The 281,185-nt window shown below is 51.3% G+C and overlaps 6 protein-coding genes and 3 non-coding genes across 29 annotated transcripts in view; 5 read left to right on the top strand and 4 right to left on the bottom strand.

Annotated features, from left to right (window-relative positions):
• Window positions 1-225: 225 nt before the first annotated feature.
• On the bottom strand, window positions 226-13,512 carry CRYBA1 (crystallin beta A1). Its single transcript, XM_043479215.1, has 7 exons — window positions 13,470-13,512; window positions 7,095-7,253; window positions 5,426-5,490; window positions 4,305-4,423; window positions 2,824-2,965; window positions 1,112-1,254; window positions 226-515 (listed from the first exon to the last, which is right to left on the bottom strand). Exons 2-7 carry the CDS (start codon window positions 7,123-7,125, stop codon window positions 368-370), a joined length of 648 nt encoding a protein of 215 aa, XP_043335150.1. The 5' UTR covers window positions 7,126-7,253; window positions 13,470-13,512; the 3' UTR covers window positions 226-367.
• A 4,684-nt stretch (window positions 13,513-18,196) lies between these two features.
• On the bottom strand, window positions 18,197-18,269 carry TRNAG-CCC. The gene has a single exon. It is a non-coding gene; the product is annotated as a tRNA-Gly (tRNA).
• Window positions 18,270-44,588: 26,319 nt separating this feature from the next.
• On the top strand, window positions 44,589-44,720 carry LOC122425412. The gene has a single exon (XR_006264840.1). It is a non-coding gene; the product is annotated as a small nucleolar RNA SNORA72 (small nucleolar RNA).
• Window positions 44,721-51,402: 6,682 nt separating this feature from the next.
• On the top strand, window positions 51,403-153,116 carry MYO18A (myosin XVIIIA). Of its 16 annotated transcripts, XM_043479275.1 has the most exons (47): window positions 90,237-90,342; window positions 95,575-95,700; window positions 98,010-98,069; window positions 100,447-101,088; window positions 103,196-103,273; window positions 104,702-104,737; window positions 107,005-107,092; window positions 107,302-107,408; window positions 107,532-107,708; window positions 108,055-108,268; window positions 108,605-108,747; window positions 109,301-109,401; window positions 110,119-110,182; window positions 110,397-110,541; window positions 110,883-110,903; window positions 112,224-112,235; window positions 113,037-113,213; window positions 113,391-113,481; window positions 113,700-113,892; window positions 114,734-114,820; window positions 116,861-117,002; window positions 117,179-117,338; window positions 117,614-117,800; window positions 118,128-118,374; window positions 120,323-120,432; window positions 123,809-123,874; window positions 127,278-127,406; window positions 128,123-128,266; window positions 128,638-128,727; window positions 128,871-128,990; window positions 129,191-129,302; window positions 129,846-129,973; window positions 130,288-130,442; window positions 132,183-132,306; window positions 132,395-132,595; window positions 133,158-133,268; window positions 134,049-134,153; window positions 134,422-134,568; window positions 134,930-135,043; window positions 136,678-136,794; window positions 136,963-137,046; window positions 137,479-137,616; window positions 139,633-139,818; window positions 140,200-140,339; window positions 141,124-141,168; window positions 144,294-144,416; window positions 145,910-147,201. In XM_043479275.1, the coding sequence occupies exons 2-47, from the start codon at window positions 95,662-95,664 to the stop codon at window positions 147,195-147,197; spliced, it is 7,188 nt and encodes a 2,395-aa protein (XP_043335210.1). In that variant the 5' UTR covers window positions 90,237-90,342; window positions 95,575-95,661; the 3' UTR covers window positions 147,198-147,201. The 16 variants fall into 16 exon arrangements, with proteins under 16 accessions (XP_043335160.1, XP_043335193.1, XP_043335170.1 ...); XM_043479284.1 differs by lacking the exon at window positions 103,196-103,273; XM_043479293.1 differs by lacking the exon at window positions 90,237-90,342 and having other exon boundaries at window positions 95,575-96,528.
• Window positions 152,402-153,116, top strand: TIAF1 (TGFB1-induced anti-apoptotic factor 1). The gene is given in 3 exon segments (XM_043479368.1): window positions 152,402-152,504; window positions 152,507-152,649; window positions 152,651-153,116. Coding segments are annotated over 3 exon segments (408 nt in total). The 3' UTR covers window positions 152,813-153,116.
• An 11,656-nt stretch (window positions 153,117-164,772) lies between these two features.
• TRNAG-CCC lies at window positions 164,773-164,845 on the bottom strand. Its single transcript has one exon. It is a non-coding gene; the product is annotated as a tRNA-Gly (tRNA).
• Window positions 164,846-168,313: 3,468 nt separating this feature from the next.
• Window positions 168,314-182,468, bottom strand: PIPOX (pipecolic acid and sarcosine oxidase). 2 transcript variants are annotated; one of them, XM_043479573.1, is made up of 8 exons: window positions 182,279-182,468; window positions 180,390-180,538; window positions 172,596-172,809; window positions 172,130-172,312; window positions 171,404-171,556; window positions 170,863-171,021; window positions 170,201-170,276; window positions 168,314-169,907 (listed from the first exon to the last, which is right to left on the bottom strand). In XM_043479573.1, the coding sequence occupies exons 1-8, from the start codon at window positions 182,390-182,392 to the stop codon at window positions 169,777-169,779; spliced, it is 1,179 nt and encodes a 392-aa protein (XP_043335508.1). In that variant the 5' UTR covers window positions 182,393-182,468; the 3' UTR covers window positions 168,314-169,776. The 2 variants fall into 2 exon arrangements, with proteins under 2 accessions (XP_043335508.1, XP_043335582.1); XM_043479647.1 differs by lacking the exon at window positions 168,314-169,907 and having other exon boundaries at window positions 170,200-170,276; window positions 170,863-171,082.
• A 36,656-nt stretch (window positions 182,469-219,124) lies between these two features.
• On the top strand, window positions 219,125-266,884 carry SEZ6 (seizure related 6 homolog). Of its 3 annotated transcripts, none has more exons than XM_043479378.1 (17): window positions 219,125-219,358; window positions 240,309-240,911; window positions 241,596-241,729; window positions 253,996-254,191; window positions 258,581-258,766; window positions 261,206-261,374; window positions 261,508-261,674; window positions 262,245-262,439; window positions 262,684-262,822; window positions 262,936-263,132; window positions 263,718-263,912; window positions 264,296-264,487; window positions 264,573-264,770; window positions 265,046-265,084; window positions 265,335-265,452; window positions 265,537-265,639; window positions 265,804-266,884. In XM_043479378.1, the coding sequence occupies exons 1-17, from the start codon at window positions 219,304-219,306 to the stop codon at window positions 265,834-265,836; spliced, it is 2,919 nt and encodes a 972-aa protein (XP_043335313.1). In that variant the 5' UTR covers window positions 219,125-219,303; the 3' UTR covers window positions 265,837-266,884. The 3 variants fall into 3 exon arrangements, with proteins under 3 accessions (XP_043335313.1, XP_043335321.1, XP_043335329.1); XM_043479386.1 differs by having other exon boundaries at window positions 265,820-266,884; XM_043479394.1 differs by having other exon boundaries at window positions 264,576-264,770.
• A 3,704-nt stretch (window positions 266,885-270,588) lies between these two features.
• The window catches only part of PHF12 (PHD finger protein 12), a 38,951-nt gene continuing 28,354 nt past the window's right edge, over window positions 270,589-281,185 (top strand). For all 3 annotated transcript variants that reach the window (XR_006271553.1, XM_043479406.1, XM_043479426.1), the window contains exons 1-2: window positions 270,589-270,723; window positions 271,373-271,554. Coding sequence is in view for 2 of the 3 variants with exons in the window: in XM_043479406.1 (XP_043335341.1) it covers window positions 270,658-270,723; window positions 271,373-271,554 (248 nt within the window). In the remaining variant the exon portion in view is untranslated. The remainder of the gene's footprint in view (window positions 270,724-271,372; window positions 271,555-281,185) is intronic.

Here is a 281,185-nt window from a genome sequence, read left to right on the forward strand (position 1 = left end):
TGCAAAAACAGTTACCAAAAGTGTGTCTGTCACTATATAGACTGATAGATTTGGGTTATATACTTTAATGTTCTTTGAAATAGAGGATCATTGTCCTTGGTCTGGTAAGTGACTTACTTGCAAGGACACCAAAGGGAACTTGGGTTTTATGGAAGCTTGTCTTTAAAGACTCTTGGCCATGTAAATGTGATTTCTATAAAGCATTCAGTCTACAAAGTTGTTGGGTTTTTTTTTTTTTTTTAATGACATTTATTGTGGATTTCAGCAGCTAACATTTGGAAGCAATATCAGCAGAACATATATTTTATTCTAGATTGTTTAGGAAGGTCTCATGCTTGAGGAATTCTTACTTGGAGCTTTTAATCCACTACTGTTGGATACGGCGAATGGATTGAATCTGGGAAGTCTGGGCATGAGAACCCCACTCTCTCCAGTGTTTGTAGTCTCCTCCATGATGGTCACATTCCAAGATATACTGATAGCCACGGTACCCAGGATACTGGTAGCAAACCCAGCTGGAAAACCCAGAGGATATCAGATTATTAAAACTAGCTAGAAACCTGGTAAACAACCCCCAAACCTGAGCCTCTGGTTTCCCTAACACAATGGTACAGAATGCTTTTAGGCTTAAAAATTAATAGCAATCCTATGGGGAAGGAGGTGGGAAGGGGATCGGGATGGGGAACACATGTAAATCCATGGCTGATTCATATCAATGTATGGCAAAAACCACTATAATATTGTAAAGTAATCAGCCTCCAACTAATAAAAATAAAGGAAAAATAAGAAAAAAGAGCAATCCTAAATATACCAGGCAGCATGTATGAACAGGTGCCTACAACCAGCTGAAAGTTGTGGAAAAGAGGTAGGAGAGTAGTCAATGTAAGTCCTTCCATAGTGGAATGTTTGTGGGAGAAAAAGCTGAGGTTAAGTGATAGTGGTACCAAAATCTTGAGATTCAGAGTTCTAATAGCTAGAATGTGACAGTCATACCAATGGGACATCAATGTGTGAATTCAGATAAGACACGACCATTGATACATTAATATTCATAAGGTTTACAACTGCGAGAGTTTTTTAAATGTGCTCCAACCCTGTTTTTTGCACTTACGCCCCACATTGTATCTTCATGGAGCCAACTTCGTTGTTCAACCAACCCATGGCTTGCAAGGAGGGGTAATCGTCACTGATTTCCCATTGGCGTCCAATGAAATTTTCTTTCTCAAAAATGGTAATCTTAGACTCCTTATGATTCTGTAATACAGAAGTTTTTTTTCAGTTTAGCACCAGTGTTAAGGCTCGTCATCAATTCTTTACCACATTTGTCACACTCAAAATGCCCCTGGTTTACAGAAGGAAGTACATGTAAAAATATTTCATGCAATACAGAGATTTTAAAAATTACCCGTAATCCTGTTTAATCCAGTTTAATACTATGACATTAAAAATGTACAAATAACTGGTATAGTTTGGAACCACGAGAGACCAGTGAAAGAAAATATGACGGCAGGAAAAAATATTTGAGACAGCCAACCAAGGATTAATACTAATGTGGAAAAGGTTCTACAAGTTGAGAGGAAAAGTAAGTCTGTGTGTGTGTTGGGAGTGGGGTGGGTACATGCACACAGCATTGGAAAAAACGTAAATGTCTGGTAGGGGACATGAGGACTACGCGAGCGTTGAGAAGGCAGAGACTAATCTTTATGAAGTTCAGAAACGGGCAAAATTAGCCCTAGTGATAGTGGAAAGGAGCAATTGGAAAGGGACACCAGGTAATTTTATGAGGCAATGGATTTGGGTGTTCTGTGGGTATGGATGTTTTTCAAAACTCATAAGAAAATATAGTTAGAATTTGTGCATTTTACTATGTGTAAAGTATACATTTGAGCCGGGGGGGCGGGGGGGGCGGGTAGTTAAAATGAAAACACATCCAGATAGGGAAATACTTTTTAGTTCTAGAGCTCTTTAGCATCTCCACTGCTTGAATTTTGGTAGGACTTTAAGATAAGATTGTTAACTAAAATCATGAGAAAAATCACATGATACAGATGAGTATTTGAAAAGGTTTTAGCCCAGCCTTATTCCCAATATAGGGATCATTTTTCAACACACCCCTGAAGATCACCCTGCTTGTGCTTGCGTTCTCAGAGGAGAAGCATCCCATTCTGATGCATAATTGAGTAATGCTTAGTGTTAGAAACAAGAAAGTTATGACTCAAAGATAAGAGGCACTGGAAGTCTTGCCTATTTCTTCAGTCATCCCACGTACTAAAGGGTTACTTCACCTTTTCCTTGTTTCTAGGTAAAATAGTATATGGATTGAAATTTAACTGTTCAAGGATTTACTACATGCCAAGTGCTCTGATTATCCTACTGCACTTTTGAAGATCTGAGTATCCGCTTCCTGCCACCTCTTAAGAAGGCCTTTTGTTTTTTAGTCACTAAGTTGTATCCGGCTCTTTGTGACCCCATGGACTGTAGCCTGCCAGGCTTCTCTGTCCATGGGATTTCCCAGGCAAGAAGCCTGGAATGGGCTGCTATTTCCTTCTGCAGAGGATCTTCCCGACCCAAGGCCTGCATTGATAGGCGAATTCTTTACTGTCTGAGCTCCCAGGGAAGCCCAGGAAGGCCCACCCTTTTGGCTTAATGAAAATATCTAGGACAGAAAAAAATAAAATGGCAGACTTGTGTTTTTCTCTTCATACTTTTATCTTCTTCCTACCACATTTCAGCATAACCAACCGATGGGAAATAAGTCAGTCCATATGCAACCTCTCTTATCCATCCCCCACATGCACAGAAATGAAAATCTCAAGGACTCACAGCTGAACAGATGGGGCGGAAGGACATGAGGCGCTCGATGTGATAGGCATTGCTCCCACTCCAGGCATCCCAGCGAGGGTACTCTCCTCTCTCCAGGACAAACTGTTGCCCACAGAAGCTGGTATGCTCATAACCAACCCAGCTGCCAAAGACAAGTAATGGTGTTTGTTCATGTTGTTCAGAGCTTACATGGCCTCAGGGAGAAAGCATCTTTGTTTTAGATGTTAACAGTGGGTAAAATAGCCAGTTCCAACAGAGCCATACAAAGTCACACATTTATCGCAAGAGGTGGGGGATGAGCTGGCAGCTGCACTGTGCAGGTTTGTAAATATATTTGTTTTGGGATTATCTACTGAAGAGGTCCACTTCACTGGCTTGAGTAATGAGTAATGACTGCCAAAGTCATTCTGAAATTATATTTCCTTTCTCCTCAAGGTACTATATTCTCTACTTAGAGCTCCAGGTTCAGGATCTAGTGACTAGGGCATTCATTTTAGTTCAGTCGTTCAGTCGTGTCCCTTTGCGACCCCAGACTATGACATTGGCTCCAGCCAAACCTATTGGCTTCTTTCTAAGGAAGCAAAGAGATGAATAAACAGCAGATGGATGACTAAGTCTCTTGTTTCCTTATCACTTCGTGGGTTCTTTCTCCTGCAGACCTCTATATGCCTGATTTATTTTTGCCTTATTTATTAAAACAGCTCAGATTGACCTTTATCAACCAGGTCTTAGTTACTGATGACACTTTAAAGTATTTCACTTTGGGGGTTGCAGAGCTCTAAGTTGGGGGTGAGCAACTTGTAGAAGCCTATCTACATACACAGCCAGTTCTGCCTAGACCTAGCCTTTGTGTTTTCAGGCTCAGTGAAATGTTTTCAGATGATCAAGGACTCAACTAACGTGCCAAGAGCAGGAAGACAAAACAAGAGAGGGTCTTCCTTGCCAAGGAAACTAATCACCACCAATAAACTCCTGAAAGACCAACTAGAAACTAATATGACTCTCTGGAGTTGAGTTCCTTTGTATACAGAAAAATTAGCTCATAGTGTCTGCTCTGGGACATGTAGAAGGGGAGTTAGCTGTGAAGAGGCTATAGCTTGATAGTTTCCTCTCTATTTTCTATAGGCAAGAAAAACTCAAGGGGCCTGTGGCTTGTTTTGACAGAACCCCAAGCAGAAGCCTATGGGCTCCAGAAGCACAAAACTGGTTACCTTCACTGCCCCACCCCATGATATGTATTTCTTTAATCTCCCCCAGATCCAATTCCAAGCCATGAAGAATCTCATGTTCTTCTAGCTTTGAGTTACTGAATTGTACGTGTAGTAAAATTTTTTTGAGATTACTTAAGTATGGACGCTTCTCTCCCAGAAATTATTAGAGTATGGGGGAATATCTTTCTTCTCTGATCTCCATCTTTATGGTCGCATGTCTGAAGGGATCATAAATAGAAGGCCTGAGATTCTGCTGAGGTTGATACTCACGCTCCACATTCCACCTTGAGAGACCGGACATTGTCAAAATTGCGCTCAGAGACATTTGGGCAGGAGCTAGTGAATTCCATTCTCTTGCCCTGGAAGTTCTCCTGGTCATAGATGGTTATCTGAAATGGGATTAAATGGGAGAATAGAGTTAGAACGTGGTCCATCAGGAAAAACAGAGGCCCAGGCCAACATCTTAACCTATGTCTGACCCAATGTTTTTCATCACTAGCTGCAGCCCAGGAGGCCTGATGAGGTCTCTTCCAGTGTAGACAGGGTAAGAAGGGGTTTGAAGTAATATCACTGGTTGGCAGTGTTCACATGCCCATAGGGATGAGTTGTGGGGCCAGGTTTCTGATAGGAATCGTCTGCTGGGGATGATAGCTGGCCCTGTGGACATACCAAGGATTTGTGGACTCATTCCAACATGCTTTCTGTCTAAGTGTGGCCCAAAAGCCAGGATTCTGGAAGCTCCAAGGGCTCCCTGTGAATTAACTTTTAGCTTCTTCAGCCATACCTGCTATAGAAACCTAATGTGTAAAGGGAGAGTTGTGGTAAACCCCTTTCATACCCTGAACTAGAAATTGACTTTTGAACCTGGCTAGAGGACAGCTCCCAAAACTGTGAACCAGACCTAGAGCTGATCCACTGAGGAGGTTAAGGGTGCTGAGGGAAACAGTGGCTGAGGATCAGCCACTTCAGGTAGTGGTTACAGTCAGCCTCAGGTTGGGGTCAGGAGACCATGATCCAATCATTGATTTGGGATCTGATGGCAAGTTTCTCATTTCTAGGCCCTCAGTTTCTCCACATCATAACCCACTTGGGCTGCTCTATTTTAAGATAACTTTAGCAGTATGGAGGAGAGTTGACCTAGAAAACTAGATAACATCTCCCACCCAACAAGGGTTTCCAGGATCATCCTTCTGTCCAAATGGGAGCATCCTGAGAGAGCCTTCCTGAGACAGCATCTAGACTTTGGTTGGACCCTTCCTTTACAAACTGATGTTTTACTGGCTGGTCACTGTCCCATGGAAAAGCATAGCTCTGGGTCCTACTCTGAGGTTGTATCACACCCCCTGCCCTGATGGATTCCTCAATTTTCCATGTGATGGAGATGAGCTTACCTTCCATGGCCCCACAGACCCCGGCATGGGGTTAGTTTGAGCCATCTTGGTGGTTGGAAGGGATTCTGGAAGACAGAACACACACCAGTGTCATGGCCTCTGGGGTGAGGGATGAGGGGCACAGGTGAAAGTTAAAGAGGCTTGAAGTCCAATAAACAGACTTTGGGTGGGGTCCAGGCTCTGCCTCTCACTAGCTGAGCCTCAGTCATTTTGCATCAGTAAAACTTCAATGCACAGAGTTATTATAAGGATGAGAAGCAATGATGCAGATAAAGCACTGCACAGATACTAGGACCACTTAACAAACGTGGCTCTCATTCTCTTGCCTGCCTCCAGGCACCTGCGATAGTCTTGCCTCATTTTCACATACCCCAATATAAACCCCTTGGCAACCATCTGGTCCAGACCCCTCATATCACCAATGCATGGTCTCACTTTTATCTGGCTCTGCCTAGCCCTCAAACTGACCAGCTGTCCACAGCCATGCTCCCATTTCCCTCCCTGCCTCTCTGTCTTCTAGACCTATCCAGCCTCGATCTTGCTTCCCGAGACTTTGCTGCTTTCCCCAGCCTATGGCAACTTGCTTTCTTTCCTCCTTCCCAGCACTCATCACAGCACTGATCCATGTTCCTATTGAATACGTCCTGGGTGAATATCTCAGTAGCAGGGACTGGGTCTCCAGAGTGATTGATGGAGGACCACACTGAACGCATGTTGGGATGGTGAGGCTTGGAGGAGTGGGACAGGTGGCACTGAAAGACTTATTGAAGGAAAGTGAGGAAGAAAAGAGGATGATAATAATAGCTAACGCTTAACCATGCCTCAGGGCTTCCCTGGTGGCTCAGATGGTAAAGAATCTGTCTGCCATGCAGGAGACTTGGGTCTGATCCCTGGGTCGGGAAGATGCTCTGGAGAAGGGAATGGCTCCCCACTCCAGTATTCTTGCTTAGAAAGTTCCATGGCCAGAGGAGCCTGGCGGGCTACAGTCCTTGGGGTCCCAAAGAGCTGGACACAACTGAGCGACTAACACACACACACCCATGGCTCGCTCTGTGCCAGATCCTGTTCTTTACGCTCTACCCGCCGGAACACATTTAATCTTCACAATGAACCTATGAGGTAAGCCCTAGCATTATCCCCATTTTACAGATGAGGATACTGAGGCTCGTAGAGGAGAGGTAGACAGAAAAGATGATAGGGAGAGTAAAGGAAGGGAGGACAGTGGGGAGGGGACAAGGAGAGAGGGAAGAAAGACAGACACATGTGCATCGATTTTCTTAATTCAAAACAACCATTCATGGCTTTCCTCTCTGACGGGTATTGGCCCAGGGACGAATGCATGTAAACTCTGTGATGTATCATCTTTCCCTTCTGAACCTCTGAACAAGCATTTCCTACCTCTGCCCCCTCCCCAACTTCCCTCCGTGCCTCAGAAGCCTGTCATTTCTGGGACCCCCAAGTCCCCTCCCAGCCATGGTGGCTAGGGCAGTGGTTATGGTCATGTAAGTGACTCCTTTGGGGTGGCAAGAGAAGTCTGCTTCCCCCCAGAGTTCCCCAGTCTTCTCCAGCCATCCTGGGAGGCTCTGACCACAAGGCAGGAAGATGGGGCCCCAGTCCTGGGCAGGGGGAGGAGAGGAAAGACCAGAGCACCCCTTGGGGCCTTACTCACCCAGCTCCTGCTGCACAGTCTGGGTCTCCATCTGGTGCCGCTTCCTCGGTGGCTCCCGCGCTTTATAGCCCCGCGGCCGGCAGCCTCTGGCCCCGTCAGCACTCTGCTTTCCCTTGGCTTTTGTTCCCCCTGATCCCGGAGCTTTGGTGGCTCAGCCTGCTGGGCGGGCATCCCCCAGGGCTTTGTTTAAACCTGGGATACAGAAATCCAGGGAGGCCCCACTGCTGTGGGCCAGGCTGGCAGTGCGGGCCCTGCTGCTGTGGACTTGCTCTCAGCAGATGGGATGCAAGGACAGGTCTGTGTGAGTTCTTGTCCCCCGCTCTTCTCCAGGTTCCTCTCGCCACCCCAGGACCTTCCTAAGACCTCATGTTGTATCAACACATCAAATGCACCTCCCTTCTCATACGGGGTATACATTTGTTTAAAAAGTGGTTCACCAAAAAAAAAAAAAAAGAAAAGAAAAGAAAGAAAATAGCTCACTGTGTGCTTGGAAATCTTTATTATTTCATATTTATATGTATTGGGTTGGACAAAAATTTTGAGTTTTTCCATAAGATAGTACAGAAAAACCCAAATGAAGCTTTTGCCCAACCCAATATAAATATGTAAGAGTTTAATTCAATTATATTGTCAACTAGTAAACATGAATCTTCCTATAGCTGTGCTATTTAATATTTATTCATTTTAATTTTGCAGTTTTCTTTTTAATATTTGGAGTCAAAAAAGTATTTTTTGGTGTTTGTTTTAATATTGATATACTGCTTTTAGCCCATAGCAGTCTCTCAAACCCAAGATACACTAACAGGTAAAATGATTGCTCCCTGGAAGTTCAGGGCTCCTGGTGAGAGTAGTGTGGGGTAATTGGGGGGCCTGCCCAGGAGGAGAGGAAGGTGTCTTGTAGAAGGGGAGGATGTCTTGTTCAGGCCTCGTAGCTGCTGTGAGGAGCAGGAAGATGCCGTGGGTGAGGAGGGCTCTGAGCCTGGCGGATGTGAGTTCCAATCCTGACCTCCCTGGGTGGGTGACCAGGCAAGTCATTCAGCCTTCTCTCAACACTGCCCCCCTCCCTCCAAAAAAAAAGAGACTATCTGCTTGACACGTTGTAGGTTTATTATTACATATCACCCTACTCTCTTTTTGGTGACGGATACTATAAAAAATCTCATAGCAGCTTGGAAAGAGGAAGGAACTCTTCCTAGTAAAGTTCTCTTAATCCCTCTGAGAATCTCTCCAGCCAGTGACTTGGATTTATCTGAGCCCCTCTTTTCTCAGAACCAAAAATCCATTTGCAGATTTAACAGAACATTCCCAGTGGACAGTTCTTACGCTAACACAATGTGCCACCCTAGGATGTTTCTGCTCCGTGATTAGCTGGTGGCATCAGGATCAATGGCTGGCAAGGGACGGAGTGGCCTTGAGCATCATAGCAGGTGCTACTGGCTGCTGGCTATGCGAGCGCTTAAGGCACCAGCTGTTCGTGGCTGGAGGTTCTTCCTCAACTTCCCTTTGCTTCCTCCTCAGAGTTGAGGATCTTAGGGAAACACTTATTTGTTCATTCATTCATTCATTCTTTCTTTCTTTCCTTAACCCCTGGACTGGCTTAGGTACCCCCATCAAGTGCTCTCATGGCACCCTGTACTTATTGATTATTGCATGGGTTTCAATAATCAATTATTCAAGAACTCAACAGGGGCTTGAATTGTGTGGGATTATTGCACGTTTGGAAACTGCTGTAGAAACCAGAAATACTGGGCTCCAAGGACAGAAACAAGACACAACTTGGGGCTTGGATATAGAATAAAACTTTTCATAGTATACTTCTCTGTATTTTTCAAGTTTTGGACAATATGGACGTATTTTCTATAGAAACAAGGCTATTTTTGAAAACAAAGAAACTGATTGCTTAATTATCGCTTCTTCCTCTAGACACCATCCTTTATGAGGGTAAGAACTCTGTCTTGTTTACTGTTGCATCTTCAGCTTTGGACAAAAGTCTTAACTCAATAAATACGTTCTGAATAAATGAATGAATGAATGGCATCCAGTGGCAGGGTTACGTGACTCTGGGGACAGAGATGAAACCGACATACAGTCCTTACCAGCTCTAGCCACAACTGACATGCTTGTGTCGTCTTTGTGCTTCATATACTCTCAGCATCTCCATTTGGGAGCTTTACACCCTATTGAAGTGTTAGAAGCATGAAGACTGATGGAATCAATTTTTTTTTAGCCAATTTTTAATTTTTGAAGAAAAAATGGATCATTTACGTTTGATTGAAAAGTCCAAATACATGAACAAAGATATTGTGAGGGGGACAATGAGGGTCACTGTGCAAACGATTTACAAATATCCATCCAATTTTCCTAGTTATAAGCATCCCCAGCCTGTCCTCCATCCATTTTCCTCAATTATATTAAGTTCAAGGAAGCCAGAAAAGGATCACCCACCTCCAGTGCTACCACCATGCTCTGCAAATAGCACCTGAATATGGTTTTTAACCAAGATCTATAGGATGCCCCTCTGACATTGTCTGAAGCTGCTGCTTCCCTAGCCCCCTTATGGTTATGGCCTCCAAGCTCAATTACCTCCACCATCTCTTTCCAGGAAAGTCAGGGCAGAGCCACTCCAAGAGTGGGAATGAAGGGAGCAAACCAGCTTGTGCCCCCTCCTCCCAAACTGAGCTTTGGTCTCTCCTCTTCATCTTTAATAACAATAACTACAATGTACGAAGCATCTACTGTGAACCAGACACTGCCTCCTTTATCCTCACAACAATCCCAAGAAGTAGGTCATTATGATACCCATTTTACTGATGAGTTAATTGCGGTCCTGAGGAACCAAGTTCTGGGCCAGGGAACTCAACAGGGGCTTGAATGTGTGTCTATCTGCTCCAAAAGCCGTAATCTTTCCTCTGGGCAACCCTGCCTCTCTGGCATTAAGTCAGATTATAATACCTACCTGACCTGTTGCTGTCAGATGAAGGGAAATGAAGGCATTTAGGGCAGTAATGGGACCCAGTGCTATCAATAAATGGTAACTATATTATTGATTGTTCCAAATCAGAATCTTGTGCCACATTCTCACAGAGATTAGTGGGAGCAAGCAGCAAAGATGTTAGAGATATTTATCAGGTAAAAAATATTTCCTTTGGGGAATTCCTCGACAGTCAATGGGACTGGTTGGGACTCTGCGATTTCACTGCCGGGGCCTGGGTCCCTGGTTGGGGAGCTAAGATCCTGCAAACTGCGAGGCATGGCCAAAAACCAAAAATTTTTTCTTTGAATTTGGAACAGACCACATTTGTTCATTTTTTTCCCCAATATTTTTCTCTATTCCGTCTTAACAGCACCCGGTGGCTCAGACAGTAAAGAATCCCCCTGTAATGCAGGAGACCTGGGTCCGATCCCTGTGTTGGGAAGATCCCCTGGAGAAGGGAATGGCAACCCACTCCAGTATTCTTGCCTGAGAATTCCTTGGACAGAGGAGCCTGTTGGACTATAGTTCATGAGGGCGTAAAGAGACGGACACGACTGAGTGACTGACATTTTCACTTTTCTCTCTTATTTTCTGTACACCATTGATCTATGGCGGACATGAATTGTGAAGTCTGTTCTAAGTCCACACACTCATTGCATGAACAGGTCGGGTAACTGTCTGCCCAGTGGGATGGGCTTTTAGATTTGGAGGTGATAAGAGACGTTAAGGGACTTCCCAGTTGGCACGGTGGTAAAGAGTCTGCCTGCCAATGAAGGAGACGCAAGAGACGTGGGTTCAATCCCTGGGTTGGGAAGATGCCCTGGAGGAGGAAATGGCAACCCTCTCCAGTATTCTTGCCCAGAGATCCCACGGACAGAGGAGCCTGGCAGGCTACAGTGCAAAGGGTCTCAAAGAGTCAGACACGACTTAGCGACTGAACACACACACACACACACCCCCCCCAAATGTAACGTGGTCGATTTGAACCTTGAATTTCTCGACACTAGGGCTACGTGCCAGGCATGAGAGAGGCTCAGTAGAACTTTATGAATGGCTTGGATCCCCTGGCCTTGCCTCTGGACCCAGGGAGCCTCACAGGATGAGGCCCAGGGCGGGAGGGGTGAGGTCATGGGGCCAGGGTGGCCCCTGGACTCAGCACTTTCTGGCAAGAGCATAATGGGGCTGACCAGGCGGCTGAGTAGCACTTCTGTTGTTTGGGAATAAGCAGGCTGAGTACAAAGCAAAGGGCCCAGTCAGCGTTCAGCCAGCACCTACCTCCCCCATGAGGGGCTGCTCCTGGGGGATCTTTTTTGCCCTAGACCTTGCTACACCTTTCAACAAGTAGGAGAGGCAGGATCTGGCTGGGCCTGAGAAGGCTTGAGTACTGGGAGAGAATTTGGGAGGCATCTCAAGCCTCCAGATCTTTCTGAGCTCTCTCTGCATTCATCCATCCCTCTGCTTCCAGGCAAAAATGGATGCCTGCCTGCCTGCAAGGGACGGCTGCTGTCCTAAGGGGTCAGGCTCCCAGCCTGCTTCTTCTGTGTTTAACGAGCTGGAGGACATCTCAATTCCATTCAGTCTTACTGAATTTCTCAGTTGTTGTTGTGCAGTTGCTAAGTCGTTTCCACATCTTTGCAACCTCATGACTGCAGCACACCAGGATTCTCTGTCTTCCACTTTCTCCCTGAGTTTGCTCAAATTCATGTCCATTGAGTTAGTGATGTTACCTAACCATCTAATCCTCTGTCACCCCCTTGTCCTTTTGCCTTCAATCTTTCCCAGCATCAGGGTATTTTCCAATGAGTCGGCTCTTCGCATCAGGTGGCCAAAGTATTGGAGTTTCAGCTTCAGCATCAATCCTTCCAATGAATATTCAGGATTGATTTCCTTTAGGATTGACTGGTTTGATCTCTTTACAGCCCAAGGGACTCTCAAGAGTCTTCTCCAGCACAATTCAAAAGTATCAGTTCTTCAGTGCTCAGCCTTCTTTATGGTCCAGCTCTCCCGTCTATACATGACTATTGGAAAAAACCACAGCTTTCTTAGTACTGCAGCTTAAAGTCATTTCCTGTCAACTGGAACCCTGTGAAGCTATTAGAAAAATAGGTACCAATAACAATAGAAAAACGGTATCTTATTGCATGGCACTCAGCCCACTCTCTCAAATACAACCAAGTAGTTCAATTCTCTCTCTCTCTCTATTTATTTTTCCACGCCCCATGGTATACGGGTTCTTAGTTCCCCAACCAGGGATTGAACCCGTGGCCCCTGCAGTGGAAGCATGGTGTTTCAACCACTAGACCACTAGGGAAGTCTGTCTCATTTAGAGCAGCCAGGTTTAGCAAATAAAGATATAGGACACCCAGGTAAATTTGAATTCCAGATAAATGATTACTATTTTGAAATATAAATAGGTCCCAAACATTTTTTATGTTGTTTTTGTTGTCTATCTTTTGGCCTCACCACACAGCATGTGGAATCTTAGTTCCCTGACCAGGGATCGAACTCACAGCCCCTGTGTTGGCAGTGCAGAGTCTTAACCACTGGGCCACCAGGGAAGCCCCCCCAAGCATCTTTTATGCTAAAAAATTACCTGTTGTTTATCTGAAATGGGCTTCCCTGGTGGCTCAGCTGGTAAAGAATCCACCTGCAATGCAGGAGACCTGGATTCGATCCCTGAGTTGGGAAGATCTCCTGGAGAAGGGAATGGCTACCCACTTCAGTATTCTGGCCTGGAGAATTTCATGGACTATTCCATGGGGTCACAAAGAGTCAGACACAGCTGAGTGACTTCCACTTTCACTACACTTATCTGAAATTCGAACTGAATGGGATGTCCTGCATTTTATCTGCCAACACCAGTCTCCTTCCAACTCTATCTGGAGCACCCTATGATGTCCCTCAGCCAATCTGCTTCTCTTTTTCCCTTTGGAGAAGACAGTGTGAAAAAAGAGTCACCATTCTCATGATCATTTTCCTGGCATACCCTGTCCCACCAACCACCCTACAACATCTTTTGATAAAATGGAGTACGGGAGGGAATCTGGATGTTTTAAAGTGTTTTCTCAAATGTTATCTTATTTAATCCTCCCAAGTAACCCTGCGAGATATGTCTGTGTGTTAGTTGCTCAGTCGTGTCCGACTCTTTGCGACTCCATGGACTGTAGCCCACCAGGCTCCTCTGTCCATGGAATTCTCCTGGCAAGAATACTGGAGTGGGTTGCCATTTCCTCCTCCAGGGGATCTTCCCAACCCAGGGATCAAACCCATGTCTACTGTGTCTCCTGTATTGGCAGGCAAATTCATTACCATCTGAGTCACCAGGGAAGCCTGAAAGATCTGCTTTAATTAATCCCATTTTACAGTAGAAACCTCAGACTCAGAAAGAGTATGTTACTTACCCAAGGTCACAATGCTGGGAAGTGGCAGAACCAGATTTCAAACTCAATTCTCTTTGGTTCCAAAATCTATATTCTTTAGCACGCTGTTTACAGGAATCCCTCGCCCTTCATTTGTTTAAACAGGCATGACTCATGGTGAGTAGACATAAAAGCAAATTTATTTTCATTTCCTCTGCCTCGTTATGTTTTTCCATTGGGGCTAATTTCTTTCCCTTGCCCTGGATGTAAACCTGGGCAGTCCCATGACTTTTTGTGGCCATTTTTAGGTAATTAAAAAGTTGGATGGTACTTTGAAGCATAAAAGACAGCCTCCATTTAAAATGAGAATGTTCAATCTATCATCAAAATGTCAATCTCCATTTGAAGGTAAGTCTCCTCCCTGCTACCTCAGATAGAACCTGGGTTGGGCAGAAAGCCTGCACCCAGGTTAAGGGCACTCTTTTTTCTCTCTCCTGCTTACTCACTGACTTCTGATCCTGCAAAGATTGGAGGGTATAGAGAGAAAGGAGAGCAGGACATTCCTTACTCAATGGTTCTGTGATAAGATGGCTTCACACCCTATGCCCAGCAACACTCTACAGCTGCCTGGCTCGTGGGCACCTCCTGGTTCTTGGGCGAGTTCCACCTACAGTAACCTTGACCCAGGTCTATGCCTCTCCGCTCTGGCTATTGTTCCTTTTACCGCCCCAAGGCCCCTGGTGGTCCACCGCTAGTTCCACTCTGCAGAGGACCCCTCCATCCTTGGAATTCTGCTGGACTAAATCTGCTCCAGCCCTATCCCAGTTCCTTCTGAGGCATGACCCACCTCAGAAACCCATACCCACATGGGAAACACTCGCACGTGCTTTGCCTCAGCAAATTCTGGAATGCAGGCTGATTGTTACTTAGGCTTCTTGCTTTACTTCATTCCTCAGCAATTGCCCAGCCCAACTTCTGACCTTTAGATTTCTCACTACAGGGACACATAACCAGTTTTCTAAGTGGAGCCCTTGGAGCCTTCACCTGAAGTTCTTTCACTCCTGCCCTGAAGGGTGGTGGGGTTCCCAGAACAATGTCCCAGAAAAACTCTCTCCACAGTCGGTCTTGAATTTCTCCAACTGGATAACCTCAGCATCAGAAGGGAAGGTTAAGAGCCATCAAATCAGTTCTCAAACACCTCTGTTGATATTTTATGCAACATAGTGTTCTGCTGCATAGCTCACTTTGGTTTCTAATATCTACCGCTTTAATGCCGATGTTCACATCCGGTGACATGCTGTGTTCCTTCACTGCTCTCCACACTGCTCACCCATCTGGGCTCCCTTTACTCCCAGCAGGAGACCTTACATCCTGTTTCATCAGACATGGATTTCCTCAACTTCCTGCCCCTGGAACCTACCATACCTGCAACACTATTTCCACATCCACTTCTTCACCTCCTGTCCCAGATGTTTACCACTTCTTGTCCTGGGTAACATATCATTCTGTCCTCTTAGGAACTTTGTTTAATTCATTAGCCCTCTCTTGAGGACTTCCTTGGTGATTCAGTAGCTAAGACTCCACGTTCCCAATGCTGGGGGCCTGGGTTCCATCCCTGGTCAGGAAACTAGATCCTGCATGCCACAGCTAAGACCTGGTGCTGCCAAAATACATAAATAAGTAAATATTAAACACATTTTTAATATTAAAATAAATATTTAAAATACTCTCTCATCTAGTATTTAAAAAGATAATTTCTACATTTTATTACAAAAGTATATGTGGCTTAAGTCATATCTTTAAAAAATGTGCACAATAAATAGTTTTTATAAACTCAGCAAGCCCTGCTTCTCATAGGTTACCATTTTCAACTCTTTTAGCTTTTCCTTTGGTATTCATTAATTTTAGACATTACATGCTGATTTCTTATTTGGCAGATGGAATTTTAGCTCTCTTGCCCCTCTGTAGATCTGTTACAAATTTTGCTTAAATCCATAATCATTGTATTAGCTTCTACGACTTTATAAATATTATTTACTACTGGTCCAAGTAATGCGTGATAATGTCTTCTTTCCTGAACCATGTTTTGTTTTCCCTGAGGTTAAACATTTCCTAGTTTTGTCATGTGTTCAATTTTTCTGCATCTTCTTGAAAAGTGAGAGTGAAAATGTGTCACTGACTCTCTGCAACCCCATAGACTGTAGCCCGCCAGGCTCCTCTGTCCACGGAATTCTGCAGGCAGGAATACTGGAGTGGGTTGCCATTCCCTTCTCCAAGGCATCTACCCAACCCAGGGATAGAACCCCAGTCTCCTGCATCACAGGCAGATTCTTTACCATCTGAGCCACCAGGAAAAACCTCTTAATACAATATTCATGAATTTCATTAATATGTTATTATTTATTATAAATATATTTTACTTATAGTATTTATTAATCATTATTTTATATTTTATTAATGTTATTGTTAATATTTTGGATTATTTTATTAACAATTATATTAGTAAAATTATTTAATAATTGTATTGCTATTTTATTTAGAGCCTTTCATGAATATTCATGAAATGCCTCTTAACACAATATTCTACATAGTCAACCCATCAGAGCATCTCTCGGCTCCATTTTCCCCCTTGGAGACTTCCATCTGGATGCCTCTGTTCTCTTGCTCCAGACTGAAGAAGTTTCCGTCTATGCTGCTGCACAGGTATTATCCAGAGACCTCTCTTGGCTGACATCCTAGAAACTCCCTTGGCAGTGCTCCAGGGTTGAATCTGTGTCCTCATTCATAATTTACCTTTTTGTGTTAGTAAAACACATTCTGTAATAGTGTTCTAAAAAATGGCAAATGGACATCATTTTTTTAAGGTCAAAATATCTAAAAATGTATTTTGGTGTGGTCACATTTGATTGATGGTTTGGCTGGGTATAGGGTTGCTAGTACCCTACGAACTGGGAAGGCAGCTCCCCATTGCCTTCTGTGTGCAATGTTGCTGTTGAGACATATAATATCACTTTGATTCTTGATCCTTTGTATAACAGTTTTTTTTTCTAAAAGCTTTTTTTAAAAGAAAAATTCCCAGTGATCTGAATTTCCTGAGGCCGTGCTTTTGTAAAAATCTTACTTTATTTCTCTGGGCATTTAGTAGCCTCTTTCAAAAGTATGTCCTTCAATTCTCTGAAATGTTCTTATATTATTTCTTTGATCATTTTCTCACCTCTGTTTAATATGTTTCTTTCTCTGCAACTTTTATTCTTTGAATGTTGGACCTCCTGAACTGATACTCTAGTTTTTTATATTCCTATCTTACTTTTACATCTGTCTTTCTGTTCCAACATTTGAGAGATTTTCTTGATTTAAAAAAATATATCTATTTTTGACTGTGCCGGGTCTTTGTGGTTGTGTGTAGGCTTTCTAGTTGCAGCAAGCAGGGGGTACGCTCTAGTTGTGGTGCGCTTCTCTCATTGTGGAGCAGGGGCTCTAGGTGCACAGGCTTCAGTAGTTGCGGCATTGTGGGCTCAACAGTTGCAGTGAGTGGGCTCCAGAGTGTGAACTCAAGAGTTGTGGCACGGGCTTTGTTGCCCCTCAGCAGATGGCTCTTCCTAAACCAGGGATCAAATGGTGTCCCCTGCATTTGCAAGGCCAGTTCTAAACCACTGAATCACCAGGGAAGCCTGAGATTTCCTTGATTTTAGCTTTTAATCCTGTGTTAGTGTCCTATTGCTACTATAGCGAATTACTACCACAAACACAGTGACTTCCATTTCTGGACGCAGGACTGCATTCCTTCTGGAGGCTCTTGGGGAGAATCTGTTTCTTTGCCTTTTCCAGCTTCTAGAGTCTGGCTGCCTGCATTTCTTGGCCAATGGTCCCTTCCTTCAACTTCAAAGCCAATAGCATAGCATCTTTGAATCTGTCTCTGACTCTGGTCTTCCTAACTGCCTCCCTCAGAAGGACCTTGTGACTATTAAGCCAGATAACCCACCATAATCTCCCCCATCTCAAATTCCTTAATCATATCTGCAAAGGCTCTTTGCCAGGTACGATCATCTTCACAGGCTGTGAAGATTAGGATGTAGACATCTTTGGAGGGCTGTTATTCTATCTGCCACAAACTTTTTGCCAAATTTGTTATTTTAACTATCACATTTTTAATGTCCAAGAGTCCAGTTTTGTTTTCTCTGATTGTTTCATTTTTAAAGCATCTTGTTCTTATTTCAGAGACACAGCATTTTCTTTTATCTCTCTGAGGATGTGTTTGCTTCTTTGAAGTTTTCTTCCTCTCCCTACATAATCTCCACTCTCTTCAGATTCGTTTAGTTGTGTTTATTATTATTATTTTATGTTGGAGACATTTCCCAAATGTTTCATGATCTGTGGATTCCATCCTTATGAGAGAAAGAGCAGACTGGGTAAAACTGATTGGAAATTCTGGATGGCTGGGTAGAGACTGTCAACTGTAGATTTCATTATATGGCAAAAGGTGGTCAGTCAGCCTTTTTTTGGTTGGCGATTATTAAAAACCAGTGATGTTTTGCTTGGGTTGGTTTCCCCTTCTGGATGTCACACTGCACTCTTTGGGTCATTGTGCATGGCCTGAACACAAGGACTGGTGAGTTATACTGCACCTCCTTAAAGGACCTTTGTTCACTCTTTGTTTTATTTATTTATTTTAAAATATTTGTTTATTTGGCCGAAACAGGTCTTAGCTGTGGCATGTGGGATCCTTAGCTGCAGCATGTGAACTCTAAGTTGCAGTATGTGAGCTCTAGTTCCCTGACCAGGGATTGAACCCAGGCCCCCTGCATTGGGAGCACAGAGTCTTAGCCACTGGACCACCAGGGAAGTTGTTGATTTTTGTTTTAAAGATCTGCTTGGAAGTTACATGTGTCTCTAGTTTCATCAGGGAGGGAGTTTGTGTTTCTGTTTTTTGGTTTCTGTGTCATGTTCCTGTAATTTTTAATCTCTCTCCAACTGACTTTTTCCTCAGCCTGTAAACATGCATAAGCCTCCCTCATCTCAAAAACAAAACCCCAATCTATCCCCTCCCCCAGCCTCTGCTTCCCCTTCTGGATGTCACCCACTCCCTCTGCCTTCATAACCACAGGCCTTAAAAAAATTAGTAACTATTTCAACTTCCTCACCTCCCTCTCACGCTTCAAAAACAGCAGTCTTATTTCTGTCCTTGCCTTTCTTCCAAGACTGCTTTGGCCCAGAAGACCAGTGATTTCCATATTGCCACACCCAACTGACCCTTTTTTTCTATGATTTTTGGCCCATTGAACATGTCCTTCTTCACAAACACTCTCTTCCCTTGACCTCCATCCAAGTGACCTCTCTGCTGCGCCTCCTCAATCTTCCTCATCTATTCCTTTTCCTCTTCCTGCTCCTTCCATGTCGGTTTTCCTGAGTCTGTTCTTGGCCTCCTTTCTCTTCTCATTCTAGACTCTCCTTAGATAACCTCATCTACTCCCAAGACCTCAACAACCACTTACTCTATGCTGATAACTCTCAAAGCTAAATTTCAAATTCAGACATCTCTCTTTGTATTCATTTCCTAGGGCTACTGTACAAATAACCACAAACTTGGCTTAAAGCAACAGAAGTTAATTTTCTGACAGTTCCTTTGGCTACACGTTTAGTCTTGGTGTCAGCATGGTCAGTTCCTTCTGGAGTTTCTGAGGCAGAAACTGTCGCCATGCTGCTCTCGTAGCTCCTGGAGTTGCTGGCAATTCTTAGCCTTCCTCAGCTTGTAGGTTTATCACTCCAGTCTCTGCCATTATCTTCACATGCTGTTCTCTCCAGGTGGCTCTCTGTGTCTTCACATTTCTGATTTCTGATAAGGACACCGATCATTGGATTTAGGGTCCACTGTAATCCAGTAAAGAACCTGCCTGCAATTCAGGACACCCGGGTTCAATCCCTGGGTTGGGAAGATCCCCTGGAGAAGGGAATGGCAGCTCACTCCAGTATTCTTGCCTGGAGAATTCCATGGACAGAGGAGTCTGGCAGGCTACAGTCCATGGGGTCGCAAAGAGTTGTACATGACTGAGTGACTTTTACTTCACTAATCCAGTATGATCTTATCTAAGTTTGCCTAATTTCATCTGCAATGATCCTACTCCCATATAAGGTCATGTTCTGAGGTTCCAGATGGACTTGAAATTTTGGGGAGACACTATTCAAGTCCAGTTTTGCGTATTCAGCTTCCTCCTGGACATGTCTAGTTAGATAGCTTCAAACAGACTCCTCAGACCCAACATAGCCAAGCTGCTCGGATGATTTCCACTGTCACTCCTACTCCTCAACTTGATCTTCCTCTGATTTTCGCTGCCTCAGAGATGATGTCACCATTAAGTTATCCAAGCCAGAAATCAGGATCAATCTTGTCTCCTCTCTGTTTCTAACCATCCCACCTAAACTTTGGCTGAATATTGCTAAATCTACCTCCTTAATAGTTCTAGATGTCTCCACTTCTCCATCCCCATTGTATCAGTTATTATAAGTTTGGCTGTAAGTAATAGAAAACCTAATGTAAACTGGCTTAGATAATAAGAAAATTATTTAGTTCGTTTCACAGACAATAATGCAGTAAGGTAAGCTTCAGGCTTGATTGACCCACTGATGTTGCAATAACTTGGTTTTTTTCCATCTTTGTTTTACTGACTTCAGTGTTGGCTGCGTTGTAAGCCTGGTTGCTTTCATGAATTGGGTGTTTTCCAGTAGCATTTGGGGCTGTGTGTTTCATTGTTCACGTCCATCAGAAGAGAGAGAGTGGCTTCCTGTGACTTTCTAAAGTGAAAAAGAACTTTCCCAGCCGCCTTCAACCTCTGAACCTCATGCCTTACAGCCAGAATAACGAGGTTAACATTTGGACATATTTACTTCAGATCTTTTAAAAAAAATAAACCTTACAGATAGAATCAAAGATTCCTTTGTACTCCCCCCAGTCTTATTCCCTTCAATTCTTTCTGAGACCCAACCACTATTCTGAAGTTAGTATGGATGTTTCTCATCTATGTTTGTACATTTCTAGTACATGCTTATAAGGATATATATGTATAACTTTTATGTTCTGCAAAAATAAGTATATATAAAAATATTTGTGTATCATTTTCTATGTTTTGCAAAGCTAAATACATAATGTACATATAAATTATATACATATAAATGTAAGTAACACATAAATTCTGCAAATCCCTTTCTTTCTTCAACATTATATTTTTTGAATCTGTCCATGCTGATACATTCACTCACTTTATGGACTGTCTAATATTTCATAGTGTGAATTTGTTGTTCAGTGGCTCAGTTGTGTCCCACTCTTTGTGACCCCATGGACTGCAGCATGCCAGGCTTCCGTGTCCTTCGTGGTCTCCTGGAGTTTGCTCAAACTCATGTCCACTGAGTCGATGATGCCATCCAACCGTCTCAAACGCTGTTCTCCCTTTCTCCTCATGCCCTCATTCTTTCCCAGCATCTGGGTCTTTACTGCAATTTACAGTCTTACTTTGTGTCTTTTTTAAAAAATCGTGATTTTCTGTGCTTTTCTCCCTTCACTCCTGCCTTATAACTTTTTCAATGACCTTTTTTTTCCTCCACTGGCTTGAAAAGTGTACAGTCTATTTCTTTTATTTTAGCAATTACACAGTCTTAAATGTGTCCAGTTTCTCTATGCTTCTGAACAAGATAAAGATCTTAATTCTGAACTTTCTATTCCCATATTGTATGTTACTGTTTGGTCCTTTATTTTATTCACTTTTAAAAAACACTTACTTAGATTTACCAATTAATATTTTATCATTCCTTCTTGCATTTCAGTCCTTTCTTCTGGATTTGTCTTCCTTGTTACCATAGTAATTCTTCAATAGTTCTTTCAGCAAATTTATTAAAGTAATAGATTCTCTTAATCTTTGTTAAGTCTGAAAACAAATTATTTCACCCTTACTTTACATGTAAGTATAAATTTTTGATTGACAGTTATTTCCCCTGAGCAGTTTGATAATATTGTGTCATTGTCTTCTGGAAACTTGAGCAATGATGGGAAATCCACTGTCCATCTGATTAGTGTTCCTATGTAAGTAATCTGTTATCTTTAGTAGCCTTTAAGATATTCTGTTTATCTTTAATGTTCTGCAATTCCATTGGAGGTGCTGGATACGAACTTTAAAAAAAATGACATTTTGTGCTTCTTCACTTGGCAACCTCATCTGTCTTCAGCTCAGGGAACTTCCCCACTGTTACCTGTTAGGGTATTTCCTTTCTTTTCCACTACTGTTATCTTCCTCTCTCTGAACTCCTGTCTGGCGCTTCTCATCCTATAGTAGTATAGTGTGTTAGTTGCTAAGTTGAGTCTGACTCTTTTGCAACCCTGTGGACCATAGTCCTCCAGATTCCTCTGTCCATGGGATTCTCCAGGGAAGATACTGGAGAGGGTACCCATTCCCTTCTCCGGGGATCTTCCAGATCCAGGGATTGAACCTGGGTCTCCTGCGTCACAGGCAGACTCTTGACCGTCTGAGCCCTCTCATCCTATACACCATGTATACTTCCTCTTTCTTATTTTCTGTCTCCTCATCTCTCTGTACCACATCCTGAACAACTTCCTCATCATTGTCTTCCATTCATTAATTCACTGTATAGCAACATCTAGTTAATTGTTCAACTCTTTACTAAATTCTGTTTAAAAAACTTAAATGTCTACATGTTTTTTATTTCTAGAGTTTCTATGTGGTTATTTTTGTTTGTTTGTTTTGTTTTCAGACAAGACGTGGTTTTGAAAAATACTGTTTATTTGGCTGTGCCAGGTCTTATTTACATCACATGAGATCTTTGATCATCATTGCAGCATGAGGCGTCATTAGTTGCAGTGTGCGAACTCTTAGTAGTGGCATGTGGGACCTAGTTTCCTGTTTCCCTGACTTGAACCTGGGCCCCCTGCATTGGGAGTGAAGAATCTTAGCCCCTGGATCATCAGAGAAGCCCCTCTATTTGGTCTTTTTCAAACTCACCTTTCCCCCCACAATATCTCACTTATAATATGGATTTTACTTCTCTCTTCGTATATTTGAACATTTTAGACTTCTTTATTTTAAGTCAGCTTTCATGTTTCATGAATGGAAACATTTTTTTCAGATTATGTTTTTACCTGTAAATCCAGGGGTATAAATTTTCTCATTTATTGCATCTGCCATCTCTGCATTATGACATTTTCTTCAGTATTTATTTGTTTCTTCAGGGGTCAGCATTTTGCTCATTCTCAAGGTTTTGGAGGATTCCTGTAGGAGTTATTTTGTCTTTCTCTGTGCTATTACTCTATTGGTTTCATCACTTCTGTTTCCTAATTTCTTGGAATGGAATTCTCAAACAGGCAACCTAGCATGGGTCCAGGTGCTAGCTTTGTGATTGTCTCAGTGTTAGAGTCTGATTTTTTCACCTAGAGACTCCAGCAGATACTGAGCCCTCTTGCTGAGTTCCATGGCACAGTGGTGTAGTTTTTCTAGAAACCGTTTTATCCACAAGAAAGATTTTTTCTTCTTGGCTTTGAGCAGGAAACCTGCCTCCAGCTCAGGGAGCCTAGGCCACATCGCCTGTCCTTAGAGGAGCGCTAAAGTTCCTGATTCTGATACCCTATAGGACTCTGGGCTCTTGTGATGAGTGAGATCTGAGTATATTCTGTGACTGGTCATGAGGGACCTATCAAGAGATTTTTAGGTAAACTTTTTATTGAACTCTAATATACCTATGGGGCCTCCCAGGTGGCTCAGTGGTAAAGAATCTGCCTGCCAATGCAGGAGAGGCAAGAGACGCAGGTTCAGTCCCTGGGTCAGGAAGATCCTCTGGAGTAGGAAATGGTAGCCTGTTCTTGCCTGGGAAATTCCATGGACAGAGGAGCTACTGAGCATGCATGCAACATACTTATAGAAGAGTGCACAAAATCTGATGAGTTTTTATAAACTGCACACAATTGTTTGATTGCCACACACATCAAGATATAGAACTAGCTGCCACTTTGCAGAAGCCTCCTCATACCCTCTCCAAGCACAGCAGTACTCTGCTCTGAAAGGTAACTACCCTTCCAAACCTGTACAGCATTAAATTCATTTTGACCGCTTTGTACTTTTTAAAATTTATTTGTTGTGCCAAATGGCTTGCAGGATCTTGGTTTCCTGACCAGGGATCGAACTTGTGTCCCCTGCCATGGAAGCAGTGGACCGCCAGGGAATTCCTCATTTTGTACATTATATACATGGAGCTGTAAGGCACGTCTTCTTCAGTGTCTGGCTTCTTTGGCTTCTTTCTCTCAACATTAAACAATTTCATATTTGTGAGATTCTCCCATGTCATTATGTTTATTTCTAGTTTGCTCCTTTTCATTGCTGTGTGGTAGTATTCTATGAAAATCCAGTTTTTAAATCCATTCTACTGTTGATAGATATTTGAGGAGCTCCCATTTTGGGACAATAAATAATACTGCTATGAACCAGGTCTCCCTGTTGGCTTAGCAGTAAAGAATCTGCCTGCCAGTGCAGGAGACACGGATTCAATCCCTGGGTTGGGAAGATCCCCTGGAGAAGGAATTGGCAACCCACTCCAGTATTCTTGTCTGGGAAATGCCATGGACAGAGGAGCCTAACAGGCTACAGTCCATGGGGTCGCAAAAGAGTCAGACACAACTTAGCAAATGAACAGCAACAACATAGCTATGAACATACTTATATAGGTTTTTGGTTAATATCTATAAGCATTTGTTTGGAGCATATACCTAGGGGTGAATTGCTGGGTCATACACACACTCAGTTTTAGCAGACATTGTCAAACAAGTTTCCAATGTTGTACTAATTTACACTCCTACTAGAGTGTGGAGTAGTTTGCATGTTTGTGGAACTAGAATAGATTTTTTCCCTCAATTGCTCAGAACTGAGAATTATTAATAGTTCTTTTAGCTCCTTTTCATGGAGAATAAATCAAGATTGATATCAGAACCCCTGGTTTATCTCTTTTATATTCCATGGTATATGTGCATGCTCAGTCACTCAGTGGTGCCCGACTCTTTGTGACTCCATGGATTGTAGCCCACCAGGCTCCTCTGTCCTTGGGATTCTCCAGGCAAGAATACTGGAATGGGTTGCCATGCCCTCCTCCAGGGAATCTTCCTGACCCAGGGATTGAACCCGCGTCCCTTGCATCTCCTGCATTGCAGACGGATTCTTTACTACTGAGCCGCCTGGGAAATCCATAGCCCATGATATGTAACTACAAAGTATATCAAAAGTACTAAGTTTTTCAAGTTCTACCATGTGCCAGGTGCTCTCCTAAGAGGCCATTTCCCCCCCATTACAACCCTATGAGGTGGTAATTATTATTGCTTTATGTTCCAGGCGAGGGAGCTGCAACTCAGGAAGATAAAGAACTGTCCCAGGACTTCAGAGCCTGAAGCAGCAGAGTTGCAGCAGCCTAACTCCAAAGCCTGGCCTCCTTACACTGCATGGCAAATAAATGCCTGCATCCTCTTTCCAGAGTGCGGGCTCAGCTTTTTTCAGAAACCTCTTTTACACCTTCCTAAAGATCTAAAATTGGCTTCCCAGGTGGTGCTAGTGGTAAAGAACCTGCCTGCCAATGCAGGAGACACAGGAGACGTGGGTTAGATCCCTGGGTCGGGAAGATCCTCTGGAGAAGGAATTGGCAACCCACTCCAGTATTCTTGTCTGGGAAATGCCATGGACAGAGGAGCTTGGTGGGCTACAGTCCATGGGATTGCACAGAGTCAGACATGACTGAAGCAACTTAGCCCGCATGGACATGCAAAAATCTAAAATACAGAGCCATGTGTTGTCAGATATGACTACCTGGAATCAGTTCAGTTCAGTTGCTCAGTTGTGTCCGACTCTTTTGTGACCCCATGGACTACATGACTACCTGGAACAGGTAACATTCACCCAACTGCAGCTTGAAATCCATGCCTTTGTATTGGTGGGTGAAAACAAGTAAGCGGCCACCTTGAAGAATTCTGCTCTCAGAAGTCTTGCTTCTGTCGCGCGCACCATGAGTTATGCTGGCTCAGTGCTGGCACACAGTGGCACCTTAGGAACATTCACTGAACAGAATTGTAGAAAAATTCACATTTGTGATATTGACCAGGAGCCCTCTTGGCTGCAGTTTCTGGCTTCTAATATCTGACCACCAGGGGGCACACCTCTGTCCTTGGTGCACCCTCTTTCTCCCGAAGCCATTTCCCTGGGGAAGAAAGGAGTCTGCAGGAAAACCCTGAATTTTGAAAAAAGATACAAGAGAATTGGGTTTTTCCAGGTGTGATCCAAGTACCACCAAATCATAATCACCTACCGTGTGTGGCTAAAATGCAGGCTCCTTCTTGTTCACATGAGACCTATGGAATCAGACTTTCCAGGGGTGGAATCTAAGAATTGTACCTTAAGCAAGATCATCAGGTAATTTTTTTTTTTTATGCCCATGGCTCTGTATTCAGACTGCTGCTGCTGCTGCTGCTAAGTCGCTTCAGTCATGTCCAACTCTGTGCGACCCCATAGACGGCAGCCCACCAGGCTCCTCCATCCCTGGGATTTCTCTGGGCAAGAATACTGCAGTGGGTTGCCTTTTCCTTCTCCAGTATTCAGACTACCCGTGTTCAAATATTGACTTTTTCACATGTTAACTGGTGACTTTGAGCAAGTCAATTAACCTGAGACTTGATATTATCATAAAAGAAGATCTTAAAAACAGACTTAACTCTTTTTTTTTTTTTCCAGACTTAATTCTTAAGAGATGCTGTGAGTAATAAATGAGACAGTCCATGTGGAGAGCTCAGCATGGTGCTGGGCAGTATGTTAGCATTTATAAAGCTCAGGATATCATTATTATTGACTGATCTTAGGAAGGAGTGCGATGAAGGGGCAAGAGCACAGTGGATGTGACCCTAAGAAGTCCAGGACATTCCAGTGTAGGCTCTGCTACTCTCACCAGCTGTGTGTCCTTGGGCAGGTCACTTGACTTCCCTGGGACTCAGTTTCTGCACAAATAAAATGAGAGAGTGGAACTAATTGGTCTGGGAGATCCTTTCCAGTGCTAATGTTTCATGAACTCTTCACACAGTTTGAGGATTATCATAAACACACAACACGTACACACACACGCATACCACCTCTACAGCCCCTGTGTGGTTCCTATGTGGTTCCTATTAACCCTTGTGTGATTGTATCACATCAGATTACATTGCTAATTCTCTTCTCTGCTTTTTGTGAGAAGAGCAGGGCCCATGTCTTCTTCATTCCAGGGACTCAGAGCCTGGCACATTGCCTGCCACATAACTACTGTGCCACAAATATCACGTATACTGAGAAAGTAGAAATACACAGAGTGACACGAATGTGAAGAATTAGGATAACTGTTGTTCTTGTTGGTCTTAAGAAAACACCTGTTGGGGTAGAGAAGAGGGTGAGGCCAAGAACAGCTGAAGGAGTCTGGAGGCTAAGGTGGGACTCAGGTGTGACTATTGGGTAGACAGAGAACTGGGTGCAGGGACTGGAAAAAAGGAAAAACAGGAGGGATGCAGGGAGTTACAGTGGGTTATCTACCAGCCTCCTTCTGAAGGTGACTTTCTTTTTGTTGTTGTTGTCCGTCTGGTTTTTGTGAGGAGCAGGAATAGGGTCAGTGTCTAGCGTGATAACCTTCAAGTCATAGACCTTCAAATATTTCACTAAGAATCATGGCACAGAAGGGCTGGAAGGAAGAGAAAAGTCAGAGGTGATCCTCTCATTTTTACAACAAAGCAGAAAACTATGTGCCAGGAAGAAAGAACCCCTTGCTCAAGACGACACATCACAGGTTGTAGTGGAGACGGGCATACGGGTCTGCCAACTTCCATCCCAGGGCTCTGCCCTGGACCCGGCTTCCTCCGACACTTTTAATGAACAATGAATGGACGCAAGTGGGAACGTTTTGGAATGTGTGCACATATCTTTACCGGTCTTCGAGTCTGTCCAACTGTGTGTCTAGCTGCCTCCTGCATCACTCCACCTGGGTGGCCCCCAGGTATTTAAAATGCAGATAGCCCAAACTGAGCTCATGACCTTCTTCCCAAGTCTTCTACTTCCCTTTTCTGTTTTCTTTCTCAACAAATGATGCCACTGTTTATTATTCTGTTACTCAGATAAGAAACCTGGGTACCACTCTTTTTTTCAGCTGCACTGTGCAACTTGTCGGATCTCATTTCCGCAACCAGGAATTGAACCCAGGCCCTCAGTAGTGAAAGGCTGGAATTCTACCCACTAGGTAGTTAGGATTCCTGTAGGTACACTCTTGACTCTTGCTTCTCCCTCACCCATCATCACCAAGGCCTGGCAGTCCCACCTTCTACTCTCTTCATTTCATCCCCCTGAAGCTGCTGGGGGCTTTTTCAGGGACCCTGCAGAGTCCTAACCAGCGTCACTTCTCTCCACTCAATCTCCAGATCCCAGCAGTCTGAAGCATCTGTTGCTGTCTGGTTGTAAAATATGAACCTGTGAAAATATTTATTGAGGTTCTGTGCTAGGTGATAAGTGAATGATGATGAACAAGACAGGGATGGTCCGTGAGATAAGCAGAACGAGGATGATATGGACAAGTAAATGGGTAATTACAGTGGATCATGGTAAGTGTTTAATGGGGGAAGTATGGAGTATGGAAGTATAAGAGCTTTGTGGAGAGACAGCTACTGAGCTTGGTTTGTTGAATGAGTAAACGAGAGTAAATGAATAGTTCTAATCCTGTGAGATTTCACTATCTGCTCACCCTCCCCAACCCCCATGTCTTGTGGGCTGTATGTGCACTGCATTTTGTGAATATGTCTGGTTTAAACAAGATAGAATTTTCTTTGTTCTCTGACTTCAAGTCCAGACTTAGTGGGCCAGGGCTGGTATGCTTTTAAAATAAGGTTGCAAATTCTTTGACACTGCTCCCATTGAGAAGTATAGGTTTGTGACCCTTCTCCTCAACTCCAGGTGAGCTTGTGACTGCTTTAACCAATAGCATAAGTGGAAATGATGTCAGGTGATTTCCAAGGCTCAGTTGTAAAAGGCCATGGAGTGTCTGTCTGGATCCTTGGAAGCCTTGCTCTTGGAGCCCTGAGCTGCCATGTAAGAAGTCCAGCTCTCCCGAGGTTATCATGCCGGTCACACAGGGGTGCTCTAAAAGACTGTACCACAGGAACCTTCCCCTAAAAGCTGCCCCTGCCAAGATGCTAGACATGTGAGTGATGCTGACTTGGACATTCCAAGCCAACTCGTGCACCAACTGAACACCCCCAGGTGACCTCAGTCAGTAGTACAAAACCACCTAACTGAGCTCTACCTGGAAGTTGCACTTGCACTTAATGTACACCCATTGACCAGAATATAGTCATATGGCCACCCTCTCTGAAAAGAAGACTGGAAAACGAGGTCTTTATTCTGGGTAGATATTGCCTAGCTATTAATAAAAAATTCTATCACTATAGAAGAAAAGGAATCTCATATTAGGAGATTAGCAATCTCTGTCACTCTGTGTGTGTGTGTGTGTGTGTGTGTGTGTGTGTGTGTATGTGTATGCCCAGGAAGCAGCTGGACCTGGAATGTGCAGCTTTGGTTGAGGTTGACCCCTCACTTCCCAGGACCAGACTGCTCACACTTGCTTCATCTGACACCACTTTCTGGTACCCACATTCCAGATGGATGAAGAGATTCTGAATTAGGGCAGTGATTTCCCAGCGTTCTGCAGAAGAGAGAGAAGACAGGCTGGTGTTGGGTCCAGCCTGGAATCCCAGCAATGCTTCTGAGTCAGGCCTGGGGACTCCAATGTCAGGTGGGCCAAGGACCTACAGTCTGGTCTTTCAGTCCTTGGGAGTAACCTCTCTCCTAGCCAACTTCCTGCTTCTGCAGGTGAAACCAGTTCTCATCAACATTCCATTACATCCTCGCCTGGGAAGGTGCCTGACTTGCTCGTATACAATATTTCTTGATGCTGGTGAGTGAGCAGCCTGAATGATACTGGTCAGCTAACTCCCGAGGCTTTATGGTGCCTCTGGACAGTGTGGCCCAGTGGTTGCTGCACAACCTCTGGAGTCAGAAAACTGAGAGCCAGACTCCTCACATACATGTTGTGAGATCTAGGGGCACAGCTCTCAGTCTCCTCTTGTGTAAAATGGAGATAATAACAACTGTCTCATAGGATTTTTATGAGGATTAAATGAAATAATACAAATATGGCACTTATCATAGTGCACCTCAACATATATTAAGCCATTGTTATTATTCCTGCTACTGCTAGTACTAAGCCCTGCAAGGCTATCTCTTCCTCTAAGGAAAAGAGAATTGGAAGAAGAATAGTAAGTTTGTATAAGATTGTTGATGTAATTTTTTTTTAGATCTTACACATTTTTGCCCTTACTGTTGATATTTTTGACAGCTCATCCCCACCACTGCCCCCTTTTCAAGGAGCTGGGTAATTATCTTGTGCTCATTGCCTCAGAGGATGATGCCTCAGATATAAAGTTGCTTTTTGGCCTTGATGGCTCAGACAGTAAAGAATCTGCCTGAAACAGGGGACGCAGGTTAGATCCCTGGGTGGGGAAGATCCCCTGGAGAAGGAAATGGCAACCTACTCTAGGATTGCCTAGAAAATTCCATAGACAGAGGAGCCTTGTGGGTCCCAGTCCGTGGGGTCACACAGAGTCAGACATGACTGAGTGACTAACACTCCAGAAACCTAGTCTTCACCAGAATAGAGAGGCCTCTGAGTAGAGACTGAATATTTGAGGGCAACATCATAAGTGAAAGCCAGATGAGGTGTTTGAGGGCAGTGGGGCTCCCTTCAGAAACTGGAGAGGCTTCCTCCAGGCTGAGAGGCAAAGAGACGGAGGGGAAGGGATGACTCTGTAGGTGGTTATGAGTCCTAGTAAGAGGGATCCTGTGGTGTATTGGGTCTGAGAAAAGAGAATGGCAGAGGTGGGGCAGATGGGAACTTGGCTCCCAAGAACCCTGGACCATCAAGCCTGGCATGGACATTAACAAAGAAAGCCAGCAGACAAGAAATAAAGGACATCTCCACAGTAACCCACTGCTGGACCACGAGTGGCCCAGTTCCACCAATCACCTGGCACAGAGGCGGATGACATGGAGGGCTGGATATCTGCACACTTGCCTTGGGACACTTTGACACAGTCCTGATGCAGAGGGAGAGGGGATCCTCAAATGGCCTGGGGTTAAACTAAAACGTGTAGCCAGTAAAAAATCTGCCTGCAATGCAGGAGGCTTGGGTTCGATCCCTAGGTTGGGAAGATCCCCTGGAAAAGGAAGTGGCAACCCACTCCAGTATTCTTGCCTGGGAAGTCCCATGGACAGAGGAGCCTGGCGGGCTGCCGTCCATGGGGTCGCAAGAGCCAGACGTGACTTAGTGACTAAACCACCCCCACCACAATACAGATATAAATTTCACATCTATTTGCTATATACTCTGTAGTAGAGGACAGAGTTATTCCTGCTATGCTGTGTCAAGTACTATAATTTTTAGAATATATTTAAAAACACTTATTTATTTATTTGGCTGTACCAGGTCTTAGTTGTGGCATGTGAAGTCTTTTAGCTGCAGCATCTGGGATCTAGTTCCTTGGCCAGGGATCAAACCCACACTCCTGCACTGGCAGCATGGAGTCAGCCAGTGGAAAACAAGGAAAGTCCTTCAAGTACTTTATAGTTATAAAGGGAATCTGTGGAGTTGGAGTCGCCTAGACCTGGGTTGAATTTCAGATGAGTGATCCCAGCTAAGTTACTTAACCTCTCTGGTCTTCTGTCCATCTTGCTACAATGTAGGGATACTAATACCAACCCCATGGGGTTGCAGAGAGGATATGAAAGAGTCAAGGAATGTACAGTTCCAGCATCTGGCCCTGGGAAGCCATACAGTATTTGCTTTGCTTCTATTACATAAATGAGTATCAGAGAGGTGGCGTGTGTGTGCCCCACGCCACACTGGAAGTGATAGAGCCTGATTTCAGAATCAGATGCTGGAGACATCAGGACTGCCAGACACACTGGGAAGTCTTTCTGAAGAAGAGGGCTTTCTCCCAGGGAGACACTTCTAAACGTCATCCCCAAACTTCCCCAGGCCCCTCTACCAAGCAGGGAGAAAGGATTTTCACCAGTAAGAACTTCCACTTTGGGGATGGAACAGCCCCAGCTCCTGACTCATTCCTGGTCTTGGCGGCCAAGCTCTTCTGGGGGCCAGGTGGTTTCCAAGCCAGGCCTCACTGATGCCTCGGTGTGGGAAACTTGTCAGGGTGTCTGTACCTGGAAATTGCTCGAAGGGAATTTCCCAAACCTGGAAGGCCCTGGCCACAGCTTGGTCCAGAACATGGAGGGTGGGAGTATACTTGTAGTTTCTGTTGGGATGAGTGTGTAGGGTTCTAAACATGAAGAATGCCCGTTGTGTGTCTCAGCTTTTTTTTTTTTAATCTTCATTTTATTTATTTGTCTGAACTGGGTCTTCGTTGCAGTGCTTGGGCTTCTCTTGTTTCCGTTCATGGGCTCTAGAGTGTGTGGGCTCAGTAGTTGTGCTGCTTGGGCTTAGTTGCCCTGTGGTATGTGGGATCTTTGTTCCCCCACCAGGGATTGAACCCATGTCCTCTGCACTGGAAATCAGACTCTTAACCGCTGGACCACCAGGGAAGTCCTGTCTCAGTTTTGGCTCCACTCTTTTCTGAGTTTCCCTCCTTCAGGGCCCCCCCAACCTTGGGGATAAAGAGTCCCTGTTCTTCATGTTACCAGTTCTGCAGCATCCCAGAGCAGGCAGCAGATTTATTTCAGCCTCCAGTTCTCAGCGACAACTACTCCCTGTTAGGGAGGAAAGTGGTAGGCCTGACTCTGGGGGTCTCCAGAATCCTGAGCCAACATAAAAAGTATTTAGAATAGGCTGAAAGATTACCTTGCTGATGGGAAGGAGGAGAAGGAAGGCTCCAGAGCAGTCCTTGTCTATGGCTCAGGTTCAATGACATTTTTTCAAAACTGGGATCAGAGAGATGTCTAGGTATTTCTCCCGTACCCTATGGGTATCATGTTTGTCTCTTGCTTGGGAGGCTGCGTCATAGAAAGAGCACAAGCTTTGGAGGCAGCAGACCTAGACTTAAATCCTGGCTCTGCTACTCAGTTTTCTCATCTGTGAAGTGGGGATAATCATGTCCATCTCAACTAGCTGTTGGGAAAACTTCAAATAGTGCACATGTGAATAGCCTGGCATGAGGTAGGTGGTTTCTGCAAAGAAAGCGAATTCAGAGACATTTTCTGTTGGCCAAGGGGCTCCAGTGTTGCCCACCTGGGGTCATGTGAAACAAGGAATTGGGAAGAAAATGAAAGAGCAAGAAACCATCTTCTTAACCAAGAAACTTTGGAGTAAGAGTGGCAAAGAGATGCCAACGTGGGTGTGCTGGTAAATGTTTAAAAATTGGCTCCCTGGAAAGATGTGTACAAACACATAGGTTATTAAAATGTTTTATTTGTATAAAGAATGTGTAGCACACAATTTAGAAATAATAACAAATATACCACACTCTTGTCAATTCCATTTAGCCAATTCATTCCCACAAAATGCTTTCATTGATTTTTGACAGCCGCTTGTATCAGTAATCAACCTTAAGTTATACATGATAAATAGGTGTTTTTGTTTTTAATTTTCTTGGTTGCAATGCATGGCATGTGGGATCTTAGTTCCCCAACCAGGAGTCTAACCCACTCCCCTTGCATTGGAAGTGTTGAGTTTCAACCACTGAACCGCCAGGGAAGTCCCAAATAGGTGTAGTTTTGACATGAATGTTGGTTGATATTTTTGTTTAAGACATAAGATGAAAGTGCGACAGTCATGATTTTTTTCTTGTCTGAACTTGACTTGTTGGTTAACAACTGAGTAACTTCCTTGCTGAATTGCATAGTAGTTTTCAAATACTGGAAGGCTAGTTCCTCAAATTTTTGTGCTATTCACAATACAATGGCTATAGATGTGACGCACTAAGTTTACTCTACATTATTAATATTTCTCCACCAATACCTTAAGTCTAGGGAATTTCCTGGTGGTCCAGTGGTTAGAACTCAGTGATTTCACAGTTGGTGATCTGGGGTTTGATCCCTAGTCCAGGACTAAGATCTGCAAGTCACATGGCACAGCCAAAAAAAAAAAAAAAGCCCCAAAAATAGCAACTCAAGCCTAGACAATCAGCTACACAATGAACAAGCCCTGTTTTGTGGTGTTTGCCAATTTCCATGTTGTAACTACTCCTACTGCGGCCAGTTTCATGCCCCCAACGTGACAAAACTGAACACAGTGTTGGGAAGAGATGCAGTAATACACCAATATATGATATTTCCACCATACAGGAGTAATAGGTATAAATAACCTCAAGAGCATAGATAATAGTAAAATGGTAAAATAATATAGTAAAAACTTGGAAGGACTGATGCTGAAGCTGAAGCTCCAATACTCTGACCATTTGAGAAGAGCCAACTCCTTGGAAAAGACCCTGATACTGGGAAACGTTAAAGGCAGGAGGAGAAGGAGGTAACAGAGGATGAGACGGTTAGATGGCATCACCAACTCAATGGACATGAGTTTGAGCAAAATCTGGGAGATAGTGATGGACAGGGAAGCCTGGCGTCCTGAAGTCCATGGGGTCGGAAAGAGTTGGACACGACTGAGCGACTGAACAGCAATAGTAAAATAGTAGAAGTAGTAATTAGGAAGTTGAATTTTGTTTTCAATTTAATGTACTTAATTGTAAGTTTATATAATTTAATTTAAAAACTGATTTTATTGAAGTATAATTGATTTGCAGTGTTGTGCCATGTAGATTTCTTAATATTTATTTATTTTTATTTATTTATTTGGCTGTGCCAGGTCTTAGTTGCTGCACGAGGGATTTTTAGTTGAGGCATGTGAATTTTTAGCTGTGGCACATGGGATCTATTTCCCTGACCAGGGATCAAACCCAGGCCCCTTGCATTGGGAGCAGGAAGTCTTAGCCACGGGCCACCAGGGAGCTCCCCTAATTTAATTTTTTTATGATGAGTGTGCTCAACAACTGACTCTAGAAATTTGACTGTTGACTCTATTAAGCAGTTATAAACCAGCTCTGGCACAGAAAATCAGATGGGTCTTATAAGTGAGATAAGCTGGGGGAGTGTGTCTGAGGGAAGTTGGACAGCGCCTCCTACCTTAAGATTCCCTGGTAGCTTAGCTGGTAAAGAATCCGCCTGCAATACAGGAGACCCCAGTTCAATTCCTGGGTCAGGAAGATCTGTTGGAGAAGAGATAGGTTACCCAACCCACACCAGTATTCTCGGGCTTCCCTGGTGGCTCAGCTGGTAAAGAATCCACCTTCAATGTGGGAGACCTGGGTTTGATCCCTGAGTTGGAAAGAGCCCCTGGAGAAGGGAGAGGCTACCCACTCCAGTATTCTGGCCTGGAGAATTACATGGACTGAATAGTCCATGGAGTTGTGAAGAGTCGGACACGACCTAGTGACTTTCACTTTCACTTTTTTCCTACCCTAAGCCAAAAACCACTAACCAGGTCCTGTCAGCCACTGTCTATGGTATGTAGTGTATCTAGATCACCCAACATTTCAAAAGAAGCCAGAAATGTGGATTTTTATGTGATTTTCTTGACTTTAAAAAGATTGGCAACAAATCAAGACATTTTTGAAAACACAGTGCTAGCCAGTCAAAACACATTTATGTGCAGAATTCAGCCCACGGGTTTCCATTTGTGACCTCAGCGTTCGCTTGTGCCTTTCAGACTGACCTGTTGGGGACCCAGTGAGCCGGGCTGGGGTGAGAGTGAGGTGAGGGAGGCAGTAGCCTCAGGCACAAAATTGAAGGAATGCCAAAAACTCACTAATCAAGATAAAAAATATTTTATTGGAATATTTTCAAAAATTTAAATGAATGCAAAAAAAAAATTCATATTGAACACAATAATGTTCTCTATACAGACAGGATCAGTGACAGTATTGTGCCAGGCCACACTGGGGCCTGAGGCAAAAGGAAAAATTTGTACTACTGATCTGGAACTAGAGGAGCTTGAGAACATTTCCAAGCACTGCCACTCTCTGGCCCTGTGTCCTAGGGTTTGGGGGAAGGGCAGTCATCCTCTAAGACATGGCCTGGAAGTCTTCCCAGGCCTCGGGTCTTCTTATAAGCTTCTATGATCATGGCTCTAAGGAAAGCCCAGAGAAGTCTGTCCAGCAGCCTCCCCCAACCCCGGAAGGTCTGAGTTCAGAGGAGGCATTGGACCCACAGAGGTGAGACTGAGAACCTAGGGACTCACTGCTCCTGACTGCAGGGTTCTTGCTATGTGCCCTTGGCCAGTTGATTGGAGATTCACAGTTTTTCTGTGATGTGGGGTTTTGCTCTGCTCCCTGACTTCTAGCCAGTCACAGCATCTTGATTACCTCCCTTGCAGTTTTTCATTTTGGATCTTAGAATCTGCAGGTCAGCTCTATCATCCCCTGCTCCAAGCAGGAAAACAGTTTGCTTAGCCTAGACCAGTGGTTCTCAGTTTTGTTCCCCAGAGGCTATTTGGCAATGAAGGTTTCAAATATATGTATTTATTTATTTGTCTGTGTCAGGTCTTAGTTGCAGGATTCAAACTCTTAGTTGTGGCGTGCAGGATCTAGTTCCCTGACCAGGGATCGAACCCGGGCCCCACACATTAGGAGTATGGAGTCTTAGCTACTGAACCACCAGGGAAATCCCAGCGGGAACACTTGATTGCCACGACTGGATGGCTGCTGCTGCTGCTGCTGCTGCTAAGTCGCATCAGTCGTGTCCAACTCCGTGCGACCCCATAGAAGGCAGCCCATCAGGCTCCCCCGTCCCCGGGATTCTCAAGGCAAGAACAGTGCAGTGGGTTGCCATTTCCTTTTCCAATGCATGGAAATGAAAAGTGAAAGTGAAGTTGGTCAATTGTGTCCAACTCCTCGCAACCCCTGGACTGCAGCCCGCCAGGCTCCTCGGTCCATGGGATTCTCCAGGCAAGAGTACCAGAGTGGGTTGCCATTGCCTTCTCCGACTGGAGATGGAGTCAGGTGCTATTGGCATCTAGTGAATAGAGGCCAGAGATGCTGCTAAACCTCCTCCAATGCAGAAGCCAGTCCCCTATAAAGGAGAATTATCAGGTCCAAAATGTCAATGTGCTGAGGTTGAAGCTGGGGTTGAGAAACCCGGGCTGGGCACAGATAGATCTCTGCCCCATTTTCAAAGTTCTCCTGAGAGATTGTGTTCTCATCCATTGTCTAAAAGCCCTGGTAACCAGAAACATCAACACTTGTTCACTCATGTTGAAAACTTGACTTCTTGAAAGTTAAGGAGAAGGACTTCCCTGATGGCCCAGAGGCTAAGACTCCACGTTCCCAATGTAGGGGGCTGGAGTTTGAACTAGATCACGCATGCTGCAACTAGGAGTTTACATGTCAAACCTAGAAGATCTAGAGTGCCGCAACTAAGATCTGGCACAATCAAATAAATAAATAAAAATAAATAAATATTTTTTTAAAGAAAGAAAGTTAAGGGGGATAGAAAGGTCCTAGGGACAGCTCCAGGATCCTGTTTAGGAGACAAGGGGAGGGAGGGCAATGAAGTCAGTGGTGAAGGCTGAAGTCCTATCTAGCCCCTGAGTTTGCACAATAAGCCAAGCTGCTGGTCTATTTAGATTGTGCATTTGGGAGCCTGAAAGATGGAGTTGATGGTCATAACGGGTGTCAATGTTGTTATGTTTAGTCACTAAGTCATGTTGACTCTTGCAACTTCGTGGACTGTAACCCACCAGGCTCCTCTGTCCATGGGATTTCCCAGGAATGAATACTGGATTGGGTTGCAGTTTTTTTCTCCAGGGAAATCTTCCTGACCCAGGGACTGCCCCTGCGTCTCCTGCATTGGCAGGCAGTTTCTTTACCACTGAGCCACCAGGGAAGCCAAGGGATGTCATTGCCCACCCCCCAAACTATTCTTGGAAATATTTTCAGTACTTCCCAGGATGAGAAGCTACAGACATGTAAAGTCAGATAAGATTTTTACAATGTGAGGCCTTAAAGAGGGTCCACCTGGCAAGAATGGGGGCTGTCAGACCTGTCTCTTCCAAATCCTGCCATGGGGACTAAAGTTATATATGACCCTGGAACCTGAGGAAAAACCATCTAAGTTGTGAATAGTCTGCTGTGGCCTCTTGGGAAAAACATGCCTGGTGCTATGTAAGTCTGAAAAAAAAGTGCCCAGGACAGCTGGAAGGTTCAAAATCTCATCAGTCAGGAGCATTTCTGCGGAAGCCTAATTGTAGCATTTAAGCATGTAGACTGTCTTGGTTAATTCGGGGTTGTGTTGGGGAGAAACTTGGAGAGTTGCTGCGTCCATCCTTTCCTCCTCAGTGTCCTTTTCTCTGCCAGTTTGTTCTTCTTGTCCTTGTCAGGCAGCAAGTGGCTCGCCTGGGCGTCAGGCACAGATGGAACTGGAGCTCTTGCTGCGGGCCAGAAATAGTTATGCAAATATCTGGCTGCTGGGGCTTTATATTCTCCCCGCTCCCTTCCTTTTCCTTCCCCTTACATCAATTCTTTCCTTAAAGCTTGCGATTTCAGGGACCCAGACTGGAGCTCCTGGGGTCTTCTCACTTCCTAGAGGCACAGCTTCTGGTGGGAGAGAGAATTCTCCCCCAGTGCCTGGAGGCTGCAGCCCAGGACCCCAACCTAAGATCACACAGGCCCTTGGCCATCTACCTCACCCACCTGGTGCTGGGGGCCTTTATGGGGTTGGTCCTCCTGCCGGGGCAATACCCTCTGTCTGGGGTGGATGTTCCATGCTTGTTTCACGGCCGCTCCTACCCCACCCCTTGTACTAAAAAAGATGATCCTCCTGAATTGGGGGTGAGGGTGGGCTGCTTCCTCCTGAACCTGGTGGAGCTGTAGTTCTTCCCCTGCCAGCACCTCCTTGCAGCCTGCATCAGGTGCTCCTACTTCTGGGCCAGCCTGCTCATCCTCCCCTGCTCCCTTCTAACAAGACAGCCCTGGGTTCCAGGAGCCCTCCTGCATGGAGGTGTAGCTGGGGAAGTGCAAACCCCCGCACAGTGTGCCTCAGGCTCACTGCCTGATGGTGAGAAGCAACCAGCTCAACGAAGCAGCGGAGACCTGAGGTCTGACTGGGCAAGAAACCCTGCGCTGGCCACCACTCTCCTGCCTGATCCTTGAGGTTGGGGAATGTGGTGTGGGAGTGGGGAACCCTGCTTCCTCCCAAAAGCATTACCTTAACAGATGTAAGATAGCAAAATGATTAAGAGCAAAGTTTCTGGGTCCAGACAGCCTGAGTTCAAATCCCAGCTCTGCCAGGTACCAGCTGGATAGCTTTGGGCAAGTTGCTTAACCTCTCTGTGCCTCAGTTCTTTCACCTGAAAAAAAAGGAAAATGGGGATAAAAATGAACCCTACCTCCTAAGAACACTGTGAAGATGAGTTTATAAATGTAAAGTACTTGCCAATAGTAGCTGATTGCAATAAACATTAGCCACTGTATTTTTTTTTTCTTTTAATATTTATTTGTTTATTTAGCTGCACTGGGTTTTAGTTGCAGCTTGCAGGATCTTTGATTTTCACTGGGGCATGTGAGATCTCGTTCCCTGACCAGGGATTGAACCTGGGCCCGCTGTTTTGGGAGCTCGGAGTGTTAGCCACTGGACCAGCAGGGAAGTCCCTAGCCATTGTGTTAACCTTAGCTCTCTGGAGAATTGCTTTTGCCTTGCTGTCTGATGCACCCAGAACTGTGAAATCAATTACTAATTCCTCCCTCACTTGCTCCTATGGCTATTGTTAGCCAAGTCCGCACACAGATCCTCCTTTCCAGTCTCTCCTATGCTGTCCCCCTCCTTCCAGTCCCCCATCACCTCCGTGGCTCAGACCTGCCTTCACTGCCATTGCTGAACCTGCCCAGCACCTTCCTGCCTGGACAGTCCCCTCCCTCCCTTCCACCCAGCACTTGCCTCCTGGTCAGCGCTCCAGCTGAATTAACCACTTGAAGCTCCTCAACCTGGCATCCAGCGTCTTCTATGAGTCAGCCCCAACCTCACTCGCTATCCACTCTTTCCCATTCCAGCCACGCTAGGGGCCGTGCCTGGATTTTCTTCCCATCCTTTGCTCCAGTCCCTCCTGGGGGAGCTCTGCCCTGGTCAGCTTCAGGACCGAACTAACTAGGTTCCAGCCCTGCTTTGCCACTCACTGGCTGTGTGATCTAGGACAAGCAGCTAGGGGTTTGGGGACTCAGTTTCCATCTGTATAAAAAGAGACTAACAGGGACTTCCCCAGTGGTCCGGAGGTTAAGGCTTCACCTTCCAATGCAGGGGGTGTGGGTTTGATCCCTGGTCGGGGAGCTAAGATCCTACATGCCTCTTGGCCAAAAAAACAAAGCATAGAACAGAAACAATAGTGTAACAAATTCAATAAAGACTTTAAAAAGAGGTCCACATCACACACACAAAAAAATCTTAAAAGAAAGAGAGACTAATAATACCCACTTCACAGGGTTGTTGTGAGGATTAAACAAGATAATGTAAATAAAGTGCCAGGTGCACAATGTTCCTTAGCAGTACTCTTACCATCTAAATTCTACTATTACAGGCTCAGATCCTAGCCTCTGTCTGTGAGGCCTTCCTTGACTCCTCCTCTGCTCTGTTCCTCCTCTGAGCCTCCATGACGATTCCGCTTGCCAATTAGTTACACACTGCTGTGACTCCCCTTGACCGTGGCCTTCAGTGGTTATTTCCATCCATCCTGCTGTGTGACTTGGCTCGTATCTCTGATGTCTTTGCATCTCAGTCGCAGGAGGGGGAGAGGTGCTGTGCTTTGTGGAAAGAGGACACACAGTCCTGCTCTTAACAGGGCTTTGCATGGAATAGCAGCTTGATGCATCTATCCTGATATCGTTAGGCCAGAATTAGGAGTGGCCAATCAGGGCTTCGTCTGAAGCATGTCAGAAAACCATAGGAGATGGTATTTCTCTGTCTCCTTCCACAACTTGGGGCGATTTTTAACAATCATTTAACAGCTAAGAAAATTCTTCCCAAGGTCTCATTAGAGTCCTGCTTGCTGCAGTGGAAGCTATTCTCCTTGGGCCTAGGCAGTTGGTGTCTAGGTCTGAGTAGCAGTGAGCTAGCGCTTTTTGTTGTTCAGTTGCTCAGTTGTGTCTGACTCTTTGTGACCCCATGGACTGCAGCATGCCAGGCTTCCCTGTCCTTCACTATCTTCTGGAGTTTGCTCAAACTCATGTCCGTTGAGTTGATGATGCCATCCAACCATCTCATCCTCTGTTGCCCCCTTCTCCTCCTGCCTTCAATCTTTCCCAGCATCAGGGTATTTTCCAATGAGTCAGTTCTTTGCATCAGGTAGCAAAATATTGGAGCTTCAGCTTCAGCATCAGTCCTTCCAGTGAATATTCAGGATTGATTTCCTTTTGGATTTACTGATTTGATCTCCTTGCTGACCAAGGGATTCTCAAGAGTATTCTCCAGTACCAAAATTCAAAAGCATCAATTTTTTGGCGCTCAGCCTTCTTCATGGTCCAACTCTCATATCCGCACATGACTGCTGGAAAAACCGTAGCTTTGACTAGATGGATCTTTGTTGGCAAAGTGAGGTCTCTGATTTTTGGACAGCCATGAACAATGTGAAAAGGCAAAAAGTGCCTTTGGGTTATGTTAATAAGCTTGGACACTATTCTTTAGGCCATGGGTTAGCAAACTGTAGTCCTTGGGCCAAATCTGGTGCACATCTGTTTTTTTTGGCTGTGCTGGATCTTCACTGCTGTACTCGGGTTTTCTCTAGTTGTGGCAAGCAGGGGCTGCTCTCTAGTTGTGGTGCACAGGCTTCACATTGCAGTGGCTTCTCTTGTTGCAGAGCATGGGGTCTAGGGCACGCAGACTTCAGTAGCTGCGGCTCACAGGCTCTAAAGTTTGGGCTCAATAGTTGTGGTACAAGGGCTTAGTTGCCCACGGCATGTGGAATTTTCCCAGACCAGGGATCGAACCAATGTCCCCTGCATTAGCAGAAGGATTCGTAACCATTGGACCACCACGGAAGTCCCCACCATCTGTTTTTATAAATAAACTGTTTTTGGGACACAGCCATGATCATTGGTTTCTATATTGTCTACAGCTGCTTCTGTGCTGCAGTCATAGAAATGACTAGTTGAGACATGTGAAAAGCCTAAAATATTTACTATCAGACACTTTACAAAAAAGTTTGCTGATCCCTGTTCTAGGCCATCTGAAGCCTTTGAAGAATTCCAAGCCAGGGAGTGACATGATCGAGTTGGTATTTTAGGAACATCACTGGAAGATGTGTCAGAGGGGATGAGAAGGGAGCAGGTGACTGTGAGGAGATTGTTGCAACTGTTTGGTCAAGAACTGATGAGGCCTGAACTGAGGCAGTGCGGTGGGGAAGGATAAACAATGCAGGCTGGAGAGATATTTAAGGAGAAGAACCAATAGGACATGAGGTCTGAGAAGGAGGGGTTGGAGGGAGAGGGACGAGGCAGGGAGAGTGGATTTCTGGCTTTACTGGCCGAGGGTTAGAGTCATCAGCCGAAAGGAAGAAGTCAGCGAGGAAGGCTTGCACACTTAGCTTTGGAGACAGTTTACCTGGGGTATTTGCAAGAGATGGGGAAAGTACATAGCCCTCTAGTGTGATGTCTGCCATGGAGATTTGCAAGTTATCCATGGCTTGGGAGGTATTTGGGGGTCCTGGGAATGAACAAGATCTCCTAAGGAGGGGGTGCAAGATTGAAAGAACAGAACACAAGGAAGAAATCCTAGGAAGCACCAACACTGAAAGGCAAACAGAAGTGTGTCCAGCAAAGAGATTCAGAAGAAGAGATTCTAGAGGCCAAGTTGAGAAGAAAAGGCAGGTCAAATAGGCAGTAGTGAGTAAGCCTGAGAGGCAGTCCCTAGATTAGCAATTGGTAGGTCATGGTTTGGGTGACTAACTTGTCCCATTTTGCCTGGAAGTTTCTGTTTTGACACTGAAAAATCTCATATCTCCAGGGAACCCTCAGTGTTGGCATTAACAATTTGTTGCTCTACTACTGACATTACCAAGAATGATGTCAAGAAAAGTTTAGCTTGCAAAGTACCCCACCAGGACTTCCTTAGTGGTTCAGTGGTTAAGACTCCACACTCCCAATGTAGGTGGTCTGGGTTCGATCCCTGGTCAGGGAACTAGATCCCACATGTTGAAACTAAAAGGTCCCACATGCTACAGTGAAGATCTAAGATCCAACATGCTGCAGATAACACCTGGTGCAGCCAAATGAATAAATTTTTAAAATATTTTTAAAAAGTAACTAACTTCCGGAGACATTATTTTCCCATTGAGCTGATAAACCTATATCCTAGTTGGATCCTCTTTGAGTCACTGATAGCATAATAACAACATGAAGCCCTCTCTTGGTATAGCACTTGACCATTACACAACTTTATTCCATCCTTACAACAACCCTGTGAGGTAGGAGTTCATAGCCCTAATTTTATTGGAATGGAAGCTGAAAAGTTAAGCTCTCATGCAAAATAGGCTCAATTTCAAGCCTCATAATTCCAGAAGCCCATGTCCTGGCTGCCTCCACGGCTCTGCTTGTAGACGTCTATAATCTAGGATGCTGGGCTGGAGGCTGGTGGGACTGTGGATCCCCTGCTTGTTGCAGAGTTAGGCAAAGGCCACGAAATTCTTGGGAGCAGGGAATGAACCCTATAACTATATGCAGATCAATACAGAAGGAGTAAGGCTACAAGTTCAAACAAAAGTAGGCATATAAACTGAGGCCATCAAAGTTGTATAAGAAGGCCCATATTCTATTCAATAGCTGGGTTACTTTTTCTTTTTTTTTACTGTGATTGAATGGCTTGTAGGGTCTTAGTTCAACCACCAGGGTTTGAACCCAGGCCCCAGCAGTGAAAGCTCCAAGTCCTAACCATTGTACTGCCCAGGGAACTCCCAATAGCTTGGCTCTTTTAAATATTGTTTTATTGCAGTAAAATATGCATAATAGGGCTTTTCTGATAGCTTAGTTGGTAAAGAATCCACCTGCAATGTGGGAGACCTGGGTTCAATCCCTGGGTTGGGACGATCCGCTGGAGAAGGGATAGGCTACCCACTCCAGTATTCTTCAGCTCCCCTTGTGGCTCAGCTGGTAAAGAATCCACCTGCAAGGTGGAAGACCTGGGTTTGAGCCCTGGGTTGGGAAGATCCCCTGGAGAAGGGAAAGGCTACCCACTCCAGTATTCTGGCATGGAGGATTCCATGGACTGTATAGTCCATGGGGTCACAAAGAGTTGGACTTGACTTTCACTCGCTCATGCATAACATAACATTTACCATTTTTACCATGAGTGTATAATTTAGCATCATTATTTTCACAATGTTGTACAACCATCACTGCTATTCATTTCCATTACTTATTCATCAGCCCCAACAGAAACTCTGTACCCATTAAACAATGACTCGCCATTTCCTCCTCCCCTAGACTCTAGTAACCTCTATTCTACTTTCTGCCTCTATGAATTTGCATATGCTAGGCACCTCATGTAAGTGGACTCATATAGCGTTTGTACTTCTGTATACGGCTTCTTTCATTTAGCATAATGTCCTTAAGGCTCAATAATGTTGCAGCCTGTGTCAGAATTTTTCCTTCTTTTTTATGGCTGAGGGATAGTCCATTGTATAAATGCCACATTTTGTTTATACATACATCTGTTGAGGGTTGGGCTCTTTTCATATTCTTATACTTCTAATAAAGTTAATAAAATATTTCTAATGTTTTTAAGTGTCATTTGAGAGACAAGCATACTATATGCCTCCTAAAAAAAGAAGACCATGCCACCTATGAAGTATTTGTCCCCTCAAAATAAAACTCAAATCTGTTCAAGCCTCTAGATTTGCCAATGTACAGGAAATACAGAGGTCTGAGTATCATATTAAACTACCCTATGGGGATGCCATCAACAAAATCCAGACAGGAAAATCTGTAGGATAAATGACCTAGTTTCTTCTACAGATAAGTTGCAAGGGGAAAAAAATATAGAGATAGAAGAGATAAAAAAGATATAAAAGATAGTTAACAGTCTTGTCCTGTGAATATTCTTGCTCTTCTAATTTTGTAATAATTAGGGCAGACTAAACATTTGCTACACTGAGACCACGTCTGTGTCTCCAGACCTAGTTCTTTCCTTAGTTCTGGTTGTATAAATGCTGGTAGTAAATCAAGACTGACTTACATAATGCATCTTATGGGGGAAATGTCTGTGACTCCAGGTATCTGACCAAACGTGAGAAATTACAGCATAACTAGTATAATAATGGGCTTTCCAGGTGGCTTAGTAGTAAAGAACCCGCTGGCCAGTGCAGAAGATGCAGGAGATGTGGGTTCAATCCTTGGGTTGGAAGATCCCCTGGAGGAGGAAAGGGCAATCCATTTCAGTATTCTTGCGGAAATCATCCCATGGACAGAAAAGCCTGGTTGCAAAGAGTCAGACACGACTGAGCGGCTGAGCACACACACAGCATTAACACTTGAAGATAACCATTGCTGATTTGATGACTAACTGTTGTCATTAAATGAATTGGGCTTCCCTGGTGCCTCAGACAGTAAAGAATCTGCCTGCAACGTGGGAGATCTGGGTTCAATCCCTGGATTGGGAAGATCCCCTGGAGGAGGGCATGGCAACCCACTCCAGCATTCTTGCCTGGAGAATCCCATGCTAAGAGTAGCCTGGCAGGCTACAGCCCATGGGGTAGCAAAGAGTCAGACACGACTGAGAGCCACTAACACTTTCTTCACTTTCATTAAGTGAATTATATATTTTTTTTAAAAAGTCAATTAACTGCAACATGTGAATCTTGATTGAATCAAACAAGTAGTTTTTAAAAAAAATGTTATGGAGATAATCAGAAATTTGAACATTGATTATCTGATGATATTAGCGAATTATTGTTAAAAAATTTTAAGTGTGACAATAGTATGTGGTTTTGTTTTTTTAAAAAAAGTCCTTATCTTTTAGACACATACACTAAAATGTTTTCAGATGAAGTGATAATGACACCTGGAATTTGTTTTAAGGTTATGGGAGAGAGTAGAGTTGAAATAAGATTTCCATGAGTTCATAACTATTGAAACTTTGTGATGGATAATCAGGGGTTTGTTGTCTTATCTTGTTTGCTTTTGTCTGTGTTTGAACTTTCTCAAAATAAAACTTTTTTTTTCCTTTTCTCTACACAGGCTCTTCATTGCAGTGCACGGGCTTCCCTAGTTGTGGGGCACAGGCTTAGTTGTCCCTGGGAATGTGGGATCTTAGTTCCCCAACAGGGACTGAACCCCCATCCCCTGCATTGGAAGGTGGATTCTTAACCAGTGGAGCACCAGGGAAGTCCTCCCAAATAAAACTTTTTAGTGTCATTTCAGAGATACACTCCTTTATTTTGGGCTGACCTTCGGCAGGTGCTCTCTTCCAAGAATTTAGCTTCAAGTTCCCTAAAGAGCATTCTCCACCCACATTCCAAGTGTCTATGCAAAATAATAAAGGATCTTATGCTAATAAATACATTTTAAGGAACAGTATTCAATATGCGTTATTGTCATCTGAACGTTACTTGTTATCAGGCAGCTATGCGATTCTGTGGGCTTGAAATAGGAGCTTGCCTAGGGATTTTCCTGGTGGTCCAGGGGTTAAGACTTCCCCTTCCAGTGCTGAGGGTATAGGTTCAATCCCTGGTAGGGGATCTAAGACCCCACATGTCTCACAGCCAAAACATAAAACAGAAGCAATATTATAACAAATTCAGTAAAGACTTTTTAAAAATATGGTCCACATTAAGTATATATATATGTATATATATTTTTAAAAATGACTTCCCTACCCGCAGTCCTCTCTGGAGGGTCATGTTGTGGTAGCTTACTACGTGACAGTATCATCTACATGCTCTACATTTGCTATTTCTCCTAAGCCTCACAGTACCTCTATGACTTACACGTTATTACCAGCCTCCACTTTACAGATGGGGAGAGTCAGAGAGATTAACAAGGGTGGACATCTGTTAACCATTTATGATCTGTCAAGTACTGGGCTAATTGCTTTAAATGAATTTGCTTGTTTTATCCTTACACGCTTATGAGGTAGGCACTATAATTATCCCCATTTTATAGATGAGGCAATTGAGGCTTAGAGAGGCCAAGGAACTTGCCAACAGCTGCTAGACCAAGTGTTCCATTCTGCCCTGGACACAGACAGCCAGTCGCATGATTCAGAGCAAGCATTCTGGGCTCCGCTATTTATTAGCTGGGTGGCCTTGGGTAAATTATTTCATCTTCCTCAGCCTGGTTTCTAATGTGCAAAATGGGGATAAGAACATCACCTCCCTGGTGGGATGGTGGGGTAGGGTGTGTGGGGGGTGATGGGAGGGAGGCTTAAGAGGAAGGGAATATAAGTAGGCATACAGCTGATTCACGTGGTTGTATGGCAGAAACTATCACAACACTGTAAAGCAATTATACTCCAGTGAAAAAAATAATTTAAAAAAATATAAAAAAGAACATCACCTCTGTAATAGGGTGAGATTGAGCACTACATGAGACAACTCCAGCCTGGTTAGCATGATGTTGACCTACAGTGAGGGTTCAATTGTTGTAATCAATTTTTATTATCACCGGGCTTCTTGCTCAGGGCGCTTTTCCACTCAAGTCAGATTGCTTCCGGAGCTTAGGAATTTTCTGGAAAAACCGGCCCTTCTGTGGTCATCTGAGCTATTTTATGTGGACACTGCTGTGCCGTTTTTCTGTGAGGGGTGGACGGGGCTCCACTTTTACTTAGAGCCGGGGCAGGGGTTATTCTGATTTTTGAGAAGTGAAAGGTTAAAAACAAGTGAGCTTGAGGCAAAGTCATTGTGGGTGTTGCCCTGGTGTTTCGTTCTTGCCGGGTCTCTGAAATCAGTTCCTGATTCAAGCTAGAGGAGCTCTTAGGAACATCATGTACTGCTCCAAGTGCCCTGATGTGGACACACATAAATAAAACAGATGTTAATATCTCCGTTTATTCACTGCCATGATATAGGGGAAAAAACATGGGCTTTGAGCCTTGGGAACCTCAATCCGAATCCCGACGCTGCCACTTGTAGGCTATTTCCTTAGCTGAGAGTTGGGAAGTTTATGACAATAAAGCTAAATGTTACAGAATGCTTCCTATATGCTGGGCCCTTTTTACTCATTAACTCACTGAATTATTTAAAAAGTTGGTAAACTTTATTTTTTAAAGCCATTTTACTTTTTATTTTTTTGACTGTGCCACATACCATGTAGGATCTTAGTTCCCCTACCAGGATCGAACCTATGTTCCCTGCAATGGAAGTGTGGTGTCCTAACCACTAGACTGCCAGGGAATTCCCTTTAAAGCAATAGCGAAACTGAGCTCAAAGTACAGTGTTCCCATAATACCCTCTTCACCTCACCACACACAGCCTCCCCACTGTCAACACCCTGCACCAGAGTGGGACAGTTGTTAAATCTGATAAACCTACACAGCACATCATCATCACTTAGTCTATAGTCTACTTTAGGGTCCACTCCCGGTATTGTACATTCTGTGGGTTTGGATAAATGTATCAGGACATGCATCCATCATTGTAGTATCAAATAGAGTAGTTTCACTGCCCTAAAAATCCTCTGTGCCCTGCCTATTCATCCCTCCGTTATCACAACCCTGACAACACCTGATCTTTTATTTATTGTCTCCACAGTTTTACCACAGAGTTGGAATCATATAGCCTTGTCACATTGATTTCTCTTGCTTAATAATATGCATGTTCCACCATGTCTTTTCATGGCTTAATAGTTTATTTCTGAATAAGAATACATTATCTGGATGTATCTCTGTTTAACCATTCAGCTACTGAAGGATATCTCGGCTGCTTGTTCAGTGTTGGCAATTATATATAAAGCTGTTGTAAACATCCGTGTGCAAGTGTCTGTATGGATACGTTCTCAAGTCCATTAGGTAAAGAACAAGGAGGACAATTGCTGGGTCATATGGAAAGAGTGTGTTTAGCTTTATAAGAAACTGCCAAACTGTCTTCCAAAGAGGCTGTACCATTTTGCATTCCCATCAGCAATGAATGAGAGTTCCTGTTGCCCCACATTCCCTCTAGCATTGGGCGTTGTCTGTGTTCCAGTTATTGGCCTTTCTAACAGATGTGTAATGGTATCTTGTTGTTTTAATTTGCAATCCTCTATGACACGAGTACCTTGGACAGCAAGGAGATCAAACCAGACAATCCTAAAGGAAATCAACCCTGAGTATTCATTGAAAGGACTGATGCAGAAGCCGAAGCTCCAACACTTTGGGCACCTGATGCGAAAAGCCAACTCACTGGGAAAGTGCTTGATGCTGCGAAAGATTGAGAGCAGGTGGAGAAGGGGGTGACAGAGGATGAGGTAGTTAGATTCCATCACCGACTCAATGGACATGAGTTTGAGCAAACTCCTAGAGATAGTTAAGGACAGGGAAGCCTAGCGTGCTGCAGTCCATGGGGTTGCAAAGAATCAGACTTAGTGACTGAACAACAACATGACGTGTGATGAAGAACATATTTTCAAATGCTTACTTGCCATCTGTATATCTTCTTTGGTGAAGTGTATATTCAGGTTTTGGGTACATTTTTAAATCGGATCATTTGTTTTCTTATTGAATTTTAAGAGTTCTTTGTATATTTTGGATAACAGTTCTTTATCAGATGTCTTTTGCAAGTATTTTCTCTCAGTCTGTGGTTTATCTTCTCATTCTCTTGACATTGTCTTTTATGAAGCAGAAGTTTTTAATTTTAATTTTAATGAAGTCTAGCTTCTTATTAATTCTTTCTTCTTCTCATCAATTCTTTGTTTCATAAATTGTGCCTTTGGTACTGTATATGAAAAATCATCACCATATTCAAAATCAGCTAGGTTTCCTCCTATGCTACTTTTTACAGTGTTGTGGATATGTTTAGGTCTATGACTCATTTTAATTTTTGTGAAGGGTGTAAGGTATGGGTCTAGACTCTTTTTTTTTTTTTTTTGCTTGTGGAGGATGTCCAGTTGTTTTAGCACCATTTGTTGAGAAGACTAAATTCATTTGATTTTCAAACTAAACTTTGAGGTAGGCATTTTTAGCCCGTTTTTTCAGATAAAAAAATTGAGGCACAGAGAGGTTTTTGTAAGTCAGAGTAATACAGGTAGACATGACAGAGCTGACATTTGATCCCAGGCAACCTGACTCTTGAGTCCATGCATTCAATCCCTATCTATAAAAATAATGTCTTCTTAATATGTTTGTTGTGAGGAACAGAGATAGTGTTTAGCACATAGTACGTGCTCAGAAAACAAGTGTGATAGTCATTGTGCTACCTAGCTTCCCAGGTTTCATTGAAGTGTCATGTCCTCAGAGGGGCTTCCTTTCATTCCTTCAGCCAAACGAGCCATCCATCATAGCATCATCTCATCATCCAAGGGATGACAGTGTGGTGAATCCTGTGTGCATGCTAAGTCGCTTTAGTCATGTCTGACTCTTTGCTACCCATGGACGGAGCCTGCCAGTCTCCTCTGTCTTTGGGATTCTCCAGGCAAGAATACTGAAGTGGGTTGCCACACCCTCCTCCATGGGATCTTCCTGACCAAGGGATCTTTCTGACCCAGGGATCGAACCCATGTTCCCTGCATTGGCAGGCAGGTTCTTTACCACTAGGGCCACCTGGGAAGCCCGTGGTGAATCCAACTGCAGTCAAAGTTCACCCCTCAGCCTCACCATGTGAGTTGCCTAGCGAGAGGGTCCAAATCTGATATCTCTGTGTTCCTCAGAGTGCCTGGTGCTGCCCTCGGCACTTAGCAGGGTCTCAGCAAAAGTGTGTTGAATTAAGTTTGGATTACGTGCTATTCCCTTATTCAAGATGCACATTCTGGGTGTGGTCTCTTCCTCAGGATTTCCCAGCTAATACTCACCTCTTAGCTCCTGAATCCCCTCGCTTGAACCTTCCCTGGTCTGTCAGGTTGGGCCACCTCTGCCTGGAGAATTCCGGGTTGGGCTGTTTACGGAGGCAGCTGCCCTTGTCTGCTGCACCCTTTTTCCTGCACCACCCGGCTGTTTCTTCCACATTCTGGGGTACCTCCCTTCAGCGTGGACACGGCCTGTAGAAGCGCCCACCTCTCTCTCTCAGCTCAAGACATAAGCCCTTTCTTGGAAACCTGGTCTCTAAGTGCTTCTGGCCTCTTCAGGAGAGTCTAACGTTCCTTCTCAAGGGGTAGAGCAGCTCACCTGATATTGACGGGACATGAGGACCCAGGGGCAGACCTCATTCCTAAGAGCTTCTGAAGCTGTTAATCTTGGTATTGTTGGGCTCCTTTAGGGAGTGCGTGCCACTTGTGGTTATCACCGCTGGGTCTTGGTTCACTCCCATAGACAACTCCACCTGAAGCATGCCTCTCTCAAACCAGCCCACCAGGAAGCTGGGGGGTACATCCTGCCAGTGCCCCCTTGGCAGCCCCTGCTTTGGACTGGGCCATACCGCATCCTCCAGCATCATCCTGTGTCTGCCTCTGCAGAGCTGCTCTGGGGAGATGTGACCCGCAAGACTCAACTGGACAGCACTGCCCCGGGAAGGCACCCTCTTGAACACCGTCAGCAGAGTCCACCGGCACCCGCCTGGGACAGGGCCTATTTTATACACTCAGCGTGACCCCATTGCCTGCCCTGGGCGCGCCCAGCAGCCTCGGATGCCCGGTGCAGAGCAACCTCCAGGCAGGGCCTCTGGGACCCTCACAGAGGTCTCCAGGGCAGCGCCCGGTGCCCGCCTGGCCCGCTCTGGAGGCGCGCCCAGGCGCTGCCAGGAAGGTCGGCCGTTTATCCCCGGAGCCGCCAGCAGGGAGCTCCCTTTCGGTTCGGCTCGCGCGGCCGCGGGGGGCGGTGCTGTGCTGCGCCGCGCTGCGCTCCTGCCCGGACCGGGCCGGGGCCGCTGGATGCCGTGTCTCCGCTCCTGCTCTCTGCCGGGCGGGCTCCGGCGGCCGGTGAGTGCTGGGCGGCGGGGGCGACCGCTCGGTGACCGGCCGGGCCCGGGGTGGGGGTGGAGGGGCGGCGGGGCGGGCTCGGGCCGGGAAGGCGGGCGGGCGGCGGGGCCCGCCGGCTCCTCCTCCTCCTCTCCTGTCCCCTGGAAGCGGCGGCCCGGACTCCCGGCTCCGGTCCCTGGCCGCGCCGCGCAGCTCGGCGCCGGGGACGCGGGGCCGACTGGGAAGGGGGGCGGGAGGGCGAGCTCCGGCCCCTTTGCCTGCTTGAGCGGCGCGGGGAGGCCGGGCAGGGTGGCCTTCAGTTTGGGAGGGTTCGGGACTGGGGGGAGCCCAGGTGGCCCCGAGCTGCGGGGTGCAGGCTGCAGCCTAGGGGTGTAAGGGGGATTCTTGAGGCCAGGCCCAGGCCCCCCACCCTCGACAGACCGATGGACCGAGGTTCGGAGGAAGAGCCCTTTATCCCTCCCAGCGGCCTTCAACCCTTTCATTGCCAGGCCGACACCGGGCTCGTCTCAAAGGAGCAGCTGCCAGACAGCTGGCAAAACAATGGAGACCCTGCTTGCCTGGGCCCCCTCTCCTTGGGACAGAACATGGGGGTGGGGGGTGAACCGTAGGCTGCGGGGATTAGGGCGTGCAGGCTGCCCCCTGCAACTGGCTGCTCACCTCGCCTCTCCCTGCCAAGGGGTGGGGTGCGTGTGGGAAGGTCGGCCCGCCTGCCCCAGGCCTCTGGGAGAGACTGACCCGACGCCCCGCCCTGCGAACCTGTCATGCCAGTTGCTTCACCAATGGGAAGGGGAGGTGGTAAGGTTCGCAACCCCCCCCCCTACACACCCCCATCCCCACCCTACCCCGCACCGCCCTGTTGGGGGTGCTACTGGTACCCAGCCTAGTAAAGAGTGGGTGCTGTTCCTGGCTGAGATAAGGCCTGCAGGGACAAGGCCTGCAGGGACACACTGCATATTGGGGCTTTGTTGGGGGTGGGGTGGAGTGGGGGGTGGGGGTGTCACCCTGTTGCAAGGCACGTGTGTCCTGCTGATTAGTCGGAGAGGCTGCCAGTAGGGAGGGGGAGGATGCGGGAGGCTGCCAGCTGGGTTTCGAAGTGGTGCTCCTTTTGCCTGGTCACTTGGCCAATGGGGCAAGTGTTTGGCAGTGTCCTCGCGGTTTGTGTTTGTGCAGGGAGGCCTGGGAGGATGCTTCCTGGGAGAGCTCTCCTGCCTAAGGTCTTCCTGCCCTCAGATGGTCCCCCCCAACTTATGGAATTGCATTTGCTCCCCGCTTCACCATGGCAATGATTGATGTGGGTTCATTTTGTCTTTTGGAGTGCCTGGTGGCTGAGGAGGCCTGGTAAAACCCCCATATAAAGAGTTAAATGAGCTGAGTGCGTGTGCACTGCAGTCAGGCTGGTCAGGATGGAAGGTCGTCCAGGTGATTAAGAGCAAGATCACCTTAGCAAGACATTGAATCTAGATGGTCAAGCTGCCTTTCCAGGTGCTTGCCAGGTCTGGAGCCCTTTTCTTGGGCAGGTTGGTATCCTGTTGTCATGGCAATGGGCTCCACCTTGCCTCCTGTTCTCCACCCTCTTAGCTCAGAAGTTGCTTTCTATTTGGGGATATTGAAAGTTACTCTCCTGAGGTCTCTGGCTTCCGGACAGACCTCACTGGCTCTTTGTCAGTGGCCTGCCACCTCCTCAGCTTCCCCTCTGTCCTTTTGTGATGAAGACTTTCCAGGAAATATCCTCCTGGTTGCTGGACATGACTGGTTATATATAGCCTCGGGTGGAGGTGTGCTTGTGCATTTGGGGTTAGGAACATTGAAGCTGGGGCTCAATTCCAGGAAGATGGTGGGGGAAACTATTGTGTTGGGGGGTTAAGGGAATGAGAAGGGTCACAGGTGAGAGTGCAGGGTGGGTGAGGGAGGGGGGAATGTTGATTGTCACTTCCTGTGGGAGCTTTGAGCTTTGAACAATTGATGACCTGGCTCCTGGCAGCTCTGAATATCTGGTTTGTTTATAGTCTCTTGGCCTGGCTCAGGTGCCAGGGTGTGTGCCCGAGGGTTTCCTCTCATGCTCCAGGCTGTCTTCAGAAGACTTCAGGTGGATATGCACTTCCTGAATCCTGCCTGCTCCCTCAAGCTCCAGCCTGTTGCCTGGAGCCCCCTTCATTGGTTGAGTTTGCAGCGGCTGCTCATTGAGGGGTGCCTGTGTCTTCAGAAAGCTGAATCTGAAAACTCCAGGGTCCCCCAGAGGCAGGCACCTGAAGGTGGACTGGGAGGGTGCGGCTTGTGTGAAAGGGAGAATCCACCCTGCTTGGGTGGAGCAGAGAGCTGCTGGAACTCAGGAAGCCTTGATCCAGGCTTGCTGTGTCACACACAGGTCTCCAGGGCAGCAGGGCTTTGCTGACTCTTTCTCAGTCAGAGGTCAGCCCTCTGCCATACCTCCCTCACCTGGAGTGGACACCACAGACTGGAGCCAGAGCATCGAGTGAGCAGGGTCCCGTGGGTGGCCCTGGGGCCCAGGCCTTGTCCTAGATCTCTCCTGGATGTGGCGGGTAAAGCCAAGGGGCTCTGGCCCCATGTAGTTTAAACATTTGAGGGGATGGGGGAGGGCCCAGCCCACGCTGTGCTATGATTAACAGGCTTCCCCGGACTTGGGTTGGGGGCTTGATGGAGCTTTTAAGTTCTGCTTTGCATCAGGCCCTGGGGTTCTTTAAGGTCTGCTCACTGCACCTCCTCACCCCACCCCACCCCCCTTCACCATTTTTTGAGGCAGCCTAAATTAGAGGGTGAGGTGGTGCAGTGGTGGGAGCTGGATTGGGAAGGGTGGGGAGCAGACCTGAAAACCCCACCCCACCCCCACTTTCCTGTCTTTTCTCTTGAGGTAGGAATTGTGTGGCTTGTAAATTATACACATTCCCTTGACATTTCAAATAGTTTACAGTCAGGCAGCAGTTTAAATTGTGGACTGACGATTTTATAGGGCCCAGGGCCCTTTCTCTCAGCCAAGTACTTTAGAGTCACTCACAAGGAATTGTTTTTGTTATTCTCTAGTATTCAGAGATGTCGGATAACTGGGCTGTCGGTCACACAGCCAGTCAGCGGGAGAGCGGGATTCGAACCTGCTGTGTGGTTCGAATTGAACGAATTGAACGGAATACCTCTTCGGCAAAGGCCACGTCTGAAGTCTCAGGCCCCTGGAGATTTTGGAGTTGGACTAGCTGAGGTCTAGAGAGAGGACGGGACTGGTTCAAGGTCACCCGGAGGTGGGGTGTGGGGATGTCAGCTGAGATTGGTGCCCTGCGGGCTGCGGCAGGCCCCGCATGGGGCCGAGGAGGCGTTCCTGGAAGAGCCGCGGGGGACCTGGCGGGGCTGCTGGCATCGTTTCTCCCGGGACCCGCGGGATGGTTGCGTTCCAGGGGAGACGGTATCGCTGCGGAGGCGTCGCGGGGCCGCGGCTGCCCCGGACCGGGCCGCCTGGAGGTGCCAGGGTCGAGGTTCCCCGCGCGGCGGCGGGCTGGGCGGGCCCGGCTGATGTCATGTGAGAAGCGTGCAGACGGAGTGAGCGAGCACACCTGGAGCCAGATAAGCTCCGTGTGACCCGGCCGTGAGTCACGGGGCGCAGCGGGGCTCAGCAGCACCGCCCGGAAGAAGCTCCGCGGCGGCGACAGGCGTCACCCTGCACTGTCCCGGGGGCCCCGCCAGGTGCCGGGGGAGCCCCCCACCCTGGGCCACTCGTGCGATTGCTCGGTGCGGGCGGGTGAGCCGGTCAGCGCCCCCATCGAGGCCTCGGGGCCGTAGGAAACGGCCGCTCAGGGAGGTCAGAGGCCCAGCGAGAGAGGCCGGCTCTCTTGGGAAAGTATTTCCTTTGTATTTATTTATGAGTGCAGTCGGGGGGTGAAAATGGGGGGACTGACCGTTTTAAGTATCCACCCACAGGAGCCAAGTCTGGGCGCCCTGTCTTGGGATTCTAACGTTATAGTTTCCATTTCCTGGGGTTTCTGCTTTGCCAGCTGCAGGGTGACCCATTTAAATCTGTCCCCGACTTAAAGCCACAAGACACCAATGAGATCTATTTTAACCAAGTCCCTCAAGTCACTTTTTTCAAAGCATGAGAAAGCAAGCTTTGAACTTGCCCTTGCAAACCCGTTTACAGCGGTAACGCTAAATGGATTGCTTACTACTTTGTCAAACCTTCCTTTTTTCTCTTTTGAACTTTAAAATCACAAAAGTAACACGCTAAAAAAAGGTTCGATCTGTAGCAAGTCTACAAGTGTTACCCCTCTTTGCCACTACTCCACAGAGAAAATCACGGATATATTTGTATAATGGATCTTTCCAGGCTATTTTTTTTTAAACCTTGTCATGAATATTTTATATATTATGTATTTATAGTTTAATATTCATATTTTATATAAACGGAATTTTATATAAATTTTCTTTCGGTGGGAAATAAAGGGCATGAAGAAGAAAAATTATACATAATCCCACCATCTAAAGGCCCTAGGCTTAAGTGAACACATGCAGGCACACACACACGTACCCCTACCAGCTAAATATTCTCACTGTCAATAATTAAAACAATATGGACAAAACACAGAAGTCGCCTTTGATTCTTTCAAAATCTTTGTCTCTTTCCTAGAGTATACATTTTTCTATACATGTGGAAATACTATACATAATACACATGTATATACATGTACCCATATACATAGCTTGAAAGTTCTTAGTAAAAATTATATACTATCTGGAAGCTTTCTTTTTTCATTAAACAATAGAGTATAGAATCTTTCCAGGTCAGTATATACAAATCTACCTCATTCTTTTTTTTTTTCATTCTTTTAAATAACTGTCTAGTTCTATAATTATAGCTATTACCCTAGTGATGGATATTTAGAGAGATAGAATTTTGCTATTACAAACAATGCTGCAAAGATTAACCCCATTTATTGTGTGAATATATCTATAGATGTCCTATAAATGGAATTGCCCTGTCAAAGAATATATATCTTCAAATATTTTCATAGATACCACAAACCTGCCCTTCTTATATCAATTTATATTCTCATCAACATGTATGAGACACCCTGCTCATCCTCTGATTGATGTTATTAATCTTGGTACTTTTTACTAAATTGCTAAGTGAACACAGTATATCTCTGTTTTATTTCACACATCTGTGATTATTATTGAGGCTGAATACGTGTTCGTGTTTGTTGGCCATTTATATTTCTGCAACTATGAATTGTTTGTCCTTATCTTGGCAATAGTTTTATGGGGCCTCTGGACTTGAGCCAGTGTGATCCAGCTTGGCCCTGTTCTCACTGGATTTCCCTCACTTCTTTGGGCTTTACTTTCCATACACAAAGGTCCTGTCCAGCATTAAGATTGTTTGTCTAGGGACTTCCCTGGCATTTTTGTGGTTAAGACTCTGAGCTTCCAAAGCAGGGGGCACAGGTTCGATCCCTGGTCAGAGAACTATGATCCTGTGTGCCTCACAGCACAGTCAAATAAAAAAAAGATTCTGTGTCTAGACTTACTTTGTTGTACTTGTGCTGACAGTCTTTTGCATACTTTATCACCCTCTCTACCATCCCATTTAGATGGCAAGGCTCTGCCCTGCTACTGTTGGGTACCATTTTTGAGGGCTTCGTCTGGGCTAGGCGTTTTATGAAAGGTATATATATGTATTTCATTTAATTCCCATGCCTTAAATGGCAGGTACTGTTATCTCCATTAAAAAAAAAAAAATGACTTAAGTCATTGCCTTAAGTGACTTGCCCAAGATTGCATCGATATTAACTCAAATTTGTTCTCAGCTTTGTTACCTGATACCTGAAGCCTAAACTCTATCATGAATTTTATTTATATTCCCTGCATTTGGTAAGGTGCTTGATAAATATATATATTTCCCCAACATTTTATCACAAAGCTCTGCAAGCATTTTAAAAAGTTAGAGTTTTACAGTACCTTCTAGATTCTACAATGAACATTTTGTCTGTGTGTGTGCTCAGTCATGTCTGACTCTTTGCAACCCCATGGACTGTAGCCCGCCAGGCTCCTCTGTTCATGGGATTCTCCAGGCAAGAATAGTGGAGTGGGTTGCCATGCCTCCTCCAGGGGATCTTCCTGACCCAGGGACTGAACCCGAGTCTCCTTTGTCTCCTGCATTGGCAGGTGGATTCTTTACCATGGAGCCACCTGGGAAACCACAATGAACACTTTACTATTCTGTTTACCACATCTTTATCCTTTGATACAACCCTAAGCCATCTTTTTTTTTTCTTTTTCCCCACACTGTATGGCTTGTGGGATCTTAGTTCCCTGACTAGGAATTGAACCTGGGTCATTGCAGTAAAAGTGCTGAGTCCTAGCTACTGGGTCACCAGGGAATTCCTCCATCTTACATTTTTTATGCATCTCAAAGTAAATAACAGACACTAAATATACCTTGCCCCCAAAACATTAGCATACATATCATAGAGTTCAGTATTTGTTTACAATTCTTTTTGCCTTTTGAGTGTTTCTTCCAATGAAGAAATAGCAGCACCAGTCTTCCTTGATAACTGTTACATCTGTTAACCCTAGTCCTTATCAAGATATGTAACATGAACATCACCCCAAAAAGTTCCCTCATGCCCTTTCTCAGGCAATTCCCACTCCCAACCCACCCCTGCTTCCCAGAGGTAACCACTGTTCTGATATTTTTTCACCATAGGTTACTTTGACTATACCAGAAGTTCATATAAATAGTACCAAACCATTAGTTCAAGGCTTCTTTTACAGTCACTTAAGAGATGGAGAATCCCAGGGACAGAGGAGCCTGGTGGGCTGCTGTCCATGGGGTCGCACAGAGTCAGACACGACTGTAGTGACTTAGCAGCAGCAGCAGCAAGAGATGTTTTTGAGATTCATCCTTGTTGTGTATCAGTAGTTGTTTCCTTTTTATTGCTAAGTAGTATTCCATCACATGACCCTGTAAATTGAATTGATGCATATTTGTTTTTTAAGTTTTATTTATGCGTTTATTTTTGACTGTGTTGGGTCTTTGTTGGTGCACTTGGGCTTTCCCTAGTTGTGGCAAGCAGGGGCTACTCTCTAGCTGCGGTGCCCAGGCTTCTCATTGAGATGGCTTCTCTTGTTGTGGAGCATGGGCTTTAGGGTGCAGGGCTTCAGTAGTTGTGACTCTTGGGCTTTGGAGCACAGGCTCAATAGTTGTGGAGCACAGGCTTAGTTGCTCCATGGCATGTGGATCTTCGCAGATCAAATATCAAACTGGTGTCTCTTCCACTTCCAGGGGGATTCTTTACCACCGGACCACCAGGGAAGCCCGATACATGCATATTTGAATTGAATGGTCCTTGTCTTCAAAATGCTTTATGTCTTAATGTGATAAAGCAGCTGAGTTGATTGAGTCAATGGTATTTTGCTTAGATTTGGGGGATAGTAGGGTCAACATGGAGAACTTCCCAGATGGTACAGTGGTAAACAAGCTGCCTGCCAATGCAGGAGACATGGGTTTGATCCCTAGGCTGGGAAGATTCCCTGAGGAGGAAATGGCAACCCACTCCATTATTCTTGCCTGAGAAATCTCATGGACAGAGGAGCCTGGCGGGCTAAGTCCATGGGGTCACAAAGAGGCAGACATGGCTGAGCGACTGAGCACACACATACACACACAGGGTCAAGATGATTCAGGTACATATCCTAATTTTCATACATACCTTTCCTCCACTTAAAATTAGGAAAGACTTCCTGGAGTAGGGTGAGGGGTGAAAAGCAGAGAAGTGGATCAAAAAAAGTTATCTTCACTGGAGGGAGTGAGAGATGAAGGGGAAGTAGGTAGAAACTGCAGCCTGAAACGAGTGGGGAGGTAATGATATCATTGCAACTAGAGACTTTGAACTTGAGGACAGGAGTTATAGCGAAGTCCAAGGTCTATAGGAAGTTGACAGAACCCAGGTCTCTGGCAAACTAGGCTCTGAGACATAAAGGATTAGCTGCAGCTGTATTGCAGGTCTGACCCTGGAGGGGGACACTGCCAGGAGCTCTAAACGTGGGGCACAGGAGAGAACCCAGGCCACAGCCAGGCCTGGCGATTGGAGGGACAACAGTGGGGAGGGGGGATCTTGTGAGCTGTGCAGATAACAGTGGCAGGACAGGGGGTGATGAGAGAAGGGCTGAAATGAATCTAGTCTCCAGAGGCCCCAAGGATTGGGATGAGAGAGCGGTGACTTTGGCAGAAAGTTAATAAATAACCTGTGTCCACAGGAGACTTAGATATTTGGAATTTTAGAGCTAGAAGAGACCTAGATCATGTCGTCCAACCTTGAGCAAAGTGACAGGTTCAAGGTCCCCCAGTGATTTGTTGGCAGATCCAGGCCTAGATACCAGATCTTCTAACATTTCCTGCCAGCACTGTCCCCCTGTGCTGTGCTGTGACCGTCTGCGGTTTCTGCCGGTTGCAATGACAGTGAGGGACAAGCTTTTGCCGAGACAGCCCAGAGATTCTAGAATTCTGGGGGCTGTTTTCTGTTGATACTGCTCAGATACCTAGCCCCCAGTAAAGAGCCAGGATTGGGTAAGGACTGCAGAGTGAGAACTGGAGACCATAAAAGGTGTCTTGGTGGGACAGCATTGGAGGCAGCTGGGTTCTCTGTGGTTGAACTGGGGCTGAGATACTGGTTTGTTCCCTCCAAGTCCCCAAGGTGGGTTTCTTTCCCCATTTCCCCCGTACGTCCCTCTGGAACCATCTTCTAAGTTAGCCTTTTAAGAGCATGCAGGTAGTGATGGGTGAGAGGTAAGATGGGCAGTGATTAGCCAGAAATCCTTCATCCTAATATATGGTAGGTCTGTCCACACCCCCATCAGCATTCAGGAGGAGAGGGAGACTCGCTATGTTGAAATAGAGCCCTGAAGAGACAGTGCCTGATCCAGGCACTCCGCCACCCTATCTCAGTCCAGGTGCAGCTGCTGGCCAAGGCTGTTCCTGGGTTTGTACTTCTTGGGCCCTTAGATTTCCTGGCTTCCCACCCCCAGGTACTATGCATGGAGCAGTAAGAACTAAAGAAAGGGAACTTCATTTTGTCAGGTAGAAACTGAGGTCAGAGGGGGAGAAGGGTACCTGCTAGGTCCACAGGGAGCTGATGGCCAGATTTCCCACCTCTTTGGATATGCTGTACAACAGAAGAATTCTCTAGGCTTGTGCTGCCCAATCTGATAGCCACAAACCACACAGGGCTGTCAAATACAGTAAGTCCCTTACTTAAGAACCTTCACGTTGCAAACTTTCAAAGACACAAATGTATGTTCCAGCCCCTATGTGCCAGCTGATGGTTGTATTGTACTACTATACTTTTCAAGGTTCAGTACTGTAAGAGTAAACATGTTTTCTTTATTTTTTGTGTTTTTTTAATCTACATATTATTTATATGGAAAGTGTTATAAACCTATTACAATATAGTACTATATAGCCAATTGCGTTAGTTGGGTACCTAGGCTAACTTTGTTGGACTTGTGAACAAATTGGACTTACAAACAAATTGGACTTACAAACATGCTCTTGAAACAGAATTTGTTCACATGTAGGGTGACTTACTGTATTTGAAATGTGGTTTGTCTGAATTGAGACATGCTCTAAATGCTAAACACACACTGGATTTTGAAGACTTAATATGGAAAAGAGAATGTAAAATATCTCAATATTTTTATATAAATAACATGTTGAGATGTCAATATTTTGGATATATTTACAGTAAATAAAGTGCATTGTTAATTTTACCCATTTCCTTTTACCTTTTTTTTTTAATGTGGCTGCTAGAAAATTTACAACTCCATATATGACTTGAATTATATTTCTCATGGACAGTGCTGCTCTAGAAAAGATACGATGATCTCTCAGGAGCCACATGGGTCAGGGCGCTGGGTGGAGCAGAAACAGTCAACCAGCACCCCTGGGCCCTTGGGCATTCCTGGCCCTTGAAGCCTTCCTAGGCACTGTACCTGGGCTGGGAATCCTTCTCAGTAGAATGGGGAGCCCAGAAGGCCCTCTTGGTTGTGAGGATGGGGTACACTGAAGGGAAGGGCCTCTCCAGGGCTTGGCCAGAGCTCACTGCTACAGAGAGTAAGCTTGTAAGGTCTTGGGTCTAGAACTCAGAGCAGGAAGCTTTCACGGAGAGAGAAAAAATTACATTTAATTTCTAATTAGGTGGTATGGCCTACTTCTTGCTCTCTGCTGGTTAGAACAAGGAAAGCTCTCTCAACTCCACCCCCACCAGGTTTTTCTCTGGTCCTGTCCCCAGGTGGGTGTGCTTGGGGATGGGAGGAGGTTGGTACCATAAACACTACAGCTCTGGAGCTAGGTTTTTCTCTCCGGCTGCCGCAACTTACTTCCCAAGGCTATATTTAGGTGTCGGTCTGGGGAAAAGGATGTGAGTTTTTCAGGATCCTGTTTATCCAGCAGACCCCACCCCACCCCCACCTTGCAGCTGTCTGTCCTCTGTTCAGTCTGGAACTTCCCCCTTACTTCCCTCCCTGCTTCACTGTGGGCGCCCAGGCCCTAGAAAGAAAACAACATTTGCCATTGAATCCTGCAGTTGCCACCTACTAGCTGTGTGACAACTAACATACACTTAATTTTCGGAGCCCCGTTTTCTCATTTGCAAAGTAGAGATAATGATACCTGCCTTGCAGGGATGCTGTGAGGTTCAAATGAGATAGTGTAAAGGGCCTGGCATTATGCCTGGTGAGTGGCAGTCATTAAATAAGTGTTGGTTCTTTGAGATCTGTCCAGCAGTGGCTCCGGCTGCTGCTTCAGGGAGAGCAGGTTTAGGAACCAGCCCAGGAGCATGTGACGTCTGGTGCGTTAATGGACAGTGGCTGTGAGAGGTCACTTGCCTTGTTTCTTTGTATTTGAATCTTTTTTTTTTTTTTTTTAATTTTTTTTTTTTTTTATTATTATTTTTTCCAGTGGGTTTTGTCATACATTGATATGAATCAGCCATGGATTTACATGTATTCCCAATCCCGATCCCCCCTCCCACCTCCCTCTCCACCCGATTCCTCTGGGTCTTCCCAGTGCACCAGGCCGGAGCACTTGTCTCATGCATCCCACCTGGGCTGGTGATCTGTTTCACCATAGATAGTATACATGCTGTTCTTTTGAAATATCCCACCCTCACATTCTCCCACAAAGTTCAAAAGTCTGTTCTGTATTTCTGTGTCTCTTTTTCTGTTTTGCATATAGGGTTTTCGTTATCACCTTTCTAAATTCCATATATATGTGTTAGTATGCTGTAATGTTCTTTATCTTTCTGGCTTACTTCACTCTGTATAATGGGCTCCAGCTTCATCCATCTCATTAGGACTGGTTCAAATGAATTCTTTTTAATGGCTGAGTAATATTCCATGGTGTATATGTACCACAGCTTCCTTATCCATTCATCTGGGGACGGGCATCTAGGTTGCTTCCATGTCCTGGCTATTATAAACAGTGCTGCGATGAACATTGGGGTGCACGTGTCTCTTTCAGATCTGGTTTCCTCAGTGTGTATGCCCAGAAGTGGGATTGCTGGGTCATATGGCAGTTCTATTTCCAGTTTTTTAAGGAATCTCCACACTGTTTTCCATAGTGGCTGTACTAGTTTGCATTCCCACCAACAGTGTAAGAGGGTTCCCTTTTCTCCACACCCTCTCCAGCATTTATTGCTTGTAGACTTTTGGATAGCATCCATCCTGACTGGCGTGTAATGGTACCTCATTGTGGTTTTGATTTGCATTTCTCTAATAATGAGTGATGTTGAGCATCTTTTCATGTGTTTGTTAGCCATCTGTATGTCTTCTTTGGAGAAATGTCTGTTTAGTTCTTTGGCCCATTTTTTGATTGGGTCATTTATTTTTCTGGAATTGAGCTGCAGGAGTTGCTTGTATATTTTTGAGATTAATCCTTTGTCCGTTTCTTCATTTGCTATTATTTTTCTCCCAATCTGAGGGCTGTCTTTTCACCTTACTTATAGTTTCCTTTGTAGTGCAAAAGCTTTTAAGTTTCATTAGGTCCCATTTGTTTAGTTTTGCTTTTATTGTATTTGAATCTTAAGTTAGGTCCCAGGTTGGCTTGATGGCATCCTTTTTTAAAAAAAATAATTTTATTTATTGACTCATTTTTTGCTATGCTGGGTCTTCATTGCTGCATGGGCTTTTATCTACTTGCGGCGAGTGGGGGCTTACTCTCTAGTTGTGGTGCTCAGGCTTCTCATTGTGGTGGCTTCTCTTGTTGGGGATCCGGGCTTTAGGGTGCGCTGGCTCTAGGGCCCCGGGGCTTCAGTAGTTGCAGAACATGGGCTCAGGAGTTGCAGTTCCCAGGGTCTATGGCACAGGCTCAACAGTTGTGGTGCACGGGCTAAGTTGCTCCACGTGGCATGTGGGATCTTCCTGGATCAGGGATTGAGCCTGTGTCTCCTACATTGGCAGGCAGATTCTTTACCACTGAGCCACCAGGGAAGCCCCAACAGCATCCTCTTAACCAGGAGGTTAGAGCTCCCAGATGCCACCGCTGTGTACACCTAAGCGTGGGTCTATCAGGGATTACAGGAAATGATAGACTTTGGAGTCTGGTCTTCTACAAACTTATCTCGTTTCCTTATTTGTAAAATGGGAGTAACGATAGACCTAGCCATGGCATCACCAACTCCATGGACATGAGTTGGAGCAAACTCAGAGAGATAGTGAAGGACACGGAAGCCTGGTGTGCTGCAGTCCATGGGATCGCAAAGAGTTGGGTATGACCTAGTGACTGAACAACAACAGCAAAAACACCCATAGCAGTGTTATGAGGGTCACCTCGAGACAGTATTGGGTGAGACAGCGCCTCTGGCACGTAGCTGGCCCTCAGTGAGGGGCAGTTGTGCTCACTGGTTGGCCACATCTGGGCTCTGCTGGAATAACCTCTCTCTGTTTCCGTCTGCAGCAGCAAGGGCGGGGCACAAAGGCCCTGTACTAAGCACCTGTAATCCTCTGGGGGTGCCACCCCTGGAAACAGCGCCCCCACCATGTTTAACCTCATGAAGAAAGACAAGGACAAAGATGGCGGGCGGAAGGAGAAGAAGGAAAAGAAGGAGAAGAAGGAGCGGATGTCGGCGGCGGAGCTGCGGAGCCTGGAAGAGATGAGCCTGCGTCGCGGCTTCTTCAACCTTAACCGCTCCTCCAAGCGCGACTCCAGGACGCGCCTGGAGATCTCCAACCCCATCCCCATCAAGGTGGCCAGCGGCTCGGACCTGCACCTGACGGACATCGATTCGGACAGCAACAGGGGCAGCGTCGTCCTGGACTCGGGCCACCTGAGCACAGCCAGCTCCAGCGACGACCTCAAGGGCGAGGAAGGCGGCGGGCGGGGTTCGGTGCTGCAGCGGGCGGCCAAGTTCGGCTCCCTGGCCAAGCAGAACTCGCAGATGATCGCCAAGCGCTTCTCCTTCTCCCAGCGCAGTCGGGACGAGAGCACGTCGGAAACCTCCACCCCCTCGGAGCACTCTGCCGCCCCATCTCCGCAGGTAGAGGTGAGGACCCTGGAGGGACAGCTGACGCAGCATCCCGGCCCTGGCATCCCTCGATCAGGACCTCGGTCCCGAGCCCCGGAGCTGGTGACCAAGAGGTTTCCGGCTGACCTGCGTTTGCCCCCGGTGCTGCCCCCGCCACCCCCTGCCCTCCGGGAACTAGAACTGCTGCGAAGGCCCACTGGGGACTTCGGCTTCTCCCTGCGGCGCACCACCATGCTTGATCGGGGGCCCGAAGGCCAGGTCTACCGGCGGGTGGTTCACTTTGCGGAGCCCGGTGCGGGCACCAAGGACCTGGCCCTGGGGCTGGTGCCCGGTGACCGCCTGGTGGAGATCAATGGACTCAAGGTGGAGAACAAGTCCAGGGATGAGATTGTGGAGATGATCCGGCAGTCTGGGGACAGCGTGCGGCTCAAGGTGCAGCCTATCCCAGAGCTCAGCGAACTCAGCCAGAGCTGGCTGCAGAGCGTGGAGGGACTCCGCAGGGAGCCGGCCCATGTGAGTGTTTGCCTGGGCAGCCAGGGGTGAGAGGGGACTGGGTGTGTTGGCCTCCCTGACATTTGTACCTGGGAGGGTGGTTGGGGTACCCGATAGCTATCATCAGAGCCTAGCAAGTGTGAGGGATGATGCGGTCCCTTCCTTGTGCTCCGGGACAACTTATCTGGCCTGTGGGGAGAAGTGACCCCAGCAGATGTGATATACTGCAATACAGACTGTATGATACCTGAGTGGGCTTGTATGTCCTGAGCCCTAAATTGAGGCATTGAGAAAGCTAACATGTGCCACTTCCAGCTATGAGAGACACTCTGGACTACTGCTAGTCCAGACTGGTATGTGGACTAAAATAAAGGATTTCCATTTTTTATGGAGTGGAGGTGAAAAAAAGATAAATTATTTTAAATCAGGTCTCACATGGGACGTCTGTAATGTGTGGCTGCTTTAGTAGTAGCTCTTGGGGAGGTGACTGCAGGCCTCCTTTTACCCCTGAGCAACTGAGGAGCTGAACACCAGGTAAGGTTGCAGAGATAAGCAGGGGCCAGATCTTGGAGGACCTTGTAAATAATGGTAGGAGTTTAGATTTTAGTCCAGTGAAATGGTACCATTGTAGGATTTTCAGCAGGGGAGTGACTGGATCTGATTTATAAAGATCACTTGGGCTCCAACAGTCTTTATTATCTCCTGGAAGAAGAAAAAGCACAGCCCTGGAAAGGCAACAGGGATCTAGCCTACAGAGATAGTATGACCTGACTGTCCCTGAGATCTCAACTCGTATCCAGCCCACACAAAACGGCCACAGAAGGGGTGACATAGGAGCAGAAGACACTGAGATTAGATGCGTGAGCAGGTCTCTAGGGGAATGGATATCTCTAACCCCAGGGGACTTATGATAGGGTGGCTACATATCAGTTTGGAATGTTCTGCCTAGAGACAATCCATGAGGGATAAGTTGGCTCTAGCCCTCCCTTTCTCCTGCCTTTGGGTTTTAGGATTGTCTGGATCTGGTCCCTGCAGCCTGACCACTGCATAGCCTGGCTGGGACCTTTCAGCACTAAGTGACTGGCCAGATGTGTCAAAGTCAAAAGTGGGAGGAAATGCTAAGGAAGCAGGCAGAGTCCCTGTCCTAGCTTTCTCCCAGGGAGGGGAAGTGGACGCTCCGCTGGCTGTTCAGTCTGGCAGCACCTCGGGCCTGGAGGGCCTGAGAGCAGCAGGGTTAGGCTCTGGCAGGAAGCGCTGGGGTCAGGTCCCTGACCTTCCTCTACCCTGGGGCTGGTGGGGTCAGGATGCTCTGCTAGTCAGGAAAGGGTCGTGAGTTGGGAGGGAGCCTGTCATGGAATCCAGGGGAGGACTGGAACTCATTCCAGAAACACCCATCAAGCACCCACTATGTATTAGCCAACAGACTAGACTGAACTCAGGGAACCACAGCCTAGAGGAAGTAGTCTTTATTTCAGAGCCAGAGATCATACCATGATCATACCATGGGTCTCTCTGCTTTCTACAAGGGTAACATTGCTTTTAACAGATGGAATTTTCTTCCTCTTTAAGAATGAATCCCCTCTGGGAGATTGTTGCCAGCTCCCTGCTGAACCACAGCACAGGCCTCTGAGGGGCCCTGGGCCTGGCATCCCAGATGCTGTTCAGTTTTGTCCTTATAGCACATGGATTGTCCTGGCATCTCACATTTCCCCGCCGCTCTCCCTTCCCAGCTAGCTGCTGCTGCCTCCTCCCTGGGGAATTGGGTGGCTCAGCTGTCGAGGCCCTGGGGGATCCTGCAGTACAGCAGGTACCCCTGAAAGGCCAGCTTGCTCTTGCCCCTGTGGGGCAAACCCAGCTGATGCCCAGAGGACGTCTCCCTCCACCTGGGGGATCGGGCAGGGGAGGTAGTAGAAAGCCCCATCGTCAGGAGTCGCCTAGAGCCTTCTGACAGGTTCAGAGAAACCCCTGTATCTTTTCCTACCTGGGTAGGTGGTGGGGACTCGGGCCACAGCAGAGAGGAGCAGAGTGAGCCCAGCATTCCAGTGTCCTGGGATGGTCCCCCCGGGGCTGGTGGAGGAGTGTTGCAGCCTCTTCTGGGAGTCTCATCCTTTATCTCCTCCTCTTCCTCCCACTCCTACTCCTGCTCCTTTTCTTGGCAGCGATTCTAATCCCAGTTCCATGCCAAGAAAAGAGTCTTCCCGCCTCCTCCAGGCTCTTGGGCGGGGAACCCTGACAACTTCAGCCCCACAGGGACAGCTCCTGGCGGCCACCATGCCCATCAGGCTGTCCATCAACTGTGTCCACATGTCGCCTGTCCCCAGGGAGCTCTGAGGGAGCTGGCTAGCCATCTGTTCCTTCTCGGCACACAGATGGGGGCCATGGGGCCTTTTCTCCGCAACCTCTTCAGAGGGCCCCAGGGAGACACAGCCCCATGGGTTTCCTTCTCACACGGTGTGTGTCCAGAATGCTCGGTTCACACCTCCTTCGTGTATCCCTGTGGCTGCTCGACAGGGTTCCACTGGGAGCAGGGGTGAGCTTCGGCAGTAGGATAGACTTGGGACCTCATAGGAATCACTTAGCTGGCCCGGGAGAAGCAGCTCTTCTGTGTCTTTTCTTCCACTCACCTGCCTATGAAACAGACATTTGTTGAGCACTTCCTGTGTGCTGGAGTCCAGCACTGAATAGCATATAACCCCAGCCCCAAGGAACTCACAGTCTGGTGGGAGAGATGCTCAAGCAGCAGGCAAAGACAGTGCCATTTGAGAAGCCCAATGACGGAGGCCAGGACATGGTCCTGGGGAGCACAGAAGAGGGGCTTCTAGTGCAGCCTTGGGAAGGAATGAGGGAGAACCGATATCTGGGAGGGAGATGAGTGGAGGGGAGACAAGGGGAGGAAGAGGAAGGCCGTAAGACACATGTCAAGGTCTGGAGACTGGAGAGAATGACACATTTGGGGAATAAGGCTGGGGGATTGTGTGGGGACAGGATTGAGAGGAGCAGCAGGAGAGGCAAGCAGGAAGCAGGTCACCAAGGCCCTTGTGAGTCATCTAGGGAATGCGAACTTTAACCTAAAGGCAGTGAAGCGATTTAATTAGGGAGTATGGGAACAGGTTTTGAAAACCTCTCTGGCTGCTTATGGAGAATGCTTTCAGCTCTTGCAAGGATAGCTGTGGGGAGACTAGTGAGGGAGCTGTAGTATCTCAATAAGGTGGACGGAGGCCTGAATTCGGGTAGAAGCAGTGCAGATGGAGAGACATATCTGACAGGAGCAACTGAAGTAGGCTCTGTTGTCTTTTTAATTTATTTTTATTTAAAAAATTTTTAAAAATTATAACTGATATACAATGTTGTGTTAATTTTTGGTGTTCAGCAAAGTGATTCAGTTATGTGTGTGTGTGTATATATATATTTTTTTCAGATTCTTTTCCACTATAGTTCATTACAAGACACTGAATATAGTTCCTTGTGCTATACAGTAGGACCTTATTGCTTATCTGTTTTATTTGTATTTATATTTGTTAATCCCAAGCTCCTAATGCGTCTGTTCCACCTCCCGCTTTCTCCTTTGGTAATTATGTTTGTTTTCTATGTCTGTGAGTCTGTTTCTCTTCTGTAAATAAGCTTACTTATATCAAATGTTTAGACTCCATATTTAAGTGATATCCTAGGATGATATTTGTCTTTCTCTGACTTACTTCCCTTGGTATGATAATTTCTATGTTTATCCATGTTGCTGCAAATGGCGTTATTTCATTCTTTTTTATAGCTGAGTAGTATTCCATTATGTGTGTGTATGTATGTGTGTATGAATGTAAATATATATATACATATATCACATTTTCTTTATCAATTCATCTGTCCATGGACATTTAGGTTGCTTCCTTGTCTTGGCTATTGTAAATAGTGCTGTTATGAACTTACGGGTGCCCTGTAGTCTTGTTGATTGGCTTGTGTGGGAGAAGGAAGAAAGGAGGGGTCAAGTGTGATGCCAGATTTAAGGGAAGAGGCTAAGTCCTTTCTTCAGCTCCTCAGGGAAAATGTTTTAGGACATCTGTTTGGGGATCAGTTACTCAAATTTTCTAAAGGCAAAGAGATCCTTGAGTTGGTGAAATTGGAGGAGGTATTGGTAATGATGAGGATCTTAAAAACCCTAGTTGGTTCAGAATTCCTTCCTGCAGGTCCGTGAGTCTGTGTGGGCAAGTCAATACTCTTTAAGAAGGGGCAGGAACCTGTTAGGGACTAGGACTTGAGAGAGGGGAGAGCCGGTCCTTTCTGTTTGTATTCTCACTGGGTCTTCATGGGGGGCAAATATGGTGTCTGAGAATGGAGGGTGTTTCTGCTGAGCTCAGAAAAGCCCACCTGGCTAAACCCTGGCCAATGTGTTTGTCCCCCTGCCACCAAGAGCCAGGGGAGCTGGCCTGCACGGGAGCCGTACCTAAAAGCACTGTTCCCCTGAGCTTTCAAGGATGTGGTAGGAGGGGAGAGGTGGGTGCTTAAAGGAAGGTGTATCGCTCCTTCCCGTCCAAGGCTGGTTTCCTGAACCCTCTCAAGCTGTCGGACATTTGCCTGAGATCTGTAGTCCAGTCTCTTCTGTTGGAACTTGGGGTTTGTACTCAAAGGCTGTAGGGCTGTAAGTTTCCTAAAGAGGTCATCGTGTCCATCTAAAACCCCCTCCACACTCAGGAGAATCTGGAAGATAGCATTTATAGTGTAAAGAGCATGGACTTTGTAGCCAGAAAGACCTGTATTTGCATTTTCCTAAAGTTACCAAGCTTTGGTGAGCTTTAGTTTACTTACTCCTTTAAGCTTTTTAAAAAAATTTGCTTGGCTCTGCTGGGTCTTAGTTGCAGCATGCAGGATCTAGACCACTGATCAATTGTGCCATGTGGGATCTGGTTCCCTGACCAAGGATGGAACCTAGGCCCCCTGAATTGGAAGGTGGAATCTTAACCACCTGACTGCCAGGGAAGTCCCTCCCTTAATCATTTAATGAATCTGCTTAGGGACTAGCACTGTACCAGGCATAGGAAGATTAAATAAATAAAATGCAATCTTTCCTTGAGGAAGCATAGACCTAAGTAAAGAAATGCAACCAAGTACCATAACTGCTATCACAGGTCTGAACAGCTCTGCAGTGGGATGAGGAGGAGGAAACAGCCGGTTCTGCCACAGGCGAAGGGATGGCAATTAGGAGAGGCCTCCCAGGCAAAGTGAGCCGTGACCACTCTAAACAGGCTCTATTCTTTCCTCCCAGAATTTGAGAAGACTAACTCAGAGAAGTATGCATGCCCAACTAACTACAGTTTTCTCTGAGAAGGAAAATAAGACTGGAGCTAAAGGGAGAATTGTTTTTTATTCTGCAAACCATGCTCTGTGGGCCTTTATTTAAGACAAACATGTTTGTGTATTAGATGATGTCACTTATTAGACTTTCAGTTCAGTTCAGTTCAGTCGCTCAGTTGTGTCCGACTCTGCGACCCCATGAACCGCAGCACGCCAGGCCTCTCTGTCCATCACCAGCTCCTGGAATCTACCCAAACCCATGTCCATTGAGTTGATGATGCCATCCAACCATCTCATCCTCTGTCGTCCGCTTCTCCTCCTGCCCTCAATCTTTTCCAGCATCAGGGTCTTCTCAAATGAGTCAGCTCTTCTCATCAGGTGGCCAAAGTATTGGAGTTTCAGCTTCAACATCAGTCCTTCCAATGAACTCCCAGGACCGATCTCCTTTAGGATGGACTGGTTGGATCTCCTTGCAGTCCAAGGGACTCTTAAGAGTCTTCTCCCAACACCACAGTTCAAAAGCATCAATTCTTCGGCTCTCATCTTTCTTTATAGTCCAACTCTCACATCCATACATGACTACTGGAAAAACCATAGCCTTGACTAGATGGACCTGTGTTGACAAACTAATGTCTCTGCTTTTTAACATGCTGTCTAGGTTGGTCATAACTTTGCTTCCAAGGAGTAAGCGTCTTTTAATTTCATGGCTGCCATCACCATCTGCAGTGATTCTGGAGCCCAAAAAAATAAAGTCAGCCACTGGTTCCCCATCTATCTGCCATGAAGTGATGGGACTGGATGCCATGATCTTAGTTTTCTGAATGTTGAGCTTTAAGCCAGCTTTTCACTTTCCTCTTACACTTTCTTTTTTTTTTTTTTCCTCTTTCACTTTCAAGAGGCTCTTTAGCTCTTCTTCACTTTCTGCCATAAGGGTGGTGTCATCTGCATATCTGAGGTTATTGATATTTCTCCCAGCAGTCTTGATTCCAGCTTGTGCTGACTTTAGCAGTAGTAAACGTTCAAGGAGATTAGTTCCCTTCCCTCTGCCTAGTTTCTAATACCATCCATGGAAGGCAATTTTACAGCCTCTGTGTTAATGAGGGACTTCCCTAGTAGCTCAGCTGCTAAAGAATCTGCCTGCAATGCAGGAGACCCCAGTTCAATTCCTAGGTTGGGAAGTTCCCCTGGAGAAGGGATAGGCTACCCACTCCAGTATTCATGGGCTTCCCTGGTGGCTCAGATGGTAAAGAATCTGCCTGCAGTGTGAGAGACCTGGGTTCGATCCCTGGGTTGGGAAAGTGCCAACTGGAGGAGGGCATGGCAACCCACTCCAGTATTCTTGCCTGGAGAATCTCCATGGACAGAGGAGCCTGGCAGGCTACAGTCCATGGGGTCTCAAAGAGTCAGACATGACTGAGCCCACACACACATGCTACTTGTGTTAATCCATTCTAGTGCTCTCCCATTCTTGCTCCTGATAAGGTTTTCTTTCCAATAGGACTCCTAACACTTTTGTCCAAACTCTTTCTTTGAAGCTCTATTCTTAAAGACAGCCCACTGGTGGGAGAGATGGGACACTGGGTGCTCTCTTGCTTTTTCCAGCATTTTAGAGCCAGGCTTCTCAGACCTGCAGGCGTGGTCCTCAGTGGCCTTGCAGGGGACTGGCCAGGCAGGGTTGTCTGCATTTGGGAGAAGGCTATAATGGAGGCCCTGGGAAGAAACAGCGTGAGTCTCCTCATCCTAGTCCCAAGGACCCCTGGGTGCTATCAGCAGTGGGGCCCAAAAGATTCCAAGGGGAGACTTGAAACTGCTGCTTCCTGGTCTGCCAGGCCGGCTTCCGGGCAACAGTCTTTCCCAGGGGCTTCTGCTGGTGGTGGGGTGGTGGGGTACTGCCTGAGTTCAGTGTTCTAGAATGGCCTGTTCCTACTGCTACTCCAGGACATTTTCACTTCATTTTATGCCAAAGTTCCTGGAATCAGAGTCTCACCATGGGAGAGCCTGGTTTGGGGGCTCAGGGTGGAACCGAAACTATGTCCTTTTGGTTATGTGAAAGGCAGGTGGGTAGGTTCAAGGATGCATGACCTGGTGAACAAAAGGTCTTTGGGAGCATTTTGGGGAGTTGTCTGTCCTGGATTAGTTGGGTGCCTGGGACCAGCAGAATAGTGTGGTGGACTAGGTCACTTCCATTCTGCTAGGTCTCCCTCCTGTCTTCAGAGGTCCGGTCTGCCTTTTCCCCAGGGAGATGCTAGATGAACGACAGCCCCAGAGTGCCCTGGCCACCCAGCCCGTGGGTGGTGGGCACAGGGCCCAGGCCGCATTGGCCTGGGTGTGGGGACATGTCATGGTCACTGGTTGTTTTCGCAGGCACAGCTTGGAGCCCTGATGCAGGGGCAGGGCCTTGATGGAGGTGGGCTGCTCCAGCCCCTTCCAGCCCTGGCCAGTGCCCCTCTGGCCCACCCTGATCCCCCAGACCACCTTGGCCTCCTCTTCCTTCTGATCTCTTTTATTTATATTGAAATGGTTCTGGAAAATACCAGATATGCAAACACCCAGACGGGGGGAGGTGGGTGAGGAGTGGGGTGAAGCGGGGGGGTGTGTGTGTGTGTGGCGGGTGGGAACACAAGTATTTTAAAAATGCTGCAAATCTCTACAGCCTTTCCCAGAAACCACAAGCACGCGTTCTGCCTGCCAGCAGGGCTCCCGCTGCCCCCCTACCCCGAGCTGCTGGATTCTCCTCACTGGAGCCTGGGGTGGGGAGCAGCGTTGTGGGGGTGGGGATTGGTGACCCGTTGGGGTGGGGGCTCCCCTGCTGCCTGGGCAGGTTGCCTGGCGCCTCCTCTGTCCGTCTGGGCAGCGGGTACGAATGTGCCCCAGGCCTCCGCAGCACCCTGGGCACCTACCGTGCCAGACAGGCACTGCCAAGGAGTGGAGTCATCATGGTCCCCCACCCCTTGCTGTGCTGTTTGGGGGGCCCCCAGCCAACCCTCGAGTCCCATGTGGTATTTGGCAGCAGCTTCTGTTCTGTTAAATACAGGGGACAGTGTTAGCAAAGCTTATTTTTTCAGTCATTGGCTCTAGTTGGGTTGGGAAACTATTTCCTTAGACCTGGGTCACTGCTCTGGCTCCCTTCACCTCCCACCATATGTTCCTCAGAATCAGGGCATGGCATTCTGCCCCGGCCTGGCTCACCCGGCCACTCTGCACAAACTCTGCGGCAGGAAAGAATGTCGGGGGTTCACCTGGCCTTCTGTGTGGCACCCAGTACAGTGTGTGGCTCTCACAGGCTCCCTGCTGCTGCTGCTGCTGCTAAGTCACTTCAGTCCTGTCCGACTCCATGCGACCCCATAGACGGCAGCCCACCAGGCTCCCCCATCCCTGCGATTCTCCAGGCAAGAATACTGGAGTGGGTTGCCATTTCCTTCTCCAGTGCATGAAAGTGAAAAATGAAAGTGAAGTCGCTCAGTCATGTCCGACTCTTAGTGACCCCATGGACTGCAGCCTACCAGGCTCCTCCGTCCATGGGATTTTCCAGGCAAGAGTACTGGAGTGGGGTTCCATTGCCTTCTCCGACAGGCTCCCTAGGTGGTATTTAATTGATTTGGTAAAGATTCAGTGTGAATAGAAATGCTTTGAGGGAAGGGCAGGAAAAAGAGTAGCGAGGTTGAAGATCATGGTTAGCGTTCACTCCGCTTCTATTAGAGGCTGTTCTAGATGTCTTCCACATATGAACTCAGTACATTTTCCCAGCAACCCTTTGAAGTAGGTAGTATAATGATCTCTGTTTTGCAGATGAGGAAATTGGATTACAGAGAGGTTCAGGTTAGGTAAGTTGCCTATGGATTCATGGCTACTAAGTGCCTGGTCAGGATTTGAACTCTGGGTACACCTCCTGGCCCTTCACTCCACATAGGAGAGCTGTGTATCCACAGGTGTATGTGTGTGTTAGTTGCTCAGTCATGTCTGACTCTCTGCGACCCTATGAACTGTATGTAGCCTGCCAGGCTCCTCTGTCCATGGAATTCTCCAGGCAAGAATACTGGAGTGGGTAGCCATTCCCTTCTCCAGGGGATCTTCCCAGGATGAAACCCCGGGTCTCCTGCATTGCAGGCAGATTCTTTACTGTCTGAGCCACGAGGGAAGCCCTGTGTATCCATATATCCATACATCTACATAAGGTAGAGGAAGGCAGTCTCTGGGTATCCTTATACATCCACTGCCCAGCCCAGGCCTGGGCCTTCTGGTTCCTGCTCCCGGGTCCCTAGAAGCCTCTTCTCCAGAAGGAAAGGGGGAGCCAGCGGGGTGACTGGCCACTCATGCTGTGTGGATGCTACAGAAGGGTGTGACTGTTGCTCTCAGACTCTCTGGAGGATCCACCTGAGGAAGCGAGCCCAAGGGGCAGCAGGCAGGATTCAATCTTTTTTTTTTTTTCTGATGTGGACCATTTTAAAAGTCTTTATTGAGTTTGCTACAATATTGCTTCTGTCTTATGTTTTGGTTTTTGGGTACTGACTGGTGTGGGATCTTAGCTTCCTGACCAGGGATCGAACCCATGCCCCCTGCATTGGAAGGTGAAGTCTTAACCACTGGACCACCGGGGAAGTCCTGGGATTTAACCTTGTGGGAGCTGGGATGGGTACTGGAAAGCCTGAGAGAAGCCATGGGAAGAGAAGTGTCTTGGCAGCCTTTGGGTTCGGTCCCCTGGAGTGGGGAGGGGTGTTCATTTGCCCCTTATACGTCTGCTGCTGCTAGATCCCGGAGGTCAGGCACATTGCCCCCTCACCTTTTTGGCTCTCGCTGACATGCTGGTACTGACCTCTATAGCCCTTAGGGTAGCAAGATCCTAGAATGTCGCCTCTGACCAGGAGCAGGTCCTCTTATTTTATACAGGAGTGAGCATGTTGTTTTCTAGCATGCCCTGTGGGACAAAGGTGAGGAGGACCGCGGCCCGGCACAGTGCCTGGCAGGTGGCGGGTGTGCAACTCAGCGTTCTCACTGGCTTCTACTGTCGAGTCCCTGCTGTTTCTTTTGTCTATAGTGCTTTTTCCCGTCCACCCCCGTATATTCATACATACACACGGGCCCTGGTTTGAATATCATTTCCCGAGGGAAACCTTCCCTGGTCCTCTCAGACCACATCAGGTCTACACTGCCCTCCTTCTCCTTCACAGCCTTCATCAGGCTTGTAATGAATTTGTTCTCATTTCTGCCATGCTGGAGCGCTTGAGAGGGGTGGATATTTCGTTGAAGGAAAGAAGATGGTTCTTGAGTCTTGAGAAACTGGTTTCCTTGTTCAGCGCAGTTTGGGTCTTCTAGAACCCTCCCTGCTGCCCGTCCCCGGCGACTCGTCTGCTCTGTGCTTGGATGCTCAGCATCCCTCGCAGGAGTGGAGGCGAGATGGGACTAGACAGCCAGGAGCAGGGGCCTGGGAGGGGGCTCTGGAAGGAGGGTCGCTGGGACAGCCTGCCCAAGGAGGCACTGAGCGTGGGTGAGAAGCAGATTTGGGGTCACATGGGGTCACACGGTGTCCGGCCCAGGGGACCTGGGAGGAATGTGCCTGTCTTAGTGGCTGCAGGTCTCTGAGGGGGTGGAGTGTGGCCTGGCCAGGGCACAGGGCGCCCTCTTCCCTTCTGCTTTCCCTGGGCTGCCTGAGTGCTGGAATGTTGGCAGGCTGGGAATGTTCACAGCAAGGATTTTTCCCAGTCAGGGCGACAGATTCCAGCTGGAGCCTGGGGACAGCTCCCCCGTGGGCAGGGGCTACCGGAGAGACTGGTTGGGGGGGGAGTGCAGGCAGAGGTGGGACAGCCCCAACTGCTCTGCGCTTGGGGCCCGGACTTGGTTCCCATCCTCTCTGGGAGATGCAAGGGGGGCCCAGCGAGGGGACAGCCGGGCTCCTGGAGAAGCGGTGGGAGGCCTTGGGGACCAGAGACCTCACCTCAGCAAGGCAAGAACATGGCTGGTCTTATCCTCCAAGCCCTCACTTCCTCCAGTCGGCGCATGCATCAGGAAGAGGTGCCGCCTCGAATTCCATCCTCAGGTGGGGCTGCATCTGCTCAGACCCAGGTTCTCTGGCCTCTAGGGACCACCAGCCTTTGCATGAGGTAGCATTGCTGAGTTTGTCACCTGTATCTCTCCTCCACCTCGCAGGGGCCCCATAGCTACATCCAGGGCCTGGTTCCCTTTCTTAGTGACCTTTCCAGCCCCTCTGCCCTCTGATCTCAGTTTTGCTGGCTCCTCCCTCCCACTCCCATTTCTTCAAGGAGCTGACTCACTTCCTTCCTTCCCCACCAGCTTCTCTCACTGACAGGCCCTAGGGCAAGCGGGTACCCACAGGGAGCAGGGGTCTCTCCCAGGCACTTCCTGGGCTCCCTTCTCTGTCAGCAGGACTATGAGGCTGCCTCTGGCTCTGGGCAGAGGAGGGCTGGAGGCAAGGTGGACCGGGGATGGGCCTGGCTCTGGGCTATAGGGAAGACCGGGTACCAGCGCCCGGAGTCCTGGGACAGTCAGGGTGGGACATCGGGAAACCTTGAGGAGCACCTGAGCCCCGTTACCCTGGGGGGCGCTTGGTTCTGGGGAGAAGAAAGGCTGATGACATCATCCCTGGGATCAGGAAGCCAGTGCTTTCTCTAGAACAGAAGACATCTGCGAAAAGATAGATCTCAGCCCGGAGTGGCGCGGGCCGGAGGCCAAGCAGTGACAGCACTCGTCAGGCGGCACAAGACGGTCATGGCTGTCTGTGACACCCGGTTTCACGCCCAGCCCCATCCCATCAAGGGAAAGTGTCCGGAGAGTCCCGAGGAGGCTTCCAGGGACAAAGCAATGGGAGGGGTCTGATACAATGCCCTCGTTAGTTCCTCCTGCCGGTGGCCGTGTCCTCCCCACCCCACCCCCAGCTCCCTCCTCTGTGTGCTGGTTTGGTTGTGGAGCTGCCTGCAGAGGCACCGGCTTTGGGGCAGTGAGAGATTTCCTCTCCGGGTGGGCTGGCATCTTCTCTCTCCCCTGGAGCCTGTGTGCCTGGCACTGCGGGCACAGGGGACCCAGCCTGCACTGGGCCTGCCGCAGCCTTGCCTCCTCCTCTGCAGGCGGCCTAGGTTACCTAAAGGACATGGGCACAGGGTGAGGTCAAGGCCCCACTCACTTGGCGGTGCGTCAAGATCAATAGAGGCGAGAGGCAAACTGGGCGCCCGGCCTGAAGAGCCTGGGGGGCGGGGGCGGCTGTGGGCTGTCTTCCTGGAATCCAGTGGCCAGCAAACATCCTTATTCCCCTTTGTGCTTGGCCTTGCCTGGCGGAGCCCCCACTTTCTCTGGCAGTCCCCGGTGAGCCTGATTCTGGCTTCAGGATTTCTGGACAGTGACAGGAGGTTCTTATCTAGGTGAGGTTGGGGGTGGCAGGCAGGAATGAGGCTAGGTTTGGAGAAGGTGAGGGGTACTAGCTTGAACACCTCGCTTGGGAAAATGCCCTCAGCCTGCATTGTGGGAGGTAAACCACGCTGCCCAGGTCCACGGATGCCTGCCCGCATGCCTCTCAGGCAGGCATCTGTGTGCCTGGGCAGGGCGGTTCCCTTCCCCGCACCCATCATTACTTGGCCCTGACTTGGGGAGAAGAATCAGGTTTTGTGACGGGATACCCAGCTTGGAAATGGCTTGTACACATACACACACACACACATACACACACATACACACACTCACAGCAGAATTTAGTCTGGGTTGTCCTTTTTACCCAGACCCTTCCAAAGCATTTTTGCCATGAGTCCTTCTAACCAGCCGTCACCTTCTCTGTGCAGAGGCAGGCTGGCCTCAAACCAGAGGACTTGGTTTCTGGGGCAGAAGGCGGCACAGTTTTCCTGTTTTTTAATCAGGGCCCTAGGTTCCCCACCCAACCCCTGTGTCTTCCTTAGACTACTGGTTTTGAGGTCTCTTTCTATGCCTCTGAAAGGAGGAGCCCCTGCTGTAAAGAGTCTCCTATCCTCCCTCCCCACCCGTTCTCTTCAAAATCTCCAAACTGCAGCTCTTACGGTTCTGTAGGAACAGATGCTTGGCAGATCTGAAGTTGGTTGGGAGGGCTGGTTTTGGCTGTAAGAACTGCTTTCAGCTCATTTGGGGGAGGGCGGCGTGGGCAGAAGGGCCCACACATAGAGAGTTGTATGTGATTGTGTGTATTGTTAACACATTGGTACCGGGCACAGTACGGACTCTGGAGCCGACTGCCTGGGTTTGAATCCTGGCCCTGCTGCTTACTAGGTGTACGTGCTCAGTCCTGTCTGACTCTTCGTGACCTCATGGACTGTAGCCCACCAGGCTTCTCTGTCCATGGGATTTCCCAAGCAAGAGTACTGGAGTGGGTTGCCATTTCCTCCTCCAGGGAATCTTCCCAACCCAGGGACTGAACCTGCATCTCCTGCATTGCAGGTGGATTGTTTACTGTTGAGCCATCAGGGAAGCCTCACTGGGAAACCCTGGGCAAATTAATTTCTCTGTGCCTCATTTCCTCATCTGTGAAATAAGAATAATAGTACTCTCCTCATAAGGCTGTTTTGAGGATGAATGAATTAATACAAGTCGCTCAGAACAGTGTCACGTCATTATCATCTGTCTCTGACGGCTGAGAAGCTCTTGATACCTGGGAGCTCGATGGGCCATCTGCCCACAGGGATGCCACAGTCTGTTAACAGCTCAGCTCGGCTCATGGCAGGTCGGGGGAGGGGTTTGCGCTTCTCAGGATGATGCTTTTGCCCCTGAGGGCTTCCAGGTGGTTGGTGTTCAGTTGCTCAGTCGTGTCCAACTCTTTGCAACCCCGTGAACTGCAGCATGCCGGGCTTCCCTGTCCTTTACAATCTCCCAGAGCTTGCTCAAACTCATGTCCATCAAGTGGGTGATGCCATCCAACCATCTCACCCTCTGTCTTCCCTTTCTCCTCCTGCTGTCAGTCTTTCCCAACATCAGGGTCTCTTCCAATGAGTCAGCTCTTCCAGGCGGAGATAGGGAAATAAGGTCCAGGCGGGACCCCACGCTTACTCGGGGCCACAGAGTAGCCTCAGAGTGGGATTGCTTTGCCCTGAGCATCCACTGTCGTCTGTAGTTTGCTGCCAGCTTTTGAAGCTCTGATCCTTTTCCTGTGACTTCTTCCAGTCAAATTCTTGGCTGATACCAGTACCTTTCCAAGGCCAGGCTTCTTTCTACCTATTTGTTTTTCAGTTGAACAAATAAACTCTACTTTTTTGTGGTCTCTTTACAACTCAATGTATTTCTTTACACCTGCCTTGCCTCTGACAGCCCATGTGGATTAGGGCTAACAGGAATTGAGGCATATGGGACTTCTCAGGTGGTCCGGTGGCGAAGGCTATGTGCGTCCTTCACCACTGGACAAGGGGGCCCGGGTTCGATCCCTCGTCAGGGAACGAGATCCCACATGCCACAACTAACGATCCTGCATGCCACAGTGTGGCAATGACGATATCATGTGCTCCAACTAAGACCAGGCACAGCCAAATAAATACATATTTTAAAAAAAAAAAAAAGAGTATTGTGGCACAGAACAGAGAGGCAGCCCTGACCCACCAGTTCCTGGGTCTGCTCTCTGCTCCTTCCTACACACATAGGAGTCTGCCCACACACTCACACCTTGAATTTTCTAGCTACTGTTGCAAAACTTTTCAAGTGAAGTGCCTGTGATAGAATGTGGTAGCAGTAGATCCATGCCTTGTTGCCTTGTTCCTCCCGAGGGAGCTTGTTGGAGCCTCTCTAGCATGATGAGCGTGCCCCAGAGTCCTCTCTCCACTCTGTCCTCCTCCCGCCCCTCCTCATTAGCTTTATCCAGATGGCATTGCAGGGAGGTGTCCAGCCATGGTCCCCACTACTCCAGGGCAGACCTCCTGGCTTTCTGCTCAGTACAAGACTTCATTGCCTTATTTGCCTTCAAGAGTTCAGGGTTCTGCTGGCAATTCTCCTTCTGGGAGCACTAACATCAGACGAGTCCAGCAGCCGGTGATGTGGGGAAGCCCTCAGGCCACTACATTCCAGATGTCTTACCCGTGCATGGTCCAGAGACTCTGCAGAAACAAGGAACGATTGTGTGGCACTGAGGGGCTTTCTCCCAGGCCTGGGATGCCTTGGGGTGGGGGCTGGCTTCCATTCAGCCTTTCCTTTTCAGCCCCTTGGCATCTGGCTTCTGCTTCCAGGCTGGGGGTTCAATTGTGGCTACCATCCCTTCCTCCACTTCTCTCTGAAGCCTGGAGGTCAAGGCAAAGCACATGGGGACAGGAGTCTAAGCTGACTCTGGGTCAGGGGTGGGAGAGAACAGCAGGGGGTCAGGGACAATGCCTGAAGGAGTCTTTGTCAGGGACGACAAAGACTTTGTCAAGGACAAGCTGAACAGGGATCCTCTGGACCAGACCTCCCCAGTAGAAAGTTCTGCAGAGTGATAACTGTTCTATCGTCTTTGCTTTCCAGCTTGGTAGCCATTAGCCACACGTGGTTATTGCCTACTTGAAATGTGGCCAGTGTGACTAAGAACTGAATTTTAAACTTTATTTGATTTTTAATTTAATCAGAAGCATTCCTTTGTTTCAGTTTAAATAGCCACACTTAACTAATGGCTGCCATGTTGAATAGGGCATCTCTAGATAGCTCATTCAGGAAGAGATGGTAGAGTGGTCTGGAAGCTTGTCTCCTCTTGCAGCCCCTGTGGTGAGTCTGGGCGGGGGTTGTTTTCCCTTCCTCCCAGGAAGGAGGGCTTGTCCTCTTGGGCAATTTCTACACTTCACCAGCTCAGGAATCCTGATGCCCCAGGGCCAACAGGTCCTGGCCGTGTGCCACCACAACTGTGGTAGCGCTTCCCCAGCTCACCAAGCATGTTTTCTGCCCAGCCTGGTAACACACAGGCACTCACACGCCCCAGTGGATTTGGCCAGGGCTCTTAACGTGGAGGTGGTAGGTTGGTAGGAAAAGTAGAAGCTTTTGCATCTTCCTTCCTGCTTCTATGGAGTTTGGATCTGTGCTTTATTTTGACTTCAAAGGGTTCTAGCAACAGGCCCAATAGAGGTCCCCAAAGGTGAACACATAGATCCTCAAACATTTATTGAATGTCCAGTGTTTGGAAGACACTGAGGTTTAGCTGAAAGAACGGCTCTGACTTTGAGAATAAATAGCGCAGGCTTCCAGCTCACACCCCAGGAGACCTCACTGATATTTTATTTAAACTGGTGTGTCTGACCCTTAAACTGGGTTTCCTTTTTTTTCTCCTGTGCACATAGAGAAGAGTTGTTGATTATGTGAAAAAGAGAACAGTTCTTCATTATGCTTATCAGCTCCTGTCTCTCAGAGGGGGCGGGGATGGGAATATTGTGTTATGCATTTACTAGTGCCCCAAGTCTTGGTGGAATTTGGGGCAGGAGTGTGGAGGATGTTGGGAAATCATCCTCAAGGCTGGCCCTTGGCTTTGGACCTTGTGGGAGCTTGGCAAACAGAGCCAGTTTGGAAATCCCCAGGGGCCATGAGGAAATCCCCAGCAGCTGAGAGTCCTCAGGGAGCAGCAGGCCGAATGGAGCCACCAGTCAGGTGGTCCCTGCCGGCAGCCAGGACCTGACTTCGAGGAAATGGACTCCTGGTCTTGTCAGAGAGGACAAGCCCAGACTTCCCTGCCTGGGCTCTGTGCCCGTGAGATGGTACGGGGTCCACAGGCTCTGAGCAAACCTTTGGGTATGCAGAGGCCGGGACTTGGGGGGCCCTAAGCCTTAGTGGGATTCCCTGGTGGCTCAGCCGGTAAAGAGTCTGCCTGCGTTGTGGTAGACCCAAGTTCGATCCCTGGGTCGGGAAGATCCCCTGGAGAAGGAAATGGCAACCCACTCCAGTATTCTTGCCTGGAAAAAAATCCATGGACAGAGGAGCCTGGGGGGCTACAGTCCATGGGGCCGCAAAGAGTTGGGACACAACTGAGCGACTTCACAAGCCTCAGTGACCACCTCTGGGGCAAGCCCACTGACCCTTCTGGATTGCTTGTCCCAGAACTGTCCCCACCACACAGGCTCAAGGCGTCCTTGGAGTCTTCTGTTTATTCATGAAGTCACCCATTCATCCGTTTTATTCCATCAGTAAGCGTTTGAATGCCTACTATCCATGAGGACTGTTTTGGGCTAGGGATGGAGCAGTGACGAGCGCAAAGTCTGCGCGGAGCTCGTCCTAGCCTCTTCTCGAAGTACCCATGGGGTGAAGGGAGAGGCCATCTTGACATTTCAGCCTCCTCTCCAGGGGGCGCCTCTTGGGGGCGGGGCCGGGAGGGCGACCCCAGGAGGTGATATCCCACTGCCTGGGCCCTGGCGGACTCTTGAGAAGGAGGCGGCCGCCCTCTGCCGGGCTCTAGCAGCAACACAGGGCGGATGCACCGCGGGATTCCAGGCGCATGTGCCGACCTGGCCCCGCCCCCCCATCCTGCCCTTGCGCTGGCGGCGAGCGGGCGGGGCCAGGAAGCGTAGGCCTCAGGAGTTGGGGGCGGGGCCAAGGCTGACTGGGCCCCTAGCCACCTCCTAGGCAGGATTATCTGCCCAGCCCTGGGTGTGCACCCTGGGTCTCAGCAGGTTTCCTCTAGCCCTCCTCCCCTCCCGGCTGCCATCCCTAGGCTTCTTCAAGGAGGTCTGTTGCGCTCCACTGGTTATCGATGCCCAACAAAATTAAAAAAAAACAACAAAAAACCCTTAGTATCTCAAAGGGTACCAGTCACTACTAACACCCTTACACTGTTTTTTAATAGGCGAGAAGATGTTTGTTATACACACACACAGGTAATAAAGGATAATCCTTCCCAACAGAGGAAAGTCACAAGTACTGAGAAACCTTTGAACTGATCACCATGGAGAATGCATTTGTCTGTTGGTGAGGCGTCTCCTACCCCAGGGAGCAGAAATGTTCCAGGCCCTCCCCAGCCAACAGAGCTGAGTGCTGGAAACGGGACTTGCCCCAACTTCCCTAAATAAAGAGTTCTATTGCATGCTTCCCTCATAACTCAGTTGGTAAAGAATCTGCCTGCAATACAGGAGACCCTGGCTCAATTCCTTGGTAGAAAGATCCCCTGAGAAGGGATAGGCTACCCACTCCAGTATTCTTGGGCTTCCCTGGTGGCTCAGTGGATCAAGAATCCACCTGCAACATGGTCAACCTTGGTTCGATCCCTGGGTCGGGAAGATCCCCTGGAGAAGGGAAAGGCTACCCACTCCAGTATTCTGGCCTAGAGAATTCCATGGACTATACAGTCCATGTATAGAGACTTTCACTTTCACATTGCATGCTAGGTCACTTCAGTCGTGTCCGACTCTTTGAGACCCTATGGACTGTAGCCCACAGTGGGCTACATGCAAGAATACTGGAGTGGGTTGCCATACCCTCCTTCAGGGGATCTTCCTGACCCAGGGATCAAACCCACCTCTCTTACATCTCTTGCATTGGCAGGTGTGTTCTTTACCACTAGTGCCAGGTGGCAGGCCAAGAGTCCTATTAGTGACATTTTATAACTTGCAATTAGTAATAATACAATGGATACAACACAGTTAGTATCCATTTATGGAGACAGTGCTTATAGCCTTTTTCTTTTTTTGAGTTCTGATTAAAAGGGGATGACAAAGACAAATGGGGTCAGAGCAGTATTCTTTCATTAATACGTTAATTAGAAACTCAGTCTCAATGTTTTACAAACTATCTCCCTCTAAACCAGCCTCAAGAAATTCACAGTCTAGTGCTTAGAGAATGAAACAAACAAAAAAACAAAAAACCCAAAACAGGCATTGTGCTTCCCCACAGTGTTCACCTTGAGGTATTACATGTCAATACTAGTTTCACAAGTAAACCACTTACTCCTCAGAGCCTCCTGCCTAGCCTGCCCAGCTCTGCTCCGCCGCTTTGTCTGGCCCAGTGCCCAAAACAGAGTCAAGGACCGTTCACTCATCCAACGCTACCAATGTGGGAGAGCAGGGTAGTTGAACTTGTTACTCTGTCTAGAAATTCCTTTGGTCCTCATTCTTTTTTCCACAGCTAATGGCACATTTAGGCTTTCCTTGTGGCTCAGTAGTAAGGAATCCTCCTGCCAATGCAGGAGATGCAGGTCCAATCTCCGGTCTGGGAAGATCCCCTGGAGAAGGAAAAGGCAACCCACTCCAGTATTCTTGCCTGGGAAATCCCACGGACAGAGGATCCTGGTGGGCTATAGTCCATAAGGTTGCAAAAGAGTTAGGAACGACTTAGCAACTAAACAACAAGTTGCACAATTACCTTTCAGATCAGTTGGTTCAGTTGGTTAAATCCAGTGGGTATTTACTGAACACCTACTATGTGCCTAGTTCTAGAGGGTGGGATGGTCTCTAAAGGAAGTAGGAAATGTTCTTGTTCTCCAGGGAGAGAAGAATGCTTAAACATATGACACAAATGTATTACCATCAAAATATCAGTTTGGTCATGGCATATATTCACTCATTAAAATTCAATAAATTCAAATACAGCTCACCAGCACCCCACCACACACACACACCAGTGCAAAAAGTAGAGCTTTCCTATGAAACCTTTTGGAAGATGAAGTGGTGTAAAGTGAAGAAGCAATTACCTTAGGGCACATTTTGCTAATGGATGCATTACAAAATCATAAAGCACAGATACAGATTCAGTTCAAAGCTATGGTGATTTGATGCTGAGAGGCTGAGTGTGGTTCCTGGGGAAGGAGCTTGGCAGGGTTGCCCAGGGTGTGTGCCACCTCTAAAACGCTTGCTGCAAAACGAACGCTGGACACAGCTTTTGCTTTTATAGCATTTTTTTTCTGTAAAAGCGAACATCCTCTTCAGATTTCTTTTGCTTGTCGGAAGCGGAGACTAATGTAGGTCTTCTGTAAAGCTAAGTGGTATAAAGCAAACTTTCAAAAAGCAGAGGATACCTGTATGTGGTTGTGTAGGAAACTGTATTACTTGTAGTCTGAAATTATAAACATTGTATTTTGTCTACTTCACTGTGTATATAATGCTTTCACATATAAGGATGGTATATACAAAAGCATGTGTACTGTATTTTGTGAGCAAGTTAAGGGATTTTTAAGAGTAATTTTGACTATATTCTATTTTTGTCTTACATGTTGACTTTAGAGAATCTAACCCCACGTGATGTGTGACTCCCAAGTATGTGACTAAGCACCGTGCTGAGTATATTCAAGAATCACCATGCATGAGCGGTGATATTAATATTTATGTATAGACAGTGAACGCTGTAGTTTTTAGTAATAATTTAATCACTATCGACCATTTGCCAGACCTAATTTGCCAGACCTAGGTGCTTTCCACGTACTATTTTTTTCAATTCTCACAGCAACCCAATAAGATAAGTATACTATAAGGCAAAAAAGTGGGAAGTTGAAGAAGGAACTTCCCCTTAGGTCAGACTGCAAAAAAAAAAAAGAGGCTGAGCTAAGATTCGGTTTGTGCACTACTGCACCGTGCAGGCCTTGGGTTTTAGGAACAGCTTCGTGAAGGAGGTGGGACTCGAGATGGACTTGGAGAAATGGGGAGGGTTGGGAAGGTGGAGAGGCTGGTGGAGAGGCTTTCAGAAGTAGAGGCTCTGAGGTTGATGAGGGCCTGCGGTCTTGTCTGAGAGAGTGAGAGCCTGGCGTGCTGTCCTTGGAGGTCTGGCTAGCTGTGGGAGTGATTGCGTGGCCCCCCAGAGCCGTAGGGCAGGTGTAAGGACCAGGCCCCGTAACAGTGCTGAGCGTTGAGCCGCAGAGGGACCAGCCGTGGTTATGTGTGAAGCTGAGCAGGTTACCAGGGCCCCAGCCTCCCCCTCAGAATGAAGAGGTCGTCCTTCTCACGAAGGGAAGTGAAACTGCTCCGAGAGGGTCCCCGTCCGTAACACCAAGCATCGCAGAGACAGAATAGACAGGACCTAGTCATGAGCAGAACCTCGGAGTGGATGGGCCTCTATGGTTACCAGGAAGTCAGAAGAAGACTGTGCAGATCAAGTGACCCTCAGTCACCCAGAAGCTTCCAGGACCCTGCTGAAGGGGAGGGGAGCCCCGAAGGTTCTCACGCAGCCAAAATAGAGAACACCCAGTCTGTGTGTGAAAGCCCAAGCCCTTCACTCCCAGCAGAGGCTGCAGGCTCGCCGACATCCCGCTGGTTCTGCTCTGGCCTCTTCTGTCAGGCTTGGTTATCCGGTTTTACAGCCTTTGGCAGAAACAGCATGTCAGAAGGAGGTGAGACTGCTGGAGACGGGCACGCTGACAGGCGGAGTTGACAGCAGAGGTAGGGGACAAGGAACCGAACGAACAGCAGATACACAGACAGACACAAAGGGCGTCGGAAGCCAGGGGGCTAGAGCGAGGCTTCACGCTGGCTGCAGTGCCGAGACGGGCCTGGTGCCCTCGGAGAGTGGTTTGGGGCATCGATGAGGCTGAAGCCAGGTTGTAAGTCAGGAGCTTACAGAGTTTAAGGTGTTTGCGATGACTTCTGTGCCTCAGACAGTAAAGAATCTTCCTCCAGTGCAGGAGACCCGGGTACCATCTCTGGAGAAGGGAAGATTCCCTGGAAAAGGGAATGACAGCCCACTCCAGTGTTCTTGCCTGGAGAATCCCATGGACATAGGAGACTGGTGGGCTACAGTCCATAGGGCCACAAAGAGTTGGACGCAACTGAGAGACTAACACTTTCCCTTCCAGAGTATTTTAACTAAAGAAATTTTGAGAGTCTATAAAAAGTCTCTTATTTTTATGATTTTTAAGTAGTCACAGAATTGAGAAAACTACTTAAAATAGAAACTATTTTGTCCCTTAAAGGGGGTAGACTTCAGTTACCTGGAAATTTTGCTTGTGATGTCCCTTTTCTCCCCCTAATGATCACAGATAGATAATAATTGTTAAAACTTACTGAAAACATATGGGCTTTGCAAGTCCCACTTCATTTAATCCCTGCAATAACCCTATGTGGTAGGCACTGTTTTTCTCCCCATTTTACAGGTGAAGAAATGGAAGCACAGAGTTAAGTTGTGTAGTTTACTGCATGGAGGAGCCAAGATTGAACCAGACAGTCTGACTCTGGAGGTCTCACTGAGTTAAGCACAGTATACTGTGAATAATTCCTTTAAAGCAGTGATTCTCAGAATCACTTGGAGGGCTGGTAAAACCATAGATGCTGGGTCGCCTATCCAGAGTTTCTGATTCAGTAGGCCTGGGGTGCAACTCTCAAATTTACATTTCTAACAAGTTCCTAGGTGATGTTGATCCTGCCAGGCTGGGGACCACATTTTGAAAACCAAAGCCATTTCACCAACTGAGGTTTCAGCCTAATCCTCGTTTCGCAGATGACGGAAATTTAAGTCACCTGCCTATGGTTGCACAGCTAAATCATTTAGTCCTTTATTCACCTACTCTCTCATTGATTTAACAAACAGGCACCTCTGCCCTAGGCCTTATGTTGACCCTCCAATCAAGCAACTCTCAGCTGTGGCTGCGTATAGGAATCACCTGGGGAGCTTTTAAAAATCCCAGTGTCCGGGCTGCCCTCCCAGACCAATCAAATCAGAAACTGGGAGGAAGTGGTGGGATACAGGTGTCGGCATCTTTAAAGTCCCACAGGGGTTTTCGGCTTGCTGCCGAGGTTGGCATCATTGTGTCAAGAAAGCCCTGGAGGTGCAGAGACCTGTGACATGGCATGTGTCCCTGAGGGGCCAGATCATCTTCCCAGGAGGACATACCATTCCCTAGGAAGCAGTGGTGGTTTAGTTGCTCAGTCGTGTCCGACTCTGGGACCCCATGGACTGTAGCCCGCCAGGCTCCTCTGTCCATGGGATTTCCCAGGCAAGAATACTGGAGTAAGTTGCCATTTCCTTCTCCAAGGGATCTTCCTGACCCAGGGATCAAATCTGGATCTCCTGCATCGGCAGGCAGGTTCTTTACCACTGAGCCACCTGGGAAGCCCCCTCCCTAGAAAGCAGAGCTTGAGTGCTAAAGCGCTTCAGTCATGTCCGGCTCTTTTCAACCCAATGGACTGTAGTCTGCCAGGTTCCTCCGTCCGTGGAATTCTCCAGCCAAGAATACTGGAGTAGGTTGCCCTGCCTCCTCCAGGGGATCTTCCCGACCCAGGGATCAAACTCACATCTCTTACATCTCCTGCATTGGCAGGCGGGTTCTTTACCACTAGCACCACCTGGGGAGCCCGGTCCTGACGGCTGGTACAGTGAGTGGCAGGTAGGAGGTGGAGCTGGGCTTTGGTCTTCTTGGGCAGTGCTTAGCAGCCTCTTCACAGGGCCTACTGGGCTCACTGGAGCAGCCAGGATGACAGGCCGGGGTCTCCAGACCCACTGCTGGGCCCTGGTTAGGTGACAGCTCTGTTCAGGCTTCTTCGCACCCCCACGCTCACCCCACCCTTGCTCTTCCTGGAGAGGAAGAGGGAGGCGACAACTGTTTCCTTTATTCTGCAGAGCTGACAGCGTCTGAGAAAGCTTCAGAAGAGCTGTCTCTTGGCTCCTTCCCACCTGCTCCCAGCCCCCATTTCGGCCTCCTGGGTGTCCCCAGCCCTGGTCTGGGCACCCTGGAATACTAACTCTCTTCATGTGGAGCACTGGCCTCTCACTGCAGCCCTTGCTCATCAGCCAGACACCCACAGTTTCCTCTGCCTGCAGGGCCAAGGCCCACCCACCCCACCCCACCAGCCCCACCCTCCTCAGTCGCTGGCGGTGTGGGGGAGAGGGATGTCTACACAGATCGTGCAGTCAATTCCATGCACGTCCCCGGTGTATTTATAACAGGGAGGCGGCCACAGTGGGCCTCAGACGGATCGTGCGGGTCTCTGCTCCTGCTGGACTTTACAGGATGGCTGTGCGGCTGCTGTCTGGGCGCAGCGTGCAGCGGGCCCTGTGTGTGTCTGCTGCTGTTGTATCGGAGGTGACGTTAGTGGTTGTCTTGGCCTCTGCCGCAGTCATTAGATGGCTGGGGTGAGCCTGTGATTACGCGTTCTCAAGAACACTGTGTTGTGATCGAGTGTTCATGCTTGCTAGGGTGTGTGTGTGTGTGTGTGTACGTATGTACACGAACACGCATGTGCTCATCTTGATCCTGGCCTGGGGGGCTGGGGGGCTGCAGGTCTCAAATTCCTCTGCTATTTTTAGGGGCCATATCAGCTCAGCTGTCGGGAGCCTGGGTGTGTGTCAGTCGGAAAGTCTCCCCCTCCCTGTCCCTTGCCCCTAGCCCTCCCAACACCTCTGCCCCCCCCCCACGTCCTTCCCCTGAGAGCCTCCTCCTCTTCCTCCAGGCACGCCGTATCCCCCCTCTGCCTCCCAGCATACCTGGTTCCCGCAGTCCTCCCGGCCAGGCCACTCAATCTCTCCCTCTCCCCGACTGGCTCTGGCCGGGGTTGGGCAGCTCCGGCCGGGAGGGGCCTGGGGAGAGGGAGGGGAACAGGGGCGGGGCCGCTGCCAGCGCTATTTTGAGCCGCTAACGGAGCAGCATCGGAGAGGAGGCTCCTTGCTCTGGGCTGCTCCAGGCCAGGCCATGCGGGTGAGTGTCCCTCTGACCCCCCACCCCGGAAACGTCCCAGACTCCTCACGCTGTTTCCTCATTTAGGAAAGGAGGGGCCTTTTTGTCGTTTCCCTCGATGTGGCTAAAGTAGGTGGGGAGGGAGGGGTCAGGCTCCTCTCTTGGCCTCTTGGTGGGGAGGGAATCCTTCATCCCCGAAGCCTCTGCCTCTCAAAGGCGAGGGGCAGGGACTCCTGGGCCTGACTCATGACTTCGGGAGTTTGGGAGGGGGCACCATCCTCTAAACCTCAGGGTCCAGGGACTGTATCAGTCACCCCACCTGCTGGGACACGCCTTCCCCACAAACTGTGAGTGCTCCAGGCTTTCATTCCTGGGAATGCTATTTCCTCCCAAAGCCCAGAACCCCAGCATCTCCCAGGCCTTTGGAAGTCCTATCCCTGGTTTGCGTTGCCAGCAGAGCCCTCCACCTACCCCCCACCCATCTTTCCTCCTGGTGAACGAGAGGGGCTTGAGAGGGCTGGTTTGGGGACTTGTCAGGGCTCCCTCCTCAGAGCCCCCGAGGGTGGGCTCAGCGTCGCCTCCTCCATTTCTGTGAACTGGACTCTCAAACGGGGCACAGATGGCATCTCGGGGATGCCCTGACCCCTCTACAGGTCTCTTTTTTAGCAGAGATTACTTCAGAAGAGTAAGTTCCTTAAAAAAGCAAGTGAGGAGAGACATAGCTGCCTCCAGTGTGTTCTGCTCCCCCCACGCCGCTCCTCCCGGCCATCAAGGATAAGGTTTTCAGTTGTGTCAGCAGTTGGCCGAGTCTAGGAGCTGGCCTGGCGGAGGTGGATCAGGAGCCTGAGATGTGCCCGAGAACATTTGTGTCCCCCTGTACCCAGAGCCTGCCCCGCCCCAGCCTCAACACTGGCAGCAGCGCTGAGGTGTGTGGGCGGCCGGGGGTGGGGCCCGAGAGACTTCACACCCTGGGAGTGGGTGCTTCCTGCTTAACACCCCACCCACCCCACCCCTGCCCACCTTGGGCATCCAGGTCTCTGGCACCAGGTCACAGACTTGGGGCCATGCACGATGATGGCCAGGCAGTTGGCAAAGTGCCCTGTAGGTAGGCAGTGAGGATCCCCAGAGGAGGGGGGCCCCCAGCAGGTCTGACCGTTGGAAGAGGAAGCCTGGGCCTTCTGCAACTGCAGTGCTGACAGGAAGCCATCCCAGCGCACCTGCTTCCTCCAGGCTGGCCCGGCCGGCGGTGGCCTCGCACTCGGCGGCTTTCTGTTCCGCCCTGGGCCGGAGGAGGGCTCTTGCTGGAGGCTGGACCGAAGGGGCCAGGCTGTCCCTGCCAAACTCTTCTCCCCTTTCTCCTCTGGCAGCCTGGCCTTGAGGGCATTCCTGGCAGCGCTCCCCCCATTCCTCCCAGGCAGCTCAGTATAAAGCTTATGGCAGTCACGGGCAGGTGGAGGGGTAAGGCCATCTCTGGAAAACCCCTGCTTTCTACCCAAACTGTTGCTCTGGCAGGAGGTGTCATGGGAGGTCAGTGACGCAGGTGAACCAAGGAAGGGAGGGGGCAGGGCTACCTTCTGGCCCCTAACATGAGCCTCCGAGGTTCCTGCTGGAGGACAGACCTGGGTGTACGTCCCAGTCAGCCACTTGCTTGCTCCCATGAGACCTTTGTTGTTGTTCAGTCGCTAAGTCGTGTCTGACTATGTGAACCCATGAGACCTTGGACAGGTCAGTTCTGAGCTTCCTTTTGCTCATCGGTAAAGTAGGAATCATACTAGTATCTGCTTCAGGGGGTGTTGTGAGGATTAACTGAGATAATGCATGTCAAGGGTTCAGCACAGTACCTGGCACTCAGTACATGCTCAGTAAAGGCTAACTGTTCTTACTGGTTTTCTTCCCTACACCACCACCCTCCTCTCCCATCCTTAGATAAGTTGGTGCTAGGTTAGGACTAGCAGAGAGAGGGTCACCTGGGAGTGACCCTCTGCATTCAAATGGGACCGTGTTGGTAGAGGGGAGAGCTGCCAGGCTCCTTGGTCACAAGTGGCGGATCTTCTCTTCCTTTAGGCACTCAGTCTTGGGGTGTCCACTGCCCTTGGGGGCTTGCATTGGGGTGGATGTCTTGCATGGACACTTGGGCCTCAGTGCATTTGTCCAGGCTGAGCACTCCATGCCTGGAGGGTGCCTGGTGATTGGACTGATTCTCCTAGAGGCATTTGTGTACCTGTTCCCTCCTGCAAGGGACCCAGAGGATCATAAGTAAAGGGCGGATGGTCCTGCTCGTGATGCAGAGGGTGAGACCCAGCCTGCCCTAGCCTTGGAAGCCTTCAGGGCAGAGGGTAGTTGGGTCTCTTCACACATTTCTTGGATTTCTCCCCCTTGAGAACAAATGTTTTTGGCTGTTATCTCCTCCGCTTTTTCTTTTTTATGGACTGTTTTGCCATCTTTATAATAGAAATAAATAGTAAGTAACAAATACATAACACAATAAATACCAAGTGTTTCTATTGCGTCTAATTTGCACAATTTACAAGATTGTTATGATCACTGTTTGCTTACTATTTAGGTTCTAGTGTTTTTGATTGATGTTATTTTAGGAGGAGTTTTCCATATGGCTACATTGTCCACATATTTGTTAGTTTAAATGGTAACATAACAATGGATTGTACTGATTTAGCACAGTTTACCTGACCCCCTTCCCACTCTAGGCAGTTAATTCTTTCCAATTTAGGGCTATTATAGAGGGTGCCTCTTTGCATAGGTTTGTATGTGTGTGTGTGTTGGGGTGGGGGTGGGGGTGGGGGTGGTTTCTCTTAAGTCAGCTCATTGCTTATGCATTCCTGAAGACGGGATGGCTACTGTTGGCTCGCAAAGAGCTACTAAGCAATTTCAGAGTGTCCTGCCCTCCCCTCATCCCCATGGCAATTGGGTTTACTATCTACTTATTGTTGCTAAATTTAGAGATTATACCTCCCTTGTTTTTCCCTACATCCCTGGGAATCAGGATGGACAAGCTTTATCCTCGATAATTTACAGCTGGCACAAGAGACCAGATGGGAATAAGAGGTTTGTGCAGAGGACCCCCACTGCAGGACCGCCAGGCAGCAAACATCTATTAAGTGTCCACAGTATGATGAGTAAAAACAGAGTCCTGCCCATGAGGAAATCACAGTTTGGAGAGTGATCTAGACAGCACAAGCGGCTCCCCAGATCCATCCTGGCTGTGAATCGCAGTGCTCCCACCCGCCAGCTGGGGAGCCCTCAGCACGTGACTCGCCTTCTCCATTTCCTTACGTAGAAAGTGGGGTTTTGTGAGGATTAGGTGAGGAGGGAGCATGAAGCACCTACCACTGTGCTGAGTACCACAGTGAGGATTTGGTGAGCCTTGGTTTCTCTCCCTTTCCCGGAAGAGAAGAGACCAGGAGTGCCAGAGAGGCAGGTGGCGGCCAGAGCCTGAGAGTGGTGGGGTCGTGGTCCCTTCGCAAGTCCAGAAACTCAGTTTGGGCACGTTGAGTGCTGGTAAGCTCCGCCCTCTTAATCTCTGCTTTGGCTGGACCCAGGCCTCCCGAAGCTCGATGCTGACGCAGATCTTAACCAGAGTTGGCCACTAAGGATGACTCAGCCCCCCGACCCTGCCTGACACAGCAGAAAAGATGGGCCTCCAAGGGAGCCGCACAGGCTTGCAGCTGGAGCCACTGGGGTTGAAACCCCAGCTCCACCACTTACCAGCTTTGTGACTTCATCTCTGAGTCTTCTTCCTCGTCAGTAAAATGGGAATAATAGTGGTTCTCCTATCCTAAGGCTATAAGATTTATATATAAAAATACATATAAAACACCTTTACAGGGCTCTTCTCATTGCAGGTGTTCCATGTTCAGTAATGAATGTTGTTGTTGGAAATGTCTGAATTCACCAGAGACAGGTGAGAGGACAGGTCAGAGAAGAGAGGCTGTTGCTCCCAGGCACCCTTGCTCCACAGAACCATCAGATCTCAGTTCTGCTAGAGGAGCAGAGAGAGATGCAGGTGACTATAGCAGAGATGCTGCCACCATCTTTGGGACTGCATTCCTTACCTGTTCTTTGTGGGACAAAGGTGTTTCTTGATTCTAATTTTAGTTAAAATCTAGTGATAAGGAAGAGAGGAGAAGATCTGGGCACTTGAGCACAGAAGCCACAGAAGGAATTTCCTCCAGGGAAAAGCCTACATCTGTGGTCGGAAGGATGCTCCTGAGGACCGAGCGGCTGACAAGGAGGCAGCCCGGTGTCCTCAGAGCCTGAAGCTGACGGGCTCCTCTCTGGACACACAGGAGAGCCGGAGCAGGGCATCAGAGGATGAGTCAGTGAATTAAACAAGCCAACTTAAAGTCTAGAATATGACCTGACAGTAGGGTAGAAACTTCCCTGATGGCTCAGTGGTCAAGAATCTGCCTGCCAATGCAGGAGATGACGGTTTGATCCCTGGGTGGGGAAGATCCCCTGGAGAGGGAAATGGCAACCCACTCCAGTATTCTTGCCTGGAGAATCCCATGGACAGAGGAGCCTGGTGGGCTACAGTCCACGGGGTCGAAAGAGTCGGACATGACTTAGTGACTAAACAACAACAAGAATAAGAATGAACCAGTTTAAACTCTGCTGACTTGAACAGATTCTTGAGATGAGACCTCTCCCTGGGCTGAGGCAGATTCCACCTGTTGAGTTTCGAGAGGACCCGCTCTGGTTTCTAACGCCCCGACGGGGCAGCTGTGTTGTTGTTCCCCAGGCCTCCTACCCTTGGCAGGTGCTGGTGAGTTGCAGGTAAAAGGCAAAGCCCCAGGAGTCCTAGTCCTTCCTTAATCCCCTCCTGGTTCCCAGGCCTGCAGGTTCACTGAATTAAGGGCTTGCATGAAAATCCCATGGACTGAGGAGCCTGGCGGGTTATAATCCGTGAGATTGCAAAGAGCTGGACACGACAGAGCATGCACGCATGTGCCTGTCCTCACCCCAACTCCTAGGGTACCAGACCTAGAAAAGACTTTAGACACTGTCTGGACTAGCCCATCCCCTAATTCCACGGAGAGGCCCAGAGAGGTGAAGCGGCTTTTTCAAGGACACACAGCTGCCCAGGGCAGGAAGGTCAAGGTCCCGTACCTCACTTTGTCTTCTCTTTCCTCTAATCTTTTATTCCTTACTCCGTCTCTGACCTTTGGAACTTCGTAATCCTTCCCCCTCCACTCCACTCTTCCTTTCCCCTGTGGCCCACGGTCTTTGTCCCGGCAGGTCCTGGTCTTTAGGAAGACTCCAAGCCCCTGAGAGAGCCTGCCCTCATTTCTTCTCTGACCCAGGGTGTGGGCTGCTTTCGGCACCATGGCCTTTTCATCAAGGTTTGCCTTCTGGGAGCAAAAGGAAAGTTATATTTCAAAATCTTTGTGCTTTTTTTCCTCTGTGCTTGGCATGGTGTGTGCAGGCAGGAGACTGGCTGGTGGGAGAGGGAGCTTTGGGACCTGGCGATGGACTGGGGCATGTGTATTGGGGGGTTGGGTAGAAGGACCAGGGGGCGGGGGTGGGGCGTGAACTCCCTCTTCCTGCCTGGATGGGCTCCTCTGCTGGGTCATGCTCCTCCCCTGAGCTCCACCTCTGGTAAGCCGAGCTGCCTTTTGTCCCACGGGTGCCCCTCCAAGTTAACCCCTCACGCCCTCTGCACCCCGCCGCTGCTCTGACTCACCCCTGGGCACTTGAGCTGCTGTGAAGGGGCCGCTGGGAATGGCTTTGGCTCTTTGGCTTCTGAGGCTTTGGCCTCAGGACTGGGTCTCCCCGAGTCTGGGGTCTGTGATGGGGAGGGTGAGAAAGAGCCAGGAGTGGGGAGCTGGGCCAGTTGGCTGCCTGGGGCCAGAGGGTGATTCAGGCCGCAGACCTGCGCGTGCCTTTGTGCTATGCACAGGCCCCAGCTGGGCAATGACCTCCAGCAGACTCAACCCTTCGGTGGGGGAGGGGCGGTGAGTCAGCCTCAGGCTAAATCCAGACCTGAGCTCAGAGCTGCGTCTGGTGTCCCAGCCATCTCAGGGGGCTGCCATGCCTCACCACTTGGGAAAGACCCTCGGGGCCCCAAGCTTGAGCCACACAGAAGGAGGACAGACTTGGAGCTGATGAAGGGCACGGAGTGGACTTGGGAGTCTGGGCCATCGCTGGGCCCGAGCTGACAGCACTGCGTGCCGTGATGAGTGTGTCTGGGTGGTGTGTGAACACTTGCTGACCCTCTAACCCGTGTGCCCTGGAACTAATGCACGGTGTGATGGGAGATGGGTAGCATGGGCCTTTGTGGGGGCGTCAGGTGCAGACCTAGACTCTCCTTCCTTTCCTCTCCACTAGCTCCTCTCTGCCTGTTCTCTGCTCCAGTCCCAAATTTCTAAAGTCATGGAGTCCGCTCTGATGAATAATGGCCTTTTTCCCTCTGTCCGTGGCAGTGTGAGCTAACTTTGAAGCTTGGGCCCACTGAAAATAGCTCTGTGGGCTATTAGCTTTAAAACTGCAGCAGCCATCACGCTGGTCAGTGCCCCCAGGCATTGCTAATTAGAGCTCAGAATTAGCCTTGGACCCTGATTACACACGGAGAGTCCCCCTGGGTGGATAATTAAAATGATTCTGGATGCATTTCTAAGATCTTTTCCTTTAGGAATAAAGGACTCCTTCCCATTCTCCTGTCCCTGCTGACAGATCTGTCTTTTTCCTCTAGTCCTAAGTGACTGGGGGAAAAAGAGAAATGAAAGCCACTGGGACTGCCTGAGCTTTTGAAGGGAGGGATGCTAGTGAGGGGGAGAGGAGAATGCTCACCCAGACCGGAGGCCTGGCCCTCTGGGTCTGATCTGGGCCAGGCTCTGAGCTGAAAGAACCATCAGAGCGGCCATAGTGTCTGTTCTTTTCCCAGATACGTAACGGTCGCTGCTGTCTGCCCCTGACTCTGCTCTTCCTCTCTAACTCAGGCCAGCCAGCTCCCAGGCTGGGCACAGACCCCAGAGCCCAGGCATCTTTCCTCCTTTCCTCCCCCCTACCCCCCAACCTTGGGGTTGCCTCCCTCAACTGCATGGTTGGCAGAGTTCTGTGGGTCTGAGGTTGGGAAGATATCTGGTCTCCTGCATTCCTGCCTCTGCCCGACTTCCTGTCTCCAGCCAGAGCTCCGCTGGCTGGTGGGGAAGGCACACAGACTGTGCTGGGGAAATCGTACCGACCTGGAGGCCAGCCTGATTGGGTTGCCTGTTCACCCCACACTGAGCTCTGCCGACCCCATACACTGGGGTCCTTCCCCCACCTCAGTCCTGGGGTCAGGGGGCTCTTGTTCAGACCGCCTCCTGTTTGAGCTGGGAATGGCTCTTGTAGTTTAGCCTGAGTTGAACTCGCTGGATCCTTCCTATAAGCAAGGCCATGATGTCACTCTCATGGGTGGATTTCTGTAGGCAACCTACGTGGGCCACATGGCCGGTCACTGAAGGCAAAGGATCCGTGGTTTTAATCCCCCACAGAGATGCTTCATCCTTGAAGTTGTCCCTGGACAATCTTGACCCCAGGGTAGGATAACTTGCCCAGGTCCGGAGCCCCAGGACTCCTAAGCACTCAGGAGCTCTGCCTCTCAGAGGGAGCAACAGCTTGGATGTTTTCCTCCTGTGTCTCCCCACCCTGACCTCTGACCTGCCAGTGACCTCTTCTGTCTGCTCCCTCAGGTTAAAGAGGAGGATAAAGCTCTCCCGAAGCCTGGCCCTCCTGCCAAAGAGGAAGGGGCTGTAAGTGGTTCTCCCAGACGTGTGTGTGTGTGTGTGTGTGTGTGTGTGTGTGTGTGTGTGTGTGTGAAAGAGAGAGAAAGTGAGTGAGTTGTGTGTCCAGGCAGGCTGTGTCTGGGAGGCAGTTCCATGGAGCCAGCAGGCCCGCTGGAGCCTTCCCACACCCTTCCCGTGTGGGGTGGCTAGAGGGAAGGCCACTAAAGTGATGGGAAGAACGGCAAATGTGATGCCAACCCAGGGTGTGTGAAGGAGCTGGCAGTGCCAGGCATGTTGGGGACCTCTCCCTAACCCCCCTCTCCTTCATTCCTTCCTATGGTCCTGGTTTCCCGAACTCTCTGGGGCCGGAGAGGCATGGGTGGGATCGCTCTGAGGTGGGCGAGTGTCACATGAGAGCTCAGCTGTTGGGCCTCTGCGTCCTGCTCTGGTGGCACAAAACGAGGTGGGGAGGGATCTCACTGCAGCTGCTGCCTTCTCTTCCCAAGACCCCGTCAGCTGCTCGGTGCGGGCGACCCGGAGGTAGGCGCCAGCCACCCGGTGCCGTAACCCCCACCAGTCATTCTGCTTCGGGACAGTGGCAGAATAAAGGGACAGAGACCCTGAATAAAGCTGGACACCTTTAAGGCAAGAGGGGAGAGAGATGTGCAGTTAGATGAGGGCTGCTGTTGGCCCAGCGGGCAGGAGCGCCCAGGGCTCCGGGACTGCTGGGTCACGGAATAGATCCTAACTTCGTTACCCCAGAAGGTGCCTGCCCTCCCCCTGCCCCCCTTCCTTGGGTGGAGATTTGATTAGCCAGGTGTTAATGGCTTCTACCTGATCTGTAAGCAGTCCTGTGAGGCCAGGGTGATTTCAAAGGGATATGTTTGAGATCTGTGAGGGAGGGGCCTTAGAGCATGCCAGCTCTGGAGGGAGAATTAGATGTCAAGTGCTTAAAAGACTGCCTGGCACATAATAAGCTCCATATGATGTTAGCAGTTACTAGCATCATCACTGTGATCATCAGCTTCAGTTAGAGGGCATGGGAGGAAAACCAGAAGGGAGTGGGGCATGGGACCCAGCAGTGGGGGTCACATCAGCTCTGCAGGGCCCTACATCCCACTGAACACTCTCAACCCAAGAGCTTGAGGAGGGGGCCTCCTCAAGGCCTCCCTTCCCCACCCCTGCAGCAGAGGCTTGGCCTGAGGTCATTTGGCTCAGCTCTGCTCAGGACGTGGGTCTCAATCCACACGGCAGCCAGAGGTCTGTCCACTGCTCTGAGCGCCTTCCTGCATTTCATCAGAGTGGCTGCCAGCCCCTCTCAGAGCCTGGCACCCAGGGATACCCTAGAACCAAGGTCACTGTTTGGGAGAATGAGGACTCGAGCACATCTCATGAATGGCAGGGGCTTACCTGACCAGCAAGGGGCCCCTAGGTTGACCTGGCTGCCCCAGGCAGGGTGGCCATCTTTGCAGGAAACTGCCCTGCCATACTAGCCAGCCTGGTCTGCCCTGCCCCAGTGGTGATCCCTGGGGACCGCAGACTGTCCCCACCAGGCAGAATGTCGCAGCGTCTCCAGGGGACTCCTGGGTGCCCAGAAGTGGGCTGAGTGCTTAGCCCTTTGAGTGCCGCAGCTGCCCTCTCTTATTCCCCATGCACACTCTGGGAGCCAGGAGGTCTCCAGCCCTTGAGAGGTTTGCACAAGGAAAACAGCAGGGAGAGTGGCAGAAAGCAGGCTGAGGTGGAAGCTTCCTGGGCCAGCACTGGTTTTCCGCAGCCCTGGAGAGCGCGGGTGAGGAGCGGATGGTGGCCACAGACCAGAGGAATCTGGAGGGAAGAGACTTGGCATGTCCAAGGCCCGAGAATTCCTTCCTGGCTGTGGTTTTCATTGGGATGGGCAGGCTCTGGCGCTGACTGCTGAGCAAGCCGGGTCAGAGGAGGACCACAGAGGCAGGAAGGCCCAGAGTTAAGCGCAGGATTTAATGGTGCGAATGAGTGTTTGGCCTCACTGTGCTGCATCTCTGCTGTGTTTGGGCTGTGAGGGGGTGGGCTTCCCTGGATCCGAGCTTGACTGCTATCCTGACGTAAGCCCGTAACGCTGGGGTGCCTCCTGGGCCTTTGGATATCCTGTGCCAGCCTCTCAAAGCTCAGCCTGGAGATAGACAGCAGGTGACCTGCCCGTGCTTTATGGGAGAGAGAAGCCAAACTCTTTGATGCAATTGTTCTATCTGGAGGATAGAACGTGGGTCTCCTGGGGGCGGCCTCTGGGAGCTTGTGTTGTCTGTTGAATGAATGGAAGGTCTCCTCCGTGACCAGGCGTGAGGGTATGCCTCTTACTTCCTCTGGGGAGGGTGGGCAGGGACACAGGGCCTGCTGCTAATGTCTCCCTGTATTTGTGTGACCGTAGCCAGAGGGCAGCTCAAAGGGCAGCAGTGGCCCATCTAAGAGTCCTCAGCCTTCCACCAGCCCTGTGCCCTCCGAGCCTCCCCAGAGAGCCAAGAGCCCCGCGTCCACCCCGGCCATGAACGGCCCGGCGGCTCCCTCAGCGGACGGCCCCAGTGAGGAGGCCCAGGGCCTGTCCCGGAAGAGGGTGGCGAATGCAGTGAGGAAGGTGGTGAGCAGGGTGCTGCCTGGCGAGGAGCCTGGGAGCTCCAAGGAGCCTCCGGCCAGAGGGGTCCGATCCCCTGAGCACCCGGCTCGAGGCAAGAAGGGAGAAAAGGCAGCCCCTGGCCCCAAGCCACCACCCCCTCCTGTCCCCCCTGCTCCGCCTAAGCCCGAAGCCAAGAAGGAGGCGCCCAAAGACGAGCTCTCCGTGGGCCTGCGGAGCCTGATGTCCCGGGGCCGGGGCAAGGACCACAAGCCGCGTGGCAGGCAGTCTCCTGGGAAGGCGGAGAAGCCCTCCAACCAGGAGCCAGGCTCCTCGGGGAAACCAGGCTCCCCGGCCCCACCGGAAGAGCGGGCGGACCCAGGCTCGGCTGGCCCGAATCTCAAGTCGAACCTCACTGGATTGCAGCCGAACAAGTCAGCAGTCCCCGACGCGCAGCAGGAGGTACCCGAGTGTGTCACTAACTGCCCAGTCCCCGCACTGCCCTCGACGGAGGGCTGGCAGTCAGCTTCCCCAGGCTCTTTTGCACAAGCCCCGCATGACTGCAAAGAAGCTGGGCCCGGGCCACGTGCCGACGGCAGGGCTGCATGGCTTGCGTTTACTGAACGCCAGAACCCAGGAGCCCTGGTGACCGCCTGGAGCTGCTCTTTTCTCACTCTTGCATGGGAGGCCGGGCCTGGCCCTGAGCCCCGCACCGTGTCAGCAGGAGGCGCCACGTCCCAAGCCACCCCTCAGAGTCTTAGCAGATCGCTGCGAGGGTAGAAAGAATTTCTGAGGTCAGGTGGCCTGTGCTCACACCTTGCCCCCAGCCCCTCACTCCTGTGGGCCCTCAGCATCTCTGAGCCTTCCGCTGTTGCATGGGGTTCACCTCAGTCTACCATCTCTCCTCTGAAGCCCTTGGGGCCACAGGTGTTTTGGAAATGGGTGATTTTTGTATTTGGGAGTGTCATACAATGTACATAATGAGCAGCAACCCGTGATCAAACACATTATTTCCACGAGAAAATGATCACCCGGCTCAGTGTTAAAGAACCCACCTGCCAGGGCAGGAGATGCAGGTTCGATCCCTGAGTTGGGAAGAGCCCCTGGAGAAGGAAATGGCAACCCACTCCAGTATTCTGGCCTGGGAAATCCCATGGACAGGGGAGCCTGGCGGGCCACAGTCCACAGGGGTCGCAGAGAGTTGGCCACGACTGAGCGACTGAGCACATAGTGGTGTTGATAACAGTGCTTGTTGATGCCATCCCCGCTGTCACGGCTTCTTCAGGCCTGGACAACTGTCCCCTGCTGTCCCCTCTGGCAGCAGGACTCTTGAGGAACTCTAGGCCTGAGTGGCAAAGAGCACAGTGGGCCCCGTTTGGATCTGGGGTCCCCATCTGTCCACAGAGTGCCCTGTGGGTGGGACAGGAAGCTGAGGGGCGCAGGGGAGGACTGAGGACGATCCATCCGGCCATCCCTGGAAGATGCCTGCTTGGCTGGTCCTTGGGTTGGGGGGCATTTCTCTTCAAGTTTTGCCATTTTGTGAGCCTTCTGGGGCCTCATGGGGTTGCGCAGGGGAGTGGGGTACATGCCAAGTTTCACTACCGCTTCTCTCTGCTCCTTCTGGCTGGAAGGGGACAGTCGGGGACGTGGGGGCAGGGCACTTCCCAAAGGCCTGTCCTGTCCCCTAGGCCCTGGAGGCCTGCCTCTCTGACTGCTACCCACTAGGATTCCTGAGGTCCCAGACCCGCCTTGCTCCCCACTCCATTCTTCCTGGGCTTTGCAGAGCTGAGAGGGGAACAGCCGCAGCTCCCCCATCCCTCCTGGCCCATTCTGCCTCAGGGAAGTGACGACCTGGCACTCAGGAGTTGGCAGGGACATTTTGGCCAGACAGGCTGGTCGTGAGGTGAACTGCTAGCCCCTAAGGAGAACCTCCAAGGAGCCAGAGAGGGTCATGTGCCTGGTCCTGGGCCGGCTGCCCTCCCTCTGGCTCTCTGGCCTCCTGCCTCTCTTTAGGGTGGAGTTGGGGCTGGGGCCCTGACCTGGAGTTCAGCCATGTGTTTCCTGGGCCTGGGGCCTGAGCCAGAGGATGCATGGGAGAACGGGTCATCTAGGAGCTGAAAGGGTTAAGGTGGTGGAAAGAATTAACCCTGGAGCTCCGGGCACCTTTTTTTTATTCTCATGCGTGCATGCTAAAGTTGCCTTATTCATGTCCAACTCTTTGTGACCCCATGGACTGTAGCCCACCACGCTCCTCTGTCCATGGGATTCTCCAGGCAAAAATACTGGAGTGGGTTGCCACACCCTCCTCCAGGGGATCTTCCCAACCCAGGGATCGAATCTCTGCCTCCTACGACTCCTGCATTGCAGGCAGATTCTTTACCTCTGAGACCACAGGGAAGCCCTTTTATTTTCATCTGATAGCTTAAAAGCTTAAAGTGGTGCCTTGCTTGCCTCGCTGACCATATTCCACTTACCCACGGGGGTCCCAGTGGCTTCCTGAGCTAGAAGCTTGGTGTGCTGTGCCCCTAACGTTCCCTGGGGCCAGGACTAATGGTGGTTTGACCTTTAGGCTGGAGCTGCCCCTGAGGTCTGGCTGACCCCGCCAGAGGAGGCCCACCGGCGGCTCGAGAGGATCTTCACAGCTCCAGTAATGCTGCCTCTCACCTGTGGTTCCCAGTCCCTGGTCCCTTTATGGGGGCTGCCGGCCAGACTGTGTGTGTTCGTGTGTGTAGGAGCACCCGGCCATGGAAGGGGGTCTCCCTGGGGGCCTGGAGGCCCTCATGTGGGCTTCCCATGTGAAGAAATGAGAGAAGGGCAGGGCGGGGGGTCTGAGCAGAGTGAGGCCTGTTCCTCCAGGGAACCCACGGGAGGGGCCCCTCTTGGCTGGAGATCCAGCCGGCTCCTCTGGCCCCAGTCTCTTGCCCCGGAGGGCCTGTCTCAGTGCCAGGACCTGGTGGGTGTGAGGCAGGGAGCAGTCACTCTCCTTTTTGGATCAAGCCCTGATTCTCTAGACCCAGGTGGGCTTCTGAACTCCTTGCCCATTTCTCACAGGCAAGGTCCAAGGCCGGCTGCCTCCCCTTTGTCTCTAGAAAAGCCCTGGAGTAACCAGACCGAGATGGGGAGGTGGGGGCTGGCCCAGGCTCTGTCCAGTCTGTGGTCCTTGGGCAGCTAGCTGGCAGGTGCACCTGGCTAGGTGCAGCCTCTGCGTGCCGTGGGGCGGGGGTCCCGCGGGGCGGGAGTGGTGCGGGGATGCTGTGTGGTGGGAGTGGTGCGGGGATGCTGTGGGGTGTGAGCGGTGCGGGGGTCCCATGGGGTGGGAGCGGTGCGGGGGTCCCGTGGGGTGGGAGTGGTGCGGGGATGCTGTGGGGTGTGAGCGGTGCAGGGGTCCCATGGGGCGGGAGCGGTGCGGGGATGCTGTGGGGTGGGAGTGGTGCGGGGATGCTGTGGGGTGGGAATGCTATGGGGTGGGAATGGTGCAGGGTGCCATGGGAGTTTGAAAAGGGGGTCCTAGACATCCAGCTGCTGGTGGTCTTGTTTGATGAGCTACGCAGGGATAACAGGCGGTCTGAAAGACCGCCCTTGGCATGGGGAGTGGCACCCTCGGGTTGGTGTTTGGAGGCCAGGGACAACCGTGCTGGGGTCTGGTGGCTACAGGGGAGCTAGGCTGGGCAGTTCCCGGGACATCAGACCACAGGATTCCAGGGGTCTCGGCCCTGAGGGTGGTGAGGTGGCCTGACCAAGCAACACAGAAGAGGAGGCTGTTGCAGAGTGGACTAGATACCAGGAGAGACTGCGGCCAGAGGCAGGGAGGCTGCCACCTGCCGCAGGGAACATCTGCACTATCAGACGTGCATCTGCACTAAGAGTCTGATGGTGACAAGTGTTTCTTCACCACCCAGGGCCCCTCCTTACCTGGGTGCAATGCACCTGCCCCAGCCAGCCCCCTCACCTATTGGCGCTGCATCCCTCTTCCCCCCTACTTGGCCAGGGTGCTTGCTGAAGGGGACACGTGGACATCCTGCTTGTCTTCACCCCTCTTCTCTCTCTCTCTTTCTCCTTTGCCTGCCGCTGGTAGCTGGACCCTGAGGCCGCCTCTCCTGCCCACAGCCAGGTAGGGCACTCCTGCCCCCCTCAGGAGCCCTCCGGTGACCACCCGCCACCCCCGGCCTTTACCTGGGCTGGCGTCTGTGCTCGGGCCTCGTGTTGGAGTGTAAGGCCTCTTTCCCCTTCTGGTTCCCAGCCGGTATCTGGGGGGACCCCCCGGGGGAGGCGATGCCAGGAGCTGGACTTAGGGCCGCTGCTCTGTGTCCAGCCCTGGAGGAATGTCTAGGCCTCTGTGGTGTGAGGTTCTCATCCACTGAAGCCCAAGGGCCTGGCCAGAGTGTTGGTTCCTAGCTGTTTCAGTTTCTGCTGTCTCTGGGTGTGTGTCTTTGCTCAGTCGTGTCCGACTCTGTGTGACCCTGTGGACTGTAGCCCTCTAGGTTCCTCTGTCCATGGGATTCTCCAGGCAAGAATACTGGAGTGGGTTGCCATGCCTTCCTCCGGGGGATCTTCCCGGCCCAGGGAAGAGTCTGGAACCCGAGTCTCCTGTGGCTCCAGCTCTGGGTAGAGACAGCTGAAAAGGCCTAATCTCTACCCGGCGCCCCCACCCCCCACACCTCTGCCCCCACCCCCACTCTGGAGCCTGAAGAAGTGCCTCCTCTGTCTCCCCCTGCTGGCCAGTGTGGGAACCTCTCTTCGGATTAGCCCTAAAGGACTTCGTTGAGTTAGTTAGAGGCCCTTATCCTTTGATGTCATCAGTTGCCAAACATCTGACCCCTACAACGTGCCCATTCAAGACAAATGTTTCACCTGTCTCATGATTTTTTTTAGAAAGTAATTTTGTTTTATAAAGCCAATCTTTTTCAAATATAAATATCTAGCCTTTTTTAAAAGATGTCTTATTAAAATGCTGGCAGCCCCATGGTGGTGATCCTCCTGTTTGAGGGGTAATTTCACCAGTCCACAATGTGCAGAGTCTAGAGACCACTGTGTTAGCCAGCCTTCTGACTCTATAGCCTGGGAGGGCTGAAGCAAGGGAAAGGGAGTGATCTGAAGCTGGAGTCTACCCTGGGAGTAGGACACAGATCTTTTTCTTTCAGCTCCAAGAAATGTAATAGAGAAAATACTTATTGTTATTATTTGCCCTTGTCCTTTCTGATCCCTCACCCAGAAGATCAGTATCACAGAGCAGTGTCAATATGTTGGCCAGAGGCCTCGTGAGGGTAGGGGACTCTAAGAGACTAATTATACCTCTGAGCTGGGGACCCCCAGAGAGCTGGGGGTTAGGGCTAGTTTGAGGACTCCTCATGCCATGGGGGGCGGTGACCATCTCCCCACGAGGCCACTGGATGAATCCTGCTGCCCTTTTGCCCACAAGACAAAAGGACCCTGATGGGCCGTGGGAGCTGAGCACCTCTCCCGTTTGCCCAGCTCCCCCAGGCACCATTTCTGCCCAGCTCAGGTCGTCTTAGGGGATGCCAGGTTTGGCAGCCCCATGCCCTGACAGTGCCTGTGAATGCTTCTTTCTGACTGGTGACCACCTGGGCCTCCAGGGGCTCCCAGCCCCTTTATACCCATGTCCATGTCCATTCGTGTGGCATGCATGTTTCTTCCTATATTTGACAGAGCAGTGCTGCCCCCGCCCCCGCCTCATGTCCCCAGCCACGCTGCTTCATGCCCTTGTATGGCCTCAGCACATCCATATGGGTCTGGGCCCCTTCTGAGGAGGCATGGAGGGGGCACAGTATGCTGGCGTGTGCATCTGAACACAGCCCCTGCCAGGAGAGCATCCTCTGGGGGGAGGCCAGGGACGAGGGTGGGACTCCAGACCGTCCCATCAGTTTGCACTGAGTCCCCGGGAGACATTCTCAGATCTTGAGCACATGCCTTTTCCCCGCTTGGTGAAGGAGGGCCTGTCAGGTGATGATGGAGAAGCTGGGCCTGTGAGGTCACAGCAGCTGCAGCCCAGGGTGAGGGCTGGGGGCGCAGAATACTGATGGTCCAGGCTTCGCGGGGAGGGGGCAGGAGGGCAGCTGGTGATTTGCTCTCCTGGGATCTGCTGTCTCCTGGGCACACCCACCACGTGTCCCTGTCTTTCCAGACTCTCAGGGATGGCAGGGTCCCTAGTCCTGTGTCCTTGTCCTCAGGGCTCCTCAGGACCACCCACCACCAGCTCCTGACTCCCCCGCCTTCTTCTCTGACATCTCTGATGTCTCTTATCCCCTTCACCCAGTGGCTCGTCCAGAAGCCCCTCCTGTCACGCATCTCCTCTCCCGCTGTCCCTGCCTGCTTTCCAGAACAGGCTCTGACTCTCTGTCCTTCCCCTCCCTCTGGCAGGTGAAGACAGAAGAGCAGATTGCAGCTGAGGAGGCCTGGTATGAGACAGAGAAGGTGTGGCTCGTCCATAAGGATGGCTTCTCGCTGGGTGAGTCTGGGGAGGCCCAGGGGGCAGGTGCCTGGGCCTCTCTGGTTTCAGGACTGGGCGGCTGGTGGGCCTCTGGGTCTGGCCAGGGCTGGATGGTGCGCGGGGAGAGGCTGGTAGCACAGCCAGGAGAAGGCAGGACCATGAAGGGTCCAGAGAGGACTGCCACGGCTTCCCAGGCCCATGTCTGTCTGTCTGTCCCTGCTCTCCAGCCACTCAGCTCAAATCCAAGGAGCTCAGCCTGCCCGAGGGGAAGCTGCGTGTGAAGCTTGACCACGACGGGGCTGTCCTGGACGTGGATGAGGATGACGTGGAGAAGGTTCGCCGGAGGCTGGTGGAGGGCACCAGAGGGGGGCCGTGCTGGGCTGGGCAGGCTGTCTGCTGGTGCGGCCGACCAGATCTGCTGCTTCGTCGGTGCCCACCTGTCTGTCCCATCCCGCAGGCCAACGCTCCCTCCTGCGACCGTCTGGAGGATCTGGCCTCGCTGGTGTACCTCAACGAGTCTAGTGTCCTGCACACGCTGCGCCAGCGCCACGGGGCCAGCCTGCTGCACACGTACGCTGGCCCCAGCCTGCTGGTCCTCAGTCCCCGAGGGGCCCCGGCCGTGTACTCGGAGAAGGTGCGCCCCACTGACCCACCACCCTCCACCTCCCCACCTTGCCCACCTTCCCCGGCTCTGCCTCTCTCACTTGGCATCCCACAGGGCTCCTGTCCACACTCACAGTGACCTTGGGGACAGGAGTCATTTCCAGAGATGGGGACAGAAGCCACCCCCCTCCCCCCAACCTCACACAGAGGCCAGGACTTGACTGGTATCTGCATTTCCATGCATGACCTTAGCCTCCGAACCTTCTGGCTCCTTTGGAGTGAAAAGCCCAGAAAGTTGTGGGTCTTGGGGGTGAGGGCTGTCCACATGGGCCAGCTAAGAGCGCCCACCCCTTCTTTCCATCCCTCTCACACCCAAGGTGATGCACATGTTCAAGGGATGTCGGCGGGAGGACATGGGCCCCCACATCTACGCAGTAGCCCAGACCGCCTACAGGGCGATGCTCATGAGCCGTCAGGACCAGTCTATCATCCTCCTGGGCAGCAGTGGCAGTGGCAAGACCACCAGCTGCCAGCATCTGGTGCAATATTTGGCCACCATCGCAGGCACCAGCGGGAACAAGGTGTTCTCTGGTGAGGCAGAGGCAACCGGGGAAACAGAATCGGCTGGAGGGGGCGGGGTGCTGGAGAGGGGGCGGGGCCGGAGGGAGGGGGCGGGGCCTGGAGAGGGGGCGGGGGCTGGAGAGGGGGTGGGGATGGAGGCCCTGCCAAGATACCAGCTCTTTTCCGCCCGGGCCTCTCTGTCCTCAAAACCCCTCTGTCCCCAGCAGTCCTGATGTGAGTAACAGCCTTTGGGTACTAGGGGAGCAGCTACGGGCTGGGCTTCCCATTCTGCCTGGGCCTCTGGGGGCGTGGCTGGGGGCGAGCAGTGCCTGGCCCTCTGAGAGCCCCGGGGCCTGTCTTCTGCAGTGGACAAGTGGCAGGCTCTGTCCACCCTCCTGGAAGCCTTTGGGAATAGCCCCACCGTCATGAACGGCAACGCCACCCGCTTCTCCCAGATCCTCTCCCTGGACTTTGACCAGGCCGGCCAGGTGGCCTCCGCCTCGATTCAGGTGAGGGACATGCAGGGTAGTAAGAGACTGGCTGTCCGATTTCATGCCTAGAAACCAGACTCTCCTGCACCTCGTTTTCCTGAGATTCTGCCCCAACGAAATGGACCCCGGCCCCTGCAGGGGCCTGCTTTGCCCGGAGGCTCCATATTCTGCCCACCTGCCATGCCTCCTGCCCTGGGTGGGGCATGGCTTGGCTTCCTGCCTATCCTGGGGTGGCCCACACCTTAGTTGCTCAGGGCCTTCTCTCAGCCTGATTGACCCATGCAGGACTGGCCTGTCAGTAAAGTAAGGCCCCCCCTCTGAGGCTGGTTCCCTTCCATGCTTGTGAAATAGCTTACACCGAGTGCCTGGTTCCCCTGGTGGCTGGATGGGGTGGCAGGGCCTGTGATCTTCCCCAGCTCTGGGGTCTGCGCCACTCTTGCCTATGAGGTGATCTGGCCTCTGGTTGAGCTCCTGGAGAATAAGATGCAGCCGCTTGTTGCCACGGGCCTGGTCGGGGAAGCCTGACCTGGGCCTGCCCTCTGGCCCACACACCCTCTATGCTGTGCTGCAGACCATGCTTCTCGAAAAGCTGCGTGTGGCCCGACGTCCAGCCGGTGAGGCCACGTTCAATGTCTTCTACTACCTGCTGGCCTGTGGGGATGGTACCCTCAGGTGAGTGGTTCAGAGGGCACTGGGAGGATGCTCTGGGCTCCCACCCACTGACAGCTCCTGGGCTTTGCCCCCTGATTGCATCCCATGCCGGTTGTTTATTTCATGGCCGCTATGTATTGGGCTCTGAGCTAGGCCCTGGAGGTGATGAGCTGAATGAGCCATAGACCTTGCGTGACTGGAGCTCCCTGGCCTTGGACCCCGGGGGCCTGGCTGTAGGTGAGGGGCACCATTGACCCTTCAGCATCCCCAGGGCCTGGCCAGGATCTCTGCTCCCCGTGATGCCAGATCTGGAGCGGAAAGCACCCCGAGGGGCAGGTGGTCAGGGACTTGCCCGCAGCCCCACGGCCAGTGTGGGGCTGAGCTGGTGTTGGAGCCCACGTGGGGGCCGAAGGCCGAGCCTCTTCTCCATTGCCCTCCACGCTGGCCCCCTTGCCTCGATGTTGGCTCCTCTGCCAGGCTCTTCCCTTTAGACGTTTGGGCTTGCTGTCTGTGTTCACTGAAAAAAGGATAAATGATAAGGCTGAGCAAGCAGCCCAGCCTTGCATCCGGGCCAGTGCTAGCCTTGCATCCGGGCCAGTTAGGAAAGGTGCCTGACGGGAGGGCATGGTGGAGAGACAGAACTGAGTCTGGAGGCAGAGTCTTTGCCTCCAGCCTGGTGGGGAGATGGACTTGGTGTGGGGACCCAGCCCTGCGCTGATACCTCGTATGTACCCCTAGGACAGAGCTCCACTTGAACCACTTGGCAGAGAACAATGTGTTTGGGATTGTGCCGCTGGCCAAGGTGAGGGGCCTGTGAGGAGGGGTTGGCAGCCCGGGGCCTTGGAGTAGGAGAAGCTTCAAGTGGCCTGAAGTGCCTCAGGGGAATAGCAGGAGCCCAGCTCTGGGTGGGTGGCAGTACCCCAGCCTGGGCCGCCCTGAGGGCCCAGCAACATGGGGATGGCCAGAAGGACAGCCCGTCTGAGATCCGTTGCCCGTGTGCCCGTCCATCCCTGCAGCCTGAGGAGAAGCAGAAGGCGGCTCAGCAGTTCAGTAAGCTCCAGACGGCCATGAAGGTGCTGGGCGTCTCCCCAGACGAACAGAAAGTCTGCTGGCTCATCCTGGCTGCCATCTACCACCTGGGGGCTGCAGGCGCCACCAAAGGTAACCCACCGTGGAGCCCAGCAGGCTGGCTGGTCACCTGGGAGAGCTGGTGGGCGCCCGGCCCACCCCCAGTTTGTCCTTGCCCCGCACAGACTTGCCTGTTATCAGAAACCCTTCTCTGGCTTGTCCCTTTTCCCAGTCCCCTTCATCAGAGCAGAAGCCTGTAAACACCCAGAGAGCGTCTCTGCCAGTGATGGCCAGAGGCCTGGCCTGAGGTGACAGTGGCCGGAAGTGCTGTGAACAGCAGGGGGCTTGGGGGTTCAGAGGCTGGGAGGGTACAAACTCAGAGTAGCCTGCCCCAGCCCCCCAGAATAACTCTCCTTCTGTTCCCTTCCTGACAGAGGCCCCCGAGGAGCAAGCGGGTAACTGACCTTGACCCCGATCAGGGGTGTTGGGGCCACCATGCCCTGTCTTGGTGCTTGCCCTGGGCTCTCTCTGGGGGCTGGGCTAATTCTATCAGAGCAGAGGGCACTGGCCTGGGAGAAGCCCCAGGTTTGAGGGTGGAGAGGGTGCCTGCGGGCGGTGGGGCTTCTCAGAGCCCCAGGAACAGCTGCTTCTACGTGTTTTGCGTACAGGTCCTGGAACCTCTCAGGATGCCCTCCCTGGGGCATAGGTGGGGAAGGGTGTGTTGCTTCCTGGGGCTTCCCAAGGCCAGTTTCCCCTCAATCTTCCCTAGTCTTCACTGGTTTGGTATTCGAGTTCCTCTTCCTCTTGCATGTCAGGGTGGAGACCACTAGGGGGCAGCAGGCGCTGTGGTTATTAAGGGCCTTTTCCTCTTGCATGTCAGGGTGGCGGCCACTAGGGGGCAGCAGGCGCCGTGGTATCGAATGGGCTGCAGCTTCGGCATTAGTGCTTGGGTGTCTCACGAATGGCTGGAGTTTGGTCTGGCTTGGTCTGCCTTCCTCGAGATGATATGGATGGCCCGGCGCTCTGAGAGCCTCTTCGCCTCTTTCTCCTCCAGTGTGGAGAAAGGGCTGCTGCTTCTGAACGGCACCTGGGGCACTGGCTTCATCTTCCTCTGGGATATGAAGGGCCCCAGGCTGTCAGCAGGAGTGAGGAAGCACTGGTGGGTGGGAGGGAGGGTGGGAGCACGCAGGAGCAGGCATCATGAGGTAGGTACCTTATGATCCCAGCAGGTGGCATCCCTGCCCAAGAGGAAGCAGGCTCAGAGTTAAAGTTGTCTCCACACTTGTGGATGGGCAGGTGGATGGGTGTATGGTTGTGTGTTGAGGGCGTCTTTCACTCTGAGGAGGTGAAAGCCCAGGTTTCCTGTAGCCCTACTCAGTGCTGAGTGCATGTGGAGAGTTCTGAGTGCGTCAGCACGTGGACCGTGTTCAGCAGAGTCTGTTACCTCTTCAGAGCTTCCAGGATTTTCCAGGGTGTGTGTGTGTGTGTGTGTGCACATGTGTGTATGTGTGGTAGAAAGTATTTGTGGGTCTCTTTCTGTGTGTGTCAGTGTGATTATATCTATACAAATACTATGAGGCTGTGAATGTGTGCACATGAGTGTGTGTGTTTGTGTTTCTGAGTTTCTGAATGTGGGTTGTGTTCTCTGTCCGGCTCATCTTCACAAACCCCCACCCCCTACAGGCCCTTCCCTGGGCCTGGCAGGCTCAGCTGATGACTGTTTGCTAACACGCTGTTTTTCTTTGCATGCTGCATGCTGGTCCTTTGCCTTACAGAAGCTGCCGAAGGTAAAACCTTGTTTCTTGTTAGCGTTCCCTAATTGCCGCGATTAGACACGTGTTGGCTGAGGCGCGTCGTCCCAGTCCCCTGCAGCTCTTTCTTGCCTCCCTACTGTTGGGCCACAGTGGATATTTGAGATCTCCCCTGGTGGATGCCTGGGGAGAAGGGGAAGGGTCCTGGTGTGTCCATGGAAGTGGGGGGGCTCCAGTACTCTTCTGATACACGCTGCCCGCCCCCCACCACCACCAGGCACAGCTGGTCCTGTGCTTTTCACAGGTGGGCCGGCTCATCCTCGGTCCTTCCCCACCACTGGCACCTGGAGCCAAGCCCTCTAAAGGGGCTTTCCCAGCTGTTGGGGAGCCCTCTGGTGGCCGCAGCCTGGAGTTACCTCCTCTTTTTGGATCTGCTCATTCTCTCCAAGGGGCTTCCCTAGTGGCTCAGACAAGAATCTGCCTGCAATGCAGGAGGCTGGGGTTCAATCCCTAGGTGGGGAAGGTCCCCCTGGAGAAGGAAATGGCAACCCACTCCAGTGTTCTTGCCTGGAGACTTCTACGGGCAGAGGAGCCTGGAGGGGAGGGAGTCCATGGGGTCACAAACAGTCCGAAACGCCACCCCTGAGAGACACTGGCAGCTGCTGGTTGTCCCTGTTATGCCTGAAGCTCTTGCTGATGTCATCAGGGCTGTTTTTTCCTTCTGGAGGGTGCCTGTTCCCTATCGCTACGGGAGCGAGGGAGCCGAAGGGCACAGTGGTCATCTAGCAGCCTGAGGAAGCAGAGCCAAGAGGCTAGATTCTTTTTTCTACTTCATAGCTGGGCGCAGGCAGTTTGCCCGCCACGAGTGGGCCCAGAAGGCTGCGTACCTGCTGGGCTGCAGCCTGGAAGAGCTCTCCTCGGCCATCTTCAAGCACCACCACCAGGGTGGCACCCTGCAGCGCTCCACGTCCTTCCGCCAGGGCCCCGAGGAGAGCAGCCTGGGCGAGGGCACAGGTACCCCAGTCCCATGCAATCGGAGGCCTCTTCCGGGGTGCGCTGCCATCTCTGGGTGGGCAGACTGCTGGGCGAACAGATGCTCCGTGCTGCCTGGGCCTGGGTGGGGGTGGGGGGGGCACGCCCAGGTATGGAGTCCCAGGGAGCAGGAGATAGAGCTGACCCTCTTGCCCACAGGCCCCAAACTGAGTGCGCTGGAGTGCTTGGAGGGCATGGCGTCCGGCCTCTACAGCGAGCTCTTCACGCTTCTCATCTCCCTGGCGAACAGGTGGGTGCCAGGCACTCTCGGCTTCCTGGCCTGACACAGGTAGGGTTGATGCCTTTTGCCTGTGGGGTCGCTGAGGCAGAGCCAGCCTCCACCAGCTGAGTCCTCCCCACAGGTCCTGGGCTCCTGGGCAGGGATGGGGATCAGGCTCAGGGCAGGGTGGGCTGCCTGGCCACCGGGGCGCCGCGCTGGGAGGCTCTGACCTGGCTCTCCCTGGGCAGGGCTCTCAAGTCCAGCCAGCACTCCCTCTGCTCTGTGATGATTGTGGACACCCCAGGCTTCCAGAACCCTGAGCAGGGTGGGTCGGCCCGCGGGGCCTCCTTTGAGGAGCTGTGCCACAACTACGCCCAAGACCGGCTGCAGAGGCTCTTCCATGAGCGGACCTTCGTTCAGGAGTTGGAAAGATACAAGGAGGTAGTGCTTGACCTTGCCCCTGCCGCCTCGCACCCCCAGGCTCGCCTGGCCCTGGCACACTCGGAGTCGGGGGGTATCTGTGGATGCAGCGGATTTCCCGCCAGCTGCTCCCTACCCGGCTCTTTACTCTGACGTTTCTGTCCCCTGTGCTCTCTGGAGCAGGAGGCTTTTCCTGCCGAGGCCGCATCCTTTCTTTGTGGAGTTTGCTCTCCAACACGCCAAAGATGCATGCAGAGTCCCTCCCTGGGAGTCCCTCTTTGCCTGCATTCAAGGTTATCTGCCTTGGCCCCATGAACCATCACTGGGCAATTCCTGTCTCCATGTGTATCTGGCCTGGCCTTCCCTGTCTCCTGGTGTGTTAGGATGAAGACTAATTATTAAGCGCCACCCCCCCCCCACTTCCATAAAAGGGTATCCGAGATGGGATCTGAGAATCCTACCTCACTTGGAGCTGAGTTGAATGAGCTGGGGGGTATGGGGGGGTGATATTTATCTTGGATGAGAGAAGATTCATGAGGAAAATGACAGTTGTTCAAGTATTTCGAGGATGAGTATGTGAAATCGAGAGTGGGCTAACTCCAGGTGGCCAGATCAGCGGGTATGAGTAACAGGAATGTGTACAAGACTTTAGCTCACCGTGAAGGCGGTGAGGAGAAGGTTAACTGTCCAGAGACACAGTGCGGGGACTTGGGAGGGGGTGAGCGTCCATCAGTCAGGCTGCTGGAGTGTCCCTCCCGCTCTGATGGGACGTTGGACTTGTTGACCCCAGCATCCCCAGCCTGGCCTGCTTGTAGGGCTGCACACGGCCCCGTGCTCACTACCACCCCGCCTTCCTTCCTAGGAGAACATCGAGCTGGCGTTTGATGACTTGGAGCCGGCCACGGATGACTCTGTAGCCGCCGTGGACCAGGCATCCCATCAGTCCCTGGTAGGAATCCCAGGGAGGGCCTGGGCTGGCCTTTTATCACCCTTCCCATTCTTCTCCCTCGGTAGAGTCCTCCCCTTATGAGCTGCTGCCTGCCAGTCGGAGGGGGCACTGTGGGCGGGGGGTGGGGTGGGGGCGTGCAGCAGTCAGGCCCAGATACCAAGCACTTTGAAGTCATGTGCCCTGCCCTCAGCTGTCAGCTGGTCTGGCCAGGAAGCAGATACTGTGACCTCCAGCCCTGGTGCGGTAGGGAGCTTCGCCCCGGGTGTCTGAGCGTAGGCCCTGTCTCAGCTGTGCTTCAGGTGTGTCTGCCGGGAGCCCTCGTGCCACCTCCTCGCGGGTGAGGGCCTGGCTAGACCCAGAGGACGCAGTCATCCCCGCCCCTTGTCCCCAAGTACAGGAACAACAGGGTGAGGAGGTGGCATTCTGCCTGAATATAGGTACAGTGTGCAGATACCACACCGAGGGGCTGTGTGGGTGTGAGCCCTTGCCCCTCATTCTGGGGATGGGCTTCGTCACTCGCTGGGCAAGCGTCTTGGGCACGTTGCTGCCTGGGGGACGGGCTGGCCTGATGGGCACTTGGCGTTTGGCAGTCGTCTTCAGTTAGGGAAGCTTCATAAGGTGCTTGATTGAAGAACCGGCAATGTTACCAGGTTGCCGATCTCCCTCCTCTGCTTGGATCCTACCTCCTTTCCCTTCCTCACCGTGGGAAGGCTCTGGCCCAGGGGTGGGGCCCTGGGAGAACGAGTATCCATCCCCCTGGGACAAGTGCTTAATGTGCCCGAGTCCCCCACCTCCCCGGGGGAAGTTGGCTTTTCTTCCTGATACCTGGGCCCCCACCGAGGCCTCCCTTGAGAGTCTTTGCCCTTCCCAGGAGGTGGGCCAGTTGGCCCAGGAGGCTTACATGCAGCAGTGGGTCAGGTGGTGTGTTTGGATAGCGCTTAGCTGTCCCTTTGTTCCTCTGACCCCCCTCGCCTGATGGGCCTTGGCATCGGCAGCTGCACCTCTGGGCAAAGAAGCCCTTTGTGCCCCGCCCACCACTCACCCCTCCCTCCAGTAGCTTCCTGCTCATTCCTACCACACAGCTCCAGCTAGCCTGTTGCCTGCCGGTCCGTAGCCACCTTCTGCTTCCTCCTGGTCAGCACACAGTCTCCCTTGGGCAGCTGGGGTCAAAGAAGGCACTTCTCTACTTCTCTTGTCCTCAGTCCCTAGAGGCCAGGCCAGAGTCCTTCTTGCCCAAGGAAGACCTGGGAACTGCATAGAAAAGGCACCCTCACACCTAGTTGTTTGGTCTATGTGGGGAATTAGAAACGGAGTTCAGTATTTCTGCATTCTCTCGAAAAACTGGGGGATTTACCTACACTCTCAGGGCCGAGTTCTTCCAGGACGGCAGGTGGCTACTGCTGAGTGGGAGCTGGTAGATGCAGACACTGCTCCCCGGACACCCCAGCTCTGCCCATTTTACCTGCCACATGCATTAAGTCAACCGTCTTAGGCTTTCGGCACTCAAGTTTATGACCCTGCAGTGACCCCACCCGCAGAGCTCCAGGCCCTCTCTGGGTTCTCCCCTCTTGGGGGGACCAGGGGTCACCCCACAGCCGGCTCTTTCCTCTTACTGACAGCCTCCTTTGGGCCATCCTTTGTACTCAGGGCCTTACAGACCTGCTCTTTAATATGCCTAGAAGGTGATACCCAGAGAGTGCAGGCAACATGGGTCTTGCCCAAGCCCCCCCTGACCTCCCCGGGGCTGAAGGTGGAGGAGAGCCTCTGGATGTGGGCTTGGCGTTCATAAGAAGCCTTCAGTCTTTGGGGACTCTGGACACAGGTCCTAGGAATCATGTTGTGCTGTGGGCTCCTCTCTCTGCCCCACTTGCTGCTTGCTGCCCACCTGCTCCACAGGATGGCAGCCGTGAGTGGCAGGAGCTGGAGGGGGTGTGTGTGTATCTGTGTGGCATGTTCAGAGTGTGTGGCTGGGAACCAGCGGTCCTGGCCCCCTCTCCACAGCTCCGTGTGACCCCGTGGGACTTCTTTCCGCCTTCACAGGTCCGCTCGCTGGCCCGCACAGATGAGGCGAGGGGCCTGCTGTGGCTGCTGGAAGAGGAGGCACTGGTCCCAGGGGCCACGGAGGACACCCTCCTGCAGCGCCTGTTTTCCTACTATGGCCCACAGGAAGGTGACAAGAAAGGTGGGTGGCCCTGGAGGGCCGCTCCCCACTTCCTCTCCTGAGAACCTGGTTATGTATATACGGGTCCAACTGGCCTTGCCCGGGATGGGGCTCACTGAGTCCATAGGCTTTGGGGTGGAGTGGGGGGCCTGGGCCCTGATGATCTGAACCTTGCTTCTCCCCCTGACCCAAACCAGGCCAGAGCCCCCTCCTCCACAGCAGCAAATCGCACCATTTCCTCCTGGGCCACAGCCACGGCACCAACTGGGTGGAGTACAACACAGCGGGCTGGCTGAGCTACACCAAGCAGAACCCGGCCGCCCAGAACGCCCCCCGGCTCCTACAGGACTCCCAGAAGTAAGAGCGCCACTGGCTCTATGCGCCCCGATTTTCTCTTCTCGCTGTTTGAGGGCTTCTTCTGCAGTGTCTCTGTCGGATGAGGGAGGGGCGGGGGAGGGGGAGGGGAGGGGGAGGGCCCTCCATCCGCCCCCACACACCCAGATAACCTAGACCCCTGGCCACAGTCATGTGGGGGTGGTGGGGCGTCCTAGGAGCTGCCAGAAGGGGCAGCCGGCCTCTACGGGCTCCATGAGTGAGACCTTTCCCTTCCTTGGCCTCCTCTCCCCGGGCAGAAAAATTATCAGCAACCTGTTTCTGGGCCGGGCGGGCGGCGCCACGGTGCTCTCAGGCTCCATCGCAGGCCTGGAGGGCGGCTCGCAGCTGGCGCTGCGCCGGGCCACCAGCATGCGGAAGACCTTCACCACCGGGATGGCGGCGGTCAAGAAGAAGTCCCTGTGCATCCAGATTAAGCTGCAGGTGGTGAGTGTGCCCGCGGGGGCCCCGGGGCACTTCCAGAACACTGGCAGGCGGCCGGGGGCCTCCTGGGCACACAGGTCACCCGTGCCCGCTCAGCACCCCACTTGCCTCCGTCGCGGCTCACGGGGGTGGGGTGGGGCGCGCGGTCCTTGCTCAATGTTGCCGCCTGTGAGCAGTCTCCGGGGCCTGGTAGAGGCAGGCTTGTCCTGGCCGGGGGAGGGAGGGGGCCCCCTGCCATCCTGCCCAGGGTGGAGATGCTGGCGCCCCGGTCCCCGCCTCCTGGCTCGCGCTGTCGGCGCCCACTGAGGGCCGATCCTTCCGCTTCGGCAGGACGCCCTTATTGACACCGTGAAGAAGTCCAAACTGCATTTCGTGCACTGCTTCCTGCCCGTAGCGGAGGGCTGGGCCGGGGAGCCCCGCTCCGCCGCCTCCCGCAGAGTCAGCAGCAGCAGCGAGCTGGACCTGCCCCCGGGAGAGCACTGCGAGGCCGGCGGCCTCCTGCCGCTGGACGTGCCGCTGCTGCGGGCCCAGCTCCGGGGCTCCCGCCTGCTCGACGCCATGCGCATGTACCGCCAAGGTGGGGCCCTCCCTCCCAGAGCAGCCCCTGCCCTCCCCACCGCTCCAACAGGGACCCCCACCGCGGGGTCTGGAGGGGAGCTGCTCCTCTCCCGTCTCCCACCAACCCTGGACCTCGCTCTTCTCTGTCACTGCCTCCTCTGGCGTCTCTCCTTGCAGCTCTCCAGCCTGCTGATCTCCTTTCTCTTCCACAGTCCAGCCCTCTTCATCCCCGCCCCACCACATGCCCTGTCCCCACAGCTGTCTCCTTCCCCTCCCCTGGTCTGGGCAGGTCAACTCTGCCCACAGCTGACCCAGTGTCCTACTGGAGCAGCTGCCTGTAAGAAGGGGCCAGTGAGAAATGAGGTGCTAACTCTTTCTGCAGAACTTGAAATTCCCAAGAAAGGTCAGATAGACCCTTTCTATGGACCAATCTAGAAGAGGGGGCCAGAGAAGATGATAATAATAGTAGTTAACATCCTTAGTGCTTTTATAGTATACCAGATGCTATGCTAAACATACCACACAGATTAACTCATGTAATCCTCACAACAACCTCAGGAGATGTAGGTACGAGTATCATCCCCAGATGAGGCAGCTGAGGCTCAGAGAGGGTAAGTAGCTTTCCCTAGGTCACACAGCTCATGAATGGCAGAGAAGATCTGACCTAAGCAGACCAGCTTCCACATAGCGTTTCGTTTGCCCGAGACGTTATGAGTTGCCAGGTTTCTGCCCTTTTCCCCCTTAGCTGGAGGAGCAGGCAGGCTCCCACCCACCAACAGCCAGGTCTCCTGGAAGCACCCCAGGGGCACCGTCATTTTTTCTTAGCAGCCAGAGCCAGGAAACGGGCTCCCTGCCCTGCTGAAAATAAATCATCGATCTGTCCCCACGTCTTGATATGGAGTTGGTGTTTATTATTTCAAAACCAGATTGTTACCGCTCTGAACCAAAATCAATGTGCTTTACTCAAACAAGCAGGTCGATGCGGCCAGCGGCGGCAGGGCCCCCCTCCCCTCCCCCAGCCCCCAGCCCCCATCGATAGCACTGATGATTAATTAAGATGCCAGGCGTCCAGACCTGCTATCCCAGCCCATCAATTTAATTGCAATTCAGATACAATCAATAGCTCACTTTGTCTTGGCCCCTCGGCGGCCCCCGCCTCCTGTTTCAATTATCAGGCACATGCATCAGCCCTTCTCTCAGTTGGAGGGTTTCCCAGAGCAGCTCCGGCTGCCATGGCAGAGCCAGCCCCAGAAGGGCTGCTGGGAGCCCTGGTTTGGAATCCAGGGCTGCCCTCAGCTGCTCCTTGGGACCTTGAGCAAGCCTGTCCCTCCACCTCGCGGGCCTCAGTTTCCACGTCTGGAGGATGAGTTCTTTCCAGCTCTAAGACTTCTTTGGTTTGAGATTCTGCTGGAGTAGGTCTCTTGGTCCTCTGCTGTGGGCTCTGGGGTCCTCTGGGTGACTTGGGGTTACCTCTCACTGGCCTACATCCTGACCTTGCTCTAGCCTTTAAGTCCAGGCGGTAGCGGATCTCTGCTAGAGCCGACACTCTTTAGGGAAAGGGAGGCTTTCTGGTCACCTGGCCGGGGGCCCACAGTCAGGATAGGGGCAGGAGGGGTGCCCTTTCTGATACCTGCCTCAGGGAACTGAGGAAAGGAAGAGAACGTTTTACTGAACGTTCAACAAGTGAGCCAAGCTTGTTTCTCCATGTTTTCTCCTGTAAGCACTGTGACTGCAGGATAAGTGGGAGGGCTCACCATTTAAAGATGAGGAAACCGAGGCTCAGAGAGGTTGAGTGACTCATCGAAGGTCACGTGATAGGAAGAGCCAGGGCAGGATTCCAGCCCCAAGCACTTGCACTTTTCCTCTCTGCTACTCCCTGATGCCCTCATTTTATGAAGTCCTCAAGACATCATTCCCTGGGAGCAGACGAGGCTGACGGGCCTGGCTCCGGGCTCCTGTCTCCCCAGGTTACCCTGACCACATGGTGTTTTCCGAGTTCCGCCGCCGCTTTGATGTCCTGGCCCCGCACCTGACCAAGAAGCACGGGCGCAACTACATCGTGGTGGACGAAAGGCGGGTAGGTCTGGGCCCCCACGGCCCCACCGGACCCTCCTCCCACTGCTCAGACCCCTCTGAGCCAGCTGCCCTCCCTTGCCAAGAGACGACCAGGCTGGCCCTTGCTCAGGTGCCTGGTTTGTGCCAACCAAGGCTGGGGTGGGCACTTGGCAACGGGCTTGGCCAGTGGAGGGAAGGCAGCCCGGGACATGGACTGCAGGAATCACAGAAGAGCCACCTGCTCTCAAGGCCCGAGGTGAGGGTGTCTGCTCTCTGCTGAGCCAGACAGTCACCCAAGAGCCTCCTGGGGGGGCAGATTAGAACTAGCGTTTTGGATGCCCCACCGGTAGCACCCGGGCCCCTCAGCCTTGATCTCTATGTCAGGGACCATTCCCTCCAACAGGAAGCTGCCCAGGGGTGAGGCAGGCATCCCACCCAGGAGAAAGTTGACGTGGCAGCACCTCCCTGGTGCAGGGTGAGCCTCGGGCTCCCGGGGCGGGCCCTTGTCAGTCAGGTTGGTGACTTCCTGCCACACAAAGGGATGTCTTCCTGCCATTCTTGGCTGTCACGCTGACCCCCAGAGGCAGCTCCTCGGAGAGGCAAAGGGCTCTTTGAGCAGAGGAATCCTCCTGTGCTGTGCCCTGGCCTCAGGCACAGCCTGACTCGAAAGGCATCTTAGGCCTTAGGTTGGCTTTCCTACAAGGGAGCCTACTATGGCAGATGGGGCAGGACCCCCACACCTCCTGCTAGCCCCCTGAGTCACAGACCCACACTGATGGAGCCTCAGAGACCCTCTCTCCACCCTGTCCATCTGGGACCTGCCAGTGTCCAGGGTGACCTTGGCGTGGATGTGGGTGACCTTGGCATGGATGTAGATGACCCGAGCCACGCCCCCTTCTCTCTGACCCTTGACCTCCATTCCCACCTCCCCCTCAGGACTACACCCAGCACCTCATCATCTCTGGAAGTGCTCTGCTTCTGAAATCTCTGACCACAGCCTCCTGTCTGTGCGGCTCATCACCTCTCCCTCTTGGGACACCCGCTCTGTGACTCCATCGAGACTTCTCATTTCTCAGCCCCACTCCATTTTCTCTGCTCTGTCCATCCCTTCCTGACTTCCCTTCCTCTTCCTCTCAGTCTGGATGCCGTGGTCCAGTTGGTTTTCACCACCCTCAGCTCCTCAGTCTCCCAGAGCACCTGCCCTGCCCAACCCTCTCCCTGAAGGGCCACCTTTGGGCATTAAGCCCTCCTTGGATTGGAGCTCCCAAAGGGCTGTGGGAGAAAATGACACAACTGTGGGGGCTGGAATTCCTCTAGGTCCATGATCTCTGGTTTTCCATGTGCTCCATCCTTACCTGGCTTCTATTCCGAGCTCCTCTGCTATTCCATTCTCCGTCTTTCCCCTCGAACCCTCCCCTACTGCACCTTCCCAGCAATTGACCTTGCCTCCAAACCCTAATACAGATCGGGGTTCCAACCTCCTCTGGGCCCTGTGCAGTCCTCTCCGGGTGTCCCCTCCTCCCCCGCCCTCCTGTCTGTGTGCGGGAAGGGCACATCTCATCCAGTCCCTTCCTCCTGGGCTTTAGAACCCATTCCCTCTGGTCTCTCTGGAGAGCTGCTCCATCAGCACGATGTCTTCCTGTCTCCTGTCCCTTCCACCTCTCCTTCCCCGCCGGCTCTTTTCTCTGAGTGAAGTAGTCCACAGATGTTACGTTCAGAAGGGAACCTCCATCAACCCTCCCTGGTGCCCTGGGCCGTCAACATTGACTTCCCTCCTGCCGTTCATCCTTCCCCCCGGTTCCCACCCCGAGGACACCCGGGACGGGCTTGTCCTCCCAAGCCCTCCATGTTGCCAGAGCTCAGGGCACATTTCAGTGCTTCTCGCCAGCACGTGCCAGCCCTGCTCCTTTTGAGGCATTCTCCGCCCAGTTTCTTTGCTGCCACTCCTGGTTCTGCCCTCGCCTCCCTCTCCTCTCTTTCTCAGTCCCTCTGAGCTTCCCTTCGTCCACATGCCCCTGAAGTAAAGGTCCCTCTCTTCTTTAAGACTCTGTCCTTGACCGTGTCTGTTTTCTATGCAACACCCTCTTCCTAGGCAACCTCATTCACACCCATCACTTCAATTACTGCATATATATCGATGACTCCCAGATCAATACCTCTAGCCCAGGCTTCTCTCCCGCTCCAGACATGCGTTTCTGTTTAGCTGCTTTCTAACTCTTCTACCTGGATGCCTTGTTGCATCCCAAACTCACCATGCTCAGACCAAACTGGTTATGTGCTAAGTCGTGTCTGACTCTCTGCGACCCCATGGCTGTAGCCTGCCAGGCTCCTGTGTCTCAAGAATTCTCCAGGCAAGTGGGTTGCTATTCCCTTCTCCAGGGGATCTTCTCAACCCATGGATCAAACTGGGGTCTCCTGCGTTGCAGGCAGATTCTTTACCACTGAGCCGCCAGGGAGACCACTAGAGATTGAGAATGGTACCATTATTTATTTACTATGCGAGTCAGAAGCCTCTGTGTGTCCCTAGCTTCCTCTCTCTCATCTACCTCTCCCCCACATTGAGCAAGGCTCTGTCCTTTTTTTTTTTTTTTTTGGGCCACACCCCGTGGCATGTGAGATCTTAGTTCCTGGACCCAGGATTGAATCCTGCATTGGAAGTGTGGAGTCTTAACCACTGGACAACCAGGGGTCTCTAAGCTCCATCTTCTTAACATCTCTTGCATCTCCCCCTCCTCTTCTCCCTTTGGGTCAGGCTCTAGTCTTCTCTCCTACGTATTCCTGCCTAAGGGGTCCATGCATCCTCCCTTATGGGCCAGTGGGATTTCTGTAAAGAGCAAACCTGACCACGCCCTTCCCAGGGAGAGAACCTCCAGGGGCTCAGAGCACACAGTCTCACGTCCTTTAGCCCCTGCCCTCCTCTCCACCTGCCCCTTAACTGCTGCCCACCCCTCTCCAGTTATTCTGAACCACCTGGAGTTTCCTCAGTGCTTCCCACTGACTGTCTTATGTTTCCAGGCCTTCGCGCCTGCTTGTCCCTCTGCCTGAAATGCCCTCGCCCCTACTGTCTGGCTAATCCTTACTTGTAGCTAAAGACAGCGCAAGCAACACCTCCTCCGGGTGCCTTCCACAGCCCCCTTCTCTGGCTTAGATGCCTCCTCCTCTGTGCATTTCATCAGTTTTCCTGTCTGGCTCCCCAACAAGATAGCTTTGTTCCTCTTGCAGTCATCTTTATATCCCCAGAATCCAACAAAGCCTGGTGCTGCAGAAACCACTGAAAGTGCTTGTTGAACACATAGTAGACTGAGCGGAGAATGAGAAGGGCTGAGTGACTGGGTGAAGCCCTGCATGGAGGCGGGGAGTCTCCGGGTGGGCTTCCTGACAGAGGCGTCTCTTTGCAGGCGGTGGAGGAGCTGCTAGAGTCCTTGGACCTGGAGAAGAGCAGCTGCTGCATGGGCCTGAGCCGGGTGAGTTGACCCTGCAGGAAGGCAGCCGGGCCCACACTCTCTGGTCACCCTTGTCCGAGTGGCTGGTCCTCCCCTCCTGCCCTCCCTGCTCAGTCCAACTTCTGGAGTCTCCTGGGGCCCCTGCTGGGTCTTGCCTCCCAGCCCCTCACCCCAGCTGCTTTGGGGCTGTGCTTCCTCTCAAATGGGCTTCCCTGGTGACTCAGATGATAAAGAACACACCTGCAATGCAGGAGACCCAGGGTTGATCTCTGGGTTGGGAAGATCCCCTGGAAAAGGGAATAGCAACTCACTCCAGTATTCTTGCCTGGAGAATCCCATGGACAGAGGAGCCTGGGGGGCTACAGTCCATGGGGTCGCAAAGAGTCAGACACGACTGATTGACTGACACTATTGCTACAACTGCTTCTTTTCAAGCTGCCCCCTTCAGGGCCGGGGGCCGGGAAGTTAGATGCTCCAGCTGCAGCAAACCTGACTCTGCTTTCCTGTCAGTAAATGGCTTGCTCAGTGCTAGGAATACCTCTGTGATGTCAGGAGGGAGTGGGTCGGAAGGTGGTCCTGAGTCGGCCTGAGTCCTGGCGTGGGGAATGGGGAAGACAGAAGGGAGAGCTGGGAGAGGCGGAAAGCGTGTCTTTGTTGCTGAGCTGTCCAGGGTCGCAGAGAGGAAGCAGGGCTCTGTGAGTCTGTGCCGCCGCCGCCTGCCCACAGGCCGGGTTCCTCACCTGATTGGAACGCACATAAAAGGCAGGCGTGCCCGGCCCTGAGTGCCAGTCTGCTGCATCACTCCACCCCAGAGGGCCAGCCGGGTGTCCCTCCCTCGGGGCCGGGAGCCTGCGTGTCCCCCTACCGAGATTGGGAGGCTGACAGACAGCATCCACGGACGTGCTCCAAGGGCCGAGGTGGGCAGAGAGCAGTGGGGAGCCCCTGGGAGGGTTCTGGACTGTCCATCTGTCCGCAGAGAGGGAGGGAACTCATGGGGAGAATGAGGTGGACGGGGATGCTTGCAGAAAAGGCTCGCGCTCTGCTTCTCGGCTCTGTTCTCCCTGTTCTGTGTTCTGAGTCATGGTTTTGATTCCTACCGCCCCCTCCCTCCTTCCCTCTTTCGCTGGGAATCCCTTTCCTGTCCTCCTGTCTTTGGCTCTGCTGTCCCTGGTTTTTCCTTTTTCTCTGGGTCCTGGCTGTCCCTGCTGGTCTGTGTTGCTTGGTTTTGGGCTCTGCTATTTCCTGCTTCTTTGCTGGTTCTCTCTGCCTCCTGTGGGCCCGCCCTCTTCCGTGTTGTCTCTCTGATTTTGTTCTCTGCTGTGTCTGGCTCCTTCCTCTCCTCCTCCCCACCTCTCTGTAAGCTCTTCTTCCCTGGGAAGCCTGAAGTCAGGTTTTTTTCACTGCAGCCTCTTGGTCTTTCTCTGGGTGGGGTCCCGTCCCTCTGGCAGGCTGAGCCGCTGGCTAGCCTTGGGGGGATGGCACCGTCTCCAAGGCATGTCTTGGGTAGAAGAGGGCCTGTCCAGGCTGGTCCTCTTCCCAGCTGCCGTCTCTGTCTCTCGGCATCGTCCCAGGCGCCTGCTGAAGCCGGTGAGCCCCACAGCCCATTCACCCTCAGAGCAGAATTAGGGGCAAAGTCAGATGTTTGCTGACATCTGGTTTGAAAGAGAAATTTCCGGGTTTCTAGGCTGCAGTTGGGCTTCCCTAGTGGCTCAGCCGTGAAAGATCCCCCTGCAGTGCAGGAGCCACAGGAGATCCAGGTTAGATCCCTGGGTCAGGAAGATCCCCTGGAGGAGGGCATGGCAACCCACTCCAGTATTCTTGCCTGGAGAATCCCATGGACAGAGGAGCCTGGCGGGTACAGTCCATGGGGTCGCAAAGAGTTGGAGACGGCTGAGCGACTTAGCACGCACGCACACAGGCTGTGGTGGTGAACAAGGATCCACTGTGTGTTTGTCACATTGTTTCAGAGGAAATGGGGTCTCCATCTGAGCCCACAGGTGGCTGGGAGTGGAGCTCAGGCAAGGAAGTTTGGGGGTCTGAGAGCCTCCCTGACTTTGTTTGTAAAATATGAATGGGTGGGTATGTCTGGGGGAGGAGATGGCCCTGAGATTTCGCCTAATACCCAAAGAGACTCAACTGCGTAAATGGACAGCTGTTAAGAGAGGCTCACTGCTCTCGACTCTACACCACCCTTTCTCGCCTCCGAGTGTTTCTGGGCCATTCTCCACCCCCCTCCCTGGCACCTCGCTGCTGCTGCTGCCTGCTCAGACAGCTGCGCGCTGACCACTAGCACGTTGGCCTTCTCCCTCTAGGGACCTGGGTCTTCCCCAGCCGCTGTGGAATCTCAGGCTCCCACACTGTGGGACACGCAGGCTCAGGGAGGGCTGAGACCCACGGGAGATGCCCGGCGCTCAGCCCCATGTGTGTAGAGGACTGAGCGGCTTTCTCCCAGGCCAGCCCCACGGGACTCAGTTCCTGCCAGGAGGCAAAACGTTCCCAGCAGAAAGTGCGGTCGTCTCCCCGCTCCTTCCTTGGAGGGAAGCCTGGGGACGCCATACCTATCGGTGCTGTTTCCTATGGAGTTCACGTCTTCTCTGTGCCCTTCGAAAGCAAATATTCTGTCTTCTGGGCACGGTGGTGATGGCCTGTACTTCCACGGCCTTTGTCCTCTCTGAGGATACCAGAGTCCTGTTTTTTTCACCTGACCATTTCCCCCTCTTCTTCTTCTCTTAGCACAGAGAATTTTACCCAGGCCCAGCTCAGGGCAGAGAAGAGTGAGAGGAAAGGCCAGGTGTGGGGGCGCCCAGCTGGTTCCTCTCACATCTGCCCTCCTGCCCCCAAACCTGTATGACAGGTCCCTCGCCTGGGCCAACCCCTGCCCACCCCACCGGTTTTTTCACGAGGTGAAACGTGGGCGTGGGGGTGGGTGTTGGCACATGAAAGAGGAGACGGTCTGAAATGAAAGTGAGTGGGGAGGGTGCCGAGAAGGGGCCCCCTCCCCACCCTCCCCCTTCTCTGCACCCCACTGCCTGCTCTTTTCCCTCTTCCTCACGTACACCGTTCCTTGATCCCAGGCGGCTGGAGCCTGTGGTTGGGCCTGTGGTGGCCGTGGGCACAGGGGCGTGGGTGGCCCTGGGGACAAAGCCACCAGAGGTGTTGTGGGGCATCCACGGCGCGTCCTTCTTGTCCAAGATGACTTCTCTCTGGCCTCCGTCTCCTTCCTCTCTTTCCCACATTACTCCTCCCTCCCAGGCCTCCCCAGCCGCCAGCCCTCCTCCGCCTTAGACAGGAGGGTTTTAGGCTCTCCCCAGGCCAAAGGCCACGCCCTGGGTCCACTGGTTTTCTGTGCCAGCTGCTCATTTCTCCGCCCAGCTGCCCCCCACCTCTCTCCTTCCCCACCTTCACCTGGCCCGTGTCTCCACAGGTGTTTTTCCGGGCGGGCACCTTGGCACGGTTGGAGGAGCAGCGAGATGAACAAACCAGCCGGAACCTAACCCTGTTCCAAGCGGCCTGCAGGGGCTACCTGGCCCGCCAGCACTTCAAGAAGAAGAAGGTGCTGCTCCAGGGACAGCCTGATCCCCTTCCCCAGCCTATCTGGGCAGAGCTGAGCTCCGGGGGTAGGGGTGGGACTGGGAGGGGCATTCCCGTGAGGCAAGAGGCCGGTCATGGGGTTGTGAGTTATCTTTATCTGGGGGAGAAGAGGCAGGACCTCCCAGGGGCACTCTGGGCCAGGGCAGGGGATGGGCAGCCCCCCTGTGCCAGCAAGAGTGCTCATGTGCCTGGTGATGAGATCGTGTGGCCTGGTCTGAGGCTGGGTGGTGGGGAGCAGGGCCCAGGCAAAGGTGGGCTAGGGATCGCAGGCTGCTCCATGAAGATTAAGGAGCTGTGTCAGCGACTCCTTTTCTTATTAGCAAGTCCATAAAACAGCCAGCACCGCCGCCTCTTGTGTTTCAGCAAGATTAGGTTTTATAGCACATCTAGGCCGGCGTGCTGGAAATAATCAGGCAGCAAATAAAGCAGACGAAATTATTCCTAATGACGGCGGATCGGTTAGTGCCCAGCGCGGTGCTCCCGGGGCCGCGCTCTCTGCCGCCCACTCTCTGAGGGTCGGAGGGAGGCTGGGGGCAAGGGGTGGCCCAGGGAGTGTTTGACTCGGGGTGGGTCTGGTGGCCAGAGGGGCAGCCCCAGAGGCTGGGGCTGGTGGCGGGGACCATCCTGGCTGGACTTGGGACTGACAGCCTGCTGCGCGCCACTCCCACCCCAACTTAGATCCAGGACCTGGCCATTCGCTGCGTGCAGAAGAACATCAAGAAGAACAAAGGGGTGAAGGACTGGCCCTGGTGGAAGCTCTTCACCACCGTGAGACCCCTCATCGAGGTCCAGCTGTCGGAAGAGCAGATCCGGAACAAAGACGTACGGAACGGCCCGGGGAGGGGAGGGCTGAACTTCATCCACGTGGGCCAGAGTTTTGCCAACTTGTCCTTGGCTCCCCAGTGCTCCTTTGTTTAGTCCACAGAGCGGGTGTCCTTGAGCCATGCACAGCAAACAGAAGGCGTCCCTCTAGGGTGCTGGCTGAGCCCCCGGGTATCCTCTTAGGATAAAACCTCAGGCGTCCACAGCCCATGGGAAAAGGTCTAGGGAGGGAGCCCCAGGCAGGCGGTGGCTTCCAGTTCCCTCATGTCTCGGCCTGAGCTTCACCAGCTTGGTTCACCCCAGGGGTGCAGATCCCACCCCAGCGTCTCCCAGGGGCTCTGGCTCACTTTGCCCTCCTTCCCGCGCCCTAGGAGGAGATCCAGCAGCTGAAGAGCAAGCTAGAGAAAGTGGAGAAGGAGCGGAACGAGCTGCGGCTTAGCAGTGACCGGCTGGAGACCCGGGTGAGTGAGTGATTCCCGGCACCAGACAGACCGACCCTCTCTGCAGGGTGCCTAGCCCAGGAGGCCCCCCACCACCACCACCAGTGTTCCAGCTGAGTGAGGCAGTCGGTTCAACGGGTGGTGACTCCCTCCCCCAACCCCAGATCTCAGAGCTGACATCGGAGCTGACGGATGAACGTAACACAGGAGAGTCCGCCTCCCAGCTGCTGGACGCAGAGACCGCAGAGAGGCTCCGGGCTGAGAAGGAGATGAAGGAGCTGCAGGTGAGGGCAGGGCCAAGCTAGCAGCTGCCATACACGCTAGTGCCTGTCCACTCCCCCTAGGACAGGTGGCATCTTTGCCACCAGCCGAGCACCCCTGTCTGCCCTGGGTAAGCTTGTGACTGTGGTCTGTGTGGTTCAGGGGCGTGGGCGGTACTGAGTGAGGGGGTGGGGCAGCATAGCACATAACCGCCTCTTTGCAGACCCAGTACGATGCACTGAAGAAGAAAATGGAGGTGATGGAAATGGAGGTGATGGAGGCCCGTCTCATCCGGGCAGCTGAGATCAACGGGGAAGTGGCTGATGGTGACACAGGTGGGTCAGAGGCCGGAGGACTCGGCAGTGGCCTGAGTGGCGAGTTCTGAGGCCCAGCCCTGGATAACCACACCCCTTGTCTCCTGTCTGTAGAGCTGTTATAAGGCTGCGTGAAATAAATTGATGAGAAAGTAGAGGTGCCAATAAGTGCAGGGGATTATCATGGAGGGAGGTAACAATGGCAACCCACTCCAATATTCTTGCCTGGAGAATCCCATGGACAGAGGAGCCTGGCAGGCCACAGTCCATGGGGTCGCATGAGTCAGACATGACATAGCTACTAAACCACCACAGCAACCATGATAATGAAAATGTTTGAGGACCACGTTCTGGCGGTCCTTGGGAGAAGACAGCACACGTGGCCATGTCACTCTCTCTAGGCTGGCTAGTGGTTCCTTCTGCCTTGGAAGGAAGTCACCAATCCAGGGACCTTTCTGAGTCCCTCTGGCTGACTCCACCTGCTCTCCCAGCCTTCGTCCCCCTCCACCCTTTCTCGGGGACTCTCAGCATCTCATTCATCCCCTGTCTGCCCCCACTTCACAGGCGGCGAGTGGCGTCTGAAGTATGAGCGAGCCGTGCGGGAGGTGGACTTCACCAAGAAACGGCTCCAGCAGGAGTTTGAGGACAAGCTGGAGGTGGAGCAGCAGAGCAAGAGGCAGCTGGAGAGGCGGGTGAGGCTGGTGCAGGGAGTGGAGGCCCGTGCCTGGGAGGGGCGGGGAGGGGCTTGGCACCACGTGTTGGCGTGGGGAATGGCCGGTGAGCCAGGCAGGCCCTGGGAGCACTAGGGAAGTGCTGACATTGGATGTGAGGGACGACCAAGGGCAGACTGTTGTCAGAGTGTCTTAGATTCCCCGGACAACCCTGACTTCATCCTTGGTCCCCAGACCTCCCTCTCCTTCACGCACCGCCCTCTCCTCACCTCCTCCACCAGCACCTCCAGGCCTCTCGATGGCCGCTGACCCTGCACCCCCATCTCACCCACTAGCTCGGGGACCTGCAGGCAGATAGTGATGAGAGCCAGCGGACCCTGCAGCAGCTCAAGAAGAAGTGCCAGCGGCTGACGGCCGAGCTTCAGGACACCAGGCTGCACCTGGAGGGCCAGCAGGTCCGCAACCACGAGCTGGAGAAGAAGCAGCGGAGGTGGGTGGGCCCCTGGCCGGGATTAGAGGACCTCCTTGAGCAGCTCCCTGCCTCCCTCCAGGGAGGAGAGGCGAGAGGGCCTGAATTTGCAGGGGCTTCACCTGCCTGGTCCCTCGCCCTGGAATCGGAGTCAGGGTCTGACTTCTGACCTCCGAGGCGCGTGTTCCTGACAGCCTTCTCTGGGCTCTGCTCTTAGATGTTGCCTCCCCCACCCCTGAGTATGTGCTGTTACCCAGCCTGGGATCTGGAAGGATGGGCATCACCCAGGACCCATGCAGGAACCACTCCAGGGAGGTCCTGCCCCTTGCACCCCCCAACACCCGGCTCCCCATTCCCGTGCCCCACCCCCGCCCCTGTTGCCTCAGCTACACAAATACAGACTCCTGGCTAATGTCATTAAACTACCTGCCACTTCCATCTCATTATGATAATGACCCGAAGTGGCAGGGTGCGGGGGACAGCCCTCACAGGAGAAAAGCCAATCTAAATTAATTTCCCAGGCCGGGATGGGAGTGGGACGCCTTTATTAGGAACAGGGAGGCACCCCCACATTCTGGGAACAGCAGGATGCTCCAGGGAGTGGGGTGGGCACCCAGTTCCCCTCTGCAGAGATTGGGTTCTCAGCAGAGGCACCGGTTGCTTTTGTGAAGGGACAGCCCCACAGCCCTGGGGGTGAGGAGGGCAAGGCTGGGTCCCTCCAGGGACCTGGGGTTACCCTCAGCCTCCTGGGCTCATTGCCAAGTTTTGAGGGGCACTAGGAAAGCCTTATATTCCTCCCTCCCAGCTCTCTGACTCTCTGCTCTCCTGGTTCTTATCTGTACCCGCACCCTCCCTTTTACCTAGAGGCAGGCACCCTTAGGGGCCCCCCTCGGAGCACCCCATGACAGTGCCAGCTCGACCTAGTTACTATCTTGCTGCACTCCCCGCTGGGCAACTTATTAAGTTTCAGCAGGCCTGGAGTTTTCTTACTTTTTTTTTTCTTGACGTGGGGTTGGGATGGGAGTGAGCTCGTCAGTTTTCAACAGGGACAGGAACCCAATTAGCTATTCCAGGAAGGTGTTAAGAGGAATTTCAGCAATTTGCTCCTTGTTTGGAGTCACTGGGCAGAAGATGGAAGGCTGGGAAGTGGAGGAACAAAGGAGGAGCCCCCGACCCCAGCCATGGCCCATGCTCCCCCTTGAAGCATGCTGCTAACTGGGCACAGGGGGATGGGGCCTCCAGCCCAGGGTGGGGTGTCCTCGGGTGATGGGGTGCTGCTGGGACAGGTAGGCCTGGGTAGAAGCTGGGGCCCAGAGGTGGGGCAGCAGCCAGTTGTTCTGTCTAGAGCTGTAGAAAGTGAGTGAGATGAGGCAGGATGTTCATTTCCACCCCTTCTGACACCCCTTCTGCCTTCACCCTGGTCCCTCTTCCTATTCTTTGATCTGTTGAAGGAAAAAAGGCTGAGACCTAACGCCAGAGGAGAGTCTGTCCACTTCTTCCCTGGAAGCAGTCTGTGGGTCCCTCTTAGGCCCTCTCGATGAAATGCTCCCCCACCCCTCAATCCCAGACCAGGTTGCCCAGCAGGGCCCTGGTGGCTTGACCTGTAACCTCTCTGTGCGGGCCCCAAGTTCAGGCAGCATGAGCCCTCCCGTCTTGCACCCTGTCCGGGTCTGTGGCACCGCTTCCTGGCAGCCTCCGGGTGCTGGAGGCCCGGACTCTTCCTTTATCTGATGGAGCCGCCATGGCCACGCTCCCTGGCAGGTTCGACAGCGAACTCTCACAGGCACACGAGGAGGCTCAGCGAGAGAAGCTGCAGCGGGAGAAACTACAGCGGGAGAAGGACATGCTCCTCGCCGAGGCCTTTAGCTTGAAGCAGCAAATGGAGGTGCGTGGGGCTGCCCGCCATCCGCACCTTCCCCCCGCTCCAGGCTCAGGCCCACCCAGGACCAGCCTCATCTTCTCTTTCTGTCCAGGAAAAAGACATGGACATCGCAGGATTCACCCAGAAGGTTGTGTCACTGGAGGCCGAGCTCCAGGACATTTCTTCCCAAGAGTCCAAGGATGAAGCCTCTCTGGCCAAGGTCAAGAAGCAGCTCCGAGACCTGGAGGCCAAGGTCAAGGATCAGGAGGAGGAGCTGGACGAGCAGGCGGGGACCATCCAGATGCTGGAGCAGGTGCTAAGGGCTGGGCCAAGGGAGGCAGCACCGTCCTCTCTGCAGCCCCGGGGTGTGGGCCAGAGGAGGACAAGATCCCGAATCCAATCCGTAGTCACTTCTCTTATTCACAAAGTACTGAGGGGGCATCTGATCTGTGCCAGCCACAGTGTGAAGATAATTAAGCGTTTTCACGGCACTTTCCACGAGAACAGATCTTAATTGAGCTCCACTGGTGAGGGGCTCAGGAGGCAGGGCAGCTGGAAGGCCGTGAGCCCGCCCAGCCTGCCACTGAGCCACCGCGTCAGTCCAGGCAGCTAGAGCCCGGAGGCCAAGTGGAAAAGCGGCAGGGTTGCCCCCACGCCCAGCAGCCTTCCCTGGGCCTGTGCCAGGCCTCTAGTAAAGGAGTTCAGTTTCTCTGGAGAAGCCAGCTGCCACCAGAGCAAGGTGGGAGCACAGGGAACTGCTGGCAGAGATGTTCCCTGCTCCTGAGCCCGGGGAGAGCGGCCGATCGAGGTGCGGTGGGGAGGGGCCGGGGTACTGCTGGGGAAGAAACCCAGCCCTTACTCCCACCCACCTGCAGGCCAAGCTGCGACTCGAGATGGAGATGGAGCGGATGAGGCAGACCCATTCCAAGGAGATGGAGAGTCGGGATGAGGAGGTGGAGGAGGCCCGGCAGTCATGTCAGAAGAAGGTAAACCAGTTGGCTCTGACCCGTCCGGTAGAAACACTGCTTCCCCCATCCATGCGTTACAGTAAGAACTTTTTTAGATGTAAACTATTATATATAGGATGAGTAAACACTGAGATCTTACCATATAGTGCAGGGAGCTATATTCAATATCCTGTGATCAATCATAATGGAGAGGGACATTTTTTTAAAAAGAATGTCTGTATGTATATAACAAAATCACTTTGCCGTACAGCAGAGATTGGCCCAACATTGCAGATTAACTATATTTCAGTTAAAAAACAAATCTAAAGTAAACACTTTTCTGTTTTCTTTATCTCTGTTGTCATTCAGTCGCTCAGTTGTGTCTGACTCTTTGCGACCCCATGGACTGCAGCACACCAGGCTTCCCCGTCCTTCACGATATTCCATTGCTATTCAGGACTGGGAAGCTCTGCTTGGGATCCTGGCGTTGGCCAGGATGTGTGCTGCTCTGAGGGTCCGTAGAGAGGCCCAGGCCCTTGGGGAGCTAACACCCCTCGCTTTCTGTGCCAAGCTGCAGGCAGAAAGGCTCTGGAACAAGGGCTCCCACCTGGGCCTGTGCCGCTGCTCGTGGCCTGCCATCCCTCCCCTTCCTCCCAGGCAGCTCTGAAACACTGGGAACTTTGAGTTCAGGGTCTGCCCCTCCAGGTCATCCATCCTCAGCCCCTGCCTCACTCTTCTCCCAGGGGTGCAGGGGGGTCCAGCAGGGAAGGGGCTGCCTGGCACCTGACTCTGAAGGGACCCATGGGCCCCTGTTTGCAGTTAAAGCAAATGGAAGTACAGCTTGAGGAAGAGTACGAGGACAAGCAGAAGGTGCTGCGGGAGAAGCGGGAGCTGGAGAGCAAGCTGGCCACACTCAGCGACCAGGTGAGCAGAGACCGCTGGCTACGGCGGGGAAAGCTGGGAGCAGGAGGGTGCTGGGAGATCCGTAGGGCCCTGCCATCACCTGCAGGAGGGTGATCACCACCCAGGGCACACCGGGCTTTCTCACTTCAGCCGGTATAATCCCAGCACTGCCACTGTCATTGCTCATTAAGGCATCTCAGAGTGAGGGCAGGGAGAGGAGGGGGCTCGGGCAAGACAAGAGGAGGCCCCATGGCAGAGCCCAGAGCCCCAGCTCCTGGTGTCTATCCAGGTGAACCAGCGGGACTTCGAGTCAGAGAAACGGCTCCGAAAAGACCTGAAGCGCACCAAGGCCCTGCTGGCAGACGCCCAGATCATGCTGGATCACCTGAAGAACAACGCACCCAGCAAGAGAGAGATCGCCCAGCTGAAGAACCAGGTATCCGCAGACAGAACGTCATCAGTTCCCTCTCCTTGCCCCTGCCAGTGGTTCTTGAGTCCTTGGGAAGGAAGGTGACAGGGAAGTGGGGAGAAGCTGGACTCCTGAGGGTCAGTGTGTGCTGCAGGCATGACTGTCAAGCCCAGGGTGGTGAGGATGGCCCCGCACCTGCCACCCCATCATAGGCAGAGACCTCAGTGCACTCATAACACATCACAGCCCTGGGGTCTGAAGCGAACAGAGGAGGAGGAGAGCGCCGGGGTTCCCTCTCCCCCAGGAGCCCCCTGCACAGCCTTCCTTTCCCCGGGGAGTGGCTGACATCTCTCCCTGGGGCGGGGGCGGGGGTTGGCTCTATGTTCAGTTGGAGGAGTCAGAGTTCACTTGTGCAGCGGCCGTGAAAGCGCGGAAAGCGATGGAGGTGGAGATCGAAGACCTGCACTTGCAGATCGACGACATCGCCAAGGCCAAGACAGCGGTAAGGACACAGGGTGTGCAGGGCCAGACTCGGGGGGCTGAGGGACGATGGAGCCATGACAGTGGCTACTTTTACCCCAACCAAGGCTCCTTCCCAGCCCAGGACTTTCTGCAGGGAGAATAGGCCTCCACTCCTCTGCCTCTCCCCACTTAGAGGCCTGGGAGGGGGCGGCAAGATGGAAGAAGAAGCCAGCGAGGGCCCATCTCCCTATTTAACCACCTGCCTGTGGGAGCTTGGCCACAGGCCCTAACACCATAAATAAAGCAGCTAATGTGGCTGAGGGATGTAAACAGGTACCTAGAGATTAGCAGAAGCACCGATAAGAGGACGGGATGACTCCGTTTCCCTCCCCTGCCCCCGGCCAGCCCCACTGACAAGCCCAAGCGGCAGCTAATTAGAGCGCTTATTTAATGCCTCCCTTTTAATTCCCCACCTCTCCCACGGCCCATCCATCGGCCGAGAGCTCATTACTGGGATGCGGCCACTGGTATACCTCCTCAGGCAGGGAACGGGGCAGGGGAGGAGGCTGGGCTTGGCTCTGGGCTCCCCAGCCCCCCAGCTAGTCTCCCAGCTGCAGAGAGATGCCAGTCTCCTGGGCTTGATTTATCCCTGTGACATTTGTGCTCCTCAGCAGTTTTCAGGTGAGTAATTCAAATTCCTTAATTGTGTTAAAAAAGGCTGTTATAAAATTACCATTTTATTTAAATCCAAGTTAATAAATTTCTTGGCGGAGGCATCCCCAGCTCCCCGCAGCCCGGTAACAAGATGGATGGGGGCAGAGAAGGAGCCAACGCAGTCATTTTGGTTTGGAATTACTGGCTAATAGATTCATTCATTTCCTGAAGCTGCTGTTGGCTGTCTCTTCACCTCCCTACAGGAGTGGACTGGCCGTGGGGACTGGATGGGCGGGGAGCAGGCAGTCCCAGGGGGGGAACAAGAGTCCAGGCCAGGAGAGCCTCACAGATTTGAGGGGTCCTTCCCTGGGGCCTGGAGAGGGCAGCGTGCGCAGAGGTTAAGGCCTAGCTGCTAGTGTTGGACGATGGGTCATTGTTTGGTTCTGCGTAGACCTTTTCTGCCTTCTCATTAGCCTCCAAAGAGCTGTGGGGAAGCAGCTGTCATTTAGCCCAGGGTTTGCTTGAGCTGGGCTTCCCAGGTGGCGCTATTGGTAAAGAACCTGCCTGCTAATCCTGGAGATATGAGAGACATGGGTTCCATCCCTAGGTTGGGAATATCCCCCAGAGGAGGGCATGGCAGCCTGCTCCAGCATTCTTGCCTGGAGAATCCCATGGACAGAGGAGCCTGATGGACTACAGTCCACAGACTTGCAAAGAGTTGGACACGACTGAAGTGATTTAGCGCGCGCGCGTGCGCGCACACACACACACACACACACACACACACACACGCTGCCTAAGCTGCAAAGACAGTCCTTCCACTCAGCTCCCAGGCCCAGAGCAGGGCAGGACAGGCAGCTCCCTGAACATCACTGGTCCTGGCACCCCCTCCCACGGGTCCGCCTGGCCCCATCATTAGCTCCTCCCACTGGTGGTGGCAAAGGGAGGTTCAGTCTTCCAACCCAGGGCCCTCAGTCACGCCAGGCCTGATGCTCTCCATCTGTCTTTGCCTCTGTCCAGCTGGAGGAGCAGCTGAGCCGCCTTCAGCGTGAGAAGAATGAGATCCAGAACCGGCTGGAGGAGGATCAGGAGGACATGAACGAGCTGATGAAGAAGCACAAGGCAGCCGTGGCTCAGGTACCCCGCCCAGGAGTGCCCCGCCACCCCCTGCACGGGCACCGTCCCCTGGTCCTCCTTGTAGGTCCCCGTCACAGTGCCTGTGTGCCCGGGCCCTCCGAGTGGGGCAGAGCGGCTGGAATTTGGTGCTCATGGGAAGTCCTGCTTCGGCACTCTCTCCTTTTCCAGGCCTCCCGGGACCTGGCTCAGATGAATGATCTCCAAGCTCAGCTAGAAGAAGCCAACAAAGAGAAGCAAGAGCTGCAGGAGAAGGTGGGGACCAGGATTTCCCTTGGTAGAGAGAGGGTGCCAGGGTCCCTGTTCGTGGGGACCAGCTCCCAAGCTCACAGGTTCACACGCGCTTCTTTCTGCCATCAGTCAGCATCAGTGAGTGCAAAGGCCTCGGCTTGGAGCCATGTCACCATAGCAGATGTTTTTGGCTTCAACCGCCTCATTTTGCATTTCTATTCCCTCTCTGGTCCTTAGTTCTCTCCTTTCTCTCCAAAGGGCAAAATCTTTGCCAGCATGGGGTCAGGTGGGGGCTGCCCCTGTCTCAGGGACCCATCCTTCCAGCTCTCTGTGCATCCCTCCCTCCCCCAGCTTCTGGTCACCATGGTGATCCTGCCGGCAGGGAAGGGGGTACAGAGCCTGCCCCTTCCCTTACCAGGCTCAGTTCTTTCTTCCTTTCCTGCCCCCGCCCCCCAGCTACAAGCCCTCCAGAGCCAAGTGGAGTTCCTGGAGCAGTCCATGGTGGACAAGTCCCTGGTGAGCAGGCAGGAAGCTAAGATCCGGGAGCTGGAGACACGCCTGGAGTTTGAAAGGACCCAAGTGAAGCGGCTGGAGGTGGGCACACACTTCCCCCATCCCTTCCGCAGTGGGGAAGGGCTGAGTGGCCCCGGCTGGAGCCACGCATGCTCAGCAGGGCCAGGCAGGCCTGAGGCCGCTCCTCCGAGGCCCCTACCAAGCTGCCAGGCCAGCTGACGGGGCGGGTGTCTTCTCCCCCGCCCGCCCGGCCTGCTCTCTGGGCACCGCGGAGCCTGCCTGCTTTACATTCTGTTTCCGTGCGTGCTTTCTGCCAAGGGACCACAGCAGCTTAGCTTTTCGTCTTCATATTTTCCTCCACCGTGCGCTCCCCCCGTCGGTCCCCTCTCTGCTCTCCGGCAGGGTCATAAATATGCAGCGGATGGCGCCACTTCTTCAAGGGCTGGAGTCTGTCCTCTCATCTCACCGCTTGCTCTTTCTCTTTCCCTTTCTTATTCCCGTTTTCCATCAATTTTCCCCACGCCTGCTGTCTCTGCTTTTCTCCTTCCCTCTTCATTTTCCTCCATTTTTGCCCCATTTTTTTTCCCTCTCCCTCTGAGTCTGTTTTCTCCCCAATCTCATTCCCTTCCTTATCCTGAGCTATTTCTTCCTTTCTCCCCATCCCTTTTGTCCTCTCCCTCTACTTTTCATTCTCTTCCCTCTAACCCTTCTCCTTTTTCTGTTCACCCCCATCTTCTCCTTCCATCCCTCCTGCCTCCTAACTATAATCTCCATCCTCCACATTTAATCCTTTCGGTTCCACTCTCCCGAAGCCCGCATGCTCCAGCACCTTTCTTTCCAGCAGAGCAGGTAGGAAGAAAGAGGCCGGCAAAATGATCTCTCTGGGTTTACAGCCTCTCTCCCTATTTCCTTTCCTCCATCTCGAGCGTGTAAACATCATCTGAGCACTGACTGGCCTCCATGAGAAGTGTGTTCATGGTGTGGGTGCTGAGCATCCCTGCCTCCTTCCCCCTTCCACCTGAGTCAGTGGAGCAGGAAAGAGGATGGGGATGGAACCAGGTGACCATAGGGCTGGCAATGGGCCTCAGAGAGCATTAGTACCCTTGACCTAGGAAGAAAACATGGCTGAACCTCCTAAGACAAGGTCACAGTTCTCCAGAGAGCTAGAGAGAATTAGAGGAGGCTTAATAATAGTCCGTGCTCTGCCTTGGTAATATTCTGGTCCACAGTGTACACAGAGAAAGGGTTAAGTAGGTTGCCTCAGGCCCCAAAGCTATTACAGGGCAGAGGAGGCCGGTGGGCTGGTGGACGCAGAACAGATTGCAGCACTTGCCTCCTTTCCTCGAGGGTCCCAGTCCCTTTCCTCAGCTCTGTCTCTCATTTTGCCTTCAGCTCAGACAGGCAGTATTGTGGTTTAGATGCACAGAATGTTAAACACCTATGGCCCTTAAAGATGTAGCCTAGCACTCTAATTATTTTCAAGACATAGAGGCTAGGGGCTGAGAGCGGAGCCCCCATGACCGGTCCAAGATTAGGATCAGAGGCAGGGTGCTTCCCTCACACTGCCCCCATCTCCAGGTTGTTTTCTGCTTGGCATCCTATGGCCTTGGAGAGGAAATGTGTTCAAGTTTCTGGGGAAAGAGAGATTCATCAGGTTTAGAGGGATGGCTTTGTGTTCGGCACGTGATGACTGTTTAGTCTCTTCCTAATCCGGAATTCTCCGTAAAGTCATTTGCCTCTGAGCACAGGTTCTCGCTTTTAGAGCTTCTGGGGTTAGGGTCTCTGGGGGAAGCCCTGCTGCCTGTGGAGGCCCCACACATGGTGTCAGTGTGGACTCTAGACAGAGCCCTCTTCCGACCTAGGTGATGGTGGTGATAATGATGTAGCACCTTTCATCTTCCCAATGTGCTGTCACCTCCCTTGCCATATTTGGTCCTTAAAAGACCCCTGGGGAATAGGCGTTATTCTCCCCCTTATACAGAAAAGCACAGGGAGCCACCCCCCGGGGCTTTAGTGCCTGCCCACCTGAGGCCGGAGCTCTGCCACACCCTGCTCTCTGCCCAGCTGATGGATCTCTCTTCCCACCACCCTGTCCAGAGCCTGGCCAGCCGGCTCAAGGAAAACATGGAGAAGCTGACTGAGGAACGGGATCAGCGCGTGGCGGCTGAGAACCGGGAGAAGGAGCAAAACAAGAGGCTGCAGCGGCAGCTCCGGGACACCAAGGAAGAGATGGGCGAGCTCGCCAGGAAGGAGGCCGAGGCGAGCCGCAAGAAGCATGAGCTGGTAATGCCCCCACCTGCGAGGCCGCAGGCCGGCAGCCCTCCGAGAAGCTGCTAGACACACACCTCCCCACCCTGGGCTTGTGGAGGTGGGCTGCAAAGAAACCGTGGTTTAGAGAACTAGAGGGATGAGAACGTGCCAAGAGGACAGACGGTCCATGAAGCCTGAGGGCAGGCCAGGGGCTGAGGGTGGTACCAGTCTCTGCCTCAGGCGAGGCCGGGCCCCCACAGCCCAGCCACACCAGGGCAGAGAAAGTTCTGCAGGTTCTCTGCAGCACCCACAGAGCAGCTGCTGGCCCGGAAAGATGTGAAGCCAGCCTTTTCTGGGGCAGCTGGATGAGACGCCAGCCCTCCTGTGGACTGGACTGTCCCCTCTCCCTCCTAGGAAATGGATCTGGAGAGTCTGGAAGCTGCTAACCAGAGCCTGCAGGCTGATCTGAAACTAGCGTTCAAGCGCATCGGGGACCTGCAGGCTGCCATTGAGGATGAGATGGAGAGCGACGAGAATGAGGACCTCATCAACAGGTGAGGGGCCTCTGTGGCAACTGCAGCTGGTTCGGAGGCCCTCGTGACCACCTCCAGACCAGGTAGAGCAGCTGCGACCTAGGTCTCCCCACCACTGAGCTGCCTGCCCACCCTCCCCTCACTGCCAAACCCCAGCACGGACCCCCATCTGGTGGTGGCTGAGGGCTGGACAGGTGGGGCTTGCGTGAGATGCCCTCCCCATGTCCTCCCCGTACCCCTCCCCGGGCCTCCCAGGACCTGGCTCTCCAGCTCTGCCTGTTCAAGATGAGTTATTCCCCCGTTTAGCTGCATTTCTGATGGCGCCTGCCCCACTCTGGGGAGAGCAGAGATTTAAGGGCCGTGGTGCCTTGTTACCGTGCCAGAGATTTTCTCTCATAAAACCCACCCGGGGAAAGGTTTAGGAGAGAGATTTGTGGTCTTAGGCTGAGGAGGCAGTCACGAGGCAGGCAGACCAGTAGTAGAGGTGAGTCAGGCCCTGGAGAAGCTCCTAAGGCTGCCCTGGGCAGACCCCCCTGCCCTGGGATTTGCCCCCATCCCGCGTGAAGGCTGGGACTCCATCCTGCTCCTGGGCTGTCCAGGGAGCCTGCTTCTTTGGGGCAGGGAGATGGTACCCTAGGCAACCTCCCTCTGAGTACAGCACTGTCCCACCTCCTGGTCTCAGCCAGCCAGAGCCTTGTCTTGCCGAAGAAGGAGTGGGTCCTCGGCTGAAGGGTCCACCCTGGTTTGCCCGTTGACTTTTGTGTTCTTTTGGCCCCCTCGCCCACCCTTTTCTTTCTGTTTCCAGTTTGCAGGACATGGTGACAAAGTATCAGAAAAGAAAGAATAAACCGTGAGGACTGGAGCGCACGCGCTCTCTGCCTCTCCTCGCGTGGTGTCTAACCACCCCTAACCCCGGGCTCCCGCTGTGCTGCATGTCGCATGTGGACACACAGTGACCTCCACTCCTCGAGCTAGTCTCTCACGCTAACCGGGCTGACTCTCTCCTGGGGGAGGCAGGGCGACAGGCCGTGAGGGTGCTCCGCCTGGGAGGCTCCTGGCCCCCACATCCTCGGTGGGCAGTATGGGGGCTCCATCAGAAATGAGAGCTGTGCCTCAGTGGGTGGTCCCCACGGTCTGCCTTCCTGGGTTTCGGCCTCACCTCCTTCAGAAACCAAGGGTAGCCACTTTCTGGCCTCTTTCTCTTGGGGGAAGATCTGGGTTGGATTTCTCCCCATCCGTGGGCTCCTTTGGAGCCTGACCTGCCTGAAAGAAGTGGGTGTGTTTCATTTTGAAAGGTCTGCCCCCTACTTTTGGAAGACGGGGTAGAAGGAGAGGGGCATCTAACAGTTACTTGTTGGGGGAAAGCAAGCAGCTGTGGATGATGGCGTGGCAGGGGGAGGGAACACAGCCAGCTGTGTTTACTGTACCCCGCCCTCCCCCCCCCACCGTGGGCTCCCCTGGCAAGGAGGCCCCAGGCATTGGTGCTGGAGCTGTCAGTCAGGTGGGGGGAGCCCAATAGCCCCACCCCCTTTCCGTTTCCTTCTTTCTGGGTGGGAGCCGAACAGCAGGTGCAGATGCTTGTGCCTTCAGGAGGATTAGATGGAAGTGATCCTCCGTCAGATTCAACAGGGCTGGTCTTTGGAGGTTGTTATTCCAGGGCGGCCTTGGGTTTCCACCCCTCCCCTCTCTCTTGCTGGCAGACCTCCTCCTCTGGCCAGGATGGGCTGGCGGCAGCGCAAAGGACTCCGTGAGAGCTAATGATAAATGTAATAGTGTGTAACAGTGATAGAGGGCCGCTGGAGCCCGGTTGTCACACACAATTAATATCCCCTGCCGTTCTGTCTCCGTTTGTTTGTTCCCCTGCGATTCGGCTCCCAGTTAACTAATAGCACATGAGCCTAGACATAAATTGTATTTGACGCGAGGTTTAATTCCGACCATTTAAAATTTCAACTGCCCCCTGAGCCAGCCTGGCCCTGGAGTTTGTTTACGGGCCTGATTATTTAAGGAAAAGAAGCCAAACATCCTCTATAGGCTTGAAACTAAAGAGAAGGCAAGGGCAGGCAGGCCAGCTTCTCAACTCATTCGCTGCTCTGAATGTAAGGAGGCAAATTCGTATTCTGGGCCCGTGACTGTCTGTCCCCTGTGTGTTCCAGCCCTGCAATCCTTGGGCTGTTGGAGCTTCGAGGCCTGATAAAATGCGCATTTCAGATCACATTCTAAACTCCCGCACACATGCGCATGCACACACACCACTCAGGCAGGCACACGGGGGTCTGCAGTCCTAGCCCAGTTCCTGCTGATGGTAGAGGGGTGGTGTGGGTCTTTCCCTCGGCAGCTCTGGGCCCAAGCTCCAAGTTATTGAGCATGCGTGCTAAGGCGGGCGAAAAATAATGTTTCGATTTACTTAGAGATACAGTTGTTATTGCCATAACCTTAATGAAAGCAGTAAACAGCACAGTATTAAGGGAGATTTATACAGAAACGCTTTTAACATGTAGACATAGATTTTGCGATGCATACAGCACCTCCTTTCTAAAGGCAATCAATATGGTTATGAACGGCGGTGATAAATTACAGGCTCTGAAGCTGGAGAAGGAGGTTTTTTGCACGGGTGTATAAATCAGGAGGTATTGGCGTTCCACGGGGCCCGTGCACCACAGTAAATCTGCCGGGCTCAGACGGGGCACAGGGCTTGCATTAACGGTTTCAGGGTTGTCACTAAAGTCCTGTTTACCCGGGGCATCAGCCAGCCTCGTCTCTGTTATAATTCTGTATTTGACGGAAGCCCATAAAATACGCCTCTTTATTCCCCTCCCCACGAGTCCTGCTGTCTCACAGTCCCCAGAACAGTGTCTGGTGGTGTGGTTTCTTCTCTGTGCATGTGTGCGTGTGTGTGTGTGTGTGTGTGTACATGCCTGTGTGACTATTTATTCAAGAACATAATTCAGGAACGGGGCTGCTCCTGTTGACATAAATGACAGGAAATTTATATCAAGGAGAAATCCTAGCATATCCCTAGCAGGGAACATGGTGAGCAGACATTTTGCAGAATTCTAGAAGCATTCTCACTCAGAAGCTGTCTCCAAGCCCTTGCTGCTTTGTGAAGAAATCTCCATGATTTCAGCATCAGAATTTGACTCCTGTGGGCTATCGAGAGGGCTCAGGTCAGCTTGGCCAATAAAAGCCTTTGGGGAGCAAGAGCCACAGGCTTCCTGAGGGAGGAAGAGGAGCTAGGAGAGACAGAGACTTTGCCTGGGACTTCTGGGTGCCCCCGCACCCTGATCTCCAGGTTCAGCTTGAATCTTGAAGCTGTGACCAGCCCCTTGGAAAATGTTGCTGCCCCCACCCTGTCCTTTCTTTGTTTCTTAAAGGCCAAGGGGAGCTTCAGGATGGATCTGGGGTACGGTCTGTAGTGTCCAGGTTGGCATTGCCATCAGCCCAGGAGACTCCAGGTTCAAGTTCACTTAAGTCATAATAACCCTTCTCTTCTCCGTCCCATCGCCACTAACCCCTCTCTTGCAGTGAAGTCTTGGAAAGTGGGAGCAGCTGTAGCCACATTTGGGGGAACAGGCAGACAAGAACAGCAGAACAGGCCTCAGGGAGGAGGTGAAGGGCCCCGGACTCTGCTTTTTAACCAAGAGCCATTTAGCTATAATTGACGAATGGACGGTCTCCCTGTTGTTCTCGGTCGGCTGAACAGCAGCTCGTCCCAGAAGGTGGGGTGGAGGCTCCTCCATGCCCCCCAGGGTCTTCTTGGTGGCTGTCACACAGTGTGGCCTGCTGAGCGGGGCAGGGTCCTTGTGAAAGGTGTGCTCTAGTCTAACCCCTTGTTCTCTCTGACTCACTGATGCGCATGCCGCCCTGCATCCCACCCCCCGCTGAGGCAAACTGGCTGCCACTCAGTGCTCCCTCCTGGACCGTGGTCATCACCTCTTCCCAGCCTTGCCTACCTTTCTGCTCCTCATCCCACAGCGAGGGGGACTCAGACGTGGACTCGGAGCTGGAGGACCGGGTCGACGGTGTCAAGTCATGGCTGTCAAAAAACAAGGGGCCTTCCAAGGCGGCTTCTGAAGATGGCAGCTTGAAAAGTTCCAGGTAAGCATATGGCCTTGGCTGGGAGCAAAGACCACCTCGTGCCCCAGGGATGGATGAGCAATGCCTTGATCCCAGAGGGTGCGCCTCACGCCACTTGCGTCTCTTTCTTGCCTGGAGGCGCCTAGGCACATAGGCTATGCACAGGAGGCCAGGTTTCTTCTTACTCAGGGTCTGCATCACCATTATTTTGCCTAAGGAATGTTTTCCTTTACTAGGTTCAGGGCTTTGGTTTGGTGTAGGTTTAATTTCATCCCCACTCATTTATTCAACAAAGGTTAACCGAATTGCCTGATGGTTTGTGTCCTTGGAATCAAGACTGAAATAGGGCACAGGGGGACTCTGGATCCCACAACCCTGGACAGGGCCAGCTTTGGACCTCTGAGGTCTTGGTAGGAATAGTAGAAGAGGCCTCAGTTCCCCTTGACTCCCCATCACAGCTACAGACACACTTCATTCTCTGCCCGTTCTCTTCTTCCTCTGGCCTTTTCACTTGCCCTCCACTATGCTTTCTGCTAACACCCATCCACTGCAGAAACTGGCTCCCCTGTTGTCCATGCCAGTCACAGTCTTCTGATGGCACAGGCAGCTACCCTGGAAATCTGGGACTCCGATTCCCATCCCTCACCTCTTGGCCAGCATGGGTCCCCTCCTCCTACCCCTCCTGCCACCACTTCTCTGCTGACTCTCGCCTCCCAACTCAGAGCCATCCTGATCCCCCAGGACACACTGTTCCACCCCCTCCGAGAGACAGCTGGTGTGCTGGGTAGAAAGAGCAATCCCTCTCCTCCCTCAAGGGCTTCCCAGGTGGCTCAGTGGTAATGAATCCACCTTTCAATGCAGGAGACGTGGGTTCGATCCCTGGGTCGGGAAGATCCCCTGGAGAAGGAAATGGCAACCCACTCCAGTATTGTTACCTGGGAAATCCCATGGACAGAGAAGCCTGGCGGGCTACAGTCCAGGGGGTGGCAGAGCCCGGGGACATGACTTAGCAACTAAGCCACAACCACAATTCCTTCTCTAACGCCCCTGAAGCCCCTTGCCAAGCCCAGCCCCTCACCACAAGCACCCAGCCGGCCCCCCTCTAATTGGTTTAATGTATTTGGCCAAACAACATTTTGTTATTGCAGAAAATGCCGCCTTCCCCACCCCACTGCCGTTCACCGCAGCGTGGCACCAGGCTGCAGGTAGTTGACAATGAAATAAATTGAACTAAACGTTTTAGAGGGGGAAAAGTGATGAAATAGAACAATAGTCTAATTTACATGACATTCTCCGTGAAGCTATTTTCACTGACGCAAATTATTTTGCTTCATTTCCTCCGACGTGCTCACCGCCACTTTGCCAGAGCCGCTGCCGAGCTCTCCTCCTTCCTCCTCCTCCTCCTCCTCCCTCCCCCAGTGTCTTTATTCTCTGGGTTTAATGCCTGTCTCTCTCTCTCTCTCTCTCATTCTCTCCCCCCCACCCCGCGCTGCCCCCAAATCTATCCATGCCAGAACCGCCCTCAGCACCGCGGGGAAGGAGGGCAAGGGGGTGGAGGAGAGGCCGGCCTCGGTGCTCAGCTCGCTGAGCTACCGAAAGCGGCTCACCCTGAAGGACTCCATCGGGGGCACCGGGGACGAGGATTCGCTCTTCACCACCCTGAGTGAGCGGCCGGCCTCCCCGGAGAGGCCCCCCCGGAAGGCCCGCGGGGGCCCCAAGGAGGAGCCGGGCTCGGGCAGAAAGTCCGAGGAGCCAGACGAGGGCGGCTCGGTCCTCTCCGGCGGCATCCGGGGCCGCACGAGCCGGCTGGAGAAGCGCTGGGGCTCAGACTTGGACCGGGCCTCGGCCGTCTCGGCGCCGGTCAGCCGGGCCTCCTCGGCCACGCGGCGCGGCTCCGGCGGCGAGGACGGGGTGCGCTCCTCTTTGAGCTTCTCGCTGTCGGGCTCCCCCGGTTCCCGCCGCAGCACCTCCCGGCTCGACAGCCTGTCGATGACCCTCAGCCCTTCCTTGGGCCGGGCCTCGCTCCTCGGCCGGGAGAGCCCCGATTCCCGCCTGTCCCTGGGCCGCAGCTGCCTGGACGACTGGGACGATGGAGCCAGCGTGGCCTTGAGCGAGGCGCACTCGCAGTACAGCCACCCGTCGTCTCTGGCCCGCAGTCTGTCGGTGCCACCCCGGCCTCGCGCCTCCACCTCCTCCACCCCGGAGGAGCCTCTGGGCTCCAGTGTCCGCCCGGTCAGCCGCCGCTCCTACCTGGACCCAGACCTGGAGGCCGCCATCAACGAGGTCCTGAGCTACAAACCCGCCCCGTTCCACCGGAGCAGCCTGGAGCCGGACTCCGAGGAGGATGACCGGAAGAGCATCCAGAGCACCCGCAGCGCCCAGCTGGACCCTCCGGAGCGAGCCACCAGCATCCGCCGCTCCGCCTCCGCCGCAGACGTGTCTCGGTCCCGCGGCAGCCGGAAGAGCCGGAGCAAGAGGAGGAGTAGCTCCAGCTCCAGCTCCAGCTCCAGCTCCGAAGATTCCTCGGAGCACAGGCGGCGGAAGAAGGGGCGCTCTCGGAAGAGCAAGAAGAAGTCCAAGTCGAGAAGGAAGAGAACAGAGACAGAGTCGGAGTCGTCCTCCTCCTCGTCCAGCGGTTCTACCGTCTCGGGCCACAGCCGCTCGAGCGTGAAGAAGGGCCCGGCTGCGGAGGACGAGGAGGCCGGGCAGGGGCGCCGGCAATCCCGGAAGGAGGAGAAGAAGCGCAAGAAGGAGGTGGACAGCCTGATGATGCGGTACCTGTACCGGCCCGAGAGCGACTAGTGCAGTAGGTGGCGCCCAGCGCGGCGCGCAGAGCATGGCGTGTGCCACTCGGTGTGAACTAACGTGCTCCCGGCCCACCCGCCACCCCTCGGCCCCTCTGCGTTCCTCTCCAGCGAGCTTGGCCTTGCAGAGCCTCCTGGCTTCCTCAGAGAGTGGAGGCTGGCTGAGCTGGTCAGTCGTTCTGAGCCCTGAGCCCAATCACCTGAGCTCGCTGGTGACCTCAAGTCACAGCTCCCACTTGGCAAGCCCTTACCCTGGGCCAGGGACCACCCCCCCTAGACACTTGCCTTATTTTATTCACTTAATCCTCACACTAACCCCAAAACAAATATCTGATCACCAGCCCATTTTCTAGGAAAAGAAGGTGAGGTTCAGGCGGGTTAAGTCATTTGCCAAGGTTACAGAGCTGGAAAGTGATGTTGCCAGGATCTGAATGAAGTCTCTTCAACTCACCCTTAACCACTCCTTCATATGACCCAAGGCAGAGCACATGAGCGTAATATCTACTGTATGGGCCTAGCAGCACACACGCAGAACTTTTGCCCACAGCCCTGAAAGGCTGGGCCCGGGAAAGGGCTGGAACTGAGCCCCGGGTGTGAGTTGATGCATCAGTGGCCATCAGCAATCAAGGGGCCTTTTGCTCAGCTCTCCCTCTGCCCTGCAATGTCATCTTCCCCTCTGGCATGGATCTCGAGGCTCAGAGTGCAAGGCTTACAGCACCCATAGCACCACACCCTGCAGCAGACCTGGAGGTGCCTGACTCTCTCCCCACCCCTCCCACCTGAAGCCCACACATGGGTGTCACCTCGTCTTAGCTCATCTTGTAAAGTTTTAATGAATAGAAATTAGCAGCTGTTGAGTGACAGCCCCCTCCTGGCTCTCCTGCCTCTCCCAGCCTTCTCCCTGTGGGAAGGAAGATCAAGCTGTTAGACCCTTTATGCCCACACTCCCACCTCGGAAAAAAGGCAAAGACTGACTCACTGGAATACCATTGTTGCCACTCTCCCCGGTGGGCGGTGACATTTGGATCACCCTGGTTATATGAAGCTGTTTTTGGCATTGTACCCTCCCAGGGCAAGCTTGCTGCTTCCCAGGAGGTATGACCCTAGAGCGCAGCCCCCCTGGGGCACGGGCAGTGTTTCCTTGATGCATGAACTAACACACACGTGTTGCATGCTTGTGGGCCTCTTATGCAGTGGAGCTGCTGAGCAAGAACACTGACTTGAGCTGGTTTCTGCTGAAAAGGACCAGTTTCATTTTAAGGAACGGAGTCTGTGAAAGCAAATGTTACTTGCAGCTGCTTGGAGATGGTGATGGGATGGGTTTGGGGAGACAGCAAGGGGGAGGTGGAACCTGAAGCCAGACCAGGCTCATGGCCAACTCAGATTCTGTGGGCCCTGAGTTGCTCCAGAACTAAGCCCTTGGACTTAGACCTGCTCTGTGGCTTCCCGCATGTTCAGATGGTTGCAGGATTCTCTGGGAGGAGCAGGAACCATCTCAGTTGTTCTAGGGAGCTGTTGTCAGCACCACAGTGGGAAAAGGCAGGGGTCATGATATTGTGACCTTCGCAGCTTTCCACTCAAGCGCCCTGCTGAATGCCCTACTGCCCCAGCACAGGAAGTCAGCTGATGGGCTATGAGGGGAGGTTTGGGAAGCAGAGGGGGCCAGGCCCTTCTGAGCACTGCACTAATACCTGGAGAGGGAGACACGGGCCTAGCCAGGCTATCCCACACTGCCCAGCAGCTGGTGGACTGCAGACCCCAGTGACTCAGTCCGTCATCACTGTTGACCCGGCAAGAACAAAAACACATACAACCTGTTTCTTCCCTCAGCCACCAGCACAGCCCTTTTTATCCACCAGGAACACAGGAGTCGTCCTGAAACCCTATACACCACCACCTCCAACAAGAATTGGATTCACTGTGGGGAAAGTGGGCACCGAGCCAGAAGCTAACCAACCAATACAGAGCTGGCAAGAGAAGGGCCGGGGGAGAGAGGACCTAGTTGGACTCAGGGTGAACTGGCTTTGGGCAAATAAACTGTGAAGAGTTGGGGCAGGGGCTGAGTGGCTTAGCTTCCCACCTGGTGATGGGGACCTTCGAGAATTCTGAACAGGAAAGTATCCACAGCAAAGGATGGGGGAGGGGACCGCCACCCTGGGCTCGCCCAGCAGGAATTAGCTTGTGCACCAAAACATGTGTGACAGCATGGAGCAGGAAACACTGGCTTGTGGGAAGGAAAGCATTTGAAAGCATTTGGTTAAAACGTTCAAATTGCAGCCCTGACTCTTGCCCTGGCGAAGGGGGCTAGCTACCTGCTGTTGGTCACAGCTGTGGCCTCAGAAGCCACAAAGGAAACTGGCTAAGGAGCATCCGAGGTGGGAGCAGGGGAGAGAGGGGCCTGGCATCCACCCCTCCCGGCTGCCTCCGCTGCTGCTTCCAGCATCTGGATGGAATGGTGTTAAAACCCAGCTGTCATTCATCCAGGTGTCTGCCTGGCAGGCACAGGAATATGGAAGTGGGGGCTGTGGCTCCACTCTGAGGAGAGGTGTGAGGAAGGAAAGGAGCACCCCACTTTCATCTGGGTCCCAGCCCTGGCATCTACCTCACCCCCTCCTTTGCCCTTAAAATAACCCTCCTGTCTTTCCACAAAGCCAGTTCCTTCCTTTGCCCAACAGCAGACCTTAGCATTGGGTGCCCAGAAGTTCTGTCTAAAAAAAAAAGGAAATCAGGCTCCCACTAATTCAGAATTCAAACAATCCAAAAACTAAAATGACCCCAATTTTTCCTATGTTGCACAGTGCTCGTTGAGCTTTATAATTTTGTCCCTGAGACACCCCAGAGTCCTTAAGTGCCTGTGGCCCATCCAAGTAAGGCTCATTTATGTTCAGTCTAGTTTGTATTAAATGTGTTTTGTGCTATTCTGATTCCTTTAAAAATGGTAATTCATTCATGAGACATACGATAACTATTAACCAGGCTGCCCCATTCCTGAACCATTTTGCATAATTGAACATGTATTCTATCAGGCTCTTCCTTCTCCCCAGGGGCAGAGAGAGAGAGAGAGACATGGACCTTTACACACCCGCCGGGCTCTCACCCAGGCCAGTGGGGAGAATGCAGGTTTCGTCTTGTTTTCTCCTCAGGTCACCTGTCTGGCGACAAGGTGGAGTCCTCGAGAGGCTCTGAGGCCTAAGGTCCCAGGTTCAGATTTACATACTGGCTGTGTGACCTTGGGCAAGCTGCTTCCTCTCTTTGAACCAGCTTCCTCATGACATTTTATGTGGTAAAGAATAAGCACATCCAGCCTGCCTGGGACAGTGTCTCACATACAGGAAATACTCAAGCGATCAAATCCTTTCCTCACCACAGTTGGAAAAGCTGAGAATGTGGTTCTTTCTTGGAGAACACTCTTTCCTCCTCTTTCGGTTTAGAGAAACAAGATCTCTGAAAGGGTTAGTAAACAAGGGCCTTCCTCAGATCCTTAAATCAGAAACATAGGCATTGAAATCACAGGATTCCTGTTTATCCTAGCAGAAGCTCTCTAGGATCTGGAAGCAGGGCTGTGTTCCTGGGAGCCCCGGGCAGGGGCCCACTGGACGCAGGGCATTGGTAGAGGTGGAGCCACCCTGGGCTGCATTTTCTCCAGCAGTGCTGAAATTACAGTGCAGAAGCGAAGGTGGGAGGGGCAGGGAAGGGGTGCTCTAAGGCTTTGGAAAAGATAAAAAAGAGAAGGTGACTAGAACTGGAAGTGAGATCCCTTCCATGCTGGACACCGTGAGTCTGCTCCATCCAGGGAGAAATGCTTCTTCATACCTTGGTCGGAGAGACAGTGCAAGGCTCCCAATAGCCTGATGAAAACTATGGGGTTGGATTGTGGTACCAAGACAGGAATGACTTTGCCACCTTGAAACATAGGTCTTGCCAGCTCCTACATCCTCTCAGTCTCCATTCTGTGTGAGTAGACGGTGGCATGGTCAAAGATAGAAATTCTCACTGCCCTTAGGAAAATCTGATTAGGAAGCAGGGTTATGATCTGAGAGTATTCAATGGGGGAAAGCCTCGCCTTAGAAGGAAACTTTACTAAGACAGGCTGTAGTCCTGTAATCACCAGATCTGCAGTCTCCAAGTCAATGCAGCCCATGCACTGCCTGTAGCAGAATCTTCCAGAGAGGGAGTTGAAAATGCAGAATTCCTGGGTTTCACCTATGAGCTAGCAAATGAGAACTTCTTGGGGAAAGAACACGGGGATCCGCAGCCAATTCTTACACATGTTCAAGTTCGAGACCCACCGCTCTTCAGCATCGCTTTCTTCGGAGTTGTAGAAAGTTCTCAGAATCAAAGAGATGGCCTTCCTCTTACTACTCCGCGTATCTTCTGGGGAAACCGGGGAAGGCTTCTATTTCTCAATTTGTGGCTTTGGGGGAATGCTGTGACAAGGTTGGGGGGGACCTCCTTTGGACCAAAGGCCTGGGTGCTGAAGGTAAAGAGTGCCCTTCCTCTGACCTCATTTCTCTCTCCCTGCAGCCCCACCAGCTACTGGAAGTCCCTTGCCCCTGACCGTTCAGACGATGAGCATGACCTTCTCGACGGCACCTCCAGGGCCCGATACTCCCACAACTATCTGAGTGACAGTGACACAGAGGCCAAGCAAACAGAAACCAACGCATAGCCCAGGAGAGTGGTGTGGACCCCTCCCACCCACCGCCGCCTGCTGCCACGGGCGCCTCTCTCGTGGGGCACGGGTCTCCCCCATCTGACTGCAGATCTGCACGGGACACCCCCGACCCTCCTCGGTCTGGGGGCTTCCCAGGCTGGGGGTATCTGACATCTCCACGTGGAAGAGTGGAGGGAAGAGCAATTCTGAAAAGAGAACTTTCTGCTCCTGCCTTGGGCCACCGTGGGTGGCAGGTGGCTTGGCACCACACGGAGCCAGCAGGTTGACCTCCATGTCAGCGCCCTGCTCAGGGACGGTGGACAGATTGCCTACTGGGACATTCTCGGGTTGCTGGGTCCATGGGGTGGAGTCTGGGGCAGGAAACAGCAATTCCTTCCCCCTTGGCTTGGGGCGAGGGCTTTCTCTTCTCAGTGCCTGCTGTCTATTTACTTTTTTTAATTTAAACACCCAACCTCTCCATCGCAGCTGTATCCCTGAGAGTGGGAGGGGGGCTGCCGCGGCAGCTGGCCCGCCTCCCCACACCGGGAATGACTAGAGGAATCTCAGCTTCATCTTCACTCTTCAGAGAGCAGGCCTTTCTCTGTGCAGCTGGAGAGACTGGTGAGCAGAGCTGGGTCCAGCTTCTTAAGAGTCCGAGTGGGGAGGGACTCTCAGGTGCTTCTGGGTTCAAGCTGAGCAAGCCTACACAGACAGGGGTGTGGATGTACCAGCAGGAACTTCCAGCCCCCACCCCTCTTTGTCTTATTCGTGTGTTACGTGCAATGACCTATTTAAGAGTAAACCCGCTCCACCTACGCCAATTCGGGGCTTATCCAAGCACTGCCTCCCTCCCCCTCAGTCCAAGTTGCCTGGATCACAAGCTCAACTTGAGAGGGAAGGCCTTGGGTGGAGGGCTTGTGTCTGGGGAAACTGAAGATGGAGGCTTTGGTCAGTACTAATATGTATCAGACACAAGTCCTCACCCTGAGACCTGAGCCTGAGTCATTTTTCTTCTAATCGCCCTGCCCACACACATTTATCCAAGACATGACAACATGGGGACTGACAGTCCCAGTCCCCCCCGCCCCCTGCAAAAGATCATCCCACCAATACCTCCAGACTTGGGGGCCCAAGGGCAGTGCCTGGTGCCGCTCCCATCTGCTGTCCCCCTCTTCTCTCCTGCAATTGGTTTGTACTCATTGGGCTGTGCTCTCCTCCCCGTTTACCTGATGTATGGAAATAAACGTCCTTTTTCTCCTGGCACTGCCAGTTTTCCTTCCTGTTCCTTCAGGCTCAGTAAAGTGCAGGGTCGGCACATGGGAGCAGAGCGAGGCTGCTGCTGAGGACCTGGGGGAGTCACCCTGGCCTCTGACCCGCTGCCGTGTCAGACCAGTGCCACTCAGAGAGCCTTGGCAGGTCATCTGGAGCAGGCAGAGGCAGTGGGTGAGAGAACTGGTCAAGAAACACATAAACCTCCCTTCTGCTTTAAAAGCCTGAGGGTTGTAATTCAGGCTGGCAGAGCCGTCTAGGTCTTGTCCTACCCTGGCCTCTACTTGGGTATGTTGAGGTTACTCTGATTGTTAAATCTTGCCAATTACAGAAATGCTGTCCTTTTTTAAGGATGCAAACGTTTATCAGGTTTTTTTTAAACTTTATTATTTTTGGCTGTGCTGGGTCTTCGTTGCTGTGCTCAGGTTTTCTCTAGTTGTGGCGAGTGGCGGCTAGCTACTCTCCAGTTGGGGTGCTCAGGCTTCTCATTGCAGTGGCTTCTGTTTCGGAGCATGGGTTCTAGAGCACACAGGCTTCAGTAGTTATGGCACACAGGCTTAGTTCCCCCACAGCATGTGGAATCTTTCCAGACCAGGGATTGAACTCTGTCCCCTGCATTGGCAGGCAGATTCTTAACCACTAGACCACCAGGGAAGTCCCAAAGATGACTTTCTGATCAATACTTGGCAGAACTCTCTCTGACCTCCAATCCCATGGGCCACAGGGCAGTTTGAATAGGCTGGGTATGCTGGCTTCACCCTGCTCAATCTCTGCCTTCATGTCCCAGTCCACACTTGGTCCCCTCCCTGACAGCTGAGAGGCAGCTCATGCAAAAGGGCAAGAAACAAATGACCCTCCTCCTCCTCTACCTCTTGTAATATGACCAGTGATAATCCCTGCATGCATGAAGTATTTACAGCTGGTCAAACAGACTCCCCTGGTTTGGACAAGTAGGCAAGAAAGGGTATCAGACAGGCCTACTGCTGATGTCAGGCATCTAGAAAGGGGCGAGAAAGGGAAAGAGGGAGGGGGGTAGTCATCCCCAAAATGAATGGGAATGAAGTGTGATGTGGCTCTATCTTGAATGAAAGAAACTGCCCTGAAGGTTGAATACAGAAGGCAGTAGAAGTGAAGTTACCGGGTTGTTTTTTTAACTGCTGACTCTTCATGTTCAGTTCTGTCATTCACATCTTTTACTCCTGCTTTCAGCTAGTTTGGTGCATTTTTTCTTCCAAGGAACTAGTGTGACAAAAGTCGCTGCCACCTACAGGCAAGATCCCAACTCTGCTCACCCACACTGACTCGGGCCTCTGATTATTATTTTTTTTTTTTCATTTATTTTTATTAGTTGGAGGGTAATTACTTTATAATATTGTAGTGGTTTTTGTCATACATTGACATGAATTAGCCATGGATTTACATGTATTCCCCATCCCGATCCCCCCTCCTACCTCCCTCTCTACCCGATCCCTCTGGGTCTTCTCAGTGGACCAGGTCCGAGCACTTGTCTCATGCATCCAACCTGGGCTGGTGATCTGTTTCACCCTAGATAATATACACGTTTCGATGCTGTTCTCTTGAAACATCCCACCCTCGCCTTCTCCCACAGAGTCCAAGAGTCTGTTCTGTACATCTGTGTCTCTTTTTCTGTTTTGCATATAGGGTTATCATTACCATCTTTCTAAATTCCATATATATGTGTTAGTATACTGTAATGGTCTTTATCTTTCTGGCTTACTTCACTCTGTATAATGGTCTCCAGTTTCATCCATCTCATTAGAACTGATTCAAATGAATTCTTTTTAATGGCTGAGTAATATTCCATGGTGTATATGTACCACAGCTTCCTTATCCATTCGTCTGCTGATGGGCATCTAGGTTGCTTCCATGTCCTGGCTATTATAAACAGTGCTGCGATGAACACTGGGGTGCACGTGTCGGACCTCTAATTATTGAGAGAAAGTCCCAGCATCAACCTCTGATAGCCTGGCCTGGGGCAGATGGATCTGTTCAAATCAGAAAATATGTATTATTCATCTGCTCATTCATTCAACAGTCAAATATTTCATCACTGTCTGGCTGTCGTATGGACACTGTTCTAAGTGCTGGGGTGAGATGAGGTCCTGCCTGCATGAAGTGGATATTCCAGTAGAGGAGTTAGGTACAGAAAATATGTACCACCCCTCCTAATATGTACAAGCTTTGGGTGAGTATGGTAAAGCGTCTGCCCACAATGTGGGAGACCCAGGTTTGATCCCTGGGTCAGGAAGATCCCCTGGAGAAGGAAATGGCAGCCCACTTCAGTACTCTTGCCTGGAAAATCCTATGGACGGAGAAGCCTGGTAGACTACAGTCCATGGGATCAAAAAGAGTTGGACACAAGTGAGTGACTTCACTTTCCTTTTCCTTTTGGGTGAGTAGAGAGGAGTAAAACATAGTGTTTGTCCTCCAGGGACTCATGGATTAGGGCTAGGGCAGACCCCTTTGGAAATAATCACATGAGACATAAAAGGACAAAGAATTTGCTTTGGGCATGTTATAAGAGGAGACACTGTCACTGAGAGAGGAGGGTCAGGAACGGGGAAGGCTTCTAAAAGGAGCTGGTATTTTTGAGCTGGTACTTGAATAAAGGATTATACTTCCCAGGTGGCACTAGTGGTAAAGAACCTGCCCACCAATGCAGGGGTTGTAAAAGATGCAGGTTCGATCCCTGGAGGAGGGCACAGCACCCCACTCCAGTATTCTTGCCTGGAGAATCCCATGGACACAGGAGCCTGGCAGGCTACAGTCCATAGGGTCGCCAAGAGTTAGGCACAACTAAAGCAACTTGGCTCACATGCGCTCACGCACTTCTACAGACAGATATTACTGCATAGGTGTGCTGGGAAAAAAGAACTTAAGCAAAGGCCCTGAGGCAGGGAATGCTAGGTATTGATGGAGAACTCCGCAGAGTGTCCAGAGAAGCTGGACATCACCTCACATGACCAACACTTCTCCGAGATGCAGCAAAGCCTCTTGGCCAGCGTGCTGGGCTCCAGACTGGGAAGGGGGCAATTCCCTCTGCACCAAACTCCCCAGGGGAGACCCGGGACCTGCAAGGCTATCAAAGCCCATCTTCATTCAGGCTATGCCTTAGCTCTCTAAGCTCCTGCCCTCACCTGTACACTCATGGTTGCCTTGGTCCCTAAGATGTAAGTGATTCCCACAAAACAGGCAGCAAGTCTGTCCCTGTGCCAAGCTCAAAGCTGCCTCGCTAGATCCTCCTCTGTAATCTCAGACCACCGGGACCACTCTGACTCCTGGATAAGAGGCATGGGGGTGCCCAAAGCCCCGTGAGGCTTCCCATGGTGCCCAGTCTGTGCCCAGAGACAAGAGCAGCACGTGGTGATTCCCCGAGCACCTCCTTTCATCCTGTGTCCTCTTGGCAGACATCCCAGTTGTCCTTCCCCCAGGCCCCGCCCCCATGCCTGGTGGCACAGACACTTAGCGATTTGCTCCTTAATTGTCCCCCAGCTAGGCTGCGCAGATGCCGCTCTTTAATCTCTCCTGATAAATGAATCGTGCTGCTCCTTTAATCATATGTTCATATCCAAGCCAATTTGAATCAATTTGGCAGGGAGTATGTTGCAAGAGATGCCATGACTGCTGCTTCCTCCCCCCACCCCACCCCCCAGGGCCCTGGAGCCTGCGTGTCTGCTGTCCTCCCCCTCAGCAAAGAGCCCGAGGCTCATCGGGGGAAGGACCTCCTTCCTGAGTGATGGGGACTTCTCAAAGTCAGTCATTCCTTCCTGTCCTCCAAGCAGGCCCACATGGGACAGGAGGAAGATGGATTCCCAGAGGCCTCAGAAATGGGAGAGACAGGGCGAGTCCACAGCCTTTGCTGGTCACTGAATAAAGCTCCCCATTATCACCCCTGGGAGAAAGTGCTGCCTTAAATCTAACCTTCATGCTTTCCGTTCCCCTTTCATTTCCTCCGAGCTGGTTCTCAGGGAAGTTGTAACATTTCATCACCTCTTATATAGCAACCTATTCCAGACCAGCCTATGATAATTTGTCTTTGCCTGCTCCTGCAACTGGCTGCCACCCCAATGCCTTTCATCTTTCCCCAGGAAGTCTTCTTTTCTACGTCCTCCGGGCTGGTGGGCAGTCCAGGACATGCTTGCTAATATACCAAATTCTGCCCCATTTGGAGTTACTGCTTTTTTTCACCTACAGAGTGGTGTCCACAGACCCTCATGAAAACAAAACCAGTGCTAAATTGATCGCTTCTGCTGCCAGCACTGAGACCTTGGAGAAAGGCCTTGACCTCTTGAGCTTCAGTTTCCCCATCTGTAAAACAAGGTGGAATTGCTGGCAAGAAACTTTTGGTTCCTAGGTTCTTACAGAACCCCTCAATGCTGCCAACAGAACCTCTAACTCCCACCTCTTCACCACCTGCAGTGAGGGGCCAGAGGAACCAACGGGTGGCGCTAGTGGGCCCCGAGACCCGCGGGCTGGGAGACAGATGTCTTACCCCAGCGCGAGGGCTGTCTGGGCCTGGTTCCGTCCAGCAGCCCGGATGCACCTCCTACGTCCTCTTCAGTTCTTTACCTTTCTAATGGCGGGTTCTGCGCGTCCAGGCCGGCGCCCCTCCGGTTCACGGCGAACCTGGGCATATTAGCATATTCATATTTTATTTTCATGACCCCGGCCTCAGGAGCCTGGGACCTCTGGCTCCGCCCCCGTCTGAAGGTTCCCCCGCCCATTTTCCGGAAGCCACGCCCTATAAAGGGCCGCTGACAGGACCGAGTCGTTGCCCTTGAAGGGTTCCAGAAGCCTAAGGAAGCGGTTCCCTCGATCGGCAACCTGATAGTACTGTTTCCCGCCCTTTTAAGGGCTCCTGGAAATCCTAGGGCTTCCCTGGTGGCTCAGAGGTTAAAGCGTCTGCCTGCAATGTGGGAGACCCGGGTTCGATCCCTGGGTCAGGAAAATCCCCTGGGGAAGGAAATGGCAACCCACTCCAGTATTCTTGCCTGGAGAATCCCATGGATGGAGGAGCCTGGTGGGCTACATTAGTCCATGGGGTCGCAAAGAGTCGGACACGACTGAGGGACTTCACTTTCACTTTAGAAATAAATCCTCGGCGGGAGCTGAGGCTGATGTAGACCAGCCTCGCCTGTTAGGAGTGTTGCGGAGGACGAGGAGGGCTCAACCAATATAACCATCGTGAGCGCTAACTATGTCCCCAGTGCTTAAGCACTTCATAATCGCACTTAACCTTTGTCACAGCTCCGTGAAGTGTCCTTCCCCTGAGGAAACAGGCTCAGGGAGGGTGATGTCTGTCCTAGCAGGGACCTCAGCTTGGCTCCAGCAACTGGCCAGGCGTTCCCGAGCTACTCTGGCCTTGTCAGAGGATGAAGGGAGGGGCGAGAAAGCCAAGAATTTTGCTGTCATGATCCTCCTCTCAAGTAGCTGTGTGCCTGGTATTCATCAAGGCCTGCCCAGAGGAAGGAAGCATTTTCTGACAATTTGGGGGGGTGGGGGTGGGGAAATGTCAACCTCACATTTGTGTTGCTCCTTACAGTTCTCAGAGCATCCCCCATGTGTGATCACATGTGTGCTTCAAGAACACAGTGCCAACGATGTTCCACATGGCCTGGAATGCATATTTGAATCTCTAGGCACCTCAATCTAATTTCATTGCAGTACAATGGAACAATCCAGACCATTCTCTGGGATTCCATCTGGGAGGAGTGATTTTCAGAGCAATAGCCATTTTGGAGTTAACAAGGATGCTAGGTTTATTTAGAAGGAATTTTACAGAGAAATGGAGTCTTCTGTAGCGTAAGCTCCAGTGATGGGTCATATACATGAGGGAGAGTCCAAAAAGGATGTGTGCTTTGCAATTGAAGTCAGTGACATAAATCTCCCAGAGGAATACTTAAATGTGCATATAGAATTTGCTTTAGATATCAAAAGTCAGCTATGACAGCTTTACGGAAAAAAAACGCAAAAAAGATATTAAGTTTTGACACTACCCAGGCAAATTATATTTGAGGTGGTTTAAGAGTCAAAGAGTTTCCACATTTTAATAAATTTTTATATGTTTTGTGCCACATCTATATGATCTGACTAGATTAGAAAAAGAAGCAAATGGATTTGGGGAAGAGAGGACACTAGGGAATTTGAAAGTGGAGAATTAAAAGCAAAAAAAAGCATCCTGGTATGGGAATACAGCCAGTAGCTTTAGAAATATTACCTCTTTGAAAGACAGGTCAACAGCTGATAACCAGGCAAATATAAAACTGTATGTGATGAAATAAGCCTCGTGACATATTTAATCCTGGGGACTGGCATCAGTTGCAGGTTAACATCCTTGCTTAAGGGCTGCTTTTGGCCTCCACAGGAATGCTGTCCTCTGGAGAGCAAGGGGGATTGACCCTAGTGAATGGCAGTACCCTGGAAGGTTGTACACTAGAAGCACGGGGCCATGACCTGCCTTTGCATGTCCAGCAGCTCATCTGCGGAGGCTGGTCCTCCCAGTGGACCATAGACTGAGCCACTGGGCAGGATTTAATAGCAGAAAAGGAGCTCCTGCTCCCTCAAACTGGCAAAATAAGCCTAGAAAACCAACTCAATAGTGAGGCAGTCTGAAGCTCTGTGAATGGGTTCCTAGGGGAACATGTCTGTATGACAAAAGTACATGTGAAAACAGATAAATATTAGATGAGACTTCTGAAAATTAGAAATAGCTTTATTTGGGCACGTGGGATTCTAGATGAAGTCTCTGTGCTTGAAATAAAAGTTTTCATACAATTTCTCTTTTAAGTCAGTACAGATGTGTATGTGTCAGAAACCAAAGAAGGCCCCCAATTAGTCATATTAGTGTGACTCTAAGAGGAGTGTCTTTCCCAGCACTGCATAGATAGAAATAGTAGCCGTGGAGGGTAAACCATGTGGCAAAGCTGCTTAGAAACTGCTTAGCTCCCTTGCTCAGGGAAAGCCATTCTTAAAGCAGCAGGCATCTCTTGGCATGGCTGTGAGTAGAAGCTGGAAGAGGAACAGATTGGAGGGTGGAACTTGAACAGGGTATTTAGGGAAGAGGAGCATCAGGGGAGGGGTGTGAAGAGCCTCCAGACATAGCCTCCCATGCTGCCTGAAGCCCTGCAGGTGACAGGTTTAGACGAGGAGACACATGTTGACGTAGGGACCAGTGATGGAGTGAGGTGAGGAGAAGCCGAGAATCAAAAAGGTCATTTAGGATATTTGTGTCACAGTTAAATACTTAAAAAAAAAAATCTGTAAGAGTGGACATGACTCAATGGCCAGACTGTGCCTGGTTAATGGATTCCTGCTCCTCTTACCTGACTCCATCGAAGAAGGTTTAGCCCCTTAAGGAAAAAGTATTTTCGCTATTTCAGAGTCAAGTGACCGGTGAGTTCTCTGAAGAAAATGAGAAGGTATTGGTTTTAGAAGGGGAGGACTGGGAGGTTCAGCCTCGCAGAAGGTCTGGGAGGAGTAAGTCTCCTGGGGCTCGGAGGTGATCTTCATCTCCCTCCCTGCCCCCACTCCTTGCTCCCCAGTAGAAATCAGCTACAAATCTCAGCTTGTTGGGAACAGATGGCCTTGGCTGACGAATAAGCCACCGCAGGCTGCTCCACCTGTTCTCGGGCTGGAATAATCAGCTCGAGACAAACATCGGCGCTGAAATAACTCATGGCAGCGGGTGATGCGCAGGCACAGATTCCAAAAATCTCTTAAATAGACCCCCTCCAACTCTCTCCCCTCCCCAGCCCCTAGAGGCCATCAGGGGAAGGTAATGGAGCGGAGAAGAGAGATAGAGCCCCAAGCTGAGCGCGATGGTGGAGCTGGTGGTTTCGCCGGTGGGGGTCGGGGCGGGGCGGGGGCGGGGGCGGGGCGAGGGCAGGGCAGGGGCGGGGCGGGGCGAGGGCCGGGGTCAGGGAAATACCTTGCTCCAAGCCAAGGTGAGTTATTTCCCAAGAGCATATGGAGAACGTGGGAATGGTTGGCCCCTGTTAGGGACAAGTGTGAGGAGAGCCAACCTGTCGGGGAAAGTAGAAAACTGAGAATCTGGAATTCTTGTGAATGTGTTCGTTGAAGAAGTGTTATGCAAATGAGATCAAGCTACCCACGAATCTCTCAGCAGCTCAGACAGCTCCGCCGGCAGCCGCTTGGGGGTGGCTGCCCGGATGCCCGTACTTCTGCGCACTGGTGTTCAACCTTCCCTGTATACAGCCTCCCCTCACGTCCTTGATGAAGTCTGCTGGGCTAATGTTCCCTGACGGAGGCAGATGAGCCCGTCGGGAGAGTGACAGCGCTGGGAAGCAATGGTGACGGGTGGTGGGGGTGGGGGAGGGCGGCGGGGTTGCTGGCTGAAACTGGGGTCTGGCTCCTGTGGAGTCAGTCAAGAGAGGGCAGGGATTGAGAGAGAAGAGTTGGGTTGATGGTTCGTTCTGGGTGCCTTAGGCACCCTTTGGTCCAACCTCCTGGCCTGATGCTCAGAGTTTAGAGGGGCTCTGAGTCTCCAGAGGCTGTGCTGGCCTGGGGAAAGAGCCAGAGCTCTTGGACACCCTAGTGCATCTCTAAGTGCCAGATATGGTTCCCCCCAAGTGGTCCCTGTGACTCTGCTTGAAGAATAGGGCTACGGAGGACACAGCTCTTACCTGTCATTTAGGGTCCCACAAACATGGTCTCCTTTAAAGCTGGTCATGCCGCTGAGGTGTCCCAGTGGCCCCCACCCTGCTGAGTGCCTGACTGTGGTTCTCACCTTGCTGTACGTTAGAAACGCTCACAGAACTGTTTTTATTTTGTATACAAATAGTAAAAAACATGTATAATGAGCTTTGTCTATCAAACAGCTTCAAAAGTTATCAACAAGGAATGGACCTTGCTTCATCTAAACCCTTGGATTATTTTATACCAGGTATTAGTTTATACCCCAGGTATATCATATGTTTCCCTGGTGGCTCAGATGGTAAAGAATCTGCTTGCAACGCAGGAGTCTCGGGTTCAATCCCTGGGTGGGGAAGATCCCCTGGAGAAAGGAATGGCTACCCACTCCAATATTCTTGCCTGGAGAATTCCATGGACAGAGGAACCTGGAGGGCTACAGGCCATGGGATAGAAAAGAATCAGACACTACTGAGTGACTAACACTTTCACTTTCCAGATATATCACTTTGTGACTGAGCGCACAAACACACACATACACACACACACACTGATGGAAGATATTTGTTTAGTGTCTCTCTCTTAGAGAAAAATAAAATGACTCCTTAAAATGTAACCACAATACTCTTATCACACCATTAAAAAGTTTTCAGTAATTCCTTAGTACCAAATATCCAATCAATGTTTACATTTTCCTGATTGTACATATTACTAATTATATTAGTTTTATATGTTATTTATATGTATAATCAATTTATATATAATTATATGTATAAATATATATAAAGTTGTTGCTCACTCAGCTGTCTATCTGCGACCACATAAACTGCACCACACCAGCCTTCCCTGTCCTTCACTATCTCCCAGAGTTTGCTCAAACTCATGTCCATTGAGTCAGTGATGCCATCCAACCATCTCCTCCTCTGTCACCCCCTTCTCCTCCTGCCCTCAGTCTTTCCCATCACTAGGGTCTTTTCCAGTGAGTCAGTTCTAAGCATCAGGTGACCAAATTATTGAAGTTTCAGCTTCAGCATCAGTCCTTCCAATGAATACTCAGGGTTGATTTCCTTTAGGATTGACTGGTTTGATCTCCTTGCTGTCCAAGGGACTCTCAAGAGTCTTCTCTAGCACCACAGTTCAAAAGCATCAATTCTTCAGCACTCAGCCTTCTTTATGGTCCAAATCTCACATTCATATGTGACTACTGGAAAAATCAGGATTCAAACAGCATTGAGGAGCTTTTTAAGAACTAGTCCTGTGCCCAGGGCCTTCTCTCTCAGGGATTCTGATTTAATTGGCCTTGGGTGGGGCCCAAGCATCATATTTTTTAAAGCTCTCTTGATGGTTTTAATGTGCAGCCAGGGTTGAGAAATGCTTTACCTTTCCCCCTACCAGTTTCCTGCCAATTCCTCCTCATCCAGGCTATTAAATACTTCTCCCACTTCTAGCCAATAGACCAGAGCAGTTGGCATTCACATGCCTAAACTGGAGGTGTGTCTTTTCCAGACTCCTCCTTCCAGGTGGGTTCCAACTCTCAATGGACACGAGAATTCCTTTTCTCTACTGATTCACGTACCATGTAGGCCTGTTCCTACCGCTTTCTCTCCTAATATGCCTGGTGTCTGTTCTTGCCTTGCAAGCATAGCAGATTTTTGTGTGTGTGTGAAAATAGCAAAATTCCTGCCTCAGGAAAAAGTGAGAACTTCCCTGGGGGCAGTTCTTATTTGGCTGCTCAAGTGGCTCTGTGCTGCATTGGAGCAGAGAGAGAAGCCTGCTGGGGGCTTGGCAGCAGATGTAAGGAAAACCGGGGACTGAGTGGGACTTGAACCCAGCACTTTTGGGGGAATCTAAGAAACCTTTCTCTCCTGAAGATGTTGGCCCTAGGAGCATTTTAGAGAATTATGCCCACGTCCCTACTCATAGTCCCCCGCCTGCCTCTGCTCACCGTCCCCCCTCCTCCACTCTGCCCCACCTTTCAGATTTCTTCCTCCCTCCTGTGTCCCCCTGCTCCATGCCTCACTGACTGTTGGTGAAACAAACCTAGTCTAAAATAATGAGCAATCAACTACCCTGATGCTTGGGGAAGGCTGGGCAGGGGCAGGGGGGAAGGGGTAGGGAGCTGAATCATTTATAAAGCCTAATAAAGATGCAGATGAACACGCTGACTTGGAGCCCCAGAGCTGGGCTTATTCATTATTCAAAGTTATGTAAATGCCACTGGGTCCTGCATGTTAGAATCCTGCCCCTTGTCCCCGCTGCTTCTTCCTGCCTGACAGATCCAGCCCGCCTTCTGCCTCCCCTCGCCCCTCAGGAGCATACATTCATTTGCCCTACCCAGAATCCCGTTTCAGACTCTACCTGCTCTCTAGCCACAAGTCTTCCTGAAGCTTGTTGGCAGGTCTTGGCCGTCAGGCAAGATTGTGTGTGTGTGCTCAGTCACTCAGCCGTGTCTGACTCTTTGTGACTCCATGGATGATAGCCTGTCAGGCTCCTCTGTCCATGGAATTTTCCAGGCAAGAGTACTGGAGTATGTTGCCATTTTCTGCTCCAGGGGGTCTTCCCAACCCAGGGCTCGAACCCATGTCTCCTAAGTCTCCTGCATTGGCAGATGGGTTCTTCACCACGGAGGCCCTGGGAAGCCCATCAGGTAAGACTATACAGCCCAAATAGATGGACTTCTTATTTCTAAAGATTTCCGAGGAAAGAATACCCTAAGAGTGCTTATATATGTGTTTTAATATCTCAAAAATCTGTTTACTTAGTGATTGGGTGGATTTCCTGAGGTATAACCTAAATCCCTGTTGCTGAAAGCAAGTGGAAGCCCATCACTGAAATAGAATATCCAATAACCAAATTCCCTTTACTCACTCTTTTAGAAAAAAAGAAATTGTTTAACTGCGCCGGGTCTTAGTTGGGACACAAGGGATCTTCAATCTTTGTTGTGGTATGCAAACTCTTAGTTTTGGCATGTGGGATCTAGTTCTCTGACCAGGGATTGAACCTGGGCCCCCTGCATTGGGAGAACAGAGTCTTAACCACTGGACCACCAGGGAGGTCTTTTAATCACTCTTTTGAGAAGTAAAATGCAAGCATCAAGTCACTCCAGCCTACTGTCTCTGGATTAACTCATCCTTGTTGCCTCCTCTTACCTGTCTATTTTTGTTTGTTGTTTAGTTGAGGCATCCTGCACAGGGTGTTACTGGTGGTTGGGTGATGCCAGGTCTTGTATTCAAGTGGCTTTCTTTGTGTGAGTTCTCAGTGTTTGATACTCCCTAGGGTTAGTTCTCTGGTAGTCTAGAGTCTTGGAGTCAGTGCTCCCACTCCAAAGGCTCAGGGCTTGATCTCGAGTTTTTCGTGGTTCTATATATTCCTTTTCACTGGTCGGGTACTCCTGTCCGCTTTCAGCTGGTGTTTGCATGCACTTCTGTGTCTGAAGGTGTATTCCTGATGTATCTGTGGAGAGAGAGGCACTCCACGTCCACCTGCTCCTCCACCATCTTGTTCATCCACTTACCTTTCTAAACAGGTGAACCTTATTCCAAGTTAGAATCACACCTTAAGCCCTTAAACCTGTTGTGGTTCAAAACCCAGCCAAACTCCGGTTAGATTTTCACTTGTATCAACTACACCACATACCTCCTCTTTTCCACATTGGCACCATTAATTCGTACCGCACAGTTGCCTAGGTCTTAGGACTCAAATTACTTTCCCCTGACTCCCCTGTGTACCAGCCTTTCCCTTTTCCTCCATCACCTCCTCATTTTTCAGATGGTGAGGCTGAGAGATGAAGAATTGGGTCAGAGTCGCAATGGCATCGATTGCCTGTGCTTTCCCTTCTTTTCTGGACTGCCTCTCCTCCCTCCCCACCCCCAATCTATTTTTAGCCTGCCTCTGTTTGCCTTAGTCTGGTTGGCAACCATGCCGGCCTCTTTCTCTTTGCTGCCCTTATCTCTCCCCTGCAGCTCATGTGGACCCCAGTTGCCCTTCCAGAGGTCTCTTACTGCCTGCCCAATTTATTTTGATTTTCTCCCATCTTGAAGATAGGCAGGGTTTCCGCCTGAAAGTGGATGCCTGGCCACGCTCAAGCAGAAGGGAGGCAGGGAGATAATGCTGGCAGGTCTGCTTGGCAAATCCTTCAGTGTTACTAAAACCCTCAAGTTGGTCCTCCAAGCCCATCTACAAGGGCTAGTCCTGTCCTCCATAGCCATAGACTCTATTCCCTGCATCCTCTCTTCCCCTCTATGACCCCAGCCCACTCCCAATAAGAGACGCTCAGTTCCTCCCACTTGGGCTGTGTGCAGCATCCCTGCAGGTCCTCACCTGCCTCCCTGGCTTGCGTGTTACCAGTCTCCTCTTATCCAGTTCCTGCCTCTCTCCACTCTGCCCTGACCTCATCCCTCCCACACGCACTTGCTCACCCCAGCCCCTGCCCCCGCCTGCACTCCGTTTCTAGGACACGCTGGCTCATTTGTAAAGGGCCTTCGCAGCTCAGGCAGGCCTTGTCAGCGTCCCCCACTTGTCCTTCCTCAGCCTCCTCTAGACACTGGTCCCCTCCTTTCGCTGTCACCAGCAAGCTGAATAAGACTGGATATTTTGGAAGGGGAGCTGCAGCAGCTGGCTGGGGGAGGAGGGTGGCTCTGGGAGAAGCAGAGGCAGAGGGAGTGGAGGGCAGCCGTGGAACAAGAGGGAGGGAGAGAGCCCAGCATCCTTTCTCCCCGGCTTTGCTGGCTGGGGAGCTGGCAGCATCTTACCCTGATCCCTGTCTGTACCTCATTTCTCTCTTAGTAATAACACAGTACCTTGTTTTACAATTTACCACGTGCTCTTACAGACATCCTGGTATCTGCCTGGTGCACTCCTTCTCCTCCAAGTCTGCTCAATGAGTCTCACCCTGATCATCATCCAAAAGGGCAACCCTTCCCCCAGCATTCTCTGTCTTCCCCACTCTGCTGTGTTTTTCCCCCAACACACTTGTCACCCTCTAATGTACAATACAGTTTATTTATCCGTATTATTTACATGGGCTTTCCAGGTGGCTCAATGGTAAAAGAATCCGCCTGCCAATGCAGGAGACGTAAGAGATGTGGGTTCGATCCCTGGCTGGGGAAGATCCCCTGGAGAAGGAAATGGCAACCCACTCCCGTATCCTTGCCTAGAACATTCAGTGGACAGAAGAGCCTGGAGGGCTACAGTCCATGGAGCCGCAAAGAGTTGGACATGACTCAGCGCGAACACAAGCACGCAAGCATTAGCTACGTGTCTTCTCCTCACTGGGCTGTAAACACCATAGGAGTGAGGTTGTCACAGATTGTTTTATCCATAGATACATCCACCATGCCTAGCACAGCGCATGACACAGAACAGAAGCTGCAAATATTTGTGTGTTGAATGAATGATCTTATTTGATCCTCACACACTCCTGTAGAGTTGGTCAGTACTATTATCCCCTTTAAAAATTTTTATTTATTATCTTAGTTTTGGTTGTGCTGGGTCTTCGTTGCTGTGTGAATGAAGTTGTGGTGAGTGGGGGCTACTCTCTATTGTGGTGCATGGAGTTCTCCTGACAGTGGTTTCTCTTGTTGCAGAGCGCATGTTCCTGGCACACAGGCTTCAGTGGTTGCAGCCCTTGGGTTCTAGAGCACAGGCTTAGTAGTCGTGGCGCATGGGCTTAGTTGCCTCCATGGCATGCGGAATCTTCCTGGACCAGGGATCAAACCCTTGTCCCCTGTGTTGGAAGGTAGATTCTCATCCACAGGACCACCAGGGAAGTCCCCCACTTTTTAAAATTGTGGTAAAATACACATAACATACAATATACCATATTAACCATTTTTTTAAAGTATTTATTTGGCTGCATCAGGTCTTAGTTGAGGCATGCAGAATCTTTTAGTTGCAGCATGCAAACTCTTAGTTGTGGCAAGCAGGATCTAGTTCCCTGACCAAGGATCAAAACCAGGCCCCCCGCATTGGGAGCTTGGAGTCTTAGCCACTGGACCACTAGGGAAGTCCCCCATCTAACCATGTTAAGTATACAGTTGAGTGGCATTTAAATATGTTCACAGTCTTCTACAACCATCACCATCATCCATCTCCAGAACTTTTTCATCTTCCCAAACTGAAGCTCTGTGCCCATCAAACAATAACTCCTTATTCCTCTCTCCAGCCCCTGGCAACCACCATTCCACCTTTTGTTTCTGTTAATTTGACTACTTTAAGTATTTCACAAGCCTCCCAAGAGGTACTAGTGGTAAAGAACCCATGTGCCAATGCAGGAGACACAAGAGACGTGGGTTTGATCTCTGGGTTGAGAAGACCCCCTAAAGAAGGGCATGGCAACCCACTCCAGTATTCTTGCGTGGACAATCCCATGGACAGTGGAGCCTGGAGGGCTACAGTCCATAGGGTCGCAAAGAGTCAGACATGACTGAAGCGACTGAGCGCGTACACACCCCTGCGCGCGCGCACACACACACACACACACACAAGTAGCTCGCACAAGTGGAATCATACGCTACTTGTCCTTTTATGTCTGGATTATTTTATTCAGCATTATGTCTTCAAGGTTGATCCACAAGATGTAATAGCATTCCCATTTTACAGATATGATTATCGTCCCCTCCTTTACAGAGGCTGTGGTTCAGGGAACCAAGTGATAGCACCCAAAAAGCAGGGTTGGAAAAGTGTTGACAGAACTGGCTAGCTTTTATAATTCCCAGGAGAAATCAGAATTAATCCATGTGCCCAGGCCTATAGGGCAATTGAAGAGTACTTTCCTCTATGTTGTTTTTCCTTTGAGAATATTTTTACTCTTATTCTCATTCCCCACTCCTCCCCCCTCAGGGATTCCTCTGAACATTTCCACCTCACCCAGTCCCAGTTTTGTTTTCTTTTTTTCTCCCCAGAGCACTTTAACTCCTATTCTTTTGGGTCCAAGGGGCCCTTGTCTGGAGATCCTCCTGCTTTGGTTTCATCTGAATGTGCTCAGCCTTGCTTGGGTCTCTGTTTACACCTCTCACCCCCCCCACCCACCCTGGGGCAGTTATGAGCCTGTTTCCTTCCAAAGCAATTAGTGCAAGGAGGCCAGCCGACTCGGTGTTAATGCCGTTTCATTAAGTGGGAGCAATCCTAATGATAATAAAATGGCACATTTAACATTCAAACATTGAACAGGGTTTCTGAGCGAGTGTGTCTCTCTCTTCCTTTCTGGTAGAACAGCTCCATCTTCATAAAGACCTGACAATACACCTTAATGAGTGACTGGGGAGCTGAGCGTCTTTATGAGAGGATGAGAACCAGACAAAGAATCCAGAGAAAGAGGGTGCGGTGCGCTGAGGGGATAAAGACCCTAAGGAGTCCTGGGGTAATGGATTCTGTGGTGCTAATTCAGACAATTAAATTCTGTAAGAAATAAGGTCACATGGAAAATAAAGCCCACCACAGGCTTTCATGCAAGGCAGTCATTTACTTATCTGTTTGTTCAACACATTTTTTTTTTCAACAAACATTTACTGTGCACCCACGACGAGCCGCATTTTGTGGGGGTTCGTGATAGAGGATGGCTCTAGTTTTATGAAAAGGAACTCCAAGGGCATGAATGGTCTACAGACCATCTTGCTTACCCTCCCCTAGGCAACTTTCATCAGATCTATCCAAAATTCAACAAATTCCCCAGTGAAGAGAATTTTAACAGTTGCTTTGGTCTCCTGAGCCGGTCCTTATGCCCCTTCCTTACTGAGACATCCACCTCCAAGGTCCTTGCCACTCTGTGATTATGGAATATCTGATTGAACTGAAGCAAAAAAGTGGTGTGTGATTGGGGAGCTGGCCAGAGAAAGAAGGTACATTCAATCAGCTGGTGTTTATGGGGGACTGAAGAGAGGCAGGAGAAAAGGATAACCTCCCACAGCCACTTTCTTCCTCTTAGATGTCTTTCTCAGCTTTATTTCCAGCTCCTGGGCACAGAAGGGAAGCGTCTGGCCAGGGGTCAAAGGTGGGCTTTGCCCAGGCTGGGAAAGCGGCTGATTCGAAAAGGTGTCAAGTCATAGGATGGCGTTAATTTCATGCTTAATTCATACAGGATCTTCCCCACAACAGGGGACAACTTGAAACCATGCCCTAGGGAAAGGAGAACAGGTGGTCAGACATCCTCATACACGGGGGCTGGGCTCCCTGGAAGTCCCCTACATGGTCCCCAGATAGGACTAACCTTCCCACCGGTCACACCCCAAAGGCAGAAGTTGCCTCCCACCATGAGCACCCCTTATTCTCTGATAGCCCCGCTCAGCCCCCTTATACACTCACAATCTGTACTTTGGCCCTTCTCTATCAGCTTAAAGCATGAAAAACACCATTCTGCCTGGCACTGAGGTCAGCTTTAAGGCACCCCATCTTCCCTCGCTCAGGCTCACCAGAGAATCCAGCACCAATGATGATGTTGTCGTACTTTGGGTGTCTATCAAGAACGAAGTGCCCATCGGGGGTGTTCTAGAAAGAAACAATCACACCTGTGTCCTTTGAGGATAGAGGAAGGAAGAAGAGCTGCAGGCTCAGAAGGGAGGAGACTCGGCTGGATTTCTTTCCAGAAAGAATGGGAACAGGACCCAGGCATGCTTTCTGCATGCCAGTGCCCTGGGGTATGCCTGTCTTTCTCATTTGTCCATCTGTCTCTTCTCTACAGAGCTATGAACACAGTAGGTGCTCAGTTAATGTATGTAAACTAACTTCAGCCAAGATGCCTCGGGCCCTGGTGACATCTGTCTCTTCTCTTTGTCCCCAAGGCCTGCTCAACTAGAACATCTTGCCAAAAACTCTTTTAGAGTTCTTCTGGGAAACATAGTGAAGGACTGCCAGACATAAGCCTAGTTTCCTAATGAAAAGGAATATGAATAACCTCTAATGGGCCCTCTCGGGTGGAGGTGAGCCGACCCTCAGAAATGAGCTCATTTGTTTCAAGTCGCATTCTATGTCAGGGGTCAGGCGGAGTCTGGCCCAAGCCGCGCAAGGCCGGTCTGCCCCATCACCCTGCTCCCAAGGCCGCGGGAGGGCCTGGCCCAGCTGCTCACACACTTACCGTGTACATGCAGTGCTCCATCACAGCAGGCTCAGGCTGCAGGTCAGGTAAGTGATCTCTGACAAAACCGCTCAGGATGTGGACATCTTGGATGTCTGAGAAAGCTGCCGGGCAGTCCCGCTCCTCGGGATCTGCATTGTTGCCGTGGTGATAGCAGACCTGGCTCCCAATCAGAGCGGTGTGAGCTGGGAGGGCCGGCTTCCTGCACGCCACCCCCAGCCTGGCAGGAGATGGGGGGCAGATTGTACATAGGAGGCACCCCAGCCATCACCCCAGCCTTCCCCAGTCCTGTCAGATGCTTTTTGTTGCCGCACAAGGTCCTAGATGTCTGTTCCCCCGCTAACCCTCTGTTCGCAAAGGAAGGGCTCCCGTTGCTGGGCCCCAGGACAGCTGAGAGTCTTGTGTGGCACATGCTGAATAGTGAAGTCGGTTCCTGCTGCTGCTCACTGGGGTCTGAGGGAGCTCATTGAGAGGGAAGTTAGGGTAGCCACCCCAGATCTGCATGGGCTGCTGTTAGCCTGCTCTGGGCCTCTCTGCTCACCTTCATCAGCCCTGGGTACTCTCTGGAGGGCAGCCCGTAGATGTGGTGAGGAGCCAGGCTGGAGCCCAGGCCCATGAAACAAGGAAAGGCCTGGGACACGCTGTAGCTTCCAGGAACCTTCTCTCTCCAGTAACACACGTTGATCCGCAGGGTCTTGGAGCAGGAAGAGAAAGTGGGAAATGAAAAGGAGAGCATTCTGGAGTCCTGCAGCTCTTTAATATAAGCCCAGATGCCCTGCTCAACTCACCCATCTTTGTTTCACTCAGTACTCATGTCATTTACATGTTATATTATGTTGTGTGCGTGCATGCTAAGTTGTTTCAGTCATGTCCAACTCTTTGCGACCTCATGGACCATAGCCCTCCAGGATTCTCTGTCCATGGGATTTTCCAGGCAAGAATACTGGAGTGGGTTGCCATTTTCTTCCCTAGGGAATCTTCCCGACCCAGGGATCGAACCCACATCTCCTAAGTCTCCTGCATTGGTAGTCTGATTCCTTACCACTGCGCCACCTGGGAAGTCCCAAGGCCTTTATATATATCATTTAATTTAATTCTCTGACAGCCCTAGTCCCCATTTTACAGGTTATAAAATTGAGGTTCAGTGAGGTGAATGAACTTGCCCAAAGTCATCCACTAACAAGTGGCAGGTGGAAGATTCAAGCTCAAGTCCGTCTAAGTCCAACTTTTCTTAAGCACGACCTCCCAGGCTTCCAGTTCCCCTTACCTGGAGAGGTAGCTCAGCTCCCAAGGGACGGAGGAGCCGGTTGGTCCAAGGACCTGCTGTGATGATCAAGCTCTTGGCTTGGTAGCTACTGGAGGTAGTTTTCACCATGACTGGTAGCCCTGGTCTTATCTCCACTACCTTCTCTCCATCATGCACTATGCCACCTAGCTGTCGAATTGCATCCTGAAAGGGCAGGAACAGGGAAGGAAGAATCAGTTTTATATGTGGCTCACTCTCGTGGACAAAGAATCCTTCACTGAGAGCAGAAAAGAGAGGGCAGACTCTAGACCTCCACACCCATATTGTCCAGGTCTAATAGGGTATCTAAAATCGCCCTGCCCCCACAGTTAAGACTAGAACCAGCTGGGCAAAGGCTCTCATCCAGCCGGGGGTCAAGGGATGGCCGATGGGGACCCAGGATGCCCCAAGCAGGAGCTGCGTGGCCCCTAGCGATGCACCGTGTCACCTGGAGGGCTCTGAGCGCCTTGTCGGCATAGAGAACTCCTCCGGAGGCCTCCAAGAGCCCCACTTCTCCCCTGGCCAACCGAATATTGGGGAAACGTTGCTTCAGTTCCTCAGATGAAAGACACTGGTGCTCCACTCCCTGCCTCGACAAAGTAGCCTGAATTATCTTTAATTCTGGATTCTCCTTCATTCCCAGCAGCAGTAGTCCAGTCTGCCTGTTAAAAAGAAAAAAAGACCCCTATGTGAGAGTTTGTGTCTGGGCCCTTCTTTCTCTGTCATTCTTCAGCAAGGGTCCGGGGCCAGGTATCAAGGGAAGTCCTGGCCTCACATTCAGAAAACAGGCAGAGACATCTCTGTTCTGTTGTAAGAGTCCCAGTGTTGTTGAGCTGGTATCCAGCCCATCCCTCAGTCTGCCCTTGGCTGTCACTATTGGTTTGCTTGTCCCTCCATCTTCCCTCCTCAGGATCCACCCTGCCCTTGAGGACAGAGATCCTAAGTCCTCTTTTATGCCACACCTAGAAAGTGGTAAAGCTTGAAAGAATTTGATAAGATTTCTTCCCCTCCCTCCAGTTCCCTGACCCTACTCATTGTTTTGACCTCTGTTCTTCAGAGATCAAGGGGACAACAGAGGATGAGATGATTGGATGGCATCACCGACTCAATGGACTTGAGTTTGAGCAAGCTTTGGGAGATGGTGAGGGACAGGGAAGCCTGGTGTGCTGCAGTCCATGGGGTCTCAAAGAGTTGGATACAACTGAGCGACTGAACAACAACTTTATCTCTTTTCCCTCCCCCAACCCCTTGCTGCTTCTTTTCCCCATCCCTTTTCTGTGACGGATCATGGTGGGGTTTTTTTTTATTTTTTTATGTTTTGGCAGATCATGTTTTATCCCTTCCTGTGTGTCTATCTCTTGGTTCCTTCTCAGACTGCTTGTTTTGTGGAAAGGGTCCTAAGTTGGGAGTTCTGGCTCTAGGTCCAGTCCTGGCATCTTCTCTGTGACCTTGCTCTGATTGCTCGGTGAGCCAACCCCCAGATTCCTCCTCTGTAATGCATGACTGTTGGACTATCGGAGGTTTCACATCAGAGAGGGTGTAGAAATGGCCTGGGTCATTGTTTTTTTTTTGCTTGTCACAATACCTGGGGGTTGCCACTCACATTTGGTGGGCAGGGGCCAGGGATATTAAACCTGGAATGTTCAGGAAAATCCCATCCAAATGCCAACAGTGCCCTCATGCAGAAACCCCAGTAGATAGCCTCTTAGGACTCCAGGAATCAATTCAGTGATTCGGTGATTTTGTTTCTCCCTGTACATCCCTGTATGCTTCTTACTCTGAGTGAAAGCCATTTCTGTTTAATGCTTTCCACCTCTATGTCACCAGAGATCAGAGCTGCCTTTTTGTGGGAACTGATAAAAACAATAGAAGGGTCACTTTGGCCCTTGGGACCACTCCTGTAGTCCCTCTCAGTCCCAGCAGCCACAATGACAAGCATCAGCCTGACACATCCCCCAGGTACTGTATATAAAGCTCGTAATAGCCTATAATGGAGTCTCATGGATATTACATGCTTCCAAATCCCACATTATCTGGTTGGGGGGATTAAAGAGAAGATTGGGAGGGGGTAGGAACACAGCGGGCCCTGGGGCCGGTGTCAGTACACAGAGCCTCGCAGCGTGCCCAATCCATTTGCCATGGCCCCCGCCTACTCAGCATCCACCACTGATGAGAAAGCGCTGAGCGCCTTTGCCTCTTCAAAGCTCGGCAGAGGAAAGATGCTGTAGAAATCCCCACCTGTCAGCAGGCAGTCCTTTTCCTGTGGCCCCAGAAGGACTTGAGATTGGGTTTCAGGTAATGAAAACTCACCTAGTAAACTCCTTGGTCAACAAGAAAAGGAAGTCACCCAAGCATACGTTCTTGAGCCCTTTGTACCCCGTGAGGTTGTGGCTGGCTACAATTCTGCTTGAGTCCTGGCTTCATTCTCTCCTGAGCAGTCATAATATCAGATCCCTGACCCGGAAATTCCCGAGCAGCATATGTTAACCTCTGCCTGCAACGTAGCAGCCTTGGTCTCTCGTATACTCTGAGATTTACTTTTCCTTCATTCTACCCTCCTCTTCTTCCTCCCTTCTTGCCTTCCTTTCTTCTTTCCTTCCTTCCTTCCTTGAAATAAGAACTCCTCTTACAGGAATGTACTGCACGGAGCAAATGAACTCATGCCAAGACAACGGGCAAATCTGTCAAATTATGAAATGCTGAGTGATGTTCTAATTCCCACGCCGTCCTGTGGTGGCTGAAGCGGGAGCACCCCATTCCTAGGAGTAATCAGCGCACTGATTCTGCCGGTGAATGTAATTGTGCCGATTGTAATCATTTTGCTCCAGCTCTCTGCCCCTGTGGCATTTATTTCTTAGCTCAGATATTGATCTAACAGTGGGAAATTTTCCGTCTGAATTTGTGGTGCCGGACCCTCCCCTAGTCCGAAGATGCGTTTGGGAAATTCTCATTTTCCGTGGATCACAGCTGAGCTATTTGGCCCGAGGGAAACCATGCACTGCTGGAGAAATGCCTTGGATTGGAGAGAGATTTTTTGACCATTATGAGCAAATCGGAAATAAATGTAAAACACTGCCTGGAAATGCAAAGGCCTGTCATTATGGGAGATAGGTGAGAGTCTCCTGTGGGAAATGTTTAGAGAATTGGAAATCAGTCAATCAAAACCAGGATTGGAGAACGGGCTTTTTCTCCCCCAGTATGAAGATAGATGACTTCCACGGGCAGATTGAAAATCATTTAAGTGCTTATTTTCTTAATGGCTTTTCCTAGATCCCAATAAACAGTCCGCTCATTCTGCATCAATTTCTCACCCCCATGCTCTGGGCCTCCCTTTCCTCTTTTTCTGCTCAGATCCCGGCTACCAAGTTTGGGGAGGAAGAGGGTGAGAAGGGACAAAGATTTCACAGGCAAAAAAAAAAAAAAAGACCAGGAAATGAGTAGTCAGGGCTGGTCTAGAAAGACAGCACCTTGAAGTGAGGCTGGGTGCAGGGAACCCTGAAAACAGTTCAGCTCCTAAGTCGCAGGACACCATCAACTGAGTGCTGAGAATTTGGTGCTAAACTGTGCCTTCCTTCCAACCCTAGCTGAATCCAGTGCTAGGAAGAGATCCTCCCAGCAACCTTGTTGACTTCTGTGTGTGTGTGTGTTAATTGCTCAATCATGTCTGAATCTTTGTGACTCCATGGACTGTGACCTGCCAGGATCTGCCCATGGAATTCTCCAGGCAAGAATACTGGAGTGGGTAGCCATTCCCTTCTCCAGGGGATCTTCCTGACCCAGGGATCAACCCTGGGTCTCCCCCATTGCAGGCAGATTCTTTACTGTTTGAGCCACCAGCGAGGCCCTTGACTTCTCTGTGGCCCTATTAAAGCCTTAGACGTGATGGAGGGAGTTGGTGATGAGGGATTTTTACCAGTTACTACAATAGGACAGGAGGCAGGATGGAGCTGGGAGGAACTGGGAGGGGCAGACAGGTCTTCCTGCTTCTGCCATCTCCCATTCCAAGCTCCAGCTTCCCCCTCTCCGGGTGAAAAGTGCCAGGCAAGCCAGCTCTGAGAGTCACCTTGGGGAAGGGACTCCGATAAGACTTGGTAATGGCTGCTGTCTTTGTTGGTTTTCGAGGAGCTCCTGGTGTTTCATCTTCAGCTCAGTGGGCCGAGGTGGAATTGGTTAACAAAGACTGCTCCAGGGAGGGGATGTGGCTGACAAGCCAGACACTTCGCAGACACAGGAAGCCGCAGCTGCGGAGGGGGCCACCAGGTTCTGCCAGCAGCTGTACTGCCTACGGCTGTGATCTTGTCTGATATTGTCAGCTAAGCAGGGGCAGCCCGGGTCAGGAGCTAGATAGTAGGACTCAAAGGGAGAAGGCGGGGGCAGGAAAGAGATGGGCCACAGAGCTGGGATTTGCTCTGGGTATCAGCATCCTGGCTGTACACATCACAAAAGACTCAGACCTTGTGATCTGACACATGTGTCATTGTCTGTTCCCGGAATATATGCAAATATCCAGAGCCCACCCATATTCAGGATGCCACTGTCACTGGAAGCAGCAGAACAGAATGAGAAGAATTGGACAGCCACCTTAACTATCAACTCCTGAAGGCTTTTTTTTTTAATCATCATCAAATATCATTAAGTAAATATGTTTGTATCTATCAGTTCAATTACGATATTGTGCTGGTTCTTCAAGAAGAGCTTAGGAGAGTAAGAACCACACAGCTGATGAATCATTTAGAAAATCAGAATTAGGAACAAAAGCTCAAGGAACTGGAATGGGAAGTATCTGTTCCGTGGCTCCGAGTAAAAGAACTAAATAAACTAGACTGCCTGAGTAAATTAGGTTGGCCATAAGGAAGGAATTGTTAATAATAACAACACAATAATAAAACCTAGCACTATACAGAACTTTAAAGATTTTTCAAAGAACATTCACTTTACTCTTCATTTTCTGTTAAGTGGGGCTTCAAAGCATAGGGAGAGTCTTTCTGGGGGGAAAGCGGGGCGATAGTCTTTTAAGAGGGCTAGGATATGTCCTGGGCCTCACACGTGGCTCACTGGTAAAGAATCTGCCTGCCAAAGCAGGAGACCCAGGTTCGATCCCTGGGTCAGGAAGATCCCCTGGAGAAGGAACTGGCAACCTACTCCAATACTCTTGCCTGGGAAATCCCATGGACAGAGGAACCTACAGTCTGTGGGCTCACAAAGAGTCAGACACATCTGAGGAACTGAGCACATGCACACACACATAGCAGCTTTCTGACCTGGGATAATTGAGGCACAAACTTGTATGGAGACAAGAGATGGACAAGGGAACCAGTCTGTGCTATTTCCTAAATCAATCAATCTATCAATTCAGTCGCTCAGTCATGTCTGACTCTTTGTGACCCTATGGACTGCAGTACAACAGGCTTCCTTTCAACTCCCTGAGCTTCCTCAAACTCTTATCCTTTGAGTCGGTGATGCCATCCAACCATCTCATCCTCTGTCACCCCCTAAATCAGGAGCCAGCAAGATATGACCCAGGGACTGTATCAGGTCTGCCACCTGTTTTTGCCTGTCCCACAGCCAAGTTGGTTTTTATGTTTTTCAATGGTTGATGAAAAGCAAAAGAATATTTCATGAGATGAAAATTATGTGAAGTTTCAGTGTCCATAAATAAAGTTTTATTGGAACCCAGCCATGGCCATTTGTTTTCATTTTATGGTGGCTCAGATGGTAGAGAATCAGCCTGAAATGCAGGAAACCCGGGTTCGATCCTGGATCGGGAAGATCCCCTGGAGAAGGGAATGGCAACCCACTCTGGTATTCTTGCCTGGAGAATTCCACCTACAGAGGAGCCTGGCAGACTATGTGGGGTCACAAAGAGTCAGACAGCTCTTAGTGACTTTCATTTTAACTTTATTCGTGGCTGCTTTCACAATGGCAGAGTTGAGTAACTGGCAGAATTGAATTGCTGCAACAGAGACCATATGGCCTGCAATGCCTGTAAAACTTACTATATGGCCATTCACAGAAAGTTTGCCAAACTCTGCTCTAGACTAAAAGCTGAGTAATTCTGTGAAGTGCACTACTGGTTAAGATCTTGACTGGTCAGTAGCAACCTTCTCATAACTTTGTGGGGAGAATTAAACGAGTTAACATGGATCAAGTACTTTTAGAACAACCTTAGTTTCCTTTTTATTTTTTTCTGGTTGAACAGCATGCAAGATCTTCCCTGATGAGGAATCAAACCTGTGTCCCCTGCATTGGGAGTGCACAGAGTCTTAGCCATTGGACCCCCAGGGAAGTCCCAGCTTCTTATCATAAGTACTAAAACATGCAGTGATGATGATGATGATGGTGATTTGTCAGGTACCATTCTAAACCCTTTACATACTTATCCTCACAACAGACCCAGGAAATAGATATTATTACCCCTATTTTGCAGATGAGAAAACTGAGTCTCACAGGGTTAGACAGCTTGCTCCAAACCGCACAGCTAAATACGTCAGAGTGAGCTGATATCTAGAGCCAGGCCTACCTTATTCCAAAGCCCTTCCAAATTCCTGCTTTCCTGCCAAAGAGAAGGATTGTGAGATCATGAGTCTCCTATCCAAGGGCCCCTTTCCCTCTCTCCAGCAGCCCTTCCCCTTGACGTCCATGCTTCCTGCAATCCCATCTGCCTCCTCCTGCATTTCTTCCCCCCTTGCTCAATGAAGATAGGATGCAGCTGACCCAGAATAACTGGAAGGAAATGCCATATGTTCAAAGGTGCTAGGCATAGGGCCAAGTATTTCGTAAGGGTCTCCTTCAATCCTCACAAAGCCCTAGAAGAGAAAATGAGGTGCAGAGAGGTACAGAAATTTTTCAAGGTCACACAGCTGGTAAGAGGTAGAGCACAAAGTCAAATTCAAGCCTGTCTGACTCCAGAGTTGTCTCCCCTCTGAAAGATTCCACTTTCCAAACATCTCTCAGTTGCCTCCTTGTCTTCTGGGATGAAGTGTGCCCTCCAAGGCCTCAGCAGGTCTTTCAGCACAAGATACTCAGCAGTATTCACAGATGGCTGACAGAGAGGGGGGTCCCTTTGCCAGGCCACCCCTCAGCAAGACATGCTCCTTTATTTGGGTGCTGGGTGCATTAGCTGCCTCTGGAATCAATCTGTAATTAGCTGCCCTAGCTGTATTTGCATAATGGATTTCACTTTGTTCTTAAGTTAATGGTGTTTTTGCAACAGAACAGTAACCTCTTGGTTCCTGGCCATTAAAATAACTGCCACCCTGTAGGGTAGAGCAGTGGTTCTGCAGGAAGTTCAGTTAAGAGCCATAGAGAAGGTGGGAGGATGATGCGATGGGTGGTAAAACTTCTCTTTGCCTCCTGGGTTGTCTGCCTTCTTCCCTATGAGTATTTGAAAGGTCGTGGTTGGGGGCACGGATCTTAAGGGTCAGATAAGACATGGGAGCAACAGGGGAATAGCTGCAGGCTCCCTCCCTGGCAAGCAGTGCAGCCTAAGGAGCATCGCCATTTGTTCCCGTGGGAGGAGGTATGCAGAGAAAAATGAAATGGATTTATATGGGTTGTTCTGGGGGTGAGGACCCAGCATGAAGGGTTGTGATACTAGTCGAAATATAAAGAATCAAGCAAAGGGACTTCCCTGGTGGTCCAGCGGTTGAGAATCTGCCTTGCAATCCCGGGGACGCGAGTTTGATCCCTGGTTGAGGAACTAAGATCCCACATGCCAGGGAGCAACTAAATCCATGCACCACAACTGCTGAGCCTACGTGCCTCAACTAGAGAGTCCACGTGCCGCAATGAGCAATGCAAGATCCCGTATGACACAACTAAGACCCAACACAGCCGAATAAATCATTAGTTCTTTAATTAAAAACAATCAAGCAGAGTTCTCCTCTATTTCAATCCCTGCCCCGACAGAGTTTCTGTCAGCTCCACGGAAGTGTAGATACACACTCTAGCTCTGGGCATCTGCCCAATGTCTTTCCAGCAGCTTTCCCCAAACAACCTCTGCAAGCCTTGGACACATGGTCTGAACCCAGCCCTGGAACTCGGAGCCTGGCTGGACCAGCTGGACCTGTGGGGTGATCATGATGACAGCAAGCAGAATGCTTCCATGTGTCCAACACCTCCGAGACCCTGTGTGTCCCTCGTTGTACATCAAAAGTGTTCCTGGCACCACTCCCTCTCATGGTAAAAGCACCCCCAGGTGCCAAGCCCCAGGGTTCAAAGAATTCTCCCCCACCAACCCCACCTGTATAATTGGGTTCCCGCCTCATGCTCCAACTGGGCCCATATCGGGTAACACTCAGCCATCATCTGGGTGTAGAAATCTTCCGGGTACGCCCTTCGGATGATCCGGCTCTGCCCATGGGAGCTTCCTCGGGAGTGCGGGAGAAAGAACTGGAGATGGAGAAGAAGAGACAGCTGCAGCTGACACCCCTCCCCTTTAGGAGCCAGCTCATCCTGTGCTGTCAACGAGGAGCACTTATTCTTCAAATATTTCTGTACAGTCTCCCTTTATGGCCAAGTACTGACTTGGCTTCAGAAAAGAAGTTCTTCAGTAGCTCTAACTCATGCCTCCTTTTTGCTAACATCATTCGCATCCCAAAGTCCCTCTGTGAGTTAGTCTTCAGGCATCCTGTTGGAACCTCCATTTAGACTCCTGGAGCAGTAGAATTACAAAGACGCTTCGAGATCTTTCTAGTCTAGGCTCCTCATTTTGTGGACAAGGAAACTGATGCTGACTCTTTCTCTGTAGTTCAGATTGCTCAGGACAAGGGATCTGTCTTGGGATTTAACAAGAGATGGAGTGTTTCCTTCGAGGTTGGACAAGGAATCCCTCAGGCTTTGAGAAAACTGATGGAGAAATGAAAAAGGCTTCCATCCAATCCAGCTCATTACCAAGAAGAGTAAACCAAAAGCAGCCTGGATAGATGCAGGTAGAATGGGAGGGTAGAAACCTTGGGGAGGTGGGCTGGGTGGACCTGTTAAGGGAAGCACACTGATTGAAACCGCCCACCCTGGCCAGGCACCATAGTAACCATTTGCATGTAGTTGTTTTATGACAGGAGGTCCTGATAAGTAATACGGAACTAATAAGCCACCACCAACCGGAAGAGTTCGGGAAAGGTCAAAAGGAGACACCGCGTGTCCGTCCACTTCCCAGAATCCCTCTCGCTAGCATCCATCTTGGCTGAGCGATGCGTGCGCCACCAGGAAAGACTCTGAATGAGAATGATTGGCCAAAGACCACCCGGAAACTAATCCCATCACCATAAAACCCAAGACTGTGAGCCACGCGGCAGAGCAGTTCTCCTGGGTTCCCTTACCCTCCTGCTCTCCACCCGGGTGCCCTTCCCAATAAAATCTCTTGCTCTGTCAGCACATGTGTCTCCTCGGACAATTCTTTTCCGATTGTTAGACAAGAGCCCGCTCTTTGGGCCCTGTAGGGGGCCTCCCCCTTCCTACAACAGACCTGCCCTGGGAAGGACCCTGTGGATATACAGGGCCTACCTACATGTGCAGTGGCCATTTACTTGCACTTCATGGAGTCACTTTTCTATAAGGAAAAAAAACAAATCCAAGTTTCATTCCCTGTGTATCAAACAAGGAGACTGCTATTATCCAGAGGTGACAGAAGAAAACAGAAGCCTCTGCTGGGTTGCAGGGTGAGGGGCCAGAAATATGCCAGGACGAATCCTACCTCCTAGGCGGGCTAATCAGCCTTAGACTCCAGGCAGAATTACCTGTACTTAAGGCTACTCAAAGAAGGACTGATTACTTTTCTGGGTCAGAGCAGCCATTTTGGCACAGAGGATCCTGGGTAGGTAGAAGGTAGAGAATGGGGCCTGGGGCACTTCTTGGTCAAGGACAGGATCTGGGAGGCAGCAAAAGGAGGAAATGTGCCTAGAAACCCAAAGCGGGTCTTAGGGAGGGTGGAACTGTCTTTGCATTGTCATGAAACACACCAGACAGCTAAGCTTCACACTGCACAGAATTTGTGATGACCAGGCCCTTTGATTTGTGATGATCAGGTCCTCAACCCCACTGCCTGCTGGCTCCAGAAAACCCTCTAGGGGTTGCGGAGGGGAGGAGAAAGGGACCGTCCCTGAGGTCAGGCGTGCAGAGGGGACACAGTACCTGCTCCAGCAGAAGGACTTTCTTGCTGTGTTTGGCCAGGTGGTATGCTGTGAAGCAGCCCTGGATGCCTGCCCCGATCACAACGGCGTCATAGAGCTCCCTCTGAGCAGCCATCCTGCCTGCTGAATTAGCCCTACAGCCTCAGAGACCACAGAGACCTCAGAGACCAGAGAGGGCCGGCGGAGGCAGGCTCCAGCCCCAAGGAGGAGGAGTAAAGCAAAGTCCAACCTGGTCAGCATTCCCACAATCCCCTGGGCCCTGGCCTTCGCCCTGCTCCTCCCAACCCCCAAAGCCTGGCACCAGGCTCAGCCCCCGCCTCCCCTGCAAAGCAGAGCTGGGGAGTCTAATTTGTGAGGTTTAGCCCGGCTCAGCTGCCAGCCTCACCCCTTGCATCCCTCTAGCTTTCTATTCTTGGCTCAATTATTGTCATGCAAATGGACTCCTTCCTATGCCACCTTCCTGTCTCATTACGATCTTTGTCTCAGGACTCCGGCCCTGGAATTTCAATGCCTCCTAGACCAAGCCGGGCACTGGGACTGCTGCCTCCCCCTGCTGTCTTCCCACTCTCCAGCCTGATTTCCTTTGGAGACTCTAGAGGGCCCAGGTAAGAACTTGGCACGATGCCCAGGGTAAGACCCACCTCCCTGGTGGGTGGTGAGGTTAGGGGGTAGACGCAGGGGCCAATTGGGAGGGCAGGTTTGTGATTATGAAATTATTCTCAGTGTGTCTGACTTGCGTCTTTTAAAAAGGAGAAGGGGAAATGATCCTGAACAAATGGAAAGGACAGAGTAAAAGGAGGAGCTTTCTCCCGAGACACAGAAGGGGACCAGGCACTAGACTAGGACATGACGGGCCCTGGAGTGAGGGCTCCCTCTGTGCCAGGCAGTATGCTAAATGCATTTGGGACACAGCCAGGCTGTGTAGGGCCTAGTTCTTATACAATTCAGGAGGACTCTTGAAGAAAAGGAAAGGAAAAATTGTGAATACAAAATTAGTTGCTAAGACTTGGAAAAGATCGTGCAATTAAGGAGCCCCGTGGTTGAAGTTTCATTAACTTCACAGTGCATCAGCCTCTGCATGCATTATCTAGTTTAATCCTCACAGCCCTAGATGTAAATATTGATATTTTTATCCCCACTTTTGGCACATTAAAGATGCCCCCACTTCTTGGTCACTCTTCCCATCACAGGCTCTGTGACAGCTTGACCCATAGGATATAGAGGAAGTGACATGGGGACACTTTCCGGCCCAGGCCTTAAAAGCAGCTTCTTGGATCCTCCATGTTAGTCCAACCGTCTTGTTGGAGAGACCACATGGAGAGGCCTGAGACTACATGGAGAGACAGACATAAGAGCGAAGCTATCTTGGAACTTGCTTGCTGGCCTAGTGGTTAAGAATCCCCTTGTCAACTCAGGGGACACTGGTTTGATCCTTGGTCCAGGAAGATCCCACATGCCACAGAGCAACTAAGCCTGTAAGACACAGCTACTAAGCCCATGCTCTAGAGCCTGTGCTTCGCAATAAGAGAAGCCACCGCAATGAGAAGCCCGTGTACCACAACTAGAGAAAGCCCATGTGCAGCAACAAAGACCCAGTAGAGCCAAAAACAAATAAATAGTTTCTTTAGAAAATAGTGAAGCAATCTTGAACCTTCCAGCCCACCCTAGCCACCAGCTAAATACCACTGAGTGACCCAATTAATGCCATGTGGAGCATAAGACTCATCTAGCCAAAACCCATCTGAATTCCTGACCTACAAAATCATGAGATAGAATAAAACAGTTGTTTTTTTTTTGTTTATTTATTTTGGGCTATGCTGGCTCTTCATTGCTGTGCTCAGGCCTTTCTGCAATTGTGGTGAGTGGAGGCTCCTGTCTAATTGCCAGGTGGGGGCTTATTGTTCTTCTCTAGAAGGCACTGTGCTTCTCAAGAGGGCTCGAGGGTGCTCAGGCTCTAGAGCACAGACTCAATAGTTGTGGTGTGTGGGCTTGTTTGCTCTGAGGCATAAGGGATCCTCCTGGATCAGGGATCAAGCCCATGTCTCCTGCACTGGCAGGCAGATTCTTTACCACTGAGGCACCAGGGAAGTCCAATAGTTGCTGTTTTTAGCCACTAAGATTTTGGGTAGTTTTTCATGCAGCTATAACTGAAATACCACTTTACAGACAAAGACACGAAGACTTACAGAGACTATCACTTGCCCAAAGCCTCGCACGTGGTGAACAGGGGCACTAAGAGGTGAACCTCGGTGTGTCTGGTACAGAACATGTCCTTTAAGCACTGTGCTATACCAACGAGTAGTCAGATTTGTAATGATGATTCTGGTTTGAGTATTTTGTTGTTTCTCTCATGGCCATGCTACAAGTGGGAGAAAGTAATGGACCAGGACATCCTTGGGACCGTAGGAAGGTGCGCCTAGCCTTAGCAAAGAATCCTCCAGCGTGACCTTGGCGACTAGCTGTCCTTTCAGCCCAGGCTTCCTTTCCTAGGAAAATAGGGGCCCAGAGAGGGAGTGCCATATGACTGGCATTTTTTTCTTCTGAAAAAAAATTTCTCTAGGATCCAGAAGTGACCTCAAGACTCTCCTACTCCTGACCCACACTGGACAAGCTAGCATCTACCTCACAATGTGACAGGTCCCTTAGGGAGTGGCAGACATAACTGAGAAAAATGGACTCTTTCAGTATGTAAAATCTTGATATAAATACATAAGATGGGCCTTCAGATTTCTCTTGATAAGATGTCAGAGGAGATGAACAGTTTACACAAAGGAAAAGCAGACAATAAATCCTAATGTGGAAGTGTGCCCAGTCCCACTGGCAATGAAAGAAATGGGAATTAAATAACTTCAAGGTACAATTATGTCCCTATTAAATGAGCAAAAATAAATAAAAATGATAAAATCTGATGTTGTCAGTGCCTCGGGGATGGAGAGAGAGTAGGGTGGCCACTCAGATTACTTGGGCTTCCTGGAGAGCACTGGGGCGGTAAAATGATTCAAACCTTCTGACCTAGAAATTGGACTTGGGGAACTATACCCCAGGGAAATATTCAAGAGAAGAAAAAGGCATTTGTATGAAGACATTCCTTGTTGTGCTTTTATAATATATTAAAAAAAAAAATGGAGAGACTTCTCTGGCGGTCCAGTGGTTAAGACTCCACGTTTCCACTGCAGGGGGCTTGGGTTCCGTTCCTGATGAGGGAACTAAGATTCCATGTGCCATGAGGCCAAAAAAAAAAAGAAAAGAAAGGAAAATTTCTTGAACTGAATAGCAATGAAAATACAACTTACCAACTTAAAAAAAATCAAGTGGGAAAAGTAACAAATTAAAAAAAAATTAAATTGGAAAGGACCCAGCCACAGGGCATGGAGGAACAAACACTGGCACATCGACACAATAGATAGGATATTCAGAATGACGAGCAGACATGTGTATATGAAATTATACCGAGGAAGAGGCGCAGAACACAAATAGACACGCATGGATCACAACCACGAGTCCTGTGTGTGTGTATCAGAGATCTAGAGAGAATTTGGCGAAGGTAATTGAGCTTAATGCTCATTAATTTCCATATTCTATAAAAATTGCGCTTCCATTCATAATTTGTAAAAGGATAAGGACAAATCCCTTGAGGAAACAGATGCTTCAGATCTCCCCGGTCACCAGTTCCAGGGCCTGGGGAGGTTCTTTCTTTGTTCTAATCTCAGTTTTCCTAGCCACCCCCCCGAAACCCCGAACATTTCTCGTTGTTCATCCTCCCGGGAAGCTACAAAGCAGCTCTGTATCCCACCTCTCCTTTGTTAAATAGAATATAACTTCAGTAATAAAATAACAATTCTATCTCCCCATCCCTACTTCACAAGCCTGCCCTGGATTCCTGGACTCAAGCATTCTGCTTCTTGTTAAGAATTTCAAACGACTCCTCCGAAAGCAGACACTGGCCGTGGTCCAACCTTCAGATGAAAAGCACTCCGGCTTCTGAAGGCTTCCCCTCTCTCTTAGTGTTGCCTGTCCTGGTGGCCATCCTGATAGGGGCAAGTAGAGAGAAGCGAACCCCTCAAATTTCATTTTAACACCCATTCTGGATCGGAAAACCATTAAAGGGAGAGCCGGCGGTCCTACACCACTGCTGTGTGTCAGCAATTGCTGCTGTGTCCTGGGGCAGAGCCGCCGAGGATGGAAGGCTGAGCTGCTCATCCGATGGTTTGATTGACACATCGCAGACAGGGGTGGGAGAGGCAAGCCCGGGAAGCAGCAAGCTGTACAGCTCAGAAATAATGAGAGGACCGAATCGTGAGAGAGAGAGAGCACGGAATAAATAAGAGAGACCTAGGAGTTGAATGACGAGGGACAGGCTTCTGTTCTTTCCTCTGCACCTCTTTGCCAAGCAGCTAGAGCCTGGAGCAAGGGAGCGGCCCCTGGGGACTTCTTCTGCCAGCTGCTGGGGGTGTTTGGGGCAGAATGAGCAGAGGATGCCCATGTGAGAAAACCAAGAGCGCAGAGCTAGATCTGTTCATGGTCACCATGCACATTTCAGACCCATGGCATGTCTCAGCTTTTATCCCTCTCCTGCATCCCCAATCCCTTCGTCATCCATCTGCCTTCCTTCTCCTAGATTCCTGCATTAACCTCACAGCCAGTCTCTCCACCCCATTCTTGCCCCTGTTAATCTATCCTTCCATGTTCCTGCCAGAATCCTCTCTAAACAGCCACTCTGAACAGGTCACTCCTCTTCTGAAAATTCTTTAATAGTTGCCTATTTTCTATTAGGATAAAATCGCGGCTTCTTAGCCTGGCACACAACGCGGTAGGCGTTCTGGCCTCTGCCCCTGCAGTTCCACCATAGTCCGTTCTCACTGTGCTCTTCAGGCCCTGGCAAGGCTGAGCTGAGAGAGGTTCCAGCACTCTCTGTGATGATTCCAAGTCCCCCACACACACCCGCACACCGGCTCGGATGGCCTCTCTCCCACAGTCCCTTCCTACCCTGTCTACGTCTCCATGATGACAATGAGCAGAGAATATTTCAATTGTCTGCACATCTGCCTTCGCCCTCAGCTCCCTAAAGAGAAGGGTCTTCTTTGATTGTCATTTTTTATAGGTAATACAGACACAGTGAACAACAATGAAAAAGTTCAAAAGAAAACACTACAAAGAGGAATTTTCCTTCCCATCCTATCCTCAGCCATTTCCTACTTCTCATCATAGGCAATACTCTTATTATTTTCTTTTGTATGCTTCCAGGGATGGTCTGTGGGTATACAGACATACTTACATGGTACATTCCTTTTTATTTTATTTTTTTTAATCTCAGAAGTAGCATACTATACCACACCTTGCTGTTTCCATTTCCTATATCTTGGCTCCCACCTGAGTCATCCTGGGCTGGTACATTCCTATTGATGGCTACCTAGTATTCCCTGGTGTGGAGAAGGCATGTGGGATAGAAAAGCACCCACACATGTCTGTTGAATTGATGATGGGTTTCTCTGCTGTCCCAGGCAGCTTAGACATGTGGCTGTCTCAGTTCAGTTCAGTTCAGTTCAGTCGCTCACTTGTGTCCAGTTCTCTGCGACCCCATGGACTGCAACAAGTCAGGCTTCCCTGTCCATCATCAACTCCCGGAGTTTGCTCAGACTCATGTCTGTTGAGTTGGTGACACCATCCAACCGCCTCATCTTCTGTCATCCCCTTCTCCTCCTGCCCTCAATCTTTCCCAGCATCAGGGTCTTTTCTAATGAGTCAATTCTTCGCATCAGGTGGCCAAAGTACTGGAACTTCAGCTTCATCATCAGTCCTTCCAATGAATATTCAGGATTGATTTCCTTTAGGATTGACTGGTTTGATCTCTGGTGTTAGGTGTTTAGGGAGGTGAGAGGTCTGTTCTAGATTGGCCCAGCAAGGTTTATCAAAGGCTGACAGTGTCTTCTGTGAGATGCTGAGCACAGTACCCTCCTTCAGGCCAGGAAGTAGGTTGTGGAATCCCTAGAGACCTTAACTTCTGCTTCCTGCCATGCCTTTATTTTGTGTTTGTTGAATAGCAAATATTAGGGTCAAATCTGCTCCCTTAAGATATAAGAGTTCGATTGCTAGGCAGTCTCCAGGGGAGGGAGGAAATAAGGAAAGTCCTGGGAAATGAGGCTGAAACCTCTGAGAAAATATTAAATCATCATTTAGCCTGAGCACTGGGGATCTACCCGTGAACGGATGCTGTCAGACCTTACTGGGACGAGAGGAAATGCAGTAAACATGAGGGAGGATTGGTTTTCATTGTCTTAAGGGAAAGCATCCCTGAAGACGAATGATGGAATCTTCTTAATCTTATTTCAAGGCCTTTCTATCCAAGCTCTATACAATTTGTTGTTGTTGTTGTTGTTATTTAGCTGCTCAGTCGTGTCTAACTCTTTAGCGACCCCATGAACTGTAGCCTCCCAGGCTCCGCTGTCCATGGGATTCTCCAGGCAAGAATACTGGAGTGGGTTGCCATTTCCTCCTCCAGGGGATCTTCTCAACCCAGGGATCGAATCGACATTTCCTGCATTGGTAGGTGTGTTCTTTTACACACTCGTCTGACTGTGGTGCTCTAAGATCTACACAAGTGTTCATTAAGCTGTCTTTACAGATGACGTATCTGAATGGGTATATTTCCACTGCAAGGATTTTGGAGAAGGTTCAATTAAAGCTCAGCCGATGTTGAGGCAAATGACAAATCAAAGAGTGCTGAGAGGATTTCCCTGGTGGTTCAGTGGTTAAGAATCTGCCTGCCAATGCAGGGGACACGGGTTCCATCCCTGGTCTGGGAAGATTCCACCTACTGAGGGGCAACTAAGCTCGTGTGCCACAACTATTGAAGCCCACGTGCCCTAGAGCCCATGCTCTGCAACAAGAGAAGTCACGGCAGTAAGAAGCCTGAGCAGCACAGCTAGAAAAGGCCCACTTGCAACAACGAAGACCCAACAAAGCCTAAATAAATAAAATGTAAAAGTTTAAAAAACAACAACAACCCAGTGCTGCTCCTTGGACGTGAGGGTGTGTCTGGAATGGAGACTGTATATGAACCCTCTCTCAGGAACCTCCCCTTCCTCTCTCTTTCATGTCTTTCCCATGCTTCATATCCTGGATGTCAGGAAAACTCTGGAGTGGCGAGTTGCAGAGAGGAGTGAGAATTGAGGGCAGGAAAAGAAAAGTAGCTTTCACATGGCTTGGGCTGGCTTGACAGGTGACAAATAGCAACTAAAATTCAGTAGCATGCAGGAAGATTAACTCCAGGGGTTCAGCTCCCTGGTAGTCTCCAGTTTTCAAGTAGATCTTGTCTTCCCCTCTCCCACCTCTGCAGATGGTGCTGTCTGTTAGGGAAGGTGGATGAATAGGGGAGCTCAGGTCCTCTCCCGAAATATACTGCCAGATGTGGGCTCATAGAGGCACAGAATCAGAGGGAAGTCTAAGGGAAGGGAAGAGAAGCAGAATTCTGGAGAGCAGCTTATAAGTCATCATCAATCCCCATTTCTGCTTGTTGCCTCCAGACTGCCCCCCCCGGAGCCAGTCTAGCCTATCTCCTGAGCAATAATGCCTGCAAGATTCGTCTCTTACTCTCCTTTCTTTTCTATTTTTTAATATTTATTTATTTTTGGTTGTGTCGAGTCTTCGTTGTGGCACACAGGACCTTTTGGTGGGTGCGCGCAGGCTCTGGTGTCCACAGGCTCAGCAGTACATGGGCTTCGTAGCCCCGCGGCATGTGGGATCTTAGATACCTGGCCAGGGATTAAACCTGCGTCCTCTGCATCAGACGGTGGATTCTTAACCACTGCACCAGCAGGAAAGTCCCTCTTACTCTGCTTTCTCATTGGTTCTTATTCTTTCGTTCATTTATCTGTTTCTGCCTGGGCCTCCTTTCTTCCTTTGAGATCAAGAGTGAAAGAGAGGTTTGTGGGAAGGCCTTTGTGAATGGATGGTATGATACCAAGACCTGGCTGGAGGAGAGGCCTCGAGGCAGTGCAAGAGGAAAAGGGGACTAAGGGAGCCAGGGAATCTAGGGTACCAAAGCCACAGGGCTCCTCTGCTTCTTGTTGATGTTCTGTTGCTAAGTCATGTCTGACTCTGCGGCCCCATGGACTGCAGCACACCAGGCTTCCCTGTCCTTCACAGTCTCCCAGAGTTTGCTCTAACTCATCTCCATTGAGTCGGTGATGCCATTCAACCATCTCATCCTCTGTCATCCCTTTCTCCTCTTGCCCTCAATATTTCCCAGAAGCAGGGTCTTTTGTAATGAGTCGGCTCAAAGTACTGGAGTTTCAGCTTCAGCACCAGTCCTTCCAATGAATACTCAGGACTGATTCTTGGTGGGAGGCTTTATGGAGTTTAGCCTGCTGAGGCTGGGAAGGAAGCTCTCAGTTGTAACCAGTTGCTCCTTTCTCATCTGGCTGCTGGTTTAAACAGGACTTTCATGCTTGGGATTTACTGGCCTCTTGACTCTGTGCATTAGTGTCTTTTACCAGTTCTGGAAACTGCTCAGTCATGATCTCTTAGATATTTGCTTCTGCTCTATTTGTTCTTTCTTTCTGGGATGTTAATTACATGTGTCAGGCCTCTATCCACTGTGTCTCTTATCTTCCCAAGTCCCTCCTTCCTTTTTTTTTTCTCTCTGTGCTGCATTCTGGGTAATTCTTCACTATTATCTTTTACTTTGCTAATACTCTGATCCACTGCATCTAAGTTACTTTTAAATTAATGAGTGGCTTTTCAATTGTAGTTCCTATAGGTTTTTTCTTTTTTAGAAATTAAAAAAATTTCTGTTAACTTTTTAAAATTAAAAAAATTTTTTTCAAATTAAACTTTTTTATTCTGTATTGGGGTAGCCAATTAACTATGTTGTGGTAGTTTCAGGGGAACAGTGAAGGGACTCAGCCATACATATACGGTACCCATTCTCCCCCAAATCCCCCTCCCATCCATAGAATTTCTTTTTTTTTTTTTAATTCATGTTGACACCTTACACAATTTCTTATTCTTTGTAAATATTTTCAGGCTTATCTTTTACTTTTTTGACCACAGGAAGCATGATTTATTGTCTATATATATATATATATATATATATATATATATATATTTTCCCCCCCTCCCCCCTTGACCATGCCACACAGCTTGCAAGATCTTAGTTCCCCAACTAGGGATTGAACCTGGGCCCTCAGCAGTGAAAGTACAGAGTCCTAACCACTGGACCGCCAGGAAATTCCCTATAGTCTACATCTGATCATGCTAATTGTGAAGCCTCAGCTGTTTCTCCTTTGTCTCATGTTTCTATGATTCTCACTCATGGAGCCTTATTTTCTTGGAGGCTCAGCTCTTTAACTAAGTTCTGGTAACTGCACTTGAACAAATGATTACTTATCATACATTACTCCAAATAAATAGGAATCATTTGAGTATAAAGGAGCCTTTCTCTAGAGAAGAGTGTGCTTGCTTCTGCCAGGCATCAGAGGCACCACCAGTCCTGAGCTATCTAAACAAGTTCTGGTCTGAGTTTCCCTGGGTCACGTGGGCAATGTGGCAATGTAAGACTAGCTTGGGGAACTTTAGTCCACCCTTACCCTGATGATGAAGCTACTCAGGGTCTCAGTGTATTGGGAAAATAATCTTCTATTAGATTCTCCACTATGTGTAGGCACTGAGTGTGGACTTCTAACTCCCTCCCTCTTCCAAGCAATTGAAATGAAAGTTTAGCTTTGCTAGAACTGTTGAGCTCTTTCAGATAAAACTGGTTTCTATGCTTTGGTTTTCCCTTCCATGTTGGCCCATTAATTCCTTACTACTTAATCAATTCTTTGGGTCTTTTAAGGTGTTTATGATATTTTATCTAGCATTTTTAGTTGCCTTTACTGGGATAGTTAGTCCAAATAACTCAGCCTGCCATAACAGGCTTCAAGCCTCAGCTGCAATCAGATTATCGTTGTTGTTTAGTCACTAAGTTGTGTCTGAATTTTTTGCAACCCCCCTGACTGTAGCCCTCCAGGCTCCTCTGTCCATGGGATTTTCTAGGCAAGAATACTGGAGTGGGTTGCCATTTCCTTCTCCAGGGGATCTTCCCCGACCCAGGGATCGAACCCTCGTATCCGGCACTGGCAGGTAGATTCTTTCCCACTGAGCCACCAAGGAAGCCTAGATTACTAGTACCCAAAATACATCACCCTTTCAGTATGTCCTCCATTGACACGTCCCTGTCCCCTTCCTTCTCAGATACCAAGAGTGAAAAAAAAAAAAAGAGAGGCAATTACCAAATAAGAATGACCACCTCACTCAGAGGACAACAAGAATGGAACTCTCATAATAGCCACCATGAAAGTCAGATTTAGGGGTGGACCAGCCATGCTTTGGGCTGAAGGGCCAGGACAGATGGGACCCTAAAGCATTATCATGACTGGAATAAGATAGAGGAGAATTTTACCGACCAGATGCCGTTTAGAGAATCACTCTATTTAGAGAATCTACTCTATTTTGATAAGATGCAGGTATAGATTGTGACACCCCTGCCCCATCACCCATGTTAATGGCCTTCAGCTGAGAGTGGGTCCCACTTACTTCACTGTTTTTGTTTTAAAGAATGAGGCATACAATTGTCCACCAGAGTTGAACTGCTCAGAACAATAAAGAAACTCGGTCCTCTGTTCAGTCTTTCTCTTTGCAGCCCCTAATCCCTTTAAATAAAGTGTTGAACAAATATTTAAAGAAAATCAGTTTTCTCTCTATAAGGATAGCAAGAAACTGGCAACAGTAGTTGCCTCTGGGGAATGACGCTGGGTGGAATCTTGTTATATAGGAAAAAGGCTTAGAAGAAAACACTGTACATATAATTGCTGTCCTGAGGGGGCTCAGGGACAGAATTTGGGCATCATCAGCACCCTGTCTGGAACCTAAACTCCCAGCCACAGGCAGGGATTGACCTTAGTAGGATGGAAAGTCACAGAAGGACCAGAAAGCAGGTAAAAGGTGGCATGCAGCACCTGGAAGTGTAGGGAATATAAAAGGAGTGGGATTGGGGGGCCCACACTGGGTCTCACTGAACAGAACCTTGAAAGGGTCCATAAGGGTGACCCAGAGGGTATGAGGCAACTCTCCCTGTCTCGTGCCTCATCCTTGGAAACCACCCTCTTTCAGTCTCTTTCTGTCTCTCCCTTCCTCCCTCCCTCCCTCCACCTAGCATATTTGTCCACCTGTATTTTCTTGATATTTGGAGGAGCAGGAGGAAAAGCTTGGAAAAGACATTGGGAAAGGTCCAGCTGTGTTTGGAGCAGATCATCAGCACTCCTTGCCCAGAATTCTTAAACAAAAAGAAAAAGCTGAGGTTCAGGGAATGGGCTGAGAGAGGTCAGCCCGGAGCCCATCCAGAAAGCTCTCTCTGAACAACCCTGGTTCTTATCTTTGCTCCTTAATAACCCTTCAGTACATTGCATAAGGGCCCTCGATTTATAGACAGCTCATTGGATCGTCACAACAGCCCTGGGAGGTAGGCGGGGCAGGCATTTTAGCTCCATTTTGCAGATGAGGAAACTGATAGCTGGTAAGTGACAGAGCCAGTATTCCAACCCCCAGCCTGGATTTCAAGCCCCAAGCCTTTCTCCACAGCCAGAGACAAGCCCAGAGCATCCCTTGCTCCAGAGCATCCTGGGTGCTGGGCTCAGTGCTTACACTGCGGGTGGGCAAGAGTGTGGTTTGCTCCATGTTGCAAATCACAGCCTTCCCCACCCCCACCCCCTGCAAAGAAAGAGGAGCATGACCCCCAATGGGTAAAGACTCTAAAGCAGCCCCTGGGGACCTTTGGAGAAGCTGTGTGATTTATTCTAGTCCCTACTGGCATTGTGTGCCACATTTATAAACGTCAGCACTGGAAATGAAGTTCCCACTGCCCTGGCAGCTGCTGGTAGCTGCTGTTGCACACCAAGGGTTCAGATAAAGTGTTTCCCCTCCCCTTGATTGATAGAAAGCTGAGAATAAAAGAAAAATAAAAGCCCCCTGGAGCACTGATGGAAGGGAAGAGGCAGCTTCTCAGAAAGAGAAAGAGTGATATAGGAAAGGCTGATATTGGTAAAACAGAGTGTGTGTGTATATATAAGGAAAAGATCCAGTTTTGTTTGTTTTTTTAAAATAATTTTATTTATTCATTTATTTTTGACTGTGCTGGGTCCTCTTGCTCATTGGGCCTTTCTCTAGCTGCGGTACTTGGGCTTCTCACTGCGGTGGCCTCTCTTGTTGCAGAGGATGGGCTCTAGGGTTAAAGGGCTTCAGCAGTTGTGATTCCCAGGCTCTAGAGCACAGGTTCAAAAGTTGTGGTGCATGGGCTTAGTTGCTTTGCAGCATGTGGGATCTTCCCAGACCAGGGATCAAACCCATGTCTCCTGCATTGGCAGGCAGATCCTTTACCACTGAGCCACCAGGGAAGCCCTGTTTGTTTGCCTGTAATATTTATTTGGCTTCCCTGGTGGCTCAGCTGGTAAAGAATCTGCCTGCAATTTGGAAGACCTGGGTTTGATCCCTGGGTTGGGAAGATCCCCTGGAGAAGGGAAAGGCTACCCACTCCAGTATTCTGGCCTGGAGAATTCAGTGGTCACAAAGTCCACAGTCCATGGGGTCGCAAAGAGTCAGACACAACTGAGCAACTTTCACTTTGTGCTTCCAACGGGACTTTAGTTGCAGCACGCGGGATCTTCCATCTTCATTACAACATGCAGGATTTTTAGCTACGTCATGTGAACTCTGAGTTACCATGTGTGGGATCTAGTTCCCTCACCATGGATCAAACCCAGGTCCCCTGTATTAGGAGCACAGATTCTTAGCCACCAGATCACCCAAGGAAAGTCCCAAGATCCAGTTTTTAAGGCTACATGGAAAATAAACATGTTCTACGTATGTGGAAAGAGGGAAAATAGTGAAATCCATGGTTCATTTCAGGAGCTCTGACACAAGAGGAGGGAAGGAAAAGGCATCTGTGAGGCTGTCTTTGTAAGCTCTGGGCTTCTACTCTCCCTAAGCAGAGTCTACTATTTTCTGGGATCTAGGAAAGGGACAGAGGCTAGCAGAGACTTAGAGCAAAAAGGTCCTGGAGGAAAGTGGAAAGAAATGAAAGGTAAAGGTTCCCAAAGGACCACACAGATACAAGGCATTGTCTTTATTAACAGAACCAGTGGCTGAGATTGGAGATGGCCTGCTGAAACTGACACACACTCTCTACAATGATGCCTTTCCGTGCCAGCCTCCCAAACCTGTGATGCCCTCTGGTCTTTGAGAAATGCTAGTTGGGTTCAACTCCATCAGCCCCAACCAAGCACCTGAGAAATGAAGCGGTTAACCAGGGATGGCCTCAGTGGCCCCCCAGATGAGCAAGTCATTTCAAAATTGCTTTTATTTAATTTTATTGTACTTATATTTTTTAAAGTACTAAGCCAAATATTTCTATTGTTCTCTTCAAAGTCAACCCCCTTGAGAGGTTGTGTCGTTGATCCAGCACCACTCTGTGTGGCCCATATCATGTTGAAGGGCAATGTGTGAAATACTTTCAGGGCCAGTTTATAACCCAGGGCAATAAAATGTCATGTTCTTTTACAGGGGGTTCCTTTCTTTCCCTTAACTTGATTTATCAGACGTGTTTCCTGGTAACTTTTGACCCTTTCCAAGCACCAAGTCCTCTGACACACTGCTTTCTCAGAGTGGTCTGGAGTGGTTCTTGGAGGACAGCGTTGTTCAATTATTAGCAACAGAGAGAAACACACAAAAGAAAGAAGAATTGTTATGTTAATATGATGGGACTCTAGATGGGTTTCCTCTTTTCACTCTCCTCCTGTGAGTAGAAATGTTTCTATTTTGTAGGGGAAAAAAGTGTGGAATAAACAAAATGGGGTATATTCACACGATGGATTATTATTCAGCCTTAGACAGGAGTGAAAAACTTTTTTTAATTTTTATTGGCATAAAGTTGCTTTACAAGATTATGTTAGTTTCTAATGTAGAGCAAAGTGAATCAGTTACACATATATATTCACCCCCTTTTTGGGGGCTTTCCTTCCCATTTAGGTGACCATAAAGCATTGAGAAGAGCTCCTTGTGTTCTGCAGTAGATTCTCATTCAGCATCAGCGGTGTGTACACGTCAGTCCCAGTCTCCCAGTTCATCCCAGCCCACTTTCCCCCTTGGTATCCATACATTTGTTCTCACTGTCTGTGGAATGAAATTCTAACACATGTTGTAACAAGGATGAACCTTAAAGACATTAAGCTAAGTGAAATAAGCCAGTCGCAAAAGGACAAATACTGTATAATTCTACTTATATGAGGTGCCCAGAGCAGTCAAGTTCATAGAGGCAGAAAGTAGAATGGGGGGGTCCCCGGGGTTGGGGGAGGGGAGAATGGGAGTCACTGTTAATGACTACAGGTGATGAAAATGTTCTGGAAATGGACAGAGGTGACATGGCACAACTATGTAAATGGACTTAATGCCACTGAACTGGACACTTGAAATGATTAAACGGTAAATTTAAAATAAAAATAGGGAATTTTCTGCTGGTCCGGTGATTAGGACCTGGTGCTCTCCCTGCCATAGGTCCGGATTCAGACCCAGGTCAGGAAGCTAAGATCCCACAAGCCCCGTGATGTGGCCAATAAATAAACAAAATGGTAAACTGTATGTTATACAAATTATACCATAAAAAAAAAAAGGGTGGATAACAAAATCAAATCTACTCCCTGGACTTCCCTGGTGGTCCAGTGACTAAGACTCTGAGCTTGCAATGCAGGGACTGGGGGTTCAATCCCTGGTCAGCGAACTAGGTCCCACAGGCTGCTACTAAGACCCAGGTGCAGCCAAATACATACATAAATAAAAATAAAATATATTTTAAAAAATCTACTCTCAAAAGGTGAAAACTTGACATCACTGATATTCAAAAGAATTTGCTACCAGGTAAGCCAGAGATCCAAAGAGAAAAGCTCCAAATATTCTTTGCTCTGGAGCAAAACTGGAACACTGGGGTCAGGCCGGTGCTGGGTTCAGGCCCTGCCCTCAGACAGCTCCAAGTAGGGGCCACCTTCTCCAGCTCTTCTGTTTTCTCATCTCCATGACATTGTTCACCTGCGAGCCTGCTGTAATTCCTCTCTCAGTCCTGGAACATTCCACAGCACAGCCCAGGCCTCCCTGACCTGGCCCGCCAGGGCTGGCCCGCTCCCCTGGCAGCATGAACGAGGCTACAGCAAGTCGTGGCTCTGCTGGCCAAGAGGCTGCTGAGGTGGCTTTTAATCCTCCAGCCGTGCCGTCCTAGTGATTGCTTTTATTAGGAAATGTAATGAAAAAGACTATATGAAGCCCCTGCCAGAAGAAAAAGAAAAAAGCTAATAAGATTCTGCACCAAGTGTGGCGAGAAAAGAAAAGGGGGAAAAAGCACATTAGGAGTCAGATAATGAGATAAATGAAAGACCGCAGGGAAGATCATTTTTGCAGACTTGCTGGATGGTTGTAAAATTTTTAATTTGCTGAATTCTCTTTTTTTCATTGTCTCTGACTCTCCACATCTCTGCCTTTCACTGTTTCGATTCTCTGAATCTTGTGTCTGTCTTTCTCTCTTTGCCTCTCCTTGTCTTTCTCTCTCTGTTCTCTGTCTCTCTCTCTCTTGATTTCTCTCTCTCTGTTTCACCTCTTTCTTTCCAAGTGTGTGTGTGTGTGTGTCCTTTCACTGTGGCCAAACCTTTCCTCTCAGAACTTGGGTTGGAGGCTGGTACCTTGGGCAGTGAGGTCCCACTCGGTCAGAAAGAACAAGAGGACAAAAGATTGCTCCCCCCCCCAACCCCTACAACCCCCCACCACACCTGCCTTCTAGGGAGCTGCTGTGATTCTGCCAAAGGGAAAGAAAGAGGGAGACATCAAGGGAGGAAGGAGGGGGAAAATGGACCATGAAGGAAGGACAGGAGATCAAAGAACAGGGAAGTAGGGAGGAAGAGAAAGCCCCCGCTGCTCCCGCAAATCGATTCTCGGCAATGCCCGCCCTCCCGTCTGTGCTCGGAGCTGCTGAGCAGAATGCCACCTCCGTGGGATGCCAGGCCTGAACAGAAGGGTTCTGGGGCGCTGGGCAGGCACAGAGGTCAGTCTGCTGGGGACCACTGGGGCTGCCTGGCCCTGCTGGGAGAGGTCCCGCATCACCAGAACCACCCTCTCACCACCTGTGAGGATGTCCACTCCAAAATCCAGCTTCAGTACTTGCTCTGACAGACTTCTCCCTCCTGTTTCACACTTCCGCGATGGGAGGGGATTGAGGGTGGACACAACTACTAGCTTCCCCGCAGGGAGGGGGGATGCCTGTGAAAGTACAGCAATGAATGGCTCAGGATGGAAGACACATTGTCAGGTATTAGGAAAATCACTCTCCATCCTCCGTCCCTTGTTCCTTCCCTGCTGGAAACTTGTCTGCTCTGTTTCCCTCCCAGGGAAGCTCTCTCTCTCTGCGCTCCGCCTCCTGCCAAAGTGTGCTGCTGGTTACCTAGGGGATGGGTGTTTCCTGTAAGGGGGCTGTCAAAGATAAAAGAGCCATGAACATTGGTAAGATCCATGGGAATGAAAGGACCTAGTGGAAGTCAGGCAAAAGACCTGCTGAAATCTGATTTATGTCTTCAGAATTCTGGGGATCACAGGAAGCCCTCTAAGAACCTAGGGGGTCTGACAGTGGGGCCCTAAGCTAGGCTGGGCAGAGGAAGGGGGCTGGGAAATAATGTGGATTGGGACAGACAGGCAGTTCCAAGAGGGAAGATGAAATAAGTTTGAGATCAGTTGGGAGGGCTTCCCTGGTGGTCCAGTGGTTAAGAATCCACCTGCCAATGCAGGGGACATGGGTTTGATCCGTGGTTCAGGAAGATCCCACATAAAGGCAAGTACACCTAGTTAGTGCTTCCTAGTGCTTCCTATGCTCCAGGCTCTGAGAACCTGAGCATATTTACTTATTTAATCCTCATCACAATTCTGTGAGGTTGGTACTATTGTTAACATCTCCATTTTACACAGAGGAAGCTAAGACACAGTGAGAGGTGAGAAGGAACCAGGATTCCAATCTCCAGAGTCAGTGCTCATAACCTCTTCTCTCTTCTTCTCTGTCCTTCCAGAACAGGAGACAGGTTTGGCAAAGGATCAGAGCCTAGTTGAGAGAGAGAACAGCCCTGTGGTTAAGAATATGAACTTCTGGGCCAGATAGCCTGACACTGACTATCAGGGTGACCTTGGATAAGATCCTTAGAACTTAAGGTTACCCCTCAGGATAAAATAAGAAGGGACTAAAGGCTTGTAAGTTTAAACACTAGCACATGGCCTGGCCCCTGAGATCAGTCGGGGCACTTTAGTGTTTTGTTTGTTTGGCTGCGCTGGGTCTTAGTAAAGACCTATGAGACCCTTAGTTGCAGCATGTGAACTCTTATTTGAGGCATGTGGGATCCAGTTCCTTGACCAGGGATTGAACCCTGGCCCCCTGTGTTAGGAGCACAGAGTCTTAACCTCTGGACCACCAGGGAAGTCCCAGTCAGTGGCAGTTTTTAACATTGTTACTCTGCACCTTCCATGAGGAGAACGGAGCATCTTCTGTACTTGGCACCTGACAAGCCTCAACTTCTCACCTCTGGGAAGCATTTTCGGAAACACTTATCCTTCCAAGGATCAACTTCTTAGGGGCACACAGCGCTGCAAACAGGCCCCACACCCTGTTTGAGGGGAGAGAGCAGATCCTCTCCCCTCAGAGACCCTGCCCCTGACCAGGTGACCTCAGTGGTCCCCAGGTCATGGGAGCAACCCCCAGTCCTGTGACTCATTGAATTTTTCCAGGGAGTATGTGTCACCACCATTCTCTTTTCCTGTTCCTTCCCTCCCCGGCCCCTGCTTTTCTCTTGATGGAGAAAGCACAAATTAGGCAAAAAGGAAAATGTTGACAGTTCCCAACCCTCCCTTGCTGGGGATAAAGAGAAATACGTTAACGGTTGAAGCTTTAGGTGGATCAAACAGTTTGTGAGATGCTTCAAATGTATTATTCATCTCACCAATGAGATGCAATCGTGGGCGTTCTCTTTTCGCCCCAGCAAGAGGAAACCTCAGCTACCATCAAGATGCTGGTCTCCAGGGAGGAGGGGAGCTTTCGGAATGCCCTCTTTTCAATATTAAATCAACAAGTCCATCTCGTGTCCCTCTTGTTCCTCCAGAAGCCTTCCAGATGGGATAGGTCAACTTGCCAGAGAATCTTAGGAATCAAAGGCTGCAGGTAAGATCCACAAGACTTGGGCAGCAACGAGCGCCTAGAATCAAAGAGAAGACTGACTGTAACATTTAGAGGAGGTAGGAATTGGAAGATGCTCCACGCACCACATGATCTTGAGGGATGTCACTCTCATGAACTGGAAGAGCTCTGGGAGGAAGCATCCCAGCTATGCCTTTAGCGTGGAGACCCTCACAGAGGGTGGGGGTGGCTGCATTCACCCTCTGCTTGGACATCTGGAGGAAGGATCTGGATCCAGACCCAGACGCTTGATACACAAACCTTTGACCTTGTGATTAGGACTTGCTGAGGCCCCTGCCATCCTGGCCTGAGGGTTTGGCACTCATCTGAGCACTGAGGTCCCCTCTGGGACTCCTGAGAGGATCCCAGGGGTCTGAGGCATCTCAAATCGCACACTGCCCTCTTTTTGAACATCACCCAGAGAAGAAACAGTGCCAGCCTCCCTTGGCTTTGCCCTACTATCTCACAAACCTTATACTTTTGTGCTGAACAAATCAGAAGTTGTGGTGGGGAGTGGGTGGTGGAATGGGAGATTGAAACAGCCCTGAAGGAAGGAAATTTGACATGATGGATCAAAAAGCCCTTAAGTGTACATTCCCTTTAGCAATTCCATTTCTTAGAAACTGCCCTAAGGAAACAATGGATGAGTGTGCAGAGATGTACAAAAGTGTCCACCCCCCAGCTTTGTTGATAAGAGCAAAACCAGCAGACATCTTCAGACCACAATAAGAAAGAATTAATTAAATAGTAGCCTTCTGATGGAGTCATTTAAAAGTAGATTCTGGAATATTGGGGGGAAGCAATATACAAATATATTTGCATTCTAAAAAAATCTTATATAATGAATACAAAGTTACTCCTTTTCCTAACCCAATCCAGTTCCTCTCCTCAAGATACCAATTATCAGTTTAGCATGTATCCTCTCAGAACTTTATTTTTGAAGAACAAATATTTAATGTAAACAAGTAACAAACTCAGGTTATGCAAGTCTGTGGGCTTCCCTGTTGGCTCAGCGGTAAAGAATTCACCTGCAATGCAGGAGATATGGGTTCAATCCCAGGATTGGGAAGATCCCCTGGAGGAGGAAGTGGCAACGCACTCCAGTAATCTTGCCTAGAGAATCCCATGGGCAAAGGAACCTGGAGGGCTACAGTCCACAGGGTCACAAAAGAGCAGGACACAACTGAGCAACTAAACAACAACAACTTGCAAGTCTGTAACTAGAGATGTGTATGTATATCAATGCAAAGAGAAAAGGCTCCCTGATTATACACCAAGACATCAACAGTATTCACCTCTGAAAAGTGGGATTGCATATGATTTTTATTTCCTTCTGCAGGAATAATTGTATTTTCTACATGAACAAAAAAGGGAAACAATGCTATTTTTAAATACAGTCAAAACAAAGAATCGATAACATTGGCTGTCTTGGAGGAGTGAGAAAGACTGTTCACCATATACTAGTTTATGCCTTTTGAATTTTGCACCCTGGGCATGAACTACCTACTTAAAAAATGAATAAAATTGTTAAAAATTTAACACGGCAATAAAATAAACTGAGGGGTTAGTGGAGAAGACCTCTGAAGGATGACAAGCCCTGATCTTCTGAGAATCTGTAAAATTCTCCAAGCTGTAGTTACAGTTTCTGAATCTGGTCAGGATTCACTTCAATAGTGTTTCGACTCTTTCTCACCAGACAAGGAATCAGGACCTATAACCCAGAAGAAATGAGGTAGGGTCTAAAATAAACCAGGCTGCCAGCCAGAAATAACTTTGCAATAACTTACAGCATAGCAACAATAATGGCTTGGTTGAGCCTGATTTCATACTTTTTCAAAGCACTTTTCATCTCCCTTTGGCTCTCCAAATTTTCCTTGAGGCAACCTGCTGCTGGCAGTTGCCTGGTCAGGAAAGGATGGAACGGAAGGCCTTGTCTGAAGAACCATTGTTTGAAGACAGCCCCCAAATTCACATTTCCCAGGGCTGGGCATCAGGTCTCAGACCGCAGTGCTCTCTTCTAAGTCCCAGATCATCTCATCTGTCAGCACCCGCCTGTCACCTGTGTATGAGCCTCAGGTTCCTAACTTGTAAAATGAGCCTAATCATCCTGCTCCCTCAGACTGAAATGTGGGTGATGGCTGGATAAACTATAGGGCAAGGGGGCTGCCCAGTTAGAACAGAGGGGCCCCAGAGTGGAAGCGGCTTCCAGACAGCCCACTGGGTGGGGGGCAGGCAGGCTCTAGACAGACCCCCACGGCCTGCCCCTCCACTTGCCTCCCCTGCTCAGAGACCCAGGCCCGAGGGCGATCCCCACCCCACGCCCACCTTCACGCTGCTCGGCACAGGGACACCACCGGTGATCCCGTCTCACCTAATAAATTCCTGTCAGAGAAGCTGTCAGGACCTGGGAAATAAATAATGATATTTAACATTTTGTAATAACAACAATTAACCAGTAAATAATGTCCTTTAAACTGCAAACGCTGGAGTAAATTAATTCTTCTAATGAGCTGTCAGGCACGGAAGGAAAAAAAAAAAAATCCCCGTTTTCTTTGGTGCCACGCGACTGCCGTGTGAGCAGCGAGGAAAGCTCACCTCGGGCCCCGGGAGCTCGTTACCGAGAAGCAGGCGGCGCGGGTTTCCCGGGGACTCGGCCGGCCTCGCCTGCTCCCACGTGGGCGCTCGGCCGCCGCCCGCCCCTGCGCGTCCGGAGCCCCAGGCCGGCCGCACCCTCACCCGCACCGCCCGCCGCCAGGTGCCGGCTGCAAACGCGCAGCGCGGGGAGCATTTCAATTAGAGACGCCCCCTCCCTCTCCTTCCCCTGCCTGAGCCGCTTCTGCTTCGAGGTGGCCCGGGGTTGGCGGAGCAGGAACCTAGGCCGGAGCTGGGGGGAGAAGCCCGCGCGCATCTTTAGTCCTTGCTGCGTGACCTTGGAGAGCTTTCCTGCCCTCTCTGGGCGGGGTAGTCATAAATGGAAATGTGGAGCTAATCAAACCAGATGTGATTACTTCTGAGCTCCCCGAGAAGCCTGTGACCATAAAAAGACACCTAAGAGGAAGGCAGCTCTTTATGTACTGATTCAGAGTAATCTCCAAGATATATTGTCAGGTGACAAAGGCAAGGCAGAGAACCGTGTGCCGGGCTATGCTACATCTTGTGTGTTAAAAATGAGACGAAAGAAAGAGAATATGTGTCCCTATTTGCTTGTATATGTGTGGATGGGAAGCAGAACATTGCTTCCCCTGGGGAGGGTAACTGGGAGGCTTGGGTGGGAGGGAGACCTTGTCCTGAGCCAGCTCATTTTTTGTATCTTTATTTTTTGAAACATGTGCAGGTATTGCCTATTCAAAAAATAGAGAGGGGGCTTCCCTGATGGTCCAGTGGTTAAGAACCTGCCTTCCAATGCAGGGAACATAGGTTCTATCCCTGGTGGGGGCATTAAGATTCCACATGCCTCAGAGCAATTAAGACCCCCATGCAGCCAAAAATAAATATTAAAAAAAAAAAAAAGTCACACTCATCAGAGGTCATCTTGTCTCTCAGTAGCTTTCAAGAAGTGGGAGTCACGGGTCGGGGGGTGGGGGGAGGCAGCTGAATTGAGACCCCAACTGAAACCACCCCAGAGACAGTGCAGCCTCTCGAATAACCTCTCTTAGAGATAATCTCCTGCATCTGGAAGTCTTTCCAGCATCTACTCCCATTCCCTCTTGCTTTCTTCTGAGTTCCTCTCTTCATGCCCTGTATTTGGTGGGTCAAAGGCTGATAGATACAAAACGGGGTGTGAGGAGCTGCCTCCACACATGGAAGAGGGAGTGCAGGCAACCCCAGTCCTCTGGGGTCGTACGGGCCTGGGTTTGAATCTGCTTCCCTCACTCCCAAGCTGTGGGGTATTGTATGTCATTCTCCATGGCTAGGTTTCAAGGTTCAGACATCCCTGCCTCCCTCAAGGAAGACATAAGATGCAGAGCCTGATGAACAAGGGTCCACACCTACAAGAACTGGTTCAAGCTCCCCGGGACAGACAGAAGACCCTTCTTCATAGTCCAGGACCATCTAGTCCCCAGACCCAAGCGTCTCCAGCTGCAATGCCCAAACCCAACCCCTCAAAGGATGTAGCTATGTGGCTTCCCTATGGCCAGGGGCAGTTTTGCCCACTTCGCACCTAAATTGTCATGCTCGAAACCCAAACAGGCTCACGGTAGCTGTCAAGTGAGAGATGGTGTCAGACCCAGAAAAATAGCCAGGCCCAGGACTTGGTCATACCACCTGGGGCGTGGGGGGCAGTTACTGTGGGGCTGGGGGTGAGGGAAGGGGTAGAACAGGAGGGCTCCCAACCCCCAACCCCATCTGACCAACTCCCTTTTGTTCTGTTTGTATCCTTGCCTTTATTTTATTATTATCCTTTTTTATTGTCGTTATTTTATTATTATCCTTGGTTTTATTTTCTTGGGCTCCAAAATCACTGCGGCTGGTGACTGCAGCCATGAAATTAAAAGACACTTACTCCTTGGAAGAAAAGCTATGACAAACCTAGACAGCATATTAAAAAGCAGAGATATCACTTTGCTGACAAATGTCCATCTAGTCAAAGCTATAGTTTTTCCAGTAGTCGTGTATGGACATGAGGGTCAGACCATAAAGAAAACTGGGCACCGAAGAATTGATTCTTTGGAACTGTGGGGTTGGAGAAGACTCTTGGACAGCAAAGAGATCAAGCAAGTCAATCCTAAAGGAAATCAACCCTGAATATTCATTGGAAGGACTGATGCTAAAGCTGAAGCTCCAATACTTTGGCTACTTGATGGGGAGAACTGATTCATTGGAAAAGACCGTAATGCTGGGAAAGATTGAAGGCAGGAGAAGGGGGTGACAGAGGATGAGATAGTTGGATGGCATCACCAACTCAATGGACATGAGTTTGAGCAAACTCCAGGAGATAGTGAAGGACAGGAAAGCCTGGTGTGCTGCAGTCCAATGGGGTCTCAATGAGTTAGACATGACTGAGCAACTAAAAAACAGCAACAAAGTATCTTCATCTTGTCGAGATCAGATAAGAGACATGCCAAGAGGTTAAGAGACTTGCCCAGGATATTCTACTGAATGGGCTAGAATTTGAACCCAAATCAGCTGACTACAAAGTCACATCTCCCAACACCCTGCAGGCTGTCCCAGGCCTCCTGTCTCACCACAGATAGACTAATAGGGTGGAAAAGGGGAGAGGAGTAACAGATGAGGTGCAGGAAGGTAGTCAGCTGGCCTCTTGACCTTTCTCCTCAGCACCCTCAACTCAGTACCTGGAGCATCAGGTAAAAGTTCAGGGAATAATTGCTAATTGTGAGAATTCCTGGGAGGCTCTGTTCCCTGGCAGGTTGGAGGAAAAGGAATGGGTTCGTTTAACCAGACAGGATTCAAGCAGTGGGGAGAGTGAGGGGGATCTCTGATGGTGTGTTTAGGACAGAGTGGCTGCTAAGGCTTAGGGACAGGAGTCTAATAGACCTGGGTTAAATCCAGGCTGCGTCGATTACAAGCTGTCTGACCCAGAACAAGTTCTTTAACCTCTCTGAGTTTTGGTTTCCTCTTCTACAGAATGTAGAAATTGCTTCCTCTCTTTGGGCTGTCGCGGGGATTAAGAAGATGAGGTGTATAAAGTTCTAAGCTTACCTCCCTGGGCATAAAGTAAGCACCCAGTAAATGGCTGTGTCTGTTCTGGTGAGCTTTTTCCTGCCCTGCTAGACAAACTCCATCTCCAAGACCAAGAAGGGCATTTGTCCTAGTGCCTGAGGTAGGCAAGCTACCTCTGTGACTCCTGATTTGGGAGGCAGCCCAGAAAGGCTCCCAGGTTTGCTTTTTGCAGAGGGCAGCGGAAAATCGGAGCTGAAGCCAGCAAAATGAGGTTCCCAACAGCGCGGCTGAGTCAGCTCCTCCTGGGTTTGGGGGTTCAAGAGCCTTCCTCAAGGTCACACAACCTCCTAGTCCCCCTGTCCTCCACACGACTGCCCCCCTTGGCCTGAGCTCTCCAAGGACCCTGGGCACCTGTGTGCACGAGACACCAGCTGGGAAAGAGGAGTGCTTCAGTGAGCAGAGGAAGTTGGGCTCGGCCACAGGGAAATTAAAATCAGCTTGCCCAGCACTGAGTTACCATGTCGCCTGAAATCAGATTGATTTCTTGGGCTTGTTGTGACGGCAGTGTTGCAATTGATTCGTCTAGATGGCAGGGAGTTTATCTATTTGGAGCTGTCTGTCATTGATCTGAATAAGCTTCTAAAATAGCCCAAATACCTGGTGAGGGCAAGATCACCAGCAACCCTGGCTCAATGTTAATTATAATAATGAACAGGCGTGAGGAGGGTGGCTTCATTGCCTGCCCTGCAGGGCTGGCCTCTGTGAAGTTTGGTGTTTAATATTCATTGTGGGTCAACCTGTACCAAGAGCTGGTGGACGCTCCTAAACTGAGGGAAGTCTGCGTGGGTGGTGATGCTATTCTCTGCTTCCATGGGACAAAGAAGGAACTGCTCCTGCTGACACAGACAAGATTTAGGTTAGACCTCAAGAAGGACTTACTAATTACCAAAAGTAGATGGATAGAGCGAATCATTCACTTATTAGCCTAGACAAGTTATATCTGAGTCTCTTTCCTCCTCTTTAAAATAGGGATTATAATATTAACTTCTCAGAGCTGCTGCTCCTGCTGTTCTTGGGCAGAAAAAGAACACAAAACAAAGCAAAATAAAGCTCAAGACCTCTTCTGGGCTGTCTGATGTTTCAAGGAGAAGCGAAGGGTCTTGCTTTGTGTAACAAAGCACCCACCCTTCTCAGCATTCACAGGGTGAGCATTCAGTCAATGGAGTTATTATAATAATTATTGATTCTGTGATATTTACTGAGCACAGGCTATTTGCCTAGCCCTGAGGGAAAACTAGGAAAGAAGCCATGATCGCTTTGAGGAGATTCTGGGTTACTATGGGAGCCAAGATATCCCACTTGCTCAGGAGTAAGACAGACCCCTTTCTCTGGAAGACAGTTTAGAAGGTAGGCACAGGTGGGTGTGAGGACCTCGTGGTGTGGGTGCAGGTCCAGGTAGTGTTACCCAGCAGAAGACAACTCTGCTAAAAATCAGTCCATAAGAGCCTCTCCAGAATAACATTCTTCCAGCAAGAAGAGGATCCTGCCCTCAAAGGATCTAACAGAAATCTGATTAGACTTTGTGGTTCTGGTTGGCAGGAAGCAAAGAATAACCAGCTGACTCCCATTGCCTGTGAAGACACCAGCTGAAGCTGCAGCAAGAAACATGGAGGTCAGATCACCATAAGGACTTCCTGGCTGAGGTTTGGAAAGCCGGGAAGGAGACCCAGGACGGAGAGACTCCTGCATCTGTCTGGGAGCCTGATCTGCTGCCTTCCTTGTGACATTCCTGCCTCTGTCCCTACAAAGCTCTCCTCTTTCCTCCGGCTTGGCGGCTGGTGGAGACCCCCATGGCCAGCCTTAAGAGAAACATCAGAAGAAAGTTAATAGTGAAACGCTCTGGCGGATCTAATTGATTTTTTTCTTATTGGTTCCCTAATATAGGCAACACTGTTCCTGCCGCTTTTCTGGGCTGGAGATTATGTCATAAATAAAGAGATTTGCTCCCTATTTCCATGTGCTTATCTTTAATAAGTTAAGAACTCAACAAGCTTTAGGAGGACTTGAAATAAGCAAAGGATCCGGTGGTGGCTTCAGCTGTGGCAGTGACAGCGGCAGCAGGAGCTTTATTTCAGCAGAGGGGGAGGGGGAGGGCTGAGGCAGGTGGGGCGGAGGAGGGAATTTGCATTCTTTGGGCCCAGGCTCAGTCGGAAGATGAGAGGGATGGGGTGGGCAGAGCTAGGGGAGAAAATTCCTGTCGGAAGATGTGCAAAACAGCTGGACAGGGCCCATGAGGCTGGGATTAACGTGAGAGTTAAGCGTGCAGGTTCTAGAGCCACAGAGCCTGGGCTGAAATCCCGGACCCATTGTTGCTTACTAGCTGTGTGACCTTGAGCTGGTTACTTAGCCTGTTTCCTCGTTTTAAAAATGGATAATAACATCTCCTTCAAAGGTTCAACAACAGGCAAAATGCTTAGGCCAGAGCCTGCCGTGGGGTATATGCAAACTTCATGCTAACCAGCACAGGATTGTCAAGACAGTGTCTAACCGAGTTTACCTGAACTGCTGCTGAGCCTCTGCCTTGTGTCAGGCCTTGGCGTGGGATTCCCAGAGGAGTGAGACACAGTCCAGCCCTCATTTCCTGGAGGAGGAAATGGTGACCCACTCCAGTATTCTTGCCTGGAGCATCCCATGGACAGAGAAACCTGGCGGGCTGCAGTTCATGGGGTCGCAAAGAGTCGGACACGACCGAGCACGCACACGCACAGCCCAGCTGGGGACCCAGCTGCTGTGACCGGCATGAGCTGGGTGGCAGTCTTGAGGGTCCACGCTGGGGGAATCCAAACAGGACGTGGTGACCCCTTCCTGGGGAGGCGGCCCTGCTCTGCTCCTGTCTTGAGGCTGACCTGCTCTCTGGCCCCAGACGCTCCGCGGATTACCGGCACTCCCTTCAAGCTGACAGCGAACAGAAACTGTGCCGCATGCGCAGAACCACTCCAGACTGAGCCCAATCACCACCGCGCACTGTGCACTTCCGTGTGTGCCAGGCTTGCTCTGTCCCTGCCTCGTTTAGTCCTAAGCAATCCTACGAGGACAATACTATCACGAGTTCCCATTTCACAGCTTAAGGAAACTGTAAGACAATTTGCTTGAAAGCTTATAGCTGGTAAGGACCAGGATTTGAACCCAGATCCACTGACTTCTCTTGCCCTAAACACTGCCCTCTGTTCTTACGCTGCATTTATAGTCCAAACATTCATGAAGCACATATAATATGCAAAACCCCAGGCTAACGGTTGAGAGGATATAAAACTGTAACGAGCATTTATTGAGCACCTATTATGTGCCAAGCGTTCCTACAGGTTGTCTCATTGAGTATTTCTCTGAAAGGTAAGTGGCATCGTCTTCCTTTTATATGCAAAGAAGTGGAAGCCCGGAGAGGCTCAGAGACTTGCTCAAGGCAAGCAAAAGGCTGGGATGAATTCAACTCAGATCTGAATTTGAAGCCTGGTCACTGTTCAGGATGCCCCCAGCCTCTTTTTTTTAAATTAATTTATTTGGCTGCACCAAGTCTTAGTTGTGGCACACAGATCTTCAATCGTCTTTGCAGCCTGAGAGATCTTTAATTGCAGCATGCTGGATCTTTAATTGTGACATGCAGAATCCTTAGTTGCAGCGTGGGAACTCTTATTTGCAACTTCTGGACCTAGTTTCCTGACCAGAGATCAAACTGGGGCCCCCTGTATTGGGAACGTGAAGTCTTAGCCACTGGAAAGTGAAAGTGTTAGTCACTCAGTCATGTCCAACTCTTTGTGACCCCATAGACTGTAGCCCACTAGGCTCCTCTGACCATGGAATTCTCCAGGCAAGAATACTGGAGTGGGTAGCCTTTCCGTTCTCCAGGGGATCTTCCTGACCCAGGGATCAAACCCATGTCTCCTACATTGCAGGTGGATTCTTTACTGTCTGAGCCACTAGGGAAGACCTGGACCACCAGGGACATTTCCTTCTGCCAGCCTCTTGATGAGCAGTCTCCCTTTCCAGAAGGCCTTACTCTTGCAAACCACTAATATGATCTCGGGAGAGCCAGCAGGCCTGCCTAGTCCTTCCTGAGAAGTATCAGCAATTTCTCCCTCCTTGGTACCTTCACATCCTCTTTCCTTCCCTGATACTAAGATTAAGGTTCAAACATGGGCCAGGTCCTGGCCAGACCCTCTAGGCCAGTGAGACTGAGAACAGAACCATGTTCCTACCTCACTTCCCAGTGATACATGGGGCCACCTCAGTGATCCCAGGATGTTGCTTACCAGGTCCCATCACTGTCTACAGTCCATCTGGGTGGGATTAGATGAAGTTTTCCCTTCATGGGCAATTTCACAGGGGCTGTTTGTCAGTGTAGAAGCTTTTCAATGAGGGAAAAGTCAATAAGCTGTTTTTACCTCCCTGCAGATGGGCTAGAATAGAGTCCTCCTTCCTCCCATGGGTCTTTAATGGCCTTGTACTTTCTGCAGAGAAGCTGGTTTTCTTCTCAAGCCTCTGTTTTGCCATCTCCCTGTCTCTTCCTGACCATTGTCTGGCCCTACAGACACTGTTGCTTTAAGGATTGGTGACCTCACAATTGGTTGCCATAGAGACCACTGTGATGTCACAAGCAGAGGACAAATAGTTCAAGGAGGAGTGAAGAGTGGGAGTGTGTGGCTGGAACTGAGGGACATTTGGGATTTCTGTCCTATTTTTTATGCCCAGAACAGGCAGTGTCTGGAACTGGATTCTGATATCTGAGGGAGACCTGATCAATTTTCCCTGTGTTCATCTGGGACAGAGACGCCTTGAAACCCAAAAGAAGCGTCAGTGAAAAGGGCCATCAGAAACACTCCCCACCTTGGGGCTGTGAGAAGTGGGCTACTTTTGTTGCCGAAAGGAATGAGGTTAGGTGCCAGGAAGAATTATGTGGCTGGAAGATTTCCCTGGAGGGGTTGATGTTGCTTTGCCTTAGGAAGCTTGAACCATGGGAGACACTTAGCCTCCAGGGTTGTGATTGCCTGCTGAAGTACCTTGTACAGATGGACATACTATGCCACAGTGTGATGAAACTAACTCTCCCCTCCCTGGGAGCTCCTTGAGGGTCTGCCTCTCCAACGGGATACTGAGGTCCTGCCACGATAAATGGTCCCTCATTCAGTAAACAAACGAGCGAGAGGGTGATGAATGAACTGGGTAGGAGATTGGAGGAAGGCTGAGTGAATGCATGGACAGATGAACACATGGACAGATGGGCAGCCTAGAGGTCATGTACAGCACCCACCCCACCCCCACAAGCTTTGAAGTTCTATACCTGTCTGCCTCTCTGGCTGCATCCCACCCCACACTTCTCTTTTTAAAAGTTATTCATTTATTTATTTGGCTGCATCAGGTCTTAGTTGAGACCTACCGGATCTTCACTGAACCACGCAGGATCTTCCACTGCCGAACATGGGCTTAGTTGCTCCGTGGCATTTGGGATCTTAGTTCTCCCACCAGGGATGAAACCCATGTTCCCTCTTTGCAAGGTGGATTCTTTTTTTTTTTTTTTTTAATTTATTTATTTATTTATTTATTTATTTTTATTAGTTGGAGGCTAATTACTTCACAACATTTCAGTGGGTTTTGTCATACATTGATATGAATCAGCCATAGAGCAAGGTGGATTCTTAACCACTGGACTATCAAGGAAGTTCCCCACCCCATGCTTCTTGTTCTCTATGATCCAGCCACACTAACAGTTTCTTAGTCCTGCCTACCACAGGAATTTGCAGCTACTGTTCTTCTGCATGGAACATACTCTCCATCCCTATTTGATCGAATAACTCATACGTGTCCCTTGGCTTTCTACTCAATCAGTACCTCCTCAAGGGAGCCTTCCCTGACTAAGTCAGGTCCCCAGTGTGGGCCTCCACAGCCCTGGGAACCTCTCCTGAGTACCTGCTACACTGTAGCTTTGCATTTATTCAGGCGGTTCTGTGTAAGGTCCCCAGTTCTAGACAGTGAGCTCTGAGCAGGCTGGAGCAGTGCCTGTTTTTACTCACCTTTGTGTCCCCAGCATTTAGCATTATGGACACTTAATATTTGTCTAAAGAATAAATTGATGAGTAACAAGTCCTGCCGCACCTATTCTGAGAGGCCTACCCTCCCCTGCACAAGAGGAGCCTGCAAAGGAGCACTGACATATATGCATTTCTGCTCTGCCATGGTAGTCTGTATATATTGGTTTGACCTACTAGGTAGCTACAAATCATTTAGTCTCCCAGAGCCTCAGTTTCCTCATCTGTACAACGGGGACAGTAATAGTGCCTATTTCATAGGATTACTGTGAGAATGTAGTTAAATTCCCCAGCTCAGTGCCCAGTAATAGTAAATAATAAATGGTGCTGTTATTCTTATTTTTAAAGGTCAAGTACAGCCTACTGGATTTAGGGCTAACTTCTTAAAAACAATGAGAAGTATACCAAATTTTCATAAATCTGCTTTAAATGTACATGGCAATTTTTTAAAGAGGAAATTTACCTAAAGCTCTCTGTAAAACATGAACCAGCTATAAGTCTATCTTTTATGTAATTCTGAAGCTTCATGCCTGTGTTTGCTCAAAGGGGAAAACTCAATTATCCTCTCATATTACCCAAAGCAACCCTCTAATCTTATCTTAGGCCTTAAAAAAGTGTGGGGGGGCATGCCCCCAGCCATGGCTTGACCCAGGGTGAGTGTTGTCAGAGGCAAAGGCTGAGGTCAGTCTGTCTGGGATAGTGGTTCGTGCCTCACCCATCCTGCCCTCATCCCTGGAGGTGGGTGGAGCTGGACTTGGGGTTCTCTAGGGTAGAAGGGCTCTCCCGGAAAAAAGGAGACCACTTGTTGGTCACTGGCACCTCCTCCTTGCTTTTCCTATACATAAATAGTTTCTGTCTACTGCTGATCAAGATTCCAGTTAGGTCAAACCTGGTAAGAAGCAGTTGGGACACTATAGCTGGCTCCACATAGGAAAGAACTGAGATGCCTTTTTAAAATACATTTATTTATTTATTTATTTGGCTGTGTCAGGTCTTAGTTGAGGCAAGTGGAATCTTCGTGCATCATTCGGGATCTTCCATTGCAGCGCTTGGACTCTCCAGCTGCGGTGCGCAGGCTCAATTGCCGCGTGGCTCAGGGGATCTCAGTTCCCTAACCAGTGATGGAAACCACACCCCCTGCATTGCAAGGTGGATTCTTAACCACTGGACCACCAGGGAAATCCCCCAAAATGCCTTTGAGGGTCATCTCAGCCAGCCAGGGAAGCTTTGTTCCTTCTATCCCGCCCTCAGTTCACAGCAGCCCCCTGAGGCCCGTCTGACAGCCCACATGATGTATTTGGGCTCCTTCCCCTTTCTCAGGAGCTCACTGCCCCCCCACCCCTGTGACTCATTCCCTCATCCCATGGTCGTCATCCTGGTACCAGGTCTCCAGCCTGAGCCACACTACCATAAACCCAATGCCTCTGGACAGATGTATTTTATGTAAGTTCAAGCACTAGAAATATTGAGTTCAGAGCATTTTATTTCTAAAGCTCTCCATATTTCTCTGGGATTATCACCTGTCTTTGTTCCCTCCCTTTCTGGGTTATTATCTTTGGACCCTTTCCAAGCCAAGCCGCCTTGATTGCTTGGGGAGAAGAAAGCTGCCTGCATCCTCCAATGGGTCCTCTGGGTCTGGCGAGGGCAACCTTGGGGGACCCTTTCTTCTTCCTCCTGCATAACTCTGCAGGTGGCCGCACTGCCCAGGCAGCCTTGGCTTTTAGGAGTTGGCTTGACTGAGAGACTCTCCAAGTGCCAGGGAACATTGAGGGGGTGGTGGAAGTGAAAGCCTCATCCCCCAAATTAGGGAGGGCTATGCTCAGGGTGAGCCTCAGGGTACAGAGGGGAGGGAGAAGGCCAGCTGTTCTCTTTTCTACGCAGTGCCAACCTAGCCTGACACCAAATTAATAGCATTCAAATGAGATGCAAAGCATTATGCAAATCTAGAAGAGAAGGCCACTCTCACCCAGGGCTTTTCGGCTGTCGGAAGGCCAGCACCTTGAGCCCTTTCTCAGAGGACCCTACAGACTTCTTTCAATTTCAACCCTCATCCCTTCTGCACCAGGCGATGTGAAGAATCTGATGAGACTGGCACGACCATGTCAAGGTCCTCTGAACCAAGGGCCACTTTGGTCTCATCTCCCAGGCACTCGAGTCCTCTTCCACTCTGAAATGATGCGGAGGCAGCCACAGAAGGTGGTATAACCTTCCTCTGGATGCAGAATGCCAGTTCCCCATTCAGTAGCAGTGTATGCAAAGTAGAGGCAGGGAGGGGGGTGTTGCATCTATTTAAATGTCCATTAAAATGGCCCCACGCCCATCACCTCTGCATAAGCCCAGGCTTCCAAATTGCCAACCCCTGCTGCCTGCAAACACCATGTGGTTCCTGCGCCTGGTAATTGCTGTAGTGTTTGTTGAGCTGTATTTGCATTTGATTGTCATTTAACTTTCCATCTTTCTCCTTCAATCAAACTGGGAACTGGGCTTCTGCAATTGATTATTCATTTTATTTTCAGCCCCTTGGTGGGTTTTTAGAGTTTCCTTCATTAGTGCCACAAACTTGAATCCTGGGACTTCAGTCACATGGAGGGGGAAGGCCTCCTCCCACCCATCCCAGGGCTCCTACATGAAAATAATCTAGCCAGCATCACGGATCTTAAGTCCTACCCCCAGTCTCTGTGCTTCAGCACCCTCCTCATTTCTGCCCAGCCAGTGGCATTAAACATTTATAGAGCTGAGGAGGATCAAAGACCTTGGCTGGGGGTGGTGGGCAGGCTGGAGGCCTCAGTCTAGAGATGGAAAGTAGCTCACATCAGACCCTTTTCTGCTGCTGTCTCCACCCACCCTGGGCTCTTGCTAGAGCTGATCTGGTCCTCCTCCCAGAGCAGGAGCAAATGCTGAGTAGTCAGGACTCCCATTTAAGAGAGCAGGGCCCTCCTCCTGCCCCTAAATTCAAAGGGTTGATTTTGGATTCTCTGGGAAGCCTGGCTGGGGCTTCCCTGGTGGCTCAGGGGTAAAGAATCCGCCTGCCAATGCAGGAGATGTGGATCCAGTCCCTGGGTTGGGAAGATCCTCTGGAGAAGGAAATGGCAACCCACTCCAGCATTCTTGCCTGGGAAATCCCACAGACAGAGGAACCTGGTGGTCTATAATCCATAGGTTCGCAAAGAGTCGGACACAATTCAGCAACTGAGCAGGCATGTACAAAGGGAAGCTTGGTTGGAGCCATGGCATCCCAGACTGTTCCAGATGCTGCAGGGTCTTGGAATACCTGCTGAGGAGTGGGTTGAGGTGAGCAGGCTGCCCTGTGCCCCAGGAGTCTCTGGACAGAGGAGGTAGCCCCTGCCCCTGCTTCCCTGAAACTTCAAAACCCCGTTGGCTCCACAAGATGTAGCTTTGGTTTGCAAGCTGTCTTGAAGACTAATTTTCTTCTTCTCTCACTCAGAAAGGAAGTGTCATCCAGGCACTTCAAAATAAGTCACCAATATGACCGTGATGCCGCAAACTGATGGGCTGTTTGGGAGTGGGGAAGTGAGGCTGGCTTCTCCAGGGGGGCTGTGCTGGATGTCTGGCACTCTCTGGCCAGAGGCTAGGAGGGTCCCTGAGATTGGAAAGCCCCTGTCTAGCTCCCAGTCCTAATGCAGCTGTTGTAACTCAGATCCCTTCCCCCACCATCTAAGGGAGCAGTAAACCCCTCAGTTCCTATCACTGGCCATGGTCATTGAAAACCCACCTTAAGAATTCCAGATTCTCTGGTTTTGGTGTAAAGATCTTTGTGATGGCATAATCCTTTGCAGCATAGTCACTAAGGATGTCCTATGACTCAGACGACCACAAAGCCTGGCCCCCGCCTGCTCCAACCCTTCCTTCTGTGTCCCTACAGAGACTCCCTGCTCCTCCAGAACCAGTCTTCTCACTGACCCCAGATCATCTTGCATTTTCCACCACCTTGTATTTGCATAAATCACTCCCTCCACTCTGGATACCCTCCTTCTTCCTCTCCCTTGACTGAAACCTAAGGTGTAATTAAGGCTAATTTCAGGGACTTTCCTGGTGGTTCAGTGGCGGGCCCCAGGCTTGGTCGCTGGTCAGGGAACTAGATCCCACATGCTGCAACTAAAGATTCTGCATGCCACAATCAAGATCAAAGATCCCACTTATCTCAACTAAGACCCAGGGGAGTCAATAAATTTTTAAAAACTAATGCTTTTTTAAAAATTATCAACCAAGAAAAGGCTGATTTCAGTCAACCCATCTCCTGTGTGACACTCTCAATGACTTCCCTTCACCCCCAAAATCAATTGTCCCCTTCTCCATTATCTCACAGCATGAATTTAGCACCAATGATCTGCCATGGGCATGACATCATTTATTCACAAATATTTACTAAGCATCTACTATATGTGGGGCACCAGTTAGGTTGGGAGTGGAAGAGATAGACTTGTTCTGTGCCTTCACAGAGTTGACAACTAGTACAGAAAACAATTAAGCAAGCAGTTACATAGACAAGGAGGTCCAAGACCCTCTGGGGTAACGATGAGGTGGGGGACACAAAGCAAAGAGGAGAAACAAGACCAGTAAAGGGAGCCTTGCAAGTCTCCCCAGGCTGCCACTTTCAAATGCATATACGACTTGAGTGCATTGTAAATCTGTAGCATAGAGCTCAGTGTTCCCTAGGGCATCTTATTGTACTTAATTTGTGGGTAATGCTAAGATCTGGGCAGAATGAGCCCCTTGAAGTGTTGACAGAAGGTGTTGAAGATAGGTGTTGGCAGAAACTCTACTGCTTCCCAATTTGGTGCAATCTCTGCCTCAACCTAGCTAGGAGCCCATGGCAGAGAGGCCACATTGACCATCTTTAGGAGGGAGGGACAGACAACCTAGGTGCATATTTTTCCCATAATGCTGGACAAATCCATCCTCTGAGCTCAGGGCAGGGTGATGAATTCTGGGACTTGTAGTCTTTATTGGACACCCCCCCCCCACTCCTGAATGCCTCGGTTATTTCAGGCAATAGAAACCATGATGTGACAGGTTCCTGAGCTCCTCCTTTTTGTGAGTATTGCCCAGCTTATCAAGGAACACAGTTTCCACCAGCCTCCAAATTTGCATGAATCATCCTGGCACACAAGGTTCATCCCTGGGTCATGATTCACCCTCCTCTGCCCAAGTTGCGTAGTTCAGAGGAAACAAAGAATGAAGGGGGAGCTCAGAAATAACTTCAAGGAGGAATCTCTTGCCATTTGCCAGCATTTCCTCCCCTGAGCCACAAAACCTTCTACCTCCATCCTCTGTTGGCAACTCTCTTCCTCCCTCCCCTCTGCATCTTCTTTCCTGGCTTCCTCTCCTTACCTCTGATTCTTTTGTCAAGTCCCCTCCCTTCTGCCATCCATCTGCTACTGCCCTGTTTTTTCTCAGTTTCTTGAAACGATTGTCCAGAAATTCTCTCCCAGTGATACCCCCAGATAATTCTACATGCCACCTGCCTGTTGTCTAGGCTTCTTTACAGCCATCAAGGTAGCTCTTCAGAGTCCACAGCAAGAGAATCTAGAGAGAATCTGAGAAGTAGAGCTGAAAAATTGTGAAAGTAGTAAGGACCAAAAGACTCTGAGGAATGAGACTTCAGAGTGGAAGTCTTGCCACCTGCTTCCAGGGTGAGACAAAGAAAGGCATTGGACAATGACTGGGGCCTGGAAGCTTTGGAGAAGAGCCAAGTTCATGTGCAAAGACCTAAACAGAAAGCTATTTTCCCTGGGAGCCGCAGGAAGTTCAGCCCTCTTCTTCCTCTACAAGGAGAATAACATCGGTCACAGGGTGATGTCCCATTTGTCTATTGAGGCTCTTCCAGTGAGCTCATCCTTGGGGCCAGAAAAACCTCTGGATCTAAACATCTGCCTCAGGGATCTGATTGCCCTCTTTGCTGTTCTGTGACTCACTGGGGCTCCTCAGTCCAAGCAGAGCCCTTGAAGCTTGTTTGTCCATGTCCTTGAATGGCACCACCTCCCTGGCTACCCCCCTGGCCTTCCTTCAAGTCTCTATCTAAAATAATCCTAGGGAAATGCCCTCACACTCCACACACACCCCCCACCCCAGTGCCTGTCCCATTTTCTCCACCAGTTCCAGGAACCTGGGCAGGGATAGATGTAGAGGGTCTGCTCTCACTGGCTAGCATTGTGGCTTCTCTGGTCCTGTAGGCGGGCCAAGGCAGAGTCCTGGAGATTCAGGGCCACATGGGGACCCAGGATACTACCTTCACTTGCCCACAGTTTGGCCAGGTTAGCTCCTGCCAAATGTAGAATGTCTTCCCAGGACACGAGTACTACTGGCTTTTAACTATAATAGCAGGATAATTAAGCTTTTCTGTGAGCACAGTTTGCTGCTGATGCAGCTGCCTGGAGCCCTGGCATTTATTGAGCGCAAAGTAATAATTTATTGTCCTTTGTACGCTCAAAAGCCATCTTCATTATAGGCTCAGGACGGAGCTGCCACAAGGGCACGCGGGCCTCGCCAGCTGCCTCATTCGCGGACGCCTTCCCAGGTCACCCTTGGCGCCCTCAGGTACCAGGATGGGGTGGGGAGAGATGGTGACAGGGTGGCTCTCTCACGGAGACCTCAGGTTAGAACCCCACCTCCTAGGTAGGCTGCTAATGAGGGAGAGGGCGGCAGACTTGGCTGGGCGTGGGCAGCGGGGAAGGGCGGGGGCCGTGTGCCCACGTTAGCAAGGGAAGTCCTTCCTCAGAGCTGGCGGCGGCGCAGGGAGGCTGTCCTCCCGCCTCTGGGTCTTCTGCGCCTTTGCTTGAGACTTTACGGTAAGCCGCTCCTCCCGCGCCCCCGCCCCCAGCCCGCGCGGCGATCCCCGGCGCCGACGCCAGGCGCTGGCCGTGGTGCTGATTCTGTCAGGCGCTGGCGGCGGCGGCGGTGGCAGCGGCCACGCTCCCTCTTCCCGGGTCGGACCCGGCTCTGTCCCCCGCGCCTGAGCCCTGCTGAGCTCCCAGCCCTCCCGTCGCAGCCCCGATCTGGGGCGCGGCCGCCACCGGCACCATGCCCCCGGCAGCCCTGCTGCTCCTGCCCTCGCTGCTGGCGCTCCTGGCTCACGGTAAGGGACCCCGGCGTCCGGCGGCAGGGGCAGGGTCCCGGGGGTGGGAAGAGAGGACTGTCCCCGAGCTCAGCTCCGCGTATCTGGCTGCCCAGCCCGGGCACCGCGCTCCGCCGGTTGCTCTGCCCACCGCGCCGGCCAAGCCGGGCGGGGCGAGGGCTCCGCGGGGCGGGAAGCTGCCGCTGCTCCCGCCATTCGCACCCGGCCGAGACCTCGCCTTTAATCATCTCTCCGGATCTAATGGGATTTCTCAGCTGCAATTCATCACGCCACCCCCTCCCCGCACACACTCACGCGTTCACCCGCGCGCTACCTCTCCATACTCCCTGGGCGTCTAGGAGCGTTGGGGTGCGCGTGCCGGGGGGAGGACGGCACAGGGCAGTGAATCGGGACGGTCCCGCTGGCGGCCCGCAGTCCCGCCTCCCCTGTCGTCCGCCAAACTTCGTTCGACTTTGCCGCCGGTTCCGGGGCCTCTCACAGCGGAGGGACGGGGCCAGATGGCGGCGGGACCCAGAATTGGGACTTCGCCCACCTCTCTCCGCCTTGGCGCTGCCACGCAGAGGTCGGGATTTAGAGTACCATTCCAGGGAGAAACTCGAGGGGCCCGGGGACCCCTATCTGGCTCCTTGTTCTGCCCTGGGCTGCAACAGCTGAAGTCTTGGGATAAAAACTCCGTCCTCCCCGGAGCCCTTTCCCTCCACCCTCGCACACTCCCAGAGCTCTTCCTCCCTCCCCGCCTGCCGTCCTGCTCCGGCCCCCTCCCACCCCATGGCCGCAGACTCTTCAGGGGAGGACTGGCACCCGACCCTGAGAGCCCTCCTTCCCCCGCTTGCTCAGGGCTCCAACTTCATCAGTCCTGGGTCGAGGGAAGCTTGGCTGTGAAGTGGGCAGCGAGGGAATGTTAGGGAGACAATGGGGGGTTCTGTGCCTTGAGGAAGGAAGGTTTCCGAGTCTGTCTCCGTGGAACCTGCCCTGGCTCAAACAAACACTCATCAAAACTGCGGGCACCCACTTCTCTGTTCCACTGCAGCCAGTCGGCTGGTGGGATCGCTGAAATCTTGCTTGGCATTGGGACCCTCCATCCCTTAGGAGTGTGGTTAGTAGTGCATGATGCGGAGGAGGAAGAAGGTGGGAGTTTCTAACCTCATGGCTCCATCTTCCCAGGCCTCGTTGGAACTCAGCACAGTGGGGATGGGGCCGGATTGGGCCCCTGGGCCGCAGTTTTCTTTGCTCTGTGTCCTCAGAGACACGGAAGCCCCTCTCTGAGCCTCTAGCTCTAGCAGCATGCAGCCAGGTGTGCTCGCTCTGCTCCCTGGCTGCCCATGCCAGGTTCTTTTGTGATTCCAGGAATTCAGTACTATGTGTTCCCATTGAGGGAGAGGGAAAAAGTCCCGAACGCCCTGCCGAGCTGGGGCAGGGAGAAGGGAGAAAAGCTTGCATCCTGGCCCAGCTGTCGGAAAACGTTCCTGGGAGTTTGGGACGAGTCTTGCGATTGCGCCACATTCTTGCGCTGGACAGCTCCTTTGGGGTGCAGAGCCTGTGTGTGCCTCCTAATCTGTAGTCCGAAGGCTCCCGTGAGGGTGTGTGGGGTTGCTGTGAGTGTAACCAGGGCCCAGAGTGTCTGGAGTAGTAGGTCCAAATGTGTCTGCTTCAGAAGGTCTGGATGTTGCACGAGGGCTCAGCAGTGAGTGGGTGTGAGGAGTGTGGAAGGCCGCTAGTGTGTGATGCAGCCTCTGCCAGAGAGTTCCCTGCAGGGCTAGAGTGAGACTGCGGGTCTCCAGGAGGATGGCTGGGGTGGCCGGGAGCCCGGCTGGGCCTCGCTGGGGTCATGGGTGTGAGCATTGAGAAGAATTGGTTCACTCTGCGGCCGAGAGTCTGTGTGTCCTCAGCCAGTGTCCCTCCCTGACCATCTGGACCTCTCCAGTGCCCAAGAGACTTCTCCCCCAAGCAGTATGTGGAATAGGGGTCTGCCTGCTTGGAAAGATCTTTGTTTATAACCCCCACCCACCCACCCAAAGGAGAAGAGGAAGCAGCCCAGCAATGCCAGGCATGAGGAAAGAAGGCCTGGACCTGGGCCAGCCCCGGTGCACCTCTTCCTCCCAGCAGGGCTGCAAGGTCCCAGTCCTTGGGGTACTGAGTGGTCTCATTGAGAGACGATGCACTGAGCCATCTCAGGACTCCCGGGGGCTTCGGCTGTGAGAAGGAGGCCCCGAGCAGTAAGGGCCTCAGACTGTGAGCGTTTGCAGCCTGAGTGGTGCATCCCTCGGCCTCGTGGCCCCGAGAGGGGAGCCTCAGAGCATTGATCACGTTTAGGCAGAGAGACACAGATGCAGCCAGAAGCGGCCCAGAAGTGGCGGGAGATGGGAGAGGTGGAGACCTAGGGGGGCATAGCAAGATGGTGCTGGGCCAAGCTCAACCTCATGGGCTCAGTTCCCTACTCCCTCTGCAGCCACGGGGGCACAGTCAGCCTTAGGCTTGAGGGGTGCCATGAGCCACCGGTAATCCTCCCTTCCCGCAGTTGGTAGCTGGCAATCCTGCCATGAGGGGGGAGGAAAGCGGTTTGGGAGGGGCAGCGTGTGCCCAAGCCTGCTGTGTCAGTTTAATGATTTTTAATGAGCAATTACCTTTAGTCATTCTCCTAATTTCTGAATATCAATAAAGTTAATTAAACTCTGCATGTGTGAACGTGGCCTGGGGAGATGGTGAAGGTGGAAGCAGCAGAAACTGGGGTGAGGTTTGGGTCTCCAGAGGCAGAGGCTCCCTTCACTGGCTGTGTGACCTTGGATCTGATGCTCCCCTTCTCTGAACTCTGATGGGAGTGTTCGGTGGGAAGAGTGAGGGAGGGGACAGCAAGTAGGGGTCGTTCATTGTGCCAAGAACTGGGGGGACAGGGTCTGGAAGGCAAGAAGAGAAGGAAAACCTGGTCTCCAGAAGCCCTAGTGCTGAAGGGGTTAACAAACCAGGGCTGCCTTAACCTAAAATGGTAATTGCTGCTTCCTGCAGACTCTGTGGTAGGTGCTGAAGTCTCAAGGTACATTCCTGAGTCTGGGGGCTGAAGCCAAAGCTAGCACCAAGCCCTTCTCTCTGTTGCCCAGCCTGGCACATTGTGAGACTGCTGGGGACAAGGCTCAGACAGTCTAGATTGCACCCAGAGCTCCAGGGGTTGACATGGCAGCCAGGAGACTCCCATGGGCTTCTGAGTAGACTGGAGGGCCCAGAGACTGCCGTGGACTGGAGGGAAAGTCTGGGTTGGCTTTTGGCCCCTCACAGGCCCAAGCTCATAAGGCTTGGCAGGCCCTGGCGGCGGTCCCAGCTTCCTCAGCAGGGTGGCAGCTTAAAATGCCTTGGGGACACCATGGGGCGCTAATGGGGATCGAGGAGACACAGGGACTGGGTTTAATTAGAAACTGGGCTTAATTAGAGCTTTTGTACCTCTCCCACCAATGGCTGCCTGAATGGTGGGGGGCACGTTAAAAATCCTGCTTCTTTAAAGCCTTCCCTCCACCCCAGCCCTACCTAGGTGCCTAAGCCTGCCAGCCTCCCCTCCCCTCCTTGTCCCCACTTCTCCAGGCTCCGTTTTCCAGGCTAGGCTCAGTTCAGGGATGCTGCGCCCCCACCTGGGCAGAGCTGTCAGAGCTGGGTACCCCAACCCGCAAATAAGAAAGAGGGTGTGGAAAAGGGCCTATGGGCAGGGGTTACTTTAGCAAAGGAACCTCTCACTTCAGGTGGTTAAGAGCCGCAGGCTACCTGTCTGGCCTCAGGCATGCCTCTGTCCTCTGTAGGTCTCCACCTTCTAGAGCGTTCAATTTAAGGGTGCACCAAACTGGTGGTTGCCAAGACTGAAAGCACATTAGGGCAGATTTCTGGGTCCTCAGCTTACTGGCCTGCTCTCAGGGAGGAGGAGCCAGGCTCTGTATGTAAGTGGCTGGGGGAGTGGTGTTGAGGAGACAACGCTACCAGCCGAAGTCAGCAGCTGGGAGGTGGGGAGCAGACACTTGGAGGTCTCCAAGGCCCCTTTCAGACTAATTCCAGCAGGAAGCCAACTTACCCAACCAAGACAATCAGTTCCTGGAACTAGCCATGTTCTCATCAGCTTCTGGGCTCTTGCTGTCCTTCTGCCTGAAATTCTTTTCCACTTCTGGGCCAACCTGGCCAACTCTACCTCATGCTTCAGGTCCCAGCTTAGTTGGCCCTTCATGCAGTTCTTCAGCATATATTTATGGGGCATCTACTTATGGCTTCTCAGACCTTCAGCCTGAGCCAGGGGATTCTTCTGGGCTCCCACCAACCCCCGACTTTCCCCCATCAAGTTACCCACCTTGAGGGGTCACAAGCTCCTAGTGCTTGATGCACCTTTCCAGGAGCAAGACTGAACACAGGAGGAAAGGTACCAAGTCTGTTCTGCTCAGACCCTCCATTTCAGGACAGTTCTAGAATTCTTCTTTAGAAGAAGTTTAGGGTCAGCTGCCTGTTTAGAAAGGAGAGTTGGGTGCATGGCAGCTGGGACTGAAGCTGAGTTTGCGTAGCAAGCACACTATTTTTACATAGATTGTATGTTAGGATTTTTTCCCTTTCCTAACGGTTGGCCAATTATCCCAACTGTAAATTATAGCCTTGACTTAGTTTTTTCCTTCCACAAATTAAGCTGTCATGCCATCAGCCTGAGGTGGCTTGGGGGTGGGGTTCTGATGGCCCTTCTAAGAGGGCTAAAGCCTCTCTCCAGCCGCCCTGGTACCACCACTGCTTGGGTCCCCAGGGGCACTTGGTGGACATTAAATACACATTGAATAAACTCCCGACCTGGACAGGTAGGCAATGGCAAAGTTAAGCCCAGAGCCTAGGCTTCTTGATTCCTTCCCACAGCAAGTACCCACCACTTCCGCTGCCTGGGAGGGGTGCCCTGCATGAACTTAAGAAGTGAGATAAGGGAGGGGCAACCCCATGTCATCTGTCTTTATCACTTTCTCTTCCGTCTCAGCTTCAGACACCCTCTCAGAGCTTGGCAGGACCAATATGAAACCTTGGGAGCTGATCTGAGCCTTTCATGCCCTTAAATGAAAAGGTGGATGTGAAAGAGTCCTCCAGAAGCACAACAATTCATGTCCATGAACCTTCCACAGCTCCTAAAAGAGCTATCCCTGGGGAACATCCATCCCTGGGGGTTCATTCATTCATCCACATCTCACGAACATCTTTTTGGGGTATGAGGCCTGGCTCAGTACCCTCAGGAGCCAAGTCTTTCATTTTTAAGCCTTTTCTATTTAATAAAACCAGAGACTAGTTATCCCCACTTTATAGATAGGAAAACTGAGTTTCAGAGAGATTAAGTTATTTACCCTGGGCTTAAAGCCAGTAAATAATAAAATGACTCGGAAGTGCCTCCCCATTTTGCAAAATCTGGCTGCAGCCAGCACTGTGCCTACTCCCCCACCCTAAGGCAAAGCTTCAGTGCAAACAGATGAGAACCCAGGAGAGTATCACTATCCTATTAATAGTAGTAGTAGTAGCAACAATAATAGCAAGTATTTATTAGTTACCAACTAATGTGCCAGGCACTGTACTAAGTGCTTTATATATCATACATTAGCTCATTTAGTCCTCATATCACCTCTGTGAGGTAGAAGCTGTTATCTGCATTTTATAAGCCAAGTTCAAGCCCACGTTCAGACAGACACAAGACATAAATGGCCCCTTTCTTCTAGCACATTTCTGGTGATGACGGTGGCTTATCTTCCTGACATCTACCCTCAGTCCTTACTGCTGCAGATTAAGGATATTTTATCTGGCTCAGTCCTTAGAGGGCAGAAGAACAAAACACCCTTTCTGACACTTGGAGGCCAGGATAGAGCACAAGACTGGGAGTCAAGTGAACCCTGAAGTCTCGGCCCAGAGACCCGTGACCCTGGGTAACTCTTACTCTCTGATCTTTTAGGAGACTTAGTGAATGAGAACACCAGTCACTCCGGCCCTGCAGCTGGGCTGCCCCACCTACCGGGTACTCCCACTCCTGCTGAGGCCCAGCCCCTGGCGGGGAAGATCCAAGCTTGCCTTGAACCTCAGCTGTTGGACAGGACTGGGCACCAAGCCTGCCCCAGCTTCCCTCCACCTGCCTACCTGCCACCAGGCTGCCAGCCCTTGGAGGCGAGGATCGATGCCGCAGCGCCGGCAGTGTTGTTGGCCATTGATTGTTGAGATTTCTCGGCGGGCTCTGGAGTAAACAAACCTGCCGCTTCTCCAACAACAATCCGGGTCTCAGGCTGCAGAGTCTGCAGCCTGGCTGGCAGGCAGGCTGGTGGAGAGGAGCCAAGGATGGGGGGTGGGAGGTGAGGTGGGGTCCTGGCTGGGCCCAGCAGTGACAAGGGGCTCTGCCAGGAGATGAGAAGGAATGAGTGGGTGGGAAAGGGGCAAAGAAGAGACAGAGTGAGAGTGAACCCTAGACCCTGTAACGCCTTGTTCAGTCCACCCTCTCCATTTTCCCTTAGCCATTTTTCCATACCTGGAATGCTATACCTGGAACCTTCTATTTGTTTCAGTTCAACCACCCCCTCTTTACCTGATCATCCAGCCCACAGGGTTCTCTCTCTTCTCTCAACACTACCACATATCAGGAACTTAGCCTATCCATCTTTCATCCACCAATCCCCTCTCCAAGCAACAGCTCTCTATATTCGGCACCTATCAGGTGCTTTAATAGACAGGAATACAACATAATCCCTGCCCTTAATCTTCACAAGCTAAGCTGTGACTGCCTCACCAGCTACACTACAGACTCTCTGATTTTAATTGAATGCGATACAAATAAGTTGCTAAAGAGTATCCAACCACTCACCTTCAAAAGGACAAGAGATTCCTAGCCAGGGACTCTTCTGAGCCTCAGTTTCTTACCTGTAACAAGAGGGATCATCTTTTTGTTCTTTGAGGGCAGCAGCAAGACTCTGGGATTCCCTGGGCCAAGCCTTACTTGGTGCCCTCCATCAGAACTCTTCCCATCTCTGCTGGGTCTGAGGGTCCCTTTAAGCCTCCAAGAAGGCAGAGCAGATACAGGGTCCCTCCTGCCACCAAAAAGTTATGACCAACCTAGACAGCATATTAAAAAGCAGAAACATTACTTTGCCAACAAAGGTCCGTCTAGTCAAGGCTATGGTTTTTCCAGTAGTCATGTATGGATGTGAGAGTTGGACTATAAAGAAAGTTGAGCATCAAAAAATTGATGCTTTTGAACTGAGGTGTTGGAGAAGACTCTTGAGAGTCCCTTGGACAGCAAGGAGATCCAACCAGTCCATCCTAAAGGAAATCAGTCCTGAATATTCATTGGCTGAAACTTCAATACTTTGGCCACCTGATGTGAAGAACTGACTCATTTGAAAAGACCCTGAGGCTGGGAAAGATTGAAGGCGGGAGAAGGGGACGACAGAGTATGAGATGGTTGAATGGCATCACCGGCTCAATGGACATGAGTTAGAGTAAACTCCGGGAGTTGGTGATGGATAGGGAGGCCTGGCGTGCTGCAGTCCATGGAGTTGCAAAGAGTCAGACACGACTGAGCTGAACTGAACTGAACCTGCCACCAAACCACAAGTGTTGCAGAATAATCCAAGCTGGGGTATTCTCCCTTCCCGCAGTGAAGTCCCCAGGAGCCCAGATGGACTCCTGCACCCTGGCAAAAACCTCAGCATCTCCCTCAGTCACCCACTCCTCCCCTCCCACTGACTCCTCTCTCTACCCTCAGGACTCTCCTTCCAGCTGGTCATGGGCTGCAAGGGCAGAACTGCAGCGCCCCTGTGAAAAGTGCCTGAACCACACAGCAGCCCCCAACAGATGTTCATTTGCATGCTGTTTTACCCTGCTTTGCATTCTGTCTCCTTATTAAAGGCACAGAAGCAGACCCAGCCCCTCCCACTCCCAGCCCCGATCCCTCCCCCCCCCCACCCCCACAGCTCCTCCCTCCCTCCCTCGCAGCCCAGCAGCTGAGCATCAGCTCCTTTGTCCCCCAAGCGGCCACCTGCTGAGCGTCTGGCCCGGGTCCCACCAGCCAGCAGGTGCCTAGGGAGCCCCAGAGCCTGTGAGGGGGGATACTGCACCGTGTGGAGAGCCAAGTTGTGCCTCAGGGGGGAGGGGGTGGCCCCAAAGGAAGAACATGATTAGAAGGATGCTGGTCAGAGGGCCAGGACTCCCAGGGTTTAAACCTCATCCTGGCTCTTACTAGCTAGGTGCTGCTGCTGTGTGTTCAGTCGCTCAGTCGTGTCCAGCTCTTTTGCGACCCCATTGACTGTAGCCCTCCAGGCTCCTCTGTCCGTTGGATTTCCCAGGCAAGCATACTAGAGGTGGGTAGCCATTCCCTTCTCCAGGGGATCCTCCCTATCCAGGGATTGAACTCAGGTCTCCTGCATGGCAGGCGGATTCTTTACTGGCTGAGCCACCAGGGAAGCCCTTACCACCTAGGTGACCTGAGGCAAATCATGTCACTCCCCTGTGTGTCAGTTTCCTCAGGAATTGATGGCACCTGTCCCACCTCTTTCAAAAAACAGCATCCAGATCAAAGAAAATCAGAGGAGTTGGTGACAGGGAAGAACCTGGAAGCCCCCGTTAAAAGGAGCATATGCCTGTGGCTGGAGCTGTCCAGCACCAGGAGGGGCTGATTTCCAGGTAGTCACTGGAGGAGCAGATTGGAAAGTGGAGGAGTCCAGGGCTGGCCTGTAAGGAGGGGTGGGCAGTGAGCACAAGCTGGCCCAGGCCTGACTAGGAAGCTGAGACTAGCCATGTGGAGGGATGAAGGTTGGGGGTAGGGTGCTTCTAAAGGCCTTCACCCTGGCTTGCTGCTCTGATGGACATTCTGAGATATCATTTATATCCAGCAAGGGGATGTGCTAGTGATTTGAAACATCTGCTCGGGCAGCTGGCAGGCTCCCTCCTGTTGTGAGGTCCTATTTTCTGGCTGGTTAGAGGAAGTGGGGGAGAGGGATTCACTTTCTTTTGAGGACAGAAGAGTCCCTGGCATCTCCAGGGAAAGGTGTAAAGGTGGGACCAGACAAGGCTTGTCTGAGGGAGGTCACCTGTGCATCTGCTTGTCCAGCCTCCCCTCATCCACCTTCCGTCACTGCCCACTCCATTCTTCCCACCTCCTGGCAGAGTTCTAGCCTTGCTCTTCTGGGTCCAACCATCTCCTGCTCATCCCCCTACCCTGCCGCCAGTCTAGGCCTGCTGTTCAGGTCGGGGTGCTGCCCCGAGCCTAGTCTGTTTCACCTGTATTCCTGATGCTACCTCTGGTGTTTCCAGGTTCTTCCCTGCCCTCGGCTTCAAGCATAAGAGACTGGCAGGGACATGGGGCAAGGACTTAGCCTTCTCAACTCAAGGTGTACACACATCCCACCTGGCAGGGTCCTGGGAAGAAATCAGAGCAAGGTTGGGGTAAGAGAGGAGGCGGAGGGATTAGGAGCTATGCGGCTGAGTCCATCTGGTGTTCCCAGGGGGTCTGGGGCTACCTGCCCCAGATTTGCAGGTAGCCATGTCTGTACACATCTTGGCCTGGCTGGTCCATCTAACCCTGGGTGTCTGTGTCCATACATCCCTGCATGTCCGGGTGCTCATGTCCCAGTACCCTGTGGCTCTGGGTGCAGGCACCACAGGTCTCAGCTCAGGCTGGTCTCTCCTCTCCCCAGAGCCCGTTCCACTCTCTTCCTCCCCAATCTTGGGCTCCACTGACCCCTCAAGGAGACTTGAGCTGCTGCTGCTATTTTTAGCAGCTCTGCACCCCTCCCCTCCCCCACTCAGGCTTGCTGGGGGAGGTGGGGAGGACAAGCTGAGCCTGGGGAGCCTCAGAGTCCCATGGAAACAAGGCAAGTCTGGGATAGCCCACAGGTGCAGGAGCCATGCCCTGGGGAAGCTTGGGCCCCATGCCACTAGGAGAAGATCCCAGGCTGCCCTTTCTCTGCCCCCTCCAAGCCTCTAAGTGCAGATCCTAGGCTGCCAGGGACTCTTCCACAGGACATTTAGAAGTAAGGCAGGACTCCCAGAGTCTCCCCCATAGAAGTTGAAGGGGCAGAATGGGGTTCAAAGTGGCAGGAAGTCAAGGGAGGGAGCAAACCTGGATGAGATTACCCCATCCACACACACACACACACACGGGGTCTTCTGGCACTAGAGATGAGGAGACCGGGGCCAGTAACATCCCCGGTGGGGAAGTGGCAAGTCAACTGAGCACAGTCACCTGCCCTGCCAGGCCCCCCCACCACCACCCCCGCTGCCTTTACCACTGCCCGCCATGAGGCTCCATCAACCCTGATGTTGGGCACTGAAAGTACAGAGGCTCTCCACCCACCCACCCACCCACCCACAGAACCTAGAAGAAGCCAGGCATGAAGTACTACATGAAAAGCCAAAACAGGCCCAGAGAGAGCAAGAAAAGCCCAAGGTCACACAGCCTGTCGGTGGCAAACCTACCTCCCACACTGGAGACGGCTCTGACGAGGCCTCGCCAGTTCCTCAGCTTTCCCAGCTAAGGACAGACACTCTAGTGACCTCCAGGGGAGAGAGACCCCCTCCTCAGCATTTAGGATCAGGGCAGCTGGGGGTATAGGCTCGGCCAACTTCCCTCAACCCATCTCCTCCCAGGTATAGCTGACAGAATCAGCCACAGGGCAAAGGTCACAAGCTCACTTTGACCCTTGGTACACAGAGTGAGCCTCTTCCTCTGACCAAAGGCCACAGAATCTTGGGGCTACCAGACTCAGAGGTGGGCACAGGACCTGAGAGCCCCCTCAGTACTGCCAGTTTTTGAACTTCAGAGGGGGTTGGGAAGGGGTAGCAACCCAGAGATGCTGATCTAGGACCCAGGGTGGTACCTGACCTCAGGTCCTGGTGCCTTGCTGGGCTCAGCGGCTGGGAGGGACTCTCTTTGGCCAGTGTCTGGAATTGGGCAGGGGGCAGAGGATGGAGAGGATGGCCATTCCTCCCTAGAACAACCCTCCTGTTCCCCAACTCCACCACTGGGCTGGCACCAGCTCCAGGGAGAATGCCTTTCTGCCTTCACACCTGTTATCCCAGCTGACATTTCCAAGGTTTCCAGTCAGAGAACTATGATCCCTGCTGTCACTGAGGAGGCGGTGGGAGCTGTTGGTGCTGGTGGAGGGCTGACCTGAGCACCCAGCTTGGGGCCACGTCCCTCCCCTGCCCTGGCCACACTCCTGCCAGTGGGCATGATGGAGTGGAGTTCAGCAGACTGATCAGCTTCCTGGTGGTGAGGGAGGTGATGCCAAAGGATGCCCAGAGTGTTTCTCCTTCTTCCAGCCTGCCCCAGGGATGGCCGTCAGTCCTGCTGCCCCCACCTCCAAGCCCAGCCTCTAGTTCTCTCCCAATCCCCCACCTCAGGTCCCCAACTCCCGTGCCTCCTGCCAAGCACCAGGAACTGTGAGCCGGCAGGATTAGGACCCCCAGGTCCCCAGGGGCAGTGGGCAGGCAGGAGGGAGCACACAGGGCCGCAGGGGAAGGTGTAGAGCAGAGCAGGTGACGCTGTAGCAGAGGCCTCATTAATCACTTCTCCAGCCCCCAGCTCTGCAGTGGCGAGACCATATTAGATTTTAAATTGGAAAGCGGCGAACGTGGCAGTTAGCTGGGAGCTCCCTACACCCTGAGCCCCTGGTCACAGCCTCACAGGAGGGAGGGGGCCGTGGGGAGAAGAGGGCAGGAGCCCAGAGCCCCGTCCCTTCTCCCCACCACACACCCAGAGCCTGGGGAGCTGTCCCGGCCACAGGGCCCTGGGAAGGGTCAAGGCGAGGTCCAAGAAGGTGGCAGACTGAAAGGAGGGCGCACAGCCACCTTGGGGAGAAAGGCATCGCTTCTGGGAGGCAGAGTCTGTCCAGGCTTGAGGACCGTGAGGCCGGGTTCCAAGGTATGGCATCCACAGGCAAGGACAAGTGGAAATGACTTGTGTTAGTGTGTTTGGAACTACACATGCGGTGCGTGCAGGCACATACACTCAGGTGTACATACAGACCCTCCTAATCACACGTGAAGCAGCAACTCTGCAGTAGAAACTTAAGCCCAGGCTGTGGAGCAGGCAGACCTAGTTCAAACCCCTTATTTGCCAATTTCCTCCCATGTGAACTAGGATGAATCACTGCCTCTCAGCCTCAGTCCCTTCACATGTAAAGTGTAAAATATTGATTCCAGGCATAAAAGGCACTGCTCTGGGTGGAAGACAGCTCCCTAGGAAGTCCTGCCTGACCCATGGAGGGTGCTCAATGTGAGGCCCTTCCCTGGCCCCAAGGTCAGGCAGCTATTCTGGGGCTGCCCCAGGAGCCCTGGGTGGTGGCCAGGCCAGGCTCCCTGCCCCCATGTGCCTGGCTGGGCAGGGAGGTAGGGGCAGGTCAGCCAGCGCAGCAGACATTGTCACAGAACGCTCACACACCCTGAAGCCCATCCTGGGCCAAATCACTGGAGGCCAAGCATTCCTGGCTGCCCTCCATCCATGAAGACCTCCTACACTGGCTCTGCCCAAGCTCCCCAAATTGCCCACTGAACACCCACCTCTCAGAAAACCAGTGCTCGGACAAGGTTTGGAAGCAGACATCATGGGTGGGCAGTACCAGTCCTTCCTTGGATCAAATGGTTGACAGGCCTCCTGAAAACCTGAGGCCTTTATTAAAAACCTAAGAAGTCCCAGGACTCCTTGTCACCTCTCCCTGCCTGGCCCCAGGCCCCAGTTTTCCCAGGCCCAAAGAGGTGGGTAGACACTGCCAGCCCATCTTAATCTTCTCTGGAATGCCACCCCACCACCCCCCACCAGCCAGGCTCTTCCCTTCTGAGAAGTGAATACTGCTGGGGTCAAGAGGTCAGCGGACGGAGCTGCACTTTCCATCACGGTAGCTACTACGCACATGTGGCGGTTTAAATTCATGAATATGAAATTGAATTTCAAATTTGGTGCTTCAGTCTCACTAGCCACACTTCAAGGGCTCACTAGCCATGTGTGGCCACTACCATGTCACACTTGCAAATATAAACCATTTCCATCATCACAAAAAGTCCTATTAGCCAGCACTGCTCTAGGGCTGCAAGGCCTCTACGTTTGAATCTGTCACATCCAAACTGGTAACTTGACAATTGCCCTTCCCTGGGTCCCTGTTTCTTCATCTATGAAAGTTCATATCTCAGAGTTAATTGTGGGAGGTTAAATGAGTTGATTCTGGTAAAGCACTTCTAATGGTGCTAGGCGTGTGATAAATTCTCAGTAAACAGTGAAAATGTTAGTCGCTCAGTCGTGTCCGACTCTTTGTGACCCCATGGACTGTGACCCACCAGGCTTCTCTGTCCGTGGAACTCTCTAGGCAAGAGTACTAGATTGGGTAGCTGTTCCCTCCTCCAGGGGATCTTTCCAACCCAGGGATGGAACGCAGGTCTCCTGCATTGCAGGCAGATTCTTTACCGTCTGAGCCACCAGTAAACAGTGGCCTTCTGTATTTTTATTCATAGAGCCCTCTGTGGCTTACCAGATCCTGGAAGATGAGACCTGGCAGGGTCCTTAGATACCTTCTCTGTTTTACTGATGGGGAAATGGAAGGTCAGGTTAGGGGAGTGATTTTTGCAGAGGGATTAACTTCTTAGGGGCAGGACCAGGACTAGCGGGCTGACTCCTGGCTGTTGCCTGCTACACCCACCCACACTCCCTCCATCTGGCAAGAAGACCCCAACCCTGAAGCTGATGAAGCCCAGGGTTATCCACCCACTCCCACCCTAGTACAGTGGGGGTGGTAGCTGCTCCTGGCACACCTCCTGTCGCTGGAGGTATACCCTCTGATGGCAGATGGCCCCAGGAGTAGTGGAGGGCTCACTGTTCAGAACAGTTGGGCCAGATGCTCTTTGAGCCCCAAGATCTTGAGTTCTAGCCTTGCCCCAGGTTTGCTGTGTGACCTGGGAAACCTCTCTGGAATCAGTTTCTCCCTGTGTGAATGAGGGTGGCTGAGATGTACACAGAGGCTACAAGAGCTCAGATTCAGGGGACTGGCCAATCTCTTGCCTGGATCCCAGCCGAGAGGAGGTGCCCCATTCATCTCTGTACTCCAGATTTGACCAAACTGCCACAAGTTGGCCAAGAGAAGGTAGTAAGAGGGTGCAATGGGGCAGTGGTCAATGGCAGAGGAAGAGAGGATAGTCTGAGGTTGGAGGCCTACCAGCTCATGCCGGTAGAGACTCTTCATCAAGTGCCAGTTAGGGCTGTGCTGGGGCACTGCCAAGGGCTGACTGCCCATCTTCTCCCTGCAGGACACACCCCTGCCCACCCCCACCCTTCCCTGCCCACCCCTGCTGGCCAAGGGCCAAGTACTTTGGGGAGCAGGGAGCCTTCTGAATGTGCAGACAGGCAGAATCCTAGCTTGGAGACTGTGTCCTCTGAGCCCACCCTGCACTGTGCCTGGCCCCAGGGTCAGCAACTGTGAGCAGAGATGAAAGAAGAGAGATGTGCTGCGTGCTGGATCCTTGGACATGGGCACAAGCTGTACCCATGCGGAGGGTCCACCAAGAAGTGCCACCAGGAGATCAGAGGAGAGAGGTGTTGTCACCCCCTGGGCCAGGCAGGGTGGCTCCTGCTGCCCAGGAGGGACTGGAGCTGGGTATGGTAGGATGGGGAAAGTTTAAAGAGACAAAAGAGCGTTAGAGAGTTGTTCAGTAAAGTCCAACTATTTATGACCCCATGGACTGTAGTCCACCAGGCTCCTCTGTCCATGGGATTCTCCAGGCAAGAATACTGGAATGTGTAGCCATTCCTTTCTCCAGGGCATTTCCCAACCCAGGAATCGAACCCAGGTCTCCTGCATTGCAGGCAGATTCTTTACCATCTGAGCCACCAGGGAAGCCCTTAAAGAAACATACTAGTGAGCCAATAGGGCAGAAGGGGGAAGGCACCTGTTTTGGCAGAGTTCCCTTGAAGGGTTTCTCCTCCATTCAAACCACGGTCCACCCCAACAATGGCCCCTCCAGGACACCACCAGGACCTCCTTCCCATCACCCTAAGCTGCAGGGCTCTCAGCACGAGTGCCATAGGATAGTGGCGGCCAGGCTAATGGGAAGACCATGAAGAGGTACAGCTGAAGGCCAGTGGCAGCAGGAGACAAAGCTGAGTGATGGAGCTACTGAGCTCTGGGTCCTAGTCCCAGGCTTGCCACGCACTGGCTGTGCAAGCTCGAACAGCTTACTTAACCATTCTGGGCTTCAAATGGCTCTATCTCTGGGGGAGGATAGGTGATTACATGTGAAGGTGCTGAGTGCCTGGTTAGCACATGAGCAGTGAAGAATGGCAGCTGCCTGGCTCCAAACCACAGGAGGCAGAACATGTCCATTCTGGTTCTGCCATAGTGTTCGGGTGATCTTGGAGAAGCCACACCTCAGCTCCAAGGCCTCAGTTTCCCCATCTATTCTATTGGGTTTATATTGCCTTTCCTGTTAATACAAGAAGTCGACAGCAACAAACCTACCTCAGACACAGGAATACTGTGGGGTAATTATGTCAGTGGTAGCATGTGGAAACAGGCCTCAGGGGCCCTCTGTGACCCTGCCAGCCTCTAGCTGGGGACCCTCAGTTCAGGAGGCAGACCTGGATCCAGTGAAACTGTCACTGTGGACACCAGGCTCTGGCTCTGGGGGGGGCCCAAGTGCTTTTACTCTGGGGGCCTCTCGTCCTGCCCTCGGGCTCTGGGATAATGGGGGTCTGCAGGGGCCAGGCCCTCACTAATCCCCTATTAAAACTTGAAAGGGGCCAAGGAACCTCCAGAATAAACTCATTAGCTTTTATGGGATAATAAATGGATTCCATTAAATTCTCATTCTCCCTATGCTGGGCCAGCTTAACCTCCAGAGCCCCAAGGGGCAGGCTCCCTGCCCACTGTAACCCCTAGACTTCGCCCTGTACCCACCAGTAGGCATGCTCCCCACAGCTGAAAGCTGGTGCTGCCACAAGTGGGGATCAAGCCTGACCTGTCTGAGGACTCTGGGGCCCCCCTCCATGTGCCGGCCTCTGAGACCAGCAGGCCCCTCCTGCCCTGGCAGAGGATGCGGGGGGCGGGGGGTGCAGCAGAGGGGAGCACAGGCCTGTCTCTAGTTGGCCCTCCCCAAACCAGGAGGACCCCACTCCACAGATGAAGAAGCAAATGCTCGGGTGCGCAGCCCCCAGCTCAAGTCACACAGCTAGTGAGAGATAGATGGGGGATTGGAACCTGAGGTTTTTCTGTCTGGAGCAGAGATCTGCAGAAACAGTAGTCTTAAGCAGGCGGGCCATCTGGGCCTGGTGCAGCAGTTGCCCCAGGTCTACACCGCGTGCAGACCACCACCCGGGTCGTCCCTGGTGGTCCCGTGGTTAAGACTCTGCATTTCCGCTGCTTGGGGAGGGTTCCACCCCTGGTGGGGGAACCTGCCTGTTGCCTGGGGCGGCCAAAAAAAAAGACTACCACCCTCCCCCACTGCCTCCGGACAAACCAGTTCAAGCTCCTCAGCCCACCCATGCTGTGACCCCTGGCAACATCTGGGCCTCACTGAGCCTCAGTTTCCCCATCTGTCAGACAGGGACAAATCACCTACCCCTGGAAGCTATGAAGAAGAGTCCCCCGTCGTTATGGGTTTCCCAAATCAGAGATGAGCGCTCCACCCCATTTAGATCCCAGTCTGTCGGGGTGGAGGAAGCATCCCGACCCCTCACCCGCCGCCCCATCTTCACCCCGCTGGGTCGAGGGGAGGAAGGCGGCGGGGCCGGAGGCTCTCCCTGGGAGGACCCGGCTGGAGCCGAGAGGAGGGGGCTTCTGATCCCAAGAGGGGCCACAGGGGGGCGGCGAGGGCCGGGAGGCGGAGCGGGAGAGAATCCACCGGGGAGGCATCCTGAATGGCTCATTAGTGCCGATGAAAGCCTTTTTTCATTTCGTCTAAATACTTTAAACAGGGCTCCCTCCGATGTCTATTTGCATAGCTTAAGAGCTAATGCGGGGGGAGGGCCCAGGCGGCGTTGGCGGCGGGGCCACACCAGGGCCCGGGGCTGCCGGGAAGCTCCGGGCCTCCGCCGGGGAAGCCGAGGTGGGGGTTGGGGAGCGGGGGAGCGGAGGGGGTGTTTCCCAGCCCTGGCCCGCGGGAGGGGAGGAGGGAGCGGCCGCCCAGGGAGTGCATTCCTGTGTCCAGGCAGCAGGTTGACCAGGCAGCCTGTCTGGCTGTGGCCACTGTCCCCCAGCTCCATGCCCGTCTTGGAGGAGGCCATCCTTTGCACCGTGTGGTACAATTTATCCTCGTTTAACAGATGACAACGCTGACATCCTGGAGGTCACATACACTGCTACACAACAGGGAACACGGTCCCCCAGAAAGGAGAGGGTGGCCTCACCCGGGCCAGCCTCTCCCAACCCCCGAGAGCTGCTGCCCTCAGAGGGTGGCCTCACCTTCTGTATCCCTCCACCCTTCCCCCAGAAACCCCTGCTACTTAGAACATTAAGATTCTCATAAAACCTCTCCAAAGCGCCCGTTTTACAGCTCAGGACACAGTGGTGACTGTCCTGGGCTCCCTTGACTTTTAAGTGGCAGAGCTGACATTTAAACCCGGTGCCTGTGTGACGCAGTGCCCCCGCCCTGTGAAGCAGTGTCCTTGGCCTCTGGTTTTGAGTTCCAGACTCAGATGCGCTTTGGGCACAGAATGGGGGCTCCCTGGGTCCCAGCCCAAAGGCCTCCTGGGGGCCCAGCTCGGCTCAGTCTCAGCTTAGGTCCCAGGTGCCAGAAACTGTGGCCCCAGCTCCACTTCCAACCCGCATCAGACCGTGGACAGGTCCAGTCCTTTCTCTGGGCCTTAGCTTCCTGTACTGGCTAGAGGACTATCTGCTGGGGAGCACCAGTCCCTTCCTCCTTTGAGGCAGACTGGTGTCCTGGAATGACTAGGGTTTTGTGAACCAGATCAAGGCAGGTTCAGATCCCAGCTGCACCACTGTGCCCCAGGCAGATCCTCACCTTACCTCTCTAGGCTTCCAGTTCTTTTTCTGTAATGTGGGAATAAGAGTCTCACCTCACAGACTTGTAGTGTCACATAATCCAAGATCTGGGGATGGCCTGACTCAGTGTCTGGTACATATTAAGGTACCTGAAGAGACTGGGCGTTTGGCCTCCGACACCTGGCAACCCACTCCAGTATTCTTGCCAGGAACATCCCATGGCCAGAGGAGCTGCAGTCCATGGGGTCGCAAAGAGTCAGACATGACTGAGCAGTTACCACACACCTCCTCTGTATCACACCCCCTCTTTGTCGGTCTCTATACCTTTGATCTCAGTCAGCCCAGGCAGAGAGAACCCCAGGAACCTGGCGAGGGAGGTCACAAGGCCTGAGGCTTCCATCAGAATCAACCAGGGTGTCTGGAGACACCCTCTCCGTAGAAATGGCTTGTCTCCCACAGATTATCCTACCCTCTCTAACAGTGGGGAGCACCCTCAGGGACCAAGCGGCAGCTGATTGTGGAATCAATTTGCTCGTTTGATATGCTATCTCCGTCCCATTTAACCAAGTGCTCGGTCCCCCCAGATAACACAATCAGTGCAATCGACAGTGACGGGAGGTGCCCATTAGCTCTGCACCGTTGCCCAGCACCCACCTGGCAGCCGGCGGGAGGAGCCGTGCCCACTCTGGTCCCTTCCTGAGACAGAGGCATTCCCTCTCCCAGTGAAGACTGCCCTGGGAGACTCATCTCTTCTTGGGCCACCCTGGAAGGGGACACCAGAACCCTAAGGCTCCAGTCTATGTGATGAGAAAGGCTCTTCTTCCTTGTGACATGCTAAGATTAGTCTCAGGTCACCTGGCAAAGACCGTGTGACATCTGGGGCTGGGCAGAGAGTAGTCCTGTCCTGGCAGGTCACAGGCACTCCCTGGACCCTCCAGCACAGACTCAGATGAAAGACACAGGACATTGGCGAACCATCTGCTCCAGGGGGTGTGGGCCTGGCTGCGTATCTAGTTTGGGCACCGTGTTGTCAGTGTCTGGTACAGAATGCCAAGGCACAGATGGGCTGTTTTAGTGAGCATCCCAAGAAATAGGGATTGGTCCTGCTTTCTCAAGGCTTTGGGCCCCCAGACCTCTCTGACCCAGAGCAGCAAAGAGCCCTCTGACCTGCAGCCACCTCCCCCACCCCAGTTTCCTCCCTCTTCCCGAGTGTCTAACACATCAGAGCTGCCATGGTCTCCCGAACAGAATGTAGGCCATCTGCTGCATCCTCGTGCCTGCCAATCCACAGGGTGGGTGTGGGATGACAGCCCCATCATCGGATGTGCAGAGGAACCAACCTTCTCCTTGCCGACTCTGTTATCTCACCCTGGCTGTGTTTCCCTTCAAGTCCTCATGCAGCCATTTTGAGAGTTGTTCAAATCAGAATATCTTCCCAGCCTTCCCAAAACTGGCAAAATTCTATGTGAAATGTATCTGGAGCCAGCATCCATTGACCTTTTTTCTGACAGTCCAGGATCTGGGGAGCCTGGTGGGCCACAAGTAGAATATACTGTGTCTCTCCAGCTATGATGTGGTTAAATAAGTCAATACAATCAATAGCATAGCAACCTCAGGCCAGGAACAACAAACACGTTTCTTCTTCTTCCATAGCCTATCTACTCAACTGGTAGTGGCTGCCTGTGTAACTGTGTTGAGAAGGATTCTGAAGTCCGATGTGGCCTCAGCAAGAAATAATCAAAATTGGTTAACAATGTCTGCCATGGATTGGGGATGACATGCAGATGACCCTACTTTAGACCCTACCCTAAATGGATCCTGGCTTATGTCAAAAGGAAGATAAAGAGAATTCAGAAAGACATAGCAAATGGGAAAGGGAAGTAATATTATCTCAGTTAATCCTATAAAAGAAACCCTATCTTACAGGTGAGAAAAATAAGGTTCAGAGAGTTTATTTGCCCAAGGTCACACAGTCCCATGGTGACAAATTTGAAGTTATATCTGCCTAGCTCCAGAGTTTAGCTTCTCCTACTCCATCCATATTACTGTTCTTGGTGGACAAAAAAGAGCAAGAGAGACAAAAGAAATTATTTTATGGAAAGTAAGAGAAATAAGGCGTAATGGGACCCTAACAAAAAAGTCATCATGAATCCATGAAGGAGTCTAAAATAAAATCCCAAGTATGTGAAGTATTTCCTGAGACTAATGACCAGCAATTTCACTGAGAATAGAAAGTGAGCTTGAATGCAAGGCCCTGTAATCTCAGGCAGAAAAGTCACGGTGAGGGCACTCTTGCTAAGGGTGTCATCTCTGACCTTCAGTTGACTGGTGGTTGACTTCGAGCAAGTCGTTTCCTTTCTTTGACCTTGTTTCCTCATCAGTAAAAGCAGGCCTTTGAGCTACATTAGGGATTGGAAATATTTGTTCAACATGTGTGTCTGAGGTTTCAGGCATGGCTGCCTAGAGTGCTGTTTTAAGAAGGATTCTGAGGCCAAATCTGAGAACAACCAAGAAATGGTGTGATGACAGATTAGTAATGGCCTTCCAGGTGGTGCTACTGGTAAAGAATCTGCTTGCCAATGCAACCCAAGAGACCTGGGTTCGATCCCTGAGCTGGGAAGATCCCCTGGAGAAGGAAATGGCTACCCACTCCAGTATTCTTTTCTGGGAAATCCCATGGGACAGACGAGCCTGGCGAGCCACAGTGCATGGGGGTTGCAAAGAGTCAAACATGACTGAGCACTTGTCAGCAGCAGCAGATTAGTAATGGCCACCTCTGGTGTTGGTGGGGGGGAAGAGATCTCCCATGTGCCATCCTTGAAGTGCATGTTATCATCTCACTTTCAGCTCTCAAATTCTATAGCTCCATGATTCTCAGCCATGAGGATGCTCCCCAAGGCTCTCCGTCAAAAGAGAGATGGGTCTCCCAGTGCCTGGACTGGGTATGCTGCTGCTCCCTGTGGGGCAGGAGGAGAATCTCTGAGCATTTGTTATCATTTCAGGACTCTCCTCGGAGGCCCCCACAGAGGGGGAAGGGCAGGCCCCAGGCCTGGAGGAGACGGATGGAGAGTTGACAGCGGCCCCTACACCTGAGCAGCCAGAACCAGGCGTCCACTTCGTCACAACAGCCCCTACCCTGAAGCTGCTTAACCACCACCCCCTGCTGGAGGAATTCCTACAAGAGGGGCTGGAGAAGGGCGAGCTGAGGCCTGACCCACCTACAGCGAGTCCCCTGCCCCGCCTGGCCAATCAGGACAGCCGCCCCGTCTTCACCAGTCCCAGTCCAGTCATGGCGGCAGCCCCTACTCAGCCCCAGTCCAGGGAGGGACCCTGGAGCCTGGATGCACTTCGCATCACAGCTGCCCTACCTTCGGGGCCCAGCATGGCAGTGCCCACCCCAGGCCCAGGGGAGGGGCCCAACACTACACCCCCTGGCGGAGCATGGACTCCAGCCCCAGAGGGTCCTGGAGACATAGGCAGGCCCTGGGCTCCGGGAGTCCTGTTCCAGACCACAGGGCTCGGGATGGAGGGGACCATCGCCACCTCCACAGCTTCAGGGGACGATGAGGAGACCACCACCACTGTCACCACAGTCCAGCCACCAGGTCAGTTACTTGCTGGCTCAAATCCCCATCTAGAGAGAGGGATGGGGGAGCTGGGGGCCCTCTGGATTCCTCTCTCTGTGTCTCTGTGCTGGCCTGCCTTGCCAACCCACAGGGAGCATGTGGACTGGAACCAGACCCAGGTTCAAATCCTGAGTGAAAGCAACTCCCCCAGACCTTGGGGCTTCCCAGGTGGCGCTGGTGGTAAAGAGCCCACCTGCCAGTGCAAGAGACAGAAGAGATGTGGGTTCGATCCCTCGGTTGGGAAGATCCCCTGGAGGAGGGCACGGCAACCCACTCCAGTATTCTTGCCTGGAGAACCCCATGGACAGAGGAGCCTGACGGACTACAGTCCTTAGGGTCGCAAAGAGTCAGACACGACTGAAGTGACTTTGCATGCACACCAGACCTTAGGGATTTTATCTAACCTCCCTGACCCTCTTCTGTAAAATGGCAATAAGAAGACCCACCTCACTGGGTCACTGTAAGAACTGAGATAAGATTGCACACAATAGGTGCTCAAGAAAAGGTGGTTACCCTGCTTTCAAAGGGTAATAGAACTCCCAAGAGGTGAGTGTCATCACATACCAGACACGCAAGCACACACACACACACACACGGGGCAGCCATAGTTGGACCCAAATTGCCAGAGCTAAGTTTAGCCTTATGTCTCCCCTTGCCTTCCAGGCCCTTGCAGCTGGAATTTCTCAGGCCCAGAGGGCTCTCTGGACTCCCCCACGGCCTCCAACTCACCCCCTGATGTTGGCCTGGACTGTTTCTACTACATCTCTGTCTACCCTGGCTACGGCGTGGAAATCAAGGTGAGTGACCTGGATCTGGCAGAGGAGAAGTTGGGGCTAGTGTGTTATCTTTCCAGAAAGGTGCTGGTTACTGAGGGGAGGTGGGGATGTGCCAGGTCATCAGTGGGAGAAGGGGCCTAGGAGCAGGGTCAGGCGATGGGCCTAAACCGTGGTTGGATTCTGCCCTGTGCATTGGGAAGTGAAGAGGTTCCTATTCCCACTCAGCAGTGCCGAGGCTCGGAGGGGTGGCAGGAGGGGCAGGTGTGCCCATCGTCTTGCCCCAGGGGTTTAATCAGGCGCTCAGGAGAGCCCGAGGAGGGGCTCTAGCCATGGATGGGCAGGGGGTTGGGTGAGTGTCTGAATCCACGTGTCTGAGTCAAAGAGGACTCAGGCTGGCCTGGTTGGGCTTCTGAGAGCCATGGAGCCTCACTCGCACATGTATTCACTCACTCATTCCCTTCAGCAAACACCCTCTGAGCAGCCTCTCTCAGTCAGCCCCCTCTGCTGGCTCCTGGCATGCGAAAGTGGGAAAGACAGACATGGTTGCCCCATCCAAGGTGACCAGCTGCTGAGGGAGTCAGACCTAGCGCCCAGCCCCCTGCCTCCTGCCTCCCTCCCCTGGTGTGAAGTGTTAGTGTCTCAGTCATGTCCGCCTCTTATCGACCCCATGAACAGTTGCTACTTCAGGCTCCTCTGTCCATGGGATTCTCCAGGCAAAAATGCTGGAGTGGGTAGCCATGCCCTTCTCCAGGGGATCTTCCCGACCCAGAGATCAAACCCAGGTCTCTTGGATTACAGGGGGATTCTTTACCGTTTGAGCCACTGGCTCTCTCTTAATCCCCAAACCTGAGCCTGTCGGCTCTCTTGGCTGTCCCACAAGCTCCACATGCTCCAAACCCAATTCTTCCTTTTTGTTCCCCAAAACCTGCTTGACACTCTACACCTATCCTCAGAGATTGGCCCCAACCAATCAGAAACCTAGAGCAGCACCCCCATGGTCCATTGTAGATGGCATCCCTGAAGCTGTGCAACCGGAGCTGTGAAACCTCGGCCCTTCCATCTCCCTCTCCCCTGAGTCCACCAACTCATGACGATTTCTACCATGACACTCTCCCAAACTCAGATCTGCCTGCTGCTCCCTCTTATCCCAACCACCACGTGGTCCAGCCTCTGTCATCCCTCCCCTGATGATATAGTGGCTGCCTCACTGGTCACTCCACTCATGCTTGACCCCTCCTACCATCCTCCACCCACACTGCAGTCATTTTTCTCAAATGAAATCGATCCTACCTCCCACATCTCCCCCAAGGGCCTCTGAATCAAGGCCAGTCCCTCTGGGCCCATCTTTAGCCGTTTCCTCCCTTGTTCTCTACTCTTGCTTTGCGTTAAACAGCTTACAGCTAATGGAACAGACCAAGAGCACTTTCCTCACAAGCTTCTGTTGCACCTGCTGGTCCCTTTGCCCAGAAGAGTCATCCTCCTATCCCTTCCCTTAGGACTCTAATCTGGCCTCACTTTTTCTGGGAATTCTCTCCTGATCCCCAGAGCTTGGGGTATCTCCCATCCTAGCTCATCACTCTGTCTCCTCTGGGTGTGTTTATAGCTGTCCACCTCCCCAGCTCGACTGAGAGTTCCTTGAGGGGTGCCTTGGAATACCGGGCCCAGGCTGGCTTCTTCAGGGCTGATTGAATGAAATGGACCAATGAATGGAGGAAGGAAGGAATGAGGTGACATTTGATGTGACTCTGGAGAGTGAATGGAAGTGGAGAGAAGAGGCATTGAGTCCAGGAGAGGGAATCAGGCAGGTGATGGAGGAGCCCAGGGAAGGGGCAGAGGAGGAGAACAGGCGGGGAGCAGGACAGCACTGCCTGTCTCCCCTTCCTGGCCTGTCCCCCATGCATCCCAGAGCCCCTGGATCTGGGCTGAGAGCCAGCTCATCTGTCCTGGGGCAGCACCCTCCCGTCTGGGGATGGCAGGTCCAGGTCTCTGAGCCAGACCCTGAGGAGGGGGCACCTTCTCCCACCCCTGGTGGGCCCCTCCCCTTCTTTCTGTAACTGTTTACTCCTGTTCTGCCAAGCCCTGTGCCCCTCACTCTGGTCTGACTGGGAGGGTAATTAGGAACAGTCACCAACACCCCCCCCAAGCCATTAGCTCTCAGTGCCGCTTAATTAAGGTAATTAATGTAACATCATCACCTAATGAGTGGTGGCACCGGCTGTAGCTCACCGGGTGGAAGACGCCAGCTGCAGGTGTGGGGCAGGCGGTGGGTGGGGGGGCAGATACCAGGCTGGCTGCCCCCCTGCATGCCTGGGCTGGCTTTACCTGTCCCCCCAAGCCTACCACCCCCACTGATGCCCACTAGGCCAGGCTGGGCCCTGCCCTGGCACTCTCCACAGTGAGGTGAGATGCTGTGGGCTCTGCCTGCCCTGGCCCTGGCCCAGGCATCTGCCCCACCCCGGATACCCACCCCCTCACGTAAGCCCTAGGAAGCCCCGTGTCTGTTGTCTGGTTCTGCCACATTTTTTTTCATCAGATGCAAAAGCTGTTACCAGGCAACCTTGAGAGGAAGACCTGCCACAGCCCTGGATGGCTGTCAAGAAATGTAGCAGACAGATGCTGGCCCCGCCCTCTCCTCCCCCACCACTGGGCAGAGTCCTTGGGGACCCTGTCAACCTGATGGCCTGAGACAGAATCTGAGGCCATGGCAGGGAGGGCCAGATGGGGAGGGACACAGAATCAGACAGCACTGAAGCAGGATTTAAGGTTCTTCCATGGCCAGTTCCGGCCACTTCGGCTCCTATCCAGGCCTCCTGGAAGCACCACACAGGCCACTTGGGGACCTGAAGAATTACTGATACTGCAGACCGATACCCAATGGGTATGTGAAAAACTGAGGCCATCATGGAAAGAGAATTGCCCAAGGTCACTCCATTAATCATTAACTAATGTTTTTTGATGAATGACTTTGTTCCACAAATATGGATCGAGTAATTACTATGTGCCAGGCTCTGTGCTGGGCGCTGGGGACACAGATCTTCAGAATTAGTGGGGGAGACAGAAATAAAAAATGATGACCATCAAAAAAAAAAAAACTACCACAACCACCAATGACCATAAAATACACAGTACTGTTGGCAGTGGGAGTGGGGAGCATGGAGGACCGTAGGAGTTCTAGGATGGGGCACACTACTTTAGCCAGCAGTCCGAGTAGGGGGCTGGTCAGGGAAGGCTTCTGGGAGGTGACGATACCTGCTCTGAAGGCTGAAGGATGAGAGGCCGGCAGCCAAGCCTGGGCTGGGAAGGACCAGGGAAGGCAGACTGGCCCTTGAAGCCTGCCCAGGCAGTTTTGGACAGGTGACTTTATTGCAGAGGAGCAGGAGGTGGGCTTCAGGGCTTCTCGATGGCACTCCTGCTGGAGGCTAGGTCAGCGTAAAATGCTCTCTTGCTCAGAGCTGGATGCTGGGCCAAGCCATGCTGGGCATTGGCAGCAAGATGAGTGAGACTGTTGGCACACTTAGGAGGCTGCCCATTGCTCCTTTAGGCCTGTGGCTTCTCCCCATCGCAGGTAAGCCCCTGCCTGCCCCTCCATGAGTTCACAGAAATGGTTCACACTAGGTGAAAGGGATGGAATCCTGCAAGGGGGATGGGAGGAGCCACGGGAGGAGAGGAACATCTTAAAGACCGATAAATTACAGCCCTGCACTGGTCAGCCTGGCACCAGGCTGAGCCCCTGCCATGTGCCCAGAGTCCTGGCTAAAGACCGGGGCCCTAGGCAAGACCCTTTCAATCCCCTCTTTGTGAGGAATAGTCTCAGGGTTCTAGAATCTCTAATGGCCCAGCTCCCCATGGCTTTAAGATGTTCTTCGTGCCCTCTGAGGGTGAGGGTCTGAGCTGCCTGCAAGAAGAAGGCCAGGGAGGAAGAAGCTTGCCTGTTTTGACCAGGAGTTTGGCATGGGGCTAGGCTCTTTTCAGAGAGATCCAGAGAAGCCCCTTCAGATGGGTGGACTTGAGCTCTGTAGCCCATGAGGGCCCCATTTCCTCTCCAGGCAGCCAGTCTCCCCTGAGGGCTCCAAGCCTTTCTGGGCCTGGCTCATGTCTCTCACTGTGCTGGGCATTCCAAAAGCCTTCCCGCTGCCAGCCCCATCTTGGCTTGACGGCTGTCTGTACCATCTGGAGCCTGGGCACAGCTGCCCACCGTCCCTGCCCTGGTGCCCCAAGTGGCCCCGTTGGAACACTGCTCTCCCAGGCCAGGCCAGCTGCCAATTTGATAACCAGAACCCCCTATCCTCCCAGCCCAGGACCAGGCCTGATGCAGGAGTACGTGGTGGGGCAGTGCGGTGAAATTCCTCAGCAACCTCTTCTCTATTGGCTCCAGGAAGGCCCATGTTGGGGGGCGGGGGCGGTGGTCACAAGGGAGCAGGCAGGTCTAGCCCCATGGATCTAGGCCCTTCTCCCCATCCCTAAAGCAGACCCTGTGCCATCAGGGTTTGCAGACAAGCATCAGTTAAGACAAGGGCATAGAAGCTACAGGACTGGGGTTCCAGTCCTGCCTTTGCAGCCCATCTCTCAGTCAAGGGGCTAAGCCCCTAGCCTTCTCTAGGCCTCTGTCCCGCTCTGTGAAAGGAAGTTGAACAAGATGATGTAAAAGTGTCCTCCACGCCCATCCCTCTGAGTATGGCTCCTTTTCTGGCTGAGAAACTCCCTCACAAGTCAGACTGGGCAGTGGCCCCTCAGCCCCTTGACCCTGTTTCCTGCTTTCTAGCAGCTGGCTTCCTTGGTGGCTCAGACAGTAGAGTCCTCCTGCAATGCAGGAGACCCGGGGTCAATCCTTGAATCGGGAAGATCCCCTGGAGAAAGAAATCGTAACCCACTCCAGTATTCTTGCCTGGAGAATTCCATGGAAGGAGGAGCCTGGCAGGCTCCTGGGGTCGCAAGGAGTCAAACACGATTGAGCGACTCTCACTTTCAGAACTTGGGCCAGGGAGAGGGTGGTTCTTGGGTACCGTGCCTCTCAGGCAGAGCCCTGGCACAGCTGAGGTGAGGTGGCCCACAGCCTGGATGGGGCCCGGGTCACTCCAAAAAAGGGGAAGGAGACCACAGATGCTCCGCCCATTCTGTGCTGAGCCCGTATAGGTGGGATCTAACATAATCCTTACAACCACAACTCACAGACAAAACTGGGACTCAGAGAGGTCATGTGACTTGCCCAAGGACCTATCAGCTAGTCAGTGACAGAGCTGGGATTTGATCCCAAGACTCGACAGGCCCTGTTCTTCCCCTGGCCCAGAAGATTGGCCTGTTCCAAGAGGGAATTCAGCTGGAGACAGTTGGAGAGCTCCATCTGCCACCCCTTTCCTCAGCCCAGCCCTGCCTCCTCCTCTAGGACCCCCCACCTGGAATTCTCCCAGTCTGGGGGCAGAGGCCTGGGATGCATGCATGAAGGCACAGCACTGGACCAGGAAGCAGGAGTCCTGGCTTTGCCTCGGATTCACTGTGAGACTCAAAGAGGACCTCTCAACTTCTCTGATCACAAGATTCCTTTCTCTATAGAGTGGAGGTAAACACAGCCTCCCTGCCTCCTTTATTGAGGTTCTGTGAGATCTGAGAGGATAATGGGTGTGAAAGAGCTTTGAAAACTGTAAAGGATCTCATGGGAGGAACTGTGATTCTACTACTGTTGGAGTGAGGGAGCACGTGGACACGAGGGAACACATATATGTGTGGACACGCATGTGCCAGCTCATGTATTTTAGGGAGTAGTATGCACACAGTGGGTGGCACTAGTGGTAAAGAACCCACCTGCCAATGCAGGAGACATAAGAGATGCAGGTTCGATCCCTGAGTCAGAAAGATCCCCTGGAGGAGGGCATGGCAACCCACTCCAGTATTCTTGTCTAGAGAATCCCCATAGAGAGGAGCCTGGCGGGCTACAGTCCGTAGGGTCACAAAGAGTCAGACATGACTGAAGTGACTTAGCATGCACGCACGCACGTGCATGCAGTGGGCTTATGTCAGAGTACACGCATGACTGTTGGTGACCAGGAGAGCATAGTGGAGCAAGGGCTGTGGTCAGTCTCTGGGGGTGGGACTCAAGTGCTGGGGGAGGGGCTTGCACATGAGTCATCCCTGAGCTCATGGCCTGCCTCTGCAGGCTTATACTCAGGTGATGGTGTGCAAAGCCTTGTGGCACCATCCTGCCTGTGAGTCATACCATTAGAGTATGTTCTGGAGACCGACTGGCAGCTTCCATGGGGACAGAGAGGCCAGGCAAGGCTGACAGTCTGGGGTTGGCAGAGGGCAACCTAAGTCCTCTCCATCTCCATTCCAGGAAGGAGTCAGGACAGAGTCAGCCCCCTCAAAAGCAGCCCTATTTCCTTCCTTGAACTGACCGCCAGTCTGCGGGAAGCCGGGCAGAGTTAGACAGCCCAGGGTCCTGTGGGAATTGCCCTCGCCTCCTTCTGCCTCTGTCTTCCCTGGCCTGGTCCCCAGCTCCCCTCTTGTCACTGGCTAGGGGTGTGGGAAGACAGCCCTCATGAGCAGAGCTGACATTTCAATCTGTCTCCTGAGCTCTTCAGATGCCTGCAAATTACATCAGGACTTCATCACCCCCCCCTTGTCTAACACCCAGCCCTGTCTGGCCCCTGTCAGGCCTGGCCCTCAAACAAGTGACAAATTACATCTGGCCATGGTGGCAGGCCTGCAAGTGGGTGCTTGAAACCCAAGGGGCCAGTGCTGCCTAGACAGCCACTGGGAGAACAGGATGCCTTCTGGATAAGACCCCGAGTAATCAGGCCCACTCCATCCCATGTTCTCATGGCAACCCTACCACCAGGCCAGCTTTGAGGGGGGCATGCTTTCCCCAGATCAGAGAGGGACAGAGGTCTCAGCTCCCAGTTTTCCCAGCTTTATAGGCTTCTGAGAGCTTCCTAGATAGCTCAGTGGTAAAGAATCCACCTGCCAATGCAGGAGATACAGGTTCGATTCCTGGATCAGGAAGATCCCCTGGGGAAGGAAATGGCAACCCACTCCAGTATTCTTGCCTGGAGAATCCCATGGACAGAGGAGCCTGATGGGCTACAGTCCACGGGGTTACAAAAGAGTTGGACTCCACTTAGCGACTAAAAAACAACAGGCTTCTGAGGGGGAAGGCGGCTCAACACCTTTAAAAAAAATCCCAGCCTGGCCAAAAATCACATCCCTCCCAAACCTGATGGACCTGGGGCCTGGGAATAAAGATGTCTAGAAATCTGTCTGCAGGTGACGCCCCCATGAGGCTGGGAGGGAGGGAGCTACCTTGGCCTCCAGTGAGGAAGGCTCTGTTACTTAACACCTGTGCGACCTTTCCAAAGCTCCTTAGCCTCTCCCAGCTTCTGTTTACTTAAGGGGATTTTGCCACCTACCTTCCTTATAGAATTGTGTGTGAAATAATATCTGTAAATAGTCAAAGGTTTGACACATGGTAGGTGCTCTGTGAATGGTAATTATTGGTATTGCTGCCGCTGTGGCTGGCTAAACAGCAGGGTCGGGACCTGGAAGCTGGGGTCAAAAGGGTGTTTAGGAGAGCTAGGAAAAATGCTAAATTCATGTGTATTTCTCTGCCTTTGCTTCCTTAGCAATTTCCCTGCAGTGATGTCATCCCTTCCTCCTCCTCCTCCTAGTACCGCCCCACCCCCTGAAGCACTCTCAGACCCACCTGCTCCAGGCTCTCTCCCCACCCAGCCTACAACCTCCACTCTCCCCTAGAGGATTCCTGCTGCATGCGTTCAGTCCCACTTAAGGCAGAATTATATGCTGCCTGGCATCTCTCGATAATTACAGATTCCACGTGTGTGAGTCTTGTTTGCCCAACTCGAGAATCACAGAATCTCCAAGTTTGAGGGGACCTCCTCCAGCCTCCGCCTGCTGCAGGAATTCCCTGAGGACTGTCCCTGGCAGATGGTCCAGCAGCCTCCACCCAAACATGCCCTGCGCTGCTCTTGGAGGAGCAGCACTTCCGGCCCAGCATCTCTGCCTCGGGCCTTCTCCTCAGCCCCCAAGATCCCCCAGGTCTTTGCTCCCAGGCAGGGGGTCTGCAGGGCACCTCTGCTCTCAGCACTCACAGTCTGAGGGGCTCAGAGCCTAGCACAGCTCTGTCCTCGGACCTCGCTGTTCTCAGCAGCCTCTGGCAAGTGATGTATATCCAGCGACCCGCCCATTCACCCTTTCCATATGTCTTTATTGCAACTGGCCAGTGAAGAGGGTGTGTGCGAGCTAAGTCACTTCAGTCGTGTCTGACTCTCTGCAACCCTATGGACTGTAGCCCACCAGGCTCCTCTGTCCATGAGATTCTCCAGGCAAGAATACTGAAGTGGATTGCCGTGCCCTCTTCCAGGGGATCTTCCCCACCCAGGGATTGAAGCCGTGACTCTAATGTCTCTGCATTGGCAGGTGGAATCTACCACTAGCTCCACCTGGGAAGCCCCAGTGAAGAGGACATCATGATCCAAAATGCTACCTTTAGGCTTTAATAGATAGAGGACAGGTGGGGAGGGCCTGAAGTAAAGGAAGTGACTCTCCGGGCTTTGGAGGCAGAGGATGGTGGCCCTGAGACCTGAAAGAATGAGCAGCTTCAGCAGGAGAGGAAGAAGGGCAGGCATTTCCTGGGCAGGATCCTGGGCATGCAAATGCCCAGAGGAGGGGAGTGAGCATGGCCTGTGGCCGCAGTGAAGGTAAGAGACTGGCATAGCTGCCGAAGTCAACAATGAGCTGGGAAGTTTGGACCTTGTCTTGTGAACAATCTGAAATCACCAACATCTTTGGGTAGAAGAGAGGCATGATCCAATGAGGGACAGCCAGGGCCCGGGAGATGAGTTGGGGATGGACAGGGTGAAGGTCAGGTGGGAAACAATGGAGGGGTGGGGTGCTGGTGGTGGTAATCAGAGCCAAGATGGAGACAAAAGGATGGAGAGAGGAATCAACTGAAATATTCAGGAGGTAAGATTAGGAGGGATTTGGTGACTCACTGGATGCTACTTAACTAGCCCAAGTGGATAATCCATGAAAGTCCTCCCTCAGAGCAACATACTAGGGAACTTTGAAACCTGCCTGCAATGCAGGAGACCCGAGTTCGATCCCTGCATCAAGAAGATCCCCTGGAGAAGGGAATGGCAACCTGTTCCAGTGTTCTTGCCTGGAGAATTCCATGGACAGAGGACCTGGGGGGCTACAGTCCATGGGGTTGCAAAGAGTCAGACATGACATTAACTAACACTTAAACTTGCACTTTGGAAACTATGTTGATCAGTGCTTTGGAATCATGGGGGAAATCTTGTTAAAAAGTGTGTGTGTGTGTGCTGTCGTGTCAGACTCTTTACGACCCCATGGACTGTAGCCCACCAGACTCCTCTGTCAGTGGAATTTTCCAGCAAGAATACTGGAACCGGTTGCCATTTCCCATTCCAGGGGATCTTCCCAACCCAGAGATCAAACCTACGTCTCCTGCGTCTCCTGCATCGGCAGGCAGATTCCTTACCACTAGCACCACCTGAGAAGCCCCCTTGTTAAAATGCAATGGATGATTTAGTAGATCGTAGATGGGGTCTGAGAGTCAGCTCCTGGGTGGTGCTGACACTGCTGGCCCAGGGACCACATTTTGAGTAGCAGAGATTCACACTGGGCCGTTTTATAGATGAAGAAACTAAAGCTCAAATAGTCAGCATATTTGTGCAAGATTACAGGGTTAGAATTAGGCCCCAGACCTCTGGGCTCCTAATCCAATGCTGCTTTACCAGGCCATACACTCACCTGAGCTGAAACCACTCAACCTGAGCCTGGGACTTGATCTCATCTCAGTGCCGGGACTCAAACCCATCTGAAACCCGTGATCTTCCAACTGAGGTCACATGCCTGGTTTCAGGACTTAATGAAGGTCAGTTTCTTTGTGAATGACTGCAGAAGGAATTCAGCAAGAGTCAAAGTGATAGGCAAGAAGTAGATTTATTAACATAAGATTTACTGTTAAGAGATGCAAGTGGGCAGGTGAGGGAACTCTGCCCCGAGGATTAAGTAGGCTATAATTTTATAGTCAAAGGAAAGTAAGGGAGGGAGAAAGACTGCCTCCTTTGAGAAGAAGTCAGGCTTACATCACTAGTTGCTCCTTCATATCGGGCAGGAGAGTGTTCAATCCTATGAGGTCAAACTAGGATTATCGTTGTTGCTCAGTCACTCAGTGGTGTCTGACTATTTGAGACCCCATGAACTGCAGCACACCAAGCTTCCCTGTCCTTCACTACCTCCCAGAGTTTGCTCAAACTCATGTCCATTGAGTCGATAATGCCATCCAACCATCTCATCTTCTGTCGCCACCTTCTCTTCCTGCCGTCAATCTTTCCCAGCCTCAGGGTCTTTTCCAATGAGTCGGCTCTTGGTGGACAAATTGTTGGAGCTTCAGCTTCAGCATCAGTCCTTCCAGTGAATATTCAGGGTTGATTTCCTTTAGGATTGACTGGTTTGATCTCCTTGCTGTCCAAGGCACTCTCAAGAGTCTTTAGCACCATGGTTCGAACGCATCAATTCTTTGGATTATCATAGCACTTATTCAAAACAGTAGAAGGTTGTTCGTTTTTTTATTTTTTTTTCCCTTTACCTAATGGCCTGGGGCATGTCTCATGCCTTTATTTATGGCTTTATGGTTAAGCAAGCCTGCTTCATTTCACGATGTTCCAATAGCTTTCTTGAGTGATCATTAACTTAGAGTGGTGTCCCAAAGTTTCCTAGGTTTCCCCTCTCTATCCATAGTCTCCTCCTGGGACTTCTTTAGCTACCTGTTTAACTATCCTATTCTAATCCTATCACTACCATTTCTCCTCTGGGCAGACGCTGTTGCTGTCCAATCCTTGTTTGACTGAATGAAGGCATGGAGCCCAGAAGGATGCTCCAGGGATTGAAGGACTAAGGATTGGAGCGATGGCGGGGGGCCTGTGACAGACAGGAAACGATCAGAAGGGAGGGGTGTGGTGTAAGACCAGGCTGAGCAGTCAGCAGGGGCCAAGTGGGGCAGGGACCCCAGGGCCGCAGCAAAGAGCTTGGACTAGATACTATGGTCTTTGTGGGCTCACTGGAAAGTCATGGAGGATTTAAATAAGGAAGCACCATGAGCACCCACAGATCGGGTCTATTCCGTGGCTGCAGTTCAGATAATAGTGATGTAGAGGAAGGAGTGGGGTGAGCCCTGCAGGCAGAAAGGCTGGCAGGAGCCTGCTGCATTGGTCCAGGGGAACAGTAAGAGTGAGGACTGTGGGGAGCGGACAGTGAACAGAGCTGGGGGCCAGTTGACAGGATGGAATGACTGACTGGATGTGGAATATGAGGCAGGGTTTCTAACTTGGGCTTGCAGATGGATAGTGAGGTCATTCCCTGAGCTAGGGAGCCAGGAGAGCTGCCAGTTGAGGAAAGAGAAGAAGAGAAGAGGGTTTGAGGCAGACTGGGTGAGGATGCCTGTGAGGCATCCAGCAGGGGATTTTCAGGGGAAACTGGGCTCATGGGTCTGATGTTTAAGACCCCACCTTGCTGACCAGGACCCTGGACACCACTTAGTTCAACCCACCCACTGCATCCCCACTTTACAGATGAGAAAACAGCCTGGAGCAAGGAAGGGACAGGAAGCATATGGTGTAGTTGAAAAGCTTTGGAAAACAGAAGTAAAGTGAAAGTCGCTCAGTTGTGTCCGACTATTTGCAACCCCATGGACTGTATAGAATTCTCCAAGTCAGAATCCTGGAGTGGGTAGCCTTTCCCTCCTCCAGACGTGTTTACAAATCCCACTTCTGCCAATCTCTGGGTGCATGCGTATGTGTGCTCAGCTGTGTCTGACTCTTTGCAACCCCATGGACTGTAGCCTGTCAGGCTCCCCTGTCCATGGAATTCTCCAGGCAAGAATATTGGAGTGGGTTGCCATTCCCTTCTCCAGGGGGCTCCCAACCCAGGGATCAAACCCGTGTCCCCTGCGTCTAGATTGGCAGGTAGATTCTTTACCATTGCACTGCCTGGAATGCCCTATAATCTCTCTGTGACCTTGAATAATATACTTAGTATCTCTGAACTTCAGGTCCCATTTCACAAGGTTACTGGGGAGGTAAAATGAGATCTTGCTGCACTGAGGGGCCTAGCTCCGGGTTGGGGGCTCCAATGCCCAGGAGGCACTGAGGACTGGCCATGCCTCAGGGCCTGCAGGAGCCTGAGGGCAGCAGGGCTCAATCAGTAAAAAGAAGCCTGACCCTTCTGCTTTGCTCTGTCTATCCCACGGGCAGGTCCAGAACATCAGCCTCCGAGAGGGGGAGACCGTGACTGTGGAGGGCCTCGGGGGGCCAGACCCACTGCCCCTGGCCAACCAGTCCTTCCTGCTGAGGGGCCAAGTCATCCGCAGCCCCACCCACCAGGCAGCCCTGAGGTTCCAGAGCCTCCCACCCCCTGCTGGGCCTGGCACCTTCCATTTCCACTACCAAGGTAGGCCTGGGGAGCTGAGGGCAGGACCAGTCCGGACTGGCTGCCCTATTGGGGGTCTCTGGTGCTATTACAGCCTGGGGGGGAACACGGAGAGGCTAGTAACATACACTGGGGTGAGCATGGCCCATCTGATACCTCCCGGATGTTCCCTCCTACCCTATCACCCACCAGAGAACTCGTCCCAAAGGGGGACTGACACAGAATCAGGTAGCCCTGGGTGTGTCCATTGCCACTCATTCGTTCATTCAGTAAACTTTTCCTAGGCATCTGCTCCTTGCCAGGCCTGTGCTGGAGACTGGCAGTATTAAGATCCAGCCTAGTCCTTGCCCTCAAGGAATTCAGAATCTCCACAGCAGGCAGACACTTAACAGGCAGTTAACAGAAGCCCTCTTCCCAAATGCCAGGGGGTCAAGGTCAAAGGGGCTTGATGGCTGACCATCTATCTAGAGGTCCTTACCTACCACCCTGGCCTTCCTGAACTGTCTCACCCACCCTGGACCTGGCCCATGTCCCAGTCAGCTCAGAATACCTCTGGAAATAGGAGAGTGGTATGACGTAATAGGAAAATCACAGACTCAAGAGAAGGGCAGATCTGCGTCTGAATCTCCTTCCCCCTGGCTATCAACCTTACGCAAGTCATTTGACCTCTCTAACCCTCTGACCTCTTTTCCTCCACTGTAAAATGAGACCAAAACAGCAAGTCCACAAAGCCATGGTGGACAACTGTTTAGCACTCATTCATGAGAAAACCGGAAACTATATTAAAGAGCTGGCAGGATGGGAAAGGGAGGAAAAGCAGCTCTGTCCCTCTCCTACCAGGATCCCTCCCGGCCCCTTCTTCTCCAGGCAAAGTCTCCTCGATCCCTTGCACTGCTGTGACAAGGTAACCAGTTCAAACTGGGGAGTGCTAATGGGGAGATAATTGATGAGAACAATTGCCTTGATCACCAGGGACCACTTCCCCACTCCTCTGGAGATGGGGATGCTTGGTCCTCCCCTTAAGGAGTACCCACACCTTCCTGGCCTCTCCACCTAAACTGGGGAAGCAGTCTGGTGTGGTAATAGGGAGCCTCGTAGTCATCAGGGTTTGGCCAGGGGCTTGTCAGAGACAAGGGACCAGCTTGCCTTGAGGCAAGGGCCCTAATGGCTCATCAATCCTCCCTAGCAGCAGGCATAATTTCACGCCAAGGTAACCTTCTCAGTAGCTACAGATTCCTTTGCACAAATCCTCGGACCTTCTCTCTGTTGGGCCAGACAAAGGTGGCTGAAATGCAGCAAGGTGGAGGCCTGGTGAGGGGTGCGGACCCCAAGGAGGGGCTGGGAAAGCTGGCCCAGTCCTGCATCTTTCTCAGTTCCCAGAAGCCCTCCCTCCTCGGCCCAGTTTTTGTCAATGATCAGCTCTTTCCTTAATGAGTGTAATTCCCCTAATTATAGGCTGTAATTAGCCCTGATCCCAGAGATGGGAACAGGAGGAGTGTGCGCTCATACGCGCGTCTCCCCGGGCTGGAGAAAGAGGGTGCCAGAAGAGGGGGTGAGGGGCCCCGGACCCACAGCCCTGCCAGAGCTGTCCAAGAGAATGTTGGAGATCACGAGGCAGGGGTCTCATCTGCAGAACGAAGTTCCAGCTCCCCTCCCACAGCCTCAGGCAGGGTGAAGAAGCAGAGGGCCTTGCCAGGCATCCCCCTCCTCCCTCCTGAATATTCCTGGCACTGGACTTGGCCCCAGAAACAGATGCCAGGGAGAAAATAGCTCAACAGATTGCAGCGATGCAGGCTCCCCGGGAACAGTCGTCATGGCAACAGGAGGAAGCTCGTCCTGGGAAGCGGCACTTTACCCACCATGGAGTCTGGGGGCTTCATCGTCTGCCCCCAGCCTCCTGCTCTCACCTCACACCAGCCCCATTTCCTAATCTGTGAAATGGGGGGTCTCCGTTCCAAGAGTTATGGGGAAGATTGAAATACAAGTGCTGAGCATGCCATCTGCCTCATGACCTAGACCGCCCTGGGTGTCATTCCCCCTCCATTCTGGGTAGAGTGTCCCATCCCACCCCAGCCTGGGGTTCCTCCCCAGATCACTGTGAGTGGCCACCCTGTACCACCACCCAGGGCAGCCTTGGTTATTACTCCCAGGTTTCTCTGATTCTTGAGCCCACATTTCTACTTCAACTGGGAAAGCAGGTGGGAAAGGGGAGAGAGAAAGCAAGTGGGCTCCAGAGCCAGGAGCTTCAAGTGCCCACTCTACCGCTTACTGACTGTGATCAGGCCAAGTCCCTCCATCTCTCTGAACCTTAGTTTTTTCCTCACCTGAAAATGAGTTAATAAACCCTAGCTTCCTCCTAAGCATCAAGTAAGAAGAGTGTGAAGGCAATTTTTTTTTTTTACTTAGTTCCCCAACTTAGTTCCCTGTCCCCTGCATTGGAAGCACAAAACCTTAACCAGTGGACCGCCATGGGAGTCCCATAAAGGCACTTTAGAAGCTGGAAGGTGCTCCCTTTCCCTTGCAGATGTGAAGTGCTTTTATTAATCAAAACTACAAACAATAACAGCATCTGGTGTTGTTCTGTGCCAGGGCTTCTCTGGTAAACAGAGAAGTAAACAATCTGCCAGGAGTGAGGGAGACTCCAGTTCTATCCCTGGGTCAGGACGATCCCCTGGAGAAGGGAATGGCTACTTAGTCCAGTACTCTTGCCTGGAAAATCTCATGGACAGAGGCTATGATCCATGGGGTTGCAAAAAGTCAGACAACTAAGTGACTAACACTTTCACTTTCCCTGTCCCAGAAGTATTAGTGAAGGTTCAAATATATAAGGTTCAGACACTGCACATGTATCTTCTCATGTAACAACATAGAATGCAGAGTGGGTAAACAAGGAAACTGAGGCACAGAGAAGTTAGGTAAGTTGCCCAAAGTGGCATATCAAGGAGAGGATCCTGTATTCAAACCCAGGCAGTCTGACCTCAGAGCCCACCTCCTGAGCACTGCCCCCATACAGCTGACTGCCAGTCACAAGCCAGCACTCACTGGCCATTCTTCTAAAAACTCTGTGAGAGAGGGAAAGGTAGGAATGGTCTCCCCTTTTCACAGACCTAGTAACTAAGGCCAGGCCAGGTGAAAATCACAAAACTTGTGATGACTCAAAGATAAAGAATCTGCCTACAGTGCAGGAGACACAGGAGATGTGGGCTAGATCCCTCGGTCAGGAAGATCCCCTGGAGTGGGAAATGGCAACCCACTCCAGTATTCTTGCCTGGAGAATCCCATGGACCAAGGAGCCTGGCGGGCTACAGTCCATGGGGTTTTGCATAGAGTCAGATATGACTGAGCAAGTAAGCATTGGCATTGACATTGTGTCTGGATCCTGGTCTGCCCAGAAGCAGCCCTTTCCTATATTCATACAAAGACACCCAGAGGCTAGTAGAGTTCCTGCCTGGACCTCACTTCCCATCCTCCTAGTGCTATCAAGTGAGGGTGGGCCTCCTCCACCCCCAAGACCCAGGAGTGGTTTCTCAGTCTAGACGGTTCTCATCTCTCCCAGTACCCCCAGGGATTTCAGGCTCCATAGCCCAGACTCTTCACTCAGCCCTTCTCCTTGACCCCTCCAAGGCCTTCTTCCCCACCTCTCAGCCCTGGTCCCCATTTTTAGCTAAGGCCCCAGCTTGGCACTGGATTGGGATTTGCTGGGTTGTTTTATGGGATTTGCTGCCACCATTCGGTCATACTTGATACGACAATTTCAAAAGTTAAGTTTCCCAGGGCAACTTATTCCTCCCACAACTTCCATGAAGTTGCATCCTGCTTCCCCACCTGGGACCCGTTCTGTTTTTCAAAGTCCACAGCTCTTGTCATCAAGCTTTTTAGCATTTCTCAGTGAATACTGGGAAAGTTTTTACTGTCTGACTTTGGTGTTTCCTGCTGTAATTCATCTTTGTCCCTTGCAGAAAAAATAATATCAATACTTCACATCAGTATAGGCTTTTCACTATTTCGAGTGCTTTCACATCTATAAGTCATTCAGTACACACTTCTCGGTTCCAGGGATACCAAGTTGAATAAAATACTCCCCATTTATTCTCACAATAACCCTGTAAGTGGGCTGACGTCGTGAACCTCATTTAACAAATGAGGAAACTAGGACACAGAAAGGCGAAGTAACTTGCTTGGAGTGTCAAAGCTTGGAACCCAAGGCTCCAACTTCCAGCTCTGTGCTTGCTCCAGCCCAGGCTGCCGGAAGTATCACTGACACCTTCTGGGGAGGGGATCAGAGTCTTCCGGAATTCCTGATGCTTCCTCTGACACCTTGAGGCAGGCCGGGGCAGGCCCCTTTTGGCCTGGCTATGACTCAGCCCCCTCAACATACACATACACATGTCACTCATTCTCTCTCTGCAGCCTATCTCCTGAGCTGCCACTTTCCCCGACGTCCAGCTTATGGAGCTGTGACTGTCACCAGCCTCCACCCTGGAGGTAGTGCCCGCTTCCGCTGTACCACTGGCTACCAGCTGAAGGGTGCCAGGCTCCTTACGTGTCTCAACGCCACTCAGCCCTTCTGGGATTCTCAGGAGCCGGTCTGCATCGGTGAGTGGCCCCCGGTGACTCAATGCCAATCAGGGAAGTGAGGTGGGGGGCTCATTCCCGCTTTCTGTTGCGGTCTGGCACCTCCATTTGCTCTCCATAACGAAGCCAGAAAATGGCCTCACCCCTCAGTAGCATTCCCACAACCTGCACTTCTTGAGCACTTACTATATGGAGGCACCACAGGTATACCGAGTGGAATTAAACAGGGACCGTGCCCTCAAGGAGCCCACAGTTCTAGGATATGAGAGAGGGAGACAGCCCCTGGGGCACCAACTTCCAGAGCAGGAAGTTAAAAGTATGGATGAAGAGACAGAGTGACCTGGAATGGGTGGAAAGAGTTGTTCTTAGCTGGGTGCTTAGGAGGCTTCCTGGGTGGAGTGGCTTTGAAGGTTTCAGTGGAGGGAACAGTGTGGGCAGTGACCCCGAGGTGAGAGGGGGAGGGAGCATTTTAGGGACAAAGAAAACAGCCAGGTTTGGCTGAGGCCTGAGACAGGGGCAGAGGGAGATGGGAGGGCCTTGAATGTCAGGCCAAGACACTGGGTGGAGAGCTGTTGACATTTTGTGAGACAGGGAGGGAGGGGTTCAGAACTGTCCCTCAGGAGAGATAGGCAGGCGGTGTCTGGAAGCTCACAGCCAGCCAGGCAAGAGGGTTTGAATTTAGACAGTGACTTTGGGAATGAAGAGGTGGGAAGAGGTTCCAGAGACCCAGACGAGGGAAAGGGGGGACATAGGAGACTTCTAGGTTCTGGTCCTGGGTGATCAGAGAGTCTGAGATTGCTGCCAGTGAAGAGGGGCTTGTTGACAGAAGTGAGATGGAGTGTTTTGTTTGCAGGGTGAAAGGCAGCTTGGGGTTTTGATACTTATTTCATCCTATAAACTCTTTCTGGGCCTCAGGCCAAAGTGGGTGTGAGTAAGCCAGACGTGGGCTCTGCCCTCAAGGAGCTCTCTGTTCGGCGGGAAGACTGGAAAGCAACCCAGGAAGTTCAGGGCAGATGGTGCTGTGATGGGGTAAACTCGGGGCACCATGGAGATCCAAGCTGGGGGAGTAGGGGAGAGCTGCTTGAAACTGAGGAAGGAGGTCAAAAAAACTTCCCAAGGAGAAGGCAGGGAAGGGTGACGGGCACGTCAGAGCTCCGGGAAGTGGAATGGATTCCTGGAACAGCACATGCAGAGATGCGGAGACATGAAGCGGCACGCCACAATGAGGACACAGCGGGGCGCGCCTCAAGAAGACAGTGTACCGGGAAGTGCTGAAGCTGAGACAAGAGAGAGTGGGGTTTATAAAGGGCTCAAACCCCGTCTTGAGCTTCGACTTTATCTCGAGTGTAACAGGGAGCCACTGAGGAATTTAAGTGGAGGATGGGGCATAGTCAGATTTCAAGGGCAGTGCCATTCCGAGACCAAGCAGAAAGGCGAGTCTGCCCTCTCTGCAAAGAAGCAGAGAAGCAACTCACCAGCACCCCTTCCGTGGGAGCTTTATTAGGTTAAAATACTCTTCAGTCTGAACACTTGGAGACAAAGGCACTGCGTCTTGGCCGGGGTAGCCTGGTCTCTGAGAGCTGGCAGAGTCCAGAGCTGTGGGTCCAGGAAAGGAAAGTGCTACCCGGGACCAGCCAGAGTCCTATTGCCCGCGACTTCTTCTCTGGCCCCATTTAACTGCCAGGAGCTTGTGGCCAAGTAACTCAGCAGCCCTTGATGATGGGGAAGGGTGAGTTGCCGAGCCTCTGCTAAGGAAGAGGGCCCCGTCCCAGGCCAGAGGGACCAGTGCTGGAAAGGGGTCAGCCTGTCTTTTGACAGTAGCAGTGATGCTGATTCAAGACTGTCTCCTGGCTAACAAGGCCTGCTACAGGCACAAGGTTTGGAGGTGAAGGGCATGCCCACCAGGTGCTGTCATCCCTGATCTAGTCCTTCTCTCTTTTTCATAGTCATTCATTCATTTTATCCAAAAAAAACATTGAATACCAACTCTGTCTCTGGTTTGAAAAGACCTGGCCCCTGCCCTGGAGGGCCTAGTTAAGGGACATCTCCAAAAATAACTGGTTTAGGAAGCTGGTCTGAGACAGAGGCAGCAGATAAATCCAAGAAGGTTGGAACCCTGGGAAGGGGAATAAAGTTCATCTGGGAGGGGGAATCAGGGAGGGCCTCCCTGAGAAGTCAGCAGTGAGGAAAGGTGACTCACCCAGGGCCACGTGGCTCAGCAGCCGCAGATTCCCCTTAGTCAAGGGAGTTGCACATGAATGGTCCTGGAGGAGAGAAAGGTTAGGAGGTTGGCTGCCTGGAGCTGCAGGGTCACAGGGGCAAAGGAATGACCTCCAGAGCCGTGAAGGCAAGCTCCCTGCTGCCCCGTGCAGAAGGTATGGAGCTGGGACGGGCGCGGAGGCTTGCTAGGCCATCTAGGGTCCAGCCGGGGCCCAGCCCACAGTGCGGCCGGTCTCACAGCTGCCTGCGGTGGAGTGATCCGCAACGCCACCACCGGCCGCATCGTCTCCCCCGGCTTCCCGGGCAACTACAGCAACAACCTCACCTGCCACTGGCTGCTTGAGGCTCCCGAGGGCCAGCGGCTGCACCTGCACTTTGAGAAGGTTTCCCTGGCCGAGGATGACGACAGGTGAGGGGGGTGTCCTGGTGGGATCGGAGTGCCTGGCCTGGTAGTACCCCACCGGAGGGATGGTACCCAAGCCTGGGGCCTCACCCCACCCAACCCAGCAACCAGCCACGCAGCTGCCGCTCTCGTGGCCCAGGCTCATCATCCGTAATGGGGACAACGTGGAGGCCCCGCCCGTGTATGATTCCTACGAGGTGGAGTACCTGCCCATTGAGGGCCTGCTCAGCTCCGGCCGACACTTCTTCGTGGAACTCAGTACTGACAGCAGTGGGGTGGCGGCGGGAATGGCCCTGCGCTACGAGGGTGAGCCTGCTGGGGCCTAACCGGGGGCGGGGGTCTCCAGCCCAGGGTCTCTTCTCACACCCTCCCTCTCTGCCTTGATTCCCTCATCACGCCTTCCAATTCGCCCCTTGCTCACCTGCCACCCAGGTCCTCTCTCCTTACTCATCCCCTGAAGTTCAGGATTCCACTCCATCTTTGCAGGAGACCCCTGCCTGGACCCAGGCCCTCTGGTCCAAGAGAATCAGTTCTGTAGAGTTTGAAGAATAAAAATAGCCCCAACCCTTACGGAAGAACTGCTGCAGGAGACATTCTAGCACCACTCATGCAAGCATGTGTTCATTAATTTATTTTAAAAAAAAAAAAAAAAACACATGTATTGAGCACCTTCTGTGTATTAAGCACAAACTCAGCACTGAGAATACAATGGTGATGGCCTCCTGAGGATAGATGCTCTGGGCTGCTCCACCCCCTGCTCCAAACCCAGACACACATCTGTCATCAGGAAGAGAAAGGCCCTGGGGAGGGAAGTAGGACGACTGCCCCCTGTTTGCCCCGGTTGAGCTGAGCTGGGCTGGGTCCTGTGGTTTGCAGCCTTCCAGCAAGGCCATTGCTATGAGCCCTTTGTCAAATACGGCAACTTCAGCAGCAGCGCACCCTCTTACCCTGTGGGGACCACCGTGGAGTTCAGCTGCGACCCCGGCTACACTCTGGAGCAGGGCTCCATCATCATTGAGTGCGTGGACCCCCACGACCCCCAGTGGAATGAGACAGAGCCCGCCTGCCGAGGTCAGTAGGCATCAGAGGCTAGGCCTGCTGGGGGCAGGGAGCTGGGTGGGCACGAGGCAGCCGGCCACAGGGCCTGGGACCACAGGGCCCGGTGACACATGTGATTGAAACTCCCCCACCCCAAGGAGGAGGTGGGGGGTCCCAGCAGTGGGCAGGCACTCCTGTGGGCAGGAGGCAGCCCCAGGCTGCGGGGGGTGGGGGCGGGGGGGGGACGCCGAGGGGATGCGGCTCCCCTGCCTTCCAGCCGTGTGTAGTGGGGAGACCACAGACTCGGCCGGCGTGGTGCTCTCCCCCAACTGGCCAGAGCCATACGGCCGTGGGCAGGACTGCATCTGGGGTGTGCACGTGGAGGAAGACAAGCGCATCATGCTGGACGTCCGAGTGTGAGTGCCCGCTGGGCTCAGCCAGGCTGCCTCCCGGGATCTGGGGCCCTCTCTCAGCCATCCTGTCCTGGGGGCCCCCCCGGCCCGCCCTGCCTGACGGTTCCCCTCCACAGGCTGCGCATAGGCACAGGTGACGTGCTGACCTTCTATGACGGGGACGACCTGACAGCTCGGGTCCTGGGCCAGTACTCTGGGCCCCGTGGCCACTTCAAGCTCTTTACCTCCATGGCTGATGTCACCATTCAGTTCCAGTCGGACCCCGGGGCCTCAGTGCTCGGCTACCAGCAGGGCTTCGTCATCCACTTCTTTGGTGAGCTTGCCCCTGCCCTGACCTGCTGCGGGGGGTAGAAGCGACGCCAGGGTGCAGACCCCCAGCCTCGGCAAGTCAGAAAGGCCAGGGAGGAGAGGAGTCTGAGCACTCTTATCTGATTGGGGGAAGCTGGGACATTCCAGGCATCACCTTCGGGAAGCTAATCTTATTCTCCATCTCCCCTGAGGGCCCAGTGAGAGGAAGCAAGCCTCTGCTAAAGGGAGCTGGGTAGACAGTGGGAAGAACTTCCTAATAGAAACAGGGAACTGAGGAAAGGCCTTCATTTCTACCTTTCTGACAATCTTTGACAGAAGTGACCGTTTTCCCCACCCTACCCGGCTCCTCTCTCAAGGCTGAGGAATTGGCCAATGTGCTTTTGGAAGTAAGGCCAAAGCTTAGGTGATGACCCTGGAGCCTAGGAGACAGGCAAGGAGGGACCCCTGAGCAGGAAGGCATGATCACTGAACCTGCCCAGGCCAGCCCAGGCCTGGACGAATTGGCAGGAGCTGGCGTGCCCTCGAGGGGAGGGAGGCTGGCACAGTCTCCCTTGGGTGCTGCTGAGGGCCTGCATCTTGCTGCCCCCAGAGGTGCCCCGTAATGACACATGTCCGGAGCTACCTGAGATCCCCAATGGCTGGAAGAGCCCGTCGCAGCCTGAGCTGGTGCATGGCACCGTCGTCACCTACCAGTGCTACCCTGGCTACCAGGTGGTGGGCTCCAGCGTCCTCATGTGCCAGTGGGACCTCACCTGGAGTGAGGACCTGCCCTCATGCCAGAGGGGTGAGTGTACCTGCTCCGCACGCTCTCCCCAGTGCAACCTACAAGCCTCTCTCCTGGATTCTGATCCAGACTCTAGCTGTTATTAGCTGGTAGTCATAGCCTCAGTTGCCTCATCTGTGAAATGGGATCATACCTTCTCAGGGTTATCCACCAAGTACTCCAAGTTTTCCATTCCTGGTATGTGGCCCATCACTGTTTGTTGATTCTGGTGAATGGGGAGGGGGACAGATGGAGAGAAAACACCAGCACAATGGTAGGGGCAGATAAATAGGGGTGGAGCCCTGTGCTATGAAGATGTTGGCAGGCCTGAAACCAAACCAGTATGCAGTGGTTTTTGTTGAGTTCTACTTGGGCCTCTTCCCTCTGTCATTCCCTACCCTCAGTGACTTCCTGTCATGACCCTGGGGACGTGGAACACAGCCGACGCCTCATATCGAGCCCCAAGTTCCCCGTGGGGGCCACCGTGCAGTATATCTGTGACCAGGGTTTTGTGCTGACGGGTAGTGCCCTCCTCACCTGCCATGACCGCCAAGCCAGCAGCCCCAAGTGGAGCGACCGGGCCCCCAAATGTCTCCGTGAGTGTCAAACGGGGAGGTGGGAGGCTGCTGCCTCTGGCGGCTGGGGGTCCGGCACCCTCACTGGGCCCTGCCTGTTTTGCAGTAGAACAGCTCAAACCATGCCACGGCCTCAGTGCCCCTGAGAATGGTGCCCGCAGTCCCGAGAAGCGGCTGCACCCAGCGGGGGCTACTGTCCACTTCTCGTGTGCCCCTGGCTACGTGCTGAAGGGCCAGGCCAGCATCAAGTGTGTGCCCGGACACCCCTCACATTGGAGTGACCCCCCGCCCATCTGTAGGGCTGGTGAGTGTCCTGCCATCTGCTGAACCTCTGCCTGGCCCACGGGGCTACCCTGGCAAAGATGTCACAGGCCGAGAACCAAAACCCCCTGCCCACGCACCCCCACTTCTTGTTATTCTTGGTCTCCCGGCTGTCTGCCAGATCCTTCTGACCTGGTGACAAACTCTGGGGTGGGCTCCCCTTGGACAAATTCCTCCCCATGACCAGCCCACTCCCTGCCTTTGTGGTCTGGCTCTTTGGGCTCACCCACTGCCCTTGGCCCTCCCTTCTTATTCCAGCCTCTCTGGACGGCTTCTACAGCGGCCGCAGCCTGGATGGTGAGCCCCCAACCTCCTCGAGGGTCAGGGAAATAATTTCCCTGCCCCTTGTTCTCACAGCTTCCAGGCTGTGGGCTCCCCAAGGAGGGAGGGCAGAGAAAGAGAGAGATCTGGGACTAGGAGGGGGCAAAAAGCTCCTTCCCCACCAGCTAGAGGGAGCTGGCGGCTGGCTGCCCCTGGGCAGAGACGAGGGGATGTGGGACCCAGGCGACAGGGCCCTCTGCCCTAGCCCCATCCTCTGTGCTTTCAGTTGCCAAGGTGCCAGCTGCCTCCAGCACGCTGGATGCTGCTCACATCGCAGCTGCCATCTTCTTGCCGCTGGTGGCGATGGCGCTCTTGGTGGGAGGTGTGTACCTCTACTTCTGCAGGTGAGTCCAGCTTCCCTGCCTGCCCTGCACCCCTGACCCGCTCCTGCCCAGCACTCCTGACTCCTAGGCTTCTCTGCTGCACAGGCTCCAGGGGAAGAGCCCCCTGCAGCTGCCCCGGACACGACCCCGCCCTTATGACCGCATCACCGTGGAGTCAGCGTTTGATAATCCAACTTACGAGACTGGAGTAAGTACCCAGGCCAGGCTCGACACCCTAGTCAGGACCCAATTCTGTGCCCCCTTGGCCAGGTACCCCTGCGGGTCCTGCCAAGCCCTTTCACTCTTTCCTTTTTCCTCAGGAAGGTGGATTGTGGGCTGGCGAGCCTTTGACAAGTTTCCAACTCCCAGAAGTCTCTTTCCTTTGCAGGAGACGAGAGAATATGAAGTCTCCATCTAGGTGGGGCGGCCTGGGGAAGCCGGCTCCGCCCTGCATCCGAGTCTAGCAGCAGAGCTCCCAGCTTCCTGCTCCCTTGCCCTCCACCTCCTGTACATACCACCTGGGAAGAGATGCCGCCAGTCCCTCAAGAAGTTGTGCGCTTCCCGCCTGCACTACCCACCGGGGCCTATTTTCTTGGGACCACTGCCCACTTAGGGCCCTTCCTTGGGTCCAAGTCAGGGGCATCTGCCTCCAGGCCAAACACAGCTGGAGCACACGCACCAAGAACCAGCATTCTCCTGACCCTCTCTCAGGCCTGGGACCTCCAGGCTGGAATTCACAGGCAGGGCGGAGTACCTCCCTCCATGTGACCACCCTCCAGCCCTGGCATGCAGCAGCCCTGGCATGACAGCGGCGGAAACTGTGCCAGGGTGCTCCTCACAGGGCCGTTGCCAGTGGCCAAAAGCGCTCTCAACAGTGACCTCTGGGTAGTCCTGGCATGCTGACATCAGTCCCCTGGGGGGAATCTCTAGTCTTTCTCTAAGGCCCCAGGAATGGTCAGTTCTGCCTCCTGCCCCTTCCTGGTGGAGGCAATAATGCTAAGGGATCGTAAGGGATTTAGGGACTCTACCCCAAGCTCAGGTTGGGCTTCCCTAGGCCACACCACTCATGCTCCACACCAAAGCAGGACACCCACCGCTGCTCCCCTGGCGGCCCTACACCCTAAGAGAGGGAGACCCTCCCCTGACATCAGTCCGGCTGTGAAAAACACCCTCTTGCCCACCTTCCCCTCCTCCAGTCCCAGCGACCTGTCAGGCTTCCCTCCTGGCAACTGCGTTTTGGGATAAGGGGAGTGGCAGGCATATTCTAGAGATGAGCAGAGGTCCACGGGTGCAGGAATTTGGCATGGAACAGGGGGTCAAAGCATCCCAGGGAGAGGCCCAGGAGTTGGCTGCAGGCTACTTTGTACATGTAATGTATTATAGGGGGTCTGGGCTCCAGTCAGAGAACAATCTTCTATTTCTGTTGTTTCCTTATTAAAATGGTGTTTTTGGAGAAAAAAAAAAAAAAAAAGCAATGGCCTGGTGGATGGTGCTTTCTTGGAGTGAAGGGAGACGGGAGACAAATGGGATATGGACTTGAGGGTCAGAAGCCATGCTAAACCTACCAACTGATCATCTCCAGACTTTATCAAAAACCAGTCATGGGAATTTCCTGGAGGCTCCAGTGTCGGATTCAGCACTTTCACTGGACAGCCTGGGTTCAATCCTTGATCACAGAACTAAGATCCTGCAAGCCCCACATGCAGTCAAGCCAACAAAAACAAAATGTAACCACATGCCAGTGCCTCAGGGACTACTGTCTCAACAAGATCAGTGTGACAGTTGGCATGTGCAGTGAGAGGCCCCAAGGTTGGTGCCACAGGGGTATGGGAACCCAGAAACAAATGCTCAGCCATCCCAGTGCTTCACTTCCCCCTCTTTGCTAGGTCCAGAACCAAAGCCTGGCACAGTCCTAAGTCTGTCCTCAAACGCACTGTACTGCTGAAAAGGCCCAGAAAACCTGACGCCTCCTTCACTTCATTCCAGCTAGCAAGGTTTAGGAAATTGGAATAGGAATCAGAGACTGAGCCCCTGAACGTGAGGCTCTAGTCTGTCTTGGCCTCAGAGAACATCCAGACTGTCAGGTGCAGAGGCAATGCAGCCTAGGGGCTTAGCTCCTAATTTAACAAAAGCCGTGTCCATGGATTCCAGAAAGAGGTGACTGAAAAGGATGTGCTTAAGTTTGCCTTGTTCAGTCCCTCTCAGCATCTCTGCCCCTTCTCTATGGCCCCCAGCATCTCCTGAGATGTGCTTAGCCAGCCTTGGTCTGCATCACGCACATCCATGCTTAGAGGTGTGCTCTGCATGGCTGCTCTCCAGAATAAGAGCAAAAGGAAGACAATAGGGAGTTGTGGGCACTCAGAAGCCAGAAGACGGAAATGGTAGCAGCAACCAGAACTTCTACAGTTATCCAACTCGGAGATCTTGGACCACTCATGGCTGGCCACCTCCTGGTTCTACCACAAGCCACCTTGAAGGATGGAGAGGCTCCAGCCCATACAGAATGTAGTGCCTATATTAGCCACAAGAGGTCACTTCCAAAGGCATGTGTATCCCACCTGCTCGCCTCAATCCCCCTGGCACATCCAGGGCTGGAGCTCTCCAAGGTGGCACCAACTGCTAGCCCCACTGGGCTGACCTCACCCTCCAACTTCTGAGAGGAAGGTGTGTGGAGTGATTAGTTCCCCTGGTACTTGTCAACAGAGCCAAGTAGTATTTCCCTCATTAGCCCATTAATGCCTATTTCTGTTCTCAACTGCAGTGATGGTGTTGACCAAAGCAAAGCCTTGCTCTTTGGGCATGTGCCAGTTGCTTACTTATCTGCCCCATAATACCTTCAGGCTGACACAGCAGCACGGCTGGGCCCTGAGTTGTAGAAAGGAAGCCAGTAGGAGAGGGTACATGATATACCCATTTTTGAGCATCTATAGCATGAAACACTAAGAAGACATGAGGTCCAGCCACTTCCATACTTCTAGCTCAGCCCTTCTCTCTCTGAAGGCTACATCTCTGTCCGAGTCACTAAGATTTCTTGTTTGCTGAGGCTGGTAGAGGGTAGAGACTGCCGATCTACATGACATATTCCCCTGCTTGATCAATAAGACCCAGGACTTTATTATTCTTCCCAGGCACCAACCGGATCATTAGGAAAGTCAGAAGAACAGAAACCAAAGACCACACACCCACGACCTCACCCTATACAACTCATCCTCCTTACTATCCCCCACCCCAAAGCAGCAACTCCTCTCAGGCAGTTAGACAGTATCCTAGCCTGGGAATTTAAAAAATATGTTTCATTCTTAGGTCTGCCATACATTCACTATGTGAACTAGGCAAATCACTACTCTTCTCTCTGCATCTGGAAATGAAGAGGTTAATACAGATGGTTTTTAAGCCCTTTCCAGTTTTAGGTTTCTGAGAATGCTAAGTATACCTTAACATCAAAAGTGAGCCAGGACACAGCTACCTGGTAACAATGCCAACTAAACGCCTCGTGTCAGGCACAATGATGCCCCTCCCTCCTCCACCGCTTCATCTACAGTCAGGCAGAGGCAACTGGCCATCTCTGTAGATGGCACCAAGGGGAGGGACGGGCGCGGTGGAGAGCGTGAAGCCCCGCCCAGAGTCCGAGGTGAGACCTTCAGACTACAAATCCCAGCATACAGTGGCAGCTCTGAAAGGTATCTCGCTCTTCCCCGAGTCCATACTACATTACACTGCATCGCACGCACACGGAACTACGGCTCCCAGAATCCACCAGACCCATCGCGATTCTTGCTCCCAGGGTGCAATGCTCTCCCTTCGCCCTTTGGACCTCTGCGCGTTGCAAACTGGGAGCTGAAGTCCACTGCGGGCAGGTAGCTGGGCGTTGTCAGCATTACAAACTCTTAACCTTTGGCTTTCTCTTGGAGGGCAGTTTTCAGAGACAGTAATCAAAAGAGGTTTGTATCGGGCAGGCGGACCTCCATGGTGCCATCACTGCTAAAGGCAGGGATGCTCAGGCTAAAATTTACTGCTGGGAGCGGGAGGGAAGAGAGAACAGAAGCCATCCAACGCGACACCAAAACCATCGTTTTCCGTCGCGATGGCTTTTCTTTTTCTCTACCAACATGGCGCCTGGTCCAGCCACACCTGACGCTGGAACCAAACAGTCCAGTACTACATCCCTAGGAGTACAGGCTGTCACCAACAGCCTACCAGCGCCAGCCAACACCACACTTTGCTCCTTTCTGTTCACGGCTGAGGACTCCAAGGGCATGGTAGTCTATAACCCACTACCAAAATGGCGAAAGGAGAAGCATTCTTGTTGGGGCCTTCTGGTGACAATACGCCTGCGCCGGAGTCGGTTGTGTTATTGTGGGGCGGGAGGGGAGCATCCGCAACACGCCTGCGCGGGAACACAGTCCTCTTGGTCTACACTCAAACACCAATGGATGAAGAGCCCCGGTCTTCCTGCGGCTGCGCTGTGACCCTTCGGAGCTTTCCCAGGCGCCTGCGCGAGACCGCAAGTCCCGCCCTTTCATCTCAGTACGCTGGCGCAGGGCTGAAAGGCGGGGCTTCGGCCCTCCAGACGAATGCCAGCGCGGCTGCGCGCCGGGGGGTGCCCCCTCTCTGCGGCTGCGCGGGAGCCCGGCCGCCGGCTGTCACTGCGGTTGCGCGCGGTGAGCGGCGATCCCGGGGCGCCTGCGCGGGTGGCTTTGCGGGCGCTCGCGGTAAGTTTGCGCCAAGTGCGCGGCAGCCGGGACGCAGACGGCGGCGGCGGCGAGAGGCGGAGCCCGGGGACCACCCCCCATCACCCTCCCCGCAGTCACCTCACGTACCACAACCTCACCTAACCTCTCACCCCCCCGCCTCCGATCCCCCCAACCCCGGGATGGCAGCGCCCGCCAGCCTTCCCGGCCGGACCAGCGGTCACCAGCGCCGGCTCTAGCCTGTGGGACTAGGCCCCGCCGAGGCCTGACTCCCCCCGAGCCGGGACCCACCGTGCAGCCAGCCGCCGGGCCGGGGCTGAGGGGCCGCTCCCCCCTCACGGCCCGTGGGGAGGACGCTGCCGTCCCGGGGACTGGGGGCCGGGGGGTGGGGGGGAGCCAGGGCGAGGAAGTCGGGACCCGTGTTTGGAAAAAAGAAGAAGGGCCGGGGTCCGGAGCGCCCCCTCCCCCCGCTTCCCCCCTCCCCCCGGGGTTGGGGGGGCCGGAGCAGAAAGCGCCCAGCCCGGGAGGTGGATGAATGTGGGAGAAAATGGAGACCAAGACGATCGTGTACGACTTGGACACGTCGGGGGGGCTGATGGAGGTAAGAGTGGCCCACCTCATCCCCTTCCCCCAGCGCCGGGAGGGAACCTCCGCCCTCCGCCCCACAAAGCCGGCCCTGAGCTCGCAGCGCAAGAGGGCCGGGGGAGGGGGGGGGCTCTTCCTCACCCAGACTCTCCCTCCCATCTTTGCAACTCGGGGGGCTGAGCTCAGCCGCCGAGGACGTTTGCAGCAGTTTCACCTACCCGCCGCCCTCGATTCGCTCTCCCGAAGCGCCAGCCCACTCCATCTCTTTGCACCGGCGGGCCTCCCCACCCCCTCTTTGTCGGCCCCTTTGTGCTTCCCCCAGCACGTCCGGGTACCCGGCTTCAGGCCTTTCCCGAGCCTGGCTTTGGAGTCCCCCACTGTCCATACAAGGAAGTGGCGAGAAGGGAACCGCGCACCCTCTCCCCATCCCCCTACTCTGATCCTCCCCGTTTGGAAGAAGCGGTGCTCGTTGTTGTGCGGCAGGAACGCGGTTAGGGTGGGCTCCCCCTGGTTCCGGGGGCTAAAAGGTTCTGGGAGCAGCCTGGATGGGAGGAAGAAGGACAAAAGGGGGGAGAGGGGTGGGTGACGGAGAAGCCGCGCCGGGGGGGCGACGGACCGCCCGGGAGCTCCGAGTGTGCACACACGCCATTTGTATGTGTGTGCAGCAAATCCAAGCTCTGCTGGCTCCCCCCAAGACGGACGAGGCCGAAAAGCGGAGTCGGAAGCCTGAGAAGGAGCCCCGGAGAAGCGGCAGGGCCACCAACCACGACAGCTGCGATAGCTGCAAAGAAGGTGGGGACCTCTTGTGCTGTGACCACTGCCCGGCTGCCTTCCATCTCCAGTGCTGGTAAGGTCTGGGGACCCCCTCCGGAGCCCCTTGGCGGACCCTTCCCGGCACATTCCTTCACCCGGCCTACCCCTGCTGGCCGAGATAACGGGCGCTTGCAGCCGCTAGCTCTCTGCAGCCGGTGGGGCGAGCGCCTCCCCGCCCCCAGGTGCGGCCCGGATCCGGCCGTTTGAGGGGGAGGAGCAGCCGTAGGTCCGGACCCCGAGGTGGGGGTGGGGAGGAGTGCGGAGTGCCCCATCTGGGATTGGAAGTCGCTGGGGAGCCGGGACGGTGCCGGCGGGGCACGGCCGGCGGTGGCGGGGGAGGAAGGGGAGGAGCTCCGGGCCCTGCGCCGCTCGCTGCCCGCCGCCCGCGCGCCCGCCCGCCGCCCTCGGGCTCCTGCCGGGATGGGCTGGCCTCGGGGTGGGTGCGCGGAGCCCTCGGCCGCCGGAGCTGCCCTGGTCCAGGCCCGAGGGACCCGGCACCCGGGCGCTCCCAGTCGTGGAAGAAATCATGGAGGGTGTCTCTCGAGTCCGCCTCTGCTCTGCTTCTCTGTTTACAATATGGCGACCCGCCTTTAAATTATATTTTTATTCTCAGCGCCATTTTGGCTGCATATATGATTTGCAGACGTCTCCTGGGGAACGGTGGGGTAACCTCGGAGTCCTTTCGGCAGAAGCTCGTCGGGGGCCGGGGCTGGGGTCTTGCCGTTGGGATCCCCTTTCTCTGCCGCCGCTTGCCCCTGTTGCCTGTCGGAGCTGCCTGCCTCTTCCCTCTCCTCCCCGCGCTGCCGCCTCTTAGGAAATCGAGCTGGGTTAGACAATTAAAATTGCCCTTGGGCGCCGATTTCACTGCTCCGCTCCGGATCGGCGAACCCTTCTCTGCAAAATTCTTTGCTGCCGGGGTTCTGTGTGCGGTGGCTCCGCGAGGGCATTTTTAAGGAGAGGAGAGCTGGAAAGCCAGGCGCTTTTTCTTCCCCCCACTTACTGAACGCAAGGGGAGGCGAGAGGCCGAAGAGGGAGGGAGGGACCTGGGTTAGTCGCCCGCTGCTTGATCCTCCTCAGCAGTTCAGCCCAGAACAATCCGACCAAGAAGAGTGTAAACTCCAGCTCCTGCCTAGAGAAGTCACCTCGGCCTTCCTCAAAAATCCCACATCTGCGCCGGGACCCCGATCACATCTTGTTCGGATGGCTCTTGTTCTGTTCAGCAACAGTTGACTGAGGCAGATGTTTGCGAGAGAAGATGGCTGGGGAGAGAGCGGGAAAGAGAGGGGCTGCTGCGTTTGTTCTCACCCGTTTTCGATATTGCCATTTTTAGCCTTTTCTTTAAAAAAAAAAAAACCATAAAGTGAGGTTTTCCTTAAGCTCTCTACACAGTTCCATTCACATTCCGCCTCTAGGTTGGTGGAATAGTGCCTATTGTGTGTTTGTACTAATTGCAGTTTGGGGAACACTTACTAGACAGATGACTGATACTGGGCAAATTAAGTCTGTGGTCAGAAGTTCTGTAGGAAGCTCCCATTACCATTCCCAAGATTCCTTTGCCCAGGAGAGCACCCCATCTTGGCTTGTAATGTTGCAGGGACAAAAATGATTATCCTGGAGGGAGCTTTGCTGATGGCTTTAAAATTTTTATTGCTTAGTGACTAAGGCCAGCAGGAAGGGTCTGTGGTTTTTAGCCTTTGCTTCCTATAAGGTGTAAGCCATCTCCTGTCATATTTCCTGTGCTGTTGTTGAGCACAGAAGAGATTTGTACTGGGTGGTGTTGTGTTGCTTACTAGTTATTCCCTGTTGATTTTGTTTGGTTTGTGATTGTGTTTGATACATACTAAGAGTGAATTGTAGGCTCCTTGATTTAAAACATGGGTTAATATTTTACCTCTCGAATGAAGTGAATGTTAACCAAGAAGGGTGATTCCCATATTGAGTGAGACTTTTGTAAGCTCTTTATTATTTGTTTAATCAAGCTGAAATTGTTTATTAAAAACCTCAGGCAAGGGGGAAGTGTGCTGTTTTGCCTGAGATTGGGCTTTTAAACTCTAAAACCTAACTCCTGAATCTTTGCACTAGATGAGTCCAAGTCTTGTCAAGTTGTAACAATTAACAGTTCTAATTTAGCTGGTAGGAGAGAGAGGCGCTTTGGTTTTCCTTCTTTTTGAGATTCAGACTGTGCATTTCATTGACTACTTTTTTTTTTTTTTTTTTTTTAGACCATGAATGGAAACTGGTAATCAGAGATTTGAGAATCCTAGTAAATGAGACAGCCCTTGTTTCACATCTCCAGTTTCCTCTTTGAAGATGCTAGTACTGAATGTAACATTGATGTATCTGAGTAGTTACAAAAGTCACAAAACACTGTAGATACTGGTACAAAGGCAGGAAGCCTTCTTTCAAGTGAGGTTTATCCCACTTTACTGCTTCCTATCCCACACTCTCTCTAGCTCAAGAGAAGTATTTCTTTAACCATCTCAACCGGAGTAGTTAGGTCAAGCAGTTAATAGTGTCAGAAATTTTTGACTCCTGATTGTGCTCTCGGTAATTTGTCCCATTATCACTTATTTGTGGCATGTGAGAGTGAGGTTAGGAGGTGTGTCTGTTCTCTCTTGCTTCCCTTTTTAACTGGCTAAGACTGGATTATTTACATAAGCATAGTAATGATGACTTTCCTCTTATACAGAATGTACAAAAGGGGAGATAGAGTTTTGCAAACTCTGTAGGTCTCCATTCAACGTTCCGGGAGACAAGTCCTTTTTCAATCTCTGGTGTGCCTGATTAGCTTGCCTCACAGTGAACAGGATCTAGTAAAATGCTCCAGAAGTGATTTTAGGCACACTTTACCTGCTGGACTTGGTGACATGGCCATAACCCCGGGGGTTTTTCTAAGATAACCTACTGGAGGAATTGAGTGGTCCAATAAGCTGTTTTAATTGTCTTGTCTTTTCTTAGGGGCCAGTGCTCTGTATGAGGAACCTTTCTTAATTAGACCGGGAGCCCTGTTTCTGGGTTTTCTCTGATAACTTTCTGGGTGAGGGAATGGATTGTCCTGTGCTCAGAATCCTGGACTTTAACTAAAGAATTGAATTTGAGGAGCTGATGTCTTCATATTCTTTTAAGTGATAGGGTAATCAATTTTATCCAAGTTTAACTGGTTTATCAATTATTCAGAGTGGTGGTAAGGGTTACTAAATTTGCCCCTAGAGAACCAGGAAGAGGTGTTTTCAAGTGTTCCCTGGTGAACCTGACCTTTATCATAATTGTTTAGCTTTCTGAAAATACTGATCTCCATGGACTGGTCCCTAAAAATTAGCCTTTAAAAAAAAAAATTAGAAAACTGGCAGAGCTCTAGTTGCAGCCGACCCATCTTTCTGTTTGAGATGGATGGGATTGTTCTCAGGGACAAAGTGAGTACCATAGGGCATCACTAGTGAGGCTGACTGGAACCTAAATAGTTGCTTCTGGTTGCATTTTGCTGCAGACAGTCTGAGGGACCAGAATGGTCTGGGTGAGAAGTGCATCTCCCTCGCAGACCTCAGCATGGTCGCTTCCCGTCAGACAGATTTCTGTAGCATTTGCCTCCGCATGTTATATTTGGAATTGTTGGCCGGCTTTCCTCTCTCTGGTGTTGGCAGCAAGATCCAAAACGAGGTTTTCGAAGAATGAGAGTAAAAAGGTCTCTGTGCACAGGCAAAACTAAGCTCAGCTTGGAGTTTTGCATATTTAATTTTCAGTGAGTCATAACAAGAAAGGTCTCACACACACAGTAGAAAACTGCCTTGTAGAAAACCTATATACTGTTCGAACTTCTAAGGGGATGATTTTTCTGCTTTTGTTGTTGTCAGAATAGTACCAAGCAAGTGGTGAATTAAAATACGTTTATTTTAGTGTTATCTTACAAATCTTTTGTTTCTGACATTCTGAGTGCTTAGAAGCCTGGCACTGAAGAACTGGAGATGGCAGCATCTGAACTCCCTCCCTTTATTCCGCCGGCTCATAGTAAAACGATTCAACAATAAACAAACCTGGGACATCCCTGGAGGTCCAGTGGTTAATATTACTTCCCCTGCAGGGGATGTGGTTCAATCCCTGGTGGGGGAACTGAGATCCCACATGCTGTGCAGAGCGGCTAAAAGATTTCTTTAAAAAACAACCCTAATTTGGTTTTGTGTTTATTTTATTTATTTTTGCATTTGCTGTGTTGTGTTGGAATCTGGATGTGTAGTATTGTTTTTAAATGATCCACTCAGACATCGAGGTTCCACTAACATTTAACTTTAACTCAATTTCAGTGTGCATGCTTTGTGAACTTTACTTTTTTTTCAGATTTATTTCATTTATTTTTACCAAAGGCTTCGTAAACTTAACGTGGGGCTCAAGGACCCCAGTAACAAAATGAGTGCTGTAGTTGGAAGATAACAGACAAACACTGTTTAAAAATATAAGGATAATATTTGGGATGAGTTGGTTACTCACAAAATGTCAATCTCTTGCTGTTCCTTAAGGCTCTCAAAGTACTTTACAGATGGGCTCCACTAATATGTTAGGACTGTTTGAGGCCTTTGTGGTATTGGGGGTTTTATGTTTTTGTTTATTTGTTTTTTAATGTGTTTAAATCTGTAAAAGTCATATTTAGGTACTGCCTTCATTTTAATCTTGGAGGTGAGATTCGTCTTGGTCTTTTTAAAATTCTTAATCAAGTGTTTCCAAGAGAATTGTTTAAAAGCCAGATCATAAAGGCAAATAAATTATTTAATTTGAACTGAAAAGGAATTCAAATAGTCACTACTGTGTGTTGAATGAAACACTGTTTTTTATTAAGCTCTTGAGTAGAAGTACAAGTGGTACTCAGAAGGGCTGGGTGAGTTTTCGGGGTTCATCCTTCTAAGATCTGTGAGTACTTCATTCTTTTTTATGGCTGAAAACAATTCTATATATGACTACCATATATACACACACACCCTGTATTTTTTAAAGTCCATTCATCAGTTGATGGGTATTTGGGTTATTTGTTCTTTTTGCTATTGTGAATAATCATGCTTTAGAAACTTGAGTGCAAGCTTTCTCTTGGACATCTGTTTTCATTTCTCTTAGGTATATACCCAGGAGTAAAATCACTGGGTCATATGGTAACTCTTATATTTAACCTGTGAGGAACTGCCAGACTATTTTCCAAAGTGGCTGCATCATTTTACATTCCCATCAGCACTGTATGAGCATTCCAGTTTCTCTACATCCTTTTCAGTACTAGCTATTACTTGTCTTCTTGATTAAAGCCATCCTATGGGTATGACATGCCATCTCACTGTGGTTTTGATTTGCATTTGCCTGATGGCTGACTATATTGAACATCTTTTCATGTGCTTCTTGATCATTTGTATATTTTCTTGGAAAAATGTCTATTCAGATCCTTTGATTTTAATTGGGTTATTTGTATTTTTATTACTGAGTTGTAGGAGTTCTTTATGTATTCTAGATACACGTCCTTTGTCAGATATATGACTTGCGAGTATTTTCACCCATTCTGTAGGTTGTCTTTCACTTCCCCTATCTTCTTATTTTTTAATTTTTACTCTTTATCTAGTAAAAGACGGTTGATTTAAGCACACTTTAATGTCTTTGCCTATGTTGTCTATGTCGAGACAGTAAGTAAAGGATTTTTCATGAACTCAGGATGATGTGTCTCAGTAGAGGGAACCTTATAATGATTTGGTATGTTGCTATTTCAGCTTTTCTGGGTGACCTCTCTTAGGAAAAAAGTAAAGCTGAAAGTTACCATGGAGGATGTATAAAAAAAATCCACCACATGGCTCCCACCAGCCACAATAGAAAATTTCTGTGTACAGGCACTTCTCATACATGGAGGGCCCTGGTGTAAGGAGGAAGATTTTAATCACCTCAGTTTGATAGGTAACAGCCTTGGGGTGGACATAACTATAGATGAATTAGTGAGCTTTTTGATCCCGGTTAACAAGAACAAAAAGTTGGTTTGAACATTGCAGTGAATTCCTCACCTGTTTATATGTATCTATATCTAAGCCCAGATAGCAGTAAATAGGGAGATAGCAGGCAGAGACTATTTGCTTGAAGGTTTTATGTAGGTTATACAAGAAACCATCTGCTATGATGCCCCCAGGAGGGGGTTTTTTGGTACCCTAGAAATGCAGGTGTCCTGCTTCTTAACAGAAACGGGTATATTTTTTCTTCTACAAGTTGCTAGAACAATAGTAAATAGATGAAGTTGATTGTTGTTTGTTTTGAGTTCTGGGTAAGAGTTTTAAAATCCATCTCTGAGCTTTCTTGTCCCACCCCCAGCGCATAAACAGCTGTTCCTTGGGTGTGTAGTTAAGCAGGCCAACCTGGTAGAAAATTCTGGTTGAGTTTATGATGGCATTTACTATGATAATGCAGCACAGGCTCCTGGAAATGCATTCTAGTTTTAAAGTGCCAGAGTTTTAAGTAATTAGAGCAGTGGGGGAAAAGTTTGTCTTCCCCCCTCCACTGTTCTTCCTTGACTTAAAGCCCCTAGGGAGTGCAGCATGGGCCAGCTGCATTGCCATGCAGTGAGTGACACTTCTGAGAGCACCTCTGCGTAATGCTAGCCTCCCAAGAGACAGGACAGGAGTACAGCTGTCCCTCTGCCAATTCCCTGCAAGAGGAGGACCTTGTATTCAGTGCGAGTCCTAGACCGAATTTCAGAAAGGCACTTTGGTGTTGCAGATTTGTCACTGTGCCCAGGCCGCATGCACAGGTCACTAACTGACTGCCTTTCCCATGACTCAAGAACAGTTAAGAAGAATAAGAAGGTGACTCCTTTTTCTGCCTGCCATTTCCAGATATCAAATTCCTCATCCTTTAAGCCTTAATTTTTTTCTAAATCTAGTCTCAGCAAATAAGGATAAAGATGAAGTCTTTTTTTTTTTTTGGTCTTTTTTTGTTCTTTTTTCTAAAGATGGAGTTTTGTATGGGAGGCAAAAGACACTGAGGGGTGTAATGGACACTGATAAAAGGAGAAATCGTTGATTTGACCCATCGGCGAAAAGGGGCTTGGCCGTTACACACAGCTCTTGTTGAATTCACAATAAGCAAATTCCAGGTATACCTTGCAGATTGATGACATTTTCTAAGTAATGAAAAACTTGACTCACTCATTCAAAGAACTACACTCCTTTCCCTTTTGCAATCCTATACTCAGTGCTCACTAAACTAGTTAAAAGCCAGAGACTGACCCATCTCCTCTGCTCACCGTTGCATAATACTTAGTGGTGTCACAAATGAGAGAGGTGCGAAGATAAACATTGGTTGGGTAACAGAAATGATGTCTGGCTTCTTCGAAGCGGATGGTACTTTGTTAACACAAACATGGTGACCGTTCCTTTCTCCGTCATTAACGTTTGCTTTCCTATATATTAGTAGCTTGGGTTTTTAATCTTTGCCCTTCCCCTGTTTTCTGACAAATTATCCAGGGTATCTCTCAGGAAAGGTTTCCTGGTCTTGAAAGGACAAAAGTCTTAGTTGCGGGGTGGAGAGTGTCAATGCCTGAACCTAACATTGGTCTCTCTCACTGCTTTGGGCTGTGCCTAAGGCTTTTTTTGAAGTAAACTCAAGTGAACAGGAGAGGGGCCTTCCCAGGTGGCTCAGTGGTAAAGAATCCGCCTGCCAGTGCAGGAGACACAAGAGATGGAGGTTTGATCCCTGGGTGGGGAAGATGGGCTGTAGAAGAAAATGGTAACCCTCTCCAGTATTCTCGCCTGGGAAGTCCCATGGACAGAGGAGCCTGGCGGCCTACAGTCCATGGGGTCGCAAAGAGCTGGACACATCTGAGCACAGCACAAAACAGGAGAGGATTCTGTGGGATTTGAATTTATCCATAGCCCAAAGACTTTACTGTACCTCCTGGCCAGGCAGGAATGGGGGTACCTCTCGGAATTGCTAGCAAGGTTAAATTCCAGGCAGTGCCAATACATTTTACAGGCTTTTATCCAGCTGTGATCCTCAGAAGGATGCTGGGTATTTGTTCCCCTGTCTGCATTTGTGCAAAGAACAGAGCAGAAAAGCTAATGAAATGCATGGAACTTTAAGTGAGTTTAGAAAAGTCTCTGCATTACAAATTTGTCCAGTGTGGAGCTACTCCTGTTCTTTCTCCCAGCCATGGGCTCCTGCGATGAGCTGGAAGCTTTTTAATTCCCATGTTGACTAACTGTCAGAGTTCTTCTGATTCCTGGTTTTAACGAAGTTCTGGAAACACCAGGGAGAAACTACGGTGAACTTTCTCCATGAACAATTATCAGTTATTGGTCAAAATACATTGTGAAAATTTTACTATGTGAATCTCATTAAAAGTGTCTAAACCTGTAATATTTCATAGGCCTGTACTTGGGTTGGCCATATGTAACTTTCCTTGACCTTGCTTGCCATTTTTATGAAAGACCATCTTAAATGTAGGGAGAATTCTGTCACTAATTTTGACCTTTATTGATGCTGATATTGATGTTGTTTTGCTCTATTATCTGTGTTTTGCTTTATCCCTCCTCAGTAGTCCTCTCGGTTTTGCTTGGCAGAGATGACACTTAGTCATCTAACTCAAGGTAATTCTGACACCTGACTCCATGATATCAGACATCTTTGACTTTGGGCTGCAGTTCATGGCCTTGAAGTAGGAAAACTGTCTGCAGGTTATTTAAGTCACAGGAAAGAGCTCCTGTCCAGGGCCTGTATGCTTGCTGCATGCAAGCTTCCCACAGGTCTTAGCATTTGTGTGCACACATTCAGGCCTTTTAGGGTGATTGTTCTTTGGTTGGGGGCCATCTGAGAGAACAGTGGGCAGAAAGGAAGAATCATGGCGCTGTCTCTGACAAGTGTGTTTAGCTCCTAAATAGGTCACCAGGGGTATAACTGGAAGGCTTCAGAAGCCCAAGTCAGCACTTAGCTGTGGCATCAAACCACGACAGCACAGTCTGACAGCATGCCCAGGAGATTACTTCAGCTGGGCAGGGCGGGGAGCTTTGAGGTTTCTAAGTGAAATTGGGGGAGGGGCGAGCAGCAGAGTCAAAGAAGAGGGGAATAAGTCCTGTGCTGTTTTGGCCCAAATGGTAGCTTTATGCCTCCTCCTTCCCTTTTTTTTTTTTTAAAGAAGACCCTGTCAGTGGAGAGTAAATGAAGCAGAAATCCTCCTTGGGGAAGAGCAGCTGGGCCATGGGTAGAAACCTGCTCTCTGCATTTAGCTGGCTTTCAAATAGATGGTCTCCCTACATCTAAGATGTTAACACTGTTTTTAGTTTTCCCAACCTTTATAGAATTTTAGGCCCAGTATCTGTAAGATGTGAACTGTTCCAGATTCCCTGAGCTGTGTTCACAAGAAGAGTGTGGCCTGGCTATTTCCTTACTCTTGGTCGTCCACTGAAATTTGACCACAGAGCAGTACCCAGTTTTCCATACCTTGGAGACTTTTATGGAATACACAGTTAAAATTGTTCTACTTTCCCATGGAATGTTCCCTGAGACTATTAAAAAGTGACTGTTAAGGCCAGAATATCGACTCTTTTCTAAGACAAGTGGACTCCAGCATCCATCATTAGGTGAATGAATGAAGCCCATTTTTAAAATGTTTGCAGCCAGCTCATTTTCCATTGTAGAGAAGCCAGGATTGCAAGAACAGC

Source organism: Cervus canadensis, chromosome 1 (assembly GCF_019320065.1).
Source record: "Cervus canadensis isolate Bull #8, Minnesota chromosome 1, ASM1932006v1, whole genome shotgun sequence".
In the NCBI taxonomy this organism is placed as follows: Eukaryota; Metazoa; Chordata; class Mammalia; order Artiodactyla; family Cervidae; genus Cervus; species Cervus canadensis.

Excerpts from the sequence above, each read along its gene's own strand:
- SEZ6 (XM_043479378.1), top strand. The coding sequence starts at position 219,304 with ATGCCCCCGGCAGCCCTGCTGCTCCTGCCCTCGCTGCTGGCGCTCCTG. Across the intron at positions 254,192-258,580 it reads CTTCCATTTCCACTACCAAG|CCTATCTCCTGAGCTGCCAC; the intron begins GTAGGCCTGGGG and ends CTCTCTCTGCAG. Across the intron at positions 265,640-265,803 it reads ATCCAACTTACGAGACTGGA|TCTCTTTCCTTTGCAGGAGA; the intron begins GTAAGTACCCAG and ends AACTCCCAGAAG.
- MYO18A (XM_043479225.1), top strand. The coding sequence starts at position 64,572 with ATGTTTAACCTCATGAAGAAAGACAAGGACAAAGATGGCGGGCGGAAG. Across the intron at positions 118,375-120,322 it reads CATGCGCATGTACCGCCAAG|GTTACCCTGACCACATGGTG; the intron begins GTGGGGCCCTCC and ends CTGTCTCCCCAG. Across the intron at positions 123,875-127,277 it reads GCTGCATGGGCCTGAGCCGG|GTGTTTTTCCGGGCGGGCAC; the intron begins GTGAGTTGACCC and ends GTGTCTCCACAG.
- CRYBA1 (XM_043479215.1), bottom strand. The coding sequence starts at position 7,125 with ATGGAGACCCAGACTGTGCAGCAGGAGCTGG. Across the intron at positions 1,255-2,823 it reads TCCGCCCCATCTGTTCAGCT|AATCATAAGGAGTCTAAGAT; the intron begins GTGAGTCCTTGA and ends TCTGTATTACAG. Across the intron at positions 516-1,111 it reads ATGAAGATACAATGTGGGGC|CTGGGTTTGCTACCAGTATC; the intron begins GTAAGTGCAAAA and ends TGGGTTTTCCAG.
- PIPOX (XM_043479573.1), bottom strand. The coding sequence starts at position 182,392 with ATGGCTGCTCAGAGGGAGCTCTATGACGCCGTTGTGATCGGGGCAGGC. Across the intron at positions 172,313-172,595 it reads AGGCGCTCAGAGCCCTCCAG|GATGCAATTCGACAGCTAGG; the intron begins GTGACACGGTGC and ends CTGCCCTTTCAG. Across the intron at positions 171,022-171,403 it reads AGTACCCAGGGCTGATGAAG|GTCTGCTATCACCACGGCAA; the intron begins GTGAGCAGAGAG and ends ATTGGGAGCCAG.